The 256,674-nt window shown below is 44.1% G+C and overlaps 4 protein-coding genes across 6 annotated transcripts; all 4 read right to left on the reverse strand.

Annotated features, from left to right (window-relative positions):
- Positions 1-10,561: 10,561 nt before the first annotated feature.
- On the reverse strand, positions 10,562-17,647 carry LOC124045261 (visual system homeobox 2-like). 2 transcript variants are annotated; one of them, XM_046364547.1, is made up of 5 exons: positions 17,130-17,647; positions 16,641-16,725; positions 15,399-15,522; positions 12,560-12,740; positions 10,562-12,170 (listed from the first exon to the last, which is right to left on the reverse strand). In XM_046364547.1, the coding sequence occupies exons 1-5, from the start codon at positions 17,542-17,544 to the stop codon at positions 11,857-11,859; spliced, it is 1,119 nt and encodes a 372-aa protein (XP_046220503.1). In that variant the 5' UTR covers positions 17,545-17,647; the 3' UTR covers positions 10,562-11,856. The 2 variants fall into 2 exon arrangements, with proteins under 2 accessions (XP_046220503.1, XP_046220502.1); XM_046364546.1 differs by having other exon boundaries at positions 10,562-12,233.
- Positions 17,648-22,915: 5,268 nt separating this feature from the next.
- On the reverse strand, positions 22,916-41,789 carry LOC124046446 (protein lin-52 homolog). Its single transcript, XM_046366816.1, has 6 exons — positions 41,735-41,789; positions 39,713-39,787; positions 39,570-39,607; positions 39,403-39,469; positions 39,230-39,313; positions 22,916-23,523 (listed from the first exon to the last, which is right to left on the reverse strand). Exons 1-6 carry the CDS (start codon positions 41,751-41,753, stop codon positions 23,468-23,470), a joined length of 339 nt encoding a protein of 112 aa, XP_046222772.1. The 5' UTR covers positions 41,754-41,789; the 3' UTR covers positions 22,916-23,467.
- Positions 41,790-43,382: 1,593 nt separating this feature from the next.
- pomt2 (protein-O-mannosyltransferase 2) lies at positions 43,383-51,242 on the reverse strand. 2 transcript variants are annotated; one of them, XM_046364548.1, is made up of 21 exons: positions 51,008-51,242; positions 50,161-50,474; positions 49,983-50,067; positions 49,739-49,843; positions 49,532-49,640; positions 49,205-49,313; positions 48,911-49,070; positions 48,701-48,807; positions 48,494-48,576; positions 48,133-48,309; positions 47,968-48,028; positions 47,758-47,836; positions 47,486-47,637; positions 47,284-47,375; positions 47,084-47,160; positions 46,929-47,000; positions 46,773-46,832; positions 46,589-46,694; positions 46,366-46,506; positions 43,951-44,062; positions 43,383-43,727 (listed from the first exon to the last, which is right to left on the reverse strand). In XM_046364548.1, exons 2-21 carry the CDS (start codon positions 50,463-50,465, stop codon positions 43,622-43,624), a joined length of 2,298 nt encoding a protein of 765 aa, XP_046220504.1. In that variant the 5' UTR covers positions 50,466-50,474; positions 51,008-51,242; the 3' UTR covers positions 43,383-43,621. The 2 variants fall into 2 exon arrangements, with proteins under 2 accessions (XP_046220504.1, XP_046220505.1); XM_046364549.1 differs by lacking the exon at positions 51,008-51,242 and adding an exon at positions 50,824-50,989.
- Positions 51,243-56,320: 5,078 nt separating this feature from the next.
- On the reverse strand, positions 56,321-209,927 carry LOC124046929 (latent-transforming growth factor beta-binding protein 2-like). Its single transcript, XM_046367691.1, is given in 42 exon segments — positions 56,321-56,558; positions 57,592-57,741; positions 57,856-58,138; positions 58,141-58,175; positions 58,293-58,466; positions 58,649-58,789; positions 58,884-59,012; positions 59,634-59,720; positions 59,909-60,100; positions 61,210-61,344; positions 61,683-61,817; positions 69,934-70,062; positions 70,728-70,850; positions 74,263-74,397; positions 74,554-74,673; positions 75,172-75,297; positions 79,214-79,339; positions 79,970-80,095; positions 80,181-80,306; positions 81,007-81,132; positions 81,271-81,393; positions 81,505-81,627; positions 81,820-81,942; positions 89,208-89,327; positions 89,643-89,762; positions 90,137-90,265; positions 90,780-90,905; positions 91,856-91,957; positions 92,593-92,629; positions 92,837-92,856; positions 93,543-94,034; positions 96,575-96,739; positions 97,941-98,063; positions 108,877-108,951; positions 124,678-124,780; positions 126,891-127,132; positions 129,119-129,322; positions 139,997-140,173; positions 141,128-141,342; positions 178,777-179,053; positions 201,541-201,614; positions 208,964-209,927. Coding segments are annotated over 42 exon segments (6,360 nt in total). The 5' UTR covers positions 209,374-209,927; the 3' UTR covers positions 56,321-56,376.
- Positions 209,928-256,674: the final 46,747 nt, after the last annotated feature.

Consider the following 256,674-nt stretch of genomic DNA (forward strand, 5'->3'; position numbering starts at 1 on the left):
CATTCAACATTATTATTGAACTGTTTTGTGATATTATTTCCACAGATAAACTGGGCTGAGCAGAACAAATACAATGTTAAAGCATTGTATGCCATGTTAAAGCATGCATCCATGTTCATGGTTTGGAGAGCAGTCATATTATATTTAAATAATGTTATCATTGAGGATACAATGAAGGTTCTATTGTCAAATGGGTGGATAGACAGCATATTGAAAATAGAAACTACTGCAGCCCTATTCTCTACACATCAATCTAATTATGACTTAAATCCAACAACATGACACCCTTACCACCCCAATGTGTTTAGTTGTCAACCAACTATTTTCTACCAGCCAGACTTAAAGAAAAAGTAACCCTCTTTCTTACGTTATGAATTAAAATTCATCAAATGTCACATTTGGATTTATTCAATTAGTTTAGGTCTTGGAAACTCCTTGGCAGCTCCTATTGCTGGCCTCCTAATGACAGAAACCTAAATCAAATGGAAATTCGCATGGCACTGTACTGTGGCCCCAGTATTTGCTTCATCTTTGTGAGACACACAACTCAAGAATTCTCTTTGGTTTTGAAGCCAATCAGTACTCCCCAAACACTCCATCCTCTTTAGAAAGAAGGAAACAAAGACATGCAGATTCAGCAGCCCAGCTATCAGCATCAGTCTCTAATAAAGCCCGCTTCCTGTGAGAGCCACAGCTTCACTTCAGAGTCCAGTGCGTCTTTGAACATGTTCACGTGCATGCTTATCTGCCCTCACACCTTTGTCGCACAGCAACATGTTCCTCTCCATGGCGACAGCGTTAGCCGGGACACTCTCTGGGCAGATAACAGGCTAGCAGCACATCTTGGGCTTTACTTATCTTTCCCAGGCAACAAGGAAACTCTGTCTATCTCTTTTAGCTTTTTATGCTTTCCATGATAAGCAGAGACGGGACACTTTTGTGCTCTGAGCGTCCCCCCAAAATGCTGTCTTATGCCAGCTGTGGAGTGATGCGAGTCTAAAGCAGCCGAGAGATAAGAGGGACAGAGGGATGGGAAGGTTTCTGATTACCTGCTACTATTACTATGTTTGAGTTAGCAGCACACATCATGTCAAAATGAGGCTGGCTTGGTGGATCAGGTTTTGGGTGATTTATTTCTTATAAGGTATTATTGAAGTGAACTGGAACTAACACTCTTTTAGTCTGGCAGATGACGCAAACTGGCTCTCAGAATTGCCCACAGATGGCCCGCTGAAAATACCCAGCTCAGAGGGTTTTTGCTGGGGGAGGGAAAGGAGGGCTGCTGGTGTCTTGCCACACATCATAAATCTTTCTAGGCCATGCTGTCAATGCTAACTGTACAAGATATTTTCATGATTCAAGTAGTGGCCAGCCCAGGCAAGAATTATAAAGACTTGTGTCCAGCTGAGCTGTGTAGTGGAGGTGGAAGTTATCCAGGGACAAAGGCCCTACTTTCAATTCAAACTTGATTAGATTACTGTCATCTTATCCATTCACCATATTCTCACATGCATAGTGTGACAATTAGAAGGTAACATCAAGTACCACTGCCTGGGAAGCTTATGGCTACATAAGTAGACTAAAGTGAACCTTCGCTCTGTCTCTTGACACTAGTTAGGGTTACTCACTTGTTTGATGACTGTATGTCCCTGTTCCTTCCCCTTTTATAAACAGTCACCTCTGTCATAGACTCTAATCGAAAGTACTGAAAGGCTAAATGTAAAAAAATAATAATAATTAAAAGTGTTAAAGCTGACAACAAGCTCTGGATATGAAATTCAGTGTATGGAAAATGTGGATTGTAAATACGAAAAGTGTCCTTATTCAGATATCATTGTCTGATCCTGTCTCCATGTCTTGGTAAAATAACCCCTGGAAATTAAGACAGCCCTGATCTCAGACAACTCAATAGTTATCCACATGATCTCAGACAACTCATTAGTTATCCCCCTGATCTCGGACCTCTACGGACTACTATGACATGAGGAACACTAACCCTAGCTTCATGTCCACACCCCAGCTCAAACCTAACCCTAGCTTCATGTCTAAACCCCAGCTCAAACCTAACCCTAGCTTCATGTCCACACCCCAGCTCAAACCTAACCCTAGCTTCATGTCTAAACCCCAGTTCAAACCTAACCCTAGCTTCATGTCTAAACCCCAGTTCAAACCTAACCCTAGCTTCATGTCTAAACCCCAGTTCAAACCTAACCCTAGCTTCATGTCTAAACCCCAGCTCAAACCTAACCCTAGCTTCATGTCTAAACCCCAGCTCAAACCTAACCCTAGCTTCATGTCCACACCCCAGCTCAAACCTAACCCTAGCTTCATGTCTAAACCCCAGATCAAACCTAACCCTAGCTTCATGTCTAAACCCCAGCTCAAACCTAACCCTAGCTTCATGTCCACACCCCAGCTCAAACCTAACCCTAGCTTCATGTCCACACCCCAGCTCAGCACTAACCCAAGCTGCATGTCCAAACCACAGCTCAAGCCTAACCCTAGCTTCATGTCCACACCCCAGCTCAGCCCTATTCCTAACCCTAGCTTCATGTCCAATCCCCAGCTCAGCCCTAACCCTAACCCTAGCTTCATGTCCACACCCCAGCTCAACACTAACCCTAACCCTAGCTTCATGTCCAATCCCCAGCTCAGCCCTAACCCTAACCCTAGCTTCATGTCCACACCTCAGCTCAACCCTAATCCTAACCCTAGCTTCATGTCTAAACCCCAGCTCAGCCCTAACCCTAACCCTAGCTTCATGTCCACACCCCAGCTCAGCCCTAACCCTAGCTTCATGTCCACACCCCAACTCAAACCTAACCCTAGCTTCATGTCCACACCCCAGCTCAGCCCTAACCCTAGCCTCATGTCCAAACCTCCCCTCAGCCCTAACCCTAACCCTAGCATAACCCTAACCCTAGCCTTATGTCCACACCCATGCTCAACCCTTACTTTAGCCATAACTCTAAACCTAATCCTAACCTTAACCCTAGCTTCATGGAGTACCTGGTTGATTAATTCATTAGAACATGATTATCAATGTATGGCTCAACCCTTACCCTACAGTGTGGCAAAGTAAATACACAGAACAAACATATAAGCACAACATGTAAAGTGTTGGTCCCATGTTTCATGAGCTGAAATAAAAGATCCCAGAAATGTTCCGAACACACAAAAAGCTTAATTCTCTAAAATGTTGTGCAGAAATTTGCTTACATCCCTGTTAGTGAACTTCTTTCCTTTGCCAAGACAATTCATCCACCTGACATGTGTGGCATATCAAGAAGCTGATTGAACAGGATGATCGTTACACAGGTGCACTTTGTGCTGGGGACAATAAAAAGCCACTCTAAAATGTGCAGTTTTGTCACACAACACAATGCCACAGATGTCTCAAGTTTTGAGGGAGCATGCAATTGGCATGCTGACTATAGGAATGTCCAGCAGAGCTGTTGTGAGATAATTTAATGTTAAATTCTCTACCATAAGCCACATCTAGTACGGTTTTAGAGAATTTGGCAGTAAGTCCAACCAGCCTCACAACTGCAGACCGGTTTGCTGATGCCAAACGTTGTGAACAGAGTGCCCCATGGTGACCGGTGGGGTTATGGAATGGTTAGGCATGAGCTACAGACAACAAACACAATTTTAAAAAATGATCAATGGCCATTTTAATTTTATCGATGGCAATTTGAATGCACAGAGGTACCGTGACGAGATCGTAAGGCCCATTGTCGTGCCATTCATCCGCCACCATCGCCTCATGTTTCAGCATGATAATGCACAGCCCCATGTTGCAAGGATCTGCACACAATTCCTGGAAGCTGAAAATGTCCCAGTTCTTCCATGCCAGCATACTCACCAGACATTGAGCATGTTTGGAATGTTTGGCTCAACGTGTACGACAGCGTGTTCCAGTTCCTGCCAATATCCAGCAACTTGAAAAGGAGAGGGACATCATTCCACAGGCCACAGTCAACAGCCTGATCAACATCAACTCTATGCAAAGGAAATGTGTTGCGCTGCATGAAGCAAATGAGGGTGACACCAGATACTGACTGGTTTTCTGATCCATGCCCCTACCTTTTATTTCAGGTATCTTTTTCCAACAGATGCGTATCTGTATTCACAGTCATGTGAAATCAATAGATTAGGGCCTAATGCATTTCTTTCAATTGACTGATTTCCATATATGAACTACAACTCAGTAAAATTGGTGAAATTGTTGCATGTTGCGTTTTTGTTCAGTATAAAATACTTTTTATGTATTATGCAATTTACATAAATAATTTCCAAAGACAGGCTCTCAAATGTTTACTGTTTTATGTCATTAATTCCATTTTCCTTTTGAATGTCATATTTAGCTCAAGAGGACCACCTTGTGGTCAATGCCACATATTTAACCCTTCCTTTCTAGGATCCATTTTCTCAAGCTTCTCTTTCCACCTGATGGACAGCATTTTTAAAAACTAGGCAAGTCAGTTAAGAACAAATTCTTATTTCAATGATTTCCTAGGAACAGTGGGTTAGCTGTCTTTTTCAGGGGCAGAAGGACAGATTATTACCTTGTCAGCTCAGGAATTCCATTTTGCAACCTTTCTTTTACAAGTCCAATGCTCTAACTACTAGGCTACCTGCCGTCCCGCGTTGTAACATATGAGGAAAACAATCATACATTAAAAAGTGTAATTAATCTCAAAAGTGTTGAAAACAACAAGCAAACAAAGAACAGCAAGCTTAGGTAGAATTCATACCTAGCCGGACATATGCATGAGGTTGAATGTTTAGCTGGACTTTATTATTTTGCTCCCTCTGGAGCATATTGACCACAAACAGACATATATTATAAGAGTATAAGAACTGTAGTCCTCCAAACCCTTCATCTCACCATCAGTGAAACACTGTTTAGATGCATGACTTCCCCAAAGTACCCAACAGAGGGCAGAATAACATTACATTTAATTCCATTGGCAAATAGGGCTGCGGTCACATTATGTCAACTCACAAGAAACTGCATATAATATAATATAATATAAATATAATTCACAGATATAGCAATGATTTTATGAAGTTTACATTAGTTTATTTTTTATATTTTTTATTTCACCTTTATTTAACCAGGTAGGCTAGTTGAGAACAAGTTCTCATTTGCAACTGCGACCTGGCCAAGATAAAGCATAGCAGTGTGAGCAGACAACACAGAGTTACACATGGAGTAAACAATTAACAAGTCAATAACACAGTAGAAAAAAAGGGGAGTTTATATACAATGTGTGCAAAAGGCATGAGGAGGTAGGCGAATAATTACAATTTTGCAGATTAACACTGGAGTGATAAATGATCAGATGGTCATGTACAGGTAGAGATATTGGTGTGCAAAAGAGCAGAAGAGTAAATAAATAAAAACAGTATGGGGATGAGGTAGGTGAAAATGGGTGGGCTATTTACCAATAGACTATGTACAGCTGCAGCGATCGGTTAGCTGCTCAGATAGCTGATGTTTGAAGTTGGTGAGGGAGATAAAAGTCTCCAGCTTCAGCGATTTTTGCAGTTCGTTCCAGTCACAGGCAGCAGAGTACTGGAACGAAAGGCGGCCAAATGAGGTGTTGGCTTTAGGGATGATCAGTGAGATACACCTGCTGGAGCGCGTGCTACGGATGGGCGTTGCCATCGTGACCAGTGAACTGAGATAAGGCGGAGCTTTACCTAGCATGTACTTTTGGATGACCTGGAGCCAGTGGGTCTGGCGACGAATATGTAGCGAGGGACCGCCGACTAGAGCATACAAGTCGCAGTGGTGGGTGGTATAAGGTGCTTTAGTGATAAAACGGATGGCACTGTGATAGACTGCATCCAGTTTGCTGAGTAGAGTGTTGGAAGCCATTTTGTAGATGACATCGCTAAAGTCGAGGATCGGTAGGATAGTCGGTTTTACTAGGGTAAGCTTGGCGGCGTGAGTGAAGGAGGCTTTGTTGCGGAATAGAAAGCCGACTCTTGATTTGATTTTCGATTGGAGATGTTTGAGATGAGTCTGGAAGGAGAGTTTGCAGTCTAGCCAGACACCTAGGTACTTATAGATGTCCACATATTCAAGGTCGGAACCATCCAGGGTGGTGATGCTAGTCGGGCACGCGTGTGCAGGCAGCGATCGGTTGAAAAGCATGCATTTGGTTTTACTAGCATTTAAGAGCAGTTGGAGGCCACGGAAGGAGTGTTGTATGGCATTGAAGCTCGTTTGGAGGTTAGATAGCACAGTGTCCAATGACGGGCCGAAAGTATATAGAATGGTGTCGTCTGCGTAGAGGTAGATCAGGGAATCGCCCGCAGCAATAGCAACATCATTGATATATACAGAGAAAAGAGTCGGCCCGAGAATTGAACCCTGTGGCACCCCCATAGAGACTGCCAGAGGACCGGACAGCATGCCCTCCGATTTGACACACTGAACTCTGTCTGCAAAGTAATTGGTGAACCAGTCAAGGCAGTCATCCGAAAAACTGAGGCTACTGAGTCTGCCAATAAGAATATGGTGATTGACAGAGTCGAAAGCCTTGGCAAGGTCGATGAAGACGGCTGCACAGTACTGTCTTTTATCGATGGCAGTTATGATATCGTTTAGTACCTTGAGTGTGGCTGAGGTGCACCCGTGACCGGCTCGGAAACCAGATTGCACAGCGGAGAAGGTACGGTGGGATTCGAGATGGTCAGTGACCTGTTTGTTGATTTGGCTTTCGAAGACCTTAGATAGGCAGGGCAGGATGGATATAGGTCTGTAACAGTTTGGGTCCAGAGTGTCTCCCCCCTTTGAAGAGGGGGATGACTGCGGCAGCTTTCCAATTCTTGGGGATCTCAGACGATATGAAAGAGAGGTTGGTAATAGGGGTTGCGACAATGGCGGCGGATAGTTTCAGAAATAGAGGGTCCAGATTGTCAAGCCCAGCTGATTTGTACGGGTCCAGGTTTTGCAGCTCTTTCAGAACATCTGCTATCTGGATTTGGGTAAAGGAGAACCTGGAGAGGCTTGGGCGAGGAGCTGCGGGGGGGGGGGGCTGTTGGCCAAGGTTGGAGTAGCCAGGCGGAAGGCATGGCCAGCCGTTGAGAAATGCTTATTGAAGTTTTCGATAATCATGGATTTATCGGTGGTGACCGTGTTACCTAGCCTCAGTGCAGTGGGCAGCTGGGAGGAGGTTCTCTTATTCTCCATGGACTTCACAGTGTCCCAGAACTTTTTGGAGTTGGAGCTACAGGATGCAAACTTCTGCCTGAAGAAGCTGGCCTTAGCTTTCCTGACTGACTGCGTGTATTGGTTCCTGACTTCCCTGAACAGTTGCATATCACGGGGACTATTCGATGCTATTGCAGTCTGCCACAGGATGTTTTTGTGCTGGTCGAGGGCAATCAGGTTTGGAGTGAACCAAGGGCTGTATCTCTTCTTAGTTCAATTAAGTCAATTCACTTCAACCAACCATAAAAGTGCTTTCTGAAGTTCCAGCTGCTGACTATAAGGCCAGTGATAGACAGAGAGTGAAGTCTGAATTGCTCTTGTGATGAACAGGGGTCCAGAATGTTTAGCCCTCTCTTTGCAGTGCAGTTTATCTCCTAAATGAACAAACTGATGGAATGAGATGGTGGACTGGAAATGGGTTATTGACATATATAATGATTTTGTAATGGTCACTTTCATATGCTGCTGTTCTGAGCTACTATGTGCAGAGCTGTTTCCATAGGAAATTATGTTGGTTTCATCTCCATTCAACCCTAATGTGCCTTTTGTAACATGGTTTATGAGCTTTTTCTCATTGATTAACTCAACTTTTTTTCTTGTACTTCACGTATTATTTGACAAAGACAATCACTCAGAAGAAATTGTGTTTTTAATGTTGTGTGAAGAAGACTATTTTTACATAAAACCTCTTATCTTACAGTTTGAAGAACTGGAGTTTCATCTGTCCATCAGGAGAAATATGATAAATGACATATCTAATATAAACAGCTTTCTCGTCAAAAAACATGATCCCTCATAAGCATCCATTGCACTTTCAAAGGATTATAATAATAATAATATATGCCATTTAGCTTTGCACTTAAATTAATAATCTTCACTCTGCGTATCTCTTAGCCCAAGTAATTTAATTTGTGAGTTTATATATCCTGGCTAAGGGTCCAGTTCACTATTTGCTATACGGGTCTTCCAACAGTATTATAGGATTCTGAGGATCCACAACGTGTCATTGCACTATTTTGTAAACTGTCTTCACAGTTTAGAGGGACAAAATAGTGCAATGACACGTTGTGGATCCTCAGAATCCCGTAATACTGTTGGAAGAGCCGTATAGCAAATAGGGAACTGGACCCTCAGCAACAAGCTGTTCACATAACGTTTCTGACAGACAAATATCCTCTCAAATAGCTAATGGTAAATCTCAGCTCCACAGCAGATGTACAAACAAAGTGATGAAACTTTTATCCATTCATTTTTTTTGCCTAGTTTTAAAATGCAGGATGCCAACTTAATTTTGTTTATCCCTCTGAGTGTTTTCATTTAGATCCAGCAAACAGAAACCAGAGTGGATATTAAGATGCCAAATATTCCAAAGGTTTATAGATGTGTATAAAATACCATTTGTTGGATGTGATCTGAAGTTTCTGCCATTTCTAATAAACTGATCCACTGAATCAAGAGTGACAAATATGAATGAAAGGGATGTTTCCTAAAACATAATTTTGTTAACACAATCCAGGCATTATCACACCAGATGTCACTGAAATGATTACACTGATGCTAAATCAATTGAAGTAAATTAGGGTTGAATTTACAGTGTACATTTAATGACAGTGTCACTATATACGGTACACCGTCTTTTCCCTCTCATGTGACATGATGACTGCGTTTAGGCAGCCAATTCTGATATTTTTCAACTAGTTGGTCTTGACCAATCAGATCAGCTATTTTGTTTATAATTGGGGGGGGGGTCTGAATAGGACTGCCTGTGTACCAAATATGATTCTAATCTGGAAAGCATCCAGTGTGCATACGTCATGATGCCTACTGACAGCCTACTCATCTGCCTGTTGCTCAATGGAAATGTTCTATATTTGCTATGAATGGCTTGGAATGGTTCATTTAATAAAGGAAGTAATAAAAGATCCGCCCAAGAGATTCAAAAAGGCTTGAATTATTCAAACCTCTGGTTTAGAATAGTATACAGTAATAGATAATTTAATAGATCATTCAGAGTGAATCTTATTCAACATGCAATCTGATGGATTATGTCTTGCATCCAAATCTATTCTAAACTGAAATCATGTTGACCTAATATGAACCAATGAATGTAAGACAGCTCAGCATTTCAGCTAACAGTATGTGCATACTTAAAAAAGCTGGATGGATAAGTGATCTAAACATCTAGAATAACAGGATAAAACAGCATTAATGGAGACAGATATGGTTCTGGCTAAGTAACAGAGCAGGTGCCTTTAATACAGGCTGAGAGCACCTCATCTGAGCTGCTCTCACTGGCTCCCCTCTCCAATATGACCCTTATGCACTGGCCCCATACTTTAATCTGAGAGATTGAATCCTCTCTACTGCAATGGATTACAGGCAGCAGAACAAAATACTGCACTTGGCTTCCCTGGGAACAGGCAGAGCATGCAGGTATAGGACCAGCTAGCCACCTTCTAATCAGCATGACCAACGGAGCATCTTACACAGGGAATGACGAGGACAAAACGGCAAATGGTACCAACAGGCTCCGAGACAGATTCTACCCCCAAGCCATTAGACTGCTAAACAGCCATAAGACTGCTAAATAGCTAATTAAATGGTTACCCAAACTATTTGCATTAACCCTATCTTGCACTGAGTCTATGCACACTTACAATACTATATATACACCATATGTATACGATCTCACACACTAAACTGACACTCACACAAACCCACACACATTCACATACACTACATACGCACACACACACATGTAGGCATGCATGCACACACACACACATCATAAGCTGCTCCTACTCTGTTCTTTATTTTACTATTTCTTATTATTTATCCTGATGCCTAGTCACTATACCCTGCCTTTATGTACATATCTACCTCATTTTCTGTACCTCGTACCCCTACACAGTGACATGGTACTCCCAGCTAGCACATTTGGTTCCTTGGAAGTTGTGTGAATGTAGGTTTTTGGTTTCCCATTGGTTCTGGGAATAAAGCCATATGTTTTCTGACCGATAAAATATAACGTTTTTTAAACGTTCTGAGAATGGAAGTGAACATTTAGCCTGTTATGGGAATGTACATTTTTAGTTGAAGGCAGGTCCTGAGAACGTTTTACTACAAAAGTTTTCCTGGTTGCTAAAATTCTAATAGTTCGCATAATTTCAGTTTATGTGACAAAACATGCATGTATAGTGGAGAGAATCATTGTACCATCTAAACTGCTGTGAAATATCTTACATTCCCAATGTCAAACCAGTTGGAAAACGTTCCTAGAACATTACCAAAAATGTAATTAAATGGAACCATGTTTGAAATTTTAGGAAACTTTATTTTAAAGTAATGAAATACCAAGGAAATAACATTATTTTGTCAAGCTCTCGCCAAGTTCTAAGAAATGTATGGTTCTGTATATAACTTCATCTTTGTGTATTTTATTCCCCTTTTGTTACTATTTTTGTATTACATTTTTTTGCATGAACTCTGCACCTTTGGGAAGGGCTCGTAATCAAGCATTTCATGGTAAAGTTTACACCCATTGTATGCGGCGCGTGTGATAAATAAAATTTGATTTGATTTGAACTCTGGTAGTTTTTAGAGCGTCCATTGTCTGGTACAGCAGTCCAGGACTTACTACTACTTACTGAAGACAGAAATAGCATAAGTATGCCCAGGTAGTGGACAGGAGAAAAGACAAATATAGTGAAGAATATACTGTAGATTATTATTTGAGCTACAGCTTCTCTCTTGCAGGTCCACCTGGCCACTTGGCTTTGTGTTTAGGCAAAACACTAACTAAAGCAACAGCAGACCTCATCAACAAAACTAATTATACTCTGTATTGCATATTATTCAGACTATGAAACAAAAACGCAAACATTTAAGGACCACATAAAAGTATGTTTTAACAGTGCCTTTGTGAGCTATCTTTCTTTATCTTTATTATATACAGCATAATAACAAGGTAAGATAACTTTTTAATTGTTGTGTTCCTCTTAATTAAGAGAAAATTGTTTTCCCTTTCATACATCATCATCCCAAAGAAAAATCTTGAATATGAGTCTTCAGGGAGCGACTATACAAGAAACATAGTCAGCATCAATATTATGGATGCTGTGAATTCAATATACAGTATACTTTCAAAGATTGGCTATTTATATATCAACAAATGTCCTAATTGGCTCATTCTAACAAACACAAGTATGCACTTTGCATACTGAATGAGTAGTTTAAGAATATTCAATGAGAGACATTTGTAAAGTGGGTATCTTCTAGTTATAGGGGTTGTCAGCAATATACATATGTATGTAGTGTTAACCCCCATATTAAACAAGTTTTCACAATATATAAGCAACAATATATGTATGAATGTCGGGGAGTAAGAAAGACAGAAAGTGCATTGGTGTTTTTCTTAGTCAATAAGAGACAAATTCAGTTATCTTATCTCTCCAATAGGAAGACCGGTTTAAATAAGGTCATTTTAAAACAGCATAATAGAGATCTAGGATGAGTTCAACATGTAAAAACCTCAGGGAACACTGAATAAAACTGATAGATCTAGTTGAGTCCATACAGATATTTAGAGAACAGTCAAGAGAACTGCAAAGTCTTTACAAAGTGAGGGTCTATGGACTCTTGGACTCTTCCACTGGACTCAAAGGCCCACTAGATTTTTCCTCTGCTGCCTGTCTCTCCACTTTGCTCTCTGGTCTCTCGCATGTAACAGTCCCGAGCACCTTGGCACTGTGCTCCTGTGCTTTTGCCCTGAGTGCTGCGATGCTGTTCTCCCTCAGTTCCTCTTTGGAGATGGGTGACTTGCCCTCCAGCCTCTTCTCCTCCACGTCACATTTTTCTCCTCTCTGAATGGCTGGCTGCTGGGGAATGTCGAACTTCCCTGTTGGCTGGACGACCGTGGTCTCCATGGACTTTTTGTGCATCCCTGTAAAGAATTGGGGGTATTCGGATTTAGAAAAGCGTCTGCTGATTGGAAAGCCATCTTCAACTGAAAATATTAAACAAAGAAATAGTTCTGATTTAGCTATAGGAATATGATCTTCAAATTGAGGATGCATAATAAATGTAGACCAATAGTCAATACTTGCTGTATATTTTTTCCCCCACTACGCAAGAAGCCTCCCAAATATAAATGATATCTTGATCATTTCAGAGCCATTTGATGAAAGGATGAAACCAAGAATAAAGTATTTGCCCTCTGCCCTGAATGACGAGGAAAGGTAGAAAAGTAGAATGTGGAGAATATATGAGAGCAAGAATGAATTCAAAGCATGGAGGATGAAACCTGCTGTAGATTGAACATTAGTCTCATACCAAGCAGCCATGGGGCACAAGAGTCCATGATGCCATCCTTGGCAGACTTGAGGATGGAATCCGGTAGGGGGATGGAGTGACGGACCATGGCTCCATACAGCCCATACTCTGCCATCACACTGCTGCGTCCCCAGCACTTCTCCCTCTTCCTCCATTTGGCCCTGCGGTTCTGGAACCAGACCTTTGACCCAGGAGGAGTCATTAAGTACCACCTATCAACACTGAATCTAGCAATATTCAGACACACTGACACTAGCAGCATTAATGAGTCTTCTGACAGACACCACCACCTTAAAAGGCTTTAGCACTACCATCACATTGCGCCACAGTGTTCCAACTCTTCAAAAATTGTTTGTTTCATTTTTGTTGTTTTATTGGTTGTATATGGTTGTATTCTACATTTGTGTGACTGTCCTTGTCTATCAATGTATCAGTGTTTGTTACTTGTTTTGTGTTTTTTTTTTGTGGACACCAGCTGCTGCTTTTGGAAACGCTAATGAGATTCCAAATAAAGACCCAATGGCCCTTCATGCCAATTCTGTTCTATAATTTGTGAAAACAACATAACTAAATCTGGTTTTATTTCAGTCACTCTAGTGTTGTGTTGTTTTGAGATCTCTGTAAGACCCCTTATGCAACGTTTGGCTTCTCCACCCAGTCTGAGGTAGTGTGGATGGATATTCAGTGAAACATCAACTTGCCCAATGTGGAACTCCATGACCACTGATTGGGGCCCCATGCTATCTGTCAGCTCAGTGAGAGGCCAAATTGATTTCATAGCACAACACAGAGCTGTTAAACAGCCTACTTGGCCACATCTGATGGCTGTGTGTAAAGTGCAAAAAAAACAAAAGAGGAGGGGTAAGCACGGATACGTCTCGACTGTGGAGGGGAACCAGACATTAAATTGAAAATTAATAAAACCATTTCAAACCTTTTTCTGTTCATTCTGATGATAGCCCTTGTTTCATACAATATACTTTTTTTTATAAGAAATTGCTTCTCTGGCCCTCAAAGGAAGCTGAGGGGAAAGCTGCGAGCAGAAGCGACCCCTAGGGCACGCCAAGACTGATTGAAAACTAAGTTAATTTCAAGCTCAATCGATGGTGGACAGGCGGGCAAATATCACGGGAAATTAAACGAGCGGGACTCCGGGGAGCGGCACTATTGACCCGTGCTAATAAATTCAATGTAGTTATATCATTTGAACTCCCCGCGTCTCGAGCCAGCTTCCCCCCGGAACAAGGCATGCTCATCTGATTCAACTAATTAGACTGTATGAGAAAATTGGATGTTAATTTTATTTAGGATTGGAATACAGTTTTTTTCCCTTATTATTTATTCGCGGTGAAGAGCCATAATGAGAACGAAATTAAACGCCGCTCGGGCAGATGGATGGTCCAGGTCACACCGCAATCTTCTTCTGCCTTGATAGCTTGATTAGGTCGTTAGTGCTCCTGTCCGAGAACAAATTGTTTCACATCCAACTACACCTAATGAGAGATTATCTGGCGAGGATGCTACTAGAGGTGTCTTTGTTCAGACAGGTAGAGAGGCATAATTGTTCGATTTATGTGGGCTCACTTGCCTCCTCCGTAAAACATTAAGGAGCTAACTATTTCGTCAAGTACAGAGTAAGAATATATCACCTTACTTTTCATTTTCCACGCCAACCTAGGCTATTTAAATGTCAAGGTTAAAGCAACAAAAGTAGACCTGCCTATAGGTCTACACGGCATAAACCCCTTCTGGTACCAATGTCCTTTATTCTGGCCGGGGACGCAAAAAACACCTGATACCATAGGCCTTCTTTATGAATGACTGAAATTGTTTGTAAGAGACCTTATCTGAATTATAATACATATCAAACGCAGATCATGGTCCCAATGTACAGAGGCAGGTGTCAGTGGTGGTTTAAAGGGCTACTTCGGGATTATGACAATGAATGTTGTACCTTTATCTACTTGCCCAGAGTCAGATGAACTCATGGATAACATTTTGATGTCTCGCCATCCAGTATGAAGGAAGTTAGAGGTAGTTTCGCAAGCCATTGCTAACAGGCGTTAGTGCAATGACAATTGATAACTAGCGTTAGCGCAATGACTGAAAGTATTTGGTATCCACTAGCATTCGCTAACGCTAGTTATCAATTGTCATTGCACTAACGCTAGTTATCAATTGTCATTGCACTAACGCTAGTTAGCAATTGTCATTGCACTAACGCTAGTTATCAATTGTCATTGCACTAACGCTAGTTATCAATTGTCATTGCACTAACGCTAGTTATCAATTGTCATTGCACTAACGCTAGTTAGCAATTGTCATTGCACTAACGCTAGTTAGCAATTGCACTAATGCTGGTTAGCAATTTACCTTCAAACTACATGCAGAGACATAAAAATGGTATCCACCAGTTCATCTGACTCAGGGGAAGTAGATAAAGGGCTTCATTGACAAAATCCTGAAGTATCCCTTTAGTAGTGCTTGCTCCAAAATAAATGCAGAAAAGGTGTTTAAAAAAACGAATGTGTCACTGATAATCACATCTCATTGGAGAAATACATTTTACAATTAGCACAGGTTCTCCCGTAGGGAATATTTTGGAGAGTAACATAATAAGTACATTTGAGTTTCTTGCAAGGGACAATGCAAATTATATAAAAAACTGTATTTGACATGATATTCCAATCAAATAAAAAATATTATTAACATGAAGAATGCTGTTTTGAGACATTTAAATGCTATTTAGGGGAGGAAGAACTGCAGTTACAAAATACATTTCCCCTGACATGATACAATAACAACAGTGCCAACAATAGACTATAACCTGTAGTCATACCTGTATTCTGTCCTCAGGAAGCTCTGTTTTCATAGCCAGCATCTCCCGTGCATACACATCAGGGTAGTGGGCTTCGTTAAAGGCCTTCTCCAACTCCTCGAGCTGGTAAGATGTAAATATGGTTCTGTAGAAATATGAAATATGTGTAAATTGTGGACATTGAAAAATGTTTGAAAGGCGACTCGGTTGGCTAATATTTATTTCAAACAGATCAGATGTACAAATGCACACCTTCATTTGTATGGTGGCAATGCATTCCATTACATCTTATCCAAGGTGTCTGTATGCATTTCATCTTAGGTACATTAACAACAATGGTGCATTTCAGAAATAGACCTACAGTAGACTAACTCACGTGGCCTCCAAAAGCAGCTGCTAGATTTGATTATTTATTCTCTTATTATTTGTTTACAATCATTTTAAAAGGCCTATTCAGGAGCCTATTTAAGGCAGTGGATGTATCCCAGAAGCCAATGTGTAGGACTATAAACATGCATTCAGTGAGTAGGCTACACAAATAAGTGGATTAATTAAAAAGGTTAGCAAAACATTTTTTTTGCAGGGACTATTCCTTTATATGGATATATGCTGGTATAAAGGAAATCATATTTTACCATTTCAATGTCTGATCACCCTTATTGAATAAGAGTATTCACAGACTAAGCCTATCGCTATGAAAGGTTGACATAGCCTACTTGTAGGCCTACACTCGATGGTTAAAATAGGCCAATGCTTTCACATCCCAAAACAAATATACATAAGAATATATGAAAAAAGACGGACATGTTAGAGTAGGCTAGCCTGTAAATTCACACTTGAAATAAAATACGAGGTGTAAATATGATGTATTTGCTATGAAACATGTCAAACATTTGAAACCAAGGGCTATTGGGAAATAAGGCAATGCGTTGCCTAATTGCGTTTAATTAACTTGAATTTCAAACATATAGGCCTAGACCCTATTCGATTTAATTCCATGTTTGTTAGGTATATACGTTTATTGATAGCCTAATGGCCACTGACAACCTGTAAATCATCTCAGTAATTAGCACAGGCTACTATTTCAAATTATATCCTAGTCTAATCTTGTTGTTGAATTAAGACAGTTCAATATGCTTAAACAATGTAATATTAAAAAGGAGTGTTAGGCCACACCAAAAATTATGAAACAAGCGAACTTCAGAACAAGTTATTAGCGTTCTTATAAAACAATAATATCATGTGTTGGAATGCAACGCTTACCGGTGCCGTCTTTTCTTCCGTTTCTTGCTCTGGCTTAATGAGTTCTTTGAGAGTTTTCGTTCGTTTGACGAAAAATCTTCCGAGTCTGTAAATATTAGAAAACGTGACAACGTGAATGACTCGTTTGAGACATTAGATCATTTCCAATGTGTCATCACAATTGTTAGTGATGACATTGAGTACAATTTCGCCAACACAAATGTTATCGTTGTATTTTGTTACTGTTATATTTTTTAAAACTATGTTTTATTTATTTTACCTTTATTTAACTAGGCAAGTCAGTTAATAACAAATTCTTATTTACAATGACGGCCTACTTACTGACATAAGTAGCCTATTGCTATTATTTTATATTATTATTAGCCAATGGTTATCCATGGTCCCTCTATAGTTCAGCCTAATAATAATATTACAATTATTATTCGAATAAATACAAGCATATATTTTAAGTCCTTATTTCAGGCTAATGACAACGACTGAAATTCCTACCCGAACTGGCGGACTGGCTGTGGTCCAGAGGTTCCACAGTTCTATTGTGGGGCTGCAAGTGAACGTTCTGCGCATCCTGCAGGACCTCCAAAAACGCTGGTTGGCTGTAGAACGACGGAATCCCTCCAGGCCCGATTAATCCCATCCCAACTCCGACACCAGCGGTACCAAGCATTGACCTGGCGGCAAGCAGGTGCGCCCCAGATGGCAGAGACTGCAGGGTGCTCCTCGGGACCGCCGAAGAGTCTTTATTCAGCCCTAAAATCTCCTGGATCCCGAATCCCGTGCATCTGGGAGGGTGCGTGGCGCTGTTCTTTGATTGTTGGTGCAGGCTGTTACCTCCGTTAGCACCGAGAGAGGACGTTTTGGATATATTCAGCGTTTCAGATAGCACAGCTCCTTGTTTACCTGTCATGGTGTCTTCGATAGTATTCCCTATTTTTAGCGGCTCACAGGTCGGTCCCCAGTGCACGAACCACTATGTATCACTCCAGACTCTTGAAAATGGTTCTTTTATCAAACAGGTCCACCCCAACAAGAGTCAGAGCCCAGCAGCCAATCAACTACTAGGGATTTTTCGGGATTCCTGCGCATCAAGCATTACGCGCCTTTGGAAATGGTTTATTCGCTAAGAACTGATATATTAAGGCTATGGGCACAAAACCGAGAGTGTGAGGATACCCAAAACGTCTGCGGATAAAGAGAATGAAACAGGTGCACGTAGTTAAATGAATCCGGGCCTGGATTTAGTTACCATAAAAATAGTTTAGTTTCATAAAAAGAAAACGCATGTTTCAGTCCATCTTTTTTTTTAAACATTTACATTTATTTAACTAGGCAAGTCAGTTAAGAATTAATTATTATTTACAATGACGGCCTAGGACCCGTGGGTTAACTGCCTTGTTCAGGGGCAGAACGACAGATTCTTACCTTGTCAGCTCGGGGATTCGATCTAGCAACCTTTCGGTTACCCAATGCTCTAACCATTAGGCTAACTGCCGCCTCTTCTAGTGCTATTTCCATCTCCTATGATCGCTATGTCCATCCCTTGCCTCACACATGAACGGATAATTGATCCGAGGCAAGGAAACCATCACACGGACATCAAAGCCTCTCCATGACGACAGCTGGACGCGAAAACACATCTCTGCCTCGCTAGAGACTGATCTCACAGCTGCATACAAGACAGATTCATGGAGATGGACATTTTGCAAAATAAATGGAAAATTAGGAAAGAATCTGGGCTACCAACGTGTAGGTATTAGAAGCTATTTACTAAACAACGTTTACAAATTAATTAATGCGAACAAAAACAGCATTAGGCCTAGCCTATATCACTCTTAATCGTTTAGAAAAGGATAGTTATTGATGCATGGGATCATTTGGGGAGCATGCCAAGCATGTTCACAAAGTGCAATTACATTAATAAAGATGATTACCATTATCAAACATTGCACCATTTTATCGGATGTTTAATGTGTTACATAATTTTCTTTAGGCCCTATTTGTCTTGCTAATGCGTTTTATCCAATCACCATTTGAATCCCCGTTGCAATCCTAAACAATTGAACTCTGCGTGGAGGCTTTGCAGCTGATCTTTCTATATGCACAAGTCGCTTAGTTTAGATAGTCAGTTTATGTTTCATATTTTAATGGGGAGAACTTATAGCCTATTGTATTTTAATGAGTAGAACATATAGCCTATTGTATTTTAATGTGAAAATGATCTATTTCGACATTTTTTTCTCCTATATCTTATCGAATTTGCCTATTTGAAAAACATTGATTTGGTATAAATTAAATTGACGTTTTTCTTATAATTTAAAATGTTTATCAAGGAATTAGATATAGCCACCCTTTTATACTTCCAATATACTTCTTCATCCTAAATATCAGGAGTCTTTTCCGCTAAATAAAAGAACAATAAGGCCTAAATTTGGTGCAATTTACAAAGTAGCCTATACTTGGTTAGTTTTTAATATAATGAATAAATAATTAAATAGTTTGACACGTTTAATCACATTCTATTGGGCAGTTGCAGCGTACCAGAATAATGTTCAAATGTAAACTACAATTTGGAAAATATTTGGATATGGCAGCCTTCTTTTGTCAATACTGCCTTGGACACAAATAAATGCCCATATTTACGATTAGGCCTACTTGTGAACAGCTCCATGAGTCAAGAGACTGGATAGAGACGCATAGAGACTGGATGAGTTTTGAGATCTGTGTGGCACAATTTGGACATCTGCACAGATAATTACACCAAGATCATTTATGGAAATGGACTGAAACTATTTGAGGGGGACAAAGCAAACTCAGATCTTATCTAAGTGCCTTGTGGTAACAGATGAATACATGTTCTGGTTTAAAGGGGACGGGCAGAGAGTCAGGCGGGCCAGAGGAAGGAAGCAACGTTGGCGCGTGGCAAAAACAGTTGATACAAATCTAAAATCACGTGACTGACAAGGTTTTAGCCAATGACACACAATGGACAATTAGTATGCCTACTTAGTTATTCCACAACAAGAAATTACATGCTGATTCTATGGGAACTTGTTATTGTGGATGTGAAATTTACGTATGATGTCCAGCCATGACTATTGACAGAGAGATAACCCACACCAGGCATCAACGGGATTATCAGATTTATAAGCAAGACATTACAGACTGTATCTGTTTTGTGTCATGCTAATAACGACATATCAATGGCTACATTGAGGTTCATATAAGATATTAGCCTATATAGGACTACATCTTACACATTTGAAGAAAACACCCTTTCGATGTAGATACATAGGCCTAGCAATTAGGGTATTGCAATTTGTGCACCAGAATGCATACTTCTGGTGAAATGGCAATTCTGACATCCTATTTTGTAGTTGAGTTAATCTACAGACAATTTAGATTTCGTTCATATCTGATCTAGTCGATAGGGTGAGAGACACAGAGGTTAAAACAAAATAAATATTGTAAACTATAGCCCAGACCTCAAACGAATCTGTTCAGCAAAATCATATTTGACATCAAACAGTAAAAATTGAGCCACAGATTAAGAGGGAGAAAAATATTACCGCCACAATTACTCGATGACCAGTTGAAACGAATTAGGAGGCTATTAAGTCAAAATTTCATTACGGGTAATGAAGAAATCAATGTTATCGGGAATATGCTAATGACGCATCAGCCAGTAGAGATAAACCCATCTATTCACATGGAACCGTGAGTCAGGATGACCTGTCAATTACACCGCGGGTTCCTGCCCTCACTCCACCACCACTTCTGTTGCAATCTATCACGGCTTTGTTGTTTATTGTTGCTGGAGACCCTCTCTCTCTCACTAGGCTTTTAATAACCCATCTCCATATCAAAATGACTCCACCCTGATTTACATGCAGATGAGCGAACGGTCTAATAGGGTTCTAGATTAAAGGCAGTTTTAGTTCACTCATTCGTGTATATTGGGTTTCCCATCAAAGACCACAACATCCAAAGGCTGCAGATTAAATGGCAAACAAACAGCTGTTGCAAAAATGTGTTTATATGTTGTTTCCCCCTGTTTCCATCTTGCTGTGGGCCAGTTGTCATGTTGTGTAAACCAGATTGCCCTCAAACAATGGTATGAGAAACACTTCTATAGTTCAAGATCCCAACTCAAGTGGATGGCCTGAGGATGATATAAGGCTAAAAAGTGGAATAAATAAACAAATGTGGGCTTTAGCTTTAAAACACATTACATATCCATTCCAAACATGATTATCTAGTGTGTTCGACAAACTGATGTCCTGCGGTCAAAAAAAAGTACTGACCTCTATAGGCTAGAGGTCAAAGCAGAGGGTGTTTAACTGCATCTTCCCATTTCACCAGGCATCTAAATGTTGCAAATTAAAACCTCCCCCTTTGAATAAATACCAGTTGAGTCTTCAGTCTGCAGTCATTTTGATTGGAAAGGCTTGAAGTCTATTTGTAATAATGAATAAGTAAATAACTTTCAATCCACAGGAAGGTCACAAGATAATGGGCTATGTGATGGGCTGTATCAGGAACATAACTATGCATTAGCCCAACCCCTGCAGATTGCTTGAGCTTGATATTTCATACTATGCAATCAAAATGAAGGATCGCCGAGGCTCCACAAGCACACATCTGCAGTCGCGCTATACTGTGCAGCAGATATGAATGAAAGCAGCATTTGTCTACTCTATGACTGCCAGCAGGTAAATCCAACACATTTTGTGATTCAGCCTGTTAAAGTGCTGAATCAAGCCCGGGCCCCTAACTCTATAGCTGTGTTGAAACAGTGAGCCAGTACTGATGACAGCACACATCTTGTGCCGAGTCAGAGGAAAACTAAAACACTGCAAGAGGGTCTGCTTTTTTTCTTTCCCCAAAGCGCTGCCGAGGGCTTGATGACCCCCTGATGCAAAGTGAGTTTGCTAGTTCCAGTTCTCAGGGCTCCTCTACAATGGCGTGTTTGGGAGCTGCCTGCCGGCATTGCTTAACTAGGCGAGGAGTTGATTAATTTGCACTAATTGACAGCTAATTAAAGGCCTGAGGGAACATCGAATTGACGTTTGTCGGGGCAGTGAGGCTCGGTGAGGTCAGTGCGATGTATTGTTGACGGATGGAGGAGTTTGTTCTCTCTGAATAGACGACCCCTCCATGGGGAATGACCCGTTTCTCGAGGAGCATCCAACGGACCGGAAGCCTCGCATGAGATACAGCCACCAGTGATTGCACCATATTGTGAACGCCAGGTCACTTACTGTGTCAACACTCAGTAGACTGATCAATGTACATCAGTCAATATCAACAAGTGTTAACCAGCCAACACAGCAATAGGCCATGTCAACCAGTCAGCTCTACACTATCTGAGCTACATACTCACTTTTCTCCCCTAAAATGATGTAAAACTTGTGTTATAAGGTACAGTAGTGGTTAAATTTGACAGAAAATAAACACGGTACACTAGTCTAGAGCATATAAATTAAACAGACTACAGGAGACTATAATAAACCCTGATGCAGTGGGGGTAAAATAAGTAGCTTGCCCTCCTCTGCCAACTTACATTCCTGCCCATCAGGCCATGCTGTACTTCCACTCCCCCCACCCAACCCGTCACAGGAATCTCCAGCACACACAGGAAAACACACACGCTGTCTGGGAACAGGGAAATTATATAAATAATCAGTATTTTGCAAGAGGTGAAGCTGGGTACGTGCGAGAGGCAGGGGGTGCAGCCACTTGGGCAGTGGCTGCCTCTGTCCGTGTGACTCGGAAAGACAATTAGGGGCTTATTAGCGGCCTGTGGAGATGTGTAACTTGTGGAGAGTGAGCGCTCCCCAGCGTGGCCAGAGCCCCTGCGACATCTCCAGCCTGGAACAGTCTGAGGCATTGTCTCACCTAATTATGTTGGACGGACTTCTTTTTGTTTCCCATTCAGCATGCCTGTCTGATTTCCTTTTTGCCTGGCCGCTAGCTCCGACGTCGCTGGAAGTGTGCTAATTAGAAAAGAAATGGTCCTAGTAATTATGTCAACTCTCATTAAAAGGGATGACAATGAGAAATATTATTTTTACGCAACGTTTTGTGTAGGGCCTCTACTTCCAATCCTCATTAAATGAAAAAATGCCCTTGTAGCGGGGAAGCACTCTCATGTCACAGCTCCTTACATGTCCAAAGCCAGAGAGGTGCTCTAACAGAAAGCGTCTATGGAGTGGCACAGGCATGAAGTTATTGCCCTAATTAAAAGTTCAAATCTACCCAAAAAACTGTTGCATCATGGAACCAGTTTCTGAAGTGAATTTAATTGTATCCTAAACCATTGAAAGATGAAATTGTATCCATAGATGCTCACTGAGGGTAATTACCAATTACAAGGACAATTAATAAACATGTTATAGCCTAAAAGAGGGAGCAATTTATTCAATTTTTCAAGAATTACACAATTTTCTTTGTCAAATTGCACTTTTGTTTTTTTAGAATGCTCCAAATAGAAAAATAATAAATATAGAATATACACATTTCAAAACAGTCCTGCAAGCTAGCTAAAAAGGAAAGTAATTCACCATTTCAAATCATTATAAAAGTAAATGGAACTGCCTTTGAGGACAAAAGAAATGTACAGGTCAGGGGGTGAAAAGTGTTGCAGCCCTTTGACTCGAGGGGAACTCCGCAGTGAATGAATTTAGCTCCAGTGTCAATATTCAAATCCAGGGACTTGATGGTGGTAGTAGTAGTATGAGTGTATACATAAAGGCATAGGTCTGACTCCCCTTCTGTCTCAAGTCAGTCGTCTGGGTGTTGTATTACTCTCTGTGCAGACACATCCTGGGTCTTCACTTTTTGGGTCTCTCCAGGATGTTCAGGAACTTTCCCCTGGTCATCTCCCTGGCTGGAGAATGAACAAATGATACGATGTAAATATCAACTGTACATTTCAGAAATCAAACCTTTTTGAGCACCTCTTACTCAAGGATGCTTGAGGTAACCTACCTAAAAACAATTGATTCATTGAAAGTATTTCCACTGACTTCTGTATAGTAAACGTCTGGGTACACTACAACCTACAGTGGCAAGAAAAAGTATGCAAACATTTTGGAAATAAACTCAGCAAAAAAATAAATGCCATCTCACTGTCAACTGCATTTATTTTCAGCAAACTTGTGTAAATATATGAAAATATTTGTATGAACATAGCAAGACTCAACAACTGAGACGTAAACTGAACAAGTTCCACAGGCATGTGACTAACATAAATTGAATAATGTGTCCCTGAACAATGGGGGGGGGGGTCAAAATCAAAAGTAACAGCATCTGTGGTGTGGCCACCAGCTGCATTAAGCCCTGCAGTGTATCTCCTCATGGACTGCACCAGATTTGCCAGTTCTTACTGTGACATGTTTACCCCACTCTCCCACCAAGGCACCTGCGAGTTACCAGACATTTCTGGGGGGGGGGGGGGTGGCCCTGGCCCTGGCCCTGGCCCTAGCCCTCACCCTCCGATCCATCAGGTCCCAGATTGGGATCCGGGCTCTTTGCTGGCTACGGCAGAACACTGACACTGACAAATCACGCACAGAACGAGCTGTATGGCTGGTGGCATTGTCATGCTGGATGGTCATGTCAGGATGAGCCTGCAGGAAGGGTACCACATGAGGCAGGAGGATGTCTTCCCTGTAATGCACAGCGTTGAGATTGCCTGCAATCACAACAAGCTCAGTCCGATGATGCTGTGACACACCGCCCCAGACCATGACGGACCCTCCACCTCCAAATCGATCCTGCTCCAGAGTACAGGCCTCGGTGTAATGCTCATTCCATCGACAATAAACGCGAATCCGACCATCACCCCTGGTGAGACAAAACCACGACTCGTCAATGAAGAGCACTTTTTGCCCGTCCTGTCTGGTCCAGCGACGGTGGGTTTGTGCCCGTAGGCAACGTTGTTCCCGGTGATGTCTGGTGAGGATCTGCCATACAACAGACCTACAAGCCCTCAGTCCAGCCTCTCTCAGCCTATTGCGGACAGTCTGAGCAGGAGGGATTGTGTGTTTCTGGTGTAACTCGGGCAGTTGTTGTTGCCATCCTGTACATATCCCGCAGGTGTGATGTTTGGATGTACCAATCCTGTGCAGGTGTTGCTACACGTGGTCTGCCACTGCGAGGACGATCAGCTGTCCATCCTGTTTCCCTGTAGCGCTGTCCTAGGCGTCTCACAGTACGGACATTGCAGTTAATTTCCCTGGCCACATCTGCAGTCCTCATGCCTCCTTGCAGCATGCTTAATCCACTTTCATGCAGATGAGCAGGGATCCTGGGCATTTCCCCCAGAGTCAGTAGAAAGGTCTCTTTAGTGTCTTAAGTTTTCATAACTTTGACCTTAATTGCCTTCCGTCTGTAAGCTGTTAGTGTCTTAACGACTGTTCCAGAGGTGCATGTACATGAATTGTTTATGGTTCATTGAACAAGCATGGGAAACAGTGTTTAAACCCTTTACAATGAAGATCTGCGAAGTTATTTGGATTTTTACGAATTATCTTTAAAAACAGGGTCCTGAAAAAGGGACGTTTCTTTTTTTGCTGAGTTTACCTGGATTTCTGCATAAATTGGTCATAAAATGTAATCTGATCTTCATCTAGGTCACAACAATAGACAAACACAGTCTGCTTAAACTAATAACACACAAACAATTATACGTCTCTATTGAATAAACAGCCCCAAACCATGATGCTCCCTCCACCATACTGGAGGTTGATGTTGGTGTGCTGTGCCTTTTTTTCTCTCCACACACAGTGTTGTGTGTTCCTTCCAAACAACTCAACTGTAGTTTCATCTGTCCACAGAATATTTTGCCAGTAGCGCTGTGGAACATCCAGGTGCACTTTTTCAAACTTGCAGAAATGTTTTTTTTTTTTTTTGGACAGCAGTGGTTTCTTCTGTGGTGTCCTCCCATGAACACCATTCTTGTTTAGTGTTTTACGTATCGAAGACTTGTTAACAGAGATGTTAGCATGTTCCAGAGATTTCTGTAAGTCTTTAGCTGACACTCTAGGATTCTTCTTAACCTCATTGAGCATTCTGCACTGTGCTCTTGCAGTCATCTTTGCAGGACGGCCACTCCTAGGGAGAGTAGCAACAGTGCTGAACTTTCTCCATTTATAGACAATTTGTCATACTGTGGACTGATGCACATCAAGGCTTTTAGAGATACTTTTATAACCTTTTCCAGCTTTATGCAAGTCATCAATTCTTAAGCTTAGGTCTTCTGAGATCTCTTTTGTTCGAGGCATGGTTCACATCAGGCAATGCTTCTTGTGTATAGCAAACTCATATTTTGTGAGTGTTTTTTATAGGGCAAGGCACCTCTAACCAACATCTCCAATCTCATCTCATTGACTGGACAACTGGTTAGCTGACGCCTGACTCCAATTAGCTTTTGGAGAAGTCATTAGCCTAGGGGTTTACATACTTTTCCCAACCTACACTGTGAATGTTTAAATAATGTATTCACTATAGACAAGAATAATACAATAATTTGTATGTTATTAGTTTAAGCACACTATGTTTGTCTATTATTGTGACTTAGATGAAGATTTGATGACCAATTTATGCAGATATCCAGGTAATTCCAAAGGGTTCACATCATTTTTATTGCCACTGTATGCTGTCAAAACTTATGCTTCAACCATGGATTTAGACTCAAACAAGCTACAGCACTCCATCACCCAGTCCCTCACTTCAGAGCAGAATCACTTATCAATGCAAAGCATGCATTTCATTTGTGAAACATCTGACGGGGAGGTAATTTATACAAACATCTGTTCATTCTGGACACGGAAAACAACATAAGACGCAAACTAGCTACTAAAGAGACACACCCTTTGTGATTGCCTTATCAAGGCAGCCAGATACACGTATTCAAGCATCTCAGTATGTGCATGTATAACTGTGTTAAAGAAAGATATGGGGGGAGTGAAAGGGGGATGTTGTCTGAGAGATACCGTTCTCTGGAACGCAAACTAATCAATCCACAACTTTCCATGGTGCCTTATGTCTAAGAGACTATGGCCATAACCACATTTCTTCTCACTGAATACACTTAGCTACCACTGAATGACCGTCGTAAGAACCGAAGACACTGATCAGATAGCACTCACAACATAAACCATGAAGGTTAGCTAGGAAAGACCATGAAAATGGGAGATGTACTGTATGGAGACATAATGAAGAGCACTTGGTGGGGGTCTACAAAACAAGCTCTGCACAATAGTTCTGGATCTGTGCCAACCCCATTGCGTCGAAAACAGATTGGCCCCAACTGAACGCCTTGTCACCTTGCCTTTATCTGGTTAAGGAGCATATTCCAGGAGGTTTTCAGTCAACAACAGCCAGGTTGTGTCACAAGGGAAGCTACAGGGATGTTCCTCCAGTATCAGAGCCACCCTGGAGAGGCCTCATCCAGGTCCAGTAATTACACTTTGTTCCTGATAATAGGAGGAGCAGGCTCTTAGCATCAGTACAGAATCAAAGCTCAGGGCCAAGAGGGGAGCTGGGACCACCTCTTCAAACGCACACAAAAACACCAGCTTCATACAGTTGATAAACATACCCACCAGGACACGAAGAGCATTACAGGCCACACTGACAATCACAGAAAGTAAATTCCTTCCTTGTAGATTTTTGGAAAAACATGCATACACATGAGTGTGAGTGTGTCTGACTGTCCCAAGCCTTCCCACCCACACAGAAGGTTTACAGTTGTACAACTGTCTCTCTCTGCTTGTTGAACCAGACACTAGAGCTGATGAGCTGCCTAGGTGTTTGTTGGGCTGTGCAAAGCGGTGAAGAGGTTAGCGGCGCCACGGTGGCTAATGAAAAAGCAGGGTGAATTGTAATTTAGATGAGCCGCCCTCCCTGGAATGATAATGCCCCGGCTGGGCACGGGCCGCTTCACCTTGAGGCGTCCATCATCAGGTTCAACATGATGCTAATTGGATTGGGATTGATTCATTTTGCGTGGTGCTGTGGTCTCTTCGAATAACACTAAACAAAATAATTAGTGCCCCCGGACAGACCGACATACAGGGTCTTAGATGGAATAAAACCATCAGAATCACGTGGGATGTAATGAATTAAGATGACACAAAACTACTGGTGCACAAATATCATTTCCCTATTAGGAGGAGTTGGGTTTAGTGAGCCAAAGGCTATCACAACAGTGCTCTATATATCTAGTTAGACCTATACTCAATCTTGGGGCATGGGGAAAGAGAGATCTACATGTTAAATAGAGAAGGTAGTTACAAGAGCATAATTAAATGTCTGCTTTGACCTAGCATTTGATACTAAATAAAAAGACAAGACTGTAGATAAAACTATAACATAAAATTATGGAATTATCGCTGTATCGCATTCACAAATACAAATGGCATTCTCTCCAAACTTTATGCTGATGGAGACAGGACCTTTAGAGAATCCTATTGAGTCATTGGTCTCCTAATCCCAGGTTTGTCTTTCTGATCTCTCTGCTAAGAGCTCGTTAAATGGACCACTGGTTTCTGGAGAGGCCTGCTAAATGGGACAGACTGGTGTCTCTCCCTCTGTATCTCTCCTTCCCCCAACAATAAAGTAGAGCAGCCTGGCCCCTCACCTCCCCCAGAGACCCCCTCCATCAGGACTCACCCCTCTGTGCCCCTCACCTCCCCCAGAGACCCCCTCCATCAGGACTCACCCCTCTGTGCCCCTCACCTCCCCCAGAGACCCCCTCCATCAGGACTCACCCCTCTGTGCCACTCATTAATTAGAGTTCCGTTTAGCCTCCCCCTCTGTCTGACAGATAGAAACTCATACGATTTGCATTGTAAGAGAAAGATTAAAAGTGGGAAGAGAAAGGACCAGCAAGCCAGCCCCCCTCAGGCAACTAGACTCACACACACGGACTGAAAGACACCCACACAGATCTCTGTCAATGAGGTCTGCCTCGTGCACACAACAGTCCAGCACCCCCCCCCCCCCACGCACACAACAACATGCATACATGTTGTTACAGGCCAGGAGTGATCAATACTGATTCGAGGGAGTGAGAGATGTGTTTAGTTAATTAGAAAGGTCAATCCCTAATTCTGTGCTTTGTTAATCAGCGACTTGTTACAGCTGCCATTATACTAAATGACACATTTGGCTTATGGATTGTGAGGGCCTTGTCTTAACCCTGTTGATTAGTTGCTCTCTAATTATCATTGAGCCCTGGCTGGTCTGGGGATGATATCACAACCTGATGTACACAGGAAAATACAATTACACAATGTCCCCCTCAACCACATGAATATCCAAAACTGAATACAATGTTCGTTCACCGGCACTTCTCAAAATGATACTCTCAAAATGTAAATATATAGCCTAAATGTGTGACATCACCTTCCTACCGTTTGGAGTGAGTGATCTGGGTGTCAGTCACATCATCTCGTCTCCCCCTGCGTCCCCTCCCGTGTGTGGAATGGTAGTAATCACGGTGAGGCCGCTTCACCACTCCAGGCACACGCCAGAGGAGCCAGCCAGACCCCTGTTAGCCCCAGAGACAGATGACCACCTGGGTTAACTGGTGTCCCAGCCTCCAGCCCTGACTGCCCCAATTCACTTTCATTAAGAGTCAAGCATACTAATCTGACCCCCACTGCCCATCTTCAAGTGCCACTCAGCTATTACTGTCTGTAAGCTTTATTTAATGGATTTAACATCCATTCTCACTGCCCACTTCCCCAGGGACTGGAGAGGCACAGAGGAGATGACACCCCTCCCCCCCACACACACCCCACCTCCTTCTGCCATCAACACATTCACCCCCCTCCATATAACCCCCCGCCTCGCAACACATACACCTGACGCTCATGTTTGTGTTCAAAATTCAATTACCCACTTATTGATACTTCACAGGGATATTTAAGATGCAGACACGACCAGTGATTTCCCAGGGGAGCCACTGGTTCCTCTTTATGTCCCAACTGAGAGAGCGCTCCTCTCCTCCCCCCTCTTCTCTCCCTCCAATGTCTTCCTGCCTGCTGCCTGTGTGCACTGACACACACACACAAGCTTGCGCGCACAAACAAACATCTACACCGCCTCACCCCTGCCACAGCCTATCCCTGCTCAAGAGGTGTCCTTATTAATAGGCAATCAGTCAAAATTCATTCATTAAAAAGCCTAAAAGCTTTTACACCGCCAAAATGATTAGCTGGGAAAGAAAAAAATCCAATGAATTCTTAATGCATTTATGGAAATGAGGTGTCATTTCCGATCTGATCAGGGAGGCGGAAGGCAGGCAGGGCTGAGGAACAGGCGGTGTGTGCAGCTCTCCCTCCCTCTACCATGATACACACATAATACTGATACAGAAGACACAGCTCAACTGCTACCGGGTGATCAGTTGACTTGTTTACACAATCTTGATGAAACTCAATTATGATTGTTCGTACGATTGCGATTCAGCAACAACTGTTGCATGCTGCAAAAGCTACACTAAACCAACAGTCAGGAACCTATTCTGCGATAACCATGCAACACTGGTTTGAGGCTTCTGAAATAACTTGATACATATTTGGCTGAACAAGCAAGCTTTTCGGGGACAATTTTCTCATACCAGCGATTTCATCTCTTCAAGCCACACAATATTTCCCCCAAAACATGCATCTCAAATCACACACAAAAAAACAAGTTCCAACACACAATAATAATTTCATACAGAAAACTGATCAACACATACACAGCATCGTTTATGTCCTATTTCAGTTTCCCTTCATGCCAATCCTAACAACTCTCTGGCGAAGGGGAGCTGCCATTCGTCTCCACTATGAGCCCATAAAGCAGGCCGGTGCAGAGAGAAGAGGAGGACAGAGGAGGAGGGTCCCCTGTTCCTCATTCAGAGGCTGTCAGGGAGCAGCACTTCATAACGGCCCACCCCGCGGTCACTCAGGTCGCCCTGGATGGATTGATGGAAGCACATTAGCACCGTGGGCCAGTGTGAATGCAATCATATTCAGCAGCACAGGACTGTTTATAGGCAGGAGATTGATGCTGAGGAGGAGGAGGCTGTGAATGCTGGGCCATTAAGAGCTGTCTGCGCTGACCTTCAGCCTCACCTCCACATAGGCAAGGATGTGGGTGTCATCCTGGTTCTACTCTGGTGGTGGCGGCACAGTGGAATACATGCCAGCTCTGTGCCACTGCCAGCCAATACTGAGCAGGACTGGTCTTGACTGGCATTCCTTCGTATCAAACCATACCTGGATGATCATGACAGACTCATTCTATTTCCAACAATAAATCCATTAAATCCAGTGAATAAATCAGGAGGCTCAGTCGGTACAGTTCTTTTCATAATCTAACTGAAGAATTATTTAAAAAATACTATCACTACACTTAATGGTCTCTGCATAGGGCTGCTTTTGCAGTGACACAAAGGTATCACTGCATTACCAACGAGCCAAGGCCCAATCAGTCAGTCAGCCAGTCAGTCAGTGGTGGTGGTGATCAGTGAAACCTACAAGTGTGTTAGGGCAGCAGCCTGAGACATGTCCCTCAGGACCACTCTCCTTTCAATTACCTCCAATAACATCACTTATCACAGTAGTCAGTGCTCCCCTAGGACCCAGGGCCTGATGCCGGGCTCAGCGGCCCACGACAGGGGCATTCATCATAGGGTGGGGAAGCAGCTGGGGTCTGGGGAAGAGGCACGCGCCAGGCCCCCGCTGGGACCCACCCGGGCAGCGTCACACAGCCATGGGGAGGTGGAGCCCCCTCTCCAGGGGCCAGCCTGCTACACACTTATACTAACACATAGGCATATATAAATACAAATCTACACAAAGTGCTGTCCCACATGCCTTCTAGTCTTGGGGTCTATGATCTACAGGCATAATCTGCCTCAATCTCCAAACGTTACGTTGTCATTTCACATTACATTTGGCCCGTCTTCATATTTATATGTTTTAGTCATTTTTTGGGGTAATTTATTCTGAATGGCATCTATAATATTGCCATGGTAGTGTTCCAAGTCCTCCTGAAGGGCTAGGTGAAATCAGTGTCCTCTAGGTGAGAGGTGTCTACCTCTGGCCAGTCCCCTCCCTCCTCGGGCCGCAGGGCGGTGTGTTTTCACTGGCTGATTGTCCTCTTCCCATTAAACAGCCCACAGTTCAATGGGCCACATGTTTAAGGGGGATAGTAAATCATGTCCCCTGCCTTCATGCTCTCTCTCTCCGCTTCTCTCTCAGGTGGCTTGTTTACGGGGCACTGAAGAGCGCACAAACATGATGAAAAAGTAGCTGAGATTTACAAGGCGTCCCCTGACAGCGGGAAAAGGAGAAAATTAAACCAGAGCACATTAAAGAGGCTCCAGTACAAGCTGCTCTGAGACCTATAATAACCATCATTGTGTTGCGTCATCCCGAGGTACATGACATGGTTGCAAAAACAACGTCCCTTCCTTTATGGCAGATAACAGCTTTATAAGAACCAGCTACAACACGTTCTTGACTGATAAATACGTGGTATGGTAGACAACATGAAGCATTGAATTAAAGCTCATTAACAGACCAGTGCATGCTCAGGCCATGAGTCGAGCTGAACTGAAAAATGTGAGGGACATCAGATAGCTTCATTTGGCCATAAATGCCTGTAAATGAAGATCATCACGTTTGGGTGAGATTGGTCCCACAGACCCTGGATCAGACTGTATGATCAGCCTGTTTCATTTTGTATTTAGCAGTAATAATATGCTAAAATGTGTGTGGCAGACAGAGGATCCTGACCTGTAAATATGAGCCTGAAATAAGCAGATAACACATTTCATCTACGCTGAAGTCAATTACACTAATCTGAGCTTTCATAATGCCTGCGACATAATATGTGGGACATTCGATAGAGCAGTGTCATCCCCACCAAGTCTACACGCATTTTGAGGCAATTTATTGTCATTCAAGCTGTCAAGTCATGCTCTATATCTTGGTGGCAATATTCTGACGTGGCATGCCTCCTTGATCTACTCAAATGTTGCCATTAAATAAAAATATATTTCTCATTTTTCTGAGTGAGCGGGGCAAAGCCCAGACAAATCATGTTTGGCATAATCCTCTCCAGAATGAGCCTACTTTAATCATCCTGTCTTTATGGTATTTGACAAATCAGCGTGGCGCTCGCTGTGGAGCGGGACGTATCAGCCCTGTACCAACTCTGCATAGCAACATGCTCTACATCTCTCAGGATTGCAAAGAGGGGCAGAGGGTTCTTGGTCCCCATCGTACAATATTACAGTTTCTGTTTTAAGCATTGTATGGAGACTAAATCCACTCCAGATTTAAGGGAGAACTCCCACCACGAAGCAATATATATATATATATATATATATATATATATATATATATATATATATATATATATATATATGATTGTCAGGGAGTGGGTTACTCTACAACAAGAGCGCAAAACAATTGAAAAGGAAAGTGCAGTCAACATTAAAAGCATGCAGTGTGTCAGAATTTTACAATACTGTTAATTTGGAAGCAACCATACAATTTTGAGAGGAAACATTTCAGTCTGTATCAAATAGCTCTTTCTGGGTTTGTGCATGGTGTGCTTTGTCCACAGTAAGCCAAGTACCCATCTTCCTCTTAGGAAAAATAGGAGCACTTAGCTATATCTCTCTAATCCACATGTTAAGGATTAGGACAACAGATGCAGAAAATATGTCAGACCACATTTTGCATCCATCACATGCTGCAATCGTTGATGTGTTACGCTTATGTGAGACCTTCCCCCACTTCACAAGGCTTCTAAATGAACTCTCGAAATGCTGTTGTTTTACGCTGAATTACCAAACCATAATCAACACAATGAAAATAATAAATTCATACGTGCAGTACTCCAACTGTTTAATACACCCGATTAGACAACAAGATAGCCTTATACAGTACCAGTCAAAATTGGACACCTTCTCATTAAAGGGTTTTTCTTTATTTTTACTATTTTCTACATTGTAGAATAATAGTGAAGACATCAAAACTATGAAATCATGTAAATCACATTTTATTTGTCACATACTCATGGTTAGCAAATGTTAATGCAAGTTTAGCGAAATGCTTGTGCTTCTAGTTCCGACCATGCAGTAATATCTAACAAGTAATCTAACAATTTCACAACAACTACCTTATACACACAAGTGTAAAGGAATGAATAAGAATATGTACATAAAAATATATGGTTCAGCGATGGCCGAACGGCATAGGCAATATGCAGTAGATGGTATAGAGTACAGTATATTTAAGACATTTACATTTAAGTCATTTAGCAGACGCTCTTATCCAGAGCGACTTACAGTATATACATATGAGATGAGTAATGTAGGGTATGTAAACATATACAGTGGCATTGTTTAAAGTGTCTAGTGATACATTTATTAGATCCAATTTTTTATTATTAAAGTGGCTAGAGATGAGTCAGTATGTTGGCAGCAGCCACTCAATGTTAGTGATGGCTGTTTAACAGTCTGAAGGCTTTGAGATAGAAGTTGTTTTTTAGTCTTGGTCCCAGCTTTAATGCACCTGTACTGACCTCGCCTTCAGGAGGTTAGCGGGGTGAACAGGCAGTGGCTCGGGTGGTTGTTGTCCTTGATCTTTTTGGCCTTCCTGTGACATCAGGTGGTGTAGGTGTCCTGGAGGGCAGGTAGTTTGCCCCCAGTGATGCGTTGTGCAGACCTCACTACCCTCTGGAGAGCCTTATGGTTGTGGGCGGAGCAGTTGCCGTTACAGGCAGTGATACAGCCGGACAGGATGCTCTTGATTGTACATCTGTAAAAGTTTGTCAGTGTTTTTGGTAACAAGCCAAATTTCTTCAGCCTCCTGAGGTTGAAGAGGCGCTGCTGCGCCTTCTTCACCACTCTCTGTGGGTGGACCATTTCAGTTTGTCTGTGATGTGTATGCAGAGGAACTTAAAACTTTGCATCTTCTCCACAACTGTACCATCGATGTGGAGAGGGGTCTGCTCCCTCTGCTGTTTCCTGAAGTCCACGATCATCTCCTTTGTTTTGTTGACATTGAGTGTGAGGTTATTTTCCTGACACAACACCCTCCTGACACAGGGCCCTCACCTCCTCCCTGCAGGCCGTCTCGTCGTTGTTGGTAATCAAGACTACCACTGCAGTGTCGTCTGAAAACTTGATGATTGAGTTAGTGTGCATGGCCACGCAGTCATGAGTGAATAGGGAGTACAGGAGAGGGCTGAGAACGCACCCTTGTGAGGCCCCAGTGTTGCGGATCAGCGGGGTGGAGATGTTTCCTCCCCTCACCACCTGGGGGCGGCCCGTCAGGAAGTCCAGGGTCTCGAGCTTGATGACGAGTTTGGAGGGTACAATGGTGTTAAATGCTGAGCTGTAGTCGATGCACAGCATTCTTACATAGGCATTCCTCTTGTCCAGATGGGTTAGGGCAGTGTGCAGTGTGATTGCGTCCTCTGTGGACCTATTGGTGCGGTAAGCAAATTGGAGTGGGTCTAGGGTGTCGGGTAGGGTGGAGGTGACATAGTCTTTGACTAGTCTCTCAAAGTATGATGACAGAAGAGAGTGCTACAGGGCGATAGCTAAGGTAACTGAGCTAAATGACTTTCTTGGGAACAGCAACAATGGTGGCCCTCTTGAAGCATGTGGGAACAGCAGACTGGAATAAGGATTGATTGAATATGTCTGTAAACACACCAATCAGCTGGTCTGCACATGCTCTGAGGACGCGGCTAGGGATGCCGTCTGGGTCGGCTGGGAGCAAGACATCGTGGTGCGCGACGGGGCTGGTTTTCTTTTTGTAGTCCGTGATTGACTGTAGACCCTGCCATATACAGTGGGGCAAAAAAGTATTTAGTCAGCCACCAATTGTGCAAGAACTCCCCACTTAAAAAGATGAGAGGCCTGTAATTTTCATCATAGGTACACTTCAACTATGACAGACAAAATGAAAAAAAGAAAAAACAGAAAATCACATTGTAGGATTTTTAATTAATTAATTTGCAAATTATGGTGGAAAATAAGTATTTGGTCACCTACAAACAAGCAAGATTTCTGGCTCTCACAGACCTGTAACTACTTTAAGAGGCTCCTCTGTCCTCCACTCATTACCTGTATTAATGGCACCTGTTTGAACTTGTTATCAGTACAAAAGACACCTGTCCACAACCTCAAACAGTCCAAACTCCACTATGGCCAAGACCAAAGAGCTGTCAAAGGACACCAGAAACAAAATTGTAGACCTGCACCAGGCTGGGAAGACTGAATCTGCAATAGGTAAGCAGCTTGGTTTGAAGAAATCAACTGTGGGAGCAATTATTAGGAAATGGAAGACATACAAGACCACTGATAATCTCCCTCGATCTGGGGCTCCACGCAAGATCTCACCCCGTGGGGTCAAAATGATCACAAGAACGGTGAGCAAAAATCCCAGAACCACACGGGGGGACCTAGTGAATGACCTGCAGAGAGCTGGGACCAAAGTAACAAAGTAACATAGCCTACCATCAGTACACACTACGCCGCCAGGGACTCAAATCCTGCAGTGCCAGACGTGTCCCCCAGCTTAAGCCAGTACATGTCCAGGCCCGTCTGAAGTTTGCTAGTGAGCATTTGGATGATCCAGAAGAAGATTGGGAGAATGTCATATGGTCAGATGAAACCAAAATATAACTTTTTGGTAAAAACTCAACTCGCTGTGTTTGGAGGACAAAAAATGCAGAGTTGCATCCAAAGAACACCATACCTACTGTGAAGCATGGGGGTGGAAACATCATGCTTTGGGGCTGTTTTTCTGCAAAGGGACCAGGACGACTGATCCGTGTAAAGGAAAGAATGAATGGGGCCATGTATCGTGAGATTTTGAGTGAAAACCTCCTTCCATCAGCAAGGGCATTGAATATGAAACATGGCTGGGTCTTTCAGCATGACAATGATCCCAAACACACCGCCCGGGCAGCGAAGAAGTGGCTTCGTAAGAAGCATTTCAAGGTCCTGGAGTGGCCTAGCCAGTCTCCAGATCTCAACCCCATAGAAAATCTTTGGAGGGAGTTGAAAGTCCGTGTTGCCCAGCAACAGGCCCAAAACGTCACTGCTCTAGAGGAGATCTGCATGGAGGAATCGGCCAAAATACCAGCAACGGTGTGTGAAAACCTTGTGAAGACTTAGAGAAAACGTTTGACCTCTGTTATATACCCTTTGTTGGCAATGACAAAGTATTGAGATAACTTTAGTTATTGACCAAATACTTATTTTCCACCCTAATTTGCAAGTAAATTCATAAAAAATCCTACAATGTGATTTTCTGGAATTTTTTTCTCATTTTGTTTGTCATAGCTGAAGTGTGCCTATGATGAAAGTTACAGGCCTCTCATCTTTTTTAGTGGGAGAACTTGCACAATTGGTGGCTGACTAAATACTTTTTTGCCCCACTGTACCTCTCGTATCTGAGCCGTTGAATTGCAACTCTACTTTGTCTCTATACTGACGCTTAGCTTGTTTGATTGCCTTGCAGAGGGAATAGCTACACTGTTTGTATTCTGTCATGTTTCTGGTCGCCTTGCCATGATTAAAAGCCGTGGTTCGAGCTTTCAGTTTTGCGCGAATGCTGCCATCAATCCACGTTTTCTGGTTGGGGAAGGTTTTTTACAGTCGCCGTGGGTACATCACCGATGCACTTGCTAATAAACTCGCACACCGAATCAGCGTATTCATCAATGTTATTGTCAGACACTATGCAGAACATATCCCAGTCCACGTGATCGAAGCAATCTTGAAGCGTAGAATCCGATTGGTCGGACCAGCATTTAACAGACCTGAGCACGGGCAAAACATGTTTTAGTTTCTGTCTATACGCTGGGAGCACCAAAATGGAGTCCTGGTCAGATTTTCCAAAAGGAGGGCGGGGGAGGGCTTGTATGCATCGTGGAAGTTAGAATAACAATGATCCAGTGTTTTGCCAGCCCGGGTCACGCATTAGATGTGCTGATAGAATTTAGGGAGCGTTGTTTTCAGATTAGCCTTGTTAAAATCCCCAGCTACAATAAATGCATCCTCAGGATATGTGGTTTGCAGTTTACATAGAGTCCAATGAAGTTCTTTCAGGGCCGTCGATGTGTCTGCTTGGGGGGGAAAAACATGATGGTGATTAGATTCGAAGAGAATTCTCTTGGTAGATAATGCGGTCGGCATTTGATTGTAAGGAATTCTAGGTCAGGTGAACAAAAGGACTTGAGCTACTGTATGTTGTTATGATCACACACGACTCGTTAATCATAAGGCATACACCTCCGCCCTTCTTCTTACAAGAGAGATATTTGTTTCTATCGGCGCGATGTCTGAAGAAACCAGGTGGCTGTACCGAATCTGATAACATATCCCGAGTGAGCCATGTTTCTGTGAAACAAAGAACGTCACAATCTCTGATGTCTCTCTGGAAGGCAAACCTTGCTCGGATTTCGTCTACCTTGTTGTCAAGAGACTGGACATTGGCGAGTAGTATATTCGGGAGCGGTGCGCGATGTGCCAGTCTACGGAGCCTGTCCAGAAGACCACTCCATCTGCGGCGCCGTTGTTTTGGGTCGACAGCTGGGATCTGATCCATTGTCCTGGGTGGTGGACCAAACAGAGGTTCCGCTTTGGGAAAGTCGTATTCCTGTCCAGCCTCTCTCAGCCTATTGCGGACAGTCTGAGCAGGAGGGATTGTGTGTTTCTGGTGTAACTCGGGCAGTTGTTGCTGCCATCCTGTACCTATCCCGCAGGTTTGATGTTCGGATGTACCAATCCTGTGCAGGAGTTGCTACACATGGTCTGCCACTGCGAGGACGATCAGCTGTCCATCCTGTCTCCCTGTAGCGCTGTCGTAGGCATCTCACAGTACGGACATTGCAATTTATTGCCCTGGCCACATCTGCAGTCCTCATGCCTCCCTGCAGCATGCCTAAGGCACGTTCACGCAGATGAGCAGGGACCCTGGGCATCTTTCTGATGGTGTTTTTCAGAGTCAGTAGAAAGGCCTCTTTAGTGTTCTAAGTTTTCATAAGTATGACCTTAATTGCCTACCGTCTGTAAGCCGTTAGTGTCTTAACGACCGTTCCACAAGTGCATGTTCAGTAATTGTTTATGGTTCATTGAACAAGCATTGGAAACAGTGTTAACCTTTACAATGAAGATTTGTGAAGTTATTTGTATTTCTACTAATTATCTTTGAAAGACAGGGTCCTGAAAAAGGGACGTTTTTTTTGTTGTTGCTGAGTTTATATACTCCATTTACAATCTATTGATGTCTTATTCATAACAAAAATATTCAGAAAGATTGAATTAGAAATACATAGAATCTTACTAAGAGGTGTCTGTTGCGTGAAATATAAATGAGTACAATTACTATCACCAAATACTTGAGATGTTCCTTGACTGTTCAGACATAAATTAGCCATAAGGCTAGCAGCACCATCTATAGGTAGTGTACAGAATGACAACCTAGACCAAATAAGTGGTGAGTGCGGGTGTCGTTCTTGTGTGTGTTGTTCATGTGCGTGTTTCTCAGGTAAATACTTACACTCCTCAAGGCCCAGCTGGTAGGCCAAGTTCTGTAGCCCTTTGACCTTCTCCATCAGGTTGGCTGTGGTCAGGCTCCCCAGCTCTGTTGGAGGAATACAGTTAGTCAAAACATTGCCTATCTGTGAAAAGACTATGCTCAACAGTGTACCATATGATGCTACTGTAATTTACCTTTTAACATTTCAATGTCCTCACTCTCCAGTTCAGCCATCCATTTGGGTGGAGAATTAGTAATTGGCTGCAATGCAAAACAAGTAAATAAGATTGTGCATTCTCTCTGCCATGTAGGTCAATTCATTTATCAATGCTATAGATCTTTTTTTTTTTTTTTTACTTACATTTTTGCATGATGCAGCAAAATCTGCGACTCCTGGCACTGTGTGAGGGATGACAGCATGAAACAGGCAAACCAATCAAAACCAGGAATGAGTAAATTGCAATGATAGTCTTTATGAGGCTAACACAGAGAAGACACACTTACATTGCTCTGGCCATAGGTCAGGAGATGCTCTATCCAGCTTCTCAAAACTCAGCAGAGATGATTCAAAATCATCACCTTACAAAGTTGAAATGGAGATTTTAGTCATCATCAACAGATTGAACATTATTAAATATTAAAGTGTGCTGTACAAACTAAGTCAGAGCTTGCTAGCTACATCAACAGGGCTCATCTACAATACCTTGCTAGTGGTAATTGGATTTGAATTGAAAATAATGTTATGAAAGGGGTCATGATCCTTTCTTCTCAATATACAGTGAGATTGCATGTAGACTATTGCTTAAGGAACTAACGTTAGCTAGTAGCTACCTATTACCATAGTTAGACAGCTAGCTAGAAATATAGTTATTGTCAGATGTTTGACAGTATGGAAGTTATTTTTACTGTATTTCTAACATTAAATAGCTATCTATCAGTTATTTTTCACCCATCCCTTGTTATGTCACAACGCATTAGCTAGTTGGCTACGTTAACATTAGCTCACATGAATTAGTTAGAGCTACTGTTCCTTTGCTGGCCACCTAGCTAGGTCAGTGTCCATTAAAATGCACTTCAATTTATTGTTAAATTGGATAGGCCTAGCTAGCTAATGGTTGGCAACCGGCATAGCTACGCTACATGGCCAAAATGTTTGTATACACTTGCTTGTCGAACATCTCATTCCAAAATCATGGGCATTAATATGGAGTTGGTCCCCACTTTGATGCTATAACAGCCTCCAGTCTTCTGGGAAGGCTTTCCACTAGATGTTGGAACATCGCTGCGGGGACTTGCTTCCATTCAGCCACAAGAGCATTACTGATGTTTGGCGATTAGGCCTAGCTCACAGTCGGGATTCCAATTCATTCCAAACGTGCTAGATGGGGTTGAGGTCAGGGCTCTGTGGAGGCCAGTCAAGTTCTTCCACACCGATCTCATCAAACCACTTCTGTATGGACCTCGCTTTGTGCACAGGGGCATTGTCATGCTAAAACAGGATAGGGGCATTCCCCAAACTGTTGCCACAAAGTTGGAAGCATATAATCATCTAGAATGTCATTGTATGATGTAGCGTTAAGATTTCCCTTCACTGGAACTAAGGAGCTGAGCCAGAACCATGAAAAACAGCCCCAGACCATTATTCCTCCTCCACCAAACTATACAGTTGGCACTATGCATTCGGGAAGGTAGCATTCTCCTGGCATCCTTCAAACCCAGATTAGTCTGTTGGACTGTCAGATGGTGAAGCGTGATTCATCACTCCAGATAGTCCTATGGCAGCGAGCTTTACACCACTCCAGCCGGCATGGGGCATTGGGATCTTAGGCTTGTGTGCGGCTGCTCAGCCATGGAAACCCATTTAATGGAGCTCCCGATTATTTTTTTTAACGCTCTACGCACTTCAGCAGTCCCGTTCTGTGAACTTGTGTGGCCTACCACTTTGTGGCTGAGCCTTTGTTTGCGCCTAGTTTCTACTTTAAATTAACAGCACTTACAGTTGACTGGGGGCAGCTATAGCAGTGCAGGGCAGAAACTTGTAAAAAGGACTTGTTGGAATGGTGGCATCCTATGACGGCGCCACATTGCAAGTCACTGAGCTCTTCAGTGACGCCATTCTGACAATGTTTGTCTATGGGGATCGCAAGGCTGTGTGCTCGATTTTATACACCTGTCAGCAACGGGTGTGGCTGAAATAGCCGAATCCAGCAATTTGAAGGTCCACATAATTTTGTATATATAGTGTTCCTTACCAAGTTGCTAGCTAACTAGCTCGTTAACTATTAGTTAGCTACTGTAGCTAACGTTAGCTAATGTAAGCTGTCTTGTTATTTTGGTTTGGCAGACAAAAACACTTGTGTGAGCAAAGCCTGGTAAAAACAAAACGTGATGCATTATTTGTACAAAATATAAACTTTTATCAACTCAGAATGTTTTAGCAAATAGATAAACATACACATTGAATTAGCACCTCGCTCTCAAAATGTACATTTATACACCCAACAAGAGTAAAGAATTAGAATTTACCTCCATTTGGAGACGCCATCTTTCGATCCACACACGTGATATAATGCAACCAATGGGTTGACGTGTTGACCAAGCTGCACTGCAAACTTCTGTCAACAGGTGGCACATGTATCACAGTGCCACACAAATTGCATCAAATATTCTTATCGATAAATCAGTCTCTAAGAAAAAAAGCTTTCCTACCTCTGACTGTATGCTCAATTAAAAAAAAAAATCTAGATGAACCTCTGGGTGATTACATAGCAGTAATATTGATTCTACAAATATTGTCAGCCTGTTTCTATCTAGCCCTTGATAACGACTCTCAGTTCCATTACATTACACATAAGAGTCCTTAGACAAAGGCAATTTCTGTACGGGGGATTTTGTTAAGACCCCTGACTCTCAAATTTTTAATTAACATGCGACGCTTCCAGAACCATTTTTGAATCATTAGGACCTTATCAAACATACCATGAATAAAAATATTTGTGTTCCCACACGGCCATGTGTTACAGTACTTGTTTAAGGAAAATATACAAGACCAGAGGCGACCACCTGTGCTAATTAGCTATCTAAATTAGTGTCCCCCGAACACTTGTGTAACTCGGAAGTGTAGTTTCGTCAGATGAAGGTACCCATAGCTGTATCTATCTGTGCAAAACTGCTACAGTATGTGTATCTTTTTTATTTGAAGGATTCTTTCTCGCTGATGAAAGACAAGGTCCATATGTTTCGAACGCGATGATAATTAGATAGTTTCTAAACGTTAAAACACAGTATTGTAGTTCACATGAGCCAGTCGTGGGCAAAGCTAACGACTGAAAACTGTAGGGAGAAGGCAACATTTCTCAAGAGTTTGAGAGATTGTTTCGACCTAGGAAAAAATATGCATGCATGACATTGTGGTGCTTTTCTGTATTTGAGAAGTATGACGATCGTGTCTGTAAACTTGTCACAAATGCACAAAAAAACAACTAATTATTAAAAAACCAACTAATTATTAAAATCATACCAAATTGGTGCATTCACCTTATGACATCCAGTGGGACAGTCACTTAACAATATGCATCTAAAAATAAGATTATAATAATAATAATATAATTATTATTAAATAAGATCACACATTGCAAAAAATATATATAGGACACTGCAGGAGAAACAAAAGGCAATGAATGTGCACTATATACAAAGGTTGTTTTGGAGAGTTGTATTGAAAAGTAACAGATTCCTTTCTTTGGGAAAGCAAAATGCAGAACAGACAGTCATTGAAAGCACTGTATCTTGCCAAAGATGTATACAATACTGTGCACACTAAGATCGAGAAAACATTACAAGATCATTTGATATAATCTAACGGAAACAGGTTAACTCATTCCCATCATAAAACTTTTAATTAGAATATTAGATTCTCATAAGTATTTAAAATTGATTTAGTCCCTAGGCACTTAGCTCATTATTGCAACTCAGTCAAGAAAAAACTAAAACATGTTAAGGCAGTACAATAGACGTCACTAACGGTCTCAATGAAATAAAAACATCATTCACACATTTCAACATCCACCTAATGCACATGAATGTATTTATCACGTTTTTATCTCCCAACACAAAAAGAGTAGGCTATGATTGTTAACAGTATATTCTGTTCTTAGTATTGTTTCACAAATTCAAGTGTAGAAAGTCACTAAAATATTCAGTTTTCAATGTTGAATTAAAACACTTAGAAATATTTGGACGTAACTGACTATAAAATACTTTAATGTTAAATATTTAACAATCCATAGCTATGCACATTATGAAAAATACTGAAGTTCACATAGTCTATAAGAAACAGACACCTGCATGTCTGCTAAAATACCACTGATACATCACTATGTCAGTCAGAACTCTTCCTGACTGTTCACCTGCCTAAAACTCCCAGGAGTCCATCCACTTCAGGCCAGCCATGGTACTATCAGGGTCATGGGCCAGCGGCCCTCTCATACCATAGGACAGAGGGTGAAACATGTAAAAGCTGCATGGTTTAGAAAGGCAGAGAGAGAAACAGATGTAAACTGAAGATGAGAAGAGAGAACAACCAATTTCAAAATTCATTTTTGGGTGTAGATGAACTATTGCGCCAATGACATACAGTGAATGTGATATATATATATAGCCAATAAAGCCAACAGAAAACTTCCATGTTTACAATTTAAATCAGGTTCAAAGGCACAGAAGAGGTCTCATGTTTATCTCACCTATCAAGGATGGCCAGGAATAGCATTGCCTGTCCTCCTCTGAGCAGCCAGTGAGAATAGGGTGGGCGGAGCCATAGGTCAGCACTCTGCAGCAGGGTGTCCAAAGTAATCCCTGAGACAGAGATGACACTTCAAAATCTTTATAAATATAACTGGATTTTTATTTATTTCACCTTTATTTAACCAGGTAGGCTAGTTGAGAACAAGTTCTCATTTGCAACTGCGACCTGGCCAAGATAAAGCAAAGCAGTGTGACAAGACAACAACACAGAGTTACACATGGAGTAAACAATAAACAAGCCAATAACACAAACAAGTCAATGACACAGTAGATAAAATAAAGTCTATATACAGTGTGTGCAAAAGGCATGAGGAGATAGGCAATAAATAGGCCATAGGAGCTAATAATTACAATTTAGCAGATTAACACTGGAGTGATAAATGAGCAGATGATGATGTGCAAGTAGAGATACTGGTGTGCAAAAGAACAGAAAAGTAAATAAAATAAAACAGTATGGGGATGTGGTAGGTAGATTGGGTGGGCTATTTACAGATGTACTAAGTACAGCTGCAGTGATCGGTTAGCTGCTCAGATAGTTGATGTTTAAAGTTGGTGAGGGAAATAAGTCTCCAACTTCAGTGATTTTTGCAATTTGTTCCAGTCACTGGCAGCAGAGAACTGGAAGGCGGCCAAATTAGGTTTTGGGGATGATCAATGAGATATACCTGCTGGAACGTGTGCTACGGGTGGGTGTTGTTATCGTGACCAGTGAACTGAGATTATGCTTGGTAAAACTCCGCCTTGACTTATAGATGACCTGGTACCTGTGGGTCTGGCGACGAATATGTAGCGAGGGCCAGCTGACTAGAGCATACAGGTCGCAGTGGTGGGTGGTAGAAGGTGATTTGGTAACAAAACAGATGGCACTGTGATGGACTGCATCCAGTTTGCTGAGTAGAGTGTTGGAAGATATTTTGTAGATAACATCGCCGAAGTCAAGGATCAGTAGGATAGTCAGTTTTACTAGGGTAAGTTTGGCGGCGTGAGTGAAGGAGGATTTGTTGCGAAATAGAAAGCCGATTCTAGATTTGATTTTGGATTGGAGATGTTTAATATGAGTCTGGAAGGAGAGTTTACCTAGGTATGTATAGTTGTCCACATAGGTCGGAACCGTCCAGGGTAGCGAACGGTTTAAAAGCATGTATTTGGTTTTACTAGCGTTTAAGAGCAGTCGGAGGCCACGGAAGGAGTGTTGTATGGCATTGAAGCTCGTTTGGAGGTTAGTTAGCACAGTGTCCAAGGAAGGGCCAGAAGTATACAGAATGGTGTCGTCTGCGTAGAGGTGGATTCGGGAATCGCCCGCAGAAAAAGCGACATCATTGATATATACAGAGAAAAGAGTCGGTCCGAGAATTGAACCCTGTGGTACCGATTTGACACACTGAACTCTGTCTGCAAAGTAGTTGGTGAACCAGGCGAGGCAGTCGTCAGAAAAACCAAGGCTATTGAGTCTGCCGATAAGAATACAGTGATTGACAGAATCGAAAGCCTTGGCCAGGTCAATGAAGACGGCTGCACAGTACTATCTTTTAACGATGGCGGTTATGATATCGTTTAGTACCTTGAGCGTGGCTGAGGTGCACCCGTGACCGGCTCGGAAGCCTGATTGCACAGCGGAGAAGGTACGGTGGGACTTGAAATGGTCAGTTATCTGTTTATTAAGTTGGCTTTCAAAGACTTTAAATAGGCAGGACAGAAGTCTGTAACAGTTTGGGTCTAGGGTGTCACCACCTTTGAAGAGGGGGATGACCGTGGCAGCTTTCCAATTGTTAGGGATCCCGGACGATACGAAAAAAAAGAGGTTGAACAGGCTGGTAATAGGGGTTGCAACAATGGGGGCGGATAGTTTTAGAAAGAGAGGGTTCAGATTGTCTAGCCCATCTGATTTGTACTGGTCCCGGTTTTGCAGCTCTTTCAGAACATCTGCTGTCTGGATATGGGTGAAGGAGAAGCTGGGGATGCTTGGGCCGAGCTGTTGGCCGAGGTTGGAGTAGCCAGGAGGAAGGCATGGCCAGCCATTGAGAAATGCTTATTGAAATGTTCGATTATCATGACTATCAGTGGTGACCGTGTTACCTAGCCTCAGTGCAGTGGGCAGCTGGGAGGAGGTGCTCTTGTTCTCCATCGACTTCACAGTGTCCCAAAACTTTTTGGAGTTACAGCTACAGGATGCAAATTTCTGCTTGAAAAAGCTAGCCTTTACTTTCCTGACTGACTGCGTGTATTGGTTCCTGACTTCCATAATCTGAACTACTCCAACATTATTTCATGTATGACTCCTGGATGAGTCTAATGTGTGATCAAAATGAAGGGGGCATTATGGGGAGCATGTGTTTGGGGTAGACCCACTTTACCTGTTAGCATGCTGCTGAAGAGCATGGCAGGGAAGTAGTGGTGGTAGTAGAGGATGCGGCCCATGGTGTAGAAGGGTACGTAGTGCAGCAACCAGCCCAGGAGCAGCAGCCCTCCACCTTCCATCAGCACGCGACAATGCTCTGCACACACACATCCGTGTTAGAATCAAGTACTCAAACGAGTTACTCATGAAACTGACAGGGAAGTTCTAAAAGCTCCTACCAATTCTTCTCTTGTCCAGTTGGACTCCTCTGCGGAGGGCCAGAGAGGCCACTGCCACCATAACCACATACAGGCCCAGACTGACCAGGTTCAGCCACCAGATCACCTGCAGAAGAGGTAGATTTAACTATATTGTAGCAGTGTTATGTGTTAGCATACTCAGTGAGTGGAGAGAGGTACTTACAGGGTTCCCTAATAGGTAGACACGGTATTCAGTCTCATTCACTCCAGAGAACCTCAATCCCTTTGCAAAAACAGAACAAAGGCACAGTAATAAGAGACTATTTCATTTTGGGACTGTCCAACCACATTGAAGTCATGGGGTATTCAACATGCAAACCTGGTAGTTGATTGGCCAATGCCAGGGTTTAGAGTTCATTTCATTGTCTTTGGGCTTCAACCCACTGTTACCCTGTAAAAAGAGACATTTAGTTGTAATCAATACAATAAGTGTGTGGGAGAATTTGGCACACTTGTGTCGTCTTGTTCTCTTACCCTGATCATAACGATGTGGGACTCCAGCAATATCTCCAGGAAGTGGGGCTTCAGCACTGAAAGGCTAATGTTGGGCACTATCAATGCACACACAAACAAAAACACACACCTTCAGGTATTAAGTAAACACACAACACCATCACATATCAAGCAGTGAGCCATGGGAACACCATTTTTTAAATGCAGGAATGGAGGCGTACATTTGGTATTGATATGATCCTCAATATTCCATTGAGAGTTTGGGGTCTCCTTCAGATATGGGCTACATGTAATCTCCACCTGTTCCCAGCCCCTGAACAGAGAAGACACAATTTGACACTGTCATCATCGGTAATGTTAACATTTGTAATTAAAGATATTAGAGAACTTTAGAAGAGTCTAGATCATTCCTCCATTTCTTACCATTTGGGGAGAGTCTTGCCAGAGGAGTAGAGCACACAGCCAGTTGCTCGGTGCAGGAAGCGTACTTTGCTGCGTAACACCTTGACCAGGTCGCCCTTCCGACCCCCACACAACTCCACCTGCCACAGGTCATTAGGGTCACCTGTTCCATTCTGAAAGCACCAGAAAGGAACGATACTGATCAACATTTAAGCTGAAGAATGAAACCTCTCTCACACACAACCTATCAATAACTTCTGAGAACTGTGCAAGCATTGTATATGCTTACTCACGATGCCATAGCCTGTGACCTGGAAGTGTTTTTTAGTGAGAGGTGCCTCGTGGAGGTGACTGTGAAGGTTACGGGTAGTCCTGGTGGACACAGGAGAATCAACCATTATTGCACTGAAGAATTTGTTGTAATGTCAAAACAGGTACAGTATGGGTGCAGTACAATGATAAGCTTTCAAACAGAGGAGGGGTGTCACTGTCAAACCACTTACTCTTTGTGCTCCAATTGAATAATATCACCATGACGAACAAGGTCAGGTTCTCCTGATTGTGCTGGACAACAAAAAAAAGATGAACAAAATACATCATAAAACGTATGTTGCAATGAACCTTTATGAGTGACATATTCTGACTGCACAACAAGGCTGTCCTCTCACCATCACTGTCATTGGATCTATGCACCAGCCACATGTTGTTATAGTCCTTATGGAGGTATGCTGTGACCTGCTGCTGCTTTGCTCCGACACCCTCTGGGTACAGATGCCAGTGAGAGTGGAGGTATCCTCCAGCGATACGCAGGTTCTTCACAGTGATGATAGAGCCATATGCCAGGTCTGTAGGAGAGCACAGGCCACCATCATAGTAGAACAAGGAGGACAGATCAGCATTATTAGAAGCAAGGGGTTACTTAGGACATTATTTGAATACACGTCATTCAAACTGACAAGTGGAAATATACTGTAAGGCACCACTATGGTAAAGACAAAAACGTAGAAGATGCTATTTAAATCAACTCACACTCAGGCATGGAAGCATTGTGTAGGTTGTTTCCAATCAAACGGGACTGAAAAGCAGAGCTGAAGAAGCCATCTCCTGGACCGCTGGAGACAGGGGACAACGGAAACACATTGTGTAAATGTGATTAGACATTATTTAGGGGGCGAATCAATTTAAAGCTTTCCAATAACCCCACTATAACAAAAGCATAGCCAATAATCACCTTACCTTTTGTTCAGGACAACAAAGTGGACTGCAAATATTGTAACATACAGGAACAGGGGAAGCAGGATAAGCCCAAACACTCTGGACAACACGTGCTTCCCAAAATCAATCTGGTAGAACGAAGAAAAGGGAGAAGGAGTCAGTGTTGGCCTCCAATGTAAGTCAGTTTGGTACATCAATATCATAGGTGATTCATAATCAGTTGATGAGTACCAGAGAGAGGTGCAGATCCCCCAGCAAACTCCACAGGTCCCAGGCTGTGTTCATTCCCACCAGCAGGATGACAAACAGCCCCACAAACTTAACCCCCAGAGCCCCAGACAGGTTCACCCCTGTCAGTACCAGCCAGAACCACCAGCGTGCGCTAAAGGGCCTGAACACCATAGGAGAGAGCATAGCAGCATCACTATGTACAAAGTTGGTCAATAACAAGTCCCTTTAATTTGATTCTAATGACTTAACTGACAATTCAGATGTAGGTTTGGCGCTGCTCTGGAGGTCCCTTACCTATATCTCTGTCGATTAAACTTGACCATGCTGAGCACTGCTCCCATTATAAAGAACATGAGAATGGGGTCGAGAAGGATGTACTGAGAGATGGTTATGCAGCCAGTGTCTGAATGGGGGGGGGGGGGGGACAGCCCAAGGTACAAGTTATTTAGATTAAGGTGATCTAACACAATACACATCTTAAACTTCACCACAGATATAACAGAAGAATGGGTGACCAGTCCATAATAAAGTCTGTTTGGCAAGGTAATTGGCTAAAGTAGATCCAGTCTCTCCCCCAGGCTGTCTCTGGTTACTTTGTTAGTGCTGGTGGTACATACTCACCAAAGGCCAGCACTGCAGCAGTGATGAGGGCAGCTGTCGGGGACTGGGACAACTCCAGCACTGTGAGGTAGGCAAAGGGGGGCAGACAGGAGCCCAGAGATGCACAGAACTGCACAGAGGCAGAGCATGTTGACAGGTCAAACTAGTACTGTGGAGCATGACATTATTCACACAACATAAAAACCATTCGGTCTTTGTAGGCCTTACCCCTCTCATCCCCCAGTAGTTGTGGTGCTCATATTTGTCCCCAGGTTTAAGGAAAGGGTAGGTGCCATCGTAGCCAGTCATGTACCCAGCTAGCCCGATCAGCATCTGGCATAGAGGGAATGGTTACTTAAAAACACATACACATTATGTAAATTAAGATACTTATCAAGTTATGGAAGTAATGATGACTGTAGAAAGAGATATTCTAAGAATAGAATGCTAAAAGACCGTGGCATTGTCTTACTTTGCCAAGTGGTGGGTGGACATCAAAGAAGAAGGTTCTGTTAATGTAGTAACTCCCCATTTTCCCAAAGTGGGTTTCATCCCAGCTAAAACAGATAGGATCACACAATAAGATGATACATAAACACACAGCGACTTCATGAGGGAGCCTTACAGTCTCTTGGGGCACAATCACTCACCATACATGAGGGGGTTCCATGATTTTGTAAAGGCGTGTGGAAAAAGAGAGCAACACCACCAACAGAAAGAAAGCTGTGCTTTGTGCCTCATTATTTGGAGAGTAAATGCCCTGGTCATGTTGTGCCGATGTGCCATTTAAGGATTGGCTGTCACCTTCAGACAGTCCATCATCCTCCGTATTCTCCTGGGTCGACTCATGATGGGTTGAAACAGGGCTCTGCTCCCCTGTATTCATCTGGCCTCTCCGATTTCGTAGCATTGAGCATTCTTCGTTGTATTGTGCAACACATTTTTTCTTTGCCATTAGTTAAAACTAAAACAAAGTGTGTCAATTTAATTGGTATTCTTTGAACCGCCCACAATGTCCAAAGAAAGCTTAAGAAATAGGAATATTTTGTCAGTGGAATGTTTGTGACAGACTGCTACAACAAAGTAGCTAACAAGCAGCAGCAAAACAAGTCCCATTACATTGTAGATCGGTCTATGCAGGGAATAGCTAGCTAGTAACAATGTCGCATAACGTTGCAATTAATATATATATATATATTGTAATGTTATCCGTACACTAGCTAGCATTGTAGCTAGCTCGCAGTAGCAGCTGTCAGACAGCTTTGTGCATTTTCAACCAAAATTAATATCAATCTAATCATTCCTGTTTTCACCTGATATTCCGTAGGTAACGTAATGCATTAAAAGCAGGACTTTGCTGGTTACATTTTACGCATTTGGAAAACAAGCATTTCTCAAATTAAACTACTACTCTGGCATACACTCCTGACGGTAATTACGGTGCACAGATTTCAAAGCATCTACCGGTATTTTTGTAAAATAAAACAAAACATTTACCCGATGTGCTTCATGAAATATCTGCAAAAAGTGCGCAGCACGCGCACAATGTAGTCGAATCTCAACACTCCATTTTTAGCCACGCACGTTGCGTGGTTTCTGGGATCTGTATGCTTTTCCATCCTTCATTAAATCCATGACACGGGAATACGGACACAATTTCCCAGTATACAACTGAAATTTAGGACAAGGCTGGAGATCAGTGGGAAATGCCTTCCACAATGTGGTTGTGCTGTACGCATATAGACATTACGGCCACTGGGTGGCGAGAGAGCACAATAAATCACAGGCTCGCACACCACACATGCTCACAACACGTAAAATCCTCTCTGGTATGGAGGGTGATAAGTGCCAGATCGAAAATTCAATGCTTAAATGCTAAATAAGAATGTATTTTTATTTTCATATCAGTGTGCATGATTCATTCCACGATAAATTGCAAAGTTAAAATGAAAATAGAAAAATGTGAAATTATACAAATTTGAAATAAAAATGGTAATGATCAATGAAAAAAGCCAAATGGTAAACAAAAAAATCGCAAAATGTCATTTGAAATTGAAAGCGGTTGTTTTCATTTTCCATCTACCCAATTAAGCGTTTTCTATTTCAATTTGCATTAGAATTTTCAAAGTGTATGCAAATTGATTTTTGGAGGTGTGAACCAGGAGAGCAACACAACACCCCCATGTAGTGGTACATCTCTCTGTACATTGATTTTAGACTAGTGTAACCAACCCAGGTCTCCTGCACACCGGAAAAGCATAGGCCTGCTTAGCTGAAGCCAAGGCTCTGGGAGCCAATGCAACTCTTCGGGTATCAGACAAGGTTACTCATTATGTGAACAGCTAACCAAGGAGAAGTGGTTTGGTGACTACGCACATATGAGGAATAACTTTGCCTAGTGTTGAGTAACTTTGCTAAGACCAGAAAAATTGCATTGGCTCCCCAAGCTACATTTCCTATGCTTTGACTAAGCTGTTCTTCTGGTGTACAGGACACCAGGTTCAAACCCTGTCAGTTACACTAGTCTAAAATGAATGCACAGAAAACACGGCATGGCTAGGATGTATCACTGCATGGTGGTATTGTGTTGCTCTCCTGGTTCATGCCCCGGGAAGCAATTTCCCTACACTTTGAAAATAAAAAGAGTAAGTACTAAATTGGGCAGTTGGAAAATGTAGACATCCACTTTGCACATAGCATTTACCATTATCTGTAAACCATTTGTCATGTTGTGTTTACCATTTTCATTTATAATTTCTATTTACCATTTCCAATTTTCAATTAGCCATTTTCGATTTTCATTTTAACATAGCATTTTCACTAGGTCATGAATCATGCGCGCTGATATATTATATTTCTCAAACTGCCATTGATCACCCTCCATGCTCATGCAAGTGTCTCCATTTGAGCTGAAAGTATATTTAGCCTTATAAACATTTGGTTTCGAAATTAGGATATTATTGTATCTGTGTAATGTGTGTAGAATATTCCACAGATAAGGGAGACAAATAAATATAGATATTTTCAAAGTTTATTTTGATGACAGATAGTGACTACAGTCAAGAGGTAAACAAAAGGAATGAACATGATATTTTCATTGACCACAGCGTACATCACATCCTACACCACAACTTGTGGTTTACAAAGCTTTAAATAATATAAAATACATGTTCACAATTTGTTTAACCTCAATGTAAGACTTGTGGAGGGATGAATCATACAGTATAGATAGACTGATAAAGAGTACAGTGAGCATCTCTTTGAATGCAGGTCAAGGGCATCAGTCATTGAGAGAAGGCATCCTCCAAATATGTGTAAGATAGGTGATGGCAAGATACGCATTTCTCTTCATGGAAAATGTGAAAACATGACTAATCAGCAATCATATGTTTCTAGAGTTGAATGTGAAAGGACAACAATGTTAAATGACGAATAGTGTTCACTATATTGATTTTTAAAAAGGTCACCAGAATGACATACTGTTCCCAGTAACATTATTTGAAAGGCAAAACAAGTTGTGTTTTAATGGCACAAAGAATAATGCTTGCATTTCAGAAGGCATTCTTCTTTGTATTGTACTTGTAGGATCAATGGCACCACATTGTGTTTAAAAAAAGTACTGCCATTCCCCAACATTACATTTCAATGTCTGCTCCACAGGGCAGGATACATACACTTTCTCTGGTACAGTGTAAACCACTTTCCTCATACATAAAGATATGTTTTTTTAAAGTTTTTTTTTTACAGAAATATATAAATCTAAATGGCTAAACTGTAATGCTGGATTTTTTAGATTTTTTTTTGTCAAACAAAAATATTGGCTGCACTATATGCATTATTAGAATGTAACAAAAACATTAATACATAGTACTAGATCTGTACAAAATATCCTAAACCTCGTCAACAAAGCCTTTAATCACAATCAGAGATGCATTAATGGGAATGTTCTTACATGGGATCTGAAGTCAATTGTGAATGGGAATGTGATTGAATGTAAACATAAAACATTTGCTATGGGACAATATGTTTGCTTAACTACTCTCTTGACTAGTGGGAGAAGGCTAGTGGAACCTATACAAACATATTACATATTTAATCATATACAGTACCAGTCAAACGTTTGGACACACCTACTCCTTTAAAAGTTTGGACACACCTACTCCTTTAAAGGTTTGGACACACCTACTCCTTTAAAGGTTTGGACACACCTACTCCTTTAAAGGTTTGGACACACCTACCCCTTTAAAGGTTTGGACACACCTACTCCTTTAAAGGTTTTTCTTTATTTTTACTATTTTCTACATTGTAGAATAATAGTGAAGACATCAACACTATGAAATAACACACATGGCATTATGCAGTAACCAAAAAAGTGTTAAACAAATCGAAATATATCTCATATTTTTGATTCTTCAAAGTAGCCACCCTTTGCCTTGATGACAGGTTTGCACACTCTTGGCATTCCCTCAACCATCTTAAACCTGGAATGCTTTTCCAACCATCTTGAAGGAGTTCCCATATATGCTGAGCACTTGTTGGCTGCTTTTCCTTCACTCTGCAGTCCAACTCATCCCAAACCATCTCAATTGGGTTGAGGTCGGGTGATTGTTGGGGCCAGGTCATCTGATGCAGCAATCCATCACTCTCCTTCTTGTTCAATTTGCCCTTACACATCCTGGAGGTGTGTTGGGTATTGGTCTTGTTGAAAAACAAATGATAGTCCCACTAAGTGCAAACCAGATGGGATGGCGTATTGCTGCAGAATTCTGTGGTGGCCATGCTGGTTAAGTGTGCTTTGAATTCTAAATAAATCACCGACAGTTTCACCAGCAAAGCACCCCCACACCATCACACCTCCTTCATGCTTCACGGTGGGAACTAAATCAAATCAAATCTAATTTTATTGGTCGCATGCACATATTTAGCAGATGTTGTTGCGGGTTTAGTGAAATGCTTGTGTTCCGAGCTCCAACAGTGCAGTAGTATCTAACAATTCACAACAATACACACAAATCTAAAAGTAAAATAATGGAATTAAGAAATCTATAAGTACAGTAATGTATTTCCACTGTATTTTTTTACACATGTGGAGATCATCCGTTCACCTACTCAGCACCTCACAAAGACTCGGCGGTTGGAACCAAAAATCTCAACTTTGGACTTATTGGGCCAAAGGACAGATTTCCACTGGTCTAATGTCCATTGCTTGTGTTTCTTGGCCCAAGCAAGTCTCTTCTTGTTATTGGTGTCCTTTAGTAGCAATTTGACCATGAAGGCCTGATTCACGCAGTGTCCTCTTTTTATTTATTTTACTGTTATTTTACCAGGTAAGTTGACTGAGAACACATTCTCATTTACAGCAACGACCTGGGGAATAGTTACAGGGGAGAAGAGGGGGGATGAATGAGCCAATTGTAAGCTGGGGATGATTAGGTGGCCATGATGGGTTGAGGGCCAGATTGGGAATTTAGCCAGGACACCGGGGTTAACACCCCTACTCGTACGATAAGTGCCATGGGATCTTTAATGACTTCAGAGAGTCTGAACAGTTGATGTTGAGATGTGTCCACCCCTACCTTGTAACAACTGACTGGCTCAAAATGCATTAAGAAGGAAATAAATTGCACAATTTAACATTTAACAAGGCATACCTGTTCATTGAAATGCATTCCAGGTGACTACCTCATGAAGAGGGTTGAGAGAATGCCAAGAGTGTGCAAAGCTGTCATCAAGGCAAAGGGTGGCAACTTTGAAGAATCTCAAATATAAAATATATTTCGATTTTATTAACACTTTTTTTGGTTACTACATGATTCCGTATGTGTTATTTCATAGGTTTGATATATTCACTATTATTCTACAATGTAGAAAATAGTAAAAATAATGGAAAACCCTGGAATGAGTAGGTAGGTCCAAACTTTTGACTGGTACTGCACATTTCTAGCCTTTCCAAGCCCATATTCAATTATCTCTCTCTCTCTCTCTTTGTACTGGCAGCAGGTCAAAGCAACATTGTGATAGCATATGAATCTGGTCTGGCCCTTGTTTGATCGTAGTTATTGCTCTTGAGACAACCTTGCCAACAGAGGAGCCTCTTTGTCTCGAGGATGAGGACTGTAGGATTGCACTGTTATAAGAAACACAGAAGACAAGTGGAAGTGGTGGTTGGTCCTTTTAAAGGCCTTGCTGACAACAGAAGCATCCCAAATACTAGTAAAAAGTGGTTTGAAAGTAACTTTCCCTGTATAGCAATGTGATTATTATGTTATAATATGAATATAACATGTGGCATGCTTACGACAATAAGCTTCCTCCAGGCTTAGTTACCAAACTTAAAAAACTATTCACACTGTTTCCCCTCATCGTTAGTAAAGTATATTGGTCTGACAAATAAGACAATATACATCCTATGCCCTCTTACTTTACAGAGCCTTGTCATGTACATGAAATAAATAATCAACCAAAAAGACACATGGAGAAAAACAATGCAGAAAAAATGTATGTATGCATACCAAACATACCAAACTGCCTGGGATCACTGAATAAAAGGTCACTCCTCAGAAAATCCCTTTAGGCAGAATATAAATGTTAAGAAATAGGATATCCCATGGAATACATTCACTGGATAGCTCCTGGTCCCCTCTGGAAATGTGAATGAGTATTTGTGTGGTAGAGAGAGAGAAAATATGAAAGAGTCAATAAGAGTATGTGCGTATGTGTGTTGGTGTGTGTGTGTTTAGGGGACAAGTGTGGACGTTTCAGTGTTTTTTGATGGAGGTTTAGTGCCAGGCCCTGTGAGAGGGCGGGGGGGCGTAAGGGTGTGGGCTGGTGGAGGGAGGAGAGAAAAAGCTCCAACATGCACATCCTCATTTCCCTGCCACTCTCTCTCTAAAGCCAGCTACTGGGACCTCTGGGATGCATTCATGGGGCTTAGCAGAGGCCTGGAAGCCAGGCAGGCAGGTGCACTTGTACGACCCCTCGGTGTTGGTACAGGCCCCGTTCTTACACAGTGCCACGTTGTCACTGATATCCTCACACTCGTTTATGTCTGCAGGAAAAGGAGACACGCAGAGTTAACTGAGGAGACCGATTTCACAGCAAATGCAGCTGTTCATGCCACACGTCCTGTGTCAGAAGTCCCACATAGTGGCCTGGTCAGTATGGGTGGTAGGATGGCTCCACAGTCAGGTGCAGTAGATGTCTGGTGACAGTGGGGGCTAGAGGGATGCCTAACTTTCAGTACTTGTAAAAACTGCTTTCATCTCTCTCTCTCTCTCTCTCTCTCTCTCTCTCTCTCTCTCTCTCTCTCTCTCTCTCTCTCTCTCTCTCTCTCTCTCTCTCTCTCTCTCTCTCTCTCTCTCTCTCTCTCTCTCTCTCTCTCTCTCAATAGTATCTGGAAGGCAGCAGCCAAATGTCCTTTCATTGTTTGCCTTCAAGTGGTTTCTATTTTCTATTATAAACTGGGTGTTTCGAGCCCTGAATGCTGGTGTTTCAAGCCCTGCACAGCTGTGGTATATCAGACCGTATACCACGGGTATGACAAAACATGTATTTTTACTGCTCTAATTACATTGGTAACCAGTTTATAATAGCAAGAAAAGGTACCTTCAGGGGTTTGTGGTATATGGCCAATATACCACAGCTAAGGGCAGTATCCAGGAACTCCGCGTTGCGTTGTGCCTAAGAACAGCCCTTAGCAGTGGCATAATGGCCATATACCACAACCCCTTGGGCCTTATTGCTTAAATCTGACATGGGAGGTTTGATTGTAATTTCTCTGCAGCCAAACTCTGCGTGATATTGCATGGCGAGTTACCTCACTAAAGAGAACCCCAAGACCTGTCTCCAAAAGGCACAAACCTAGGGAATGCTTCCTCATTCTGAAGTAGGGTTTGATCTTAGCCCCAAACCAAATATCATTTTTAAATGTGGGAAAATGGAACAGATCAAAAGGTTATCTGAATTGACTCATTTATTTCTAGGAATTCCAAAAGGAAATGATATATCTGGTAAGAACACAGAGAGGAGAATCTGACTCTGACTGCAGGTGGACATTATGAGACAGTGGGAGAGGAACCTACCGATGCAGGCCATTTTGGTGAGGTCAAGCTCGTATCCATCAAAGCAGTCACAGGTGTAACCTTCCCTCACGCGGACACACCGGCCATTCTCACAGCCGTTCAGGATGCCACACTCCTCTGCTCGCAGGCCCTCGAAGCCATCAAAGCGTTCTTTTGGAAACAGAATATGAATGAAGAAGGAGTCCCTACAGAGGTAGCATTTCACCATGCTTTAGCAATAATATTAATTGATGTGTATTTTTTGAATGATTCTTATGAGCTTACCATTATATGAGTCTACAGGGCGAGGCTGGAACTCTCTTGGCCGGTGGACAGGGACACGTAGTGGCGGCTCTATGTCTCCCTCTCGGGAGCCATAGTCGTTGGTGTTGTCTGTGAACAGGGGGATGCCCTGGGTGTCCTCTGGGTTGTAGTAGGTACCCCCCAGGCCCAGTGATGGGCCCTCCTCCATAGTTGTCCCAGTAGGGGGGGACATAGGGCCCATCAGGACCCTCAACCCCAGGACCGTACTCATAGCCTGGCCTCTCTCGTAGACTGTCAGACCCCCCCTCTCCTTGGCAGGTTACACACTGTGGCGTAGTCATCTGATCGAAAACAAACAAACACACAGGTCAGTGTTTTAGTGAGATATGTATCACATGTCACTTCTACATTTCAACTGAATAATAACAGCATGAATGTCGACTAGCTGTGTCCCTTACCAGAGTCCCTCATGGGGCAAAAGGCACACTGTTCGCTCCAGGCCACTCCATAGAGACAGCAGCACTCTGTGTAGGTGGTCCTCCTGCCGATGAGGGGCTGGGCACACATACGCTCATCTACCAGGCCCTGCCAGCAGATGTCCAGGTGGATGTCCTCCTCAGGCTCATGAGTCTCTGTGGTTCAGGGAAGGGAGAAGAGAGGGAAGGAAGGAGAAGGGAAGAGTGATTCACAAAAGAGGAAAGGAGGGAGTTTCTACTAATTCTATGTTGTTAATGTTGGACAGCTGAATCAATAATCTGGCTGGTAACTGTTTCATCTGGATAAACCTTGAGATGTAGGAGTGTGTGAGTCTCACCCTCGGTGGTGTTGACGCTGACGCAGCGACGGCGGGTGGTGTCCAGGACCAGAGGGGGACTGCAGAAACAGTCGAAAGAGCCGGCAGTGTTCACACACACCCCATCCACACACTCCTTCTCTGTCAGGCACTCGTCATAATCTGGAACACACACACACGCATACGTCAACGACTGAGTCCCATAGTTGAGAGTTTGGTGGAACTGAGAAAAGCAGAGACAGTGGGCGGCCCTTACCCACACACTCCAGCCGGATGTTGTCGTAGTAGAAGCCTGTACGGCAGAAGCAGGAGTACGAGGAGAAGTTGTTAGAGCAACGGCCATTCTTACAGATATCTGGCCCAAACATCTTACACTCGTCCACATCTGGTGAGAGAGAGATAGAGAGAGAGAGAGAGAGAGAGAGAGAGAGAGAGAGAGAGAGAGAGAGAGAGAGAGAGAGAGAGAGAGAGAGAGAGAGAGAGAGAGAGAGAGAAAGATAGAAAGAAAGGTGACATCGGTTGATAAATTCACATTCCATTCATCCAAATCACCTTGTCTTTAATATATCACCTCTAGAATCAGCCTAAACTTTGTGTAGGCCTACTGTGTCTGTAGAATCTCAATATAACCCCTCCATGTTCTGTAGCTAGCTAGACCCCTCAAATCCTGGCCCCTACTGTAAAATGAGCACAGCACCTTGCTTGAGACAGCCTTCTCTATTAGGTCAAGCTGGTTAGTGCACAACACTTGTGCTTAATTAGCTAGGTATGCAGGTATCCCGTCACGGTGTAAAGAGCTAGCTTTAAAGAGAACCATAAATTTGGTAGGAAATTACGCAGGACTTTTTAAACGGCTGCCATGGGTGTGAAATACAGGGGGAGCTGAAACAGCCATTTTCTTTGTGTTGGTACAAAGTTATGGGAGAAGGAAAAATGGTGAAACCTCAGGTATACCGACTGTAAACAGAAGCCAGTGGGTTGAGGAGGCAACACTGGAGTAAAGTACCTGTGAACCTCTGCTGTTCCAGGCTGTGGGAGGAAACAGCTTGGGGCAGAAGACCACTTCCATGTGGACACAACTGGTCATACTCCTCTGGAGAAACAAACAAGAATGAATGGACAAACATACTTCCTCCTTTCTGTAATAATGTATTATACATCGTGAAGCAAAAAGGAGTGAGTATATGTGAACAGTTGTATCTGAATATCTGTCTCCTAAAGGTTGATCATTCGATCCCTCTTGGGAATCTCCCTCAGTCTCAAATCATACTGTAAGCTTACCTCTCCCTGGGACTGGGCAGGGGTGGATCTCACAGTCGTCCCCCCAGCCGGCCCCCACCGTGCAGCAGCACTCCTGCTTGGTGGTGTTGCGAGACAGCACGTTGTCACAGAAGTTAGCATCGTTCAGGTTGTAGTAACACTCCTTCCTCTGCTCCTCCATGGGTGAGGCTGGCTTAGGAGGAGCATCTTCACCTGTAGAACACATAGGGAAATCACACCTCTCATGAGGAGAAAGAGATGCAGAGGGGAATAAATGGAGGGGATTTGCAGAATAAATTGTGATACTAGTTGCTACTTTCAGGGTTGAATTACTACAATAAAGACTATAGCATTACCACTACAAATAATATTTATTGCCATCATGATATCAGTAAGAATCAGTCAGTCTACTGGCCCCATGTCTAACAGCATAGTGAGTGCCACTGTGTTTCCCTGGGGCAGGAGCTCCACAACATACATAAGGGCAGGCAGTAGGCCTGAGTACCTTCAGCTGACACTGCTGAGGCTGCTCTTTTATCCACAGACATGGTCTCAGGCATTCACAGTTAAGCAGCAGGCTTAGCCAAATGGAAACACTGGCATGTGAGTCAACACACAATTCATTCTCACATGATTGATTACCACACGTCAAAAGCAAACAGCGGAATGGGGTCAAAGTACACAAGGCATACTTGGGGTTTAATACAGAACGAGAACAAAAACATCCCCGTCGAGAGCATGCTGCTTATTAATGTAAATATGGCTCGCTTGTGTGTACATGCCCATGTCAAGCTAAAGACAAGCCAATGCCACAGACTCAAGGTAAGTTTGACATTGTATTTCAGTAATCTGTTTACAGTGAACACTGTTAGTGTTTCTGACAGAGATCTTTCCATGGCAGTTTTGCCAATAGCTATACCTTATCATTGTTTGTCTTTGGGGGGAATTTGACTTGGGGAGATTTGACTGGGGAGATTTGACCATGCGCGAGAGCTTGGAGTTGTGCTCTGAGCACAGCAAATCAATTCTGTAAGGGATGGCTGGAATAGTTTTCCTGCAATTCGTTTTTTGCAGACTGCAATGCATTTATCCTTGTAGGGATAAAACATAACTCTCCATTCATCCAATAGTATGGAGTCAAACTTAGAAGAACGGTTGTCCAATAGAAACATCTACTACAGGGAACATGCAACCACTCGCGCCCTGCTAGTTCCCCAGATGTCATGATAATATGAGATGCCTCATTAAGACAGTGAAAACTCAATCCCGCATAGACAGAATGAACCCTTAAGTCCCATAAGTCCCTGTGTGTGGTGTGTTACCCTGCAGGCGGCACTGGCTGGTGATGGGATCAAATTCCTCATTGTCGCTGGGGCAGATGCACAGGAAGCTGCCATCCACATTCTCACACAGGGCCTCTCCACACAGCGCCGTGCTCATCTCACACTCGTTCACGTCTGCACGGGACGGGACGGGAATGGGAGGATAAATTTACACACACCGATGCACAGCACATACATATGCACACTGACAGGCACGAGTGTGCTTACACACACACACACACACACACACACACACACACACACACACACACACACACACACACACACACACACACACACACACACACACACACACACACACACACACACACACACACACACACACACACACACACACACACACACACACACACACACACACACACACACACACAATACAGTACATACTGCACATTGGTATACAGTCACTGACCATGCTAACCAGTGAAGTTTATAATTAAACAGTTACTTACCCACACAGCTATGGGCCCCGGCATCACCAGGGGGGTTGCTGTAGCCCTGGTCACACTGACAACGGTAGGAGCCATCTGTGTTCTCACAGAAGCCATGGTCCCCACAGATGGTCTCATTCACACACTCATCAATATCTAAACAAGAGAGCACCCAAAGGTGAGCATAACATAATGCATTCCAATGTTTATCTTCTACGCATGTATAACTGTACTATTTCAAGACTGGCTTGCTAATGACCGTGTGTTGTAATACTAAAATAAACACTACTACCGCTACGACTTACAATAACAATAACCATCATCATAACATGTCAAACATAGAAAATGAATAGAGGAAAAGAATGGGATAGTCTACAGCTTCGTGGGGACCCAGATTATTTGATGGAACCCATTCTGCTGACCCCGATGGCTATCAATTAACCCAGTGAAAGGACTGTACGGGCTGCCTCTCAGCATGTCTACTCTAAGGGTTCCTCTGTTCTAAGGGTTCCTCTGCTCTAAGGGTTCCTCTGCTCTAAGGGTTTCTCTGACGCACACACACACACACACACACACACACACACACACACACACACACACACACACACACACACACACACACACACACACACACACACACACACACACACACACACACACACACACACACACACACACACACACACACAATACAGCACATACTGTACCAGATTCTTATTTACTATTGTTAATACTGTACAATTGAAACACTTGCCCCTCCTTCCCTGATACATGTGTACATATTGGACTATAACTTGTGCCTTCCTGTATTTTACTTCTGCTAAAATGCCTATTCTATTCTACTGAGCCATTTACTTCATGTTCGTATTCTTATCTTTTATTCTTTATTTTTGTTGTTTCATTGTTGAGAAGGAATTTGCAAGTAAGCATTTTGTTAGGAAGTGTATACCATGTGTATCAGTGGAGGCTGCTGAGTGGAGGACGGCTCTGAAATAATGTCTGGAATTGAGCTGTGGAATGGCATCCAACACATTGAAACCATTTGTTTGATGTATTTGATACCATTCCACCTATTCCGCTCCAGTCATTACCATACGCCCGTCCTCCCCAATTAAGTTGCCACCAACCTCCTGTGATGTGTATCCTGTACATACAGTACGACTAATAAAACGTGAAAGTTGCTGGGGTCTATGGAGTGAGAAGTTCTTGTCACCCCACTTACTGGTCCAGTGAGGTCTGAGATGATGTAACAACATGGGACTGACTGGCTTCCACATCCACATAAGCCACTTGAGAGATATTTGGTCCAAATGGCTAGGATAGGATTTCCATTTGGCTGGAATGAATGTACAATTTGTTCAACAACTCTGACTGGTCCACATTGTTTCCTATTTTAATCAGTTAACCTGTTTTGACGTATTTTACATCTTACTTTTGTAATTCCAAAAATGTTGTCGCATGCAACAAATCTAAGCAGGAGGGCTGATCTGGACTCATTCAGAAGATGTTTTGGTTTAAAAGGAGGAAGAGGCCGATGCCTGGCAACCATGTGCAGCCGCTCACATGCACAGCCATGTATCATAAAGCCTGTTTAATGAAGTCAGGGGAAAGCCTTGTTATGTGTACATTTGGATGCGTGAGGAGAGGGAAAGCACAGAACTTAGAGATGGTTAACACTGAACCATATAACACTAGTGCTGATTCCCAACCACCCTCTGTTTAAAGGTAACATTTGGTAGCAATTTCTTACATACATAATTTAGTATTCATTGGAGTATGGTGCATGGTGCAGAGGTCAACGACAGACAATGTTAGAGAGGCTAGGCTGATTATAATTGTTTAAAAAACATATGGTTTGATCACACTTCAGTCATCTATGGTTGTTCCCTGGTCAATCACATCAACCGCTGGTCAACTTTAACCTGCTTGTGTACTGACCACCTTCCAATTCACAAGCTTTTGTGACACACAAACAACCATTATTATGTTCCTACATCGCTTATGTTACCACAGAAAGGTAAAATGCGCACAAAAGCCACATTCAGCAGTGTTCTCTTTTTTTTTTGGAAGGGCACTTTTTTTTGCGGAATTTGAGGGAAGTTTGCCAAGTTCTCCTTTGTTAGAGACTCCATGCTGTGTGTGTTCTTTTCTAATTAGAATGAAAATGGCTGAATCAGCGAAAGATAATCTTTTACAGGACATTTGCAGTCGTGGGGAAATGGAGGAGTATTTGGTACTGTAATATTTTCTCTATATGTTACAAAGTTATGGGCATGACATAATGACAGGAACAGTAGACAGTAAAGTATAAATCAACTTCATGGCATCTAATAGCCCTGGATGTCTTATCAAACATGCTAACACATCAATTGGAATCAAATGGAAATACAGTTGTGCCAAGGATTCATAACGTTAGACGATTTGTTAAGGAAAAAATAACTGACATTCACATATTGTCTAGCAGCAATTTATTCTGTCTCCTAGCTCTCGTAAATGCTGCATCGTTCGGGGAAGGAGAAAAGGCAGCCAGAATGACTGGACTAAGCAACCCATTCAGCAGGGATGGAGAGAGCTTGGCTTGGGCCCTTGCTGTACAGTTACATTACAGACAAGTGCATTCTGGGAGACCTGACTGTCCAGCCACCCCGAAGATGGTCCAAAATAGTGCTTCTAGTGATGTCAGCCAAATGGCTCTGACACGATGAAGACAAAAGTTGACGTGGGGACATAAGAGCCACCAAAATACAAACGTTGTGTTTACAAACTTAGTAGAAGGGGCCGTTATCAAAAACATGTAGTTGTTTCCCCATTAAAATGTTCACTTATTTAAATGTTTTGAGTAGCTATAGTCCCTCTGCACCGTCTGGATTTTGAGGACTTGCTACAGACTAATAGTAATGGGAGGTGTATACTGTAACACTGAAGAACATTTCAGCATGTGTGAAAAGCTGAAGTGGGGTTTTGGGTTGTCAGTGTGAGTAAAGCAGACAGCTGGGAGGTCTCTCAGGAAGGTCATCGAAACTCTCAGCTGCTACATGAAATCATCTGCGTCTGCCCCGCGATTTTCATCCATCTGAAACATGGAAGCAAATTTCCTATTTCCACATGTGTAGCGACATATATGACGCTATCAAACCATCATCCCAGAAAGGAAGGGGACATTGCTTTAATGGTCTTTCCATGGGATGTTCTGAAACACTGGTACTGACAGCCTTACTAAACTCTTCAATTAATCTGTCCAGCCAGACCGTGAGCATGTTAATCACATGCTAAATGGCCTGTGGGAAATGCATAATGTATGCTCTAACTCTAATAATACAGGCACTGTCAGTAACATACAGCAACATGAACACTGACACAGTACAGCAGGAAGCTGAAACCCCTCTCCTACACTTTCCAAGTCATGATCACTGTAGTAACAACAGGAAGCATGTGAGACGGAATCGCTCGAGGGGGTGGATTGGAGGTGGGGTGAGAAGTTAACTTTAGATGGGAGTTTCTGAGCTGATGGGCCATCTCCTCCACTACCCCCACCCCCACCCCCCTCTCTCATAATGGTCTGACCCAGGAGCCCCTTCCTGAGTGTAAATCAGCCTGGCCCGGTAATGGTTCAGGCCAGATCAGGTGAGCATGTTAAGTGAAGGTCTCGGTGCCGCGTTGTAATGTGGAGCACATGGTGGGCCTGTGTGGCTAGCTGACTGTTGGCACACCCTCCACACTTCTCCCCTGTGTTCCCTGGTTCCCTGGGCAACCCATGGCCTGATTGGAGCCATATGCAGGCCAGGGTTATTTGACATATAGGATTAGCCAGGGATGAGGAGGGATATTTATTTTACAGGAGCGTTTTTCTCTGTTTCATCTGTTGTTTCATTCCCCAGCCGAGCCCGGCCACCTCCAAGATTAAGCCGTGTTTTATAACCTGTGTGTACTATGCCCATTCCCCAACATAACCCTACATCTGGACAACAGTGTGCTAAATGTCTTTTCAAACACATCACATTTCCATACATTCGTGTAGGAGCTTGAAGAGAGTGACCACCAACGATTTCCAGCCCTTTATGCCTTAATAAAGACAAGTCGTAACAAAATGTATAGCCACAACGCCGATCTGCAGCTGGATCAAAATGAGATACGGGCTTCTTTTCCAACACAAACACATTGACAAGCACACACTGTTTTTCCTCATACAGTACCCACAGTTTGTCTCTATAGGCTGTCGTAGCAGGGATGAGTGAACAACTGAAATGGACAGAGGTAGAGCGCATTTGCAGCTTAAGACTGTTTCCCCCTTTTGTATTATGACCACAAAATGAGTTTGGCGAGCAGAGCCAAAGACAACCGCCACCCCATCGGAGTAAAAATAAAACAACGCCCCTCGAAGAAATGGCAAATTACAGTGTCTGGCCTCATATTTGATGATTTTTACAAGCAGACATAAACGCCTCAGAGTAATTGAGCTCCCTCCCCAGACACTTTATTGGGGTGACGGCAGCATCTCTCATAACCTCCCATAATGCCCTGGGAACAAGTGGCCATTGTGCTGAGATGCTGAGCTGTGGAGGGGAGAGAGAGAGGCGAGAGGGCTTGGTCCTCAGATCAGCGGGGGACGGAGGGGAGAAGTTCTGAGTCAACATCTGTGCTGCTTTGTGTGGATGTACCGAATATATGTCCAAGGAAGATGCTGGGGAGCCTGGAAGAGAGGAGGAGAGGCACCAGAAAAGAAGTGAGGAGAGAGCGGGTCAGAGATGGCCATGGCTGGCTGCACCACTGGACTGGACCAGAGAGGCTGGAGCTGTTTCGATGCCCTAGGCAATTGACTTGGACTTGGGCTGTTGCCTTTGAACAGGTTCAGCCTACAGCGTGTGTGGGTCATGGCCCACAATGTGTGACCTCTATGGTCAAACTGTTGTGGGAAAAAAACCTTGTTGGTAGTTAGATAAGTGAGAGGAGACAGTTACACAACAACATGGCTATTGTGGGCGCCTAATGCAATAACCAGCAGCACCTATTTACATCCCACAACTTATTCAGACTATATTGAACTGAGCCTATGCGAGCAGGAGACAGGCCAAGTTGATGGTAAATGGTAAAACAGGGGAGGCTGTGAGCAGCTGTTATGGATCTGGCCAGCTCTCACAACAGGCCCCTCCACACTGGGATCCAGCCACACAACATCATGGTCTTCAGAAGAGAGAGGGACACACCAACCCAGGCTCTGTCATCGGCCAGGGTGCTGACGCTCAGCTAGGCTCTGCTCTCCACTGTGAGTCAAATAAAGAGGCATGGCGATGAGAATATAACAGGCTGCTCAACGTTCACCGCATCTCAACACCCTCTCTCTCTCTTTCAGGCCGCCCCATCTGGGGCTCTTTCCACTAGATCATGCTATCACAACTCTCTCCCCTTCATGCCTGACCCTGCCGGTTTGGAAGCCATTTTGATATGAGCAAATACTTGGCCTGTATGTTTGTTGAATGTCAGATATGCCTCTTATAAAACCAACTTAATCATGTAAGCGGTAAGCGAGAAGTTTACGGTAAGCGAGAAGGTACGGTAAGCGAGAAGATCACTGGCAAAGGCGAACAACAGCGCCAGCCATGGCCTATTCAACCTGCTTGGAAAACGGGTGTGCATCAGCATTAATCAAACACTCTTCTGTATATAGTAAAATGATGTTCATCTCTCATGGACACACATACACAAACTGATGGTCTGTCTTTGCCAGTAAACACATAGGCGCTCTTGTTTTCAATTGTCATGGAGACGGTGCTATTCTGTTGTTTTTGGACTGATGTTATAAACTGTCAAAATAAAAAACTTGCACACTCCATGTATAATCTCCCAGCAATTTAATGGGTATTTACCAATGTTTGGGCATCACTGTGTCTTCCTCAGGGTAATGTCATGAATACTTGTACCAGGTTATGTAGACACACAGTGAAATTAGTGTAACCAATGACATTAGTGAGGGGTGTGTCATAATGATTAAGTTAATTAAAATTAATTCGTGAAACTGTTAAAAAATTGTATATGGCATATTAAATATACAGTCGTGGCCAAAAGTTTTAAAAATGACACAAATATTAATTTTCACAAAGTCTGCCTCCTCAGTTTGTATGATGGCAATTTGCATATACTCCAGAATGTTATGAAGAGTGATGAATTGATGAATTGCAATTAATTGCAAAGTCCATCTTTGCCATGCAAATGAACTGAATCCCCCAAAAAACATTTCCACTGCATTTCAGTGTGTCCACTCTGACTTACCACAGTCTGGGTTGTCCACTGCATTTCAGCCCTGCCACAAAAGGACCAGCTGACATCATGTCAGTGATTTCTCGTTAACACAGGTGTGAGTGTTGAGGAGGACAAGGCTGGAGATCACTCTGTCATGCTGATTGAGTTCGAATAACAGACTGGAAGCTTCAAAAGGAGGATGGTGCTTGGAATCATTGTTCTTCCTCTGTCAACCATTGTTATCTTCAAGGAAACATGTGCCGTCATCATTGCTTTGCAGGCAAGGATATTGCTGCCAGTAAGATTGCACCTAAATCAACCATTTATGGGATCATCAAGAACTTAAAGGAGAGCGGTTCAATTGTTGTGAAGAAGGCTTCAGGGCGTCCAAGAAAGTCCAGCAAGCGCCAGGACCGACTCCAAAAGTTGATTCAGCTTCGCGATCGGGGCACCACCAGTACAGAGCGTGCTCAGGAATGGCAGCAGGCAGGTGTGAGTGCATCTGCACGCACAGTGAGGCAAAGACCTTTGGAGGATGGCCTGGCGTCAAGATTGTTTGGGGCATCCAGAAAAAAAGCTTGTCCGTAGAAGACAAGGTGAGCGCTACCATCAGTCCTGTGTCATGCCAACAGTAAAGCATCCTGAGACCATTCATGCATGGGGTTGCTTCTCAGGCAAGGGAGTGGGCTCACTCACAATTTTGCCTAAGAACACAGCCATGAATAAAGAATGGTACCAACACATCCTCCGAGAGCAACTTCTTGCAACCATCTAGGAACAGTTTGGTGATGAACAATGATGGAGCACCTTGCCATAAGGCAAAAGTGATAACTAAGTGGCTCGGGGAACAAACATCAATATTTTGGGTCCATGGCCAGGAAACTCCCCAGACCTTAATCCCATTGAGAACTTGTGGTCAATCCTCAAGAGGAGGGTGGACAAACAAAAACCCACAAATTCTGACAAACTCCAAGCATTGATTGTGCAAGAATGGGCTGCCATCAGTCAGGATGTGGCCTAGAAGTTCATTGACAGCATGCCAGGGCAGATTGCAGATGTCTTGAAAAAGAAGGGTCAACACTGCAAATATTGACTCTTTGCATCAACTTCATGTAATTGTCAATTAAAGCCTTTGACACTTATGAAATGCTTGTAATTATACTTCAGTATTCCATAGTAACATCTGGCAAAAATATCTAGACACTGAAGCAGCAAACTTTGTGGAAATTAATATTTGTCTCAAAACTTTTGGCCACGACTGTATTATGCTATTGTTATCATATAGAAATATAATGGAATATTGTACATCGTATTAGCATCAACGTACATTATTGTTTCATTCAATTTCACGTAATAATTTTGTATTTCATTACATGTAATCTTTTGGTTCAACCTTACAGATGTTAGACACAGATTTATCGGTCGTCTACACCCATCCCGGGCCAGGTGACCACCAGAACGGGTGTCTCAAGTTGCAGAGACCTGAGGAGGTTGAGGCCCGGAGCGGGTGGCTGGACGGGAGGGGTAGGGTGCACCGTACGTCCCATCAGACGACAGCCTTGCCCCACTTAGAGAGGGGAACAGCTGGGATCAGGTTACACCCCTGGCCCCTGCCAATAGGGCTCCATTAGCCCCATTGTCTGGAGGATGAGACCTGGTCCTATTATCAGACGGGCCTCAAACACTGCCTTCGGATGACACCGCTGTTCCCTTTCTAAATGGCCCAATTTCAGGGCCCATTTCCCCTTTTCTATGCTCCCCTGGCCAGGAAGGCCCAGTGCACTTGATATCGTTTGATTCACACGAGCCTCTTTGTGTATGCGTGCCAGAGTGATATCAGTATCTCTCTATGGTGGGGGTGAGCTGGGAGGCTATCGAAACAATGCAGAGTGCTTCTTTCAGACCACTGTCCTGTCCTCTCCCGCCCCAAGGTAAATGAGCAGTGAGGCTGATACGCGGGTGCCTTCAGCTATCCATTAAGTAAGTACATTACCTGTTGACTAAGCACAGTGCCTGTGTGTCCACTCTGACTTACCACAGTCTGGGTTGTCCTGTCCATACAGGCCAGGCTGGCAGCCCATGAAGCATCGGTATGAGCCAATGGTGTTCTCACAGCGCCAGGTGCCACACACTGAGCTACCAAACTCCTTACACTCATTCTGATCTGTGGAGAGACAGAAGATGTTCTAATGTCATACACATATCAATCCTATCCTCCACCTCTCACAGCAGCATGGATCTCCAGCATGAGTAGGGCCGGCCAGGAGCCCTGAGATAAACATGCGCTTATGTCATTCATGCATGCACACGCACACATGCACTGACATACAGCAACCACACTCCTCACAGGCAGCACACTAGCTCCCCCAGCATGAGTAGGAGGCCTGTGGTGCTGCTCAGCAGCAGCATGGCCAAGAGCAATATTTTGGAGCAACTGAAAAACGTGTGAAGGAGCAAAGGGAGACGTTCCAGAGGGAGAATCACCTCCATCCCACAATGGGTTAATTCACCCCTCAAAGGGGAGATGGGAAGGAGAGCTCCAGTCACTTGGAGCTCTCTTATGCAAGGCTACAGCCAGAGGAAAGCCTCTGAGCCAGGATTGGACTCTCTCACTGAGGGAACGTCACCACTGAAACCAAACTGATTACAGCTACATAATCGATCATAGGCAACGTGTTATACCGTGGTGCGAACTCTGGTCTAAATGGACCAGAACATTCTATTAACTCTGCTGAAATGTTGTGAGAATGTAGTGTTTCAGCTGGGGCAGAAGCAGTGGCTTGTTGTGGAAAGAGTGAGGGAGGCATGAGGTTGGTAGAGTGTTCTTACCCTCACAGTCGGCTGTGTCTACAGAGTACTTGAAGCCAGTCTCACAAAGGCAGATGTAGGAGCCACCCGTGTTTAGACACTGGCCATGGGAGCACACGCCATCCTTGCTGCACTCATCAACATCTGGAGGAGAAAGGATGATGAGAGGGGGGAGAGAGAGAGTGAAAGAGAGAGACGAGGGAAGAGTGCGACGGGGAAAAAAAGAGACAATGGGAGAGGAACGTGTGAAAGGCAATGATTGTTAAGTTTTCTATGTTGATTACAGTCTTGAAGTATTATCTCCTTTGGTACAATATGAATCAGTCCACCCATTGAGAATCTCGTTCTCTTTTAGCATGAAGAAAAATAATGTGTGCAGTCAAGGGTTTGTCTGAGAGTAAGATACACTGGCCATTTGGAACACTTTACTGTACTGGCAAACAGGAAATATGAAAAAGAAAAACGATGTACCTTCCCAGCAAACCAGAATTTGTTCTAGGCAAGTTCCCAGAACATTAGTTAGGTTCTGGCAAATTTTCTCATAACACAAAAACTGTCCAGTCGTGCTGATGATTATACAACGAGGGTTGATGATTATACAACGAGGGTTGGTGATTATACAACGAGGGTTGGTGATTACACAACGAGGGTTGGTGATTATACAACGAGGGTTGGTGATTACACAACGAGGGTTGGGGATTATACAACGAGGGTTGGTGATTACACAACGAGGGTTGGTGATTATACAACGAGGGTTGGGGATTATACAACGAGGGTTGGTGATTACACAACGAGGGTTGGTGATTATACAACGAGGGTTGGTGATTACACAACGAGGGTTGATGATTATACAACGAGGGTTGGGGATTATACAACGAGGGTTGGGGATTATACAACGAGGGTTGGGGATTACACAACGAGGGTTGGTGATTATACAACGAGGGTTGGTGATTACACAACGAGGGTTGGTGATTACACAATGAGGGTTGGTGATTATACAACGAGGGTTGGTGATTATACAACGAGGGTTGGTGATTACACAACGAGGGTTGATGATTATACAACGAGGGTTGGTGATTATACAACGAGGGTTGGTGATTACACAACGAGGGTTGGTGATTACACAACGAGGGTTGGTGATTATACAACGAGGGTTGGTGATTATACAACGAGGGTTGGTGATTACACAACGAGGGTTGATGATTATACAACAAGGGTTGTAGATCTGAAGATTGCAGGTTCAAGCCCACATATTCTTTAACCATGTTCTTTTGAAGGGAAAAAAATGGTGATATTGAAGCTCAGATATAATCTACTAGAAGAGAGGATGTCTTCATTTCATTTAGATATAGAAATCCAGGCGGAATTTAGATTTAACTGTAGAAAATAAAACATTCTGTAAAAATGTACTGTTTAGCTTTTTCTTTTAACACACCCGATTTAATTCCTCATTTGAGAAGCTTGATATTGTCCCAGCTATCTTATTTCTCATTAGCTAAAAAAACAAAGTGATCCTAGATCAGCCCTCATAGTCTTGGATACCTTGTAATTATGGCCCAGAAGTAGGCAGCATATAAAGAGTCTGGGCGAAGTGATGGTGAATAACCCAGTTAACAGTATGTCCCTGGGTTAGTTATGTCTAAGAAGGCTAACAACTGACCATACTGCCATGGTTATATACTGAAAAAATACGATTTGGTTATCAACAATTTTCTTTGAATGTCTTTCGGATGTTATAATCCTAATGTTAGATCAAATCCTTACTAAAACTTAATGGGAATCTTAGATAATGTCCTGGGATTGTTCCCGGTTTGCTGGGTTAGCTATTGGTCTGGGAACATTCACTCCGACTAGTAAAACATTTATAATGATGGCTTTATGCTTGATTAAATGTAGATTGGTGGATAATTGCCACATTACAACATAACTTACCAGGTATTTGGACTGAATAATAAGTGGGGGCAAGGCAGAAAAGCAACAAAAATAGAACACGAATGAAAAGCCCCTCTTCTTCTGCCAAGGGCTGATAATGAGACAAATCTCTCAAGGCAGATAGTAAACACATGTATGGAGGTACAGGGAACAAAACAGTCTGAGAAGTGCCTAGGTAAACACCCCAATGTATGTTCCAGTTTAATAACTGTGATTCAATAACATGTGATTCAATAACAAAGCATGTATAGCAATGATTTATCTCAAACAGAGCTGAATGGCAGGTTATACTAGATTGACAAGTGATTAGTTCATCTTTGTGATTTATATTAGTCCTAAGTCCACTGTTGAGTCCCAGACAGTGAAAGTGCCCATAGCCCTGTAAGCAACCATCTATCCAGCCAGTCCAACTGTGTTCCAACCAGAAGACCAAACACTTTGGGCTCCCCCTCCTTCCCATGTACCCCTCTCCACTCCCTGCAGGGCCCATGGCAGAGAGGCCTGGCTTTCATTGTGTCAGCGCTGCACACACAACAGCAGACGGCATGAAAATATACCCAGCATCTGATTTATAGGACAATTAAAGGGAAATATTAGCTGTGGCAGAGGGCCAGGGGAGTGTGCAGGTTGGGTCTGTCTTGCTCACTGGTGTGGTGCTGTAGTACATGGCCAGGGGACATCAGGGAGAGCCCAGCCATCAGCACTGGGGTACTGGGGAGGGGCTGCCTAGCCTGCTGAGTACGTTTGGGGCGGTAGGTAGCCTAGCGGTTACGAGCGTGGGTCCAGTAAACGAAAGGTCGTTGGTTCGAATCCCCAAGCTGACTAGGTGAAAAATCTGTTGATGTGCCCTTGGATAAGAGTGTCTGCTAAATTACTAAAATGTAAGTGAATGGCTGGAAGAGGTCTCGGCCCTCATAACCCCCTCCAGGATCCTCTACCCCCAGAGAGTGGCCCTGCTCTATGCTTACCTGCTTCACATCACTCTAGAGGGATAACATGCTCAGTGTAATGCCCAATGTTTTTTCATCCAGGCTATGCTAACTTTAGGTACCCTTCAGCATTAAACTATACCAGAATCAATAATACGCAGGTCAGACATTTAGCCTGAGTTATGTTCCCTTCATATTGATTCTCCCAGAGGGTTCCATTCCTCTGTATTTTGACAGCTAATGCTCCAGAAGGTTTCAGTGAAAGGCTAGCTAGTTCTCTTGCCAACAATTAGGAGCAGCATTTTCCCCCCTCTGTTGTGACCAGGGCAATGGGTGCGGCTGGAATGACATCAAACCTGGTCCAGTGGAGCTGAGAGAGGGGGAGCAGTGAGACGGTTGATGTCTGGCCATGGCCTGTTAGAAACAATGGCTGTGTTTTATGACTGCTGCCTAACTGGTCTGGGGAACAAGTGGACACCCAGGCACCCCAGAGCAGGAGCAGGGGGGGGGGGGGGGGTCAAGGGGGAGAGGGGTCAGCCCTGAGAGAGACAGGGTCAGGGAGTACAAGCTGCCCTCTACATGCACTGTATGCCCTCACCCAGACAGGAGCGGGGCTTGTGGCTTGTCCTAATTGTGGTAATACATTCAAACAAGTTGGTAGTTAGTTATAAACAGTATATTTTGTTCTCTCTCACCTTGGCAGCCAATTCCATCTGTGGTGCCTGTGGTGCCTGTGGTGTATCCATCAGGGCAGATGCAGAGGTAGGAACCCTCTGTGTTTAGACAGTCCCCATCTCCACAGATCCCCCCAGACTGACACTCATCCACATCTGTAATACATACACACACACAGAGGCAAACATGACAACATGACAGGCTAATCGGATAGTTAATCAAGGACAGTTCATCAATACACACACAGCTGAACAGGAGAGGACGTCACCCCCTCCCCCCCATCCTAAGAGAGAGGGTGTGAGTGTGTGTACCTCTGCAAGATGTCCCGTCCACCATCTCCAGGCCCGATGGACAGGAGCAGCTGTATGAACCAGGGATGTTGGTACACTGTCCTGCCAGACACAGACCGTGGTCCTCACACTCGTTGATGTCTGCCGGGGGACACGTAGGGAAAACAGACACACACACGTAATGTAGCGTGACACATTCCCACCACAGCTGGGAGGTCATTAGGTCTTAATCCAAGTGGGTCCTCAGTTTGTCCTCCAACTAAAGCTGCCAAAACTTCAAGGAAAGTGTCACAACCTGCCACATGAATATACATCATTTTCATTGTTTACATCAGGGAATTATGACGAATCAAATCGTATCTACTGCACAGGAGGTTGGTGGCACCTTAACTGGGGAGGATGGGCTCGTGGTAATGACTGGAGCGGCATCAGTGGAATGGTATCAAATACATCAAACACATTGTTTCCAGATGTTTGATGCCATTCCATTTGCTTCGTTCCAGCCTCCACTGATCTGCAGGTACTCGTCTACCACGCAGAGCTGTGACTGACTACAAATAAAATCATCAGCATAAGAGGTGAACTTCCCGCAGGATTGAAGGGTCATTAGAGTTTAGTCCCAAGTAAAAAAAGTAGTACCTTCACAGGTGAGCCCATTGGGCGCCAGCGTGAAGCCAAGGTCACATGTCATACAGGAGTAGGAGCCCTCTGTGTTGCTGCAAACACCCATGGGACAGACCCCTGGGGACAGGCACTCATTTATGTCTGAAGGAGAGAGAGGGGGGGGAGACAAAGAGAAGAGAGATGGAGACAGAGAGAGAGAGAGAGATGGAGACAGAGGAGAGAGAGATAGAGAGAGAGAGAGAGAGAGAGAGAGAGAGAGAGAGAGAGAGAGAGAGAGAGAGAGAGAGAGAGAGAGAGAGAGAGAGAGAGAGAGAGAGAGAGAGAGAGAGAGAGAGAGAGAGAGAGAGAGAGAGAGAGAGAGAGAGAGAAGAGAGATGGAGACAGAGAGGGGGAAGAGAGAAAAGAGGGAGAGCATCATAACATGAGTGAGGTCAGATCTAGCCTAGGAGCCAGTCTCTCAGTCTGCCTCTGGCCTGATAACATGACTAATGGCTGAACGCAAGGAGCCAGTCTCTCATTCTGCCTCTGGCCTGACAACATGACTAATGGCTGAACGCAAGGAGCCAGTCTCTCAGTCTGCCTCTGGCCTGATAACATGACTAATGGCTGAACGCAAGGAGCCAGTCTCTCAGTCTGCCTCTGGCCTGATAACAAGACCAATGGCTGAACGCAAGGAGCCAGTCTCTCATTCTGCCTCTGGCCTGATAACATGACCAATGGCTGAACGCAAGGAGCCAGTCTCTCATTCTGCCTCTGGCCTGACAACATGACTAATGGCTGAACGCAAGGAGCCAGTCTCTCAGTCTGCCTCTGGCCTGACAACATGACTAATGGCTAAACGCAAGGAGCCAGTCTCTCAGTCTGCCTCTGGCCTGATAACATGACTAATGGCTGAACGCAAGGAGCCAGTCTCTCAGTCTGCCTCTGGCCTGATAACATGACTAATGGCTGAATGCAAGGAGCCAGTCTCTCAGTCTGCCTCTGGCCTGATAACATGACTAATGGCTGAATGCAAGGAGTCAGTCTCTCAGTCTGCCTCTGGCCTGATAACATGACTAATGGCTGAACGCAAGGAGTCAGTCTCTCAGTCTGCCTCTGGCCTGATAACATGACTAATGGCTGAATGCAGGGAGCCAGTCTCTCAGTCTGCCTCTGGCCTGTCAACATGATTAATGGCTGAATGCAAGGAGCCAGTCTCTCAGTCTGCCTCTGGCCTGATAACATGACTAATGGCTGAACGCAAGGAGCCAGTCTCTCAGTCTGCCTCTGGCCTGATAACATGACTAATGGCTGAACGCAAGGGAGCCAGTCTCTCAGTCTGCCTCTGGCCTGATAACATGACTAATGGCTGAATGCAGGGAGCCAGTCTCTCAGTCTGCCTCTGGCCTGTCAACATGATTAATGGCTGAATGCAAGGAGCCAGTCTCTCAGTCTGCCTCTGGCCTGATAACATGACTAATGGCTGAACGCAAGGAGCCAGTCTCTCAGTCTGCCTCTGGCCTGATAACATGACTAATGGCTGAACGCAAGGAGCCAGTCTCTCAGTCTGCCTCTGGCCTGATAACATGACTAATGGCTGAATGCAAGGAGCCAGTCTCTCAGTCTGCCTCTGGCCTGATAACATGACTAATGGCTGAATGCAAGGAGTCAGTCTCTCAGTCTGCCTCTGGCCTGATAACATGACTAATGGCTGAACGCAAGGAGTCAGTCTCTCAGTCTGCCTCTGGCCTGATAACATGACTAATGGCTGAATGCAGGGAGCCAGTCTCTCAGTCTGCCTCTGGCCTGTCAACATGATTAATGGCTGAATGCAAGGAGCCAGTCTCTCAGTCTGCCTCTGGCCTGATAACATGACTAATGGCTGAACGCAAGGAGCCAGTCTCTCAGTCTGCCTCTGGCCTGATAACATGACTAATGGCTGAACGCAAGGGAGCCAGTCTCTCAGTCTGCCTCTGGCCTGATAACATGACTAATGGCTGAATGCAGGGAGCCAGTCTCTCAGTCTGCCTCTGGCCTGTCAACATGATTAATGGCTGAATGCAAGGAGCCAGTCTCTCAGTCTGCCTCTGGCCTGATAACATGACTAATGGCTGAACGCAAGGAGCCAGTCTCTCAGTCTGCCTCTGGCCTGATAACATGACTAATGGCTGAACGCAAGGAGCCAGTCTCTCAGTCTGCCTCTGGCCTGATAACATGACTAATGGCTGAACGCAAGGAGTCAGTCTCTCAGTCTGCCTCTGGCCTGATAACATGACTAATGGCTGAACGCAAGGAGTCAGTCTCTCAGTCTGCCTCTGGCCTGATAACATGACTAATGGCTGAATGCAAGGAGCCAGTCTCTCAGTCTGCCTCTGGCCTGATAACATGACTAATGGCTGAACGCAAGGAGTCAGTCTCTCAGTCTGCCTCTGGCCTGATAACATGACTAATGGCTGAATGCAAGGAGTCAGTCTCTCAGTCTGCCTCTGGCCTGATAACATGACTAATGGCTGAATGCAAGGAGCCAGTCTCTCAGTCTGCCTCTGGCCTGATAACATGACTAATGGCTGAATGCAAGGAGTCAGTCTCTCAGTCTGCCTCTGGCCTGATAACATGACTAATGGCTGAATGCAAGGAGCCAGTCTCTCAGTCTGCCTCTGGCCTGATAACATGACTAATGGCTGAATGCAAGGAGTCAGTCTCTCAGTCTGCCTCTGGCCTGATAACATGACTAATGGCTGAATGCAAGGAGTCAGTCTCTGAGTCTGCCTCTGGCCTGATAACATGACTAATGGCTGAATGCAAGGAGCCAGTCTCTCAGTCTGTCTCTGGCCTGATAACATGACTAATGGCTGAATGCAAGGAGCCAGTCTCTCAGTCTGCCTCTGGCCTGATAACATGATTAATGGCTGAATGCAAGGAGCCAGTCTCTCAGTCTGCCTCTGGCCTGATAACATGACTAATGGCTGAATGCAAGGAGCCAGTCTCTCAGTCTGCCTCTGGCCTGATAACATGATTAATGGCTGAATGCAAGGAGCCAGTCTCTCAGTCTGCCTCTGGCCTGATAACATGACTAATGGCTGAATGCAAGGAGCCAGTCTCTCAGTCTGCCTCTGGCCTGATAACATGACTAATGGCTGAATGCAAGGAGCCAGTCTCTCAGTCTGCCTCTGGCCTGATAACATGACTAATGGCTGAATGCAAGGAGTCAGTCTCTCAGTCTGCCTCTGGCCTGATAACATGACTAATGGCTGAACACAAGGAGCCAGTCTCTCAGTCTGCCTCTGGCCTGATAACATGACTAATGGCTGAATGCAAGGAGCCAGTCTCTCAGTCTGCCTCTGGCCTGATAACATGACTAATGGCTAAACGCAAGGAGCCAGTCTCTCAGTCTGCCTCTGGCCTGATAACATGACTAATGGCTGAATGCAAGGAGCCAGTCTCTCAGTCTGCCTCTGGCCTGATAACATGACTACTGGCTGAACGCAAGGAGTCAGTCTGCACGTACAGTAAGCAAAGCCTCCTTTATTAGCTTGCACTGACAGTGCTTTATTAAAAAGGGTGGAGAGAAGTATGTGGGACAGGCATCTATTCCAAAACAGCAAGCTATTACAGGTGGTGTATAATTACTGTATCAACAAACACTCATGGCTCTCTGTTATGTGATCATTGGAAATTCCTTGCTCTGGTACAGATTGTATTTCTTACAGGGGAAATAGTGAAGGCCATTGTTAAGTGAATGGAATGGCTTTTGGTTTGCCTGTGGGTCAACAGAGGAGTTCCACAGTTTGTGCTGGCTGCGTAGGAGCTGGGGAGTGGTTGGTTTCATTTCAAATTAAGCCGTTAATCTTTCCCTGGCATGAAGACATCCATTAAAATCCAATCAAAGTCTGACTTGGACTTGTTTTCAGGATTTTCCCAGGGCAAAAAACATTTCGAAAAAGGAGATCTTCTTCCTAGTCTCGATCCACCCTTCCATTAAATGACATTAGAGTATGAACTGGATCTGCGCTGTTCATCTTGGGGAGAAGAATAGGAGGGCGGGGGTGAGTGTGTTCCAGAGGTTAGACAGTCTTACCCTGGCAGTGGGAGCCGTCCTCAGACAGGGTAAAGCCAGTCCCACAGCTGCTGCAGGAGAAGGATCCAGGACTGTTCCGACACAGCTGGCCTGGGCACACGTTAGCCACCAAGCACTCGTCCACATCTGAACCACAGGACAGAGAAACAGAGAGAGAAGGCCAGTTAACTACATACCTGAACTGTAGCAGAGGATAGAATGCCTGGTGGAAAACATGACCACATGCCACATGTAATCATTTCGATCCGTTTCTAATTGAAATGGCATAGAGTTCCACTGCCAACACATCTATCGCTCCAGCTGATCTATCAGTGGGACAGGCTGACTTCACTGTGTTTTATTTGAAGCCCATGTCTCTTTCTTTTGAACGCGGATCAGATGGATGGTGCCAGAGGGAGAGGGATGCAGGATCCAGTTATGATGTGATGTCTGGGAGGAGTATTTTGGGATCTTTAGCTAAGGAGAGGGGCTTTGGGTCCAAGCCGTCACACCTGACATCATTTACAGACAACCTGAGCCTGCTGTTAACAAAAGGCGATGTGGGAGAGAGGCCTGACTGGACTCACGCGGGGCCCAATGGGGGACGTTACCTGGCACACTCACTCACATCTGTCACAGGCAGGGCAGAGGTCAGAGCCTAACATGCTCATAGAGCACTCGGTAACACACGGCCTGCTAACGCACACAAATGCACAAACTCAGGCACGCACGCACACACCAACTCACATGTACGCAGGAAATGTGTCCAAGACTCACCATCACACTCCAGCCCATCCTCAGTCACTCTATAGCCTGACCCACAGGTGGTGCAGGTGAAGGAACCCTCAGTGTTGGTGCATGTTCCCCTGGGGCACGTAGTGGGCAGCTCACACTCATCAATATCTGTAATACACCAATACGGTCTTTTAAGTAAAACACCACTCCTTTGATGGACCATTAGATGTGGTTTCAGGGAGAATGGACCGACCTTCACACAGCTCTCCGTCTAGGGAGACGCTGTAGCCTGAGGGACAGGTGATGCAGGAGAAGGAGCCCTCAGAGTTCAGACAGATCCCATTAGCACACACAGACCCAGACTGGCACTCATCAATATCTGGAGGAGACACCAGACCAGCACAGACATTAACTACTATTGGCAAACAAACTATATACAAGTATTGTGTTACTAAGTTCTAAGAGAGAGAGAGAACTAAGTTCTAACTATATACAAGTATTGTGTTACTAAGTTCTAAGAGAGAGAGAACTAAGTTCTAACTATATACAAGTATTGTGTTACTAAGTTCTAAGAGAGAGAGAGAACTAAGTTCTAACTATATACAAGTATTGTGTTACTAAGTTCTAAGAGAGAGAGAGAGAACTAAGTTCTAACTATATACAAGTATTGTGTTACTAAGTTCTAAGAGAGAGAGAACTAAGTTCTAACTATATACAAGTATTGTGTTACTAAGTTCTAAGAGAGAGAGAGAACTAAGTTCTAACTATATACAAGTATTGTGTTACTAAGTTCTAAGAGAGAGAGAGAACTAAGTTCTAACTATATACAAGTATTGTGTTACTAAGTTCTAAGAGAGAGAGAGAACTAAGTTCTAACTATATACAAGTATTGTGTTACTAAGTTCTAAGAGAGAGAGAGAACTAAGTTCTAACTATATACAAGTATTGTGTTACTAAGTTCTAAGAAACACCTAGATCACAGTAACAGAGACAGATATACAGTTGATGCACGCAAAGGGCATCCTTTACAGAAGGCGTGGGTGAATGTTCCAGCTGGGGAAGGCTTTGGCTGGACTCACCCTCACACCTCTGCCTGTCCTGGGACACCCTGTAGCCGTCTTTACAGCGTGTGCAGGTGAAAGAGCCCTCTGTGTTGGCACACACCCCTCCCAGACACACGTCTGCCTTGGAGCACTCATCCACATCTGGAATAAAATGACAGATTGACATGAAGAATGAACAGTAGGAGGCTGCACACTGTCTGACATGCTTTATCTGTCTATGGTGGATGATGATCCTTCAGTGTGTTGCCTGAAATGCCAAAGGTTGTACGGGTTCCATACCTTCACATCTCTGTCCATCTGCTGATCGCTGGAATCCAGGTAGGCAGTTCTTGCATGAGTAGGAACCTTCGGAATTGGTGCAAATTCCCGCGGGGCACACAGGTGTAGCACATTCGTCAACATCTAATCAAAACAACAATGAGGCATTAAAAGAGCCATAGAGAGCTCAGAGCTCGAGGAGAACAGCAGCATGCCGTGAAGGGTCGTATTCCACACATCTAATCTTTTACAGACCTTCACAGGCCCTGCCGTCAGGAGCGCTTTGGTAACCAGGGTTACAGCTGCACCTGTGGGAGCCATCCAGATTGACACACCTGCCATGGAGGCAGGCTCCAGGGAGCAGACACTCATCCACATCTGGAGAAAAGACCGTATGTTGGAGGACCTTGTTAAACCACCACTCCTCCTCACTGTTAACAACATTTATTAAAACCCCCTGGACCTCAAACGCTTCTTCAGTAGCACCATTTCCGCTTCAGAGAACTGTTTATTTTAATACCGAAACTGGAGAATGAATGATGTGGGACTTATGTTTTCACAAACAAGTACCTTGGCAACTGCTGTTGTCCAGAGAAGCCTGGTATCCTTGGGAACAGCTGCAGCTGTAGGAGCCCTCGGAGTTGACACACCTACCGTGGGCGCACGCCGATTGGTCCAAACACTCGTTGACATCTGAGGGTCAAGACCGGTCACCAACATTCAGGTCACCACGCACAAAGACACATGAGTTTCACTTTGACAGATTTCAGACAGTAAACCACCCAGAACCCACGACATGATTAGTTGGAATATACTGTACCCTGTGAATGTTTGTTATTATCTATTGCCCTGCCTTAATCTTTCCCAATTCATGCTCTAAGTCAATAGACAAGACAATGTCAAAAGCAAGTTATTTTCATACAGAAATGTTGTTTTAGTTGACTCCAAAAGGCATAAAACAAAGACTATATTTCATGGCTCTCTAAGAATTTGCCAGGCAGCTCCTTCCTCTGTGCGTGTGATAGTGAGCATCTGTGTGCCTGTGAGTGTGTGAGTGGGCAGAGTACAACTCTCTCAACACAGTTGTGTGGGCAGGTTCAGTGTGAGGTGAATGACACAGTAGAAACAGAGGGCTACTGCACTGAAAACATTCAGTAGAATACAGGCAGGGCTTTGTGTGTCTCGTCTCACGATGGCTCTAGCCAGACGTCTGTCAGTACGGCCCAAAACTTTGTTTCTGCAATCTCCTGGCATCTCTCAGTCCTCTACGATAAGCCCGACATGAGGCTGGAGCTGTTCTCTCTATCGCACAACCAATTAGGCTTATCCACAACGCAGCCAATTGGGCTCCAACTACTGTGCTACAGGCAATTGACTGAGGCAAACACTGGAAACAAACATAGAGAACACACACGCTGCTTGCATACATGATCCTCTGTTTTAGTTGAGTTCCATCACCCATGTGGATATTAGCCTGTTAGTGGGGGTTTTGAACCAACTGTATTTAGCTCCTCTGTTCCACCTCATTTCCAGAGGAAGTGCAACTCAGCAGCTAGTCATACTCCACATCACAATATAGAACGCTATGAGTGCATTGATTGTATTTGTTTAAAGACCTACGAGCAGAAAATAATGGAGCCCATGTAGTGTTTTCTTTGAAGGGAAAGTAATAAGCCTGGAGTAATCAAAGAGCCCGTAAGGTCGAGCCTTCTTCCGTCATAGGAGTCATTGGGAAGAAGTTGTAGAACGGGCCAAAAAACCTGCCTAGATAAGTTCACCTTTCACAGTCCAGCTCAGTCAGGGAGGACTTGACCTTTACACAATAATCACCTCAGACGCTAAAATATACAATATTCTTCTGGAGGAGGCGAGAAGGAGAAGATGTCACAATTACCAGCCTGGAGCGTCTTACAGGAACACCTCAGGGTTGGGTGGGGGTTGCTACACTGGGTCGTTGGCTCGTTCAGCATGCTACAGACCTTGTATAGTGTGTCATGCATTGTGTATTGAAGCCCTATTAAACCCTCGTAGTGGTTTTATAGTGGAACAGAGGCAGTTATATGGTTGACTAACCACAGCCCTTTTTGTCTGACAGGGCCTTTTAACAGTTGGGTAATATTGACCCCTTGACCTCTTCATACATCTCAGTCATCACTCCAGTCCTCTCCCCTTGACCCAGTAATAAAGACATAGCCCCGCTGGGCTCCACTGCAGAGGCCGGAGCCATCCAAAAATAATAGGCTGTTTGTTTAAGGCTGAGGCCAAGGGAAAATATTTTGACTTTCACAAATTGAAGTATTACAAACAATCTTTTACAGCAGCAGATGATATGAAAAGATCAGCAATAACAAGGGTGATATGTTTAACCCATAACAGTCTAAGCACTGTCTAAGCCAGAGGGGGGTTCTACTAAGCTATATGGAATTGTTTTAAGAAGGTCATACCAAGGATCATTTAGTTATTTCATTTAGAATTGAAGTACGTTTTTAAAATTTTATTTGTCCTTACTGCTATTAGCCCATACAAACGCATTGAATAACAGATTCACTACATGGAACAACAGATCGTCCTTACTGCTATTAGCCCATACAAACACATTGAATAACAGATTCACTACATGGAACAACAGATCGTCCTTACTGCTATTAGCCCATACAAACACATTGAATAACAGATTCACTACATGGAACAACAGATCGTCCTTACTGCTATTAGCCCATACAAACACATTGAATAACAGACAGTCCTTACTGCTATTAGCCCATACAAACACATTGAATAACAGATTCACTACATGGAACAACAGATAGTCCTTACTGCTATTAGCCCATACAAACACATTGAATAACAGATTCACTACATGGAACAACAGATCGTCCTTACTGCTATTAGCCCATACAAACACATTGAATAATAGATTCACTACATGGAACAACAGATCGTCCTTACTGCTATTAGCCCATACAAACACATTGAATAACAGATTCACTACATGGAACAACAGATCGTCCTTACTGCTATTAGCCCATACAAACACATTGAATAACAGATTCACTACATGGAACAACAGATCGTCCTTACTGCTATTAGCCCATACAAACACATTGAATAATAGATTCACTACATGGAACAACAGATCGTCCTTACTGCTATTAGCCCATACAAACACATTGAATAACAGATTCACTACATGGAACAACAGATCGTCCTTACTGCTATTAGCCCATACAAACACATTGCATAACAGATTCACTACATGGAACAACAGATCGTCCTTACTGCTATTAGCCCATACAAACACATTGAATAACAGATTCACTACATGGAACAACAGATCGTCCTTACTGCTATTAACCCATACAAACACATTGAATAACAGATTCACTACATGGAACAACAGATAGTCCTTACTGCTATTAGCCCATACAAACACATTGAATAACAGACAGTCCTTACTGCTATTAGCCCATACAAACACATTGAATAACAGGTAGTCCTTACTGCTATTAGCCCATACAAACACATTGAATAACAGACAGTCCTTACTGCTATTAGCCCATACAAACACATTGAATAACAGATTCACTACATGGAACAACAGATAGTCCTTACTGCTATTAGCCCATACAAACGCATTGAATAACAGACAGTCCTTACTGCTATTAGTCCATACAAACGCATTGAATAACAGACAGTCCTTACTGCTATTAGCCCATACAAACACATTGAATAACAGATTAACTACATGGAACAACAGATAGTCCTTACTGCTATTAGCCCATACAAACACATTGAATAACAGACAGTCCTTACTGCTATTAGCCCATACAAACGCATTGAATAACAGATTCACTACATGGAACAACAGGTAGTCCTTACTGCTATTAGTCCATACAAACGCATTGAATAACAGATTCACTACATGGAACAACAGATCGTCCTTACTGCTATTAGCCCATACAAACACATTGAATAACAGACAGTCCTTACTGCTATTAGTCCATACAAACACATTGAATAACAGACAGTCCTTACTGCTATTAGTCCATACAAACACATTGAATAACAGACAGTCCTTACTGCTATTAGTCCATACAAACGCATTGAATAACAGATTCACTACATGGAACAACAGATAGTCCTTACTGCTATTAGCCCATACAAACACATTGAATAACAGACAGTCCTTACTGCTATTAGCCCATACAAACACATTGAATAACAGATTCACTACATGGAACAACAGATAGTCCTTACTGCTATTAGCCCATACAAACACATTGAATAACAGATTCACTACATGGAACAACAGGTAGTCCTTACTGCTATTAGCCCATACAAACACATTGAATAACAGACAGTCCTTACTGCTATTAGCCCATACAAACGCATTGAATAACAGATTCACTACATGGAACAACAGGTAGTCCTTACTGCTATTAGTCCATACAAACGCATTGAATAACAGACAGTCCTTACTGCTATTAGTCCATACAAACACATTGAATAACAGATTCACTACATGGAACAACAGATCGTCCTTACTGCTATTAGCCCATACAAACACATTGAATAACAGATTCACTACATGGAACAACAGATCGTCCTTACTGCTATTAGCCCATACAAACACATTGAATAACAGATAGTCCTTACTGCTATTAGCCCATACAAACACATTGAATAACAGATTCACTACATGGAACAACAGATAGTCCTTACTGCTATTAGCCCATACAAACACATTGAATAACAGACAGTCCTTACTGCTATTAGTCCATACAAACACATTGAATAACAGATTAACTACATGGAACAACAGATAGTCCTTACTGCTATTAGCCCATACAAACACATTGAATAACAGATTCACTACATGGAACAACAGGTAGTCCTTACTGCTATTAGCCCATACAAACACATTGAATAACAGACAGTCCTTACTGCTATTAGCCCATACAAACGCATTGAATAACAGATTCACTACATGGAACAACAGGTAGTCCTTACTGCTATTAGTCCATACAAACGCATTGAATAACAGACAGTCCTTACTGCTATTAGTCCATACAAACACATTGAATAACAGATTCACTACATGGAACAACAGATCGTCCTTACTGCTATTAGCCCATACAAACACATTGAATAACAGATTCACTACATGGAACAACAGATCGTCCTTACTGCTATTAGCCCATACAAACACATTGAATAACAGACAGTCCTTACTGCTATTAGCCCATACAAACACATTGAATAACAGATTCACTACATGGAACAACAGATAGTCCTTACTGCTATTAGCCCATACAAACACATTGAATAACAGACAGTCCTTACTGCTATTAGTCCATACAAACACATTGAATAACAGATTAACTACATGGAACAACAGATAGTCCTTACTGCTATTAGCCCATACAAACACATTGAATAACAGATTCACTACATGGAACAACAGGTAGTCCTTACTGCTATTAGCCCATACAAACACATTGAATAACAGACAGTCCTTACTGCTATTAGCCCATACAAACGCATTGAATAACAGATTCACTACATGGAACAACAGATAGTCCTTACTGCTATTAGCCCATACAAACGCATTGAATAACAGATTCACTACATGGAACAACAGGTAGTCCTTACTGCTATTAGTCCATACAAACGCATTGAATAACAGATTCACTACATGGAACAACAGGTAGTCCTTACTGCTATTAGCCCATACAAACACATTGAATAACAGATTCACTACATGGAACAACAGATAGTCCTTACTGCTATTAGCCCATACAAACACATTGAATAACAGACAGTCCTTACTGCTATTAGTCCATACAAACACATTGAATAACAGACAGTCCTTACTGCTATTAGTCCATACAAACACATTGAATAACAGACAGTCCTTACTGCTATTAGTCCATACAAACGCATTGAATAACAGATTCACTACATGGAACAACAGATAGTACTTACTGCTATTAGCCCATACAAACACATTGAATAACAGATTCACTACATGGAACAACAGGTAGTCCTTACTGCTATTAGCCCATACAAACACATTGAATAACAGACAGTCCTTACTGCTATTAGCCCATACAAACGCATTGAATAACAGATTCACTACATGGAACAACAGGTAGTCCTTACTGCTATTAGTCCATACAAACGCATTGAATAACAGACAGTCCTTACTGCTATTAGTCCATACAAACACATTGAATAACAGATTCACTACATGGAACAACAGATCGTCCTTACTGCTATTAGCCCATACAAACACATTGAATAACAGATTCACTACATGGAACAACAGATCGTCCTTACTGCTATTAGCCCATACAAACACATTGAATAACAGATTCACTACATGGAACAACAGGTAGTCCTTACTGCTATTAGCCCATACAAACACATTGAATAACAGATTCACTACATGGAACAACAGATCGTCCTTACTGCTATTAGCCCATACAAACACATTGAATAACAGATTCACTACATGGAACAACAGATCGTCCTTACTGCTATTAGCCCATACAAACACATTGAATAACAGATTCACTACATGGAACAACAGGTAGTCCTTACTGCTATTAGCCCATACAAACACATTGAATAACAGATTCACTACATGGAACAACAGATCGTCCTTACTGCTATTAGCCCATACAAACACATTGAATAACAGACAGTCCTTACTGCTATTAGCCCATACAAACATATTGAATAACAGATTCACTACATGGAACAACAGATCGTCCTTACTGCTATTAGCCCATACAAACACATTGAATTACAGACAGTCCTTACTGCTATTAGCCCATACAAACTCATTGAATAACAGACAGTCCTTACTGCCATTAGCCCATACAAACAAATATTGAATAACAGATTCACTACATGGAACAACAGATAGTCCCCCAAAAATCTAAAATAAGTTTGTTCTGAAGTGTCTGTCCTATATCTGGGAGATATAAGAAAAATCAGGAAACATTTGTTATTTTTTCCCACGATTTTAACCCCATCATTCTTGGCATTAAACAGTTTCCATATTTACAGTCCTTCCATAAATGTTTTCAACTGGAACCGGGGGACCTTCAGACAAATCTTGTTCAGCCTGTGAGCGTCCTAGAGCAAAACATGTACGTGTTCATGTGAGTCTCACCTTTCCACAGAGGGGTCATATTAGTGTGTGGCCCAAATCGTTCGGACGCTACAGACGATACAGTGAGAAGACCGGTTTGGTCTGACAAACACCTGTCACCTTTTCACTGCAGATGCGGAAGTGCGACAACGGCATATTAAGACGCATCCAATGTAAAAAGATTTTTATGGAGATTTTTAAATTATTCTCATAAAATTTCAGCGGGGGCGTGGACATCGACTCTAGGGGGTTGAACAGTATGGGTCTGGCCCTGGGGGCTAGGGATTGGCAGATATTACAAAAATAACAGAGCGAGGGAGAGTGAGGGAGGGAAGGACCTAGCCTATGAGTCACTAAATCACTGCCCACGCTATGAGAGAGCCATCACTCAAGCCCCGCCAAGGCCTCTCCTGCGAGCGCTGTGGTTGCGGTGCTGTGGTAGTCCCCTGCACATAAAACATCCAATATGAACCCCTTTGAAAAGAGTATAACAGCATGAAATACATTTTCCACTATCCTTAATGACTCCAGCCCTAAGAGCAAAGCCATAAGTGAAAAATCTAATTCAGACAGTCCAATTTGGTTGCAAACTGTAGAGTATCAGGCCTGTCAACATGTCCTTAAGACCATTCACGGTTGCACTGATGACATCTTATTGGTCATTTCTGGTGTTGCCAACTGCAAGCTTTGCTTACGTAAAGTGTGCCAGGCAGGCTGGGGCAATATTATCAAATCATAAAGAAGTTTAAGAGGGAAACCCAGCTCATTTCCAGGCATGGACCCTGGAGGCCCATCTTACCCAGACATCTCCCGCTGGCAGCCCTGAACCCGGGGCCACAGGCCTGGCACTGGAAGGAGCCTGGGGTGTTGACACACCTTCCACTGGGGCACGGACTGGGGCCCTGGCACTCATCTACGTCTGGCAATGGAACAGCGGAGGTAGAGGAGAGAGTGGAGTTGAGGAAATACCATTAAGATAAGCCTGGATCTAGTCTCTACATTTACAAGGGCACTCGCACGCTCACACACACACCAATAATCATGCCCATATCCTCCCTCTGGTATTGCCTCCTATTTAAAGTCTCTGGCTCAGAGCTGAGGAAAATACAACGATGTCTGTTCTGTGGCTGGATTAGATATGAACCCTAGTGCAGACAATAAACACCCATGGCCAGCATTGTGATGTTCTGAAAGTACAGAGTGTCAAGGTTGTCTGTCTCTGTGCTGGATTCACCTTCACACGGCCCTTTCCAGGACTTGGCGTAGCCACTCTTGCATTCACAGGTGTAAGATCCCTCCGTGTTGACACAGTCACCATCCTGGCACTTGTTGGCCATGTCACACTCATTTATATCTGCACAGAATCCCCGGAACAAGTCAGAGAGGGAAGTAACAAAGAGTGGCTATTGTTCTATGAATATGGCTCATTAGAGAAACATTGCTAGTCTGAAATTGGCATTAAATTGCCTTGAAACATAAGACTGTTTTTAAAATGATGACACATTACACTTATATAGCACGTTTAAAAAGCTCAAATGTGTCTTCTTAGAGCATCATTCATATTTAAATCTGTCTCTCAGTTCCCCTGGTCGCTCTGGGGAGGGCTTTAGCTAGTATTCTCGTGTGAGAGCACCAGCTTGTACAGTATTTATGTGAGCAGTGAGAACATCACTGGGTGAACATCCCTTCCTAAAACTACAGCACCCAGCATGCTTTTCCCCATCTCACCCTGGCAGAACTTCCTGTTCTGGGTGATGACCTGGCTGTAGCCGCTGTAGCATTGGCAGGTGTAGGAGCCAAAGGTGTTCACACAACGGCCCTTCCCTCCACAAGGGTCCCCCTCACACTCATTCACATCTGGACAGAGAGAGGGAAGGAGGGTGACAGACAGAGAGGGAGAGAGAGAGAGGTGGGGAGAGAGACAGAAAGACACAAATAAAGAGAGAGATAGATATAGAGAGAAAGAAAGAGGGGGGAGAAAGGCAAGAGTGTTCAATTTCAGTTCCATTTCACCACTGGAGACCTTGTCCTTTCCAACCCTTCATTCTGGAGCCCCTCCACAGTGCAGAGTGGAGTGCAAGCATTCCTCAGTGATGGGCCAGAGCAGGGTTTGGACGGCGACTGCAGAGTGAGGTAACGGATCACAGCTCCGTGGCAGCTCTCTGGATTGCTCCGACCTTGTTGTCAGGCGTCGCATAAAGGGTCAACATAAACACAGGGATCGCTTTCACTTGGCTCTTGAGTTCTCAAGGCCTCTGTTCTTGTATCGTGTGTGGTGTGAACGGCGAGGCTCGTGTTAAGACAATGATATGGAGAGCTGACAGAACTCCCGGAGAAGCCCCCTTTGCCCACCCAGCTATTCCCGTCTTACCGATGCAGTTGGTCTGGAGCGCGCTCAGCTTGTAGCCGGGGTCACAGTAGCAGGTGTAGCCTGTCTGCACTGGCACGCACAGCCCATGGCCACATATGGTTGGAGTGATGGAGCACTTGTCAATATCTGTGAGGAGATACTGACACTGACTTACCTGTGTGAACATTCAATACAATACAATACAATAAAATACAATACCAACAGACATGCCATGTTCGTCCTATCCTATTAAGTTGTCTTTCCCACACAACTCTTCTTAAACACTGTCTACTCCAAAGAAAGTTTACTCGTTCACCACGTGTTTTTCTCCATGGAAACGCACAGGCTGTTTTATGGCAGGCTGCATGGAGGGGACACGTTTTACTGCGGTGTAGTGTTCAAACATGTGGCAGGGGGCGCTCATTAAGAGTAAGGATGACAGGGAGGGGCCATGCACTGTTAAGCCTGTCATTGGACTTGTCAGTTGTTTGTTTCAGTCCAAAGTGGTTCTTGTAAACATGAGCTGAGGGTGGGCTGCTGTGTTTGACTCAGAGCTCTGACCCTCTCCATAGGATGACCGCGAGTCACAAACACACAGTCTTCTCTCTCTTCTTTTCATGCAGGCCTGGCGTCTGTCCAGTCCAGACAGTTTCCTCTTCCAAAAGGCACACTCTCTCTGGTTTCTCGCCCTCTCGCCCTCTGTGCTGCTCGGAAGCCTGAAGCCAAGTTGGCTTGGGGGAGAAGGTCCACGAAGAGGACAACACATCCTCTGCTTCCCCTTGCTAAACTACGGGTCAGCCCTAAGAAATGTCTATCAAACAGGCCTGTTGGACATTCATAAGTCACAAATGAACTGAGAAATCCCATTTGTATCTAGAAAGCATAACGTTTAATTGCAATTCTACATTTAAATAGTTATTGGGGAGCATTAAGAGTAGACTGTTCCAATTCATTCAATTACCAAAGCTTGTCACCCCATTAAATCAAACTAAATCTGCGTCTGCTAATGTACTGTACTCATCTAGCATCAGTGGATGTCGAGGCACAGTGGCCAGTGCAGTGGAGACCATGAAGTGTATTGTGACCATGCCTCTCACCTGTGACCTGAGTGGCCACATTGATGGAGGCTGTGTCCTTGCCCTCAGATTCAGGCCCCAGGTTGATGGGAGAGTCAGGAGTCACTTTCTCTACCACATCTACTGGAGACGGAGTTGGAGGACAAGAGAGAGAGACAGAGACAGAGAGGGAAACATAGAGAGAAAGAGAGAAGTAAGACAGAGAGCGAAAGATAGAAAGACGAGGTGTCAACGTGTCAATGGGCCAATGGGGAGAGCACACTGGATATCCAACAGCCTTGGCTGCTGCTACTTTCCCCTGAGTGACCCAGTATCTGCGTTTCCAACTGGCAATGGCATGGCAATCACTCACAAGGTCCTCCTACGGTAGCATGGCAGTGATATAAAGATGAAATATGCCCTTTCTGCTTGCTAAAAACAGATAACAGACATCAATCAGCTGGACCCATAGATGGACTCAACCTACAGACTGTCAATGTTTTCATTGGCAGGGGAATCCCGGGGCAGGCTGCCTCTGCTGTGTGCTTTGTGTGAGCAATTTATAGAAAATGTTTCAGGACTCCATGTGCCTGACTACTGGATGAATCTCTGTTTTCTCTGGCACTGTCATTGGGTTTATCAATGCACCATGAGGTGTAGGATCACTGTGTAAAAACACCACAGTAAATTACAGGCTGAAACTGTGATTATGAGTTATGAACATGAACAGACTCCATTGTGACGAGGCTCTTTGATGGTTTGGGATTTAGATACATTACCTGGGTACTTCAGTGGGGAGTCAGTCGCAGCAGGACGCTGTGGAATAAGGAAGAATAGGTTAGAATTTGGTTATAACAAAATGTGTTTCTCTCTCTTCTGACCGTTTTTACCATCAATGTATTTTTCATACCGATTGCAATGACTTAATAGCACAGGAGTCTTAAAGCTAAGACGCTGTGGTTTTCTTCTAAAATAAACATTTCAAAAGCATGTGTTTTTTTTCCGGAGAGAAGAGGAACTCACCGGGTTCAACATTTCCACATCTGTTTGGAGAGAGAGAAGCGGCCGTGTTATCAGTAGAGAAAAGTGACATTCGGTTAGCATTACCATGCATTGTCATTGAGATATCAATCCATGTTCTCATCGGGCGTTTTACTGTTTAGACGCCATCTTAAGGTCTTTGTTTCCAATAAAACTCATCTTACAGCACATTTATCCCTAAAGCCAGGGAGAAGACCTTGACTCTGATCATGTACTATAGAGCCTATGGAAACATTTGAAACAGATATCTCAGATAGTGAAGACACAATCCCTAAATATTTATGGTCTCCTTATATAAATAATTTTGCTCGGGCCATGCCGATAATTTATCTCATAACTGTAAATCAGAAGAATGTTTCACAGAAGATCCAGAGGTCGCAGATGTTTGACCTGTGTGGATTAAGTACTCTGCTCAAATGCTTATGGGAGGCGTATTCTGACAGATAGGGGAAGCAAATACGGTTTGATATTTAGTAGATGAGGATAAACCTGTTATTTGTGGAGATAAAAACATCCTGTTGATGTTTTCGTCTGTGTAAATAGCTACTTTATCCTCGTCTACTAAAAGGTTTTCCATTGTGTAACCTCGTAACTTCAGACCCATTTTAATACAGTATGTTGTAGAAATAATATTATCAATGGTCGACTTGCTACCTTATTTGGACACAAATACCTCAATAAAATATGCCTAACAATATAATTGTTCTCACCTTGAGGCTGGCTGGGGGGTCTCCCCAGCTGGATTCTGGGTGTTTGAGTCTGGAAGGAGAGGGTGTTGTGGTTGTTGGGGGGTGTGAGGGTACTGGGGGATCTGGGGAGTCTGGGGGGAGCTCTTGGGGGTGCTGTGGATGGTGGGGTTTGTGGGATTGATGAGGGTACTGTGGGGTCTGGGGGTGGTGGGGTATCTCCTGTGGGTGTTGTGGTTGGTGGGGATGTTGTGTATGCTGTGGTTGATGTGGTTGGCGGTGGTAGGGGTACTGTGGGATCTGTGGGACGTGGGGCAGCTGCTGCGGGGGCTGAGCTGGCTGCTGGGGCAGTTGGGGGTGGCTAGGGTTTTGGGCCTCCCAGGAAACGCCAGTCCTCCTCAGCTCCTCTTCCTCCAGCTGTCTCAGGGATATCTGCACGTCGGAGCGCGAGTATGTGTAGCCGTGGCCAGCGGGACAGATCTCCTTGAAATGGTCTGCAGGCGTACAGGGGCAAACAAAGAACCATAGAAAACATCATAAGGCCATATTCCCCCCTTGGGCTCCTGAGCTAACATGAAATGCTGCCAGACAGTAATTATGGGTCGTATTTCTGTCTGGTGTTCGCAGCAATACCAAAAGCCATCCATGTAATACCATTATGTACAGCATGCCATACTGTAGTCTCTCCTCTGTGAAGGGGATTAGGTTTCATCCATGGCCAGGGAGGGAGCTGCCAGGGCAGTGACAGCCGTCAGAGAGGCTATCACAGAGGGGATGTGTATGTGTCAGATGGGTGTGAACGTTTAAATTAAATTGGGATCGTTAGCGTTTAGAAGAAATTTGTGTGATTGATATAAAACCAAAGAGGAAGACGTGAACTTTAGGCTACTTTAGTAAATATGCGCGATACATATTACCAAGACACATGCGATTCTTTCTGCCTGCCCACTCCTCTCTGTCGCGGTGGCTCGCTTGCTCTTTCTCTTTCATGATGTGAATGTGTGTTCAGTCTTCGGTCTGTTGCGTGTAGAATATTCTAGCCTATTCATTGAAGATAGGGCCCTGCTTTACTGAAGTCGCGAGACACATGCAAGCCAAGAAATTGCGAGATACAGCATTCCGTTTGGAGTCGACTCTCCACCACTACGTCACTATCATTAACAGTTGGGAAAATGGCAGAGAAAGGCAAGTGACATCAGCGAAGTCCTGTATGACAATATTTGGAGAAGGTAAATGAGAAGGTGATAAAATGCAAATGTACAGTAAATGTAGTACAGGTGCAATGCTTAACCATCTGAAAGGGACGCACCGCGAGACCCGGGGATGGATGGACGGAGTAGCCATGACTGAGGTAGATGGAACTGCATCAACCCCTAGGGGTCATACGCAGGACCATATTTTGCCTTGTGAATTCACATGCAATTTATATATTTTTTTTCCGTAGCATTTAAACTAAGAAGAAAATATATGTTTAAAGATATATATTTGTTTTTCATTTGTCACATCCCTAGTTTCAGACACAGGCTCAGGGCAGTGCCAGGGGGGCAGTGTCAGGGGGGGAAGTAGAGGATCATGTAATACTAACTGACCTTTGAACTCTGGGCAGGAGAAGAGTGAGTAAGCGAGCCAGTGCCAGAGTGTGGAGGACTGACTGAAGAAATAAAAGGAGGGTGATTGCATCTCTTTGTGTTGGAGCCCAACACATTTCAAAAGGGGTGAATCTATTACAGTTAAATAGTATTGTACTCTGCCTGACCTGGAACACAGGCCTCTATGACAATTTTATAATGGACAAATCATTTCTAGAATATAGATACCAATACTGACAGCACTGTGGTTAGGTGCAACTGTACATGCAAGAAGCATGGATACGATGAGGTCTCCTAACTGATCTGTCTAATGCGGATGGAGATGAGGATTTGTGGCTAATTCCACATCAGAGCTCTAAGTCTGACAGGAAGGCAAGTCAATGTGCTCCTATTACGACTAATAATGAGTCTGGATGCTCTGTGTTCAACATGGCTCTAACAGCTTGTCACGCCATACAAATGTAGGATCTTAATTAGATTCCCCTTTTACAGGAGAACTTCCTGCAATGCAGAAAATGTAAAACATGTAGCGTATTTGAGGTTTAAAAAGGCTTCTGAAGTTTGTAATTTCCACTTGGAAATTTCAGACTTGATTTTCCCTTAAGAAAAATGTATCAAAATATCCATGAATTATAATCCACATTATAATTCACATCTCCTGTAGCTGCAGTATTATTTTCCTGCTGTAGCAAACTGTTTCACATGAAGATCCTTCATCTGTACAAAAGTCAGTGTCTGGCGATGACAGGGTAATCAGGCTGTATGTGGACTGCATCTACACATAGAGCAGAGCACTAGTCTGGCATAGCACCATGGAGGTCTGGCTCTCTGATATCTGATCTATGACAACCTCTATGAATCACTTGCCAAACCGGTCACTGCTCTAAATAATGGCCTTTTCTTTGACTTTGAAGATAAAATCGTCAAGAAAAAAAAGAGGATGACAACCACAGCCCATGTTTGATTTGGCTTGACTCGTCTTTCTTTCTTTGGGAGACATAGCTGGACTATAACTGGCGTTTCTCTCCAAGGGCCTGTGTGATAACACACCATTCACTCCCACTATTATAATATTATACAGTCTCAACATATAAAGGTTCTGTTGTTTTGATCTTATTCCACATCAAACACATTGGGTTATCTTTGAACTGCAATACATGACTGGCTATCCAGGCCAGTGTAATATAGTGAGTGAAGCTTGAATGACTGTTGTGTTGAGTAGCATGTACTGTATGCTTTCATTAACATCACAATACGCAGCCTAAGATCCCACATTTCGCCCCGCTGTTAAAATCCAACCCAGCCAATGAATGTTCACCAAGTGTAATCAAACTAGAGATATTTAACGGGTTCATCGAGGTTGTAGTGTTGAGAGAGAGATAAGAGAGAGAAATGTAAGAGAGAGAAGTAAGAGAGTGAAATAGAGAGAGCGGGTGTGTGGGTACCTGTGTCTGGCAGAGGGCACCTCTCGCAGGCCGTGCCCCAGGCCTTGCCCACACGGCTGCAGCAGCAGATCTGTTTGGTGATGTGCTGAGCGAGAGGCAGAGAGCAGATCCCCGCTGACGCTGAGCGGTAACACATCCCCCTCTGGTCCGACACAGCCTTGTCCGCTGTCCGAAAAAAACATATACAAGCCTCCATGAGACAGACCTCACAGACCAAGGAAACACCATAAGACAGACAGACCATCAGACATAACAGGAACCAAGGAAACAGACATAAGACAGACAGACCATCAGACATAACAGGAAGGCAGTAGGAGTACTCACAGACCAAGGAAACACCATAAGACAGACAGACCATCAGACGTAACAGGAAGGCAGTAGGAGTACTCACAGACCAAGGAAACACCATAAGACAGACAGACCATCAGACGTAACAGGAAGGCAGTAGGAGTACTCACAGACCAAGGAAACACCATAAGACAGACAGACCATCAGACGTAACAGGAAGGCAGTAGGAGTACTCACAGACCAAGGAAACACCATAAGACAGACAGACCATCAGACGTAACAGGAAGGCAGTAGGAGTACTCACAGACCAAGGAAACACCATAAACACCATAAGGACAGACAGACCAGACCAAGGAAACACCATAAGACAGACAGACCATCAGACGTAACAGGAAGGCAGTAGGAGTACTCACAGACCAAGGAAACACCATAAGACAGACAGACCATCAGACGTAACAGGAAGGCAGTAGGAGTACTCACAGACCAAGGAAACACCATAAGACAGACAGACCATCAGACGTAACAGGAAGGCAGTAGGAGTACTCACAGACCAAGGAAACACCATAAGACAGACAGACCATCAGACGTAACAGGAAGGCAGTAGGAGTACTCACAGACCAAGGAAACACCATAAGACAGACAGACCATCAGAAACAGGAAGGCAGTAGGATCACAGACCAAGGAAACACCATAAGACAGACAGACCATCAGACGTAACAGGAAGGCAGTAGGAGTACTCACAGACCAAGGAAACACCATAAGACAGACAGACCATCAGACGTAACAGGAGGCAGTAGGAGTACTCACAACGAAGGAAACACCATAAGACAGACAGACCATCACGTAGGCAGTAGTACTCACAGACCAAGGAAACACCATAAGACAGACAGACCATCAGACGTAACAGGAAGGCAGTAGGAGTACTCACAGACCAAGGAAACACCATAAGACAGACAGACCATCATCAGACAAGGTAACAGACAGACCATCACAGGAAGTAGGAGTACTCACAGACCAAGGAAACACCATAAGACAGACAGACCATCAGACGTAACAGGAAGGCAGTAGGAGTACTCACAGACACAGTGGCTCCTGGCAGGGTCCAGCATGTAGCCTGGTTTACAGGTGCATCTGTAGCTTCCTCTGGTATTCAGACACTCAGCGTTCTTACAGATCCCATTCATCAGACACTCGTTGATGTCTGAGAAAAGAAAACACTCCATGGTAGTACAGTATCGGATTGTTGGGTTGTCATCGTGAAACAGGAAAGGGTCTTCCCCAAACTGTTGCCACAAAGTTGGAATCACAGAATCGTCTTGAATGTAGTGTAAAGGTGTCTCTTCACTGGAACTACGGGACCGAGCCAGAACCATGAAAAACAGCCCCAGACCATTATTTCTTCTCCACCAAACATTACAATTGGCACCATGCATTTTGGTAAGTAGAGTTCTTCTGGCATCCGTCAAACCCAGATGGTGAAGCGTGATTCATCACTCCAGAGAACGCGTTTCCACTGCTCCAGAATCCAATGGCAGTGAGCTTTACACCCCTACAGCCGACGCTGGCATTGTGCATGGTGATCTTGGCTGGTGTGCGGCTGGTTTGCCATGGAAACCCATTTCATGAAGCTCCCGACGAACAGTTATTGTGCTGACGTTGCTTCCAGAGGCAGTTTGGAACTGGGTAGTGAATGTTGCAACCGAGGACAGACGCTACATGCTTCAGCACTCGGCGGTCCCATTCTGTGAGTTTGTGCGGCCTACACTTTGCCGCTGAGACGTTGTTGCTCCTAGACGTTTCCACTTCGCAATAACAGCACTTAGAATTGACCGGGGCAGCTCTAGCAGGGCAGAAATTTGACAAACTGACTTGTTGGAAAGGTGACATCCTACGACGGTGCCACGTTGAAAGTCACTGAGCTCTTCAGTAGGACCTTTCTACCGCCAATGTTTGTCTATGGAGATTGCATGGCTGTGTGCTCGACTTTATACTGTACAACTGTCAGCAACGGGTGTGGCTGAAATGGCCAAATCCACTCATTTGAAGGGGTGTCCACATACGGGTAACTTCACCCCGCTTCACCCCGCTCCTCCGCTCTCTCCACTGGCTTCCAGTTGAAGCTCGCATCCGCTACAAGACCATGGTGCTTGCCTACGGAGCTGTGAGGGGAACGGCACCTCAGTACCTCCAGGCTCTGATCAGGCCCTACACCCAAACAAGGGCACTGCGTTCATCCACCTCTGGCCTGCTCGCCTCCCTACCACTGAGGAAGTACAGTTCCCGCTCAGCCCAGTCAAAACTGTTCGCTGCTCTGGCCCCCCAATGGTGGAACAAACTCCCTCACGACGCCAGGACAGCGGAATCAATCACCACCTTCCGGAGACACCTGAAACCCCACCTCTTTAAGGAATACCTAGGATAGGATAAGTAATCCTTCTCACCCCCCCTTAAGATTTAGATGCACTATTGTAAAGTGACTGTTCTACTGGATGTCATAAGGTGAATGCACCAATTTGTAAGTCGCTCTGGATAAGAGCGTCTGCTAAATGACTTAAATGTAAATGTACTTATAGATGCCCTAGATGACATATGATACATGCCCTAGATGACATATGATAGATGCCATAGATGACATATGATAGATGCTATAGATGACATATGATAGATGCCCTAGATGACATATGATAGATGACATATGATAGATGACATATGATAGATGACATATGATAGATGCCCTAGATGACATATGATAGATGCTATAGATGACATATGATAGATGCCCTAGATGACATATGATAGATGCCATAGATGACATATGATAGATGACATATGATAGATGCCCTAGATGACATATGATAGATGCCCTAGATGACATATGATAGATGCCCTAGATGACATATGATAGATGCCCTAGATGACATATGATAGATGCCCTAGATGACATATGATAGATGCCCTAGATGACATATGATAGATGCCCTAGATGACATATGATAGATGACATATGATAGATGCCCTAGATGACATATGATAGATGACATATGATAGATGCCCTAGATGACATATGATAGATGCCCTAGATGACATATGATAGATGACATATGATAGATGCCCTAGATGACATATGATAGATGCCCTATGATAGATGACATATGATAGATGACATATGATAGATGACATATGATAGATGCCCTAGATGACATATGATAGATGCCCTAGATGACATATGATAGATGCCCTAGATGACATATGATAGATGCCATAGATGACATATGATAGATGCCCTAGATGACATATGATAGATGCCCTAGATGACATATGATAGATGCCCTAGATGACATATGATAGATGCCATAGATGACATATGATAGATGCTATAGATGACATATGATAGATGCCCTAGATGACATATGATAGATGCCCCAGATGAAATATGATAGATGCTATAGATGACATATGATAGATGCCCTAGATGACATATGATAGATGCCCTAGATGACATATGATAGATGCCCTAGATGACATATGATAGATGCTATAGATGACATATGATAGATGCCCTAGATGACATATGATAGATGCCCTAGATGACATATGATAGATGCTATAGATGACATATGATAGATGCCCTAGATGACATATGATAGATGCTATAGATGACATATGATAGATGCTATAGATGACATATGATAGATGCTATAGATGACATATGATAGATGCTATAGATGACATATGATAGATGCTATAGATGACATATGATAGATGCTATAGATGACATATGATAGATGCTATAGATGACATATGATAGATGCTATAGATGACATATGATAGATGCCCTAGATGACATATGATAGATGCCCTAGATGACATATGATAGATGCTATAGATGACATATGATAGATGCCCTAGATGACATATGATAGATGCCCTAGATGACATATGATAGATGCCCTAGATGACATATGATAGATGCTATAGATGACATATGATAGATGCTATAGATGACATATGATAGATGCCCTAGATGACATATGATAGATGCTATAGATGACATATGATAGATGCTATAGATGACATATGATAGATGCCCTAGATGACATATGATAGATGCTATAGATGACATATGATAGATGCTATAGATGACATATGATAGATGCCCTAGATGACATATGATAGATGCCCTAGATGACATATGATAGATGCTATAGATGACATATGATAGATGCTATAGATGACATATGATAGATGCCCTAGATGACATATGATAGATGCTCTAGATGACATATGATAGATGCTATAGATGACATATGATAGATGCTATAGATGACATATGATAGATGCTATAGATGACATATGATAGATGCCCTAGATGACATATGATAGATGCCCTAGATGACATATGATAGATGCCCTAGATGACATATGATAGATGCTATAGATGACATATGATAGATGCCCTAGATGACATATGATAGATGCTCTAGATGACATATGATAGATGCCCTAGATGACATATGATAGATGCCCTAGATGACATATGATAGATGCTCTAGATGACATATGATAGATGCCCTAGATGACATATGATAGATGCCCTAGATGACATATGATAGATGCCCTAGATGACATATGATAGATGCCCTAGATGACATATGATTGATGCCCTAGATGACATATGATAGATGCCCTAGATGACATATGATTGATGCCCTAGATGACATATGATAGATGCTATAGATGACATATGATAGATGCCCTAGATGACATATGATAGATGGCTTTTTTTAACAATATAATACATCAGAGTGGAGTGACATCACTAGATAGAGTGAAATGCACGTGAACTGTGTACACACACACACACACACACACACACACACACACACACACACACACACACACACACACACACACACACACACACACACACACACACACACACACACACACACACACACACACACACACACACACACACACACACACACACACACACACACACACACACACACACTATTGTATTTGTTCTTGGTATCTTATCAAATCTTTTTTTACAAAACAGAGAGAGAGATATAGAGATGGTTATTTTCCTGAAAGACCAGGGTAGTTGGAAACAGAGCAGAGATGGGTATGTCTTAGATTAGCATCCCTGTTCCTACAGTTTATTTCCCACACTGTGACCAAGGTCAATGCATCCTATAAGCTCACGTTAGGAAATATACTGGAGACAGAGAGTGTTTTTCCCCCCCATGTGCGGAAAGGAGGAAAGATAACGTGATGGTGAGTGGCGTTTGTTTATGTGTCCATTCAACAGCAGAGAGCTGTGCTCCTGAGTCACCCAGACAGCCAGAGGAGGTAGCTAGTGGCCCAGGCAGGAGGCAGGAGAAGAGCACCACATGCCTCAGCCTCTTAGTCATGCCACCACATTGGGACCATGCAGGGTTTGTTTTTTCACAGAGTTAAACAAAGAGTAAATCATTAGGCCTTTTCCCATCGCCGTGACGACTGGAACCTGACAAGCTGCCATGGCAAATTTTCCCAATAATAATGTATCTGCTCTTGTTTTGCTGGTGTGCTAGCTGGTGGAAATAGTGAGTTTATAAGGGAACAGGCAGGGTCTGGGGAGTGATGGGAGGCAAAACAAACTATCATGTGAGTACAGGCCTCTCTCTCTATATATATACTGTATATACAGTCAGCTCCAAAATAATTGAGACAGTGACACATTTTTTGTTGTTTTGGTGCTGTACTCCAGCACTTTAGATTTGAAATTGTGCAGTAACTATGAGGTTAATGTGCAGGCTGTCAACTTTAATTTTAGGGCATTCTAATCCATTTAGAAATTACAGAACTTTTTGTAAATTTTAGGGGAGCAAAATTATTGGGACAAATTCACTTTATAAGTGTATTAAAGTAGTCAAAGGTTTAGTTCTTGGCCTCATATTTCTAGCACGCGATGATTACATCAAGCTCGTAACTCTACAAACTTGTTGGATGCATTTGTTGTTTGTTTTGGTTGTGTTTCAGATTATTTTGTGACCAATATAAATTAATGGTAAATAATGTATTGTGTTTTTTTTGGTCACTTTTATAGTAAATTGAGCATTGAGACAATTGAGACATGGATTGTGTATGTGTGCCATTCAGGGGGTGAATGGGCAAGAACAAATATTAAAGTGCCTATGAATTAGTCAAGAACTGCAAACGTTGCAGTTTTTTCATGCCCAACAGTTTCCTGTGTTTCTCAAGAACGGGTCCACCACCCAAAGTAAAACTTGACACAACTGTGGGAAACATTGGAGTCAACATGGACCCGTATCCCTGTGGAACGCTTTCGACACCTTGTAGAATCCAAGCCCCAACAAATTGAGGCTGTTCTGAGGGCAAAAGGGGGTGCAACTCAATATTAGGAAGGTGCTCCTAATGTATTATACACTCAGCGTACTGTATATATACAGTGCATTTGGAAAGTATTCAGAACCTTGACCTTTTCTGCATTTTGTTACGTTACAGCCTTATTCTAAAATGGATTAAATAAATCATCAATCTACATACAATACCCCATAATGACAAATTGAAAACAGGGTTTTACAAATTTGTATGTAATAAAAATGTATTAAAAATTTTAAAAACAGAAAAAACATATTTACATAAGTATTCAGACCCTTTGCTATGAGACTCGAAATTGAGGTCAGGTGCATCCTGTTTCTATTGATCATCCTTGAGATGTTTCTACAACTTGATTGGAGTCCACTTGTGGTGAATTCAATTGATTGGACATGATTTGGAAAGGTACACACCTGTCTATATAATGTCTCACAGTTGACAGTGCATGTCAGAGCAAAATCAAAGCCATGAGGTCGAAGGAATTGTCCGTAGAGCTCCTAGACAGGATTGTGTTGGGGCACAGATCTGGGGAAGGGTACGAAACAATTTCTGCAGCATTGAAGGTCCCCAAGAACTCAGTGGCCTCCATCCTTCTTAAATGGAAGAAGTTTTGAACCATTAAGACTTGCCCGAGCTGGCCACCCGGGCAAACTGAGCAATCGAGGGAGAAGGGCTTTGGTCGGGGAGGTGACCAAGAACCCGATGGTTACTCTGACATGGCTCCAGAGCTCCTCTGTGGAGATGGGATAATCTTCCAGAAGGACAATCATCTCTGCAGCACTCCACCAATCAGGGCTTTATGGTAGAACGGAAGCCACTTCTCAGTAAAAGGCACATGACAGCCCGCTTGGAGTTTGCCAAAAAACACCTAAAGGCTCTCAGACCATGAGAAACAAGATTTTCTTGTCTGATGAAACCAAGATTGAACTGTTTGGCCTGAATGCCAAGGTTCACCTTCCACCAGGACAATGACGCTAAGCACACAGCCAAGACAACGCAGGAGTGGCTCCAGGACACGTCTCTGAATGTCCTTGAGCGGCCCAGCCAGAGCCCGGACTTGAACCCGATCGAACATCTCTGGAGAGACCTGAAAATAGCTGTGCATCGACGCTACCCATCCAACCTGACAGAGCTTAAGAGGATCTGTAGAGAATAATGGGAGAAAATCCCCAAATACAGGTGTGCCAAGCTTGTAGCGTCATACCCAAGAAGACTCGAGACTGTAATCGCTGCCAAAGGTCCTTCAACAAAGTACTGAGTAAAGGGTCTGAATACTTATGTACATGTGATATTTTAGTTTTAAAATCTTTACAAATTAGCAAAAATGTATAAAAACCTGGTTTTGCTTAGTCATTATGGGGTATTTGTCTGTAGATTGACGAGGAAAAAAACTATTTAATCAATTTTAGAATAAAGCTGTAACATAACAAACTGGAAAAAGACAAGGGGTCTGAATATTTTCTGAATGCACTGTGTGTGTGTGTGTGTGTGTGTGTGTGTGTGTGTGTGTGTGTGTGTGTGTGTGTGTGTGTGTGTGTGTGTGTGTGTGTGTGTGTGTGTGTGTGTGTGTGTGTGTGTGTGTGTGTGTGTGTGTGTGTGTGTGTGTGTGTGTGTGTGCGTGCATGTGTGTTGGTGGTATGGGGGATTAAAAGGGGAACAAGTTTAAGGTCATAAATAGCTGACTCCCCCATGACTTATCCCCAAGCCCCTCTGTTAGTAATGATGTAAACAGGCCGACTCAAGTGTAAGCAAATGGGCGGACATTGTTTCCTGTTTGGGTGAGCCATGGGGCACATAAAGAAGACGCAATGGACAACTCATGTCATTGGGTTATACACTATGAGCTCTGACCAAACCATATCTCTTGGGGAAACGGAACTCTGCTAGCTCCCACTCAGAGAGACAACAACACTGCTTGTGGAGGCGACAGGGACTATAGGGATGTAGAGCTGAAGGCTGAAGTTTAACGTTAGGCTCAGCCTTCCTTCATCACATGGGGTCTGTAATCCAGGGTCAGGTTGACTCCAGATTAGTGTTAGTGGTACAGTCTGGTCGGGGGTAAGAGATTGGAACTGACAGCCTGTCATGACCTGCACTAATCTCAACACCTATCTGACTTCATGGTTGGTCGCTCACTCATTCTCCAAGAGACATTCTCTGTTATTATATACGCACAGATGGAACACACATAGACTTCCATCAGAGCCCTCCGACAGGTTTCTCATGACGCCATTGTTATTGTAGTAATGACGCGGAATGATGACTCCACCCAAAGAGTCCCCTGACTGCGCTTAAACTGACAACCTGCCGGCCCTGAACTCACCCGACTCGTCATTCCTCACTTTATGACGGCAGGGCCAAAATAAGCTTGTAGAGGATTCACATAAACAACCAGGATAATTATTTACTGTCATTGTAAAGGAAATATCTAGTACTATTGGAGTGGGGACTGGTGGGTCCTCTGTGAAGACTGAGGTGTTTAAATGTTTTGAGTCAGACACTAACCATAAGTCAAGAAGCGAAAAACCCATCCATTTGAGGATTTGGGAAGAATAAGTGTTACTTTTCCAAATCTTCTCAGATACATGTAAGAACTTGACCGGTCCTTGGATGGAACATCTGTCAAATCTCAATCCATAATGTGAGAGTTCAGTGACCAGCCGGAGGAAGACGACACGACAGCACCATCCTCAGGGGACAGGTACTCAGTGTAAAGCCAATTAGTACACAGCTGGGCCCACTAATTGCTTTGTGTCTTCCTCTATATCCGTGTGCCAGGAGAGGAGCTGGGGGACGATTGGGAGTAGAGACGGGGACCTGCGAGGACATGGGTTTTTCCTACCTCAGAGAAAGCGTCTGTGTACGGGGCACCTTGTCTCTCTGTTAGCCAAGGCAGGCTATAGGTAGAGAGGAGTGTTCCTCTTGTAACTATTATGAGTAGATGATAGTCTAAAGACAGGAGTAGCCGTTTGTTGTTTTTGTTTTGCTTTTTTTTTGGTCAATGGCCTAGTTTATGTTTATTTCTTTTGTTACGCAGTTGTTTCAGAGTCGGACGTTCCCTGCACGGGAGTTATTTTTGTCAGGTGAAAGAAGACCCGTTTAGTAAACAATACCAGAGGAACCACAACCACTGCCTCTGGTCTGTTCATTTTATATTTCCCGCCTGTGTTCGGGTGCTTCGACAAGCTGATCCGTTCACTATAACATCTCAATATAGGCTAACTAAAAATATGACCTGCTGTCTATAGAGACTTAAGCCCCCCACTCACAACAGAAACAGCACATATTAAGTTTATGGCAGTGAGGCCATAGATGTTCCACTACATAAGCAGCCCTATATATATTCATGGTGACTCCAGCTGACCCAGTTTCTCTGGAGTGTTTGAAAGATAAGGGCCTGTCCGGAGGTCACAAAACAGCTTGTGTTTCCGAGGGGACATCTTATCTGTGACGCGATGCCCACTGTGGGCCACCGAGCTCAGCAGCAGGGGTAGAAAGAAAGAGCAGGGTGAATCACGTCTGTGCTCAGACACAGGGTAAGACACAATACTTTTTCTCCTACTCTGAAATACAGAGCAAGAAGCTCAAGGCGAGGAGTCACGCTTTGGCAAGGAGGACACCCGTTTGATAATAATGACAGAATCACTGAAAAATCAGCTTTTTGCCTCCTTGGCAGTTGTTCTGAGGGGTAAAATAAAATAATTTTGTGGAATGGAGCTCCAGCTGAATTGGAACAAGACTTTGAAGCTGGCCAGTAAATATTGTGAATATCTGTCAGTTTGGTTTTTCAGCCTCCAAAAATGAGGGACTGTGAGGGGAGAACATCTTGAAGTGATCAGAAAAAGCCAGCTGAATTAAAGTCAGATACATTACTTTACTGGCAACTCTTGACACCCTTTTGGACAGCATAAAAAGTGTCTTTGTCCACCGCTTTGTTTTATATAAATACGAGGAATGCAAAATAATTTAGCATATTAATAACTCCATCACCACAGAGAAGAAACACCCACAGTATCCACAATACACTCTACTACAGTAGTTGCCATGCATCTCAGAAAACTTGTTGAAATTTACTGTTGATTATGACCAATCTAATAAAATAAAACGAATCTTCTTGTTTTACATTTTGTGTATTTTTTTTGTCTGCGATGTGCATTTCAAACCATTATAACATCTAAAATGATCTGTTGATGATGGTACACTCCATAAGATTAAGTGTGCAATGTCATCCAGATTAAAAAAACATAAATCAAGTCTTTGGAAGTTGGGAGTGGAAGAGCTGGTCATAAATCTAACTGATAGTCCTTAGCACTGACAGAAACTATATTTGGAGAATAGCACGAGAAACATCCAGAAATCACTGATGTATGAGGTAATGCATATATCTTCAGGCCAAAATAGACCTATTGATCTTTGAATTCCAATATGATTTAACCATCTTATATGTGGTTCCCTCCCTCTTTGTGGTTGTCTACAGCAGATTTTCCCAACCCTGGTCCTCCCAATAGTACAATTTCTTTGCTGTAACCCCAGACAAAAACACCTGATTCAACTTGTCAAGGGCTTGATGATTAGTTGATAAGTAAAATCAGGTGTGGTTGTCCGGGGCCACAACAAAATATGTACTGTTGGGGGTACTGGAGGAAAGGAGTTGGGAAACACTGGTCTACAGTATCTACAGCATCCAGTGGATGTACGTTGTGGGAGGATATCTCTTCTATAGCCGTCAGCAGGCTGACAGGGCCCACTAAAAGGCAGTGAGGAGGGAGGCATCCAACACATTCAGGGACGGACGGACACAGTTTGTTTTCACACACAGATGGATGGGTGAGCTGGAAGTCACGCCGTCTATCCCCCGCTGACAGATTGAGTGGGAGTGTTGAGAACAAACTGTAACAGAAGTTTAACAAAAGGCATTGGCTATATAGCTCCATACAGACCTCCACAGAGCAATTAAAAACGCCACTCCCTCCTGGGGCATATTAGGGCAGCTGAACTCTGACCCAGGCCACAGCTTGTTGTACCCATGACCCTGTTCCCAGTGGGCTAGACATATAGACAAGAATACTTTTATACAGGCCCTGGGGGTTTGTTAAGCACGGTCATGTATGGGCAGTGTACAACTGTTCTTATCACAATACAGACATAACGTTTTGAGAATAGGGTGTGGTGGAGTGTGGGGGTTGACTTGGGTCATTTGAATTCAATGCAGACATGTTGTTAGAATACAATCTGCTCTCTGCTCTCTGTTCATCGCTTCTGCTACTCTCTGTTCATCATATATGCATAGTCACTTTAACAATACCTTCATGTACATACTACCTCAATAAGCCTGACTAACAGGTGTCTGTATATAGCCTTGCTACTATTTTTTCACCTGTCTTTTTACTGTTGTTTTATTTCTTTACTTATCTACACACACATATACCTTTTTTCCCCCACCACCATTGGTTAGATCGTGTAAGTAAGCATTTCACTGTAAGGTCTACACCTGTTGTATTCGGCGCACGTGACAAATAAACTTTGATTTGATTTGATCTATGAGAAAAAATTAAATGACAGTTCTTCAGGCACTATTGGTATTACTAAACACAACCAAACAACAAGATATCTTTCATTCCCATTACCTTGACAATGAGTCATGTTCATCCTTTTGTAACCCTTAGGGCATTCCACTTGTCCGTTCGCAATCACTGCATACGCTGCGGGAAAAGGAAAACAAAGAAGGTGATGAGTGAGAGCACTGATTAGAGAAAGAGAAATTATCACACTGCTTGTCTACTTTAAAAAAACATTGCATCCATATGACACGGAGGGAAGGAGGGAGGGAGGGAGATGGTTCATGTGTAGCATGGAAGCATATAAGTTACAGATGTGCTGAGCTTGGCAGGGGGAGAAATGAGACGGGGACCCACAGCTGGGCCCTGCGGGACACCACAATGCTGCCATGTAAATGAATCCCCATTAACTACAGTTATACGACAGCACTGCCATCACGCACAATCATCAACACCGCACGTCATTTTTAATCATATTACCCAGAGGTCTACTGCCCTGGGGACACATACACAGTGAAAGAGAGCCTGTATATCATAAATTGTTTCGAGAAAACACATGCCATAGCCATGACCTGTGTCACCAACCACGGCAAAAATCCACTTAAACACCAGACTAATGCTTCATGTGTACACGCCAGGAATGATGAGGAATGTAGGTTTACTGGGGTTCTTACGAGGATGCTGCGCATATTTTCTCTTGCTTGTTCTACTATAACTATAACAATCTCCTCATTTAGAATGTCCTTCAGCGAGGTACTTTAGAGGTTCACAGAAGCGGTGTTGTAAATAACGCTCTGTATTTGTTCATGCCCCCGGCGTGGCCATACACTTGCTGACAGATGCCTGAAAACATGATGTCATTATTAATTCGGCACCCAGTCAGGGTATGCTCAATTAGTGGTTGGGACCGGGGAAGGAGGATATTCTCAATATCAGATGGCCAGGACTGAGGCTTCACTTGTGGGGAAGGTAGGGGGTAATCAGAGCCGATTGCTGGACAGAATCAAAGTGATTAGTCACAGATTTCACAGTTATGGAAAGGTGAAAGAGGAGATGCAGGAGAAGAGTCTCCTAGAATATCATCAGACACATGTTGAAAGGAGAACGGTCCTCTTCATGATTTAGTAGTGTCTGGCTAGGGTGGATTTTTCAGTGGAAGAGCAGAGATTGTTTTTCATGTGACTTCCAGACCATTCTTAGCTTTTCTAGTTCATAAGATTGTGAGCGGAACCATACAATTGACAAGCCTTCAGAAGAATGTTGATATCTCATACGTACATTTGATCTCATTTTCAGCATATACACTACCGTTCAAAAGTTTTAGAACACCTACTCATTGAAGGGTTTTTCTTTATTTTTACTATTTTCTACATTGTACAATAATAGTGTAGACATCAAAACTATAAAATAACACATATGGAATCATGTCGTAACCAAAAAAGTGTTAACCTTTTTGGGATAGGGGGCAGCATTTTCCCTTTTGGATGAATAGCGTGCCCAGAGTGAACTGGAAAACACGCTGAAGTTTTTAAAACTGTTTGAATGAAGTCTGTGAGTATAACAGAACTCAAATGGCAGGCGAAAACCTGAGAAAAATCCAACCAGGAAGTGGGACATCTGAGGTTTGTAGTTTTTTAAAGCTTTGCCTACCGAGTACACATTGAGATATGGATGAGGTTGCACTTCTTAGGTCTTCCACTAGATGTCAACTGTCTTTTAAAAGTTGAATGAGGATTCTACTATAGAGGAGAGGCTCATGAGACCTGTTTGAGTCAGTGGTCTGGCAGAGAGCCTCGGTCTCATGACGCGCGCTCCCGACAGAGTTACTCCGCGTTCCAGTGCTTTTTCTGAAGACAGGAATTCTCCGGTTGGAACATTATTGATGTTTTATGTTAAAAACATTCTAACGATTGATTCCATACATAGTTTGACATGTTTATAAAGGACTGTAACAGAACTTTTTGAGTTTATGGTCTGGATGAAATGCTCGCACCTCATGAAGATGGATTACTGGGCTGAACACGCTAACAACAAGTGGCTATTTGGACATAAATCATGGGGTAGTCACCTGGAATCCATTTCAATTAACAGTGTGCCTTCTTAAAAGTTAATTTGTTGATTTTTTTCCCTTCTTAATGCATTTGAGCCAATCAGTTGTGTTGTGACAAGGTGGGGGGTATACAGAAGATAGTCCTATTTGGTAAAATGCCAAGTCCATGTTATGGCAAGATCAGCTCAAATAGGCAAAGAAAAACAACAGTCCATCATTACTTTAAGACATGAAGGTCAGTCAATACGGAACATTCCCAGAACTTTCTCCAAGTGCAGTCGCAAAAACCATCAGGCGCCTTGATGCAACTGGCTCTCATGAGGACCGCCACTGGAATGGAAGACCCAGAGTTACCTCTGCTGCTGAGGATAAGATAATTGGCGTTACCAGCCTCAGAAATTTCACCCCAAATAAATGCTTCACATAGTTCAAGTAACAGACACATCTCAACATCAACTGTTCAGAGGAGACTGTGTGAATCAGGCTTCCATGGTCGAATTGCTGCAAAGAAACCACTACTAAAAGACACCAATAATAAGAAGAGATTTGCTTGGGCCAAGAAACACGAGCAATGGACATTAGACTGGTGGAAATTTGTATATTGGTCTGGAGTCCAAATTGGAGATTTTTGGTTCCAACCGCTGTGTCTTTGTGAGACGCGGTGTGGGTGAACAGATGATCTCCGCATGTCTGTGATTTATTTAGAATTCAATGCACACTAAACCAGTATGGCTACCACAGCATTGCACAGCGATAGCGATACGCCATCACATCTGGTTTGGGCTTAGTGGGACTATCATTTGTTTTTCAACAGGACAATGACCCATAACACCTCTAGGCTGTGTAAGGGCTACTTTACCAAGAAGGACTGATGGAGTGCTGCATCAGATGACCTGTCCTCCACAATCTCCTGACCTCAACCAAATTGAGATGGTTGGGATGAGTTGGACCACAGAGTGAAGGAAAGCAGCCAACAAGTGCTCAGCATATGTGGGAAACTCCTTCAAGACTGTTGGAAAAGCATTCCAGGTGAAGCTGGTTGAGAAAATGCCAGTGTGCAAAGCTGTCATCAAGGCAAAGGGAGGCTATTTGAAGAATCTCAAATGTAAAATATATTTTGATTTGTTTAACTCTTTTTTGGTTACTGCATGATTCCATATGTGTTTTTTAAAAGTTTTGATGTCCTCACTATTATTCTACATTGTAAAAATAAAGAAAAACCCTTGAATCAGTAGGTGTTGTAAAACTTTGACCGGTAGTGTATGCACACACACACTCATTAATAGCTTGCAATATGCACACAGTATGGCACACTACATGTGAGCTCCATAAGTACCTTCAATATCTTTGCTCTTACACAGTATCTATAACGTCATTTGGAGCACAGCAGGAATTTCGCCACCAGTACCAATGAAAACATGTTCTCCTCCCTCCAGGCTCTTCTCCGGGTGAGTGGGCCCTGAGGGGAAGTTTATCTTCAGGCAACGCTGCAGCAGATTGCAGGGTGTTGATCTGGAGGCCTGGGAGTGACAGACAGTGGTGTCGCAGGCCGCCTGGCAGAAAGTGGTGTCGCAGGCCGCCTGGCAGACAGTGGTGTCGCAGGCCGTCTGGCAGACAGTGGTGTCGCAGGCCGTCTGGCAGACAGTGGTGTCGCAGGCCGCCTGGCAGACAGTGGTGTCGCAGGCCGCTTGGCAGACAGTGGTGTCGCAGGCCGCTTGGCAGACAGTGGTGTCGCAGGCCGCCTGGCAGACAGTGGTGTCGCAGGCCGCCTGGCAGACAGTGGTGTCGCAGGCCGTCTGGCAGGTAAGCAGATGGTGGGTCAACAGGACCTGATAAGAGCCCCTCTCATACAACCCATCAATCTAGACACCAGGGCAGTGCAAATAGGTCCGGCATCCCCTCAGCCACAGCAGCACATCTGCCCTTTACTCAGTGTAGCACTGATGTAAAGCTGACCCTGCAGTCAGCCTTCCTTCTCCTCTGTTTGTTTGGGAACCCCCAGTCATTTATTTTCCTTTTCCTTCCTACACAGGCGACAAGCTGTTAATTGGAAAAAAATGGTGGAATTCTGATTCCAGATCCAGCTGCCAAAGTTGTCTCCGTTTGTGGTACTGGTGAACCTTAGTTCATCAACAGGCTATCAATATCGCAGGGAGGAGAAAGAATAGGGATAGATCTTGTAGTCTACCTGGAATGTGCCATCAATCTGTCTTATTTATGGTGTTTTCCCATCTGTGTTCTGAGTGGTTGTGAGAGTCTAACAGTATGAGTTCATACTGTTGGTCATGACGTGACTCAGTGATCACTGAAGGAGGCAGTAAGGCTGCAGTATCTGCAGGTTGACACAGCAGATCAGAAGTGGATCAGACCAGACGGGAGCTCCCCTGCAGGGTCAGGGTCGGGGATAATCGTGTCAAAGCGAAGCGGCTGTTCCGGTCCCGCCCTGCACCCCTGGAATCCCCAGAGAGGCCTCTGGGTAATGAGCTGTTGTGACAGGGCGGTGGGCGAGGCGGGTGTGAACCCCCATGAGAACAGGATCAGTCTTCCCTGATTGACTGCAGGGGCACATGCCAAGGGATGCCTGGCAGGGCGCAGGCCTCCTTACAAGGGAAAACGAGTTATAGGCCAGTGCAATGGACAGCAAACCCAAAGAGTGAAATGTACTGGAAGCTATGTATCTAGGATATATGCTAGTTCAGGATGTTTTGTAACCTACTGTGGGTAGAATGCCACTGTGGAATGGATGTGCCATGCCGTCATGCTGACCCAGACAATGTTCATTGTCACAGATCCCAATGCAGTGAAACGCAAGAGTGACCTCGCTGCATCATTAGTGTTCCCCTTGGTTACATGGATGCTGGGACAGAGAGACCAGACTGGCCCATCTTCATTGTGCTTTACAAAGAGGAAGTACAGGGACACAGACTGTTGGCCTCACTTGTTCCCCTCCATTCATTCATTGCACTTTACCAAAAGACTTTGTCACCCTTGACTGATTTGTTGTACTTCACCAGTCATCTCTAAATTGTGTCAGGCATTTTATTTGCAACCATCCAGCAATATTTGCTTGTAAACAGTTGAAGCCTCATATAACAGTTCTTAATAGGTGGCATCACTTTCTTTTGAGAGCCTACTCCAAAACAGGAGTCAAAGCTAACTCAGCACGGTCTTCGAAATAGGCCTTTTGAGATGTGGGTGTTTACAGAGGGAATGAGAGAGGAGGATAGGCAAAAGGGGAGTGAAGGTAAGAAAAGAGCGAGCGGGAAGGAGTCTGAAGGGAAAGGAGCGCATCTAGTCAAATGGGTTCTGCTTGACAGAAATCTTTAATTGGTAATTTAGTGCAGTCATTATGTGGACCACCTGGCCTGAGGGAGGCTTCTATTCGCCTGCTTAGACGTACGAGTGCCAGGCACATCCATCACAGGCTGAGAGCACGGTACTGAACCCACAATGTACTGTACTGCCTCAACCCCAATATACTGCTCCTCCATGGGGCCTGCCCTGAGTCACCCCCTACTCCCAGGCTTATTCAGGAGCCTAGCTGGAGAACCTGAGAAGAAGTAGTAGACCAGGGAAGGGGAATGGATGTGAGTCACAGGAGGAGGGGAGACAGTCATTTCTATCCATTCCAAAATTAGCCATTCTGTAGGAACACAGCAGACATGAGTGCCAAGAACCTTTAAAACCCTTTAAGCGACTTGCTTACTGAGAACAGATGGCCTTGGGACAAACTGGTGCCATGGAGGGGTAAACCCAACACAATCCTTTAATCACAAGGAGTTGTTTCATTCCCTTTGAGATGAAGATGAGAAAGAACCCATGTCCCTCTGGCCTCCAGGCCAACGACTGATTACAGAAAACAGCTAAGGGGAAGTCATTTGCTTTCAAAGCAGAACGTCTCATTGACACAAGCCAAGTTTGCCATTCTGGCACGGCCCATATCACGAGCCCTGTAAATAAGCCCCAGCTGCCAGCCAGTCAATCGCTGGGGCATCAGATGAGACGAGACAGCCACATGGACCTAACATCAACATCCCCATGATGAGATCAGCCTCAGACACCACACACTCATGCAAAGCTAACATTATCTTTCTTAAAAAGCTCCAGTATACCAGCTTGGAGTTTGATATTGGGTAAATGACATTCCCAGCTGCATGTTCATAGGCACAGACAATTACCATGTTTTGACAGACATTGTATAAAGACAATGCAGCTGGTCCGATCAAGGCCTTTATTTCATCAAATGAAATCAACTGTATTTATAAAGGCCTTTTCACATCATGAGATGTCACAAAGTGCTTCTCCCTCATGTTCGGCTTGGCTTAATCCTTCTTCAAAAACATTACATTTATCTCAGTTTTTAACATAATTTGATGCTTTTTGCATCTGTTTTGTAGTTTGACAGTTTTTTACATTTTGTTCTGTCCTCCCTTCTTTACGACACCCACAGCGGTGTGGCTGTGACCTCCCATTTAAATAGACACACATTCTTCCAAAATCTCCCACTGCCGCCACTTGACATGAAATATTTACCACTGGGGGCGAGGCCAAGAGATGAAATGGTACAGTCCATACCCCATGAAGAACAGGCTAAACATGTATCATATCCAGCCGTGCAACAGAGATTTCATTTCCATCTGCCTCCAACTCACTGGCACGGTGCCTTGGACGTAGCAGTCCTCTCCGGGCCAGATAGATAGATACTGTATGTCTGTATTGGGATGTATTCCTGCTCGCAGTCAGGCCCAGTCAGCCCCCATTAGCCACACTGCTGTCTAGCTAATAGATTCCATCACACTGTTTGTACCCGGCATTAAGCTAAATCAACACAGAGCAAATCAGAACCTGTCAAAGGATGGCAACGTCTCTGTCTAATCACCATGAGAGAGAGAGAGAGGCCGCAGTGGCAGAGAGAGAGAGAGAGAGCAGCCTGGAACCTTGGCACGGACTACAGCACATGTTCAGCTCTGTCTGTGTTGTTCTGAACACGTCACCCCATCACTGGGTTTGAATGTTGGTCATTAACAAGTGTCCAATGTTTGATCACTGCTAATAAAAAGTACTAGGCACATGCTTTGGTCTTAAATGGGCAGATTCAATAGTTCTCCATGGGACTGGAAGGGATGACCTCATGTAGGGTGATTTGGAACAGGGCCTTCTTCTCCTCCTTCTCATCTTATTTGATTAATCTGATGCTCAGGAATAACATTCCTATGAGAGAGAGATAGTAGAGTCAGAGGGAGGTTGCTCCCTCAGTATGGGGCGGGCCTGCTGGTGTGGTCGGGGTTGAGGAAGGAGGGGCAGAGGGCTGACATCATCATGCTGTGACATCATGCTGTGACCTCGGTGGCCTGGGGAGGTAGTGGCTCCAGGTCCAGAGGCCAGGGCTCCTGTGGGTGTGTCTGTGATTTATGTTGGCCCCGGGGAACTCTGTTCCTGCTCCCTGGGAAGCAACCCGGAGTGGGAGAGTCACTTGGAGGGAAGACTTCCTGGAATGACAGATAGGGAGACGACCGGAGCCATGCTTTATGGAATTGAATAAGCCATGGAACACACTGGTACAGATGGCCACTATGGTTGGCCAGCTACTCCATTTAAAGTCAGAAACAGCCATGCCACTCTCGCACCAGGTCATAGGGTCACACTCAGGGCAGAGGCAGTCACACTTTTTCTTCTAAAGTACCTCAGATCAGTTTTCACATGAACCTTTCACTTAACGTGATCCTCAATGCAGAAAACCCTAACAAACAGTCTGAATGACACTGATCTACCTATCATTGTTCTGATCTACTGTATCTACAAATAGCTGGATTCACTTTATTGGGTACGTTTCCCAATATACTGTACTTTGAAAGCAAATTAGCTGTCAATCAACTCCATACCCCACATTGGCCTTGCCTCATCCAATCAGGTGTCATCTTGCAGTCTAGGGGGACACGCAGCTCTAATTGCTTACATCTCCTCTCCTGTCAGAGGACACACTTCAACATTTCAGCCATAAGCCTGGAATTTAAATACGGTCTGGCACTGTTTTCTCTCAATTCAATTCAATTCAAGGGGCTTTATTGGCATGGTAAACATATGTTAACATTGCCAAAGCAAGTGAAGTAGATAATATACAAAAGTGAAATAAACAATACAAATTAACAGTAAACATTACACTCACAGAAGTTCAAAAAGAATAAAGACATTACAAATTTCATATCATGTATGTATACAGTGTTGTAACGATGTACAAACGGTTAAAGTACAAAAGGGAAATAAATAAGCATACACTGGTTGACCTTTTCTTGTGGTCTCTCTCTCTCTCTCTCTCTCTCTCTCTCTCTCTCTCTCTCTCTCAGCCTCATATGAACCAGAGAGAGAGAGAGAGAGGAGAGATGGACATATGAACCAGAGAGAGAGAGAGGAGAGATGGACATGTGAACCAGAGAGAGAGAGGAGAGATGGACATATGAACCAGAGAGAGAGAGGAGAGATGGACATATGAACCAGAGAGAGAGAGGAGAGATGGACATATGAACCAGAGAGAGAGAGAGAGGAGAGATGGACATATGAACCAGAGAGAGAGAGAGAGAGGAGAGATGGACATATGAACCAGAGAGAGAGAGGAGAGATGGACATATGAACCAGAGAGAGAGAGGAGAGATGGACATATGAACCAGAGAGAGAGAGGAGAGATGGACATATGAACCAGAGAGAGAGAGGAGAGATGGACATATGAACCAGAGAGAGAGAGAGGAGAGATGGACATATGAACCAGAGAGAGAGATGGACATATGAACCAGAGAGAGGAGAGATGGACATATGAACCAGAGAGAGAGAGATGGACATATGAACCAGAGAGAGAGATGGACATATGAACCAGAGAGAGAGAGGAGAGATGGACATATGAACCAGAGAGAGAGAGGAGAGATGGACATATGAACCAGAGAGAGAGAGGAGAGATGGACATATGAACCAGAGAGAGAGAGGAGAGATGGACATATGAACCAGAGAGAGAGGAGAGATGGACATATGAACCAGAGAGAGAGAGGAGAGATGGACATATGAACCAGAGAGAGAGAGAGGAGAGATGGACATATGAACCAGAGAGAGAGAGGAGAGATGGACATATGAACCAGAGAGAGAGGAGAGATGGACATATGAACCAGAGAGAGAGAGGAGAGATGGACATATGAACCAGAGAGAGAGAGGAGAGATGGACATATGAACCAGAGAGAGAGAGGAGAGATGGATGAACCAGAGAGAGAGAGGAGAGATGGACATATGAACCAGAGAGAGAGAGGAGAGATGGACATATGAACCAGAGAGAGAGAGGAGAGATGGACATGAACCAGAGAGAGAGAGGAGAGATGGACATATGAACCAGAGAGAGAGAGAGGAGAGATGGACATATGAACCAGAGAGAGAGAGGAGAGATGGACATATGAACCAGAGAGAGAGAGGAGAGATGGACATATGAACCAGAGAGAGAGAGGAGAGATGGACATATGAACCAGAGAGAGAGAGGAGAGATGGACATATGAACCAGAGAGAGAGAGGAGAGATGGACATATGAACCAGAGAGAGAGAGGAGAGATGGACATACGAACCAGAGAGAGAGGAGAGATGGACATATGACCCAGAGAGAGAGAGGAGAGATGGACACATGAACCAGAGAGAGAGAGGAGAGATGGACATATGAACCAGAGAGAGAGAGGAGAGATGGACATATGAACCAGAGAGAGAGAGGAGAGATGGACATAGAGAGAGAGAGAGGAGAGATGGACATATGAACCAGAGAGAGAGAGGAGAGATGGACATATGAACCAGAGAGAGAGAGGAGAGATGGACATATGAACCAGAGAGAGAGAGGAGAGATGGACATATGAACCAGAGAGAGAGAGGAGAGATGGACATATGAACCAGAGAGAGAGAGGAGAGATGGACATATGAACCAGAGAGAGAGAGGAGAGATGGACATATGAACCAGAGAGAGAGGAGAGATGGACATATGAACCAGAGAGAGAGAGGAGAGATGGACATATGAACCAGAGAGAGAGAGGAGAGATGGACATATGAACCAGAGAGAGAGAGGAGAGATGGACATATGAACCAGAAGAGAGAGGAGAGATGGACATATGAACCAGAGAGAGAGAGGAGAGATGGAGAACCAGAGAGAGAGAGGAGAGATGGACATATGAACCAGATGGACATATGAACCAGAGAGAGAGAGGAGAGATGGACATATGAACCAGAGAGAGAGAGGAGAGATGGACATATGAACCAGAGAGATGGACATATGAACCAGAGGAGAGATGGACATATGAACCAGAGAGAGAGAGGAGAGATGGACATATGAACCAGAGAGAGAGAGGAGAGATGGACATATGAACCAGAGAGAGAGAGGAGAGATGGACATATGAACCAGAGAGAGAGAGGAGAGATGGACATATGAACCAGAGAGAGAGAGGAGAGATGGACATATGAACCAGAGAGAGAGAGGAGAGATGGACATATGAACCAGAGAGAGAGAGGAGAGATGGACATATGAACCAGAGAGAGAGAGGAGAGATGGACATATGAACCAGAGAGAGAGAGGAGAGATGGACATATGAACCAGAGAGAGAGAGGAGAGATGGACATATGAACCAGAGAGAGAGAGGAGAGATGGACATATGAACCAGAGAGAGAGAGGAGAGATGGACATATGAACCAGAGAGAGAGAGGAGAGATGGACATATGAACCAGAGAGAGAGAGGAGAGATGGACATATGAACCAGAGAGAGAGAGGAGAGATGGACATATGAACCAGAGAGAGAGAGGAGAGATGGACATATGAACCAGAGAGAGAGAGGAGAGATGGACATATGAACCAGAGAGAGAGAGGAGAGATGGACATATGAACCAGAGAGAGAGAGGAGAGATGGACATATGAACCAGAGAGAGAGAGGAGAGATGGACATATGAACCAGAGAGAGGAGAGATGGACATATGAACCAGAGAGAGAGAGGAGAGATGGACATATGAACCAGAGAGAGAGAGGAGAGATGGACATATGAACCAGAGAGAGAGAGGAGAGATGGACATATGAACCAGAGAGAGAGAGGAGAGATGGACATATGAACCAGAGAGAGAGAGGAGAGATGGACATATGAACCAGAGAGAGAGAGGAGAGATGGACATATGAACCAGAGAGAGAGAGGAGAGATGGACATACGAACCAGAGAGAGAGGAGAGATGGACATATGAACCAGAGAGAGAGAGGAGAGATGGACATATGAACCAGAGAGAGAGAGGAGAGATGGACATACGAACCAGAGAGAGAGGAGAGATGGACATATGACCCAGAGAGAGAGAGGAGAGATGGACACATGAACCAGAGAGAGAGAGGAGAGATGGACATATGAACCAGAGAGAGAGAGGAGAGATGGACATGGAACCATGGACATGAACCAGAGAGAGAGAGGAGAGATGGACATATGAACCAGAGAGAGAGGAGAGATGGACATATGAACCAGAGAGAGAGGAGAGATGGACATATGACCCAGAGAGAGAGAGGAGAGATGGACACATGAACCAGAGAGAGAGAGGAGAGATGGACATATGAACCAGAGAGAGAGAGGAGAGATGGACATATGAACCAGAGAGAGAGAGGAGAGATGGACATATGAACCAGAGAGAGAGAGGAGAGATGGACATATGAACCAGAGAGAGAGAGGAGAGATGGACATATGAACCAGAGAGAGAGAGGAGAGATGGACATATGAACCAGAGAGAGAGAGGAGAGATGGACATATGAACCAGAGAGAGAGAGGAGAGATGGACATATGAACCAGAGAGAGAGAGAGGAGAGATGGACATATGAACCAGAGAGAGAGAGGAGAGATGGACATATGAACCAGAGAGAGAGAGAGAGATGGACATATGAACCAGAGAGAGAGAGGAGAGATGGACATATGAACCAGAGAGAGAGAGGAGAGATGGACATATGAACCAGAGAGAGAGAGGAGAGATGGACATATGAACCAGAGAGAGAGAGGAGAGATGGACATATGAACCAGAGAGAGAGAGGAGAGATGGACATATGAACCAGAGAGAGAGAGGAGAGATGGACATATGAACCAGAGAGAGAGAGGAGAGATGGACATATGAACCAGAGAGAGAGAGGAGAGATGGACATATGAACCAGAAAGAGAGAGGAGAGATGGACATATGAACCAGAGAGAGAGAGAGGAGAGATGGACATATGAACCAGAGAGAGAGAGAGGAGAGATGGACATATGAACCAGAGAGAGAGAGGAGAGATGGACATATGAAGGAGAGAGACATAGAGAGAGGAGAGATGGACATATGAACCAGAGAGAGAGAGGAGAGATGGACATATGAACCAGAGAGAGAGGAGAGATGGACATATGAACCAGAAAGAGAGAGGAGAGATGGACATATGAACCAGAGAGAGAGAGGAGAGATGGACATATGAACCAGTAAGAGAGAGGAGAGATGGACATATGAACCAGAGAGAGAGAGGAGAGATGGACATATGAACCAGAGAGAGAGAGGAGAGATGGACATATGAACCAGAGAGAGAGAGGAGAGATGGACATATGAACCAGAGAGAGAGAGGAGAGATGGACATATGAACCAGAGAGAGAGAGGAGAGATGGACATATGAACCAGAGAGAGAGAGGAGAGATGGACATATGAACCAGAAAGAGAGAGGAGAGATGGACATATGAACCAGAGAGAGAGAGGAGAGATGGACATATGAACCAGATGGACATAGAGAGAGGAGAGATGGACATATGAACCAGAGAGAGAGGAGAGATGGACATATGAACCAGAGAGAGAGAGGAGAGATGGACATATGAACCAGAGAGAGAGAGGAGAGATGGACATATGAACCAGAAGAGAGAGGAGAGATGGACATATGAACCAGAAGAGAGAGGAGAGATGGACATATGAACCAGAGAGAGAGAGGAGAGATGGACATATGAACCAGAGAGAGAGAGGAGAGATGGACATATGAACCAGAGAGAGAGAGGAGAGATGGACATATGAACCAGAGAGAGAGAGAGGAGAGATGGACATATGAACCAGAGAGAGAGAGGAGAGATGGACATATGACCCAGAGAGAGAGAGGAGAGATGGACATATGAACCAGAGAGAGAGAGGAGAGATGGACATATGAACCAGAGAGAGAGGAGAGATGGACATATGAACCAGAGAGAGAGAGGAGAGATGGACATATGAACCAGAGAGAGAGAGGAGAGATGGACATATGAACCAGAGAGAGAGAGGAGAGATGGACATATGAACCAGAGAGAGAGAGGAGAGATGGACATATGACCCAGAGAGAGAGAGGAGAGATGGACATATGAACCAGAGAGAGAGAGGAGAGATGGACATATGAACCAGAGAGAGAGAGGAGAGATGGACATATGAACCAGAGAGAGAGAGGAGATGGACATATGGACCAGAGAGGAGAGATGGACATATGAACCAGAGAGAGAGAGGAGAGATGGACATATGAACCAGAGAGAGAGAGGAGAGATGGACATATGAACCAGAGAGAGAGAGGAGAGATGGACATATGAACCAGAGAGAGAGGGAGGAGAGATGGACATATGAACCAGAGAGAGAGAGGAGAGATGGACATATGAACCAGAGAGAGAGAGGAGAGATGGACCAGCGTCTTATTTTATCTGGAGTTCATTACTCACTGAAATGTGCAGCATGTGGGTTTATAGTGCATTCGATCCTAAAGGGCTGAACGGGGCTGGTGCTCGGGCTTCCACAGTGTCACTGTCATTACCTCCATTACGTCAACTTCCCTCCCTCTCAAAAACACACACCCGTTGGTTTCCCCACCGCACTGCGGCTTCCTCCACTCCATATAACAATAATAATACTGTATCTGCCTAAAACAACAGAGTAGTCTGGCAGTGTCTTGGATTGATGTCTTTCACTGAATCAGTCAGAGAGTTCAGTGATTCCCTCCCATTGGATAGAGGGAGAACTCTAGGAGAATAACGTGGGAATGGTGTGGAGATCACAGTCAGGACTGAAGCCAAGATAGGCAACAGAGAACGAGACATCCTGGCACTTGGATCTGACCAGAGGAGACGTTAAAAGGTTCCGGGAAACAGTAGGTCTGGATCTAGCATTCCTTAATGGAACCACATTCGACACTAGTTCTTAAACAGCTAAGCGACATAGTTCTCAGTGTCTACAAAATATGTTGTTAAGTGGCTCCTGTTGCTGTGACACTTGTTTTCAATGGCCTGTATGTTTTACAAACAATAATAAACTGACGGGTGTTGCGTGAGTCACACCCAAAAACAAGCTGGGCATTATGACCTCAGCATCACAAGCTCGGAGAGGAGAGACACAAGCCTCTCTCATTGAGGTAAATGACTAGTTTCCAGATACTTGTCATCAAGCCATCAACTGACCTGGCTGGGAGCAGTCCAAGACAGATGTACGGGATGACAAAATGATTACTCTTCATTAGCGCGTGTCCACTTGTTTAAGTTACTACATAGTACACAAAGTATAATGAAGCCAGCTAAAGCGGGTTCTGGCCATATTTGTATACAGAGAACCATAAGACTGGAAAGGAATGCCAAGTATTCCCTATAAAGTCCTTCAAAGTATGCACCAATCAGCATGGGACATACAGTATGTGGCTTCATCTTTTCCTCTTTTGTCTTTCATTCTCTCATCTCCAGCGACTCTGCGTGTGACCCGGGACCAAGGCCCAAGCTGCCCCGAAACAACTGCACAATGAGAGAATGGAGGGATAGTTCTGTTTCTCCCCACTTCAAAGGACGGAGGAGAGGAAAACATCTGTGAGTCAAACGAGATGCTGGTGTGGGAGAGAGAAAGAAAGAGATAGAGAGAGACAGAGAGAGTGAGAGAGAGAGAATAAGATAGAGAAAGAAAGAAAGAGATAGTGAGAGAGATTCTGGCACAGAGAGAAGAGAAAAATAGATGTTCGTCTATGATGAATGGACCTTAGATGAGATGATGTCTGCTTGTGATTAGAGCTCCGGCAGACAGACACTTCACAGGGAAGGGGCTATGACAGCACCCTGTGACAGGCTATTGACATGTACCGCAGCCAGGCCTCTTCCTGATAGGATTAACAGGGAAGAGCAGGGTGGGGACCGTCCCTCCTTACCACCAAACAACCCTCGTGGGGAGCTTCAGTAGGGCCTGGAGGCCCTTGGGTGGGGGTCATCAGGGGCCCGGAGCGCTCCTCTATTTAAAACATAATGAAGAAACGCTGCCAACAACTTGACTGAGAGTCTGCTGCCTCCACACACAGAAAGAGGGGAAGAACCACCCAACATGCACACGGCTGCTTCTCAAAACCATCACAGCAGCACAGGCAGCTCTGGTCAGGAACCATGGCTGTCCATTTCTCTTCTGTTAGCTATAGTAGAGGCAGAGCTGGCCTCTCTCTCTGCCTGACGGCAGGCTGGGTGGCACTCCTGCCAGTCTCTGTTAGTCATGCTAAATGGGTTTTCATTTGGTGCATTATTTTGTTTTTAGAAGCGAAAACAACTACATTTTACAATGAGACGACAAGTGATGCCAAAAGTTGAGGCACGATCCTTCTAATCTAGGATACAAAACTCAGTAATCATCCAGAATTATCACCCCACTGTTAAAGGGATTGACGGTTCATTTCAGAGATAGATTGGGTTCACGATTGACGTAAAATACATTGTTTAGCCAAATGAACACATCATAACATAACAGAAGGAATAGCCCGGGAGGATCTAGGTTCACTGGTTTAGTGTGTTCAGGATGTGAGGGTAAAGGGGACTCACCTGGTTTGGTTGGACACTCTGTGCACTTGTTCAGGCCCCATGAGGCACCCACACTTCCACAGCAGTCATCCTGTTTGGTCAGGCCCGGAAGAGGCTTCCCACACTGCAATGACAACACACACACACATCTCAACACACTCACACAACACAGGACACATCACCGACACCTTCCCTTTTTCCACTCTGACAGCATGTTGTTTAACCTGACTTTATATACTGTGTGTGTGTGTGTGTGTGTGTGTGTGTGTGTGTGTGTGTGTGTGTGTGTGTGTGTGTGTGTGTGTGTGTGTGTGTGTGTGTGTGTGTGTGTGTGTGTGTGTGTGTGTGTGTGTGTGTGTGTGTGTGTGTGTGTGTGTGTGTGTGTGTGTTTTAATTGGACTGTGTGTGTGTGTGTTTTAATTGGACTGTGTGTGCGTGTGTGTGTGTGTGTGTGTGTGTGTGTGTGTGTGTGTGTGTGTGTGTGTGTGTGTGTGTGTGTGTGTGTGTGTGTGTGTGTGTGTGTGTGTGTGTGTGTGTGTGTGTGTGTGTGTGTGTGTGTGTGTGTGTTTATGTTTGGGTGTTTAGCAGTTTCTGAGTCTTCTCATCTGAATGAGGACATAGTGAGCTGAACTGAACACATCTGAGATTGGTTAGGCCGCAGCAGAGGACATAAACAGGCTGAACCAGGAATAGCTCTACTGCTGCTCTTGGCTTGGCTCGTTAAGGAACTTGGCTAATTGTGGAGAGATTATTATCAAACATCACTGAATTCTGCCTGACAAATGGTGCCTCATGGAGCTTTGGGAAAAGAGTTAAGGACACATTGCTATGGAACACCTAATTGGTGAAGTCAGTCAAGACCAAACAGAGATCTTCTTTTTGGGGGGGAGGACCAATGAGCGTCATGAATCTGACTGTAGGTTATTTTCAAAAATGGCATGGACAATGAAAGATCCCTTCCAGCATGAACATACACTTTATCTGCTCTGCGTGTCAAGTAGCTGATAACACATAGTCTAACACTGGGCTGGCAGCAGCTCTACAGAGGACACTACTGTTAAGAGTTGGAAACAGGAGGCAGGGGGAATAACAGCATCTCTCACAGCCAAGCCAACAGATGCTGCCTGTACAGAACCTACGATGAGGAGCTCTCGTTACCAGTGGAGGTAGAAATCTGAGGAATGGCTCATTGGAACGGCTGGAATGGAACGGTATCGTAAACACATGGTTTCCATGGTCTCCATGTACAGCACAAACGCAGGGTCTTACACAGAGATAAACAAATGGCCAGGTTTGATACCTATCCACATATTCCATTCCAGCCGTTCCAATGAGCCGGTCTTCAGATTTCTACCTCCATGGGTTCCTCCAACCACCACCACTGCTCTTTACTCTCTATGTGTGAGAGATGAGATAGAGACGTGGTGTTGTGTGTGTGTGTGTGTGTGTGTGTGTGTGTGTGTGTGATACAGTGTGTGTGTGTGTGTGTGTAACAGAGATACAGTGTGTGTGTGTGTGTGTGTGTGTGTGATACAGTGTGTGTGTGTGTGTGTGAGAGATGAGATAGAGAGTGTGTGTGTGTGTGAGAGATGAGATAGAGAGTGTGTGTGTGTGTGTGTGAAAGATGAGAGTGTGGTGTGTGTGTGTGTGTGTGTGTCAACAATTACAGACCAGTATGTGTGTGTGTGTGTGTGTGTGTGTGTGTGTGTGTGTGTGTGTGTGTGTGTGTGTGTGTGTGTGTGTGTGTGTGTGTGTGTGTGTGTGTGTGTGTGTGTGTGTGTGTGTGTGTGTGTGAGAGAGATGAGAGTGTGGTATGTGTGTGTCCTGTGTGAGAGGGGAGGAGATGAGAGTGTAAAGCTGTCTGGCTCCTCTGCTCTCATCCTTGTGTAGTCTATGTGTGTGTCATGTGTGAACCATCAGTCCTCCTGTCCACCTCTCCGAGTGTGTGTGTGTGTGTGCCCACGTGTTGTGTGTACCTGTGAAGGAGATCGCTCTGGCCAGGTTTGAGACGTGGGTTGGATTTCAGCCTCTCACTTGGATTTCACCCTCTCAAGCATAACTCATAACACGTCTGTGGGTGTTGGGAGGGGAACACGAGATGATCAATGTGTTGAGAGCTTATAAATCCTGGCTGCAGTTTAATTCAAAGCCAGAGACAGACTTCCTGTCCCAGACACCTACTATCAGACAGAGTGTGCCACTCAAAACATCATACTCAATGGACCGTACTATACCTGTCCATCAACGGTCTCTTGGAAGCACCTCCCCACGTATCCGTTCTGCCGGTTGTGTGGTCTGGTGTGCCCATGCCCATTGCCGATGCCATTGCCAGGTTGGGAGCGCTGCTGTACAGAGTGAGCCCCCTCAGCCGCGGGGGGTCTCTGGCCAGGCTTGACCCGGGCAACTTGGTGGATCTGCACCTCAGCCTCGTGGGGGTGCTGGATGTGGACATTCACCATGGATGGGTGTACAGAGGCTGAACAGGACACAGAGCGCACAGCACAGTCTGTCAGGCTACACTCTACTACCACATTCAGCAGAAACACATTGAGCCCAATCTGTCTGGACACGGGAAAGTGCATGATGAACAGTCCTTGACCTTGCAGTGATGCTTCTCAAAGGGTGTTCCCAAACGTCAGGTCTTAACAGAGATACAGCACAAACGTCAGGTCTTAACAGAGATACAGCACAAAAGTCAGGTCTTAACAGACATACAGCACAAACGTCAGGTCTTAACAGAGATACAGCACAAACGTCAGGTCTTAACAGAGATACAGCACAAACGTCAGGTCTTAACAGAGATACACACAAACAAGCGTCCAGGTCTTAACAGAGAGGTCCTTCCAGGCTCTTGTCATCTATACAGCTGGCAGGTCGTCAGGTCCCTCAGGTCTTAACCACTAACAGAGAGGAAGTGGCCAGCTATCTCTCTCTGAATGTCTTATCCAAACTCAGGAGAGTCATTCAACAGCTCTCACTGCTAAAACTAACTCTCTCTCCCTGGCCTTCTAGAATCGGTGGAACAAGACTCCCTCCACAGTTGGGCAACGCCAGGACGTCCTACCTGACAGAGTCAATCACCAGGTCTTCAACCGGCTCTCACCACTGGAAACCCCAGGGCTCTTCTTGGCCCTCTCCTATACCTAGGACCAAGTCACTTGGCTCTTCATAACCTCATGGTCTCTCTTATCATTGCCCAATTAATCTTCTCCACCCCTTCTGATGACCAAGTTTTAGATGTCTGGCAGACATTCAGTGTGGATGACTGTCCCACTGGATGTCTAAGGTGAATGCCCGTTCCATGATTGCCATCACGGTTGACAACTCCATTGTGTCCTGCGCCAAGAAGCGTGATCCTGGACAAATGTTCTCAACTAAATGTAAATGTAGGTTCATGCTCTACAACAAATGTCTTAACAGAGATACAGCACAAACGTCAGGTCTTAACTGAGATACAGCACAAACGCACCTCAGTACCTCAGGCCCTCTTAACCAGAGATACAGCACAAGGAATACCTAGGATAGGTTAAGTAAAACCCCCTAAGTTTTAGACACTTAAAACACACAAAAGTTGAATTCCATTATTATATGTTTATGACCTGAGACAGGTTGAAGGAATTGCAGAACTGTTGTAATATTGAGGACATTCTCCTTTGTCCATGTGACACCAAAGCACATCCATATTCAGGATGTGCCGAGGAATTTCCCAGGAATTCTGACATACTCTCCCCTTTCATAAATCACAGCTCCACAAACAGGCCCTGTGTTTGATATACTACAGAGAGTTAGAGAGAGCACATGACTTTACCATGGCCTTGTAGTGACTCTCTCGACACAGTCAGACAGACAGGCAGATGCCTGCCCTGTGATGTAACAACCCACACATGTGGTCTGTCATTAGATTAGCATTATAAAGTCAGGAAGGGCCGGGGAAAAAATGGAGAATGGAATTCAAAGGAGCTAAGTGAGAATCTGAAGAGAGAGCTTCTGCTTCTACTTACAGCAGGCCAAAGAGAAGCCAGGACAAAAGGGGAATGTTGCTTTAATGCTGCTTATTTTAGCGGCTCTTCATGGTCAGGGCATGCTCTGTTTCTAATTCACTATAGGGTCTTCTGTTGATAAGAGGGAGCACTGTGTGAACAATATGGGGAACTCCAAAGAAACACCCCATTACATATTCTACTGAGAACCCATTCTGACTTTCACTGCTGGTTCACGGAGGTAGAATTCAGCAGAGTTTCTAACTGGGCCGTTGCACGTCAACAAATAAACCTGAGTTAATTCAAACAAAACCAGCACAGTTGAGAGGGCATGATGAATCAGATGAATAAAAGACAGCAGTAAAATCAGCAGAACTGGAGGACACAGTGTGACTACAGGAGGCCTAGCTGGGGGAGGCCCTGGAGACCTGGCCAGAGACTGTGTTCCTGTGTCCCATCCAGACAGACGGCTAGGTGATCACCTTGTTGATTGGACAGCGGCAGGGTGTACATGGAGTGGGAGGACGAGTTGTGTCCGGCCAGGCTGCCGTCCTTCCTGCTGAGGGGGGGTCGGGCAGGAGGGGGGGCTGGGAGGTGGCAGAACTTCCCTGTGGAGTTTGTTGGGCACCAGCACTGGTCCCTGCCAATGCAGCGCCCGCCGTTCAGACAGGGGATCTGACAGAAGACTGCAGGGGAGAGAGGAAGGGGGAGGTTTGTTAGTGTAAGGAACCGCCAGATTGAATTAAGTTGATTTATGCGTCCTCATATGCTGGGGCCCATACACATAATGAGAAGCAGGAGAGACAATTCCAATAGGTAGTGTAGACTGAGACTTCGTATGGACAACTACTGTCCTGTTGCTCACGTAACCGTCACCACATTCACTAGCAGAAACCTCATTTGACATGGGTTTATGAAGCTCCAACTTCACCCTGAGGTAAAACACACTTCAAATATAACCTCTCCCTATTAAAGAGAAGATTCACCCATTTTGAATGTTATATTGTTTTTGTACAGCTCTGAGCGATGTTCTATCGATTCCTGGGGTCATTTCATGTTTTCAGGAGTATCTGAGCTATTCGGTGTTCAAGCAGGCAGAAATACAGTTGGTATGAATTTTGCATGACATATCACTAATAAGGTGGGTTGGGGGGGTCACGACTTTAAACTGATTCATACATGATTTTAAATTGATTCAGACACAATAGTTAAGATACTATTAGCATGGATGGTCAAACTGTTTCAATCTCTAATGTAGGACACTATCACAGAAACAAATGTGTAAAAAGTATTTATTTAATCTTTTGAATCGGTCCTTATTGCCATTATCTCAATGAAAGATATAGCACAAAGATAAGTCAAATCGGGTAATGTCAAATTTCAGTTTTGCCGGAAGTATATGCTTTTTGAAGGAAGTATGCTTTAATCAATTCATTTCCCCAGTCATACAGATTCACTACCCTCCCTTCTAACGAGTCCGGCACAGTTTGTGAACGTCATACATGGACGCGTTCCTGAAAGTATTGGCATTCAGGAATGTGGTTCAATTCGCTAAATAGCTTCAACTGTTCAAAAGCTATAGCCAAATTCACATGAATATTACCACTCCATTTGTCCCAGCAGCTAATAGTGGATATTGAAGGTTACTGACGTAACCACAGTTCTATAAACAAATTAAGCGGTGCATTCAGCTGACTGAGGAAATCAACTTGCACAACACATTCATTCAGATTATTGCAGCGAGCCATCAATTAAGTTGCAGAGAGACACATGCGCCTTGCAAGACGTGAAATGACTATGGCTGACACATTATTTAAAAAATACCCCATAATGACAAAGGGAAAACACGTTTTTAGACATGTTTGCACATATATTGAAAATTAAATACAGAAATACCTCATTTACATAAGTATTCACACCCCTGAGTAAATAGTTTGTTGAAGCACATTTGGCAGCAATTATAGTTGTGAGTCTTTCTGGGTAAGTCTCTAAGAGCTTTCCACAACTGGATTGTGCAACATTTGCCAATTTGCTCATTGCTAGACAAACAGTTTCAGGTCTTGACATAGATTTTCAAGGAGATATCAGTCAGAACTGTAACTCGGCCACTCCATGTCTTCATGGTAAGCAACTCCAGTGTAGATTTGGCCTTGTATTTTATGTTATTGTCCTGCTGAAAGGTGAATTCATCTCCCAGTGTCTTGTCTGAACCAGGTTTTCCTCAATGATTTTGCCTGTCCTTGGCGCCATTTCTTATCCTGAAAAACTCCCCAGTTCTGAATGATTACAAACATACCCACGCAGCCACCACTATGCTTAAAAATATGGAGCGTGGTACTTATTTAGGCTTGCCATAACAAAGGGGTTCATTACTTATTCACTCAAGACATTTCAGCTTTTAATTTTGTACATTTTCAAAAAACATAATTCCACTTTGACATTATGGGGTATTGTGTGTAGATCAGTGACATTTAGTTTTTTATCCATTTAAAATTCAGGCCACAGCAAAATGCGGAAAAAGTCAAGGGGTGTGTATGCTTTCTGAAGGCATCGTGTATATATATATGTATTAAATTGCAGTGATGGCGGTGCATCGCTGCTAAATGCAAATAGGGGAAACACTGGAATACAAGAGAAAATAAATCTCACATACCAAAATAACAGCTTGGATAGAATTTCAATGGAGTGCAGCAATTGGTTCTTAAGCATTTAAGACTATTGAATCCCTAGCTGACATTGTCTTTGCATATAGTTTGATTTACGCCCTGCAATCTTCCAGTAGTGATGACGGGCTCCTCTAGAAGGAAAAGCAGCTGGTGTTTGACAGGTTGCTTTCACAGCCTTTCATTCTGCTTATCTCTTGGCAGAGGTGCCAGTGTCCTACATACCTGCTCTCTACAGAGACGTTCAAACCTTAACCTCAACTGACTCAAACTTCAAAGCCTGGAAAATGAGAAATCGATAACAGCCTGGCACAATAAAAGGGAATCTTCTAAAGGCAAAAAAGAAAAAATATCTGTGCCTTTTTTTATAATGCATATTTGGATGCCGTTATCCTGACCCCTGTGATGAGGCAGGTTTCTAAAACAGCAGATGAAAGAGAGTTGTATCTGTGGCATTAAAGGCTTAGGACCCAATCTGTCATGTTTTGTCATTAATTATCATGTCTTGTCCCTGTGCTTCCCCTTCTATTCGTTTCCCTCTGCTGGTCTTATTAGGTTCTTTCCCTCTTTCTATCCCTCTCTCTTCCCATCCCTCTCTCACTCTCTCGCTCTCTCTTCTCTCTATCGTTCCGTTCCTGCTCCCAGCTGTTCCTATTCCCCTAATCAATCATTTAGTCTTCCCACACCTGTTCCCGATCCTTTTCCCTGATTAGAGTCCCTATTTCTTCCCTTGTTTTCCGTTCCTGCCCCATCGGATCCTTATCTATAATTCACCGTGCTGTGTCTATGTTTTGCCCTGTCGTGTCGTGTTTCCCTCAGATGCTGCGTGGTGAGCAGGTTAACAGAAGGATCCGACCAAGGAATGGACCCAGCGACTACAGAGGCTCGTAACACTGCCGTCAAGATCCAAGGAGCCATGCTCGGCAGACACGAGCAGGAATTGTCTGCTGCTCGCCATGCCGTGGAGAACCTGGCCGCTCAGGTTTCCGACCTCTCTGGACAGTTCCAGAGTCTTCGTCTCGTGCCACCTGTTACTTCCTGGCCTGCCGAGCCTCCGGAACCTAGGGTTAATAACCCACCTTGCTACTCCGGGCAGCCCACGGAGTGCCGCTCCTTTCTCACCCAGTGTGATATTGTGTTCTCTCTCCAACCCAACACATACTCTAGTGAGAGAGCTCGGGTTGCTTACGTCATTTCACTCCTTACTGGCCGGGCCCGAGAGTGGGGCACAGCTATCTGGGAGGCAAGGACTGATTGTTCTAACAATTACCAGAACTTTAAAGAGGAGATGATTCGGGTTTTTGACCGTTCAGTTTTTGGTGGGGAGGCTTCTAGGGCCCTGGCTTCCCTATGCCAAGGTGATCGATCCATAACGGATTACTCTATAGAGTTTCGTACTCTTGCTGCCTCTAGTGACTGGAACGAGCCGGCGCTGCTCGCTCGTTTTCTGGAGGGACTCCACACAGTGGTCAAAGATGAGATTCTCTCTCGGGAGGTTCCTTCCAGTGTGGACTCTTTGATTGCTCTCGCCATCCGCATAGAACGACGGGTAGATCTTCGTCACCAGGCTCGTGGAAGAGAGCTCGCATCAACGGTGTTTCCCTGCTCCGCATCGCAACCATCTCCCTCCTCTGGCTCTGAGACTGAGCCCATGCAGCTGGGAGGGATTCGCATCTCGACTAAGGAGAGGGAACGGAGGATCACCAACCGCCTGTGCCTCTATTGCGGATTTGATGGACATTTTGTTAATTCATGTCCAGTAAGAGGCCAGAGCCCATCAGTAAGCGGAGGGCTACTGGTGAGCGCTACTACTCAGGTCTCTTCATCTAGATCCTGTACTACTATGTCGGTCCATCTACGCTGGACCGGTTCGGGTGCTACATGCAGTGCCTTGATTGACTCTGGGGCTGAGGGTTGTTTCATGGACGAAGCATGGGTTCGGAAACATAACATTCCTTTCAGACAGTTAGACAAGCCTACGCCCATGTTTGCCTTAGATGGTAGTCATCTTCCCAGTATCAGATTTGAGACACTACCTTTAACTCTCACAGTATCTGGTAACCACAGTGAGACTATTTCTTTTTTGATTTTTCGTTCACCTTTCACACCTGTTGTTTTGGGTCATCCCTGGCTAGTATGTCATAATCCTTCTATTAATTGGTCTTGTAATTCTATCCTATCCTGGAACGTATCTTGTCATGTGAAGTGCTTAATGTCTGCCATCCCTCCCATTTCTTCTGTTCCCACTTCTCAGGAGGAACCTGGCGATTTGACAGGAGTGCCGGAGGAATATCATGATCTGCGCACGGTCTTCAGTCGGTCCCGAGCCAACTCCCTTCCTCCTCACCGGTCGTATGATTGTAGTATTGATCTCCTTCCGGGGACCACTCCTCCTCGGGGTAGACTATACTCTCTGTCGGCTCCCGAACGTAAGGCTCTCGAAGATTATTTATCTGTGTCTCTTGACGCCGGTACCATAGTGCCTTCTTCCTCTCCGGCCGGGCGGGGTTCTTTTTGTTAAGAAGAAGGACGGTACTCTGCGCCCCTGCGTGGATTATCGAGGGCTGAATGACATAACGGTTAAGAATCGTTATCCGCTTCCCCTTATGTCATCAGCCTTCGAGATTCTGCAGGGAGCCAGGTGCTTTACTAAGTTGGACCTTCGTAACGCTTACCATCTCGTGCGCATCAGAGAGGGGGACGAGTGGAAAACGGCGTTTAACACTCCGTTAGGGCATTTTGAGTACCGGGTTCTGCCGTTTGGTCTCGCCAATGCGCCAGCTGTTTTTCAGGCATTAGTTAATGATGTTCTGAGAGACATGCTGAACATCTTTGTTTTTGTCTATCTTGACGATATCCTGATTTTTTCACCGTCACTCGAGATTCATGTTCAGCACGTTCGACGTGTTCTACAGCGCCTTTTAGAGAATTGTCTCTACGTAAAGGCTGAGAAGTGCTCTTTTCATGTCTCCTCCGTTACTTTTCTCGGTTCCGTTATTTCCGCTGAAGGCATTCAGATGGATTCCGCTAAGGTCCAAGCTGTCAGTGATTGGCCCGTTCCAAGGTCACGTGTCGAGTTGCAGCGCTTTTTAGGTTTCGCTAATTTCTATCGGCGTTTCATTCGTAATTTCGGTCAAGTTGCTGCCCCTCTCACAGCTCTTACTTCTGTCAAGACGTGTTTTAAGTGGTCCGGTTCCGCCCAGGGAGCTTTTGATCTTCTAAAAGAACGTTTTACGTCCGCTCCTATCCTCGTTACTCCTGACGTCACTAGACAATTCATTGTCGAGGTTGACGCTTCAGAGGTAGGCGTGGGAGCCATTCTATCCCAGCGCTTCCAGTCTGACGATAAGGTTCATCCTTGCGCTTATTTTTCTCATCGCCTGTCGCCATCTGAGCGCAACTATGATGTGGGTAACCGTGAACTGCTCGCCATCCGCTTAGCCCTAGGCGAATGGCGACAGTGGTTGGAGGGGGCGACCGTTCCTTTTGTCGTTTGGACAGACCATAAGAACCTTGAGTACATCCGTTCTGCCAAACGACTTAATGCCCGTCAAGCTCGTTGGGCGTTGTTTTTCGCTCGTTTCGAGTTTGTGATTTCTTACCGTCCGGGTAGCAAAAACACCAAGCCTGATGCCTTATCCCGTCTGTTTAGTTCTTCTGTGGCTTCTACTGATCCCGAGGGGATTCTTCCTTATGGGCGTGTTGTCGGGTTGACAGTCTGGGGAATTGAAAGACAGGTTAAGCAAGCACTCACGCACACTGCGTCGCCGCGCGCTTGTCCTAGTAACCTCCTTTTCGTTCCTGTTTCCACTCGTCTGGCTGTTCTTCAGTGGGCTCACTCTGCCAAGTTAGCTGGTCATCCCGGTGTTCGAGGCACTCTTGCGTCTATTCGCCAGCGCTTTTGGTGGCCGACTCAGGAGCGTGACACGCGCCGTTTCGTGGCTGCTTGTTCGGATTGCGCGCAGACTAAGTCGGGTAACTCTCCTCCTGCCGGTCGTCTCAGACCGCTCCCCATTCCTTCTCGACCATGGTCTCACATCGCCCTAGACTTCATTACCGGTCTGCCTTTGTCTGCGGGGAAGACTGTGATTCTTACGGTTGTCGATAGGTTCTCTAAGGCGGCACATTTCATTCCCTCGCTAAACTTCCTTCCGCTAAGGAGACGGCACAAATCATTATCGAGAATGTGTTCAGAATTCACGGCCTCCCGTTAGACGCCGTTTCAGACAGAGGCCCGCAATTCACGTCACAGTTTTGGAGGGAGTTCTGTCGTTTGATTGGTGCGTCCGTCAGTCTCTCTTCTGGGTTTCATCCCCAGTCTAACGGTCAAGCAGAGAGGGCCAATCAGACGATTGGTCGCATACTACGCAGCCTTTCTTTCAGAAACCCTGCGTCTTGGGCAGAACAGCTCCCCTGGGCAGAATACGCTCACAACTCGCTTCCTTCGTCTGCTACCGGGTTATCTCCGTTTCAGAGTAGTCTGGGTTACCAGCCTCCTCTGTTCTCATCCCAGCTTGCCGAGTCCAGCGTTCCCTCCGCTCAAGCGTTTGTCCAACGTTGTGAGCGCACCTGGAGGAGGGTGAGGTCTGCACTTTGCCGCTACAGGGCACAGACTGTGAGAGCCGCCAATAAACGCAGGATTAAGAGTCCAAGGTATTGTTGCGGCCAGAGAGTGTGGCTTTCCACTCGCAACCTTCCTCTTACGACAGCTTCTCGTAAGTTGACTCCGCGGTTCATTGGTCCGTTCCGTGTCTCCCAGGTCGTCAATCCTGTCGCTGTGCGACTGCTTCTTCCGCGACATCTTCGTCGCGTCCATCCTGTCTTCCATGTCTCCTGTGTCAAGCCCTTTCTTCGCACCCCCGTTCGTCTTCCCTCCCCCCCTCCCGTCCTTGTCGAGAGCGCACCTATTTACAAGGTACGTAAGATCATGGACATGCGTTCTCGGGGACGGGGTCACCAATACTTAGTGGATTGGGAGGGTTACGGTCCTGAGGAGAGGAGTTGGGTTCCGTCTCGGGACGTGCTGGACCGTTCGCTTATTGATGATTTCCTCCGTTGCCGCCAGGGTTCCTCCTCGAGTGCGCCAGGAGGCGCTCGGTGAGTGGGGGGGTACTGTCATGTTTTGTCATTAATTATCATGTCTTGTCCCTGTGCTTCCCCTTCTATTCGTTTCCCTCTGCTGGTCTTATTAGGTTCTTTCCCTCTTTCTATCCCTCTCTCTTCCCATCCCTCTCTCACTCTCTCGCTCTCTCTTCTCTCTATCGTTCCGTTCCTGCTCCCAGCTGTTCCTATTCCCCTAATCAATCATTTAGTCTTCCCACACCTGTTCCCGATCCTTTTCCCTGATTAGAGTCCCTATTTCTTCCCTTGTTTTCCGTTCCTGCCCCGTCGGATCCTTATCTATAATTCACCGTGCTGTGTCTATGTTTTGCCCTGTCGTGTCGTGTTTCCCTCAGATGCTGCGTGGTGAGCAGGTGTCTGAGTCTGCTAGGTTCAAGTGCCTTCCCGAGGCAACCTGCAGTTCTCGATCAAGTCTCCAGTCTGTTCTCGTCTTTACGAGTAGTATTATGCTTTTTGTTTTGTAAAGTTTCTTACTGGATTAAAACTCTGTTTTCGCCAAGTCGCTTTTGGGTCCTCATTCACCTGCATAACACAATCATGTTGTGGCGCTATAACCCTTGTCACAGACAGACAGACAGACAGACAGACAGACAGACAGACAGACAGACAGACAGACAGACAGACAGACAGACAGACAGACAGACAGACAGACAGACAGACAGACAGACAGACAGACTCCGGGTGTGAGCAAATCTTGGAGGGCTGTGGCATGATAGTCTGGCTGGAAAAAAAAGTGGTGGAGAGAGAGAGAGAGAGAGAGAGAGAGAGAGAGAGAGAGAGAGAGAGAGAGAGAGAGAGAGAGAGAGAGAGAGAGAGAGAGAGAGAGAGAGAGAGAGACGGAGAGAGAGGGAGAGAGAGAGAATGAAAGAGAGTGGTGGAGAAAGAGGGGGACATGGAGCCAGTGTTCAGGCCCACAGGAAGCCCCCCTGTGATTACACATGCTGGCTAAATTATCAGCTACAAAGGGCCATTAATTCTTAACAATCTGGGGAGCAGCCCTGCACAGGCCTGAACAGCCTCAGCCTCGGTCTCAGAGTGTTGTCTTAGCCTCGGTCTCAGTCTCAGACTCAGCCTCGCCTCAGAGTGTTGTCTCAGCCTCGGCCTCAGTCTCAGCCTCAGAGTGTTGTCTCAGGCTCATACTCAGCCTCGACTCAGAGTGTTGTCTCCGTCTTGGCCTCAGTCCCAGACTCGCCTCAGAGTGTTGTCTCAGTCATGGCCTCAATCCAAGACTCGCCTCAGAGTGTTGTCTCAGTCTTGGCCACAGTCTCAGACTCGCCTCAGAGTGTTGTCTCATTCTCGGCCTCAGAGTGTTGTCTCAGCCTCGGCCTCATACTCATTCTCGCCTCAGAGTGTTGTCTCAGCCTTGGCCTCAGCCTCAGGCTCAGACTCAGTCTCACCTCAGAGTGTTGTCTCAGCCTTGCCTCAGAGTGTTGACTCAGTCTCTGCCTCAGTCTCAGACTCAGACTCGCCTCAGAGTGTTGTCTCAGTCTTGGCCTCAGTCTCAGACTCGCCTCAGAGTTTTGTCTCATTCTCGGCCTCAGAGTGTTGTCTCAGCCTCGGCCTCATACTCATTCTCGCCTCAGCGTGTTGTCTCAGCCTTGGCCTCAGTCTCAGGCTCAGACTCAGTCTCACCTCAGAGTGTTGTCTCAGCCTTGCCTCAGTCTCAGACTCAGACTCGCCTGAGAGTGTTGTCTCAGTCTCTGCCTCAGTCTCAGACTCGCCTCAGAGTGTTGTCTCAGTCTCTGCCTCAGTCTCAGACTCGCCTCAGAGTGTTATCTCAGCCTTGGCCTCAGTCTCAAGCTCAGACTCAGCCTCACCTCAGAGTGTTGTCTCATCCTCGGCCTCATACACAGACTGGCCTCAGAGTGTTGTCTCAGCCTCGGCCTCAGTCTCATGTCAGTCTCGCCTCAGAGTGTTGTCTCAGTCTCTGCCTCAGACTCAGTCTCGTCTCAGAGTGTTGTCTCAGCATTGGCCTCAGACTCAGACTCGCCTCAGAGTGTTGTCTCAGTCTCTGCCTCAGACTCAGTCTCGTCTCAGAGTGTTGTCTCGGCATTGGCCTCAGCCTCAGCCTCATACTCAGCCTCGGCCTCAGGCTCAGCCTCACCTAACTCACCTCAGCATGGGGCAGGAATTATTCCTAGACATCAACCTGACCTTTTTTCTCATCCACCCTCTACCTCCCATCACACATCTATTCAGACACCAGACAGACAGGAAGATAGTACTCATGTCCGTGCCACACACATCCCCAGCACCAGCCCCATCTGCCTTTAACATGCCTTGTTGAAGGGTTTCTCTAAGTCACTTGTCTGAGTAATGTCAGGGTTTAGAATAACTGTTCAATGTTGTGAATCCAGGGAGCACAAAAGTGGAATGATGCAATCCACCCAGTTTTTACTGCCCCACGTTGGGAACATAACAACAACATGACATAACTGTTTGCTGTCTACATGCACTTCCGCAACAACAAAATGCCAGCTTGAATATTGAGTCATTTCCTTTAACGGAGTCTTTTTTACAGATGTTTTAATGATCAGAGATTTCTTTAAAATAAAATCGGGCATAAAAATAAACTGCTTCTCAGGATCACCCAGAAGTGCCAGAAATGCATTGTTGTGCAACGACTCTGCCAAGTCATTGTGTTTGGAGTAGCTTTACATTTTCCAAAAACCTATTAATGGGAGCATAAATCTACAAAACAACCTGTTTATCTATTCATAACTCAGCCAGTTCCTCCCATGAGGAGTTTAGTGTGTTAAGTGTGGGGCGGCGGCAGCCTGTGTTCATGTGTGTGTGTGGTATGGGCACCTTTCACTTTTAATCAGTTTGAGTGATTACTGTAAGCCTTAGCTGTATGGTAAGGGCTGAGGGGAACACTAGGGAAACAGGGCCGGGCCCCCAGTATTGGTTATTGTTCTCCCCCACATGGAGAGGCAGAGAGGGAGACTGCTCTCCTGTGTGAGTTTGTAGCAAAGCCCACGGATAAATAGCAGCTTTAATGTAATCCCTATAAAATCCTATTCACTCTGCAACTCCCTCTCTCTCCCTTTCTCTTTGTCTCTCTCCCCCTATCCCAGTGAGCACATTAAATGGTTAACCGTGGAGGTGTAAACCACAAAGAGACCGGGCTAACTGTTGGGAGCGTGAGAGTGGTGCTTCCACGTGTGTGGTTAGCCTCCACTGAGTCCTGCGACACGAAGGGAGGGAGACCTGCTCTTAATCTGCTCTCCCCTTTCTCTCTCTCCCTCCCTCTACCCCTCTCTCTCTCTCCCTCCCTCTCTCTCTTTCACACTGCTCCCAGGCATATAATCTCCCCCACTCTGTCACCTCTCTCTCCCCACTGCCTGGCATTCAGTGTTGACAGCTCCACAGTGGGAATGGGTTTATCTATCAGGAGCCCCTCTTTCCCCCTCTCACCTCTGGACTACATTCAGACAGCTCCACAGTGGGAATGGGTTTATCTATCAGGAGCCCCTCTTTCCCCCTCTCACCTCTGGACTACATTCAGACAGCGTAGGGAGAGAAATGGGTGGAGTGAGAGAAGGAGAAGGAGAATTAAAAAGGGGGAACACTCACAGAGTCTGAAGCCCTGGGTCTTTGCCGGCTGATGCTGCTGCTGGTTCTCACTGTAGACGGTGGTGGTGTCACCCTTCTCACAGCTGTTGTAGCAGCGGCCGCCGCTGCACACCCTCCGACACACCATGGGGGTGAAGACAATCTTGATGCGGTCAAGGCTGGAAGTGAGGTTGGCCCCTGGAGCACAAAGACACACAGAGACCTGGGTGAACAGGAGCAGCGCTGCTCTGGAGAAGAGCTGCATCTTTAATGGACGACGGACAGACACAATCCCCGGACCTGCTGCCTCGTCAGCCCAGCAGAAGGGGAGGTTTATATGAGTTTGAGTGTGTTTGGACGTGTGTGTGTGTTTATGCGTGAGTGTGTGTGCCAGTGTCTGGGCAATGGCACGGTGCAGCTGAAAGGAGGATGTGTCACTGGGCATGCCTGTGGAGGGGTGGATGGGTGGGGGGGGAATCTAGTTAAGCATGGGGGCTGGCCTCGAAGCCTTTGTCATTGGGATAAGGTGTTCTAGATGTGTGAGTAAACCTTGTGTAATGGTGGGAAGCTGTTCAACACCCGTTGCCCTGGTAGGATGGAAAAACAAGAGAAACTTGGACCGCAGACAGCTTTACAGAGGGCACTGTTCTGCTCTGAGAGGGTTGGAGGGGAGAGGAGTAGGTCATTAAAAGGTTTTGTTTTTGGAGGTTTCTGGTGGTGGGGGGGGGGTTCTGTCGGGTGTGACCTGTCATGGATCCAAGGTGACAGTGAGGACCGTGGTGCCTCCCCCCTCCTCCCACCTCCCTCTCTGGGTCTACAGAGAGGGAGCAGGGCTGTCCTGTGTCTGCACATTGGAGACGCTCCAGAGCATAAAGTGGAGACGGCTAACCCCCCCAGGCACACGGCTGGGATATCAAACGTCTGTCGCTCGTGTGATGAAAACCACAGGGAGGGGAGTGAGGGAGAAGAGAGGAGCCTGGGGCAGAGCCAACAACACTTTTCCCCCCCAAATCTAATGTTACATTTAGTGAAGACAGAAACTCACTGTGTGTGTCATACATGTCATTTTTCTTCTTTTTTGTCAAAGCAGGGCAATAAAGCAATAAAGAACAGTTGTATCATCTTGGGTGAAACATTTATTCTGGTCATTACCTGCCGGCGCCACTGCATTGTTGGCGTGGCCATTGGTGGTGGGTCTGTGGCCGTTACTTGAGTGTCCATTGGCGTTCCCAATGTCATGTCCGTTCCCATTAGGCAGAGCGTTGGATGTGATGGGGCCAGTGGACGATGGGTATCGCTTGACGGTGCGAGACGTCCCAGTCTGCTGAGGAGACGATGAGTCGGCTGGTCCTCGCCTCACCTGGGTCCTGGTAACGAGACAGATGACACCAGACCCTTCAAACCTCTCCCTCGACAACAGTCACTAAACATTCACGACCAACATACAGAAAACCAGCGTATAATCCACTTACACATGGTCAACATGTTAAACCTAACACCGCATGTCTGAGAGAGTGTGAAAGACAAACAGCATTATGTCTGTCTTAGGTCATAGCATTACTTAGTTTATTTTATAGATGAGATTCCATGTTTTTTTAATATAATTGAATCAAGAATATCAATTCGTACTTAGGCCCTATAGTGATCCACTTACTCACATCTGTTGCAAGTCAGGGCAGCATGTGTGTAGCCGAGTTGGTTATGTTTCCACTTGCCACTGCAGAAATATGTATTCAATGTTTATGTATTTCTATTAGTCGGTGTTATGTCATTGGCTACACGCTTGCAGATAGGGGGAGATCGCGAAACGTCACTTCTTCCCAGTCTGATTTTGACATGCAAGCAGTAGGTCATTTTCTGAAATATTAGACTAGTAAATATCTATTTACGTATTTACAATGTGTACGAGTTCACTATGTACATTTACGGACAAATACAGTGCCTCCAGAAAGTATTCACACCCCGTGACTTTTTCCAAATGTTGTTGTGTAACTAGCCTAAATGTTTACAGATGAATAACAAATGAAAAGCTGACATGTCTTGAGTAAATAAGTGTTCAACCCCTTTGTTATTGCAAGCCTAAATAAGTTCAGGACTAATAATGTGCTTAACAAGTCACATAATAACTTGCATGGACTCCCTGTGAGCAATAATAGTGTTTAACATGATTGTTGAATGATTACCTCATCTTTGTATCCCATAAATCTATCACAACACATCACTTAGAACTACTCTGCATATTTTCTAGCATCGGTATGCTTGTCATCGGCAAGGACTAAAAATAAACGGAATAGAGCTAAACACAGGCAAAATCCTAGATGAAAACCTGGTTCAGTCTGAACCTGGTTCAGACAAATTCACCTTTCAACAGGACAATAACCTAAAATACAAGGCCAAAATATACACTGAAGTTGCTTACCAAGACGGCATCGAATGTTACCGAGTGGCCTAGTTACAGTTTTGATATAAGTCAGCTTCAAAATCTATGGCAAGACTTGAAAACGGCTGTCTAGCAATTATCAACAACGAAATTGACAAGAACTTGAAGAATAATAAAAAAGAAAATTGAGACTCTCAGCTGTAATCGCTGGCAAAGGTGATTCTAACAGGGGTGTGAATACACATGTAAATGAGATATCTCTGTATTTCATTTTCAATACATTTGTAAAACATTATAAAAACCCGTTTTCACATTGTCATTATGGGGTATTGTGTGTAGATGAGTGAGATTTTTTGTTGTTGAATTGAATCCATTTTGAATTCAGGCTGTAACACAACAAAACGTGGAATAAGTCAAGGGTTATGAATACTTTCTGAGTGCACTGTATATATGTGTACAGTACCTGTTAGATATTAGGGGCCTCCTGTGAAGGTGCTTTTGTATGTTTTTGATGTAAACGGGAGTTAGCTTGCATGCTCGAGATGTCATTTTCTAGGCCTTGCTAATGTATTGATATTCACATTATTATTAGATTCTAAAATATTTCAGAATAATGTGGACAATGCCTAAATAGATTGGATGCATGAATGGCGATTGTTCTGTAACGTATGTGGCCGACACACATAATAAAGTAGTGAATAGCGCGGTAGCATTAATCTCACCATTTGAATCTCACCGTTGCTGTTTTTATCACGAGAAAGTGACCAAAAACCAGGTTCCCTTTTTATTGGAAGGATTTGTATGGAAAGTCCAGTTGAAGCCAACATTAGAGGTTGTCGTCCTAATAATAACCACGCGTGGTTTTCACCGCAACAGATCATAGATCATCACCGTTCCATTGAAGCGATGCTAAACAAACAAAAGGGGTCAGTCACATCTCTCACAAAAACGGATCAAAAATGAAATCGCGGATAATTGTAAAGGAGCAGGAGAACTTATAAATTGGCTACAATAATTACAAGGACTTTTCTAGCACCAAATTTAGGAGATGATTTTCAAGGTAGGCCTATTCTAGTAATTACATTTCTGAGCTCCAAATTCAAGTTTAGGTTGGTGGCCCCTTGTATTGTTTTAAAATTGCAGGTCTAACATGGAAAACAAAATGCATTTGTCATGTTTTTTCATTAACAGATCATATTGTGAATAAGCACACTAGGCAGTGTAATTTGTTCTCATTATATCCAGAACAATGTATAGGAATAGTGTTGGGGTTGCACAAAGAAAGTCCAGACCAGGTCTCCACCGGGCGCATTCCCCCAGAATATGCCGATTTGACTCAATTACCACCCCATCGACGGGGGGATTGTGCGATAGATCTCCTGGTAGATGCTGCATTTCCCAGGAGTCACGTGTATCCCCTGTCGCAAGCGGAGACAGTGTCTATGGAGACATATGTCTCCGAATCCCTGCGTCAGGGGTACATTCAGCCCTCCATTTCACCCGTCTCCTTGAGTTCATTTTTTTGTGAAGAAGAAGGATGCCAGTTTGGTGTTTGGTGGCGCCGGTAGTGTGGGAGCTGGACACGGACATTGAGCGGGCGTCACGTGCAGAGCCCTGTACGTTCCATCTGCTGTCCGCGACCGACTGATCTATTGGGCCCACACGTCACCCTCCTCTGTTCATCCTGGGATAGGTCGGACGGTGCGCTGTCTTGATGGGAGGTACTGGTGGCCCACTTTAGCTAAGGACGTGAGGATTTATGTTTCCTCCTGCTCAGTGTGCGCCCAGTGCAAGACTCCTAGACACCTGCCCAGAGGTAAGTTACAACCCTTACCCGTTCCACAACGGCCGTGGTCGCACCTGTCGATGGATTTTTTAACTGATCTTCCACCTTCACAGGGTAACACCATGATCCTGGTCGTTGTGGATTGTTTTCTAAGTCCTGTCCTCCCTTTGCCCGGTCTGCCTACGGCCTTAAACTCAGTTTGATGCGCCTAACTTCCCTGCCACCTAATACACACGACTCTTACAAGATAGCCCTGCGTGTTTGTTATTATTAGTACTGTAGCCCATCGTGTATTTTAATATATTATATTTCATAAAATTTTCTCTGGTCATAGCAACAACATTAATTTTTGCATGAGGCTTTCGCCATCAGGTGAAAGACGGTGTCCCCTCTCTCTGGTCAGTCTCACCGGAGGAAAGGAAGGAGAGAGCAGGGAATATGAGAGGCAGACCCTCTGCTGCTCTCTCCCTATGCTTGCTGAGCCTAATGTTGTGTCCAAGACAACTATGAACTCAGGGGGAAAAAAAACGAGATCTGACCAGGAAAAATCGTTTTGTCGGGTTTTGAAATAAAGCTTGAGTTTTGAAATACTATATGGTCTGATAATATTGGCAGGCAAGTCATTTAGCCAATATGCTGTGGTTATGTATTAGGCCTACTGCACAAACCTACTTCTTACATAACTATTTTTATTAGGTTCATGTAAAAAATATAAACAAATGTAAGTCATGTATTAAAAAGATTCTGAGCGGTAGATTTCTTGCTTTTTGACTGAAAAAGTGGTTTAGCACATAAAACATGGTGATTAACTACAATGACCATAATCCATCTACTTGTCCGGTCTGTGTATCATTTACGCCTGCTATGGAAGAGACAAAAACGCTTGATTGTGAGGGCATACAGATAACAGCTGACGCTTCTCAAGGTATCTCTACCTGAAAGTACATGATCAAAGTGATTGACAGTTGTTCATAAAAGTATTCCTTATTTACTTTGAAGAACTAAAAAGTAGTAATTTTGTCAGACAGCAGCTCTATAACGATGAGATGATGACTTGGAATGAAATAGTGAAGTCATGAAGTAAAACAAATGCAATATACACAACAACTGACAGTAAAGTAATGTGAATGGTTAATAAGTGATCAGCAGTAATGGACAGTCACTACCATCGTGGGACTTTTATTCATTGTTTATTCTGTGTTACAGCATTCAACCCACATAATGCATTGTTCATTTAATAAAAAAAATAGATCATTTTTACTGAAATAAAAAAGTGATCATTTTTTTAGCATCCAGCAATTACGTGAAAAACACTCATGATTTCCCTTTGGATCCATCTGCACCTGTCTGACTTACAGGAGGGCATCAGCCCGAGTGTAAAACAGAGCTATAAGAAGTATGAAAAACCGTGTGGAATAACAAAACCACCACACTGCCTTTGTGTGGGAAGCCTGTGCTGTCAGCATTTGAGTTGGGCTAATTACAAACCTCGAATAAGCTAAGTAGCCAATATTATTTTATTTAACCTTTATTTAACTAGGTAAGTCAGTTAAGAACAAATTCTTATTTGCAATTATGGCCTACCAAAAGGCAAAAAGGGAAAGGCCTGCTGTGGGGATGGGGGATAATCAATTATTAAAATATATATATATATAACAAAACACACATCACAACAAGAGAGACAACACAACACTACATGAAGAGAGCCCTAAAGACAACAACATAGCAAGGCAGCAACACATGACAACACAGCATGGTAGTAACACAACATGGCAGCAGAAGAACATGGTAGCAGCACAAAACATGGTACGAACATTATTGGGCACAGTCAACAACACAAAGGGTAAGAAGGTAGAGACAACAATATATCACTCCAAGCAGCCAACTGTTAGTGAGAGTGTCCATTATTGAGTCTTTGAATGAAGAGATTGAGATAAAACTGTCCAGTTGGAGTGTTTGTTGCAGCTTGTTCCAGTCGCTAGCTGCAGCGATCTTAAAAGACGAGCGACCCAGTGATGTGTGTGATTTGGGGACCTTTAACAGAGCCTGACTGGCAAAGAGAGCAATAGTTTGTCTGATTCTCCGTAATAATGGTCTGATGAGACATAAGTATTCACACCCCTTTGCTATGACACTCCAAATTGAGCTCAGGTGCATCCAATTTCCTTTGATCATCCTTGAGATGTCGCTACAACTTGATTGGAGTCCACCTGTGGCCAATTCAATTGTTTGGACATGATTTAGAATGAAACACCTGTCTATATAAGGTACCACAGTTGACAGTGCATGTCAGAGTAGAAACTATATCATGAAGTCCAAGGAACTGGCTGTAGATTGTGATGAAGCATATATCTGGGGAAGTGTATAAAACCATTTCTAGAGTGTTGAAAGTTTCCAAGAACACAGTGGTCTCCATCATTGGGAAATTGAAAAAAAAAATGAAACAACCCAGATTCTGCCGAGAGCTGGCTGTCCAACCAAACTGAACAACAGGGCAAGAAGGACCTTGGTCAGAGAGGTGGCCAAGAACCCAGTGATTACTTTGACAGAACTACAGAGTTCCTTGGCTGAGAGAGGAGAACCTGCAAGAAGGCCAAAAGTTTCTACAGCACTACACCATTCTGAACTTCATGGGAGAGTAGCCTGACGGAAGCCACTCCTGAGATGAAGTCACATGAGAGCACGCCTGGAGTTTGCAAAAAGGCACGTGAAAGACTCAGAGCATGAGGCAAAAGATTCTGTGGTCTGATGAGACAGACATTCGACTCGTTGGCCTGAATGCAAAGCACTATGTCTGGAGAAAACCAGGCACAGCTCATCACCTGTTTAACACCATCACAACTGGGAAGCATGGTGGTGGATAGTGATGCTTATCAGTGGCAAGGACAGGGAGACTGGTAATGATAGAGGGAACAATGAATGGAGCCAAATACAGGCAAATCTTTGATGAGACCCTACCCTAGAGTGCCAATGACCTTAGACTGAAAATGTACGTTCAAACAAAACAATGATCCCAAGCATACAGCCAAAGCAAAGCTGCAATGGCTCCAGAACAAGAATTTGAAAGTCCTTGAATGATATAGAACAAGGCCTGTACACTGTTAAACCTCCCAATTCACAGATTTATTGACACTGATTCAATCTGAAACGGATCTTCGTCATGTCAAACAAACAAAGTGCTCACAGACCAAAATATCCACATTTCACTTCACATGACCATTGCAGACATGACGCATGGTGGGTGCCAAAACAAATTGTTTATCTAATAATGTAATAACAATGAGATGGGTACATGTAGTAGTTCCAGAAAATAATATATATTTACAAAATGACCAAGTGGGTAAACTGGAAGGCAAGACAAATCAAAGTGCCATATTCATATAAGAAATGGTCTGATATCAAACCTCTAGGAGACATTGTACAAAACTGGTGAATCCAATACAATTCTCTTCTCAACAATAGATGATCAGTATCTCCCCCCTGCTAGGAGTCTTACCATGTTCGATGCCAATGTGTCTCAAAGAGCTAATGTTGTGACGAGCCTCCATGAAATGCACAGCCACAGGGTTTCTCTGGTCAAGGGTCCTGATATTACTCCTGTGTTCTGCTATCCTTGTTTTCAGAGCTCGTTTTGTTTTTCCTACATAGCATAGACCACAAATACACTTGATCAGGTATATGACTTTTTTTATAGAATAATGATGCCCTTAATCTTAATGGTCTTTACGAACATTGTGCATTTGTTCATAGAGTTACACTGGGTACATCCGCCACATCTATAGTTACTGTCCAGCACTTGTCTAGAAAGGTACTATGTGGCTCTGGTGAAAGATCAGACCTCCCCACCATTTGACTGATGTTGGGGGCGAGTCTGAAGATAACCCGTGGGAGTTCTTTAAACGTCTCTTACAGTTGTAGATCAGCGCGCAAGATGTGCCTGTGTTTTTTAATGATGTGGTTGAACTGTTTACCAAGTGAAGGAAGCATTGAACGTGTTGGTCAGGATGGTGGGGAGGTTTGGACGTGAGGCTGTCATCCTGGGTCATATTTTTATAACGTTCCCTTGCGTCCTGCAGCCATTCCTCTGGGTAACCCCGCTGTCTGAAACGCTCATCCAGAAAGTCGGCTTGTTTGTCATTGTCACTCTGTGTGTTACAAATCCTGCGTATGCGACTGTATTGAGAATTCCTGTCCGTCGGCTTCCTGTATAGATCCATGCTATACCCCCCCCCCTCCCTCTTAATCAAAATGTCCAGAAAACTTGCTTCATGTGCATTAAAGGTGAATGGCATTTCAAATGTTCACTGCTTGTATTGATGAAGGAGTGGAATAGATAAAGTTCCTCTACTGTGCCCTGGAATAGAAGGAATACATCATAAATGAAGTGTTTCCAGAGTCTGATATGGAGCAAGAATGGATAGTTGGGGCTGAAAATCACATTCTTCTCAAACAACCCCACATACAGATCGGCATAATTCGGTGCCATTTTACTACTCATAGCAATTCCTTTCTGTTGAATGAACATGTCATTTTCAAACATAAAAAAGTTCTTAGTCAGAACGATCTCAGCAAGTCTAACAATACAGTTAGTGCTAGGGAGTGTGGCAGGGTTGTTGACTAAGACAGTGTGCCAGTGGGTCGTTGACTAAGACAGTGTGCCAGTGGGTTGTTGACTAAGACAGTGTGCCAGTGGGTCGTTGACTAAGACAGTGTGCCAGTGGGTTGTTGACTAAGACAGTGTGCCAGTGGGTTGTTGACTAAGACAGTGTGCCAGTGGGTTGTTGACTAAGACAGTGTGCCAGTGGGTGATTGACTAAGACAGTGTGCCAGTGGGTTGTTGACTAAGACAGTGTGCCAGTGGGTTGTTGACTAAGACAGTGTGCCAGTGGATTGTTGACTAAGACAGTGTGCCAGTGGGTTGTTGACTAAGACAGAGTGTCAGTGGGTCGTTGACTAAGACAGTGTGCCAGTGGGTTGTTGACTAAGACAGTGTGCCAGTGGGTTGTTGACTAAGACAGTGTGCCAGTGGGTTGTTGACTAAGACGGTGTGCCAGTGGGTCGTTGACTAAGGCAGTGTGCCAGTGGGTTGTTGACTAAGACAGTGTGCCAGTGGGTCGTTGACTAAGACAGTGTGCCAGTGGGTCGTTGACTAAGACAGTGTGCCAGTGGGTCGTTGACTAAGACAGTGTGCCAGTGGTTTGTTGACTAAGACAGTGTACCAGTGGGTCATTGACTAAGACAGTGTGCCAGTGGGTCGTTGACTAAGACAGTGTGCCAGTGGGTTGTTGACTAAGACAGTGTGCCAGTGGGTTGTTGACTAAGACAGTGTGCCAGTGGGTCGTTGACTAAGACAGTGTGCCAGTGGGTTGTTGACTAAGACAGTGTGCCAGTGGGTTGTTGACTAAGACAGTATGCCAGTGGGTTGTTGACTAAGACAGTGTGCCAGTGGGTCGTTGACTAAGACAGTGTGCCAGTGGGTCGTTGACAAAGACAGTGTGCCAGTGGGTCGTTGACTAAGACAGTGTGCCAGTGGGTTGTTGACTAAGACTGTGTGCCAGTGGGTTGTTGACTAAGACATTGTACCAGTGGGTTGTTGACTAAGACAGTGTGCCAGTGGTTTGTTGACTAAGACAGTGTACCAGTGGGTCATTGACTAAGACAGTGTGCCAGTGGGTTGTTGACTAAGACAGTGTGCCAGTGAGTGATTGACTAAGACAGTGTGCCAGTGGGTTGTTGACTAAGACAGAGTGCCAGTGGGTTGTTGACTAAGACAGTGTGCCAGTGGGTGATTGACTAAGACAGTGTGCCAGTGGGTTGTTGACTAAGACAGTGTGCCAGTGGGTTGTTGACTAAGACAGTGTACCAGTGTGTTGTTGACTAAGACAGTGTGCCAGTGGGTTGTTGACTAAGACAGTGTACCAGTGGGTCGTTGACTAAGACAGTGTGCCAGTGGGTCGTTGACTAAGACAGTGTGTCAGTGGGTTGTTGACTAAGACAGTGTACCAGTGGGTCGTTGACTAAGACAGTGTGCCATGGCTTCTAGGCCTCCCTGGTGGGGGATATTAGTATACAGTGATTCAACATCAAAGCAAGCCATAAGCATCTCCCCATGGATATTGTGCAATGTCTTGAGGGTGTTAATCATGTCCGTAGAAGCGCGTACATATGCTGGGAGTGACACCACATTGGGTTTTATAACGAAATCTACAAAAGCAGAGATATTTTCAGTCGATGAGGCTGAAGGCCACAATAGGTCTCCTTGGTGGCTTATCCAGTCGTCTGTGGATTTTTGGTAAAGCATAAATAATGTTCATGATTGGAACGTCTCCACTTTCCACAAGAGACTTCAGCTTGCAGTGATCTCATCTTTGAACAGTGGTGTGGGGTCACGTGACAATTTCTGACAGAAAGTGATGTTGTTCAATTGTCCCCAGATCTCATTCACATAGTCATCACGGTTTAACAACACCACAACTCCGCCCAACATTATGCACTATCAAAGTGGAATAATTTCTTAAACATCCAACGCTTGTCTCTGTTCTTAAGGGAAATACTTGTAGACTCTGTATTCTCATTTCTTATTAAAAATCTGAGACACATCTTTTTCCACCAATCTGCAGTTTGTTTCTAGGGAGGGATTTCTGTATCTGGGCAGACAAAATCATATCTAATCAAATCCAATTGTATTAGTCACATGCGCCGTATACAACAGGTGTAGACCTTACAGTGAAATGCTTACTTACGAGCCCCTAACCAACAATGCAGTTTAACAAAAAATACGGATAAGAATAAGAAATAAAAGTAACAAGTAATTAAAGAGCAGCAGTAAAATAACAATAGTGAAACTATATACAGGGGGGTACCAGTACAGAGTCAATGTTCCTGGGGCACCAGTTAGTTGAGGTAATATGTACATTTAGGTATAGTTATTAACTATGCATAGATAATAACAACAGAGTGTATCAGCATGGTAAAAGAGGGGGGAGGCAATGCAAATAGTCTGGGTAGCCATTTGATTAGATGTTCAGGAGTCTTATGTCCAAGCCTCTTGGACCTAGACTTGGTACTCCGGTACCGCTTGCCGTGCGGTAGCGGAGAGAACAGTCTCTGACTAGGGTGGCTGGAATCTTTGAAACTTTTTATGGCCTTCCTCTGACACCGCCTGGTATAGAGGTACTGGATGGCAGGAAGCTTGGTCTCAGTAATGTACTGGGTCGTTTACACTACCCTCTGTAGTGCCTGGCGGTCGGAGGCAGAGCATTTGCCATACCAGGCAGTGATGCAACCAGTCAAGATGCTCTCGATGGTGCAGCTGTAAAACCTTTTGAGGATCTGAGGACCCATGCAAAATCTTTAAAGTCTCCTGGGAGGGAATAGGTTTTGTAGTGCCCTCTTCACGACTGCCTTGGTGTGCTTGGACAATGTTAGTTTGTCGGTGATGTGGCCACCAAGGAACTTGAAGCTCTCAACCTGCTCCACTGCAGCCCCGTCGATGAGAATGGGGGAATGCTCTGTCCTCTTTTTCCTATAGTCCACAATCATCTCTTTGTCATGATCATGTTGAGGGAGATGTTGTTGTCCTGGCACCACACGGCCAGGTCTCTAACCTCCTCCCTATAGGCTGTCTCGTCGTTGTCTGTGATCATTATGTTTGCCGATGACACAACAGCGGCAAACATAATGATGGTGTTGGAGTCGTGCCTAACCGTGCAATCATGAGTGAACAGGGAGTACAGGAGGGGACTGGGCAGGCACCCTTGTGGGGCCCCTGTGTATCAAACAAGATAATATAAATCATAAGACAGTTATGTATATTCTTCAGTATATCAAATTATATATACATGAACTTAATTTCCTTTAAAGACTCAGACATTAGTTAGAAACTAAATATTGCACAATGGCGGATGTGTTGTTACCTACGCTTACCACCTGGGGGCAACCCGTCAAGAAGACCAGGATCCAGTTGCAGAGGGAGGTGTTCTGTCCCAGGGTCCTGAGCTTATTGATGAGCTTTGAGGGCACTATGGTGTTGAGCTGTAGTCAATGAATAGCATTCTCACATTGGTGTTCCTTTTGTCCAGATGGGAAGGGGCAGTGTGGAGTGCAATAGAGATTGCATCATTTGTGGATCTGTTAGGGCAGTATGCAAATTGGAGTGGGTCTAGTGTTTCTGGGATAATGGTGTTGATGTGAGCCGTGACCAGCCTTTCAAAGCACTTCATGGCTACAGACGTGAGTACTACGGGTCGGTAGTCATTTAGGCAGGTTACCTTAGTGTTCTTGGGCACAGGGACTATGGTGGTCTGCTTAAAACATGTTGGTATTACAGACTCGGACAGAGAAAGGTTGAAAATGTCAGTGAAAACACTTGCCAGTTGGTCAGCGCATGCTCGCAGTACATGTCCTAGTAATCCGTCTGGCCCTGTGGCCTTGTGAATGTTGATCTGTTTAAAGGACTTACTCACATCGGTTGTGGAGAGTGTGATCACACAGTCTTCCGGAACAGCTGGTGCTCTCATGCATGTTTCAGTGTTATTTGCTTCGAAGCGTGCATAGAAGTTGTTTAGCTCGTCTGGTAGGCTCGTGTCACTGGGCAGCTCTCGGCTGGGCTTCCCATTATAGTCTGTAATGGTTTGCAAGCCCTGTCACATCCGACGAGAGTCAGAGCCGGTGTATTACGATTTGATCTTAGTCCTGTATTGATGCTTTGCCTGTTTGATGGTTTGTCAGAGCAGGATTTCTTATAAGCTTCCGGGTTAGAGTCCCGCTCCTTGAAAGTGGCAGCTCCAGCCTTTAGCTCAGTGCGGATGTTGCCGGTAATCCATGGCTTCTGGTTGGGGTATGCACGTACGGTCACTGTGGGGATGACGTCATCGATCGAGTTATCAATGAAGCCAATGACTGATGTGGTGTACTCCTCAATGCCATCGGAGGAATCACGGAACATCTGACCACTGTTTTATTGATCTAGTCACTGGTGCTTCCTGATAACATTTTTGCTTGTAAGCAGGAGTCAGAAGGATAGAATTATGGTCAGATTTGCCAAATGGAGGGCAAGGGCCAGCTTTCTATGCGTCTCTGTGTGTGGAGTAACGGTGGTCCAGAGTTTTTTCCCTCTGGTTGCAAATTTAACATGCTGATAGAAATTTGGTAAACGGATTTAAGTGTCCCTGCATTAAAGCCCCCGGCTACTAGGAGCACTGCCTCTGGGGGAGTGTTTTCTTGTTTGCTTATGGCGGAATACAGCTCATTCAATGCTGTCTTAGCGCCAGCCTCAGTCTGTGGTGGTAAGTAAACAACTACAAAAAATACAGATGAAAACTCTCTAGGTAGATAGTGTGGTCTACAGCTTATCATGAGATACTCTACCTCAGGCGAGCAATAGCTCAAGACTTCCTTAGATATCGTGCACCACCTGTTATTTACAAAAGTACATAGTCCGCCGCCCCTTGTCTTACCAGCCGCCACTGTTCTATCCTGCCGGTACAGCGCATAACCAGCCAGCTGTATGTTGGTAGTGTCATCGTTCAGTCACGACTCTGTGAAGCATTAGATATTACAGTTTTCAATGTCCCGTTGGTAGTTTAATCTCTGCGTAGGTCATCGATTTTATTCTCCAAAGATTGCACGTTTGCTAGCAGAAATGAAGGAAGTGGGGGTTTATTCGATCGCCTACGAATTCTCAGAAGGCAGCCCGCCCTCTGGCCCCTATTTCTCCGCCTCCTCTTCACGCAAATCACGGGAATCTGAGCCTGTTCCGGGGAAAGCAGTATATCATTCGCGTTGGGCTCGTCAGACTCGTTAATGGAAAGAAAGGATTCTGCCAGTCCGTGGTGAGGTATCGCAGTCCTGATGTACAGAAGTTCATAAGAGTCAGTAAGGGCAACATTATGTACAAAATAAGTTTAAAAAATAAGTTACAAACAACTCAAATAAACAAACAAAATAACTAAATCGGTTGGGGACATGTAACACATCAGCCTTCTTCTCTGGCGCCATTGCTACATGGTGGTTTTGACTCGAAAATGGGTATTCGTTCTGTGGGGAATGTCATTCTCCATTGTGTCACCTATAGTCTGAACAGTCGTCCCATCCATACTTGACACATTCACATTTGGAATCTTATCGTTTATGAGACAAAATAACTACCAAAGTTTCAGTGCAGTTGTAATCTCACTGCTTGTATCTGCTCACGTATTCCACCCAGTTGCTCAGCTATTTCCTGGATAATGAGAGCCATGAGAACAAATTATAATTTTTTTCATAATTTGGCACCACTGGTCACAGAAATTCTCAATCTCTCTGCCAATTGTGGGTGCCTTCTGGATACTAAGGCCTTGTGTAATCCATTTCTTGTGCAAATAGTTGCTCAAAGTGACAGCATTGAGATGCATATGTGTCTCTCTGTCATATACTGTAGGTGTTTCAGTCTCTTTTGTAGTGATTCCGTTGTTTCAACTGGATCACCATGATTGTCCTTGAGTGGCCAGGCCAAAACCCAGACTTGAATCCCATTGAAAATCAGTGGAAAGACTTGAAGATTGCTGTTCACCGCCGCTCCACATCTAACTTAACAGAGCTTGAGAAATTCTGCAAGGAAGAATGGAAAAACATTCCCGAACCCAGATGTGCAAAGTTGATAAAGACTTCTCAAAGCTGTAATCGCCACCAAAGGTATTTTTACTCAGTATTGACTCGGGGGTTTGAATACCTATGTAAATGAGATATTGCTGTATTTCAATAAATTAGCAAATAATTCAGAAAACATGTTTTCACTTTGTTTTCAAAAGGGTATTGTGTGTATATGGGTGAGAGAAAACATACAGTTGAAGTCGGAAGTTTACATACACCTTAGCCAAATACATTTAAACTCAGTTTCTCACAATTCCTGACATTTCATCCTAGTAAGAATTCCCTTTCTTAGGTCAGTTAGGATCACCGCTTTATTTTGAGAATGTGAAATGTCAGAATAATAGTAGAAAGAATGATTTATTTCAGCTTTAATTTATTTCATCACATTCCCAGTAGGTCAGAAGTTTACATACACTCAATTAGTATTTGGTAATATTGCCTTTAAATTGTTTAACCTGGGTCAAATGTTTTGAGTAGCCTTCCACAAGCTTCCCACAATAAGTTGGGTGAATTTTGGCCCATTCCTCCTGACAGAGCTGGTGTAACTGAGTCAGGTTTGTAGGCCTCCTTGCTCGCACACGCTTCTTCATTTCTGCCCACACATTTTCTATAGGATTGAGGTCAGGGATTTGTGATGGCCACTCCAAAAACTTGACTTTGTTGTCCTTAAGCCATTTTGCCACAACTTTGGAAGTATGCTTGGGGTCATTGTCCATTTGGAAGACCCATTTGCAACCAAGCTTTAACTTCCTGACTGATGTCTTGAGATGTTGCTTCAATATATCCACGTAATTTTCCTACCTCATGATGCCATCTGTTTTGTGAAGTCACCAGTCCCTCCTGCAGCAAAGCACCCCCACAACATGATGCTGCCACCCCCATGCTTCATGGTTGGGATGGTGTTCTTCGGCTTGCAAGCCTCCAACCTTTTTCCTCCAAACATAATGACGGTTATTATGGCCAAACAGTTCTATTTTCGTTTCGTCAGACCAGACGACATTTCTTCAAAAAGTACGATCTTTGTCCCCATGTGCAGTTGCAAACCGTAGTCTGGCTTTTTTATGGCGGTTTCTGAGCAGTGGCTTCTTCCTTGCTGAGCGGCCTTTCAGGTTATGTCAATTTAGGACTCGTTTTACTGTGGATATAGATCCTTTTGTACCTGTTTTGTTTCCTCCAGCATCTTCACAAGGTCCTTGCTGTTGTTCTGGGATTGATTTGCACTTTTTGCACCAAAGTACTTTCATCTCTAGGAGACAGAACACGTCTTTTTCCTGAGCGGTATGACAGCTGCGTGGTCCCATGGTGTTTATACTTGCGTACTATTCTTTGTACAGATGAACGTGGTATCTTCAGGCGTTTGGAAATTGCTCGCAATGATGAACCAGACTTATGGAGGTCTACAATTTTGTTTCTGAGTTCTTGGCTGATTTATTTTGATTTTACCCATGATATCAACCAAAGAGGCACTGAGTTTGAAGGTAGGCCTTGAAATACATCCACAGGTACACCTCCAATTGACTCAAATTATGTCAATTAGCCTATCAGAAGCTTCTAAAGCCATGACATCATCTTCTGGAATTTTCCAAGCTGTTTAAAGGGACAGTCAACTTAGTGTATGTAAACTTCTGACCCACTGGAATTGTGATACAGTGAATTATAAGTGAAATAATCCATCTGTAAATAATTGTTGGAAAAATTACTTGTGTCATGCACAAAGTAGAAGTCCTGACCGACTTGCTAAAACTATAGTTTGTTAACAAGAAATTTGTGGAGTGGTTGAAAAACAAGTTTTAATGACTCCAACCTAAGTGTATGTAAACTTCAGACTTCAACTGTATGTTTAATCAATTTTAAATTCAGGCTGTAACATTTTTAAATAAGTCAAGGGGTATGAATACTTTCTGAAGGGACTGTATGTGGTTATCAGACACACACACCTTCAGTCGGGCACAAACAAACACAAAGACACAGTGAATATGCGTCATGTGACGTCCATTTCTCCCCAAACAAAGGGACTGATTGTTTGGTACAAACATTGCTCGTGAAATTAACTAGGAATATGCTATCGCTAGTCCCATCAAACATTGTGCTTGATATATTGACTGAACAAACACCAGAGAGTCAAATTACCTTTACCATTTATTTAGAAATGCTTAACATTGTATTTATTTGGTTTGGATTAGCCAACTTGCTACTTACCATCGCTGTGTGAACTGTCTTGAGTAGCTTCCTATGTGAGTGCACACCAGCCAAGGTTAGCTTTAGCTACAGGATGCACACCTACCAATAATCTGTTTCTCTCTTTTCGGGGTGTTTTCATTGTTTATCATTAACGCTCATGTTTATGCTAATACAACTTCATTGTATCGTGGAATTGAGAATTCTCAGCAATTTAAAGTGTGAATGGTTTATGTCAGGTGAGGGTAGGTCCTTTTAGGATACCTATGCTCCTCATTCTTGGAGAGCCAGAGAGGATGGAAAACCCTCTTTGAGCTGCTTGTCTAGGTAACATGCTGTTACTTTCTGCCATACTCAGATGAGGTTATCAGCGATTAGCCCTGTGTTTGAGGGTCATCGAGTCGAGATAATTTAACTATTGGCCAAGTAAGTTTGTTTTTCAAGTTCATTATTGTTGTCAACCATTTTTCATAACTTTTCTGTATTTGTATATTTTGTACATAAATCATTAGATCCACTCTAAATAACACCTAGTTTTACACCTGATCCTCTGACTCCATCGGAACTATCTTAAAACACACACAGCGCCTCAGGTGTTCTGAACAGCTCAAGACTCAGCATGCAAACCACATTCCTGCTGCCAGCGTAACAAGACACTTAGTGAAAAGGAGAAATAGAAACAAACAACATTTGATATTGGTCCTTCAGAAAGACCACATGCACCTAGCTGACAGCTGTTGACCCAGTAGTTCCTGACACTACTAGAGACCCTTTCTGTAGGAAATGACATTGGGGAAACAAGATGTGCTTGTATCAGTCATCAATCAGAGGAGAGGTGCATGTGGGCTGTGGCCAGCCCAGTCCAGGTCATTATATTTTTTTCCCCCCGTTCCTGAGTGTGTTACACCTGGCCAGCACCCATCCTGCCTCACTTCACTTCCTGGGCCAGGCCAGATGTTTCGCTCCCAATCGCAAACTATTTCCTCCCAGCATTTGGATCAGGGGGTGGAGGGGGCAGCTCATTCTGTACGTTTGATGTCATCATTACTACTTCAAGGAGTTGGGAGGATTCCCGGCCCGCCATGTTATGGGTGAATGAAAAGCTATTTGAGGAGCCCTCTGCCAAGATTACGTGAAACATGCTTCAATGGAAGACGTAAAAAATCAGTATCGAATAATATACTATGCCATTTGAATTAAATCAGTATCTGCCACGAAAGGGAGGGAGGGCCACATTATCGTCATGATGGTGAGGAACAAAGACAGCAATGAGAAATGATTGAATTAGTGGAAACACATTTATTGAATTTGCACTTGCCTTCCACAGTCCAATATAGAAACACAGGCTTGTGTCTGATGTCGCCACTCACACACAGACAAGTGTTCCTGAAATCTATGGATCAGGCTCATAATTATTATGAGCCTGGCTGGTGGCTCTTAGAGAGCTGTAAATAGGGCTCCACGACTAACACCCGACTGAACAACTAACAACGAATTACCAACTGAACTGTCCCCAACCCTATTTAGACCCTAAACACTTGAGTACTTGATGATGGGAGTTATCATATGAAACCAAATAATTACACTTATCACTCAGCAAATGAAATGACAAAAATCTCAGCGCCATACTAAAGGAACGTGTGTTTGCATGCGTGTGATATGTGATGTAAGGTTGTATAGTAACATACGTCGTTGTCATAACAAACGAAAATACACTCCAATTCTGGCTTTACCTAAGTTTACCCTATGCTTTCACCCTTCAGTTACAGTACACTGCAGGTTGTGAGATCCGGAGGGCGACAAGGCCTGGTCCGAACTGTCTTAACCCATTCCCAGCAAGGCCTGCTTCTACATTACAGCATTATCAGTGTAAATCAAAACTCTGGCGGATCTCAGAGGACCTTAAACACACAAGACAATCTATGCTCAAACACCTGATGAAAGCCCTGGGATGATTAGCAGGGAATCGTTCCGAGCCAGAAGCACGGCTTGGCAGTGACTGCTTTCGTTCATCATTCCACTTATGTGGGAGAGAATTAGAAGTTATCACATCTGGGAAATCACTAATCACTGTAACATTCTAGTCCTGCTTGATAGAAACACACATATTGTACCCCTTCCAAGGCATTACACTGAATGCCTACAATTGTTTTGGCAAGGGGTTGTTATATGCTGTATCTTCAAACCCATTTCAGCATTACGACACAGGTATAACACGTCTAATAAAAAGTGACAGACAATGTGATTGGCTGCTCCTGACGTGTCCTTTGACAATAATAAGAGAGGGCTTAGGGGCCAATTAGGGGTCATCCCTGCCCAATCAAAACAGAGGGCAGAACCAAGAACAGTCTAAAGGGGTCAAAAAAAACATCTCAGATGTCACAGCCGTTTGCTGACGCAGAATCTCGTAAATCGTGTTGTTAATAGCTCTCAATGACATAATCTTGCCAAGCAAAATGGTAGGCATTCTTTGAAGAGGGGGGTATAGTAACCGATGCTTCCGTTGTGACATTCTGCAAGGTGGCTTTGATATGCTGCCAGGAACAGCCAGATACTAGGGGGTCTCTCAAAACAGATCACTTCCTATCTGCCTAATATTTCTCAATCTGTTGTTTCTGCTAGTGGTGCCCTCTCGAAACTGCAGCCAGCTAGACAGCACCTGATCCTCTGATGCTCCCAGACCCACTCCACCACCACCCACCACCACCTTCCACCCTGACCCAGCTCCCCATCTCAAACTAACCCCTTAATCATCACAGGCCTACTGCACACTGTCAACCTGGAAAACATGCAAAATGTATCCATAGTTCAGTATGATACAGGGAGTACTGTAGCATCTTCCACAATTCTGTTTCATCACTGCTAATCCACACTAAATATATCAGAAGTTAGTCAGTTAGAGACTAATGCATTTCAATAGCAGAATATTGTTTCTTTGGACTTGGAGTGCCAGGTGGCCTGGAAAGAAGCACAGGGTGTATATATAAAAAAGATTTATACAGCTCTCTCAGCGCTTTGAGAGACTCAGTTCCACACAACTGTTTTGCCCTGGCAATAATAATTTTTCATCTAGATTTGTTTGAAAATACCATACTCAGAACCCACATCTAATGGCCTGGCTCTGGCTTGTGGCAGGCAGCTTAACGCAGAAAATATACTGATATGAAGACTGTCTGGATTTTGGAAAAAGCCATTTGGCTTTGCATCGACTGTCTAAACAAGCTTGTCTGACAGCAGGCAGAAAGAAGTGTCTGGCATGGCTGTCCCAGTCTGGGTCTGGGTCTCACCACCACAGCACACAGCTCAACACACAGAGGCCAACACTCAGCCACACTGCCTCCTGTATACAGCCCTTATATTTAGCCTCACATGGAACATGACCCCTAGAAAGAAGAGTGACATGCCCCCAGGGCCAATCTATAATGCTACAACACATCACCAGAACAATAGCTCACACTATTAAGGGGAAAAATAACCCAGTGATTATTTTTCTCTTTATTTACACAGAATGCTTAATGGCTAACTTTGAACATCTTTCCAAAAGTGACCCTAGTCAAAAATGCTCTTGTTGCATAATGGTCGCTCGCAATTAGCAGCAATTTGAAGTCTAGTTGGCAAATAGGAAAGTAAATGATAGTCATTAAAGATCAAGTGGAAATCCAAGTTTGTTCACCTCATTAGGAGAAAATAGAAGAGAGAGAACTTCACTTCACTGCTGAATATTGAATATGTAGATCATTAGACTAATTTGGAGGAACAACAGAAACCTGGCAAAATGGTCAATTGTTATTGAATTGCACATATTGTGGCTTCAACAGCGAGAACACTGTAGTACTCAGTCATTGAAAACACCCTTTTTGTTGGCAATCGAAGTAGAGACGATTTATGAGTGTATTGTGAGAACGTGGAGGCCAAAGGAACGCACACCTTGTTAGGCGAGGTGCTGGCTAGCGGAGTAGAACACACGAAGAAGAAAAGGAGAGCTGCACACTCGAGGAGCTCAGATGCAATAGTTGAATACCATAATTGAATGTATTGTGAGAATGCACTTGAACTGTGAACTAAGAAGGTCTTTACTGTAATCTTTTTAAACATAGTAGATACTGTGTTGCAACAAGAAATGTTTCAGACACAGTCAAACTACATAAACATTATGCTTTTACACGTATCTCCACAAATTCCAAAGCAGCAATAAAGGGAAAGGCATTTGGACAGAGAAAGCATGTGATATAATTCTAGAGCATCTGGCCAACAGAGTGTTTCAACAACAGAATATCTCTGAAACAATGGAGCACTTTAGAATGGGCATTACAGAGCCTGTCTACATTGTTAAAAGGTTCTCAAGTTTCAACAGATGGTACTTCAGGTGAAGTGTAGAGAGCATTCACAGACTTGTAACATGGACAGCATAGTGTGTCCTCATAGAGTGCAGTGTATAACTTGAAACAGGGCCCTGGCGTTGTCATTCAACTACCTAACATGATGCTCGACTAAGTCAATGTTTTAGTATTTGAAACACTGTTGTGTAATGAATGACCATAATGTTCCTGGAACGAACCAACCAAACTATAACACAGAGGAACCTTTCCAGACTGTCCGTCAAGATGCTATCATCTTTCTGCAGAATGCAATCCTCTGAACCTCTCCGTCAAAATAGGATTTCATATCAGATAAGCTTTCACATTTACAAGGTTTCATCAGCACACAGGAATTCAAACTTGGCATTTTCAGAAACAATGTTATTTTTTCATGAAGGAAGTTTACCTTAGATTTGATTCGATCGGGTTTGGTCTAATTCTATCCCATCTCCATCGATCCACATGATCTAAGAAAACTGATACATGCCTCTTATTTGTCTGGAAATTCAATGTAGATTCAGTTGGGTGGATTGAGAAGCAGTGAGAAGAGAGGTGGCTGGGACTTGTGAAAGCATGAATCCTTTATTACTCACACAGAATAGCAGCACAGCTGCCACCACAGTGGTCAAATGCAGCTCCAGAGGGCAGATTCCATTTCCCTGGCTTTCTTTCTAGAGCCCATATGCAGCTGGTGCATTGAAGTCTCTCGGTGCTCCTTTCAATAAGACCTCAAAGCTTGACACTGAACAGGCTATCATAAATATGATACCCTGACAGCACTGGGCTTATTTCATATTGTTGTTGCTTATTCCTCATGGCAACATGAACAATTCGGTGAGCGGCGGAAGCGTTGGTGTTCATTGGAAAACTTAAAATAACTCAGAAGTCTCTGTCACATCAAAGCCTGACCTATAATTATAGCCTCTGTGAAAGTTTAATCTGTGGTGGTCAGTCGTGTAAGCCGGGCCCTACAGAATGGCTGGGTTGTGATGTGAACTGAAGGCTTGGAGAGAAAAAGCAATTGGCCTGTTTTCAGAACTGGCACTGAGCTGTTGCTCCTCCACCGCAGCTTCTCTGTATGTCAACCAAACATTACATCTTCTTCCAAAAATGACATAAAACCTTATCAGTTGTTCCTTTGAAGACAGGCGTTAGCAATTCATCTTTATTGGCATCTGCCTCGCTCTTACATAACGGGATGTAAGGAGACAATGTCCTCATTATCAATTTACCATGTACTAATATTTTACCAGATACATGTGGATTCAATCAGGAGCGAGGACACGGGGGACGCGGGAGCGTTCTCAAGTGAGCTCTCATTACGACATTATCCAAAACACTTTTTTTATGGGACCAGCAATAGAGCAGTTGAGGAAGCAAACCGAGAGTTTTATTGGAGTTTCTCCCTCTCCTGGCTGGAGATCGGCACCACATTAAAAAGCACCAACAAACTGTTGAAATAAATGACACATAGCCATGTAGATAGAAGTTGTACCACTGACCTCCATGCTGGAAGCAGCCTGAACAGTGCTGCTGAACATCCACCATGGCTGCACATCAGAGCAAAAACCTCCCCCTCTACCCCCTGTAATTCACACGCATGCTCAAACCTAGGATGACTACAATTCAAATACCAAATCTTACAACACCGCTTTGTAAGTTTTTCCTATGTTTTTGATGAAACCCTAACTAACCCTGTCTCCTGAAACTAGATGCAACTCTGAGGACTGTTCTCTGGTGTACATGCAAGCAGTATTAGTGCTGTTGTTTGTCCCATCTCATAAGAGAAAAACACCTGGTTAGCGGATATACAGTGTAACAGGGCAGAGTTCAAGTTCTTCTCGTTACACAGTTGCACAGGGCCAAACATCAGTGAACAATTAAAACCCAGATTGGCCTATTGTGTTTGATAGCATCTCTAGTCATTATGGCTTGGCTAATTGTGGCTCCTGGCAGATTATTTTCCCCTCATGAAAATCTGGGTGCGTCACAGAGTGAATCGCACCAGCCGTAGAGGCTGGATTAAATCATGTTCCTCCTGTCTAGCCTTCCAGGAATCCAGTTGGTAGCAGCCATGGCCTGGACACAATGAATTAGAAAAGAGTTAGATTAAATCCCTGAGCTGCATTGAAGTAGCTCCATGCCAACTCCTACCTCAGCCATTATGTGCCCCAGGGGACAAGGCTTATATCAGAGGACAAACTGTGCCTTCCAGAGGAGAGTGAGCACAGCACAGTCCATTTTCCTCTCCAAAAGGTACTCTAATGGGTTTGATTTAGGTGCTAACCACATAGAACTGAACCCAGTTTCTTCATTTTCCCCCTCATGATTTGCATCAGAATATACTTTTTCTAAACTTGATTCCAACGAGGTCCACAGATGCTCTATGTGCAAGTGAATCACTATATTTCTGTCTACTATATTTCCGGCCAAAAAGTTGTGAAATAAACTGTTGTTTTGTCCCCCCTTGGGGGCCATATTATGTGAGACCCTTGCCAGCCCGTCAATTTCCACCTCGGTTCTTGGAGAGAGTAAGGAGTGTTAGGCTGTGAGAGGCAGGCTAGTGAGCTGGGTCTGGACGCGAGGGGAGGAGATGCCTGTGGTTTGTGTGGTCCAGGGAAGATGCCCAAAAGGCCTGCAGACATTCGAAACTGAGAGGCCATTCAAACCTCTCCAGCATATTACAGTCGCTCTGATCATTCATTTCCCAAATTATAGCGAGACAGCTAAGCAGGAAGAGGTGTTCTGTGAAGCCAAGTCCTAATAACATAAAAACATAGTTTAGCTCTGAAATAGGTTTTCATACTTAAAAGGGGGATTTTGATAGAGCACAGGGAAGTTAATTGAAAAGCAATACGAAACATTTATTTACTTTGAACGACCTAAAACAGCAAAAGAAAAGCCAGCAAAGGTCGTTTTCCGATGTCTGGAAACAAGAAACTGTGATAAATTCTCTTTTTTTGTGGGGGGCCCAGACATGTCAAGTATCTATGTAATCGCCTATTGCGTAGGATAAGTTAGCTAGTGCTCACCAAGGACCAGAGGCTGACATTGTTGGATGTTTTGAGCTGTAAGTTGAACTCTGCTGCCTCAACCCCCAGCGATCAAGCTCTCTGACCTCTGCCTGCTTTAACTGGGCCAGCAGCATACCACCCTAAATCCCACTGCTGGTTTGTTTCTGAAGCTAAGCAGGGTTGGTCCTGGTCAGTCCCTGGATGGGAGAACAGATGCTGCTGGAAGTGGTGTTGCAGGGCCATTAGGAGGCACCCTTTCCTATGGTCTAAACAAATATCCCAATTCCCCAGGGCAATGATTGGGGACATTGCCCTGGGTAAGATGCTGTCTTTTGGATGGGATGTTAAATGGGTGTCTTGACTCTCTGTGGTCACTAAAAGATCCCATGACACGTATTGTAAGAGTAGGGTTGTTAACCCTGGTGTCCTGGCTAAATTCCCAATCTGGCTTTTATACTATACCATCATGATCACCTAATCATCCCCAGCTTCCAATTGGCTCATTCATCCCTGTAACTATTCCCCAAGTCTTTGCTGTAAATGAGAATGTGTTCTCAGTGAACTTACCTGGTTAAATAAAACTGGTCCCATGCACAGCCATACTGGTAATTCATGTTTTCAACCCCCATCATGGGAACTCAGCCTGACCAGTGTGGAAGGGACACTTTGTTCCCCAGAAATGTTGTTGTCTCTGCGAATGACAGCTGCATCACAAAGGCCTGCTGGTTGATGTGATGGATTTGGCTTGGAACCTGCAGTCCGCCAGGCCGGGAACTGTGGCATTAAGTATGTGTCTGACAAGGCCCTGGAGAGCTCGACGGACAGAGAGAGAAAGATCTTTCCTGCGCTTCCAAGCTTTCTAAGACCCTGTGGCCTGAGAAGAAAGTCAACCACTCATGGGACTTTGTTGTCCTTATCTTTGCAACAGGGGAACAAACTCTGATCCCTAGTCTTACTCTGCCAATATCACTGTCTTGTCAAAATGCTACTTTCTTTAAAAAATGATCTATAATTAATTACAATATGAGTGAAATAGTTCAAGTATGTTAAAGGCAGCTTTTGTGTGTTGGAAAGGTGTGGGTGTACCCCAACAACCAGCTCAACTTCTTCAGGAAGATGACATCAAACGGTCTGTTTGAGATAAGCGTTTTCTTCTCCAATTTAAGCTTTTCCCACAAATATGAGTATGGGATGAGTCAACAACATTATTTGGGCATAAGTACAAATAATATAAACTTTTAAAAGTGAGTTTCTCCCTGGACAGTTACTTTAATCATGGCCGCTGTTTTTTACCCAATCCCCCAACCATCCCGCCCCTTCCCATCCCATCCCAAGCCCCACGAGGGTTCACATGAGTCCAAGGTAGCCTCCAGAGCTGAGTCTGCACTCTTTGCCATGTTGATGTTCTATAATCCAGCGTTAGCAGAGAAACACAGTTGCCTGGACACTCCTAAACCATTGCAGAGGATGTCACCAGTGCTCCGGAAAGCCCTTACCCATTCACATCACAAGTGAAAGTGATCATCAGGGACCAGGGTCGAGCCAGAGGTCAAGTTTGTAGCATCAGCACAAAGACAAACCTGTCCCTCCAGTACACTGAACACTGAGCCTGCTCAGAACTCATTCATGTTCATTCACACCCACACTAGTGACATAGATCAGGGATCCCCATGCTACAGTCCCTATCCTAGTTCCTATCCTTGCAGAGATTAGAAAGGACAGAAATGGGGTGAAGGTAAAACTGTTATGACATATCGGAATTAACACTCCGAGTCCAAGCCCCCCTCCATAGCCCTCTATTCCCCCAACTCAAGGCATACTCTTTTAGCTGTAGAATCTGAGGACAAGGGGATGACTCTTGGTACTTCCTCTCTGATTATGATAGCAGACTACCAGGTGGCAGGATAACTTTCCCAGTCAGAAGGTCTTACCATAACCACTTAGCATAAAGAGCATGCAGGCTTGAAAGTGTCAAGAGTATTAGGGACCTAAAGTTAGTAGGATATTTGCTATTTTGAATTTTCCCCCTTCTGTGTGGTTATGAGAAACTGTGAGGAAAGATGTCTTCGCTTGCTTTCAACATTAAAGTTACCATTCCACCACAATTGCTACTATTACCATAACTAGGCCTCCCACCACAGCTACTGCTATTACTATGTCTCACACTGCTCCTAATTCTATAACAACTACTACTACAGTATATTACAGAACAACAATAATACTTCTGGCAGCTTCCGTGAACACCTACTAGGGTATGGTGACAGTAGCTTCCAGCAGTAAGAGTCGTGTGGTCTATCTGGGGTTAGGCTAAAAGGGATGACTGTTCAATGATTAACACGAAGAACTCCCTCACTGACCACAGTTTCCTCTGAGAAGTTACTGTGTGGTTCAATGTAAAGCTTAGAGTCAATAAGACCCGTAACCACTAGGCCTATTAGTCACCAGACAACAAGTGTGGGCCGATATGAGGAAACCAGTCACTGCCTACTGTAAGATACATATATCACCATCATTCACTTAAGGGTCATTTTGCTCCATGCACATGGCTGGTTGCCTTGCCCTCAACATCGGTCCAATACCTTACATGATATGGCTGAGACAATTGAGCTGCCTTAAAGGAAAACTCCACCTCAAACATTTTGTTTGGTATTTGTTTCATTAGTCCATTGTTGACATAGTCCCAAAATGTTTTACTTGGTTCTTCAATGATAGGCAGAACAGATAAGGTTAACTTTGATTCTTTACAAGTAAAGATGAACAAAATCCAACTTATCACATGGAATGTGCACATGCTCCATGATGAGGGGAAAAAAAATGGTTCTCAGCAGATTCTTGTAAGAGTTACATAAAAAAAGAGAAATTGAACATTTAAAGAGTAGCTGGATTGGAGAGGCCTATGCTCCCACCTACTGTCATAACAGCAGAGGTGTAAGCATCCTGACAAATAAGAATCTACCATTTTCTCTTATATCCCAGCACAAGGACCAAGAAGGCCATTTTATGATGGTGGACATTCCTGCAGTCAGCATGTCAGTTGCAAGCTCCCTCAAAATTTGAGACATCTGTGACAAAACTGCACATTTTAGAGTGGCCTTTTATTATCCCCGACACAAGGTGCACCTGTGTAATGTTCATGCTGTTTAATCAGCTTTTTGACGTGCCACAACTGTCATGTGGATGGATTATCTTGGCAAAGGAGAAACGCTCACTAACAGGGATGTAAACAAACATTTGAGAAAAATTATATTTTTGTGCATATGGAACATTTCTGGGATCTTTTATTTCAGCTCACGGAACATGAGACCAACACTTTACAAGTTATGTTTATATTTTTGTTCAGTATAATAACAAACTTATAAGCACACTTGATACGTATGAAACAAATAAACCGGGTTTATTAACAATAGACACTCACAAACAAATACATGGACATGTTTCAATTTAACACAATACGCAAGAAAACAAGATATAGATTTATTAATAATGACTGTTGTATTTTAAGCCGTTTTGAATGGCCTTTTCTATTCAAAACTTTGGAAGCTTTTTTACTAACTTTCCAACTGAAATAATACATTTAATAAAAAATATTCTTTACATGTCCTAAAGCAAAAACATACAACAAAAAAAACATTTTCTGATGAAATTGCTTTAGAAAAGGGCACAAGACAGGGATGTCTCCTCTCTCCCATCCTGTTTGCACTGGCACTAGAACCGCTTGCAGAAAGAATTAGACAGGACCCAAACGTAACAGGTACTGGTAAACATTTAATATAAACTAAATTTCTTTGCAGATGGTCTTCAGATATACCTGATCAATATTGAAAATTAAATTCCCCCTTTCCTAAAAATATTTTCAGAATACTCAAACATTTCAGGATATAACATTTTACATTTAAAAAACCTTGATAATTGCAAAAAATGAATAACAATCAATCTACAGCAATCATTTAAGTGGACCACAAAAAAATAGAAAACACTTAATAAGTGTCAACAAACAACAATATATAAAGATAACTTTAATCCATTAATCAACAATATGAAAGCAGGTCTAATTCAATTGAATTATCTTCCCATGAATCCAAAGAGAGAATAAACCTCTAGAATGGCAAGTCTCCCAATTTTTTTGTATTCATTTTCGACAATAACAATTACCCCACCGAAGACATTTGGTATACTCGGTCATAACAGACTTTATATGGGCTAATAAAATGAATAGAATAAATAGGAATGCTTTAAATCTTTCTAGGGCTAAGCGTGGTTTTAACCTTTAGACTTGGAATTGTATCAACTCACCACCCAAGGCTTTTACTACAGACATATAGTTAAATGCAAGAAAGAGGAACAATGGGTACATATTGAAGATTCACATGCTCATCCCCAGACTATTTTTGCATGTCTATTTTATAAAGATAAAGCAAACAACATTAACAACTTCTTGGTTAACAACACTATAGCAATATAGTGCATTCAGGAAGTATTCAGACCCATTAATTTCCCAACATTTTGTTACTTTACTCTAAAATAAAATCCTCATCAAGCTACACATAATACCCCATAATGAAAACAGGTTTTTAGAAATGTTTGCAAATACCTGTTTCCATTTATCATCCTTGAGCTGTTTCTACAACTTGAATGGGGTCCACCTGTGGTAAATTGAATTGATTGGACATGATTTGGAAAGGTACACACCTGTCTATATAGGTCCCACAGTTAGCAGTGCATGTCAGAGAAAAAAACAAGCCATAAGGTCGAAGGAATTGTCCGTAGGGATCCGAGACAAGATTGTGTCAAGGCACAGAACTGGGGAATGGTTCTAAAAAATTACATTGAAGGTCCCCAAAAACACAGCGGCCTCCATCAATCTTAAATGGAAGAAGTTTGGAACCAGCAAGACTCTTCCTAGAGTTGGACACCCAGCCAAACTGACCAATCAGGAGAGAAGGGCCATGGTCAGGGAGGTGACCAAGAACCCAATGGTCACTCTGACAGAGCTCTAAAGTTCCTTTGTGGAGATGGGAGAGCCTTCCAGAAGGACAACCATCTCTACAGCACTCCACCAATCAGACCTTTATGGTAGAGTGACCAGACGGAAACCACTACCCAGTAAAAGGCACATGATAGCCTGCTTGGAGTTTGCCAAAAGTCACCTAAAAGACTCTCAGACCATGATGAAACCAATATTGAACTCTTTGGCCTGAATGCCAAGCGTCACGTCTGGCGGAAACTAGGTGCCAGTCATCACCTAGCCAATATCATCCCTACAGTGAAGCATGGGGGTGGCAGCATCATGCTGTGGGGATGTTTTTCAGCGGCAGGAACTGGGAGCAAGGGAAAGATGAACGGAGCACAGTACAGAGAGATCTTTGATGAGAACCTTCTCCAGAGTGCTCAGGACCTCTGACTGGGGTGAAGGTTCACCTTCTAACAGGACACCAACCCTGACCACACAGCCAAGACAATGGCTTTAGGGACAAGTCTCTGAATGTCCTTGAGCCTCTGGTGAGACCTGAAAATAGCTGTGCAGCGACGCTCCCCATCCAACCTGACAGAGCTTGAGAGGATCAGCAGAAATGAATGGGAATTTGAGATTCTTCAATGTAGCCACCCTTTAACTTGATGACAGCTTTGCACACTCTTAGCATTCTCTCAATCAGCTTCATGAGGTAGTTACCTGGAATGCATTTTAATTAACAAGTTTCTCTTGTTAAAAGCAAATTTGTGGAATTTCTTTCCATCTTAATGTGCTTGAGCTAATCAGTTGTGTTGTGACAAGGTAGGGTTGGTATACAGAAGATAATCCTATTTGGTAAAAGACCAAGTCAAGAACAGCTCAAATAAGCAAAGTGAAACGACAGTCCATCATTACTTTAAGACATGAAGGTCACGTAAAATGTCAAGAACTTTGAAAGTTTCTTCAAGTGCAGTCGCAAAAACCATCAAGCGCCTTGATGAAACCTGGGGACCGCCACAGGAATGGAAGACCCAGAGTTACCTCTGCTGCAGAGGATAAGTTCATTAGCGTTAACTGCACCTCAGATTGCAGCCCAAATAAATGCTTCACAGAGTTCAAGTAACAGACACATCTCAACATCAACTGTTCAGAGGAGACTGTGTGAATCAGGCCTTCATGGTAAAATGAACACCTCTTCACTGTTGACATTGAGACTGGTGTTTTGCGGTTACTTTAATGAAGATGCCAGTTGCCAGGACTTGTGAGGCTGTTTCTCAAACTAGGCACTCTGATGTCCTTGTCCTCTTGCTCAGTTGTGCACCGGGGCCTCCCACTCCTCTTTCTATTCTGGTTAGAGACAGTTTGCACTGTTCTGTGAAGGGAGTAGTACACAGCGATGTATGTGATTAGAGGTCGACCGATTAATCGTAATGGCTGATTAATTAGGGCCGATTTCAAGTTTTCATAACAATCGGTAATCAGCATTTTTGGACACCGATTATGGCCGATTACATTGCACTCCACGAGGAGACTGCGTGGCAGGCTGACTACCTGTTATGCGAGTGCAGCAAGAAGCCAAGGTAAGGTGCTAGCTAGAATTAAACTTATGTAATAAAAAACAATCAATCTTAACAGGGAAATTGTGTCACTTCTCTTGTGTTTTGTGCAAGCAGAGTCAGGGTATATGCAGCAGTTTGGGCCGACTGACTCGTTGCGAACTGTGTGAAGACCATTTCTTACTAACAAAGACCGTAATTAATTTGCCTAAATTATACATAATTATGACATAACATTAAAGGTTGTGCAATGTAACAGCAATATTTAGACTTATGGATGCCACCCATTAGATAAAATATGGAACGGTTCCGTATTTCACTGAAAGAATAAACGTTTTGTTTTTGAAATGATAGTTTCTGGATTTTACAATATTAATGACCTAAGGCTCGTATTTCTCTGTGTTATTATATTATAATTAAGTCTATGATTTGATAGAGCAGTCTGACTGAGCGGTGGTAGGCAGCAGCAGGCTCGTAAGCATCAATTCCAACAGTGGGAATATTGAAGACTCATGTTAAAAGGAACCACCAGCTTTCATATGTTCTCATGTTCTGAGCAAGGAACTTAAACATGAGCTTTTTTACATGGCACATATTGCACTTTTACTTTATTCTCCAACACTTTGTTTTTGCATTATTTAAACCAAAATTAAACATGTTTCATTATTTATTTGGGACTAAATTGGAAGTTCATGTTTGTTATTTTGTTTGAGTGTTTTTTGAATATTAAAATCATGAACACTTTCCAAGCTGCGTCTTGGTCCACTCTTCATTCAACAAACGAGAGCCGTTACAGAAGATCCCACCACCAAAGGACCAAGCAGTGTGGCCAGGAGGAGCAGGGATCCTGGGCCTGGGAGAAAAGGGAGTGGAGGACATCCTGGACCTGGGAGGAGGTAATGGCAGGGGACAAGACACTGCCATGGAAGCAGGCGGAGGCAGCGAGTGAGGAACGGCGACGATATGAGGAGTTAAGACAACGACGGAAGCCCGAGAGACAGCTCCAAAAAAATTGGGTGGGGGGGTACACTGGGAGTTGCGGGGATGCGCACGGTGCGGGGATGCGCACGGTGTCTGCGGGGATGCGCACGGTGTCTCCAGTGCGCATTCACAGCCCAGTGCGCTCTGTTCCAGCTCCCAGCAGTTGCCTTGCTAGAGTGGGCATTCAGCCAGGACGGATTGTGCTGGCTCAGCACTCCTGGTCTCTGGTGCGTCTCTTCGGCCCAGGATATCCTGCGCCAGTTCTACACACCGTATCCCCAGTTTGCCAGCACAACCCAGTGTGGCCTGTTCCAGCTCCCCGCACTTGCCGTGCCAGGGGGTATTCAGCCAAGACGTGTAGTGGCAGCTCCACGTACCAGGCTTCCAGTACGTCTCCTCAGTCCGGTGAGACCTGTTCCGGCTCTACGTACGAAGCCTCCAGTGATCCATGGCCCAAAGCCTCCAGTGATGATCCATGCCACGAAGCCTCCAGCGATGATCTGTGGCACGAAGCCTCCAGCGAAGATCCCCGGTCCGGAGCCTCCTGTTTCATTCCCCGGGCCGGAGCCTCCAGCGACGGTACACGGTCCGGAGCCTGCAGCGACGGTTCCCGGTCCGGGGTCTGCAGTAACGATCTACGGTCCGGAGGCCCAGGTGACGATCCCAGCACCAGAGGCGCCACCGAAGTGGGGGGAGCCTCAAGCGCAGCTGGGTCTACGTCCCGCACCGGAGCCCCGACCGTGAGTAGATGCCCACCCGGACCCTCCCCTATAGGTTCAGGTTTGCGGCCGGAGTCCACACCTTTGGGGGGGACATGGCATATGCGAGTGTAGTGAGACCTGTTGGGCTGGATTGTCAGGCCCTGACCTTAGAGATCCTTTTTATTCTCTATGTTTGGTTAGGTCAGGGTGTGACTCAGGTGGGAAAGTCTATGTTTTCTATTTCTTTGTTTTTGGCCGTGTGTGAGTCCCAATCAGAGGCAGCTGTCTATCGTTGTCTCTGATTGGGGATCACATATAAGTTGTCATTTTCCTTTTGGGTTTTGTGGGATCTTGTTTTCTGTTTAGTGTCTGTGCCTGAGAGAACTGTGAGCTTTCGTTTTCACGTTTGTTATTTTGTTTGGGTGTTTTTTGAATATTAAAATCATGAGCACTTTCCACGCGGCGTCTTGGTCCACTCTTCATTCAACAGACGAGAGCAGTTACATGGATGATTATCTTCTCATCACTCCTCTTGAAAAAAAAAGTATATTACAAAAACTTGGAAATCAATTCATCCGCCATCATTAACACAATGGGAAAATCAAATGATTTATTATTGAAATATTGAAATAGCATGGGCGACCGAGAAAATCAAATTGGTACAATTTAAGGACATGTGGCAAACAATGCAAGCACTAGGGATGGAGGTGTGAGAATTTGGGTCTGGGCAGAGGAGATGTAGTTGATGTTTGTAAGTTGTTGTTCGTATGTGTATGTTTGTATTTTTTTTAAATAGGAACTTTTTTTTAAATCCAGCACTGTTTATCAAGCTAGCTAACTGGTTCATCTTGGAGAATTTCAGTTGAAACTTTACAGGGTGAGGTCTGGGTACATTTCAATAAATATATATATTGAATGCCAGACAATGTCCATATATCATGACTGTCAATGATGTGAAGAAGTTTGCATGAACCTCCCGTTTGGCATGTGTCTTGATGTAATGGCCAACCCTTTTGATCCATGCTGAAGACCTAGCTAGCCAGTTACTAGCTAACGCCAGACACAGATGAAAGCTGAAACCTAGAAGTATCTTTGCCTCAAATGAATAGGGGAAACCTCTTATTATATTTGCTGCCGTGCTGCAGTCAAAATGAGAGGCATTTTGTGCTGTCACAAAAAGACCTTAATAATCCTGCGTTAATCCCGACTTCCTGAATCCAAGTGTATTGTCATGGGGGAGGGGACAAGTATAATCAATTGTACTTTGATCTGGTTTCATTCAAATATCATCCAAGTTCATGAAAAACATGATTTTGACTGTTCGGGAGCTTTAAGTGAAACAGCTTTGCATGGACTCACAGCAAGGTCACCATTGTGTTTGTGGAGTAAATTATCATGAAGCTTTGGCTGAGAAAGCAATACAGTACCTGCTACAACAATGCAACCTGCAGTTAGCATATCGATTTCTATTAGTCCAGATAAGCTAGCACAAGTGTAGAGACCATTAGATGGGAAGTTGTTGCTGTGCAGAGTCCTACAGTACAATCCAGGTTCCTCCTCTCTCCTCTTCTCTCACAGAGAGAAATCACCTTTGGAAAGATGACTGCACATCCTGCTCTGCCCTTCCCCTGGCCTGGCCCCGTTTCCTGTGGAGACCTGATGTCAGAGAAGAAGAGAGGGAAGGGAGAGAGGAAGAACCCAGGGGAGGCAGTGACTGTGTCCTCCATGCCATACTGTATCACTGATCCAGCTGTATCACCGATCCACCCATTCGGACTGGAGTGGTTCAAGGCTGGCCCTGACCCTCATAAAACGGGCTGACAGACTGGCTGTGACCACCAGGATATCATGCTGGCAGGGAAGGACGTTTCACTACTTAAGCTGAGCAAAGCCCCCCACAGGAAAGCCTGTGTTACGCTGAACCTCTGTTGAATCCCACTGCAGGGGTGACGAACAGGGCGGACGAGGGACGGCATGGGGGGAGAATGGATTATTTATTTGGCAGCCACGTAAGGATGTACTCATTCTGAAGTGTGGCCCAGAGACCTGGCAATCTCTAGCCTGCCGTTAAGACCTGGCCAGACCCTGGGAGGTCCACACAGTTCACTATAGGTGAAGGGTCGGAATAAAGGGGAGTAGGTGGGAGTGTAGGGGAGTAGGGTGGGAGAGTTGGAGAGTAGCGGAGGACAGTGGACGTGTAGGGGAGGACAGAGGGAGTGTAGGGTAGGACAGAGGGAGTGTATGGGAGGACAGTGGAAGCGTAGGGGAGGACAGTGGGAGTGTAATGTAGGACAGTGGAAGTGTAGGGTAGGACAGTGGAAGTGTAGGGGAGGACAGTGGAAGCGTAGGGGAGGACAGTGGGAGTGTAGGGGAGGACAGTGGGAGTGTAGGGGAGGACAGTGGGAGTTTAGGGGAAGACAGTGGAAGTGTAGAGGAGGACAGTGGGAGTGTAGGGGAGGACAGTGGAAGCGTAGGGGAGGACAGTGGGAGTGTAGGGGAGGACAGAGAAAGTGTAGGGGAGGACAGTGGGAGTGTAGGGGAGGACAGTGGAAGTGTAGGGGAGGACAGTGGACGTGTAGGGGAGGACAGTGGGGGAGGACAGTGGAAGTGTCGGTGAGGACAGTGGAGGTGTCTTACAGACCGTCCATGTCTTACAGACCGTCCATGTCTTCTAGACCGTCCATGTCTTACAGACTGTCCATGTCTTACAGACTGTCCATGTCTTACAGACCGTCCATGCCTTACAGACCATCCATGTCTGACAGACCGTCCATGTCTTACAGACCGTCCATGTCTTACAGACCATCCATGCCTTACAGACCGTCCATGTCTTACAGACCGTCCCGATATTCCCAAGTGTTGACAAACCACTTTACAAAATACAGCAGACAGTATTCATTTCCCATCTGCTGCGGACACAGTGCACACAGGGTGATTTCATTACCGCGGGAGGTTAACTGGCGGGTCGGGAGAGCAGGCTGTCTGGACTCCCAGACCGCTCCACATTGGCCGGCCAGACGACCCCTCATGCCCTTATCACTGCCGGCCAACTTGGCCCATCTTAAGCCCAGCTCTGCTTGGAGCTGCTGCATAATGCCTGTTTTCTTGGCGCGACCCAACAGGCAATAGAGGTAAAGTCAGTAACAAGGTGCTACTGGCGTAACGACCCAAACCTGTTTCCCAGACGGAGACATACCTCACACCTTCCCTCTTAGGGAGAACAGGAAAGGCCTGGACAGGCTGGAGGCAGGAGAGTAGAGGCAGCGGAGGCAGGGGCAGGGGTCTGCGGCGGTTGTTGTTGAGAATGGCCCTTTCTCCCCGGCCGGAGAAGAGAACAGGGGTAAAAACAGCAGGATGTTCTAATCTGTGCCGAGGCAGCTCTCCTCACCCGTTAATTTGTGCTTGGCACCGCTCTGCACTCTCTCACTGACCTCACATTGCTCCCGTGCCTCTGGCCACAGCACAACCAAAACCTGATATCTGAGACAAAGACCTGGGTCCACTACTGCTCCAGGGGTGAACTTTTTCCACCTCTGGGTTACAACAGGGCCTGAATTGAGAATGGTGCTCACTAGAACTGGACCCACACATACAGTACATTACACAAACTTCTTCTGAGAAGAAGTACTCTAGTAGCCTGAAAATACAGACACGTGAGCCTGCCACTCCCTGACTGGGTTATGTGAATAATCTTATCCAAATGTCCACACACTCACTGTTTTCTATACTTCTCATAGTTTGGGCCTGTTTCTGGCTTCACAACCCCATTTTATCTAAACGTCTGTGTTTGCCAACTCATCCACAAGCGTTCATTTAAATGGTTGGACAGGCTCTGGCCAGGCTTGTGTTGTGGAGTAGGAAATGTCTCATCTTCAGATGAACAACACCTGCTGCGATGTGTTAGTCAGCTCCATTAGAGACACGCGAGATCAAGCTGCTCATCGCCAGGTTGTGTGTGACTCAGTAATGGTGTCTGCCTCTTGTAATGTCAAATATGCAGCTTTGCTCTCTTATTTGTCCCAGATCTGTGACTCAGGTTGCAAATATGTTCCCTAAGTCATTATCAAAGCAACCATATGCATAGCAACTGTGCACTTCTGACACATGCCTTGTATTGATTACAAACTAAAGATTTATCGTGACTAAGAAACAATGCAAGGGAAAATAATTTAAAAACTGTTTTCGGGAAAACATCTGCCAACACATTGACTTGGATTACTTCAAGCTACTACATGCATCAGAGTGGTTTCGCCAGTGTAATTCCATAACACCAACAGAAATACAATGTGACATAACTGCAAAAGGCACTCTCGGTTCTCGCAATTAGATCGTACTGGACCATAAATGTCAACTGTAATCGAATACACTGCAGAGATTTCAGAGAACGATATTACCCAGATCACACTTTGGCTGAAAACGAAGGGTGACCTCAGTGCTCAAACAAATTATGGCACTTAATACAACTGAAGGAGGATTAGAAAACCATTGGGCTCTCATCCAAGGCAGAGAAGCATTTGACAAGATAAACTTTTCCCATGCATAACAAAAAAATCGGCCTGCACAGTCATAGACACAAACAAGCATCACCTTTCAACACCCTCAGTCGGAAATACGGTTCAAACCATAACACGACCATAATCAGAAGATTTGGCAGTGACCTCCAAGCTTAACAACGTACTTAAGCAAACAGTGGAGAAAAAAATACAATCATTTTTTTTTAGCAGAAATGCACGAGTATCATTTCCAGAATGATTGCGAGACAAATAGAATGCTGTCGAAGCCAAAAGTCTGATGCCATTCTCTGGTCTGATTAATGGTCTTTGGAGAATAGCTGAATGTTTAGTGAGATGACCTAGTCGGACCAGTTGTCACGCTATGTGCATCGGTAGTCATTGTTAGTCTAGTCCAATTAACAAATTGACATTTTTAGAATGTTACACAACCCCAAAGAAAATACATTATTCTTTCAAATCTGGTTTCTATCTTCACAGCAAATGGCAAGCGTTACTGCGGCAATCCTATGTGGCAAATCAGACATTGTTTTCCTTCACACTGGTTGAACTTCACGTGAAGTTTATGTTGACCTTCTTCAACCATGGCTTCATAACCCCCTGTGGAGTTCATATGGAGCAGCTCTCTTAATGGCGAAGAAGGAAAGTCATGCTGGGTTGTGTAGCTCTGTGGCTCTACAGAGAATGAAGAATGAAGCATGAATCATTGAACATATGAACCCGCTCATCCGCTATGATTCGACCCCAATGACAAACACACACCATAGTGCATACCAGGATGAAGAACTTCTGTTTTGCACACGCCGTATGTCGTACATACACAACATAAAGCATATCATTGCACTTGCTTCTCACACTGTCCAGGTGACTGTTGCAGTAGTTCAACTCACGGGGGGTGTGTACAGTACAGTGCTTTTCTCCTTCCTCTGCCTGCTCCTGTAAGACTACGGCTGATTTTGAATAGATGCGAAATTATAATTCTCTCTTCTTATTGTAGAAATGAGGAGCTTAGAGGCATAACTCCTTTTTACATGAGCTTAAACCGCAGCACCCCCCCCCCCGAATAAACAGCAGAATCTACACTTGAGTCCAAGTTTGACTGTGAAACGAATTCCATGTTCAAATGAAGATGTATATCAGTGTGCCATGACACTGGGCCAAAAACATTTCATAAAGCCGCAGGGCTGCCATGCCCACATGTCAGACTGCCATCATAGATCAAAAGAAATGGCATCGGAGGTTTAAATCCTCTTCTGAACTCAGCGATTATATTACAAAAATCTCAGATGTCAGTGGTCTAGCGCCAGAAAATCAGTTTTGATTACACTTCAAAGGCCTACTGTACTCTTGGATTGGAAACCAATAATATTTTACTGTCACCCCACTATTTAGTGTGTTACAGTTCCAGAATGTATGCATCTGATCAAATACTGAAACTTCTGTAAGTCCAGTATTCCATATTCAGTGTCTACTGAGCTACTATATTTAAGTTGAAGGCATTCAGCTGTACAACGGACTAGGTATCCCTCTTTCCTTTCCTTCCCTCTTAAAGTATGTTTAAAGCATAAAGCATGTTGAACACAAACAATCAAAAGATCATTTACATTTCTTTCCTTGCTTCTGTTGGGAAAACACATAGTTCCTATAGCTAAACAGAGCTAAATTAGGTCAGTGTGTAAAGGTCAGTGAGTAACCTTCTTTAAATGTGTAAATACCCCAGCAGGAAGTGGGTACAGTGCAGCGGTGGACTTACACAGGTTGAAGAGGCTGTCTGGTGGTATCAGGTCTGATTGTCTGGGCCCTGGGGCTGGGGTTGTCTATGGCCTGCCTCTCTGTAGGTCTCCTCCTGGGCTGCTCTCTCTGGAAGGGGTTAGTGCCTGGCTGGATGCGCCTCAGGGACCCTCCGGTGTGGATGTACACCTGCTCTGGTGCTGCCTCCTCGCAGCGGGCCCCCTGGAACCCCGAGCGGCACACACATGTGTGGGGCCTACTGCAGGAGCCGCGGTTATGGCAGGGGGGCTGGCAGTCGGCTGGGGGGGGGGGGAGAGATCATTAGCGGTGTCATGTTAGAACATGTGGTCTTTCACATAAAGGAGCAGCTCCAGACATGGCCTACATTATCTCAGCATTGGCCCAGATTGACTTTAAGTGATTCAATCAAGGGGGCGATTAGTTGTGTGTCTCTGCCCTTGCTTTTCCTTATAGTACAGAGCCTGGAGGGAATGTCATGTTCAATTACACCTGAGCTCATAACAGCCTTGTTTAGTCTAAATGTATGTGATCGCTTACATTTAACCCTTGTCCGATTTCTCAAATTTTTTACTTCAGCTCCTTGGTGGTGCTTAATGCTACTGGCATTCCAATGCTCAGCAGTTTTCCTAGAAATACCTTTCATTACTGATTCCAAATTGAATGTGTGTCATTGCCATTATAAAGACAAACAGCTTAAAAGGGTCATAAATGAAGCACATAAAAAAATGAGCGAATGGGAAACTAGATTCCACAGGCCGACTTGGAGCCTAACTTGAGTCTGACTGTAAATGCCTCACCTTTCATATATGGCATGGCTCGTGCTCGCAGATATTCCTAGATTTGAAAAACAAACCAATCTGTTTTCCTTGTCTGGTCAAAGATTGATGTATAAACAATATTTATCAATTGTCTGAAAATACAGTGAGTGTTGAGGTAATTTTATGGTCATGGCAAACATTCCGCACACGGCCAACCCTGGCCCCTCCCTGCACCTCACTCCAGCTACGTGAACACTATTCAAAGGCCTGTGGCATGCGATTCAAAGCAAACAACCACTCCATCTTGTGACACAAATGTATGTACTGGATGGCACTGCAGAATTTATGACATTGTCCTCAAACACTAAATCAGGTTGCTACTCTCTGGTGGCTAAAGCAAACAGCAGTGCTCCGTCAACAGTGGTGGAATGCTATTGACACAGATGCCGTGGACACTGACAGATCGCAGGCAGGAAGGCTTCCACTGTTTCTGGCACTGTGAAGAGAGCTGGTAGCTAAGGGCTGCATGGTCTACCTGCTGTAGGCTTCCTGTTATTGATCAGACACAGGGACCAGTTTGTCTGATGTGAGAGGAGAATGGACCTCCTACGTGTCCTCTATGGCATGAGGAAGACTGAGTCCTTGGCTGCCACACCGAGGAACATAATTATTCTACTGTGTAGCTAACAGCTTGGCTTCAGTCTCTTGTTCTCTCACTCTCTCTAATTGTATCCTAACAGTAGACATAAAATGGCCATGAAAAGGCAGCAAACTAGCACCACATGGTTTTGAATTCAGCACCACAACTTTCTTACAATATGATGTACATGTGTTAATTGAGAGGGTATGCATTACAGCCAATCATTTCAACTTGATGGCAAAGGGGAACAAATGCTAAATTAAATAATAGTCCTTTGACCAAATTCCTGTGGTTTATTGTTAAGTCTATTCTATTTAAACCCAACAAATTCGCTAGAGCATTTAGTTTTAACTGCTTAGGGGGGAATACACCCCTGTCTGATGAAGTGTACACAGTCAGGGAAATGTGCTTGTGGAGTGTGGACTCATATAACTTGGTATGTGATCCGAGTTTTCCAGTTTCCACCATAGGATAAAATAAGAATTGCCTGGTCTCTACTTGGCAGGGAGTTAAATATATCATCCACTAACTAGACTTGAGGCTGGCCTGGTGCCACAGTCTTGTTCAACCTCAAAGATTACAAGGGTTTGGGGGAAGACTTTGAGGATCAAAGAGTCCGTTGACATTATGAGGGAGAGTTCAGTAAATGAGTGGCTCCCACTCCCCACCCCACCCCTCCCAATTATTGACACCGTACCATCTAAATTGGAACAATTACATATACTCACTTATCAATTTGTGCAACTGGCCTAGAAAATGGCCTAATCATCAGGCTGTATGGTTGGTACATGTCAGAGTCTGTGTATGTGACCCTGAATATGTGACCCTCTTCAGCTCTGTCGCCCAATAGCAGTCATTAAAGTGACGCAATGTGGCACCAAACATGCGTTCCATTGACAATGGACTTGGCTGGGCAGTGGACACTGACCCTGGTCCTTTTGACTCTGACTAGAGCTCCACACAAGCCTGACTGCTGCAGTGTCACTGTCTGTCTCTCTTCCCTGGGTCCGGCCTGGTGCAGTGTCACTATCTTTCTCTCTTCTCTGGGTCCGGCCTGCTGCATGGGGCTGGCCTGCCTGTCTGGCTGCCTGGCTGGTGAACACTTTGTCGCAGTAATTGCTGTCGTGCAGATTTGTCTTGCACATCATTAAAACTAATTGCCTCACATTCCGTCCATTTCACAAATATGTGGTTTAATTATTGCATTGGGGAATAATAAAATACGAATTTTCTTTGAAACACTAATAGAAATGGGAAACATTCCTGGCAGGGTCATTGTTGTGCTTAATTATGACTGAGGCTGAGGACCAATCTTAAGAGAATCCAGAGCCAGTCATCTGAAAAGTGCATAAACGTGGGCATTATTGGAACTTGTCATGCGATGGGAGCATACACTCCGAGTCTCCATGCAAGACTCGGTGCATTAATCACATTCATGAGCTTTACTTTGTGAACTCAGTTCAAACATCTCATATGGGCAATTCCACAGTAACAGAATGATGCTTAGACTCTGACTTTTCACTTTAAAAATGTATGTCAATCGAAACACAATGATTGCAAAGTTAAACAAACTATGCAACTCCATGCACAAGGACAACATTAAACAATTTCCACAGAAAATGTGTCCAAAAACATATACGTGAAGAACAGTTCAGATGCATAACAGAATGATGGATTGTGCTGTTGGTGCCGTCGTCCTGTCACCAAACGTTCCATCTGCAATGTTCAAGTAATTGATTTTGTGCAAAATGTTCTGTGTTAATTATTTGTCAGCATCATTCTGTTACCATGTCATTGTCCTTGTTTTTGAAAGAAAAGCACATTTATTTTTTGTCCATTAAAATAACATCAATTTGATCAGAAATATAGTGTAGACATTGTTAATGTTGTAAATGACTACTGTTGCTGGAAACGGCTGATTTTGAATGGATTATCTACATAGGCGTACAGAGGCCCAGCAACCATCACTCCTGTTTTCAAATGGCATGTTGTGTTAGCTAATCCAAGTTTATCATTTTAAAAGGCTAATTGATAATTAGAAAGCAATTTTGCTATGATGTTAGCACAGCTGAAAACTGTTGTTCTGATTAAAGAAGCAATAAAACTGTCTTTCTTTAGACTAGTTGAGTATCTGGAGCATCAGCATTTGTGGGTTCGATTACAGGCTCAAAATGGCCAGAAACAAATAACTTTCTTCTGAAACTCGTCAGTTTATTCTTGTTCTGAGAATTGAAGGCTAAGAAATTGCCAAAAACTGAAGATCTCGTACAACGCTGTGTACTACTCCCTTCACAGAACAGCACATACTGGCTCTAGCCAAAATAGAAAGAGGAGTGGGAGGCCCCGGTGCACAACTGAGCAAGAGGACAAGTACATTAGAGAAACAGATGCCTCACAAGTCCTCAACTGGAAGCTTCATTAAATAGTACCTGCAAAACACCAGTCTCAACATCTACAGTGAAGAGGCGACTCCGGGATGCTGGCCTTCTAGGCAGAGTTCCTCTGTCCAGTGTCTGTTTTGTTTTGCCCTTCTTAATCTTTTATTGGCCAGTTTGAGATATGGCTTTTTCTTTGCAACTCTGCCTAGAAGGCAGAACATCAATTTGAAGTTATTTTAATGGACAAAAAATGTTGCTTATCTTTCAAAAACAAGGATATTTCTAAGGGAACCCAAACTTTTGAAAAATAGTGTCAGGATAGTATTCAGACCCCTTCTAAAATGGATTAAAATAAATTGTTCCTCATGAATCTAATGACAAAGCAAAAATGTTTTTTTTAAACATTTTTGCAAATTTATTAAAAATAAACTGAAATATCACATTCACATAAGAATTCAGACCCTTTACTCAGTACTTTGTTTAAGCACCTTTGGCATTGATTACAGCCTCAAGTCTTCAAGCTTGGCACAACTGTATTTGGTGAGTTTCTCCCATTCTTCTCAAGGGGGCTGTCATGTGTTTTTCATGGTCTGAGAGTCCTTTAGGTGCCTTTTGGAAAACTCCAAGCTGGCTGTCATGTGCCTTTTACTGAGGTGTGGCTTCCGTCTGGCCATTCTACCATAAAGGCCTGATTGGTGGAGTGCTGCAGAGATGGTTGTCCTTCTGGAAGTTTCTTCCATCTCCACAGAGGAGCTCTGGAGGTCTGTCAGAGTGACCATTGGGTTCTTGGTCACCTTCCTGACCAAGGCCCTTCTCTCCCGATTGGTCAGTTTGGCTGGGTGTCCAGCTCTAGGAAGAGTCTTGGTGGTTCCAAACTTCTTCCATTTAAGAATGATGGAGGCCACTGTGTTCTTGGGGACCTTCAATGCTGCAGACATTTTTTGGTACCCTTCCCCAGATCTGTGCCTTGACACAATCCTGTATCGGACAATTGTCTCTACGGACAATTCCTTCAACCTCATGGCTTGGGTTTTTCTCTGACATACACTGTCAACTGTGGGACCTTATATAGATAGGTGTGTGCCTTACCAAATCATGTCCAATCAATTGAATTTACCACAGGTGGACCCCAATCAAGTTGTAGAAACATCTCAAAGATGATCAGTGGAAACAGGATACACCTGAGCTTTATTTCGAGTCTCAAAGCAAAGGGTCTAAATACCTAAGTACATAATTATTTATTCATTATTTATTTTAATTATAATAATGTTAATAATTATTATTAATAATTTTAATCATAATATTAAATTATTTTAATACATTTGCATCAATGTTTTTTAAAAACGTTTTTCTGTCACACCCTGACCTTAAAGATCCTTTTTATTCTCTATTTTGCTTAGGTCAGGGTGTGACTAGGGTGGGTAGTCTAGTTTTTTAATTTCTATGTTGGCCTGGTATGGTTCCCAATCATGTTGGGAACCATACCATACCCAATCGTTGTCTCTGATTGGGGATCATATTTAGGCAGCCTTTTCCCACTGGGTTTTTGTGGGATCTTGTCTATGTCTAGTTGCCTGCGAGCACTACATTAGTTTCATGTTTCGTTTAGCGCTTTATTGTTTTCGGTGAGTTTCATCCACTAAACATGTGGAACTCTATGCACGCTGCGCCTTGGTCCATTAATTCAACCAACGATCGTGACATTTTGCTTTGTGGGGTATTGTGTGTAGATTGACGAGGAAAAAATGTGATTTCATCCATTTTAGAAACGTAACAAAATGTGGAAAAAGTCGAGGTCTGAATACTTCCCGAATGCACTTTATCTAGGAGCAAAAACAGTAAGCATGTGAGATTCAGCCCAAGTTTTGTCCTTAAAACCAATCTCCAGTTGAAGTTATCTAAGGACAGACTTCAGGAAGGGAGAATGGGGGAATGTCAGAGGGATAACAGTCCTGAACAAATCCATGACAGCTGAGGTCTACCCCATCATCCCTGCTTTCCAAACAACATTCACTGTGTGGCCAAACTACACTATCAGTCATCCTTCAAAACAGACCATAAAACCTATTCAGGAAAAGCAGAGCACATTTGAATATATTGTACTGTATGAGTTTTTGATTGTATTAGTGGTGAGCATACTAAATTATGAATATTAAAATAAGCCAGGGCCTTAATTTGGGTAAATAGCATTCTTAGCTCCCACAGCACAGCAGGCCTGAGGGAAGCCTTTACTTCAGTGGAAGGCAGCAGGCAGCAGCCCACATCCACTGTATGGAGCCGGGCTCTCGTTTCCAACAGAGTGGCTGTCTCCAGTCCATTACTATTCACTAGATATTTGCCCCCTTCTCTCCACCCATCAAACTTTTACAATCCTCTCATTCAGGACAAGAAATTTTAAACCAAATATTTGACATAACTCAAACACATACAAAATTGTCTCCATTTCCTTTCACAGGTCAATAATACTTCTTCTGCAAACTTGATATTGGTGCTATTGAAAATGATATCAATAATGAGAACGGAATCGGGATAATCTTGGGTACCCCTCTCTCTACGGTTGGAGGAGATGATGTGCCATTAAGAGATTTATGGCCAGTGAGCCGTTATACAGATTAGGATTCAGGCACTCTTTGAACAAGAGAACACAAATAACTAAAGATCTCACCACCAAGGGCCCTTTCAAACAAAACTAGAACACTGGAAGAGGGGGTGGGGGATAATCATTATTGTGTTTTGAGTTGGATTTTCAAAATATATGGAAATGTATGGAAGAATGTCTGTTCAAAGTTAAGAATGGAAACATGCTAAACTCTGGAACACTAAGCCATGTGTGTGATATCAGAGAGAAACCATAACACGTGGCCCTAGCTTTACCACACTCTCTCACCTTCTCCATTACAACAAAAAACCTGCTCCCAGGAGGTTTTATTAAACCCCATTTTCAGCACTATCCAACATTGGACAAACTTAGGAAAATACTATTGTCTTCTGCTAGTCAACGGATGTCTTTAAAGCTAGTTAAACGGTAGGCCAAGCTTTGGAGGGTGAAATCATGTCTAAAATGTTTTCTACCAAATAAGTAACATTGCAGAATTGTGGTACACTGGTATTTCAGCCTGATCTTGATCAGAGTATTTATGTTATTCAATGGCACAGGTTACATTGTTTTCAAAAGTGAGCATTTGCACATTTCAGTACAATCAATCAACCTCCCTTAGAGATTGTCACTGTCCATTTCCCCATATGTAATCCCTGTCACCCTCCCTGTCACCCTCCTTGTCACCATCTACCATCTAGAAGCCTATTCATTACCAACAGTAGAAGTGAGGGATCTCAGCTCAGGACTGACTGAGGACTGGTCCTTTGTGGTAGTTCTGTGGTACTTTCTAGTAAAGCCTTATGGGGTAACATTTCAGAAAATGGAGTTGCCCCTTCATATCTTTTCACTTTTTCTGTCACAGTGCGGTTTTTCAACCTAATACAGTAGTCTGGGCTTTCACTCCCTCTCCACTCAAATTGGCATGGGGATTTAGGTAACCTGAGGCTGACCCATGACATTGTGTACATTACTTTTAGCCATGCTATACTGTACCTCTCCACCTACACCTCCTTCAGCCTTTAATGAGCAATCCTCTGGGGGGATATCTGGGGGTATGTGCCCACTACTGTACGTGTAATTTCGACTCCATTCTCAAGGGGATAACATCACAACAGTTTCCATATGGCCATAAGGCTATCGGGTACAGAGAGGTGGGGAGTGTTTACCGTTTGGTGTTGTACTGTATGTGACCCGGTCAATCAAGCAAAGTCTTGCAAAGTTCTCTACAGTCTCTCTGTTAAGATATCTCTGGCAGATCCACGCTCTCCTTGCATCACGACATCAGTTACATTGCGCTTAAAGAAACAGAAACAGTCAAATGTCATTGAACAATGTATTAGACCCGTCAGACAACCCATGGCTAGAGCAGAGTAACAGCGTTCTACTTCCGTCTCTAGTGGCCCTATATCAACAGGGGCTCGCCAACCAAAACCAATGTGTAAACAGAAAAACAAACCTTTCCCCTCCTCATCCACAGCCAATGCAGTAACTCATTCTAGCTATGCTGTGGTCCATGGTAGCAATTAGAAAAACATGTGGCCAGAGGAGGCCCAAACAGAACCTGATTGCCACCTCCAGACAGACAACAGCTGGTGAGGAGAAGGGAGGCCTCCTGGTTTGAGGAGTGTCCATCCCAGTGTGTGGGTAATGATAGGGCTCTGTGAACATGGTGTGTGTATTGATTACAGGATCTGTCTAATAGCCCATAAAACCATCCAGACTGCCAGGGAGAGTTATGCCCCTGAACGGTGAACTGTGTAACCCCCTGCTAATCCGCAGTGCGCCTGTAAAGCAGGGACGGCCTGTCTGTGTAGCAATTACTTCACCCCTGACTGAACAACGTCACCATAGAGGCCAGTGGTTTAAATACCTTCCAGTGGTCCTGTAAAGAAACAAGCCACGTTTCTAGGCAGATTTGATCCTTATCAGCATGCCCTATATACATGAACTGTTTATGCCTAATTCACTTTTCTTTAAAAGAGATTTTAGGCTAAACTCTATGTGTGTGTCATGCTAGATGACAATACATGGCAAAGACATTTTCAACAGTACTGTATATTGGCTCATAATGTCCTTCAAGCCTGATATTTAACTCTTCCATACAGCTAATGCATTTAGCAGTGTATGCTCTTCAAACAATTGAATGGAACATAAACATATTTTCTCCCAATGAAAATGACAGGTGACTTGGCTCACAAGCAGATTTGGTTTTGATAAGGATGAGCAACTGGCCCACAGCCATGGAAGCAATGGAACACTGTCAGATTCAATGATAGGCTTGAATATACAGTGGTTGAATGCAAAGACAGTCTTCACACTAAATCATGAACAGTGTTTGGACTGTAGCAATGCATGCCCAATGCATCTGGAACAAAATAGATATTCAAAAAAGCACCAATACCACAAGCCAAAATAATTTCCCAAAATGTATGTCCTTGATGCTTTACTTTAGCAGCTGGTGGACACGTGTTTATGTGAGAGGAAAGCATATTACAGGTGGACTCTGTTTTACAACAAGGTATAGTCAACCTGAACTCACTCCCCCTGAGTTGACAGGGCCCCAAATGAGAGCTTCAGTAGGATGGTACATAGCCCCATGTTATCAGAGGCGTCATACTGTATACCCTGAAAAATCTGAGGGGGCAAAAAGTATGTGAGGATGGCTGGGGGTTGGAAATCTACAGCCATAATCATTATGCTTAATTCTATGTCTATTTTTCTTCATATATAAGCATACCTCTTGAGCTGTCTGTACCCTCCTGACTGGTGTTTCTTTATTTAAAGAAGCAAAATATGCTTCTCCGCATCTGGATAAAATATTGAAAGGAATATGAGTCTTATTCAGTATATTTAGTTATTGCTTGCTTTTCTAAAGTCTCCCAACCTTATCAGCAGGCATGGTTAGACAAGCTAGCTACTCCAACTTGAATGATAACCTGCAATGGCTTCTTAGCTAGGTAGCTAGATATGAGGTTTGGTGATTGGGAACCTATCTGGGCTAGCTAAAGCCAACTTCATAAAAATGCTAACTGGCTAGTCATGTTCATTTAAAAAATACAAAAAAATACCAGAATCTGAGGGGGCATGTGCCCCTGTGCCCCCAATGGGCATGACACCTCTGTAGGTTATGTAGGATGAGGTAACTACAAAGTACGTAATTCTGATTTTGGGCAGCAGAGCTTGAATCAAAACATACATCATTCCTAACGGTGTCTCCAAATCTGTCACACTGGAAGGCTTTAATCTATCCCTAACAGCCGTGAGGATATGATGGAATTAAAGAAACATTCTACATGCAGGACATTTTTGTTTGGAAAAGGAGGGAAATAGCGAGGAAGGGGGAATGAAAGAGAGAGAGGCAGACTTTCTGCATGAAGAGTTATTTTAGGTTTGGATGGGGCCCTGAGCAGCACAGCAGGCCAAAGAAAGCTGGAAGGAAATCAAAAAGAAACTCCTTTCTACCGCATTTCACTCTGTCAATCACTGGCTGCTTAAAAGGTTGAAAACAACTTCATTTCTCTTCAAGAATGATGCACCTTTCATCTGCCCTCTCAAAGACAACTACGGATTTAAACCAAGAGCCATTATTTCATGGCTGATTATACTTATTGCATGTTCAAATACATTCCACGTACCATTTGGTCTTCACTACAGTATGTGCAGCAAGTATGAATTCAACTGCAGAAGACATCGATAAGTCTTTGTGCCATGGCACTGGGTAAACTCACTGTGTTGGGGTGAGATGGTCAGCGAGACACAGTATGCACTGTGGGGAGTCTCCCTCCTGTGAGAGGCATTCTGCATTCAGTCCTAAATTCAAGTTTGTGTTCAGCAGACCATGTCATTAATCCAATTAACAAAGAGACCATGTCAGGAGGAGAAGCCATTGCAACCCTAATGACACTGATGCATAGTGACCCGGGCGGTATGAATGCAAAGGGCTAGCCCTCTCTCTATGGCCGGTGAAGTCCGTCTTATGATCATGACGAGCCAAACTCAGTGTGTAAACACCTGTTGGTCAGGATTTAAATGGCAACTTTGATATGTGAGGATTAAACCTTCTAACCAACCAAAAATAAACACTACTAATAGGAGATCTGAATAGTCAGTTGACTCAGATCAACTTTGTGTGATACTGTAGCCCAGATAATGTTCACTGCGAGATGCCTGCTGTGAATCTTACTTTGAATATCACATAGATTAAAGTGAGATACCAGTAGAACAAGAGAGACTATTTTCATCTATAAAATACTGGAGTCCAATTCTGGTACAGTAGTGACAGTCAATAAGTAAAGTAAAAGTGCTTCCACCTAATAAGGTGACCTTTTACTTCCTCCTCATTTGATTCAGTTTGGCCTGCCGGAGGTTTTGCTATTTTGGAAACATGTTTCTGTGGCTATTTACGATACAAATCAGAGGAATTCCAGTAATTCGATGTTCAGTTTCCCTTTTTTTGGCAATAATTGGTCATCAAGGTGGACTGCATTCCCACTACTTATCATTCCTGGCTCATTTAATGAATCACTGGTTTGCTGGTGAAGTGTTCATTCATTCTGTGGTTTAAAACGGTGTATTGCGATTGTGAATGACTATTGGAAATATTCAGAAAGTATTCATACCCCTTGACTTATTCCACATTTTGTTGTGTTACTGAATTCAAAATTGATTTTTAAAAATACATTCTCACCCATCTACACACAATACCCCAGAATAACAAAGTAAAAACATGTTAAGAATCTTTTGTAAATTTATTGAAAATTAAATACAGAAATATAATTTACATAAGTATTCACACCCCTGAGTAAATACTTTGTAGAAGCACTTTTTGCGGTGATTACAGCTTTGAGTCGTCTTTGGTATATCTGTACTAGCTTTGCACATCTGGATTTGGAGATTTTCTCTAATTCTTAGTTTAGATGAAAAGCGGAGGGAAACAACAATCTTCAAGTCTTTCCACAGATTTTGAATGGGATTCAAGTCTGGGCTTTAACTGGGCCACTCAAGGACTTTCACATTCTTGTTCTGAAGCCATTCCAGAATTTCTTTAGCTGTATGCTTGGGGTTATTGTACTGTTGGAACGTAAAGTCTTTGCCCCAGTCTAAGGGCATTTGCGCCAGGTTCTCATCAAGCATTTGCCTGTATTTGGCTCCATTCATTGTTCTCTGTATTCTTACCAGTCACCCAGTCCCTGCCACTGAAAAGCATCCCCATAGCATGATGCTGCCACCACCATGCTTCATGGTAGGGATGATGTTAGACGGGTAAAGAGCTGTGCCTGGTTTCCTCCAGACATATTTGTTCAATGTACCAATGATGGAGAACACTGTGCTTTGGAAACTTTCAACACTCTAGAAATTGTTTTATACACTTCCCCAGATATATGCTTCATCACAATCTACATCCAGTTCTTTGGACTTCATGATATAGTTTCTACTCCGACATGCACTGTCAAATGTGGGACCTTATATAGACAGGTGTTTCATTCTAAATCATGTCCAAACAATTGAATTGGCCACAGCTTGACTCCAATTTAATTTATTAAACGTAACCTTTATTTAACTAGGCAAGTCAGTTTAGAACAAATTCTTATTTATAATGACGGCCTACTCCGGCCAAACCCGGACGAAGCTGGACCAATTGTGCGCCACCCTATGGGACTCCCAATCACGGCCAGATGTGATACAGCCTGGATCTGAACCAGGGACTGTAGTGGTGCCTCTTGCACTGAGATGCAGTGACTTAGACCACTGCACCAATTAAGTTGTAGTGACAGCTCAAGGATGATCAAAGTAAATTGGATGCACCTGAGCTCAATTTGGAGTGTCATAGCAAATGGGTGTGAATACTTACAGAATCAGTCAAAAGTTTGGACAAACCTAGGTTTTTTCTTTATTTTTGTACTATTTTCTACAATGTAGAATAATAGTGAAGACATCAAACATATTAAATAACACATATGGAATCATGTAGTAACCAAAAAAGTGGAAACAAATAAAAAATATAGTTTATATTTTAGATTCTTCAAAGTAGCCACCCTTGGAGGTGTGTTTGGGGTCATTGTCCTGTTGAAAAACAAATGACAGTTCCACTAATCGCAAACCAGATGGGATGGCGTATCGCTGCAGAATGCTGTGGTAACCATGCTGGTTAAGTGACAGTGTTACCAGCAAAAGCATCCCCCACACCATCACACCTCCTCCTCCATGCTTCACAGTGAGAACCACACATGCGGAGATGATCCATTCACCTGCTTCGCATCTCACAAAGACATGGTGGTTGGAACCCAAAATCTCAAATTTGGACTCATCAGACCAAAGGACAGATTTCCACACTGGTCTAATGTCCATTGCTCGTGTTTCTTGTCCCAAGCAAGTCTCTTCTTATTATTTGTGTCCTACAGTAGAGGTTTCTTTGCAATAATTCGATCATGAAGGCCTGATTCATACAGCCTCCTCTGAACAGTTGATGTTGAGATGTGTCTGTTACTTGCACTCTGTGAAACATTTATTTGGGCTGCAATCTGAGGTGCAGTTAACTCTAATGAACTTATCCTCTGCAGCAGAGGTCCTCATGAGAGCCAGTTTCATCATAGCGCTTGATGGTTTTTACGACTGCACTTGTTCTTCAAATGATGGACTGTCATTTCTCTTTGCTTATTTGAGCTGTTCTTGTCATAATATGGACTTGGTCTTTTACCAAATAGGGATATCTTCTGTATACCACCCCTAACTTTTCACAACACAACTGATTGGCACAAACACATTAAGAAGGAACAAATTACACAAATTAACAAGGCGCACATGTTATTTGAAATGCATTCCAGGTTACTGAAACTGGTTGAGAGAATGCCAAAAGTGTACAAAGCTGTCATCAAGGCAAAGGGTGACTACTTTGAAGAATCTCAAATATAAAATCTATTTTGTTTTGTTTAACACTTTTTTGGTTACTGCATGATTCCATATGTGTTATTTCATAGTTTTGATGTCTTCACTATTATTCTACAACCTGACATGAGTAGGTGTGTCCAAACATTTGACTGGTACTGTATGCAAATTAGATTTCTGTATTTCATTTTCAAAACATGTTTTCACTTTGACATTATGGGATATTGTGAGAAAAATATATTTAATCAATGTTGAATTCAGGCTGTAACACAACAACATGTGGAATAAGTAAAGGGGTATGAATACTTTTGAAGACACTCTACATGTATAAGATCATTTAATTATAATTCCTAATTCCCTGGTTCTGGCAAAAGGAGGAATCCGCAGGTCTTTTTTTTATCATGGAATAAATGTGTGGAGCAGTTTGGGGGGGCTTTACAGTAAAATACATTGGAAGATGAAAAGTTCATTTAGAGGTGTGTGTGTGTGTGTGTCTTGACAGCAGCAGGTTGTGCAGACATGTCCACATGCAGCCTGTCTGTCTGTCTGTCTGTCTGTCTGTCTGTCTGTCTGTCTGTCTGTCTGTCTGTCTGTCTGTCTGTCTGTCTGTCTGTCTGTCTGTCTGTCTGTCTGTCTGTCTGTCTGTCTGTCTGTCTGTCTGTCTGTCTGTCTGTCTGTCTGTCTGTCTGTCTGTCTGTCTGTCTGTCTGTCTGTCTGTCTGTGGTACATCTGGCCTTCCGTTGCTCTTGATCTCTGGGACTGAGGGTTTTTTGGTCAACAGATGTGAATCTGACAAATTTACTAAAGAGATGACCCCCAAACCAGATGCACCCTTTTGGATCCGTGGGGCATAGTTATGCTAAATGCTGCTTGTAAATAAATATGAAGGTAAACTGGGAATCTTCTATAGCCATTGGCCACAGTTACACCTGGCATCAATTTATGGCTTTGGCCAACCTAAGCAGAAATAACCACAGAACTATGTGCCTTATGACAACCATCAATAAAACCAGTGGTTGGATCAGACAACACTGACAAACACAGACTTAAAAGCCTGATCAGAATTTATATACATAACAATAACATAAGACATTTTCTCAACAATGTATTATTTTTAATGATGATACTTCAAAGAACATTTACTAAGGTGACTTTCAAGCAAAAATAATTACAAATTATTACTCAGTATTCTATTACATAACAGCAAACTCTTTTAGACGGATGTTACTTACTAAACAACACAAAACAGAAAAAACAACTGTGTTTACCATCCATCTTCTACGACAACAAGGCAGAATCTGAGCCAAGAGCAAACCTTGGGCCAAACCCACAACAGGACACCCAGATAGCACATAACGTTCTGGGAACCAAATGTTTCTCAGAGCTTGGTGAGACCATAGTTGTCCTATGGTTATTTTGTATACAACCTTCCCACAACTTTATGTGAATGGTGCAGGATAGTTACTTGGCCATGGAACATTCTCAGCACATTTAAGAAACTTTGAAACATCCTCATTTAAGGAACTTAGTAAAACAAACTTCATTTTCTTAGTTTTCAATCATTTAACAGAACATTTCCTAAAAGCTCAAACATGGTTACATTTCATTTCAATTTTGGTCATGTTCTAGGAATGTTCTCCAACAGGTTTGACATTGGGAATGTGAAGAAACAATGTTCTTCTGTGGGAATTTCAGCACTTCAGCATAATGTTTCCTACTGGTTTCTTCATGGTTGTATTTAACACCATGTTCTCAAATTGTTCTGGGAACGTTAAGAAAACTTTCAATAAAAAAAATCACAAGAAAACTTTAGTAATGTTCAGAAAACGTTCTAAGACTGTTATTTAAAAACATACATTTCGTTCTCAGAACGTGAAGAAAACTTTCCGGAAAACCACAATAAAACTTTAGTAAAGCTCAGAGAACCTAAGAATGTTATTTAAAATAAATTCAATTGATTGGACATGATTTGGAAAGGCACACACCTGTCTATATAAGGTCCCACAGTTGACAGTTTATGTCAGAGAAAAAACCAAGCCATGAGGTTGAAGGAATGAGGTTGTCCCTAGAGCTCAGAGACAGGATTGTGTCAAGGCACAGATCTGGGGAAGGGTACGAAACAATTTCTGCAGCATTGAAGGTCCCCGAGAACTCAGTAGCCTCCATCAATCTGAAATGGAAGAAGTTTGGAACCACCAAGACTATTCCTAGAGCTGGACACTCGGCCAAACTGATCAATCTGGGGAGAAGGGCCTTGGTCAGGGAGGTGACCAGAAACCCGATGGTCACTCTGATAGAGCTCCAGAGTTCCTCTGTGGAGATGGGAGAACCTTCCAGAAGGACAACCAACTCTGCAGCACTCCACCAACATCAGGCATTTATGTTAGAGTGGCCAGATGAAAGTCAATCCTCAGTAAAAGGTACATGACAGCCCGCACAAGATTCTCTGGTCTGATGAAACCAAGATTGAACCCTTTGCCCTGAATGCCAAGCTTCACGTCTGGAAGACGCCATCCCTACTATGAAGCATGGTGGTGGCAGCATCATGCTGTGGGGATGTTTTCAGCGGCAGGCACTGGGATCAGTCAGGATCAAGGGAAAGATGAACGGAACAAAGTACAGAACAAAGTACAGAGTGATCCTGGGGCGGCAGGGTAGCCTAGTGGTTAGAGCGTTGGACTAGTAACCAGACGGTTGCAAGTTCAAACCCCCGAGCTGACAAGGTACAAATCTGTTGTTCTGCCCCTGAACAGGCAGTTACACTGTTCCTAGGCCGTCATTGAAAATAAGAATTTGTTCTTAACTGACTTGCCTAGTTAAATAAAGGTAAAATAAATAAATAAATATCCTTGATGAAAACCTGCACCAGAGTGCTGGTTCACCTTCCAACAGGATAACAACCCTAAGCACACAGCCAAGACAACGCAGGAGTGGCTTCGGGACAAGCCTCTGAATGTCCTAGAGTGGCCTAGCCAGAGCCCGGGCTTGAACCCAATCTAACATCTCTGGAGAGACCTGAAAAAGCTGTGCAGTGACACTCCTGGAATCACTTGAGAGGATCTGCAGAGAAGAATGGGGGAAACTCCCCAAATATAGGTGATACAAGCTTGCGTCATACCCAAGAAGATTTGAGGCTGTAATCGGTGCCAAAGTACTGATTGAAGGGTCTGAATACCTATGTACATGTGATATTTCATTTATTTTTTACTTAGCAAAAATGTCTAAAAACCTATTTTTGCTTTGTCATTATGGAGTATTGTGTGCAGATTGATGAGGGGGGAAAAAAAATATTTAATCCATTTTAGAATAAGACTGTAACGTAACAAAATGTGGAAAAAGTCAAGGGGTCTGAATACTTTCCGAGTGCACTGTACGTTGCACTCTCAGCATCAACAAAACAAGATAAAGGATAGAGAAAGTTAATTGTTTTCAGGTGTGTTGGCCACGCCCATTAATTGGCCACATGTGATCTTAATGTGTGCTTGTTTCCTTTGAAATGGGGTCTGTTTGAATAGACTAAAATCAACAGCTTTGTATGCGTAAAAAACATTGCATGCTAGCTCCATCCAATTTCATGTGTAGAGAAAAGAAGATTATGTGTTTAAATCTCACAGATGCCATGTCACAATAAAAAAGAAATGTGTTTGCATGATTAATGCCAAAGGAAATTAATTTACGTGTCCTATCTGTGCTTGGAGTTCATAAAAGTTTACCCAAAATGAGATTGGAGTGTTATTAAAAGTCTTATTGTAACATTTAGTGAAAGTTTTAAGTAAGTTATTATAAAACCTCCAAATAGCCTATAATATCCGTTCTCAGAGCGTTAATAAATCCTCCCAGGACAACTTTCAAGAAACCAGAGTAAAACGTTCTCAAAACCTTCCTGCAAAATAAAAATGAATGTTCCCAATACAGGCAAAATTTGCACTTCCGTTTTCAGAACATTGGAAAAAGTTTCACTTATGGCTTCGTTCCCAGAACCAATGGGAAACCAAAAATATACTTTCCCACAACTTCCAAGGAACCAAATGTACTAACTGGGCAAGAACTCTGAAAACCTCTTAAAACCATATCTTGATTCCATACCAGACCAGACACACAAAGACCCAGACATTTCTATAAACATAGCATTTACAAATCCTTGTAGGCATTCTCACTGGACAACTGTCAAACCAATTCCTGCCATATATTTGCTGTGACATCAACCTGATTCAACAAGGACGTGTTGTTGAGAAACCATAACTCAAGACACCAAATCCGCTCTCCCGGTTGAAGCTTACGACCGACAGTTTTAATATTAGACATTACTTCAATCCCGTCGTATATAATTTCCAAGACGTGGCTCAGTGAGGATATGTTTTTACATATTTCCCAGTTGACAGGTTTGTTCCTTTTCTTTCCCCCACTGTGAACATGTTTTCTCATGTGGCCGCCCCCCACTAGTTATACCCTGTTAGGGTCTGCAGTAACACACTCAGAGAATGTGATAGTCTGAGTTAGTGGGGGGGTTTCCACCACCACGGTGGAGGTCTCCATAAGGGAGCTCCCAGGGCAGGCTGGCTGGGGGGCTTGTTTTGGCTCCAGGCCAGGGCCCGGCCTGGGGTCGTGATGTGGAGTTCACTACACAGCTGATGGTTCCCTACCCTCCAGCCACACCTGGGTGCGGGCCAAACTCCTAACAGAGACCAGATGGTGGTGGGATGGAGACCTTGCCTTCTTAGATGGTCTACTGTGTTTAACGAGACTGGTTTAGAAGGGACATGTTACTTTCTGGCAGGTGAAAAATGTTTACCCATCTGATCTGGGTAACTCCTGCTTCATCCTAAGTCATTTACACCTCTGTAAGTGTGCCTTTAGCTGGGACCAGCGGTAGTAATTAGGAGGCTGGCGAATGAGGAGGTGACTTTATTTACTGATGGGCAAACAACTACAGCTTTTGTATCGTGTGACACTGTGAGTGTGTGTTTGTGTGCTGCTGTCTAGTTGCTGTGGGAACTGTTCTAGCCCCGAAATGCAGGTTGTGAGTGTGGGTTTCACATTCTGTGCTTGTAAAACGTAAAGATAACTCTTTCTAGAACAGCTTCTCCTATAACCTGTTATTTCAGTCAGCAACATGATGACAGGCAAAAATAAAAGGAGAAACGTTGTCAAAATGTTTTGATAGGCTATAGAAAAGCTTTGATAATATTTGTAACCAGGAGCTGCCGAGCTAACACTTAAAGTCATGTTCTCAAATTGTTCCAAGAACGTTAAGAAGTAAAGTTCTTCTGTGTGAATTTCAGTACTTCAGTATAACGTTTCCTACAGTTTTATTTAAAGTAATGGTCTCAAATTGTTCTGAGAACGTTATAAAAACTTTCCATAAAAAACACAAAAAATAGTTTAGTAACATTCAGAGAACATTTTAAGAATTTACTTAAAAATATACATTATGATCTCAGAATATTAAGAAAACTTTCCATAAAAAGCACAAGAAAACTTTAGTAACGTTCAGAGGATGTTCTAAGAATGTTATTAAAAACATATATTTTGTTCTCAGCATCAACAAAACTCTCTCTATCCTCTATCTTGTAAGTGTGTTCAGGGTCATGTTCAGTTGCCAAACATTTCTGAACGTTGCAGATAGAAATGCCATGAATAGAGCCGGATTCCTTATTCTACATATCAAAGAGGTATTTTTGATGTACATACACTATTTCAATCTGAATGTTCCAAAACGTTCAATCCTGCTGAACGCGCCCAAGGTGTGTTGGCCGCGCCCACTAATTGGCCACACCTGATCTTAACCCTTTACAGTCTAAGCCCTGTCTAAACCGGGGGAGGGGGGGTTCTACTAAGCTATGACTGTGTTTTTTTAAGAAGGTCATACCAAGGATCATTTAGCTATTTGATTTTTAATTTTAATACCACTTGAAGTATAAAAAATATATACATAAAAAGTATGACCATTTTCATTTGTCCTTACTGCTATTAGCCCATACAAACACATTGAATAACAGACAGTCCTTACTGCTATTAGCCCATACAAACACATTGAATAACAGACAGTCCTTACTGCTATTAGCCCATACAAACACATTGAATAACAGATTCACTACATGGAACAACAGATCGTCCTTACTGCTATTAGCCCATACAAACACATTGAATAACAGACAGTCCTTACTGCTATTAGCCCATACAAACACATTGAATAACAGACAGTCCTTACTGCTATTAGCCCATACAAACACATTGAATAACAGACAGTCCTTACTGCTATTAGCCCATACAAACACATTGAATAACAGACAGTCCTTACTGCTATTAGCCCATACAAACACATTGAATAACAGACAGTCCTTACTGCTATTAGCCCATACAAACACATTGAATAACAGATTCACTACATGGAACAACAGATCGTCCTTACTGCTATTAGCCCATACAAACACATTGAATAACAGACAGTCCTTACTGCTATTAGCCCATACAAACGCATTGAATAACAGATTCACTTCATGGAACAACAGATATTCCCCCTCAAAAAATCTAAAGGAAGTTTGTTCTGAGGTGTCTGTCCTATATCTGGGAGAGAAAAAAAGTTAAATTTACAAACTCAGCAAAAAAACTGCATTTATTTTCAGCAAACTTAGCATGTGTAAATATTTGTATGAACATGAGATTCAACAACTGAGACATAAACTGAACAACTTCCGCAGACATGTGACTAACAGAAATAGAGTAATGTGTCCCTGAACAAGAGGGGGGGGGGTCAAAATTAGAGGTTGACCGGTTAATTGGAATGGACAATTAATTAGGGCCGATTTCAAGTTTTCAATAACAACCGGTATTTTTGGACACCGATTTGCCTATTATTATTTATTTATTTTTTACACCTTTATTTAACTAGGCAAGTCAGTTATTAAGAACACATTCTTATTTTCAATGATGACCTAGGAACAATGGGTTAACTGCCTTGTTCAGGGGCAGAACGACATATTTTTACCTTGTCAGCTCGGGGATTCGTTTTTGCAACCTTCCGGTTACTAGTCCAACGCTCAAACAACCTGCCTTACATTGCACTCCAAAAGGAGCCTACGTGGCAGGCTGACTACCGGTTACACGAGGGCAGCAAGAAGCCAAGGGAAGTTGCTAGCTAGCATTAAACTTATCTTAGTTAACTACACATGGTTGATGATATTACTAGTTTATCTAGCATGTCCTGCGTTGCATATAATCGATGCAACGCAGGACGTTTCTTTTCTTGCTCAGTCTATAAATATATGTAAAAAAATATTTATCGCCTTATTTTTTACAGTCTCCACACACACACACACACACACACACACACACACACACACACACACACACACACACACACACACACACACACACACACACACACACACACACACACACACACACACACACACACACACACACACACACACACACACACACACACACAGACATACATACATACATACATACATACATACATACATACATACATACATACATACATACATACATACATACATACATACATACATACATACATACATACATACATACATACATCATTTTTAAAAACTGGGACCTGGGGACTTTCAGACGAGTCTTGTGAGGCCTGTGGGCATCCTAGAGCAAAACAACTGACATGTATGTGTTTGTGAGAGTCTCATTTTTTAGTGTGTAGCCCAAACTGTTCGGACGCTACAGACAGAAGTTGGCAAATCGGCTGTGCCGTCTTCTGACGAGTCCCAAGACGCTCGTAGAGCAAAACGGAGAACACCATCGTGTTCGTGAGAGTCTCATATTTTTATACAGGGTCATAATAGTTTGTAAGCTAAACTGTTCGGATGCTACAGACGATTTTGTGAGAAGACCGATTTTCGGGACAAACACTGCTCTAGCTCTGTCCCCTTTCACCGCAGACACGAAATGCGATATCGGCGGATGTGGTGGATTGAGATGTATCTAATGAAAAAAAAACATATATCTGGCTTAAACTGACAGATTTAAGCCAGAGGTAATTATGCAAATTACATTTCCACGGTATCATGGAAATCGACTCTGGTTTTTGAACGCTTGAAATGAGGTCTGTTTGAATAGATTTAAAAGAACAGCTTAGTATGTGTATAAAAACATGGCATGCTAGCACCATCCTGGTGGAGCAGTGGACTAATTCCATAGCTAGACAACAGAAGATTAAAGATACGAATCACACTGACGCCGTGTCACAAAAAGTAAATGTGTTCACGTGATTCATTCCTGAGGGAATGAATTACCATGTGTCCTATCTGTGCTTGGAGTGTTTTTTTATGTAAACAAAATAAGCTAGTAGTGTTATTAAAAGTCTTATTGAAACGTTCAATGAAAGTTTTAAGGAAGTTATCAAAAACCTCAAAATAACTTGTAATTTCCATTCTCAGTGCATTAATAAAACCTCCCAGGAAAACTTTCAAAGAACCAGAGTAAAACATTATCAGAACCTCCCTTCAACCGATAAATAAACATTCCCAGACAGGCATAATTTTCACTTCTGTTCTCAGCACGTTTAAAAAGCTTTCAGTTTAACCGGTCAGGAAACGTATGGCTTCGTTCCCAGAACCAATGGGAAACCAAAAACGTATGTTCCCAAAACTTTGAAGGAACAAAATGTGCTAGCTGGGTGGTTACTAGGTCACAATTCTCTCTTAAAAGGAGAGATTGTTTAAGGCGCCTGCCCCCCACTAGAAAACATACAGAACACTTCACAACCCACAGAACAGTAAAAAGGCAAAAAAAACTTTCCAAATGTCAAGAATGTTACAATGGTAACACTTGTAAGCTGTTAAGATTCTGCAAAAATTGTGCTTTAAAAAGTGCCCAATTATTCACTCACCCCCAGTATCTGCCATTGAGTTTTTAATTATATGGTAGTTAAGATATCCAATATTGCTGTGGTCAAATAAAGAAAAGTGCAGTTACACCCATTATTAAGGGCTTGTGTCAAACAGAGCGAGCCAAGTGCTAAGCACTGGTCATTTCCATGTTAGGATTTTACATGAAAGAGCATGCTAATCTACATTAATAACATGACCATGGAGGTAATAATGACACACCGGAACACTTCCTATAGGGCAGGGTTAGGCAACAAGACTCAGCCGCGGGACGGTTTTTGTAGGAGCGAATGGTCAAATTGACCCACACCTAAGCCCAAAAAGAGATTGTTTAAATTTGGAAAGCAATCATTTCATAATTTCATTGAGACACGATCATATCTAAAAAAAAATATTTGTGGGAATATTTGGGAACAGATTTCCTAAATTCTACAGTCATTTTCTTAAACAAAAACTAAAATTATATATATATTTTGGATTTCAAACTTTGGGAGGCCAAAGTTACCGACCCCTGCTATTGGGTAAGACAATATGCTTAAACCATTGAGAAGGACGGTTAAGAGACAGTCAAGCCAAAGGATAGAGATTATCATTGATCATTGTTTACCTAAGGCATATGGTCAAAGATGAATACTTACGCTTTATGCAGCGGTTGGTGCCAGAAGCCACAGCCCATCCAGAGCAGCACTGGTGACCTCCACATACATTAGGCCTGCAGAGAAAGAGAGGGAGAGAAATGGGATATGTAATACTGTATGAGGATATGTAATACTCAGCCTCCAGTATCTCTGCTGCAATAGTATATGTGCCAGGGGGCTAGGGTCTGTCCTATCTGGTGAAATTCTTCTGTCTAATTTGGTGGCCTAAGTATGCTCGCTCTAATTCTCCCATCGCTCTCTCTCTCGGAGGACCTGAACCCTAGGACCATCTGGCCTGATGACTCCTGGCTGTCTCCAGCCCACCATGTTGTGCTGCTGCTCCAGTTTCAACTGTTCTGCTTGCGGCTATGGAACCCTGACCTGTTTACCAGACGGACTTGCTACCTTGTCCTGCTGTTTTCAACTAACTAACTAACTAACTAACTAACTGAATCTCTCTCTCTCTCTCTCTCTCTCTCTCTCTCTCTCTCTCTCTCTCTCTCTCTCTCTCTCTCTCTCTCTCTCTCTCTCTCTCTCTCTCTCTCTCTCTCTCTCTCTCTCTCTCTCTCTCTCTCCTGCGGTCTCAACCTCTGAATGCTCGGCTATGAAAAGCCAACTGAAATGTACTCCTGAGGTGCTGACCTTTTGCACCCTCAACAACCACTGTGAATATTATCTGACCCTGTTGGTCATTTATGAACGTTTCAATATGTTGAAGAACGATGTGGCCTTAATGGTCATGTACTCTCATAATCTTCACCCGGCACAGCCAGAAGAGGACTGGACACCCCTCAGAGTCTGGTTCCTCTCTAGGTTCCTGCCTTTCTAGGGAGTTTTTCCTAGCCACAGTGCGTCTACATCTGCATTGCTTGCTGTTTGGAGTTTTAGGTTGGGTTTCTGTATAAGCACTTTGTGACATCTGCTGATGTAAAAAAGGCTTTATAAATACATTTGATTTGATTCGTACGTAATAAATGGACTGGCATGTACAAAGTAAAGTACCCCACAATTCATAAGGGGAATAATGTTTTGAGTGTTCATGGTCTCAAACCTTAACATTTCTATCTGAGATTTAATTCTGACCCCATTATAGTCTCATATCCCTTAATGTGGTTGGCCTATTGAAGGAGCACCTTAGAGATTCAGAAATAATTGCATTTTATTCAATAACATTTGCAGGCAAAGCATGAAACTCTATCTGTGAGTGTAGAGCCACACACCCCTCTCTCTCTGTGCTGCATGGAGTCCAGAGGGAAAACAAATAGGCTAGTGGTTATCTGAGCCTGGGAGGGAACAGGAGAAACACATGAAAAGCACCCTTTGCACACATAAATCTCCAGGAAAATGAAAGATGACAAGTTTCAAACTATAATAACTAGATTCTTTACATATTTTACTCTGCAAGAACAGCGCTGGCCAATTTTAACAGTGAGATGCATGAAAAGGCACCACACCACAAGAGCAACTCCAGGGCAAATTCAAACCACAAACAAGAGTTTTGGCATAAATTTACTTCCCATCTTCTTTCCACAAGATATTAATGGCAATGAGTTGAGTGAATGTATGTATGGCTTATGCAGATACAGAACGATATCTGTTCTGGGTCAGGAGATGACTAGTAAACTGTTAAAAGGTAAACACAGGGTGACAGTAGTACTGTCTGCCTCCTGTCACCACCACCTGGTCAGTCAACTGGGGTGTATTCACTAGGAACCAGATCCAAACGGAAGTAAACGGAATGAAATGGGGAGGGACCTACCAGAATTTGTCTAATAGAAGCTCTTGTTTCTGTTGCAAAACGGTTAAGACTAACGGTTACATCCGGGTTTTTTTTGTGGTTTGAGAGTTCTTTAGATGGATAGATTACTCTCTATGTAGAAAAACACTGGATGGAGACCAATGACTCTTTTGCAGATTTAGGACGTGTTCCTATTGTTAGACATTGCTGATGCCTGACAGATCTTACAATGCCTGGATAGGTATTTTAAGAATCAGTTAACCACATCTGCTATAGCAATATGTCAGTCGATGACACAGTCGATGACGTGCCACGCAACCATTGGTTGTTGCGTCGCTTTGCCTTAGCTGTGAAATGCTAAGGCAAACTGACCATATTCACAACCATGCATCAACTCCTGAACTCTTCTGACAACTAACAAACATCTGACCAATCAGACTAGAGCAAAGTAGTTGGTAGGTAGTTAATCAATTACATTTACAATTGCAAACAGCTGATTCACCATATTTTAACTATACAACAGTGACTTAGAAAACAATAATATCTCCCAGAAATTATGAATATGAACCATACAAAATATACCAGCAGGTCTGTGGGGAAGTTGATGGCTATAGGGATCATTCCTGCTAGCATCATGAAGAGTACAGTAGCATGGTAAATGTATTCAAGTTCTACATAACAAAACCTTTCATAAAAGCTCTATAAATATCAATGATGTCATATTTGCACTCATAATGACCCATTTTATGCAGCCAGGTTGAGCAATTTTCCGAGCAAGTTGGAGCAGTCCTGGGTCTTCCTGACAGACTGAGCTCGAGAGGGCATGACAGGTACGCCGTGTGGAACTCCCTATCCCAGAGGGCTAACCAGAAATCAGGGAGTGAGTAAGGAGACAGTGGGAATTCCGAGAGGAAATGTGTCATGCAAGCACACGCTCTCTAACGACAAGCAGATAATTCATTGCAAGCTAATGAAAGAGAAAGTGAATTACACACGGTTAATTAATGCCTCTGAAGATTTATGGCACCTTTACTGTTACGGTCCCTTAAAGGGGCAGGTATTTCCACTCAATAAGGTTGAAATAATACTGTGAAATTGTGAAAATTATGATAATGCCCTTTTAGTGTTTGAGCGATTTGAAAAGATGGTGGGATGGAGTTTTGGCCTGCCTGGCAACATCACTGGGCAGTATAAGTTAATAGACCAATGACAAAGTTTCAAACCTATCTGCCAATAACAACTCGTTTTCAGGTTACATATCCCTCCCATTAGGCTCCTCCAATTAGGTCCCTCACTCAGACCACTCCCAGACAGTCCCATCTAAATTCTTGTTTGAGAAAATGCTTTTTGCTAATAAACTATTTTGCTTATTTTTGAGCATTTTAATTGAAACAATCACAGTAAGGTACTTAATTGTTATGCAGAAATGATTTGATATTGAGATAAATAAAGCTGCACTGGACCTTTAACCCCTACAAGTCTAAGCCTTTGGAGAGGAGGGTTCTACTAAGCTAACATATTGAATTGTTTTAAAATGGTCATACCATGGATCATTTAGCCATTTGATTTTGAATTGTAGGACACCTGTAGGTATATAAAAAAACGTTTAACAAATGATTTGATCAAATATTGTGTTGTTTGGCCTTTACTGCTATAGGCCATAGAAAAGCAATGAATAACACATTCATAAATGGAAAAACAGACAGTAAAAAAATGTATAATAAGGAATAAGGTTTTGAAGTGTCTTTTCTATATCTATGAGATATTTTAAAGCTTAGGAAATATATATATATATATATACACTGCTCAAAAAAATAAAGGGAACACTTAAACAACACAATGTAACTCCAAGTCAATCACACTTCTGTGAAATCAAAATGTCCACTTTGGAAGCAACACTCATTGACAATAAATGTCACATGCTGTTGTGCAAATGGAATAGACAACAGGTGGAAATTATAGGCAATTAGCAAGACACCCCCAATAAAGGAGTGGTTCTGCAGGTGGTGACCACAGACCACTTCTCAATTCCTATGCTTCCTGGTTGATGTTTTGGTCACTTTTGAATGCTGGCGGTGCTTTCACTCTCGTGGTAGCATGAGACGGAGTCTACAACCCACACAAGTGGCTCAGGTAGTGCAGCTCATCCAGGATGACACATCAATGCGAGCTGTGGCAAGAAGGTTTGCTGTGTCAGCGTAGTGTCCAGAGCATGGAGGCGCTACCAGGAGACAGGCCAGTACATCCGGAGACGTGTAGGAGGCCGTAGGAGGGCAACAACCCAGCAGCAGGACCGCTACCTCCGCCTTTGTGCAAGGAGGAGCAGGAGAAGCACTGCCAGAGCCCTGCAAAATTACCTCCAGCAGGCCACAAATGTGCATGTGTCTGCTCAAACAGTCAGAAACAGACTCCATGAGGGTGGTATGAGGGCCCGACGTCCACAGGTGTGGGTTGTGCTTACAGCCCAACACCGTGCAGGACGTTTGGCATTTGCCAGAGAACACCAAGATTGGCAAATTCGCCACTGGCGCCCTGTGCTCTTCACAGATGAAAGCAGGTTCACACTGAGCACATGTGACAGACGTGACAGAGTCTGGAAATGCTGTGGAGAACGTTCTGCTGCCTGCAACATCCTCCAGCATGACCGGTTTGGCGGTGGGTCAGTCATGGTGTGGGGTGGCATTTCTTTGGGGGGCCGCACAGCCCTCCATGTGCTCGCCAGAGGTAGCCTGAATGCCATTAGGTACCAAGATGAGATCCTCAGACCCCTTGTGAGACCATATACTGGTGCGGTTGCCCCTGGGTTCCTCCTAATGCAAGACAATGCTAGACCTCATGTGGCTAGAGTGTGTCAGCAGTTCCTGCAAGAGGAAGGCATTGATGCTATGGACTGGCCCGCCAGTTCCCCAGACCTGAATCCAATTGAGCACATCTGGGACATCATGTCTCGCTCCATCCACCAACACCACGTTGCACCACAGACTTTCCAGGAGTTGGCGGATGCTTTAGTCCAGGTCTGGGAGGAGATCCCTCAGGAAACCATTCACCACCTCATCAGGAGCATGCCCAGGCATTGTAGGAAGGTCATACAGGCACGTGGAGGCCACACACACTACTGAGCCTCATTTTGACTTGTTTTAAGGACATTACATCAAAGTTGGATCAGCCTGTAGTGTGGTTTCCCACTTTAATTTTGAGTGTGACTCCAAATCCAGACCTCCATATTTGATTTCCATTGATAATTTTTGTGTGATTTTGTTGTCAGCACATTCAACTATGTAAAGAAAAAAGTATTTAATAAGAATATTTCATTCATTCAGATCTAGGATGTGTTATTTAGTGTTCCCTTGATTTTTTTGAGCAGTGTATATAGAAATAAATGTACACATATTTAACTCCTTTTTTTTAGTTGGCACAAAACTACTTTCATTCATTTTTTAAAACGATACCGGGTTACCTTCAGACGAGTCCCATGACTTTTGGGGTCGCAGAACAAAACGGAAAACACCATTTTGTTTGTGAGATTCTCATCTTTCCACAGACGAATTTCGTGTAAAGACCGATTTTCTGACAAACAGTGCTGTAGCTCTGACACTTTTCCCCACAGATGGGGCGGCAGATAACCAAGTGGTTAGAGCGTTTGGCCAGTTACCAAAAGGTTGCTGGATCAAATCTCCGAGCTGACAAGGTAACAATCTCTCGTTCAGGGGCAGAATAAGGCTGAACCCACTGTTCCACAGTAGACCGTCATTGTAAGTAAGAATTTGTTCTTAACTGACTTGCCTAGTTTAAAAAAAAATATTACATTTTAAAAAAAAGATGCGGAAGGTGACATAGGCGGATGCCGTGGATTGAGACGCAGCCCATACAAAAAACAGATGTCATTCATAAACAGACTGATTTTCATGGGGATTTGTTATTATGTTAATTAGATTGACACACATGCCCTATTCATTCAAACCAGTAACTAGGTTCCTTGTTTTAAATAATACTTGTTCTGTGCAGTGAGAAAGCATGTTAAAATCCACATGGGTTGGATTATATTTTTATTCACATTGTTTTGTAACATATGCTTGTTGAGTCCATGAATCCAAATGTGCATTCTTAATGCACAAGAAGTAAGATGTTTCTGGTTACTGTACAAGTTTGATGGAATCTAGCCCATTGTGTTGTGTGGATGTGGGGGCGCCACATGAACTGCTTTCTACAGCAACTCAGCAACAGTAATAAAGACATTGGTGCTGAACACACTGATACACTAGTATCTCTAAATCTCCCTGTGAAAGGCTATGGGAACCATTATATTAGGTTTACTTTTCTGGAACCAAGTGGCAAAGCCTACCAGTGCAAGATATTAAAAGGAGAACGGTGGTTGAAATCCGGGCACTCAGACTATCATCCCAGATCTTTCCCTACTCACCTCCTCCTAACCATAACTGTCAGACATTACACAGAGTCTGCTAGGCATTCCTCACCTTATTCAGCAGAGTAAGTTTTGCGAGTACACCTTTCATCCCCCAACATGTGTTTCTCCAATTAGAAGGGATCCTCATACTGTTCATAAAGTGTCCCTCAGAAACTGACCATATAAATAACCTGATTCCCATAGGGTCGTGTGCCATGCATGTGTACCATGCGTTGTCCTATGGAACAAACAGGGTTGGCTGCATGAGGGTTCATTTACTAAAAATAATCAGCTTTTACTGGAAACAACTGATGGTTCTGTTTTGAGTCAAAAGAAAGAGAAAGAACTCCAGGTATTTGCAGCACTGAGAAAAAGCCTCCAGGAAAACAGGTGTTTCTAATCACTAAGTGAATTTGCAAATGTGAGCAAAGGGCTTTTGTAGAACCACTACATGGCCACGGGCAGCATGTGTATTCACACAACACACACATACCTAGGTGTAGTCTGAGGACATGGTAACTGTACTGTTTCAATGTTTTCTTAAAGATGAAATGATAGCTCTGGTAGTGCTCTTTCAATAAACTGCTCTGCATAAACTGGTGACAAAAATGTGGTTTAACACTTGTCGTTAATGAACAACTTCCTAGTCCAGAGAAACATGTTGTGTTCACTGTTCTGATATGAATAAAGGGTTTAACCTCTACCAATATAGTTCAAGTCCTGCCATGACCCCACATGACAAATTATCATTCCATTCAGAGAAATGTCACTGAGGAATTCAGTGTCAGACTGAACAGAGGAGAGGTCCGACTTTCACTTCAGACACACTGGAGCCATGGGATGGAATTATTTCATTCATTCATTAGACATTATAGCAATATAGCCAATGTTTACCATCCTGTGTGAGATATAGGGGATAATAAGAGCAACAAAACATCTGTAGCAGATAGAGGGCACACAACTGCATAGGCTACTGTTGAAAGTCATTCACCCTATAATACAATCATTATTGTGTAGCAGACAAATAGCAAGTGTATCAACTTAGCAAACGTTTCAGTGTAGTAGGCTAGTGTTCATTCATGACACGACACAATAGCAACAACACAAATCACAAACATCAAAGATGATCATAAATAATGTAACCTCACAACCCCGGGAGGAGAAACAGCAGGATTTATGTTTTTTTTTAAAAACATGTTTAATTTGTAGACAAACTCAAAAGTACTCCTGCGGGCAGTACATATTTTTTCAACAACAAAAAAACAAGCGCTGTGTCTTACCCTGCAAGGCGCCTGGTATGCGTTGAGCTGGGTTTGTTGCTCTGTCTGGAACTGATTCGGGGTCTTTGCTGTGATGAGTGATGGGTGCCGAGCTGTGTCGCGGCCCTACGCGCAGCATCTCGTGGGACCGTGGCATCATCCGCCCGGAGGGAAGCTTCCGTACTGGGAGCTGGAAGTGGTTTAATTGCCGTCGCGTACCTGTTATCTCGTTGAGATGATGAGCTCACCGGAGCCCGGCGACCGGAGTGCGAGACATTATGAGAGAAGTTGAGCAAGCTTTCTCTGGATGGTGTGTCGGGGACAGCGTCCTTAGCTCCCACTGCGGAGTGACCTTGGCTCCTTGCTAGCTCCCGGAGCTGCTCCCACATCTCCTGTCTACCACCTGTTGAGTCCTTCTGGCAGTCACACATTCGTACTAGTGCAATGGTTAGAACCACTAAAACTGCAATCCATAAACGGTCCATATTTGTGTCAAAAATGGAATTGCTGCTACGTGTAGGCTGGTCACTCAAGATTCAGTTGTGTCGATAGACACAAGCAATATCGAGTGGTTGAATGGAGGCGAACAGAAAGTTTCAGCAATACTGTATCTTTTCCGAAGCATGCAAAATGCTTTGATGTCTCTTCATAATGTCCAGGTAAGCATTACGCAGGATGTATTCAAAATCTTAAACCAATTCACAGCTTTCGCAAATTCTCCTAAAATTGAAAATGTAAAGCTTACCTATAGATTACTTACAGAAACAGGTTTATGTCAAATACGTTTTAATCCATTTGAGTTCATGTTAAGAGCGCGCGCAGGCAGCAATGGGATTTTGTCTGAAGCCGCAGTCCTACTAGAAGTGAAAGTTTTAGAGTATGAATGGTGCTCCGATGGATATGACCACCTCCTTGAATCTGAAGTCACCGGGAATTTGGGGAGGCTTTTCATGCGTTTTACAAGTAGAAAACTCCCCCTTAGTGGTCTTATTGATGCCTACGCTCAGCCCCCCCAGTCCAAGCCGACAAACTACAGTACGAGATCACACACAAACTAACCCTGCGCTCCTCTTTGCTGCGGTTGCATAAACGCACATGTAGCGCACAATGTGGATACTGCAGGATAGTATTAAAATGCAAATCAAGTAAATGTTAGATTGAGTATGCTAGGTAAGGTCAACTTGTCATATAATATAGCACATTGACAAACGTGATTGAGTAATTAGTAGGCTCGTAATTGAACATTGACATAACAATATGATATTTATGTCACACAACATGGGAGATATGGGAAGTGCACACACGGTTAAAGCTACATTTGAGTTCTTGGAAAACTATAGAAGTTATATAACAAATCCCATTCATCTTCCCCTCTCTTCCATGCTGCATCATCAGTTTCCCTGGACTGCCTGGAAACAACACATTTCTTTTCTCCCATAAGATCTTAAACAACCCAAAGAGAGTTGGCTGCCTTATCCCATTCAACCCACAATGATACACTTCAGCCTGGTTCACATTGGCAGTTTGAAGTTACTCAAAACCAATGTTTTTGCATATACAATTTAAAATTAGTTCTGCAGTCTGAAAAGCCAAAAAGCACATGGAATCTGATATTTCAAGCCACACTTCAAACCAGCTTGATTTGAAGTCAGATAGAAATCTGATTCCTGGCCATGCGACTTGTGTCGGAATGGTAAAGTCTTGTTTATTTACCCCCAAGTGGTTTTTAGACTGTTATTTGCATATTTTGTTGCTTGCTAGCTACTCTGTTGACAGTTTGACATGAACATGACATGGTAGCTAACTAGCTTGCTGATTGGCGAATTAGTGAATGTGCTAGAAAGCTCAACAGCTACCTTGCTAGCTAGTTGACTGCGGTTGCTAGATAAAAATGAACTCATTGTGAATGTTGGATCATCTTATCCTCTGAGGATTTAAAAAGGTTCTTACACTATTATTTTGAACATTCAAAGCAACTGGGAAACATCCATGGCAGGCATTGTTGTCACCTTAGCCTTTGATGGGAAGCAGGAGCACCACCACGAATCAGCCTACACCACTGTGCCCTCACCCATCATTACTATGACAACTAGCGTCTGATTGTCAGTAATTGTCAGCAATTGACTGTCTGAACACACAAATCCGATTTGGTCACTTGTAACTTAACTTAACTAACTGTTATGACAGTCAGTACTCCAAAACGGATTTGAGCATTAAGGCCTGCAGTGTGAACAAGCATAAAGAGCTTTATTCAATCTGCATTGCAGAAGTTTAGCTTTACAGCATGATTTAAATTTAAAGGCAATGCTATTGCATTAGCGACAAAGCTGCCAACTGTAAATGCTGTATGTCGGCTCAATCGGAAATTACCTTAAAAGTTCTATCGCAGAATCTGTAACGGTTCATCACCTGTCCACAATTGTTAAATAACCCATCTGCAACCACCCAAATAAAATAAAATAGTATTTGTCAAATGCAAATACAACAGGTTCACCTTACCGTGAAATACTTACTTACAGGCCCTTAACCAACAGTGCAGTTCAAGAAATAGATTTGGGAAAATATTTACTAAATAAAATAAAGTCAAAGTAAAAAGTAACACAGTAGATCAATAATGAGGCTATATACAGGGGGCACCGGTACCGAGTGAATGTGCGGGGGTACAGGTTAGTCGAGGGTGGCCATTTTATTAATTGTTCAGCATTCTTATAGCTTGGGGGTAGAAGCTGTTAAGGGGCCTTTTGGACCTAGACTTGGCGCTCCGGTACCACTTGCCATGCGGTAGCAGAGAACAGTGTATGACTTGGGTGACTGGAGTCTTTGACAAATTTTTGGGCCTTCCTCTGACACCACCTGGTATATACATTTGAAGTCGGAAGTTTACATACACTTAGGATGGAGTCATTAAAACTCGTTTTTCAACCACTCCACAAATTTCTTGTTAACAAACTATAGTTTTTGCACTTCGGTTAGGACATCTACTTTGTGCATGACACAAGTAATTCTTCCAACAATTGTTTACAGACAGATTATTTCACTTATAATTTACTGTATCACAATTCCAGTGGGTCAGAAGTTCATATACACTAAGTTGGCTGTGTCTTTAAACAGCTTGGAAAATTCCAGAAAATTATGGCTGGCTTTAGAAACTTCTGATAGGCTAATTGGCATAATTTGAATCAATTGGACGTCTACATGTGGATGTATTTCAAGGCCTACCTTCAAACTCAGTGCCTCTTTGCTTGACATCATGAGAAAATCATAAAGAACTGGGACTGGTGCACTTCATAAAATAGATGGCATCATGCGATAGGAAAATTATGTGGATATAGTGAAGCAACATCTCAAGACATCAGTCAGGAAGTTAAAGCTTGGTTGGAAATCGGTCTTCTAAATGGACAATGACCCCAAGCCCTGACCTCAATCCTATAGAAGATTTGTGGGCAGAACTGAAAAAGCGTGTGCGAGCAAGGAGGCCTACAAACCTGACTCAGTTACACCAGCTCTGTCTGGAGGAATGGGCCAAAATTCACCCTCTTGTTGTGGGAAGCTTGTGGAAGGCTACCCAAAAAGTTTGACCCAAGTTCAACAATTTAAAGGCAACGCTACCAAATACTAATTGAGTGTATGTGTAATGCGATGCTACTGGAGGCAGAGAAGTCAGCCGCAGGAGAGCGGAAACTGATTTACAACGGTTGTGTTTAATAACCATAAACCACCGTCAACAGAAAAATAAAATAAATGGGTCAAACAAAACCCGGTAAATACCAGCATACCGTGCACAAGCACTACAACAAACAATTACAGACAAGGACATGGGGGGGGGAACAGAGGGTTAAATAAACAGCATGGAATTGATGGAATTGGAACCAGGTGTGATGGAAAATGAAAAGTGGATCGGCGATGGCTAGAAGGTCGGTGACGTCGACTGCTGAACGCCGCCCGAACAAGGAGAGGGACTAACTTCGGCGGAGGTCGTGACAGTATCTAAACTTCTGACCCACTGGGAATGTGATGAAATAAATAAAAGCTTAAATAAATTATTGTCTTTACTATTATTCTGACATTTCACATTCTTAAAATAAAGTGGGGATCCTAACTGACCTAAAACAGGGAATTTTTACTAGGATTAAATGTCAGGAATTGTGAAAAACTGAGTTGAAATGTATTTGGCTAAGGTGTATGTAAACTTCTGACTTCAACTGTAGCTACCCTGTCCTGGCGATACACAGAAAAAACAGCCAGCTCTATATTATCCGTGTATCAGGTATGAAGGTAAGACCCAGATGCAGACAACGTCAAATTAACAATGGTTTAATAATCCAACAGGGGCAAAAGACAGGTCAAGCCAGGCAGGGGTCAGTAAACCAGAGGTGGGGCAACGGTACCGGACGGCAGGCAGGCTCAGGGTCAGGGTAGGCAGAGGTAAGTAAACCAGAGGTGGGGCAACGTTACCGGACGGCAGGCAGACTCAGGGTCAGGGTAGGCAGAGGTAAGTAAACCAGAGGTGGGGCAACGTTACCGGACGGCAGGCAGACTCAGGGTCAGGGTAGGCAGAGGTCAGTAAACCAGAGGAAGGGCAAAGGTACCGGACGGCAGGCAGACTCAGGGTCAGGGTAGGCAGAGGTCAGTAAACCAGAGGTGGGGCAACGGTACCGGAAGGCAGACAGACTCAGGGTCAGGGTAGGCAGAGGTCAGTAAACCAGAGGTGGGGCAACGGTACCGGACGGCAGGCAGGGTCAGGGTAGGCAGGGTGGTCAGGCAGGTGGGCTCTGAGTCAGGACAGGCAAGGCTCAAAACCAGGAGGGCGAGAAAAAGAGAGACAGGGAAAAGCAGGAGCTGAGATACAAAAACGCTGGTTGACTTGACAAACAAGACGAACTGGCAACAGACCAACAGAGAACACAGGTATAAATACACAGGGGTTAATGAGGAAGATGGGCGACACTTGGAGGGGGGTGGAGACAATCACAAAGACAGGTGAAACAGATCAGTGTGTGACACCGTGACGCCGTTCAGCCACGACTCAGCGAAAGATAAGATATTACAGTTTTTAATGTCCTGTTGGTAGGATAGTCTCGACCGTAGATCATCAAGTTTGTTTTCCAGTGTTTGTTTTCCAGTGATGGCAGGTTGGCCAATAGAACCGATGGTAATGGCGATTTACTCACTCGCCTACAAATCCTAACAAGGCATCCCAACCTTCTCCCTCGGTATCTCCGCCTTTTCTTCAATGAATGACGGGGATTTGGACCTGTTCTCCGGAAAGGAGTATATCCTTCGCGACGGAATCATTAATGAAAAAAGTATTTGTCCAGTTCGAGGTGTGTAATCGCTGTTCTGATGTCCAGAAGCTCTTTTCAGTCATAAGAGACAGTAGCAGCAACTTTATGTACATAACAAGTTACAAACCATGTGAAAAAACAGTTGGTCAGGAGTCCGTAAAACTGCAGTCATCCCGTCCTGCGTCATAGTGAAAATCTGAGGCCCGCATCCGATGTCTTAACCTGCAAATATAGAAAAGGTGCTGTACAGTCGGAGATGGCGGAGTAATTTTTTTAGGCCTTTTTAGATACAGTGGGGCAAAAAAAGTATTTAGTCAGCCACCAATTGTGCAAGTTTTCCCACTTAAAAAGATGAGAGAGGCCTGTAATTTTCATCATAGGTACACTTCAACTATTGCAGACAAAATGAGAGAAAAAAAATCCAGAAAATCACATTGTAGGATTTTTAATGAATTTATTTGCAAAATATGGTGGAAAATAAGTATTTGGTCACCTACAAACAAGCAAGATTTCTGGCTCTCACAGACCTGTAACTTCTTCTTTAAGAGGCTCCTCAGTCCTCCACTTGTTATCAGTATAAAAGACACCTGTCCACAACCTCAAACAGTCACACTCCAAATTCCACTATGGCCAAGACCAAAGAGCTGTTAAAGGACACCAGAAACAAAATTGTAGACCTGCACCAGGCTGGGAAGACTGAATCTGCAATTGGTAAGCAGCTTGGTTTGAAGAAATCAACTGTGGGAGCAATTATTAGGAAATGGAAGACATACAAGACCACTGATAATCTCCCTCGATCCGGGGCTCCACGCAAGATCTCACCCCGTGGGGTCAAAATTATCACAAGAACGGTGAGCAAAAATCCCTGAACCACACGGGGGGACCTAGTGAATGCAGAGAGCTGGGACCAAAGTAACAAAGCCTACCATCAGCAAGGGCATTGAAGATGAAACGTGGCTGGGTCTTTCAGCATGACAATGATCCCAAACACACCGCCCGGACAACGAAGGAGTGGCTTCGTAAGAAGCATTTCAAGGTCCTGGAGTGGCCTAGCCAGTCTCCAGATCTCAACCCCATAGAAAATCTTTGGAGGTAGTTGAAAGTCCGTGTTGCCCAGCAACAGCCCCAAAACATCACTGCTCTAGAGGAGATCTGCATGGAGGAATGGGCCAAAATACCAGCAACAGTGTGTGAAAACATTGTGAAGACTTACAGAAAACGTTTGACCTCTGTCATTGCCAACAAAGGGTATATAACAAAGTATTGAGATAAACTTTAGTTATTGACCAAATACTTATTTTCCACCATAATTTGCAAAAAAATTAATTAGAAATCCTACAATGTGATTTTCTGGATTTTTTCTTCTCATTTTGTCTGTCATAGTTGAAGTGTACCTATGATGAAAATTACAGGCCTCTCTCATCTTTTTAAGTGGCAGAACTTGCACAATTGGTGGCTGACGAAATACTTTTTTGCCCCACTGTAGGCCTATGTTTCTGCTTATAATTTCAACAATTTTGCTATTTGTTAGTCAACTTGTCAATAAATAAGCCTACATGCAGCTTCTATTCTGTCACTCCTTGTTGCCCTAGAATACTAAACAAACACTTGCTCACCAAAATAAAGTAATAAATTGATAGAATCAATGCTTCAATCTAGTTGGCATCGGTAAAGCTTCTCTTTCATCTCTGCTTCTGTTCCGCCATATTTAAATGTAACATTTAAGTAACTTAGCAGACTCTCTTATCCAAAGCAACTTAGGGTTAGGGTTCAATTCCTTGCTCAAGGGCACATCAACAGATTATTCACCTAGTCGACTCTGGGATTCGAACCCAGTTACTGGCCCAATGCTCTTAACCGCCGTTCCAAAGCAAAAACATCTAGGAACCGGGTAGAAAATGCAACTGGAAAGATTTTTCGTGCTAACTTTCCGAATGACATCAGTTGGACCGGTTATAAGGAAATTAAAATATTTGAAAACTACCCAACATGTTTCTGATAAGATTTCAGCTCGGCTTGGATGCGTATTTTATTTATTTGAAATACTAATCAGCTATTATAACTCTGATAAATATAGCACCTTTATAGACAGTATGAATCGCACAAGAAGTATACTTTTATGAACTTTTTTATGCTTTGTTTTGTCTTCATTCAACCTGCCTGCCACCCTACCGCAGTAACCGCGGGGCCTGCGGGTTAGCAACCTGCACCTCACTAACACTTAAATAGGCCTACAGTATGTCTCCAATCTCCTGTCTCCACCACGCCAACACCATTACCGTTACACACACCTTCCAAAAATGTCAACAGGAGTTGGCTAGTGTGGTCAGCATGCATGGTTTGTCCATTCATTTTCTATCCCACCCATAAGGGAAGTAAGCTTCTCTTTCTTTGGCCAAGTTTCATGGGAATTAATGAACAGAGGTTATCACATGCAGGGAAATCATCATAACTTCACTGTGGAGTTTAAGTGTGTTGGGAGTAGCAAGCCAGCTGTCCTTCCTCTCATGGGCAGACTGGGACCAGAAATCGTTCCTGGCATTTCTAAAACACTGGACGATTTTTTCCCTTGAGGCCCCCACATCGGCCCATTTCTTTCCTCGAGGCCCCCACACAGGCAAAATGTTTCCCGAGGCCCCCATTATTAGACAGATAATGATCATTTTGTGCAAATGCCAGATGGGCTTGTTCATGTTTAGCCCAGTGGGTCTAACTTGTTGTTTTTTCTGCGCAAAATGATCATTATCTGTCTAATAATGGGCCCTCAAGAGAAGAAAATGTGCCGGTGTGTTAGAAATGCCAGGGACGATTTCTGGTCCCGTTCCGCCCCTGCTTCCGATGAATAACAGCTGAGAGAGAAGAGCATCGGACCCACCACACTCGCCCTTGCTCTGCTTAGCCGCTCCCCTCCAGAATCCAGCCTGTATGATGATTTCCAACCCATACATGTCCGGTGTGTGAGGAGTAGAGAGCAGGGCTGACCAAGGTTGTGTAGTGGAGATGTACTGGAGTTGATTAGCGCTCCTCGTCATCCTCTTGCCAATGGGAAATCTAATTAGAAGGGAAGCTGCAGTTGTCTTATGACTCTGGGGTCGACTCGATGGTGCTCATTCCGATCCCCTGGTGTGTTGCCCTGGGCATCAGGGGGGTTGACCTGCCTCTGGCCTCTATTGTCTGGGAGGCCCCCCGAAGGTTGCTTCTGAAATCAAAGATATAGAACATGTTATATTGTCTATGCCTGAAACACTCCTGGTTAATTGATCACCATCATCTGATAAAGCACTGGTGATACGTGTTCTGCTAGGTCTGTAACATAGCCTGAGATTGGTGGTAGAGTGTTGTGTATTGGAGAGTTGATACGAGTTCAGAGGGGCAGTTAGTAAGGTGTTTCTCTGCTACTTTCTGCTGCTCTGTAGGAATGTGTTGTTCTAGAAGGGATTCTCTCAATTTCTCCACGCTATTTACAGCCCACATGTTGCGTGTGTTTAGGAGATCTTTGGAGTAGCTATCAACGTTATGAAAGCTTGCCTTAGTCTGGCCCAATTTGACACAATTTACAGCATCTGGAGTGACTCAGGAATGAATACCAGGAGGATCTCTCTGGCTGCGACCAAGGTTTTTACACAAAGAGACCTCAGAAAACTCCAGCGTGACAACCAAGCCACTCCTATCAATTTTCAAATAGAAAACAAATTATAGCTGTTCTGTGAACAAACAGTACAGTTACTAAGAACATAAATTACAATTACAAACAGTGCACTATTTAGTGTTTTGTATGGGTGGTTAGAGCCATGAATGCTGATTGGCTGACAGCCGTGGTATATCAGACCGTATACCACGTATACCTGTTAACTTTAAAAAAAAAATGTTACCCCCTTTTTTCTCCCCAATTTCATGGTATCCAATTGTTTAGTAGCTACTATCTTGTCTCATCGCTACAACTCCCGTACAGGCTCGGGAGAGACGAAGGTCGAAAGTCATGCGTCCTCCGATACACAACCCAACCAAGCCACACTGCTTCTTAACACAGCGCCATCCAACCCGGAAGCCAGCCGCACCAATGTGTCGGAGGAAACACTGTGCACCTGGCAACCTTGGTTGGCACGCACTGCGCCCAGCCCGCCACAGGAGTCGCTGGTGCACGATGAGACAAGGATAACCCTACCGTCCAAACCCTCCCTAACCCGGACGACGCTAGGCCAATTGTGCGTTGCCCCACAGACCTCCCAGTCACGGCCGGTTACGACAGAGCCTGGGCACAAACCCAGAGTTTCTGGTGGCACAGCTGGCGCTGCAGTACAAGTACAGCGCCCTTAACCACTGCGCCATCCGGGAGGCCCTCCTGTTAACTTTTTATAGAAATATTAATACAAATTGATATACATATAATTGATATACATATATTACATAACCTGTGCATGTTTACTTTGTGTGCATGTGTGTGTGTGCGAGCGAGCTAAAGAGAGAGAGTGCATGTCTGTCTCTGTGCCTTTGCTTTGGGCCTCACTAATCCCTTCATTGAATGATCACTCTGTGCTGTGAATTGAGAGGCCATTGAGGCTGTGTGTCACCATGAGACAGCATTGTGGGGCCATTGAGTTGTCATATTCTATGGGTTTGACACCTCCTAATCAATTCTATCCGGGGAACAAAAAACAGAGGATTTGCCTGTCAGTGGAACTGTCCCAGGAGACACACATTTGCGTTAGTTTGGTCGAAGGCACAATGATTGAATGGCCCGTCACCATTAGAGTGCTGCCTTGGGGTCAGAGTTCAAGTGTACCCATTAGAAACCCAAACAGTATCATTACGCTCAGAATGTAGGGCCCTCATTCTAACCAAGTATCAACAGTACATTCTAAGCCATGGCTCCGGAATTTTAAGTGTTCCATTTGAATCGTCCTCTGTGAGTGCCCTTGATGGAGGCGACCATGAAGAATGTCAATCTCTTAGCTACTTTTTGCCATTTGTACCAATGTCCTCAGCTCCCTTTTCTCTTTCCAATTGTGAACATAATACACATATTGTTCAGGCTGGGCAGCAGTCAAGACCTGGGAAAAAAAGGAGGGAATACAAATCTTATAAGCTAAAGAGAAATGGGACTTGTTTTGGCAGAATAACATTTTGTCACAGCCTAAATTGCATATGCGTTCTATTAATGTAGTTTCTTTCATTGAACATGGCAGCTTCTCCTTGGAGCGGATATCATTTAAACCTCCATCGTGTTTCACTACAGATCTTTGATTTATTTTTAACATAAAACAGGCATCTCCAAGAGGAAACAGTGGAAGATAGAGCAGAATAACAGTAATGTGCTTAGACTAAGGAGTCCTCCCAGCGTGTACTGAATGAATGAGGTGCTGTCAGCTTAGGGTAATGGAACTAGGTCACATGGGTCTTAAGACAGCCACGTCCACTTCTTTCATGATACTCATACTTTGCCTTTTCATTTTTTTTAAATGTGGAATTAGGAGTACTGGCTTGAGAGAGCACTACACAGAAAATAGACGTAATAATATTCATTTGGTAGGTGCTTATATTTGTCCTAGTTCACACATGTACAAGTGTGTATTATACGCAGGTGTGAATTGGAAATGTTTGTTTATTTCATATCTCAACTCCCCCTGATACACCCTCAGAGAGTGGGGTCACGGCCAGGGTCAGCCATTATCAACGGCGACCCTGGAGCAATTAGGCTTAAGTGCCTTGCTCAAGGGCACATTGACAGATTTTTCACCTTGTCGGCTTTGGCATTCAAAACTAGCGACATTTTGCATACTGGCTCAATGCTCTAACCGCTGTGTGTGTAACAAAAGTGCACGTGTGCGTGTGTCTAAAAGCCTCCTAAAGACTCACCACAGATTCATTGTTCACTTCCTGGATTGCTGGAGAAGTAGTGGAAAAATATCTCAACTTTGTTCAAATGAGAGTGGGAGTCCAGTAACACTTCAAAGTTATACAGACCTCAGAACCCTTGGCAATGTGTTTCAAATATGTCATCCATTACTGGCATGACATCCACACTGCATTATTTACAGCTGAATGATCGTTTCATTCATTAGCGGGTGTGAGTAGTTTAAGATTTACAAAGACTTCATGCACAAGCCACACAGGGATGATGTAATTCATGAACCATTTTAAAATTAGGAAATAGTTATTAGGATCAGATTAAGAACTTTAGAGTGGAGCTCCCTCAAATCTACAACCTCTTAAGACAAATCACCCTTTTGACTCTCCCAAAGCTTTACTTACTTTACTGGACAAGTGCTTGCTCTTAACATCTTCTTGGCAAAGGCACCGCCAGCACATAATGCACATGCTACTCCCACAGCAAAGTGTGTGATGTGGATGACTCCTAGTAGTGTAATAGGGATCCAGGGGTCAACTGCAGAAAATGACATATGGCCTGAAGTCACAAGCCTTTCTCCAGATAAACAAAATTACTAAATTCCTCCCAAACATACATTTTCCATGTTTTATGAGTCGTGTTTGTTAGGTATACGTGCGTATGCATCAGTGACCCTGCTGACCGTCCAGGGTCCAGGCTGATCAGTAAGGTTTCTGCCTGACTTGAGGGAGGCTATGTGTTTTAAGCGTAGAGCTCAGAGGCTTCCTTGTCTTGTTCCTGATGTTTGGGGTCACCCGGCAGGGGCTAAGCGACGCTGTTTGTGTGTCTTCGGCCCATGTAATAAACTGTGTCTATAGTGGACAGGGGCCCTTCCTCTGAAGTCAGACCCTGACACAGAGACACCCATGGTGCCAGTGTTTCAACAAGCCAGGCTTCCCTGATAGACTCATCTCTCACTCTCCCTCCTGAGAGGTCTGCCTGGGGAGCCCAAGGGAAGGTCGGGCCCGCCTGCTGCCTGCCCTGCAGAGATTGAACTCATCTGTGAGCTGGAATGCAGAGGGCTGAACGTAAACAGGGTCTCCCGCCGGTCCCATCCAGCTCCGTCGGCCCAACTCTCCGAGACGCTCGTTTACCAAACATAACGACTTCTGCAATTTGGAATGTGATCAGGGCAGCTGCCTCTCATTAGCATAAATCACAATGATAAGGTGCTTGAGATTTAATTGCCTTGCTCCATACCCTCATTCGTCTGGTTTTGGTTCAGATGCTGAGGTGAAGTGTGTTTTGGACCAGGGGACTTGGATCAAGGGCAGTAGAACTGAGTTTACAACCTCGGACATAGATCACCATGAGTTTCATAGTTTTATAAGCCTGGTTGTGGCTAGATGGTATACAGCTTTGATTGGAAGTGACACACAAATAGTCAAAATCGTCATTTTGAGTTGTTTCGGTGAGAATTTGAGCATTTTAACTGACCCCAATTTTCCTAAACATAACCTAATTCTCCTAACCTGCTACGTTAATTATCCTAACCTGCTGAAAAGTTCTCCTAATCTGCTACGAAAAGTCAATTCTGTTCGTAGAAGTATACCATTTAGTCCTGACTATTTTATTATGAACTATGTCTTAGATTTAGCACATCAGAGTTATTTTGTCCGTGGCAAACAAGGTGGGCCCTTAAAACATCTGTTTATTTCCTGTCTGGCTAGAATGGAAACATTGATCCAAACTCCTCTCACACTGTGAATGGTTTCTTAAGTCACCACCTCAGCTTGTCCCTGTTGCATATGGTGGGGAGGCAGGCAGTCGTCACGTCTCTAGACATTTGATTTAGAAGCGTCCCTTATGAACAATGCTCTACATGATGTCATGGCCCTTCATCATAAATGCCACTGGACCCAATTCAAAGGGCGGATCATGCTGGCGGCCAATTAAGCCAAGAAAGACCCTGCTGCCATAACTTTCCAGCAAGTATACATTTTCCAAATTTGAGAGGCCTTCCATTCATTAGTCTGACTTAGCCTGAGACTCTCTCATACTCACATAAAATCAGTCACAGCATAAATCTATAGAGAAACTATTTAACTAGTAAATAAAGAGGGGGGGGGGGTGAACTCCAAATACTTAGTGACAGTCATGTTTTGATGTGCTTTTACCAGAGCCCATTGGATGTGGTGGATGGGCCTGTGAACCCCTTTCCCCTACGGGACCCCTCTCCCCCCTCCCTTCACCCTCTGCACAGTACTGTTACATACCCTGTGGCACAGCCCCATGGGAGTCCTCTACACGGCCTCTCCTGTGACCTGGTCAACTGTGCAATTTGGATTGGGTCCACTGCTTGGCCTCCACTGGGCCCCTGCTTCCACGTAGGACTGTCCTTTTGCTCTCTGAAGCTGCCATTTGCTCTGAGGGGTTGAAAGACGGCCTTTTCGAATCACAGCCTTGCTCCCCATTCCCGTTGTTCCATGGCGTCTACACCAGCAGAGCATGGAAAATCAGGGTCCAGCATTTTCCACATTAGCAGCTTTACTACCCGGGAGGATAGAAATTAGTGTCTGCCGCGTTGTAATAACTCCCCCAAAAAAGGGATACTTTGTGATTTTGGCATTGAGGAACTCTATCTACCCCAGAGTCAGATGAACTTGTGGATAACATTTTTATGTCTCTGTTGTAACGAAGGAAGTATGAAGGAAGTCCAGCATGAAGGAAGTTAGGGGTAGTTTCTCGACCCATTGCTAACTAGCGTTAGCACAATGACTAGAAGTCATTGTGTCTGAGTGTCTACTAGCATGCTTCAACAAACTCTGGGGAAGTAGATGAAGAGCCTCATTGCCAAGATCCCGAAGTATCCATTTAACTCAGTGCTAAACACAACACACTTAGTCCCAACAATAAGCCACGACTAATGGCAACCGATGTCTCTATTCAACACAATTTCATAAACCCTTACTGTAACGTCATAACCAACGGCATGAATAACGCATATCTGGGAGTCCATTAGAAGGGGGATGTCTTACTGTAAAATAAATGGGGGAAAGGTGAAGTCAGAAGTTGCAGCACTGATGCCAGGACATACTGTAATTCTCAAGTATTTCCTCTGATCTTACCACCCAGGTTTATTTCACAGAAGGTGTACACAATGACCTAATGTTTTAAAACGAAACAAAGCTTAGATTCAATTGTAATTCACTGCCTTGCAATGTGTTGTAAAATAACATGACCTAAAGCTTCCACTGCAGTTGGAGAAACATTGACTTACTTCCCTTTCATTGAGTTCAGATTTTATACCTGAATCAGGAGCAGTAAAATGCCTTTTAATACAATTTCTTGATAATCGTTGCACGTTGCTGAAGGAGTAAATGTAGAGGTCAACTTTTTTTAAACATTCCCTTAAAATCTTCACATATTTACAACCCTGTGTCAGCCTACATCATGTTTATGGAAGGATGCAAGCCTCTAGATTATTTACATGACCCGCAGAAATAATTTAGCCCCTAAAAACAAACACACGTGCTGCTGTAGTAGTAATAACGCACAAACACAAATGACAGTTTACAGTTCTGCCCTGACAGTAATTGTGATCTACTGAGGCTGAAACATGTGTATTGTAATCAATCATAGTCTGTTGGTTCTTCACAGCAATTGTCTCTGAGTGCTGGGTAAGACAGGGGGAATGCAGCAAATGCGGGAAAGGATTTACCAAACAAATCAAAATGTCAATTGTTTTGATATGACTAGGCATTGAGTCAGTTGAGTAATGAACGTAAAAGTGTTTTGCTTCTGGAAAATAGATGAGGCATTCACCATGTTTGGTGGTTGACTCATTGATGACACGTACCTCTCTTACAAGCAGAGGCAGGAAATCAGCTTAGTATTTTAGGATACACTTACTGGAAGCCATGTTTTCAAGACATAATTCATTTAAAAATACTATGGTTGATATTTATATTTTGTAACTTATCAATACCAATTTGATATATGTTTTGTTCTAAATGGGTTTATTAACCATTTCCACAATGTTATTTTATTATTTGTCCTGGAAAGGACTTGTGCTTGAGCGGAGGTTCATCATGTGCTCTCTTCAGTGCCCATTGGTGATTCTCAACCAAGTATAAGCCTCTTCATTTAACCCAATTAACAATGAGGTTTACACGCCAGAAGGTTATCAGATTTACCCCCCCACGAGGTCAATTTGACCTTAATAGGTTCCCATTAAGCATGATAAATGTGTTATTTTTCAGACCATTACACCTTTACATAGACTACTTATGTTATGCAGGTGAATGAGGACCCAAAAGCGACTTGGCGAAAACAGAGTTTTTAATCCAGTAAAGTTACTATACAAACAAAAGGCATAATACTACTCGTAATGACGAGAACAGACTGGAGACTTGATCAAGAACTGCAGGTTGCCTCGGGAAGGCACTTGAACCTAGCAGACTCAGACACCTGCTCACCACGCAGCATCTGAGGGAAACACGACACGACAGGGCAATACATAGACACAGCACGGTGAACAATAGATAAGGATCCGACAGGGCAGGAACGGAAAACAAGGAGAGAAATAGGGACTCTAATCAGGGAAAAGGATCGGGAACAGGTGTGGGAAGACTAAATGATGATTAGGGGAATAGGAACAGCTGGGAGCAGGAACGGAACGATAGAGAGAAGAGAGAGCGAGAGAGTGAGAGAGGGAGGGGGAGAGAGAGGGATAGAAAGAGGGAAAGAACCTAATAAGACCAGCAGAGGGAAACGAATAGAAGGGGAAGCACAGGGACAAGACATGATAATCAATGACAAAACATGACAGTACCCCCCACTCACCGAGCGCCTCCTGGCGCACTCGAGGAGGAACCCTGGCGGCAACGGAGGAAATCATCAATAAGCGAACGGTCCAGCACGTCCCGAGACGGAACCCAACTCCTCTCCTCAGGACCGTAACCCTCCCAATCCACTAAGTATTGGTGACCCCGTCCCCGAGAACGCATGTCCATGATCTTACGTACCTTGTAAATAGGTGCGCTCTCGACAAGGACGGGAGGGGGGAGGGAAGACGAACGGGGTGCGAAGAAAGGGCTTGACACAGGAGACATGGAAGACAGGATGGACGCGACGAAGATGTCGCGGAAGAAGCAGTCGCACAGCGACAGGATTGACGACCTGGGAGACACGGAACGGACCAATGAACCGCGGAGTCAACTTACGAGAAGCTGTCGTAAGAGGAAGGTTGCGAGTGGAAAGCCACACTCTCTGGCCGCAACAATACCTTGGACTCTTAATCCTGCGTTTATTGGCGGCTCTCGCAGTCTGTGCCCTGTAACGGCAAAGTGCAGACCTCACCCTCCTCCAGGTGCGCTCACAACGTTGGACAAACGCTTGAGCGGAGGGAACGCTGGACTCGGCAAGCTGGGATGAGAACAGAGGAGGCTGGTAACCCAGACTACTCTGAAACGGAGATAACCCGGTAGCAGACGAAGGAAGCGAGTTGTGAGCGTATTCTGCCCAGGGGAGCTGTTCTGCCCAAGACGCAGGGTTTCTGAAAGAAAGGCTGCGTAGTATGCGACCAATCGTCTGATTGGCCCTCTCTGCTTGACCGTTAGACTGGGGATGAAACCCGGAAGAGAGACTGACGGACGCACCAATCAAACGACAGAACTCCCTCCAAAACTGTGACGTGAATTGCGGACCTCTGTCTGAAACGGCGTCTAACGGGAGGCCATGAATTCTGAACACATTCTCGATGATGATTTGTGCCGTCTCCTTAGCGGAAGGAAGTTTAGCGAGGGGAATGAAATGTGCCGCCTTAGAGAACCTATCGACAACCGTAAGAATCACAGTCTTCCCCGCAGACAAAGGCAGACCGGTAATGAAGTCTAGGGCGATGTGAGACCATGGTCGAGAAGGAATGGGGAGCGGTCTGAGACGACCGGCAGGAGGAGAGTTACCCGACTTAGTCTGCGCGCAGTCCGAACAAGCAGCCACGAAACGGCGCGTGTCACGCTCCTGAGTCGGCCACCAAAAGCGCTGGCGAATAGACGCAAGTGTCATGTTTTGTCATTAATTATCATGTCTTGTCCCTGTGCTTCCCCTTCTATTCGTTTCCCTCTGCTGGTCTTATTAGGTTCTTTCCCTCTTTCTATCCCTCTCTCTCCCCCTCCCTCTCTCACTCTCTCGCCCTCTCTTCTCTCTATCGTTCCGTTCCTGCTCCCAGCTGTTCCTATTTCCCTAATCAATCATTTAGTCTTCCCACACCTGTTCCCGATCCTTTTCCCTGATTAGAGTCCCTATTTCTCTCCTTGTTTTCCGTACCTGCCCTGTCGGATCCTTGTCTATATTCACCGTGCTGTGTCTATGTTTTGCCCTGTCGTGTCGTGTATCCCTCAGATGCTGCGTGGTGAGCAGGTGTCTGAGTCTGCTAGGTTCAAGTGCCTTCCCGAGGCAACCAGCAGTTCTTGATCAAGTCTCCAGTCTGTTCTCGTCTTTACGAGTAGTATTATGTCTTTTGTTTTGTTAAGTATCTTACTGGATTAAAAACTCTGTTTTCGCCAAGTCGCTTTTGGGTCCTCATTCACCTGCATAACAGCAAGAGTGCCTCGAACACCGGGATGACCAGCTAACTTGGCAGAGTGAGCCCACTGAAGAACAGCCAGACGAGTGGAAACAGGAACGAAAAGGAGGTTACTAGGACAAGCGCGCGGCGACGCAGTGTGCGTGAGTGCTTGCTTAACCTGTCTTTCAATTCCCCAGACTGTCAACCCGACAACACGCCCATAAGGAAGAATCCCCTCGGGATCAGTAGAAGCCACAGAAGAACTAAACAGACGGGATAAGGCATCAGGCTTGGTGTTTTTGCTACCCGGACGGTAAGAAATCACAAACTCGAAACGAGCGAAAAACAACGCCCAACGAGCTTGACGGGCATTAAGTCGTTTGGCAGAACGGATGTACTCAAGGTTCTTATGGTCTGTCCAAACGACAAAAGGAACGGTCGCCCCCTCCAACCACTGTCGCCATTCGCCTAGGGCTAAGCGGATGGCGAGCAGTTCACGGTTACCCACATCATAGTTGCGCTCAGATGGCGACAGGCGATGAGAAAAATAAGCGCAAGGATGAACCTTATCGTCAGACTGGAAGCGCTGGGATAGAATGGCTCCCACGCCTACCTCTGAAGCGTCAACCTCGACAATGAATTGTCTAGTGACGTCAGGAGTAACGAGGATAGGAGCGGACGTAAAACGTTCTTTTAGAAGATCAAAAGCTCCCTGGGCGGAACCGGACCACTTAAAACACGTCTTGACAGAAGTAAGAGCTGTGAGAGGGGCAGCAACTTGACCGAAATTACGAATGAAACGCCGATAGAAATTAGCGAAACCTAAAAAGCGCTGCAACTCGACACGTGACCTTGGAACGGGCCAATCACTGACAGCTTGGACCTTAGCGGAATCCATCTGAATGCCTTCAGCGGAAATAACGGAACCGAGAAAAGTAACGGAGGAGACATGAAAAGAGCACTTCTCAGCCTTTACGTAGAGACAATTCTCTAAAAGGCGCTGTAGAACACGTCGAACGTGCTGAACATGAATCTCGAGTGACGGTGAAAAAATCAGGATATCGTCAAGATAGACAAAAACAAAGATGTTCAGCATGTCTCTCAGAACATCATTAACTAATGCCTGAAAAACAGCTGGCGCATTGGCGAGACCAAACGGCAGAACCCGGTACTCAAAATGCCCTAACGGAGTGTTAAACGCCGTTTTCCACTCGTCCCCCTCTCTGATGCGCACGAGATGGTAAGCGTTACGAAGGTCCAACTTAGTAAAGCACCTGGCTCCCTGCAGAATCTCGAAGGCTGATGACATAAGGGGAAGCGGATAACGATTCTTAACCGTTATGTCATTCAGCCCTCGATAATCCACGCAGGGGCGCAGAGTACCGTCCTTCTTCTTAACAAAAAAAAACCCCGCCCCGGCCGGAGAGGAAGAAGGCACTATGGTACCGGCGTCAAGAGACACAGATAAATAATCCTCGAGAGCCTTACGTTCGGGAGCCGACAGAGAGTATAGTCTACCCCGAGGAGGAGTGGTCCCCGGAAGGAGATCAATACTACAATCATACGACCGGTGAGGAGGAAGGGAGTTGGCTCGGGACCGACTGAAGACCGTGCGCAGATCATGATATTCCTCCGGCACTCCTGTCAAATCGCCAGGTTCCTCCTGAGAAGTGGGGACAGAAGAAATGGGAGGGATGGCAGACATTAAACACTTCACATGACAAGAAACGTTCCAGGATAGGATAGAATTACTAGACCAATTAATAGAAGGATTATGACATACTAGCCAGGGATGACCCAAAACAACAGGTGTAAAAGGTGAACGAAAAATCAAAAAAGAAATAGTCTCACTGTGGTTACCAGATACTGTGAGAGTTAAAGGTAGTGTCTCAAATCTGATACTGGGAAGATGACTACCATCTAAGGCAAACATGGGCGTAGGCTTGTCTAACTGTCTGAAAGGAATGTCATGTTTCCGAGCCCATGCTTCGTCCATGAAACAACCCTCAGCCCCAGAGTCAATCAAGGCACTGCATGTAGCACCCGAACCGGTCCAGCGTAGATGGACCGACATAGTAGTACAGGATCTAGATGAAGAGACCTGAGTAGTAGCGCTCACCAGTAGCCCTCCGCTTACTGATGAGCTCTGGCCTTTACTGGACATGAATTGACAAAATGTCCATCAAATCCGCAATAGAGGCACAGGCGGTTGGTGATCCTCCGTTCCCTTTCCTTGGTCGAGATGCGAATACCTCCCAGCTGCATGGGCTCAGTCTCTGAGCCAGAGGGGGAGATGGTTGCGATGCGGAGCAGGGAAACACCGTTGACGCGAGCTCTCTTCCACGAGCTTGGTGACGAAGATCTACCCGTCGTTCTATGCGGATGGCGAGAGCAATCAAAGAGTCCACACTGGAAGGAACCTCCCGAGAGAGAATCTCATCTTTGACCACTGCGTGGAGTCCCTCCAGAAAACGAGCGAGCAGCGCCGGCTCGTTCCAGTCACTAGAGGCAGCAAGAGTGCGAAACTCTATAGAGTAATCCGTTATGGATCGATCACCTTGGCATAGGGAAGCCAGGGCCCTAGAAGCCTCCCTACCAAAAACTGAACGGTCAAAAACCCGAATCATCTCCTCTTTAAAGTTCTGGTAATTGTTAGAACAATCAGCCCTTGCCTCCCAGATAGCTGTGCCCCACTCTCGAGCCCGGCCAGTAAGGAGTGAAATGACGTAAGCAACCCGAGCTCTCTCGCTAGAGTATGTGTTGGGTTGGAGAGAGAACACAATATCACACTGGGTGAGAAAGGAGCGGCACTCCGTGGGCTGCCCGGAGTAGCAAGGTGGGTTATTAACCCTAGGTTCCGGAGGCTCGGCAGGCCAGGAAGTAACAGGTGGCACGAGACGAAGACTCTGGAACTGTCCAGAGAGGTCGGAAACCTGAGCGGCCAGTTTCTCCACGGCATGGCGAGCAGCAGACAATTCCTGCTCGTGTCTGCCGAGCATGGCTCCTTGGATCTCGACGGCAGTGTTACGAGCATCTGTAGTCGCTGGGTCCATTCCTTGGTCGGATCCTTCTGTTATGCAGGTGAATGAGGACCCAAAAGCGACTTGGCGAAAACAGAGTTTTTAATCCAGTAAAGTTACTATACAAACAAAAGGCATAATACTACTCGTAATGACGAGAACAGACTGGAGACTTGATCAAGAACTGCAGGTTGCCTCGGGAAGGCACTTGAACCTAGCAGACTCAGACACCTGCTCACCACGCAGCATCTGAGGGAAACACGACACGACAGGGCAATACATAGACACAGCACGGTGAACAATAGATAAGGATCCGACAGGGCAGGAACGGAAAACAAGGAGAGAAATAGGGACTCTAATCAGGGAAAAGGATCGGGAACAGGTGTGGGAAGACTAAATGATGATTAGGGGAATAGGAACAGCTGGGAGCAGGAACGGAACGATAGAGAGAAGAGAGAGCGAGAGAGTGAGAGAGGGAGGGGGAGAGAGAGGGATAGAAAGAGGGAAAGAACCTAATAAGACCAGCAGAGGGAAACGAATAGAAGGGGAAGCACAGGGACAAGACATGATAATCAATGACAAAACATGACAACTTAGGCCTACTCAGCACAAGCTGCTGACTAGGTATACTTGAGCTCTGTTCACAGGGTGAATCCAAACTTAAGACACATTTTCACTTAGTCTTCCATTGACATCAATGCTTGATGAAGTGAATTGAGTTAAGTGAAAGTTAGGATTCGCCCTCTGAGAGCTTGCTTACGGTAAAAATGGATAACACCACAAATAAGAGATCAACAGTACGACAGCTGTGATATAAACATGAGGTTTGGTACAATTCTATAAATGCAGACAGATCATTTGTTCATTTGACATGGTGGAATTTTTGTGTCAATAAAATTAATTATGCAAGAAATTATGCGCAAATATTGATATAATAACCATCATATCTAAGTAAACTTGGAGCCACAGATGCATGCAGTTTATTAATCCAGGGGTTCCCAAACCTTTTCACTCTGAGCCCCCTTCCAGCATTGGTGAACCCCCCTTGCGTGAGTGCACTCGCGACACATCTATTTCTATGGGCACAAACTATTCACACCTCTCGTTGGTGGAGAGAATTTTGCAGGTTTAAAGCTTATTTCCTGGTATTCTACACATTTTGATATTTGAAAACTAAAACGCAACAATATCTATGGGCTAAAAAAACTACATTAGCTGACATGGGCTAGTTGATCTGGACATTTCTTACATGTTATAAATATCTCTCTAAGATATGCAACGACTAACATGACAAGAAGAACTGATGATGCACTACCCAATTTCAAAATTGCACCTTGTGCGTTCTACTATTACAACTTTCAAGAGTATATTTGATTTTATTTTTACATGAAACCTTTATTTAACTAGGCAAGTCAGATAAGAACAAATGTGTATTTACAATGAGGGCCTACCCAGGCCAAACCCGGACGACGCTGGGCCAATTGTGCACCACCCTATGGGACTCCCAATCACGGCCGGATGTGATACAGCCTGGAATCAAACCAGGGTCTGTAGTAATGCCTCTTGCACTTAGACCACTGCACCACTCGGGAGCCCCAAGTAAGTTTAAAGCCGGACTGAGTTCCTTAAAAAATAATTGTATTTATTTTTTGTGTGCACTATGGCGTCACGCACTGATTTTTTTATCTTGCAACAAGTCTGTTCGGTGGAAACACCACTTGTGGGAAAATGAGCATATTTTCTTTATGAGGATTTTTGAATATTTGCATGAAAATCTGTCGCCAATTGGATGGAAACATAGCTACTAACCATAACTAATCATTAGACTCCAGGAAGGTAACGCCACAGATAGGACAATGAGACAGATATTTCACCGGATGTATAAATGTGAAGCATCCGGTTGGCATTTCCACTCACTACTAAATATGGTGGTGAGAGGAAGTCAAGTGGCCGGCAGCGGGAGAAGATGGAGCGAGATGGAATTTGGTCGACATTCTGATATTTTTCTCATCGGTGAAACATTTGATATCAACACAGTTTTCTGTTTCCAGAACTAGATCAGTTACAAACAGAGTGGACTAAGTTTTGTAGACTTTACCCTTTGCCAAAGTTAAGAAAATTATAATGTTTAGGAGGAAAATTGAATTGTTTAGGAGTGCAAGGGCGAATTGAGTTATTGCACACGTGCACTTGACAGAGTCGGCATTCCCTAACGGAAATATGCAAATACTTGCTAGAACGCGTCAATAGGCTCTCGCTAGCTCTTGGTTGGCTCTCCCTTCCTCCTGGCTTGTACTGCCCACTGATTAATTTGCTCCCTAACCCCTTGAATTTCCCCCATATTGTTACGTTACAGCCTTATTCTAAAACGGATGAAATAAAACAATTTCCTCAGCAATCTACACACAATACCCCATAATGACAAAGTGAAAACAGGTTTTTGGACATTTATTAAAAACAAAATACAGAAATACCTTATTTGCATAAGTATTCAGACCCCTTGCTATGAGATACAAAATTGAGCTCAGGTGCATCCTGTTTCCATTGATCATCCGTGAGATGTTTCTACAACTTGATTGGAGTCCACCTGTGGTAAATTCAATTGATTGGACATGATTTGGAAAGAGCCCCGAAACAGGATTGTGTCGGGGCACAGATCTGGGGAAGGGTACCAAAAAAATGACTGGAGCATTGAAGGTCCCCAAGAAACCAGTGGCTTCCATCATTCTTAAATGGAAGACGTTTGGAACCACCAAGACTATTCCTAGAGCTGGCCGCCTGGCCAAACTGAGCAATCTGGAGAGAAAGGTATTGGTCAGGGAGGTCACCAAGAACCCGATGATCACTCTGACAGAGCTCCAGAGTTCCTCTGTGGAGATGGGAGAACCTTCCAGAAGGACAACCATCTCTGCATCACTCCACCAATTAGGCCTTCATTACAGTACAACGGTTTGATTTGTTTGATCGTAGCTAGCTACATAGCTAGCTACATAGCCGTCTTTGTATCAAAGATAATTGTGTAGTCTAGAGCGACTTTCTAGGTTAGCTAGCCAGCTATTGTCGTTCTTTTAACGCAACGTAACGTAAACAACACTGCTAGCTAGCCAGCTAACCCCCGAATAGCAGCACTGTAGAAACTATTACACTCAACGGAACGACCTGATTAGTGTAGTGTCAACAACGCAGCCACTGCCAGCTAGCCTACAAAGTCAACAACGCAGCCACTGCCAGCTAGCCTACTTCAGCAGTACTGTATCATTTTAATCATTTTAGTCAATAAGATTCTTGCTACGTAAGCTTAACTTTCTGAACATTCGAGACGTGTAGTCCACTTGTCATTCCAATCTCCTTTGCATTAGCGTAGCCTCTTTTGTAGCCTGTCAAATATGTGTCTGTCTATCCCTGTTCTCTCCTCTCTGCACAGACCATACAAACGCTCCACACCGCGTGGCCGTGGCCACCCTAATCTGGTGGTCCCAGCGCGCACGACCCACGTGGAGTTCCAGGTCTCCGGTAGCCTCTGGAACTGCCGATCTGCGGCCAACAAGGCAGAGTTCATCTCAGCCTATGCCTCCCTCCAGTCCCTCGACTTCTTGGCACTGACGGAAACATGGATAACCACAGATAACACTGCCACTCCTACTGCTATCTCTTCGTCCGCCCACGTGTTCTCGCACACCCGAGAGCTTCTGGTCAGCGGGGTGGTGGCACCGGGATCCTCATCTCTCCCAAGTGGTCATTCTCTCTTTCTCCCCTTACCCATCTGTCTATCGCCTCCTTTGAATTCCATGCTGTCACAGTTACCAGCCCTTTCAAGCTTATAACATCCTTATCATTTATCGCCCTCCAGGTTCCCTCGGAGAGTTCATCAATGAGCTTGATGCCTTGATAAGCTCCTTTCCTGAGGACGGCTCACCTCTCACAGTTCTGGGCGACTTTAACCTCCCCACGTCTACCTTTGACTCATTCCTCTCTGCCTCCTTCTTTCCACTCCTCTCCTCTTTTGACCTCACCCTCTCACCTTCCCCCCTACTCACAAGGCAGGCAATACGCTCGACCTCATCTTTACTAGATGCTGTTCTTCCACTAACCTCATTGCAACTCCCCTCCAAGTCTCCGACCACTACCTTGTATCCTTTTCCCTCTCGCTCTCATCCAACACTTCCCACACTGCCCCTACTCGGATGGTATCGCGCCGTCCCAACCTTCACTCTCTCTCCCCCGCTACTCTCTCCTCTTCCATCCTATCATCTCTTCCCTCTGCTCAAACCTTCTCCAACCTATCTCCTGATTCTGCCTCCTCAACCCTCCTCTCCTCCCTTTCTGCATCCTTTGACTCTCTATGCCCTCTATCCTCCAGGCCGGCTCGGTCCTCCCCTCCCGCTCCGTGGCTCGACGACTCGTTGCGAGCTCACAGAACAGGGCTCCGGGCAGCCGAGCGGAAATGGAGGAAAACTCGCCTCCCTGCGGACCTGGCATCCTTTCGCTCCCTCCTCTCTACATTTTCCTCTTCTGTCTCTGCTGCTAAAGCCACTTTCTACCACTCTAAATTCCAAGCTTCTGCCTCTAACCCTAGGAAGCTCTTTGCCACCTTCTCCTCCCTCCTGAATCCCCCCTCCCTCTCTGCAGATGACTTCGTCAACCATTTTGAAAAGAAGGTCGACGACATCCGATCCTCGTTTGCTAAGTCAAACGACACCGCTGGTTCTGCTCACACTGCCCTACCCTGTGCTCTGACCTCTTTCTCCCCTCTCTCTCCAGATGAAATCTCGCGTCTTGTGACGGCCGGCCGCCCAACAACCTGCCCGCTTGACCCTATCCCCTCCTCTCTTCTCCAGACCATTTCCGGAGACCTTCTCCCTTACCTCACCTCGCTCATCAACTCATCCCTGACCGCTGGCTACGTCCCTTCCGTCTTCAAGAGAGCGAGAGTTGCACCCCTTCTGAAAAAACCTACACTCGATCCCTCCGATGTCAACAACTACAGACCAGTATCCCTTCTTTCTTTTCTCTCCAAAACACTTGAACGTGCCGTCCTTGGCCAGCTCTCCCGCTATCTCTCTCAGAATGACCTTCTTGATCCAAATCAGTCAGGTTTCAAGACTAGTCATTCAACTGAGACTGCTCTTCTCTGTATCACGGAGGCGCTCCGCACCGTTAAAGCTAACTCTCTCTCCTCTGCTCTCATCCTTCTAGACCTATCGGCTGCCTTCGATACTGTGAACCATCAGATCCTCCTCTCCACCCTCTCCGAGTTGGGCATCTCCGGCGCGGCCCACGCTTGGATTGCGTCCTATCTGACAGGTCGCTCCTACCAGGTGGCGTGGCGAGAATCTGTCTCCTCACCACGCGCTCTCACCACTGGTGTCCCCCATGGCTCTGTTCTAGGCCCTCTCCTATTCTCGCTATACACCAAGTCACTTGGCTCTGTCATAACCTCACATGGTCTCTCCTATCATTGCTATGCAGACGACACACAATTAATCTTCTCCTTTCCCCCTTCTGATGACCAGGTGGCGAATCGCATCTCTGCATGTCTGGCAGACATATCAGTGTGGATGACGGATCACCACCTCAAGCTGAACCTCGGCAAGACGGAGCTGCTCTTCCTCCCGGGGAAGGACTGCCCGTTCCATGATCTCGCCATCACGGTTGACAACTCCATTGTGTCCTCCTCCCAGAGCGCTAAGAACCTTGGCATGATCCTGGACAACACCCTGTCGTTATCAACTAACATCAAGGCGGTGGCCCGTTCCTGTAGGTTCATGCTCTACAACATCCGCAGAGTACGACCCTGCCTCACACAGGAAGCGGCGCAGGTCCTAATCCAGGCACTTGTCATCTCCCGTCTGGATTACTGCAACTCGCTGTTGGCTGGGCTCCCTGCCTGTGCCATTAAACCCCTACAACTCATCCAGAACGCCGCAGCCCGTCTGGTGTTCAACCTTCCCAAGTTCTCTCACGTCACCCCGCTCCTCCGCTCTCTCCACTTGCTTCCAGTTGAAGCTCGCATCCGCTACAAGACCATGGTGCTTGCCTACGGAGCTGTGAGGGGAACGGCACCTCAGTACCTCCAGTCTCTGATCAGGCCCTACACCCAAACAAGGGCACTGCGTTCATCCACCTCTGGCCTGCTCGCCTCCCTACCACTGAGGAAGTACAGTTCCCGCTCAGCCCAGTCTAAACTGTTCGCTGCTCTGGCCCCCCAATGGTGGAACAAACTCCCTCACGACGCCAGGACAGCGGAGTCAATCACCACCTTCCGGAGACACCTGAAACCCCACCTCTTTAAGGAATACCTAGGATAGGATAAGTAATCCTTCTCACCCCCCCCCTTTAAGATTTAGATGCACTATTGTAAAGTGACTGTTCCACTGGATGTCATAAGGTGAATGCACCAATTTGTAAGTCGCTCTGGATAAGAGCGTCTGCTAAATGACTTAAATGTCAAATGTAAATATAATGGTAGAGTGGCCAGTCAGAAGCCACTCCTTAGTAAAAAGGCACAAGATAGTAGCTACTAAAACAATTGAATACCACGAAATTGGTGAGAAAAAGGGGTAAAATAAAAAATAAAATAAAAATCCCCAAAGCATGATGCTGCCACCACCATGCTTCACCGTAGGGATGTGCCAGGTTACCTCCTGACGTGATGCTTGGTATTCAGGAGTTAAATCTTGGTTTCATCAGGCCAGAGAATCTTGTTTCTCATGGTCTGAGAGTTTTTAGGTGCACGCTTGGAATTTGCCAAAATGCACCTAAAAACCTGGTACATCCCTACGGTGAAGCATGGTGGTGGCAGCATCATGCTTTGGGGATTTTTATTTTATTTTTAATTTGACCCCTTTTTCTCCCCAATTTCATGGTATCCAATTGTTTTAGTAGCTACTATCTTGTCTCATCGCTACAACTCCCGTTCGGGCCCGGGAGAGATGAAGGTTGAAAGTCATGCGTCCTCCGATACACAACCCAACCAAGCCGCAATGCTTCTTAACACAGCGCGCATCCAACCTGGAAGCCAGCAGCACCAATGTGTCGGAGGAAACACCGTGCACCTGGCAACCTTGGTTAGCGCGCACTGCGCCAGGCCCGCCACAGGAGTCGCTGGTGCAAGATGAGACAAGGACATCCCTACCGGCCAAGCCCTCCCTAACCCGGACGACGCTAGGCCAATTGTGCGTCGCCCCACGGACCTCCCGGTCGCGGCCGGTTATGACAGAGCCTGGGCGCGAACCCAGAGTCTCTGATGGCACAGCTGGCGCTGCAGTACAGCGCCCTTAACCACTGCGCCACCCGGGAGGCCTTTGGGGATGTTTTTCAGTGACAGCGAGACTAGTCAGGATCGATGCAAAGATGAACGGAGCAAAGTACAGAGAGATCCTTGATGAAAACCTGCTCCAGAGCACTCAGGACCTCAGACTGGGGCGGCAGGATAGCCTAGTGGTTAGAGTGTTGGACTAGCAACCGGAAGGTCAAAACTCCCGAGCTGGCAAGTCTGTCGTTAACCCACTGTTCCTAGGCCGTCATTGAATATAAGAATTTTTTCTTAACTGACTTGCCTAGATAAATAAAGGTAAAAAAAATTAAATTAAATAAAAAAGACTGGAGTGAAGGTTAACTTTGCAACAGGACAACAACCCTAAGCACACAGCCAAGACAACTCAGAAGTATCTTCAGGACAAGTCTCTGAATGTCCTTGAGTGGCCCAGCCAGAGCCCAGACTTCAACCCGATCAATCAGAGAGAGACCTGGAAATAGCTGTGCAGCAATGCTCCCCATCCAACCTGACAGAGCTTGAGAGGATCTGCAGAGAATAATGGGAGAAACTCCCCAAATACAGGTGTGCCAATCTTGTAGCGTCATACCCAGGAAAACTCAAGGCTGTAATTGCTGCCAATGGTGCTTCAACAAAGTTGAGTTAAAGGGTCTGAATACTTAGGTAAATCTGATATCAGTTTTTCATATTTTATACATTTGCAAAAATGTTTTAAAAAGTTTTTGCTTTGTCTTTCTGGGGTATTGTGTGTAGATTGATGAGGGGAAAACAACTATTTAATCAATTTTAGCATAATGCTGTAACCTAACAAAATGTGTAAAAAGTGAAGGTGTCTGAATACTTTCCTGAAGGCACCGTTTACCAGAGGTGGGACCAAGTCATTGTTTTTCAAGTCACTAGTAAGTCTCAAGTCAAGACAGGCAAGTCTCAAGTCAAGACCGTCAAGTTCCGAGTCAAGTTCCGAGTCCTAAACAAGTCGTACTCTTCACCAAATGTAGTACCATTTCATATTTTTAACAAGAGTAATAGTATATTACATTTACGCAAATCATGAATGCTTTTAAATATCTATATATTTATTACTTTTCAAATAAACGTTATATTTCCATGGAAATAAATGGGTAGCCATGAGAAAGACACAGCCCCCACAGCCCCCAATCGACTATTGCAATCGGGCGATGTAGGCTTGTACACACTCTCTGTGTGGTTACAGTAGGCTAATGTATGTCAATGGTTTTAGGAACAGCAGTAACATCAGGCAGGATTTAGGCTACCAACTGCCTAGCCAGTTGTAGCTCAATCTTGGGTGCAATGATCACATTCCCGCACTCACTGACTGTTTGGAGGCTCATTGATTTAACATTGTTAGCCTACATGATAAACCAGTAAATATATATTAGTCATGACTTACCTTTCTTTGTGCAGCTTCAAATGTCGAACAAAGTTGCAATCCGTTTTTTGTTGATACAGCGTTGTCTTTATATCCGAAAATAATCATTTTGGGTATCATCTTTCCAATGGCTCCATGTGAATTCACCCACGGATGTTCCTCTGCATTGCCACACGCAACTTTTTCTCCGCTGGCTCAATTTGATTGGCTGGTTCCTCTCTAGGTTTCTTCCTAAGTTTTGGCATTTCTAGGGAGTTTTTCCTAGCCACCGTGCTTCTACACCTGCATCAGCTGATGTACGAAGGGCTTTATAAATACATTTGATTTGATTTTGATTTGGCTGCTGTCCGATTCAAACTTTAATCCGTTAAATGAAGAGTTGATGCGCTGCACACTTCTTTTAATAGCATCATTTTTAATATTTGGGTTTGGGGAGGGTAAGTCGCTCTGGATAAGAGCGTCTGCTAAATGACTTAAATGTAAATGTAAATGTAAATGTATCAAGTCAGGTCGAGTCATAAGGCTCAAGTTCAAGTCAAGTCACGAGTCATTGGTGTTAAAGTCAAAGTCGAGTTGCAAGTCATCATATTTGTGACTCCAAGTCATGTGACTCGAGTCCACATCTCTGCTGTTTACCATGCAAAGAAAAGGAAACATAGGAAACATACATCCCCTCCTATCAATAACTATGCCTTCTCAACAAGCACATATAACATGAAGAAGAAACAACCACCGTGTGTTTACTGTACTGCACTGTGTTTATATTAGGAGAACTTGATATCAAGATATTTGTATCATAATTCCCCCATGCAGCCTATGGGAGCTACAGAGTTGGGCAGTCAGGAGAGAGCAGGAAGAGAGGCCTTGTGCTGCATGGTCTCGGCTCCTGAGCACTGCTGAGCACCCAGCGGGCTTCAAGGGCGAACGGTCATTAAGGAGCCAAGTTTTAATGAGCCCGCAGACAGACATGCTGCTACACAGCCCAAGTGCCAGGAAAGGTGATTTTCTTTTGTGCACTCAGTCACTACATTCTCCCTCATGACTCCAGATATCTTGAATGACCTGCAGTCAAACATCTCTCTGTCTCAAACAGTCACCCTTAACAAAGAATGATCTGTAGCTTTTCCGGATACTTTGTCAATGTCCATTGTTCTTACATGTATGGGTTCACCCAGTAGTCATGAGATGGTAAGGGCCTTCCTTATGAATAGAGGAAGGCAGGGGTGAGGGGGTGGTGGGATCATGGACACATCATGACATGGGTTATCAGTCTGCCCCGTTACCAGTGGCATACCAGTTCCACAGGGGCCGCCAGTAAGGTCCGAGCAAGGCCCCAAAACTTTCTACAATTCTACACATTTTGCCATGAGGCTGAGATAATGTTTTCATTTTTAAAGCTAATTTCCAGGAATTCTACAATTGCCATGGGGCACAGAGAAAAATGTGCAGTTTTATAGCTAATCTCATGATATTCTACATGAATAGCATGAGATTATGTGGACTGGGATATGTTCTGGGTAGCCTCAGACAATAGCATCAACGTATACGCTGACTCGGTGAGTGAGTTTATTATGAAGTGCATTGGAGAGGTTGTAACCACTGTGACTATTAAAATCTTCCCTAACCAGAAACCTTTGGATTGATGGCAGCATTTGGGCAAAACAGAAAGTGCAAACCACTGCATTTAATCATGGCAAGGCAACTGGAAACATGTCCGAATACAAATAGTGTAGTTATTCCCTCCGCAAGGCAATCAAACAAGCAAAGCGTCAGTATAGAGACAAAGTGGCGTCGCAATTCAACGGCTCAAACACAAGACATATGTGGTAGAGTCTACAGTCAATCACGGATTACAAAAGACCAGCCCCGTTGTGGACATCGACGTCTGGCACCCAGAAAAATTAAATTACTTCTTTGCGCGCTTTGAGGACAATACAGTGCCACCAAAACGGCCCGCTACCAAAGCCTGTGGGCTCTCCTTCTCCATGGCCAACATGAGTAAAACCCTCGCAAGGCTGCAGGCCCAGATGGCATCCCTAGCCTTGTCCTCAGAGCATGCGCAGACCAGCTGGCTGGTGTGTTTACGGACATTTTCAAATCAATCCCTATCCCAGTCTGTTGTCCCCACATGCTTCAAGATGGCCACCATAGTTTCTTGGGAACAGGAACAATCACCCCGTAGCACATACTTCTGTCATCCTGACGTGCTTTGAGACTAGTCAAGGATCATATCTCCACTCTACCTGATACCCTAGACCAGCTCCAATTTGCTTACCGCCCCAGTACGTCCACAGACGATGCAATCGCCATCACACTGCCCTATTCCATCTGGACAAGAGGAATACCTATGTAAGAATGCTGTTCATTGACTACAGCTCAGCATTCAACACCATACCCTCCAAACTCATCATTAAGCTCGAGACCCTGGGTCTTGACACCGCCCTGTGCAACTGGGTCCTGGACGTTCTGGCGGGCCGCCCCCAAGTGTTGAAGGTAGGAAACAACATCTCCACCCCGCTGATCCTCAACACTGGGGCCCCACAAGGGTGCGTTCTCAGCCCTCTCTTGTACTCCCTGCTTACCCATGACTGTGTGGCCATGCATGGCTCCAACTCAATCATCAAGTTGCAGACAACACTACAGTGTTAGGCTTGATTCCCAACAACGACGAGACAGCCTACATTTAATCATGTTTACATATCCTACATTACTCATCTCATATGTATATACTGTATTTTATACCGTCTATTGCATCTTGCCTATGCTGCACTGCCATCACGCATCCAAATATTTATATATACATAGTCTTATTCCATCCCCTTACATTGTGTGTATAAGGTAGTCGTTGTGAATTTGTTAGATTACCTGTCAGATATTACTGCACTGTCGGAACTAGAAGCACGACACAGCATTTCGCCAACACTCGCATTAACATCTGCTAACCATGTGCATGTGACCAATAACATTTGATTTGCTCACTCACACATTTACACCAGATGTGCACCATAATCTTCACTCCTCAGGAATACTTTGCATATCTCTCCATTTAGATTCAACTTGAAAATACACACACTCTAAAACCCATGGTAAGGGGGGAAACGCAGAGACATGCCAGAAACAGGAGTGTCATAGAACTGTCCTAGAGGAGTAGCTAGGATCATAAGAGCCATGCGTTATACTGTTTGCAATGACGGCACACGGATAGTAAGAGAGGAAGAGAATGGGGGAAAGATAAGAGAGAGGTTGAGTCAAAGGGTAGTAGGCCAGATTTGTATTTCTGCTGACACTGTAGACGTGTGCAGGAGGCTACGGCATTACCTCTAGACCAGCCAGGTCATGTAGGAATCTTTCTGATATTAATCATGTTTCCTTCATATCGTGGTGATCTCAAAACCCTCTCCTGTAAAAGTGAGTCACCCAGTTTCAGTCCTTTCACAGTCCTTTTCAGACTTGGCCCATGCAGGACATTGTTCTATTGAGACTGTTGGGAAAAGTTGAATTATAAAGGGCAGGGTGACAGCTGAGGAGAAAGGCACCTGATGACAGACATCACAAATATCAGGACCTGTGAACGAACAAGATAGTATTTCATGATTATCTTTCAGCATTTGGTACTTAACTGTGCTGGTTCCTGGAATGTGGGCAGAAAGCAGGTAAACTCTGAGTAATTAAACAAGCATTTTATAATGTTCCATCGTTTTGCATACATTTTTCTCACATATTTTATATAGATCCTCAGATAATGTACCTTCCTTTTGCAAATGAGAAGAGTTACATAAACAGGGTGACGTACTATAGAAATATAGGTTACAACTTGTCATTTACTGTCTGGAAGGTGTAGAGTTAATGCTCATTAGCTGCCCTATGGCTGTTGGGAATCATACTTTTCATTCAGAAAAGTGTGTGTCTTTGGAAGTAGACCATAAGGCAGTCAATTGTTTCACAAAATATAGTGCTTTGAGTGAGCTGATGAAAGACAGTCAGTATTCACAAATTAGCACAAGGACTGGCCTGTGGCACTAATATACAGCCCTGTTGACCATGGATGTATCCAGAGCATTCTCAGGCTCCCTTTGAAAATAAACACAGACTCTGTGGCGTTTGGCACCATGACTATGCACATTCTAACAAGACAGCATTTCCTCACTCATGAAACAGACAGCAGAGGAGAGTTGGCAGAGAATCCAGAGCTTTCCATAAGGGTTGGATTACACTAAGGGCTGTAGTAGTGGCCATGTTTGTGTTCATCCTGCTGTTTCCTTCAGCCACATTTGTGTTTTCATTCCTCTTATGGATAGTCTGTGACGAGAAGCTGAATCATTTCTGGCTGTGATCCCTTGATAAGGGGTCCAACCATCTGCGCAGCAGTCTACTGAGGAGAGGAGAAGAATGACTCCATGGTTGCTGCTTGGAGACTGATGGGCTTATCAGGTCGCTGCATCATGTTTAATGATGATGGATGTTGTCAGATAAAATGTATCTTTTTAACTTGGAAATCTTTACAAAGTATTATTCATTATTCAGAAAGGCATACAGGACCACATCTGGAAACAACCTGTTGTGTGGACTGTCCAAGGCCTATCTAAATATAGAACACTCAAATAGCTTTGGCAAAGGTGCAAAATATCAAAAGTACTGCATTAGGTCACTTGTTAAAGGACATTGTTATGACATCTTTGTTCGTGAGCGAAGGGATGAAAGAAGTATGGAGTATACTGTAGAAGCTCATTCTGAAAATGAGAACTGCAATAAGTGCTGTACAGGTAAGTCATTTGGAATGCACAGTATGCTTTTCATATCATAAGATCATATTATATCCAAATATGTAGACCAAATGTATAATATGCAACACACGGAAGCCAGTTACATTGAAATAAGGACATGAATGACCACGGTCACCTCCAAAACTCTGTCACATGAGTGTTGCAGTCTAGAAATAACTAACTGGTCATGCTCATATCCTAACCGTAGCCTATACAATACAACTATAAACTTGGATCAAAGTTATGGCTAGACGAATGGCATTATGTCATAAATGTATTCGTTCAAGTAAATTTCCATGCCAAACCTCATTGAAGAAGCCTTTATGGTCAACGGCTGTTCTGATATGTTTACTCTGTCGCAGAAAGGTTAGTCTTGCCAGAGTTCTCTTAAGACTCAACATACAGATCAAAGATTGATTAATCAGATGGAAAATAAAATGTCCAAACCATGGTGTGCATGCACAGTGTAGCATATCTGACATCTCCCTCCAGTCTGGGCTGTCTGGCTGGGCTGACCTGATGCTGAGAGCCAGGCTGGGCTGTCTGGCTGGGCTGACCTGATGCTGAGAGCCAGGCTGAGGTTGACAGACCCTCTGTGACGGCAGCAGTCTGGAATGGGATTCTTCAAAAGGTAATGGGGCTTCCATGACGTTAATGAATTATCGCTGCTAATTGGCCCTGTGAAGAGTGACACTGGGAAAAAAGCAGAGACCGAGAGAGAAAGGGGTCAAGTCTGTGATGTCAGCGACGTCAGAATGGCTCCATCCTGCATGAATCAGATTTCAGATCTGATTCATATAGCGTATGGGGAGGCTGGACTGGATTACATAAACACTGTGTGTGAGTGTGTGTGTGAGAGAGAGAGAGAGAGAGAGAGAGAGAGAGAGAAAAAAAAGAGCGGGAGAGAAAGAAAGAATTTACAGTAAACTCAATCCATCCCTGCTACAAATCATGAATCATAACTCACCTTCTGTCCTCTCAGTTAGGGCCTCCAGGAGCTGTTACTAGTTCCTTTACACCTGCCACCCCACAATGCCTTGCAAATCAACACTCATCTGATCAGGTTCTGGGTCTCTGCATCCTGGAGAAGAAACACCAACGGGCTTTCCTGAACTACAGCCCTGTCCAAAGGAAGCAAACAAATCAGGAGCCTGTCAGACTCTCCTCTTGTCCATCAAGAATATATGTAGATATTTTTGTTGTTGTATTTTACCCTCTTTTTTTCTCCCAAATTTCATGATATTCAAGTACGATCTTCTCTCATCACTGCAACTCCCCAACGGGCTGGGGAGAGGCGAAGGTTGAGTCATGCGTCCTCCGAAACAACACCCGCCCGCTTAACCTGGAAACCAGTCATACCAATGTGTGTCGGAGGAAACAAACCGAAGTCAGCCTGCAGGCGTCAGGCCCACCACAAGGAGTCGCTACAGCGCGTTGAGCCAAGTAACACCCCCCCGACCAAACCCTATGGGACTCCCGGTCACGTCTGGTTGTGACACAGCCTGGGATCGAACCCGGGTCTGTAGATCATCTCTCAAGCACTGTGATGTAGTGCCTTAGACCACTGCGCTCAGGAGGCCCTAAATATATGTATTTTCTATTCATGAACTCACATGAAGTGCATACTGACATTTCTTCCTCTTTTGGACATCAAGATGATGCCATTTCATTCTATTCATCTGACGTTGATGTTTTCACTGGTAATTATTAGAGTAATAATACATTTGAATGTTAAGTCATCTCCAGATGTTTCTCATCTTTGATGTCTGATTCATGGATATTCTAACGCTCAAATCAGTCAAAATGTCTGAGGCATGTTTGAAATTACAACTGCTTTAATACATAAGCTAATAACAATGCCGTCTCTCAACCGTGCCACATTTTTACCATGGCTTACTAAAATGGCTGAAATCTGTCCAAGAAACGTTTCTTGGTAGAGAAGAAGGAAGCTGTGAAAGTCCCAGATCATCTAACTGAAAGCGTAAAGGTAGTGGTTAAAAAAGGCATACTTTAACAAAATTCTCCCTGATATTCCTTTTCGAACAGTGTTACGACTTTCAGAGGACATCCGCTGCTGAGGCTTCTCGTACAATCCATTCAAAAAAATATATACAGCCAGCTCTTCTCATGGCTCCCACCCCGAACAAAGTCAACACTGTCTGCCATGGCTGTGGCCCTTCTCATGTATCTGGCCTTTAATGTCCTCCCCAGAGTGCACTGGATGTTATCCTCATTATCCTATTGGGTGGCTGACACTTTCAAACAGGAAGAGGCTCCTGTACTGACCCACAGCACTAACACAGAAAGCAGAGAGGATGGTGGGAGTATTACATCACATCCTGATGGCACTTGGTAATAACTAAGGGGCCAACAGTGTCATAATGTGTTGAGAGATGGAGAGAAGCATGGAAATGATCGACCTTTGCCCTCATACAATAATCAGGTATTAGCTCAACACAGAGGACAGTGGGGATCAAGGACATTCATGAACAGGTTCATTTTCTAGTGAAATAAATACTTCCAAGCAGTGAGATTGACCCCCCTTTTTTATACACTCCAAAAAACGAACTGATACATAAGAACAACAACGACATAAACAATGATTACATCTCATCTGTCCAGACCATTGTGAAATTATACACATGCTACCTTACCTGGCATGCACCCTCAAAATACATGAAACTGTCAAGCTGAAACATTTCTGAACTACCCTATACGTGCAGACAGCCTTACCACACAGCCCAGCCTCATCTAGATTGAGTGGTGGTGGACATGGAGGCAGTAGTACCTAATAGCATTCCGTCAATCTTCCAGTCGTGTTGAACAGAGCCTCGCCCTGTTCTCTGTTACCCCACGACCAGGGTGGTCCCATGGATCTGCAGGCTGTTGAGAAGGCTTGGCAGAGGATGCTACCCACACCAGAGCCAGACAGACAGGAACACACTTCACTCACTCAGCAGTTTTCAGCAGGTGTATTCCATCTCACCCCACCCATCCTCCAAACAGCCCTTCGGTCTCCCAGCAAGGCAGGTCCGTCAGTTTCCCCTGCGTAGCTTCAGGCCCGCTCAGTGTGGCACCATGCCAGCCCAGTTACATGCACCACTGTCCTGGCCAATCTAGATGCCAGCCTGAGCAGCTACCTTATTTGGCAAATTTCTACGTCCTGTCGTTGATGCTCCTTTTAAACCCCTGTCCTTTTTTTTCTTAGTCCATTCCCCCCTGTCTACACTGTGTGTGATTGAACTAGCAACAAAACATTACCATTACTGACTAACCCACACAAAGAGGTCTGATAGTGGGCTTATGAGACATGGTGATACATGTGGTTGCCAGACATTGCTATTGAAGTGGTTGTTCAGTTGTTGTCATACGTGTCCCTCAATTTTCCACAGACTAGATAAACTGTGTGATATCAATTCTCACAGAGACACTGCTCACTCCGCTCTCTGAAAGAGGCTCCCACCACCACACCACATCTCCTTGACATGGAGAGCCTCATACACAGACTACAGCACAACCACTGTGGTCTGTCTGTGTCAACAGTGGAGAACCAGGCTCAGCCTCTCCATGAGGAACGGGTGAAATAATCCAGGCAGAGTAGGCTCAGTGACAAGAGACAGAGAATGTATATCTCACTCATTTATGACTGCAGATTGCACTAAATCTAACTTAAACTAACACTATTTTGAATTTCCATAAAACAAGGTTCCTGGTAAGGACAATGTTCATTGTCATCTACTGTTACAGCAGTACCCCATTCCAGGGGATTTACTGAGGCTAGTAAAAAAAAATATAAATTAACCCCAGTGTGAGTGTCACCACGGGAACTGCAACAGAAGCAGGAAATTTACAACAGCACCATATATATATTTATATATATATAAATACACTGTAGCCTACTCTCTCCATGCAGATCTATGACTGGAGACATCCACTCTCTCATACAGTATTTGTGTTTAGTCTGAACAAAGCTCTTTGAAGAGTAGCAGTGCTCTCTTCAACCTAGCTGGGTTCAGGTCTGGCTGAGTGGCCTGGATCACTCTGTAAGCCTGTAGTCAGTCACAGCGGTTGGAAAGGGGGCTGGTGCCAAACCCATTCCTGGGCACTGCCAGCCAGACCTTGGCGTGTGTCAAGGCCCTGAGAGATGTGAACATACCCTCAACAGACCCCTCTGAAGGGCCCTGACATACGCCAAGGTCTGGCTGGCAGAAAGGCTCTCTCAGACTAAATTCATGACACTGACTTTGACCTTCAGCAGAGCCCTCCCCCTCCAATGGTTTCGCAGCAATGTCCCTGCCATTCACACACACCAGGAGGAGACGGCCTAAACAGTACCATGTCCTCCTGCATGAGTGAAGATGTATAGAAAGTGTTTTAACATGCGTTTGCAGTAAATGGGACAATTTGACATGGCCATGTTTATGGGACCAGGAGAAAACACTGTGCCGTTCCGCGTTGTTTGTTTTCCATACTTTTACACGAGTCCTGTTCCCAAAGACGGCGTGGACTCCGCTTTACAACCGATTCATACCTGATATGGCGGTGGCGGGGGACCCTGGAGAGAGAGATGGGGACGAGGGGGGGGGGGGGGGGGGTCATCAAACAATTGAGGACTGGGCTTCAGAGAGCCAGGCAGTGCAGAGGAAATATGAGGACTGTAAATGTTTCCCGACAAACTGAAAATAATACGGCTGCACATCCCAGCAGGACCACTAACCCCCATGAATCAGGGTGGCTTACTGTAACACCATATATAACACAGACAGCAGCAGACTGGGGAGCACTCCATCTACCTCCAAACATCTTTCCAAGTCCATTCCTAGTTTTTTATATTTTGAATGAAAGAGGATGAACGATTCTGTACATGTCTGACCTCAGCCTACAATATGTAAACTATAGGGTTTATGTACATTTTCAAAACAGGTCTCGCATAACACGGCTGTTTTGTTTTTTAAGGAAGACGAAGGCTATATTTCAGTGAGAACATTAACATTCAAACACCCTAAATATCTTACATTCTGTAGACACTCGTGACTTCACCTCCCATGGATCGATATCAGATATCTCTGTATTTTCAAGCATTCACAGCCACTTGCATCACCCATAGTCTATCCTATGTAGGCAAGTTGTGGTGGTGAAGCTGCGGGTATGGAGATCTCTCATCCTTGTACAGTGGGAAGCTGCACGAATGGTCTCTGCTCTGGGCCTCGTTCAGATTGGAGTCGTTCGGAGCGTCCCAACATGGGTAATGAGTTCTCGGGCGATGAGTTCCAGGTCTCAGTGCAAACCAGAGATAGACAGTCATATGTAACAGAGATATAGAGAGAGTGAGAAAGAGAGAACAGGAGAGAAAAAAAAGGGAGACAAATCCTTTAATCAGCAGCATCCCATGCATACATTCCACCCCCAGTGATCTGCCAGAGTGCTGTCATCACCCGGCCGCCCATCTCCCCCAGGGTCACCGTCATTTCCCCTTCAATCCCCCACAACGCCACACTGTCACCATGTCATAAAACCACACACTGCTGGCCCTAGCAGTGGTGCAGCAGGAAGACCTGAAGGGGACAGAACCGGCGGTGATAAATATCCACTAAAGTAACTTAGTCAATCCATCACCTTGTCAGAGCTGTTGTGACTGGCCAGCCGCTGTGCTCTGTTACATGCTGAGGGAGAGCGCTTTTGTTCTCGTTTTGAGGAGGATGCTCCGTGCGGCTGACGTTTGCCAGGGTTTTGGACCCAGGCCTAAGGGACCGATCGCACGTAACATGAAGTCAGTCTTCCATGGGGCCTTCAAGGATAGGAGGATGGAAGCCCATGAAGAAGTCTAGCCAAGACTGCTCCTGGAGAGAGAGAGCATGTCTGTCCTTCAACACTGATTGAAACTGGCCCCTCAATCAGCCCAATCAGCACGGATGATAAATACCTACAGCCAATCGAGTTGCCAGTTAATCAGCGCCATCCAATCAGGTAATCAGGAGCCAATGTTGGAATGGGGAGCAGAGGGCCCTGAGGCTGTCCAGCAGGAGGAAACATCAGTCATGTTCTACAGACATTAAGAACTGCCAGGCCACACTTCTGTTCTCTGTCCCACACGGCACAGTACTGTCTGTGCACAATTATTGTGAAATGGGCTAGCAGAATAACAGATAACCATTCTATTCCTGAGGGGAAGTCTAAGTCAGGAGAGGAAATGGAGCTCAACACATTCAAGGCAATCCAATGGTTTGAGCTAACCACCCACAAGTGCTCGTTTAGGCCATTGCCTGAGAATGGGAACATTGTCGGAAAGTGATGATGTCCCACAGGATTTCTACTGATAAAGATGATTCTGTGACTTCATCATGTACATAAATTATCTCCATATTAAATTTCTCATGGGAGGGGACTAACAAAAAACAAACAAACAAATATGGTACAATATATCTGTGGAGGGCCAGAGGCATCCATCTTGATTTGTGGTCCTTGTTTATCGAGCATTCCTGCAGGGAATTTGAGAGGGACCATTATGCAAATTCCCAGGTGCATGCCAAGACTGAGGGACTGAACTCTTGTTTCCAAGTGCTTCAAGATGCCTTGGCCTTGATAGGGTTTACACAACAATGGTGGGAGGCAGCTTGTGAGCATGTGGATGTAGTGTGGAGGGCCAGGAGTTCTGCATGTCTGGAGTGCTCCCCATTCCAACAACAAAACCATTAGATACTAGGCTTGGCTCTGCACTGGGTATCTGCAAAGTGATGGTCATTGTAACCGGCCATATTAAAGCCACAAGTTTACATTCAACCCTTCTTTGGTCACCAGTTATCACTTCTGTATGTTTTGACTGAGGGAAGCTAGGTTGTCTTCTTTCCCCTCTCTCATTCTCCACTTTCTCCACTCAAGTATCACATTCCAGTGCACAGTAGAACACTCAAATGGTTGACTTCATTAAGTCTTTAACTGACGGGAAACCAGTGCTATTGAATGAGGCGTATTTATTTTTAAATGTAATGAGGTGTGAGCAGGGTCGTTCGCCAAACCATTTGAACTTACTGGGTAAATAAACAAGACATCTGGATACATTATCATTGGACTGTCTTTGACTCTCCCCCACACTGCATAAGTGGAGATATCAGGACAGGTGTTGGTCTGTTTAGGAGAGAAAAGCCCCATCATCATCAGTTACTGTGGGATCTGTCTCTACTCTGGGGTTAGGGATGGATCAACATTTATAGAATGGTTAGCCTATCTGGAGGAAAATGGGGGTCATGCTTGTTCAATTTCAGTCAAGGGGAGGGTTTAGTATTTTTTAAATCTAGTCCACGGGAGGTTCATGTAATTTGTAATTTATTAAATGTTAATACTTCTCAGTGTTTTAGAATTAGTTGCTTATTAGGCTATAAATCGATGTGTGCTGCCCCTCATCTCTGATTCTCCTCAGCGTGCGCAATATCAAGTGGCCATGTAAGCTATTTAGTGTGGTCTCAAGCAAATGATCCATAGCTTATAGGCTACGAAGTGCATGCCCGGAGAAGCAGTCACAAAGCAGTTATATTGCTACGATAGCTGCTTGGATGGTGTAAATACAACTAGTCTGCATTACACACTGCAATGGATATTCCATCCCTGAGCCCCAGCCTGCTCTGCTCTTGTTGATCAAAAACGTGTTTGTGTGCTGCCTAACCAATGCTGTGCTGTGTAGGCCTATGGTGCCAGTTCAGGAGAGTCAAAAGCTTCTTCCGAAACATATTTTTTTATTAGACCTAGTCCAAAAAATGCAGGTGTACTAGCCGATTGACCTCCAGAACATAGGCTATGTTAACACTTTGCTACAACTACAATTGATTTGATAGAAAATAGAGTTATTGACCTCACAATAAGTCAGATTTCAGTCATATACATTGTGGTGGTGAAACTTGAAGCTGCAGCTACGGCACAATCAACCGGAAGGGGACAGCTCATTCGAGGAGACACAATTCATTTAAACCGTCTTCATTTTAATTAGACTTTACTAACAACAATAGGGCTTTGTGTAGGCCTATTTCTTCCTATGTAATAAATCATTAGTAGGCCTACCTGTTTGACAGACAAAATGTATGCTTTAGGTTGCTATATCCATCGATGTGTCTGTCAATTCCACCACCAACCATGCACTCTTTAAATAGACTACCTGTGTGTCAGTGAAGTGATGTTAAGTTAAAACCAAGACTCAAATTGAGGGGGTATGAGAGGGTATTCCATAGACCTAACTTGTATTAAAGAAAACGGAGAGAAAAAAACACCCCTTGTTAGCTTAAGATTTTGAAGAAAATAAAACGGATTCGATTATATGAAGTAATCTATAAAAGGCGAAGATGTTTAAACCCAGACAGGATTTAGGGAAACACTTGTTACCTTCCCTCGTTGGGTTAAGCCACCGAAGAAGAGTAGCCAGCAGTTCAATCTTAACATTTTCTGCATCTACACGGAACCCAAACCGGTTGTGCGCGTGCATACATTTATTTTGCCCCCCCTACACCAAACACGATCACGACACGCAGGTTAAAATATCGAAACGAACTCTGAACCAATTACATTAATTTGGGGACTGGTCAAACCGCATTAAACATTTATGGGAATTTAGCTAGTTAGCTTGCACTTGCTAGCTAATTTGTCCTGGGATATAAACATGGATTTGTTATTTTACCTGAAATGCACAAGGTCCTCTACTCCGACAATTAATCCACACATAAAACGGTCAACCGAATTGTTTCTAATCATCTCTCCTCCTTCCAGGCTTTTCATCTTTAAATCTACACTGCTAAAAAAATAAAGGGAACACTAAATAACACATCCTAGATCTGAATGAATGAAATATTTTTATTAACTACTTTTTTCTTTACATAGTTGAATGTGCTGACAACATCACACAAAAATGATTAATGGAAATCAAATTTATCAACCCATGGAGGTCTGGATTTGGAATCACACTCAAAATTAAAGTGGAAAACCACACTACAGGCTAATCCAACTTTTATGTAATGTCCTTAAAACAAGTCAAAATGAGGCTCAGTAGTGTGTGTGGCCTCCATGTGCCTGTATGACCTCCCTACAACGCCTGGGCATGCTCCTGATGAGGTGGCGGATGGTCTCCTGAGGGATCTCCTCCCAGACCTGGACTAAAGCATCCGCCAACTCCTGGACAGTCTGTGGTGCAACGTGGCATTGGTGGATGGAGCGAGACATGATGTCCCAGATGTGCTCATTTGGATTCAGGTCTGGGGAACGGGCGGGCCAGTCCATAGCATCAATGCCTTCCTCTTGCAGGAACTGCTGACACACTCCAGCCACATGAGGTCTAGCATTGTCTTGCATTAGGAGGAACCCAGGGCTAACCGCACCAGCATATGGTCACACAAGGGGTCTGAGGATCTCATCTCGGTACCTAATGGTAGTCAGGCTACCTCTGGCGAGCACATAGAGGGCTGTGCGGCCCCCCAAAGAAATGCCACCCCACACCATGACTGAACCACCGCCAAACCGGTTATGCTGGAGGATGTTGCAGGCAGCAGAACGTTCTCCACGGCGTCGCCAGACTGTCACGTCTGTCACATGTGCTCAGTGTGAACCTGCTTTAATCTGTGAAGAGCACAGGGCGCCAGTAGCGAATTTGCCAATCTTGGTGTTATCTGGCAAATGCCAAACGTCCTGCATGGTGTTGGGCTGTAAAGTGTAACAGTATAATTTTAAACCGTCCCCTCGTCCATACCCGGGCGCGAACCAGGGACCTTCTGCACACATCAACAACAGTCACCCACAAAGCATCGTTACCCATCGCTCCACAAAAGCCGCGGCCCTTGCAGAGCAAGGGGAACTACTACTTCAACGTCTCAGAGCAAGTGACGTAACCGATTGAAACGCTATTTAGCGCACACCGCTAACTAAGCTAGCCGTTTCACATCCGTTACACTCACCCCCCTTTTGACCTTCCTCCTTTTTCCACAGCAACCAGTAATCCGGGTCAACAGCATCAATGTAACAGAATAATTTTAAACCGTCCCCTCGCCCATACCCGGGCGCGAACCAGGGACCTTCTGCACAAATCAACAACAGTCATCCTCGAAGCATCGTTACCCATCGCTCCACAAAAGCCGCGGCCCTTGCAGAGCAAGGGGAACTACTACTTCAAGGTCTCAGAGCAAGTGACGTAACCGATTGAAACGCTATTTAGCGCACACCGCTAACTAAGCTAGCCTTTTCACATCCGTTACAAAAGCACAACCCCCACCTGTGGATGTTAGGCCCTCATACCACCCTCATGGAGTCTGTTTCTGACCGTTTGAGCAGACACATGCACATTTGTGGCCTGCTGGAGGTCATTTTGCAGAGCTCTGGCAGTGCTCCTCCTGCTCCTCCTTTCACAAAGGCGGAGGTAGTGGTCATGCTGCTGGGTTGTTGCCCTCCTACGGCCTCCTCCACATCTCCTGATGTACTGGCCTGTCTCCTGGTAGCGCCTCCATGCTCTGGACACTACGCTGACAGACACAGCAAACCTTCTTGCCACAGCTCGCATTGATGTGCCATCCTGGATGAGCTGCACTACCTGAGCCACTTGTGTGAGTTGTAGACTCCGTCTCATGGTACCACTAGAGTGAAAGCACCGCCAGCATTCAAAAGTGACCAAAACATCAGCCAGGAAGCATAGGAACTGAGAAGTGGTCTGTAGTCATCACCTGCAGACCACTCCTTTATTGGGGGTGTCTTACTAATTGCCTATAATTTCCACCGGTTGTATATTCCATTTGCACAACAGCATTTGAAATGTATTGTCAATCAGTGTTGCTTCCTAAGTGGACGGTTTGATTTCACAGAAGTGTGATTGACTTGGAGTTACGTTGTGTTGTTTAAGTGTTCCCTTTATTTTTTTGAGCAGTGTATATGGTGATTGGCATCTAAACATTCATAGTATTACCACTTAGACCAGCAAAACAGTTAGTCTTTCAATTACCCACATGGGTATAACCAATGAGTAGATGTCACATGGGTACCTGCTTCTATAAACCAATGAGGAGATGGGAGAGGCAGGACTTGCAGAGCAATAATTAAAAAACAATAATTTCTAAATGTGTTTCGCAACACTCGCGCACTAGGCGAGCGGCCTACTCTGTCTGGGGTGGAAAGGCAGGCCTAACTTTTGAAAGTACTATGCTCAGATTCCTAATGACGTCTCAGATTTAATTATTTGCAGGGACAGTTTCGTTGCAAACAAGACACTGATTTGACATTGGAGAAATATTATAAGATGAACACATAGGTCAATCCTCTGTCCATTCTTAGCCTGTAATGTCGGTAACTTGTGTGGCATTAAAAAATATTCTGCTAATATGTAAAAGGACGTAGAATGGCATGAAATGTTGATTAAAAAGCATTTTTTTTCTCAGACTTGCAAATACGATGATAGATTAATGTAATGATTAAACTATAAAGGAGATCTTTCCACCCCGACTCTTGTCCATGGTGGTCTGCGAACCCAAAACCTTCTGGCCTGCAGCCCTGTGCGCTATCAAAATTCATGCTTAATGAGTAGAACAGAACAGTTACTAAAACTGCTTATCCAAGGTTCTAGTCTGTCCAAGAAGTGAGGGTATCCCATGTTCTCTGCTATCCATTTTGATTTAATAATTATTTTGGCTATAGGGGAGGGTCACTTGTTTTTTTAAGTGTTTAGGGAGGGTTTAGGTCAAATATATTTGCTGAAGGGAGGGCCATCCACTTTCATTTCGGAGTGGTCCGATTTTCTCCATGTAACCCTTATTATAAATAACATTTACTTCCTTACTGGTAACCTGTGAAGTCTGCTGACTGGAGGGAGTGTTTCCATACTATTGCCACTTTGCTTTACATGTAGAAATACTGCCCACTTGTGTCTGAAATAACATTACAGTCATCTGAAATCCTGAGAGTTGTAGCCTATCACAGCAGAGCAATGGTGCACTATTAAACAAAACATGCAAGTCCCACAAATGATAGACCATCCTAAAATCATAGTAGGACGGAAGTGAAAGGTCCAGCTGAAGAGGTGAAGGTCCAGGTGAAAGGTCCAGCTGAAGAGGTGAAGGTCCAGGTGAAGAGGTGAAGGTCTAGGTGAAAGGTCCAGCTGAAGAGGTGAAGGTCCAGGTGAAAGGTCCAGCTGAAGAGGTGAAGGTCCAGGTGAAAGGTCCAGCTGAAGAGGTGAAGGTCCAGGTGAAAGGTCCAGCTGAAGAGGTGAAGGTCCAGGTGAAAGGTCCAGGTGAAGAGCAGGCCTCCAGATATTCCCAGCATGTGCTAATCATGCACCATCTGGTTGCGCTCTTCATGTAATCTCAATGAAATGCTAATGCAACATGAGGCCTTCCCATTTTAGCACCTGTAGACAAGACCTTGTCTGTCTATGGGAATCACCTTTAATTTTGTGCTGTGGCAAAAAAGGCTAGTGCGTCTGTGTTGCAGTGAAAGGGCACATACTATAGTCACTAGCCAGGCTGCTGCAATTATCACTGTCATGTACACAGAGTGTACAAAACGTAACTCTTTCCATAACATAGACCAGGGATGGGCAACTTTGATGGGGGCCACAAAAAACTGAACTAAAAAGAGGGCCGCCGAGGCTCGTGGGTCTGCATAACCACATCCATAGCCTGGTCGGTAATTCAACCATACTTATTACAAGTTTAGATAGCTGGCCGCTAGACTAGTTCATCAATCTAAAAAAAAAGGGCTGACATGGGCTAATTAAGTGACTGCTGATGCACAACCAAATTTAAAAATTGCACAATGTGTATTCTATTATTCTGGCTCTCAACAGGAAGTTCCAACTGTGTTCCTAAAATAAATACAAATATATCTATATATTTTGGGGGTGAAATTGGTCCGCAGGCCTACAAAAGGGGAGCCAGTTGCCCATTCCTGACATAGACTGACCAGGTAAATCCAGGTGAGACATGGACTGTGTGCCATTGAGGGTGAATGGGCAAGACAAAATATTTAAGTGTCTTTGAGCGGGGTATGGTAGTAGGTGTCAGGCGCACCGGTTTGAGTGTGTCAAGAACTGTAACGCTGCTTGCTGGGTTTTTCACACTCAACTGTTTACAATGTGTATCACGACTGGTCCACCATCCAAAGGACATCCATTCAACTTGACGCAGCTGTGGGAAGCATTGGAGTCAACATGGGCCAGCATCCCTGTGGAACACTCTCAACACCTTGTAGAGTCCATGCCCTGACGAACTGAGGCAGTTCTGAGGGCAAACGGGAATGGAACTCAATATTAGGAAGGTGTTCCTAAAGTTGTCCACTTAGTATAGTTCCCCCAACACTCAGCAGTCAGAGACCTGGGGTCTGGACTTAGCCTGGTTCTACATGATCATTCTGACAGAATTGGTCACACTCCCCATCAGAGAGAGGGTCAAGCCCAGGGTTATCCTATAAGTGTGGAGTCAGTAGTCGGGTGGCCATGTTGGACTGGTCAGACACATCCAGGTCCCGACTTCATTTGCAACGTTAACAATGTTTTGATCACTGAATTACACCGGAATATTGTTCAAATCTGATTTTCCTGTTTCAGCATCATTTGCCCCCTCATTTTTTAAATCTATGGTATTTGCAA

The sequence above is a fragment of the Oncorhynchus gorbuscha genome, linkage group LG10 (genome assembly GCF_021184085.1).
Source record: "Oncorhynchus gorbuscha isolate QuinsamMale2020 ecotype Even-year linkage group LG10, OgorEven_v1.0, whole genome shotgun sequence".
Classification (NCBI taxonomy): domain Eukaryota; kingdom Metazoa; phylum Chordata; class Actinopteri; order Salmoniformes; family Salmonidae; genus Oncorhynchus; species Oncorhynchus gorbuscha.

Coding starts and splice junctions, on each gene's coding strand:
- LOC124046446 (XM_046366816.1), bottom strand. Junction 39,470..39,569: donor TTGCTGCATCATGCAAAAAT/GTAAGTAAAAAA, acceptor TTTGCATTGCAG/CCAATTACTAATTCTCCACC. Junction 39,314..39,402: donor GGACATTGAAATGTTAAAAG/GTAAATTACAGT, acceptor TTCCTCCAACAG/AGCTGGGGAGCCTGACCACA.
- pomt2 (XM_046364548.1), bottom strand. CDS start 50,465: ATGGCAAAGAAAAAATGTGTTGCACAATACAACGAAGAATGCTCAATG. Junction 49,071..49,204: donor TTTAATCGACAGAGATATAG/GTAAGGGACCTC, acceptor TATGGTGTTCAG/GCCCTTTAGCGCACGCTGGT. Junction 46,695..46,772: donor TCTACCTATTAGGGAACCCT/GTAAGTACCTCT, acceptor CCTCTTCTGCAG/GTGATCTGGTGGCTGAACCT.
- LOC124045261 (XM_046364546.1), bottom strand. CDS start 17,544: ATGACAGGTAAACAAGGAGCTGTGCTATCTGAAACGCTGAATATATCC. Junction 16,726..17,129: donor CAGCCAGTCCGCCAGTTCGG/GTAGGAATTTCA, acceptor TAATATTTACAG/ACTCGGAAGATTTTTCGTCA. Junction 15,523..16,640: donor CGGAAGAAAAGACGGCACCG/GTAAGCGTTGCA, acceptor ATATTTCTACAG/AACCATATTTACATCTTACC.